The sequence below is a fragment of the Lissotriton helveticus genome, chromosome 2_1 (genome assembly GCF_964261635.1).
Source record: "Lissotriton helveticus chromosome 2_1, aLisHel1.1, whole genome shotgun sequence".
NCBI classification, from domain to species: Eukaryota; Metazoa; Chordata; class Amphibia; order Caudata; family Salamandridae; genus Lissotriton; species Lissotriton helveticus.
Window position 1 is genome coordinate 2121551094 of NC_136059.1, and position 254999 is coordinate 2121806092.

Sequence of the window (254999 nt, forward strand, 5' to 3'; positions counted from 1 at the left end):
TGGTCACTCCTGAGTGACCCAGACTCTGTCACCTCTGCTTTCAGGTTCCTTCCTGTGGGTTCCACCAAACGCTTTCATTCTTTCCAGCAGTGGCATTTCTTTTACGACTCCCATTGAAAACGACTGCGGTTTCCGACGCCACTTCGAACTTATGCACCCGGATTCCCTGGGATAGGTAACTCTGGTATTCTGTATCCACAGGTGGGGTGGCTCTCCAACCTATGTTCTAAAGGGTTTCTTTGTAATCCACTGGGAAGGGTCCTTAAACACTAAAACTGCAACCACGACTCTCCCATAGAATTGTACGCAGCAAGTGGTCGTGTTCTCACACTGCACCCGTCCTCCGTGGGGTCCCCACTTACTCGGCTTGGGTGGTTCTTGGGGTCCCAGCGATTCTACAGCCTCTTGACTCAAGTTGTGGTTCTTATACCACTATTTTTGTATATGGTTTGGTCTACCCCTGGAGCCCACCGTGTGTTAGTGCTACTTACGTTTGTTTCTGTGCTACAGTATTGTGTGCTTTGTGTTTATCTGCATGTAGCAGATACTGTGAGGTATTTAAGGTGTGTTATAAGAATAAATATGTATGGTTCTCCTTTCATTTAGCCAATACATTCTGGTAAAATAAGCTGCTGAACATTCCTTCAAGACTAAGCCTGAAGGCTGCTCTCCACAGCTACCACTTGGATAGCTTTCTATGGTTATCTTTGACCTCTTAAATCACTATAAGGGTTGTTTGGACTGGTGCAAGGTGCCCACTGTAATAAGTGGACATCATATACCAACTTCTCACATAATTATAATGCACCCCTACAAGAAATTTGCAGTTTCTGCTCTATCACTAACAGACCTATATTAAAATTGTGAATGGCTGAGCTAAAGATGATTCTGATTAGTCCCTCTCTCTTGTCTAGATTAAAAACAGGAGGGTCTAGCAACAACCTTACTTCCCTTTTTCATCAATATGATTCGTTGCGTGCATATTCCACCTACAAAGTTGGTGCTTTTCTCAGGACTACAGATATTTCATGTCAATACTGTGAAACAGTCCCTGGTTCATAGGGTATATTCATTCAATATACCCTCTGTTTTTTCATAAGAGGGGTCAATAGCAGTAGTATGGAACAGGTGGGGGCAGAAACAGTACAAGTGTTCCTTCTTCACAGGACAGGTACAGCTAAGGTGACAGAAATGCAACCTATCTTAATCACAAGACAGGTATAAATCAGACAGTAGTGGTACAATCATTGCTTCCTCGCAACAGGAACAGCTTGCAGTAGCAAAGCAAGGTTCCCTATCTCACAGAATGCAGCAAGCGTAATTTTGCATTCCTTGCATAACGGATCTATCAGAGCAGATAAGTCAAAGTTGTCACTGCTCACAGAACATGTACAGTTAAAGCATGTGCATTATGTAGGTCATAGAGTGGTCCCTGGAGTGAGTACTTAATTCACTGAAAGGATTTTTAAGGTGGATGACTTAGTAAATATGAAACGTCTGACACCATTCTCACTCAGGTGATATTCCATGGCAGAATCTCCATCACCCTGCGGTTGTCACCTAGAAACCTATGGTTTGTGTTGGTTCTTTGCATTGCCCCATATTGCTATTGGGACCAGCCCAGCCACAGCCAGAATAACTATGCTGTAGACATAAACAAAAGTGACAACCTCTTCGAAAAGCCTTTGCATGAGATGCTGTGCAAATCCAAACCTTGGTGCTGCACATGTTCAAAATGTTGAGGGCTGCCACTGTGTTTAGACACTTCCTTCATTTTTACAGCATCCATTAGCAAGACATTCTGAACCCCTGCCACCTCTACTAATGCTGCAGTTACCCGCCTGAAACCCCTGGAGTATCATTCACATGATGCTGCCTCCAAGCTGCTACTTTCACATGTATAGTAATTCAGAGCATCAATCACATCCCTTTATGGGGCTGCTATGCCACTCCTTACACATGCAGAGATCCTTGTGGTTGGCTATTTAGAGCCCCAACTGCCTCCAATGGTCCTCTCTGTCTGCTCCCTTCTCATGAAGTTCGCCTGTCAGTAATCAGCTCAGACAACCTTGCTCTCCCTCAGTGTCATTTGGAAGTCTGCAACAAGTGCACACTAACAGCACCTCCTCCTACTTCTCATTATCACTGGCTGACAGCCCACACAACAACACGTTAAGCTTCTATTTACATACTATGGTTGAATATGATTTGATGGGGTAAATTGGGGTAACTTTACTTTTCGCAACGGAATACTGGCATTGAAGACCTTCCTATAGCCCAGGTTGTTGGCACTTTGTTGCTTTGCAAAAATCCTACCAATAACAATGTAATCCACAGATTCACTTGTGCATAAGCTACGTGTATTAGTGCACACTATTTTGTCATGCTTCGTATACACGGGTGTTTCAAATGTAATCACAATTTACAATGATTTCTTAAATGATAGACATCTTTACCAGTATGCTAGAGGCAGATATAAACATCTAAATATAAGACTTTTTTTTTCACTGTTTCCATTGCCTGAATGTGAAAAGCAAATGCTTTTTTTGCCCATTTTGGGAAAGGCAAGGGCTGGCATAGCCTGTGACGCCATTAGGGTGGTCGCACTAGTCCCCGGGGTATGAGGGGGGAGGGAGGCCGCCGCGCCAGTCAATGATGCGACACTCCCACCCTCAGGGGCAACCAACCAGGGAGAGGTTGCGAGTGTGAACCGGAAGCACTTTGGTGCTTCCGGTTCAACGTCCAGCCTGCGTTACGGGCAGTCCGGTCTAGACCGGCCATCCTGGGCGCCCCCCCTTAAAAGGGAGCTGTGGGGAGCAGAACAGTCTCTTGTTCTGGCTCCCCACAGGATCGGATACCGGACCAGCTGTGGCCCATGATCTTTTTTCTTTTTTCTTTCCATTTGCACGTTGATAGCTCGGAGAAGCGGAGAAGCGGGTCTCATCGTGTCGAGGGAGCCGGAGTGTCCGAAGAAAAAGAACGGAGTGCCTCGGCGCATTGGAGGAGCCGCTTTGAAGTCTTCAGGAGCGGTAAATTGAGCCGGGGGAGTTGTGCTGGTTAAAGAAAGTGGAGCTGCTCATTTGCGGAGAGGATCCGGGCATGTTTCAACGTTCAGCCTGCATCCTACAAACAAGGGAGGAGCGGAATCCCAACGTCAGGACCCCACCACTGGGTAGCGCGTGGGGCTGCATGAGTGGTGCGCTCCTGTGCCTTGTAACAGCTGCATTACATAGTGCTTCTATTTAGCTTAGTTGTCTAGCGCGTGGGAGCACAGAACACCTGGGGTGCGCTCCTGTGCCCAGTAACAGCCGCATAGTGCAGCATTTTAGCTCATCTGCACAGTGCGTTCATATTAAATGCACTCATTTATTAGCATAGTGCAACGGTTTAGCCCATTTGTTTAGCGCGCTTGTTTGTTAAATGCTACCGGTGCCACACCAAGCTGCTGCGGTTAAGCAGCAGAGCAGGAATTTATCAAATTTGTTTATGTAGTATCGCCAGTGGCCTGATGCGCGCACAGTCTATCTGTTTAAGGGGGCAGTGATGGGTGGCAGCCTTTGAAAAAAGTTTCTGGGCAAAAGGAAGGGCTGGGGTGTGTGTGTAAATTAAGCATAAACGGGCAAGGCACGCATCTGGGGGCAAGCAGTTGTCAAGCACAGGATAACAAAGGGTGCTAGTCTGTTCGGGCTGGGGGTTGTAAAAAGGTTTTGGGGAGCATAGCATTGGGTGCACACTGTATTTTGGTGTGTGAGGCAGAAGCAGGGTCAAGTATTGTTGTTTTCCACAGTCACAGCGCTCATCGCAAGCAGGACGGGACAGTTTGCTGCTCAGCTCAGGGAGGACGCTGGTGGACAACGGAAGAACCTGTTTGGGCAGCGCCAGCTAGCCAGCATCTCATCGCTTCCGGGAGCCACAGAGGGATTGAGCGGGCGACCCACCTGAGCCTACTGGGTTAGCCAGCAGGTCGTGGCTCTGGTTGCGTGTGTGCACGGGCTGGCTGGGGCTGATGCTTCTTTGAGGTAAGAAGTGACACAGTCATCTTGGGCTGTGGACAAGGCGTGATAGAGGTCACGTACGGGCAGGCCCAGTAGAAAATAGTTTCATCCGCAATGGACCCTAAGGTGCGGCGGAATGAGAAACGGTCACGTACGGAGATTATGCTGGACGCTTAAATGCAGAAAGTCCAGGTAATGGGGCAGGCCCTCAATAGGTTACAGGAGATGGTCCCGAGGTGGTGGAGGGGAGGCCCAGGTGGCCTATTATTCTGCCTACACCCTACTCCCCACCATTTCCAAAATGTAACAGGCTCAAGCCCAACGGGAGAGGTAAGGGGGGCACAGGGGAGCACCAAGGGCAGTTATGCCGGTACCGCTTGCACCCATGCCAAGCCCTCGAGGCAATGGGGGACCAAGTATTCCAGTGCCTGCAGGGCCAACAGAGGTCCAGGGTCCAGTCCCAGTGGTCCCACTGGGGGGAGGTCCAGTGGGAGCCACGCCAGAGCAGCCGGACATAGCGTCCAACCTGGCGGCAGTACTCCCGTGGCTGGAGAAGGTGGGGAACTGGTGACACGCAGCAGGGGCGTGCTGCAGCGCGGGCAATGCAATCAAAAGGGCCAGGAAAATAATGGCTGAATTAGGTAAAGAGAAGCCAGATGAGGTGTCGGCAGTAGCGGCGGGGGTGCAACACCCATTGCCGCGGTACCGGTCACCGGTGGCGAAGACGTGTTGGTGACAGTAAGCGAACCAAAGGACGCAGAAGTGTACAAGACGGCTGATGCAGCAGCACCAGCAGGTACGAGTAAGACAGTGCATCCACTAGGCCTGGGGGAGATGCGCTCCGGGAGGGAACATTTGGGGCGGCATAGCGGTCTAGCGGTTCTTCAGGCTGGCCTATTTAGCACACAAGCTGACGCACGCGCGCTGTACCGATTTCCTGGCGAAGCTGTGTTTAATGCTCGCCAGGTGAGACTGCACTACATTTGTTTACCTCCCCGCTGAAAATTTGAAAACTGTGTAATTTGGACAATACTTTTAATCTTGGGGGACTCGCATCATTTGGAGGCTCGTTTTATCTCTGGGACTGTGTTACTTGCTGCTTTGCACATTAGAGCTCCGATCCTGGGCTCAGCTGGGGGAATGGAATTCCGGACTGGTTAGCGGTCTAGTGGTTCCTCAGGCTGGCATATTTAGCACGCACGCTGACGCAGACGCTGTACTGATTTTCTGGCGAAGATGTGTTTAATGCTCACCAGGTGAGACTGCACTACATTTGTTTACCTCCCTGCTGAAAATTTTAAAACTGTGTAATTTGGGCAATACTTTTAATCTTGGGGGACTTGCATCATTTAGGGGATTGTTTTATCTCTGGGACTGTGTTACTTGCTGCTTTGCACATTAGAGCTCCGATCCCGTGCTCAGCTTGGGGCCTGGACTTCCGGACCTGTTAGCGGTCTAGCGGTTCCTCAGGCTGGCCTATTTAACTCGCACGATGACGCGTGCGCACAGCGGACGCGCGCAATGGGTGCGCCGCTGGCACGCCTTTCGGCGCGCCAGAGGCAAGCCCATCTGCGCCCGTCCGCGCTCTGGCCTGGCGCAGGGCCCGTCCCCCTGGCTGTTCCATTCCAATTAATCTACATTATACAAGTAAGGACTTGCATGACTTGAACTTAGGAGAAATGTTACCTCCTTGTCCCAGGCTATCTATGGACAATATCAATGACACAAGAAAGGGCTCTGTGTGTGCCTACTGTCGGATGACGCATCCAGCTATTTTGAATTTGCGAATTAACAATCGGAAGGAAACCATATGGAACAATAAGAAGGCTCAGGATAGTGAAGGGCCATTGAAATGTATCTTATTTAATGCAGGATCGCTGGTGAAACATAGTGTGGAATGCGCCCTCCTATTGGAGGATAATAACGTAAAAATAGCATTTATTACAGAGACATGGACTGACAGTTTGTCAGGTCCGGATTTGGTAAAGGCCACAGCGCCTGGTTTTTACTGTCACACGCTCGACCGACCGTTAAGAAAAGGGGGAGGGCTTGCTATCATCTATCACAAGTCTCTCACCCCTAATTTTGTTACTGTCTCCAATTCGGTGTGTGAGGCCTTAGCTTTTAACATTTATTCTACTACCCACAAACCTTTTAAAGGTATACTAACATACCGGCCCCCAGGTTCCAAAAGTGGGTTTTTAGATTCTCTGGGCTCGTTGTTAGAGGATGGGTCGTGCCTAGAAGCCTTCACGGTGTTGGGGGACTTTAACTTCCATCTTGAAATTGTTGATGACCCCGACACGTCCAGACTGGAACAAATTATGAGTATAGGAGGTCACAAATGGTGATTCCCCCATACACATGAAAAAGGTCACTCCCTAGATGGCACTTACTCTAATGATAAAGAGTTAGCAGGTGTCTCAGTTCTTCAGATTTCATGGTCGGATCACTGTGCGATTAAATTCGAACTGAGTAACTCTTCGGTCCACCCTGCGGGCCTGATACAGGCTAAGGAGATTACTACCAGAGCATGAGGTAAATTGGGCGTTGAGAGCCTTGAATCTGCTCTGAAAAATTCTATGTATCATTTTCCGTTGGATGAGAAGGAGGCAACGACTCTTCACAACAACTGGATTTTTAATGCCTGCGATCAGCTAGTTCCTCATAAAAAAATGGATACCTAAACGAGCCTCCCCTACAGCTCCTTGGTATTCAGAAGACCTCAGGGCCAAGAAATTGGCCTCTAAACACGCTGAAAGGACATGGCGTAAACATTACGCAGAATCCGATAAGGAAAAATATAAAATTTGCATTTCTGGTTATAAACAAATACTTCTAGAAGCAAAACACGTGTATTTTTCTCTGCAAATATCTAAGGCTGAATCCAATTCAAAGGAACTTTTTAAGACCATTATTAAATTATCAAGCCCCAACACTGCTAAGATACAGGGCGACCCAATATTTTGCAACAAGATTGCAGAATTTTTCAGAGTAAAAATAGAAAATATATTTTCTTCTCTTGTGGATTTGATTAATAACAATCAGACCAACCCCAACAGAAAGGATAGGAATAATAGGGCTGCCCCTGCGAGATCACTGGATTCATTCAACCCTCTGGAAAGACCAGATACAATCAAACTGCTGGATCTCATCAAATCTGATGCACCCAGTGATCCTTGTCCAGTCTGGATTATTAAGCAAATCCCTGACTTAATAGAAACTGCACTTACACCTTTGCTTAATGCAGTTCTATCCTCTGGTATCTTTCCCAAATTATGGAAAAAAGCCTCCGTGCTTCCACTTCTGAAGAAACAGTCACTAGACCCCAAGGACCCTAACAACTAAAGACAGATTTCTAGGCTTCCGCTGCTAGTGAAATTGCTAGAAAAGGAAATGAACAGACAACTTAGTGATTTTTTGTCGATCAATAACATCTTAGACCCATCCCGATATGGGTTCAGAGCTTTTCATAGTACTGAGCTGGCCTTATCTACGGAGGAAATCAGAGAGGCCGTGGATAAGGAAGGAAATGCCATACTCATCCTATTGGACCTATCCACGACCTTTGATAGCGTTCATCACAAGGTACTGTTGAAGCGGCTATCGGATATATGGGTAAATGGCTCGCATGGGAATTGTTGCGATTGTTCCTATCGGACAGGTCTCAAACAGTTGACCTTGACGGGAACATCTCAGAACCTTTTGCTCTTCCATGTGGGGTGCCACAGGGCTCGGCACTCAGCCCTACACTTTTTAATATCTATGTGGCACCTCTGGCCGGCATCATCAGTTCCTTCGGTTTCCAGCTCACCTCCTATGCTGACGCCACTCAAATTGTGTTGTCCCTGACGGAGGGAGCTAAGAAGAAGGCGGGTGATCTTTTCCATGAGTGTATGGGCTCTATCTCAGCCTGGATGTCCTCCAATTGCTTAAAATTTAACTCGGGTAAGACAGAGGTTTTGAAATTTAGTAACAATCTCTTGGTCTGGACACCAGAATAGTGGCCTGAGGATCTGGGCTTGTGTCCTGAACCATCAAGGAAAGCCAAGAATCTGGGGATCCTGGTGGACAATAAACTCACAATGGGGGACCAAGTGAACATGGTGACTACAGCATGTTTTATGGTCCTCAGAATTATCAAGAAAAGGAAGGTCTTCCTGACCAAAGATAATCTCAGGACGGTGGTGACAGCACTCATAATGTCGCGCCTGGACTATTGCAACAGTCTTTATCTTAATGTTCAAAAACAACATATGAATAGGTTGCAATTGGTCCAGAACGCGGAAGCCAGAATGCTGACCATAACATCCAGGTTTACCTCTGTCAAAGGAGATCTAAAAAAACGACACTGGCTACCAATACCGTTAAGATCACGCTTTAAAGCACTATTGATTGTCTTTAAAGCAGTCAATGGTATTGGTCCGGAGTTCATTAGGAAGAAATTCTCCTGGTATATCCCAGGGAGAACATTCAGATCTACCGGATCTAAACTTGTTCAAATCCCCCTTTAAAATAAAAAAAACAATTAGGGAGGTAGAAGTTTTGTTCATTGTGCAGCTAAAGCCTGTAATGAATTCCCGTTCCAACTCAGAAATGCTCCAGACCTCATCACCTTTTGCAATGGCCTTCAACATGGCTTTTCTCTTTCTGCTAGGCCCTATGTTTCCCAGGCAATCAGTACTTAGCGCCAGGACACCCTAGTGTAATCGCGCGCTCTACAAGTATTAATAACATAACATAACATAACATTTATCTCAGGAGACTAAAGAAAAGATCTGGAAGGGAGCATATGTGAGCATTTTTTCCCTTTTGATAGATGAGGCAGAAATGGAAGAGACAAGGAAGAACGAAAAATGGACACATCACAAAGAATGTCAAACATAATTTTGAAATACAGGGTAGAAGTGAACTTGGCCAATTGGATACAGGGGTTCACTATATACATGGCAGTCATGTTGGAGCCTTTCCCAGAGGTGGGGTCTGAAATGGCATGTTATCAGAATAGAATCACCGTCGTACATGCAAAAAAACGGGGCGATGGGTAGAAGGAATATGATAAAGATTTTAGGAGGGTAAAAGCGCAGGACCCATCATTAGGAAGGAACCAGACTGATATGTTTATTCATTTGAAATATTTAGTCCAAGGCCCATCAAACAACATGCGGGTGCTGACACCAGACAGCGTGCGGTTCCACCCCCTTAAAGCAGGCCCCGCCGGTAACACGGGGGTCACAGGAAAATCAGGGGGCCCGGGTAAAAAAGGTGTCTGCTTTGACTACAACAAGAGAGCCTGCAGTAGAGCGTCAGGTACATGTAGGTTCAAGCATTCCTGTGGTTTCTGTGGTAACTCGTCCCACCCGAGTCCAGGTGTTTCAAAAAATCCAGAGAGAAAGGGGTCAAGATGCAGGAATGAGGAAGCACATCTAGAAAAGGCTAGATCCCCGGTTAAAGTCAGCGCCATGATCCCCTGGTTAGAGATGTACAATTACCCATAAGCTGCCAGGACGATCAGGGAAGGGTTTGTTGAAGGTTTCAGGATACCAGCGCAGGGCTACAATGGGGTGGCACACTGCTGGAACCAGCTCTCGGTTAGGTCCAATGAAGGCATAGCAGCAGCAAAAATTCAGAAATCAATGCATCTGGGTAGAGTGGCAAGCCCTTTTGAGGACATCACTATGGAGGATTTTGTATGCTCACATCTGGGGGTGGTTCCAAAGAAGGTACGAGGCGAATTCAGACTAATCCACAATCTTTCAGCGCCAAGGGGCAATTCTGTGAACTATGCTATTTCAGACCCATTGTGTAGTGTAAAATATGCATCTTTTGACCAGGCAGTAGACATGCTCAGGTCTTTAGGTCAAGGATCTTTACTTGCAAAATCTGACATTGAGTCCGCTTTCAGACTGCTGCCTGTGCACCCTTTAGATTTCCACCAGCTGGGTTTCCAATTCCAGGGAAAGTACTACGTGGACAAATGTATGCCAATGGGTTGCTCCGTATCCTGTGCCTACTTTGAACAATTCAGCTTTTTTCTGGAGTGGGCTTTCAGGAGGGACAAGGGCCACCAGTGGGTGCTACACTACCTCGATGATTTTCTTTTCTTGGGCACCCAGGCTCAGGGGAATGTGGGGCGTCATTAACAAAGTTCTGTGCCCTCATGCAAGAGTTTGGTGTGCCATTGGCATTTGGTATGAAGACACCATCAAAGATTTAAGAACAGTAAAATTGATTAGAAGGAGTACTTAAATAAAAGAGATCCAAACAATATACCTCCTAGGCTCCTATGTTTTTGGTTGATCTCGTTTTGAAGGAATGCCCCTTATAATTTTTGAAGCATCGCCTTTTTGAAAAATATGGGCCATGATATACAAAGGTCCAAAATATATGTTAGTGTGTCAATGTAAATATTGTGTACATATTTTTGCAGTTTGTATTAAATATATATGTTGTGTATATATATGTATTTGTTGTGTATATATACATGTGTTGAAAAAGAAAAGAAAAAAACTTTTTCGTTACATGAAGAATAGAGTGAAACTAATTAAAAATAACATAGACTTATCATTGGTTTGACTCTTGGTTGCAGATGAATATAAAACACAGACTTTTTGATGTTATTATTTCAGGACAGGAAGGGATAATTCATGTTTCTCTTTCCTTTAATAGATTGATTATTATTTCCTAGGCATCACTTGCTTTATTGTATATGTACTTTACCCAGATGCCGTAGGGTTACTTGGGTTACTTGGGTTACCCCCTGTATAATGAGGTTGAGATTGGTACCCAGGAAGACAGTGGGTCCAAGCACAACGATTGAATTCCTAGTGATTGAGCTGGATTCTGTTCAGGGGGGTGTCTAGGTTACCAACTGAAAAGGTTAAGGATTTCAGGGTAGCTTTACAGCATTGCCTGAAGGTTATATTGCATCAGTTGCAGCAGGTAGTAGGACAGTTGAATTTCACGCTTCGCATAATCCCAATGGCACGCCCATTTTCCCGCACCATTGCACAGGCCATGTTGGCCTCAGAGAGAAATATCATCATACCAGGCTATCCGGCGAGGTCAGGCAGGATATGCTCATTTGGAAAGCATTCCTGCGCGAATTCAATGGTAGAGTGGTGTGGCCTAGCTCGCCCAGGTCCAGACCGGAATTGGGCCTGATGAGCGACGCGGCAGGTAGCAAAGGTTTCGGGCCGTTCTGGGGTGCGAGTGGGTGGCACAGCAGCGGCCGGTTTGGTGGAGGGATTCTGGGCTCTGAGGTAACATAAGCTTCCTTGAGCTCTTCTCAATCCTGGTGGCGCTGTTCGTATGGGCTGAGCAGTTAAAGGACCAGTCTGTAATATTCTGGTCAGACAACATGGCGGTAGTGGAATGCATTAACAGCCAAACTGCTAAGTGCAGTATGATACTGTGCTTGTTGAAAGAGATCGTTTAACAATGTATGAAACTGAATGTCCTTTTTAAAGCCAAACACGAGCCAGGTATATTGAATCATGTAGCTGATGCATTGTCTCGTTTTAAAATGAAGGCTTTCAGGTCACACACATCCTAGATGCAATGGTACAGCCAACACCTTTCCCAGAACAGCTTTGGCAGCTTGGTGCCCCAAATTATCGGACCTCGTGGCAGCTAGCCTAGCGCCCAGAACGAGGAGTGCTTATGAAGGGGCATTTGGGTCTTTTTGTCTGTACTTGAGGAGGAATTGGGAACAGAAGTGGCACGACCCTGAGTCAATGGTGGCGTATCTTGCTTTCATGATGGAGCAGGGGCGCAAGGTAGCAGGGGCGAGGCGGCACCTCACAGCAATAACATTTTTTGCAAGAGGAAAAGGGGATCCCACAGAGAACTTTGTTGTCCGCCAGGCTTTGAAAGTCTGGCAACGCTTGCAGGGGGGATAGCCAGATGGCAGGAGACCCATAGGACTTGAAACGTTAGGGAGGCTAATGGTGTCCCTACTGCGAGTTTGTGTTTTCGCAGGCAAGGTGGCATTGTTTTAAGTGGCATTCTGCCTCACATTTTACGAGGCATGTAGGGTAGGAGAACTAGTGCCAAAGAACAAAAGGGATTGGCTGGGTGGCCTACAGGTAGGGCATGTAAACTTAAGCAGGGACTCTGTGTTGATCTCCATACGTAAGTCAAAGACTGATCAGGGAGGAAGGGGGAGAGCATAGTACTACACAGGGCAGGGAACCAGACATGCTGTCCTGTTGCCAGACTAGAGGCCTTTATGGCACAACGGGTGCGAGTCACGGGAGGGCCTCTTTTGATACATAAGGATGGGGCACCCTTCACTATATTCCAGTTCAAGAGAGTCATGGTTCTGGCCATGGAAAACGCTGGGCTAGACGCCGTTAACTTTGGGACCCACTCTTTCAGGATAGGGGCAGCCACTGAGGATGCATCCAGAGGGCTAGGGCACAAGGGAGTCAAGAGGATTGGTAGGTGGTCCTCTAACTGTTACAAGAGATATTTGCTGCTGCACATGCTTTAGCTTGTGTTGTTGATTCTTTTGCATACCAGCTGCGTTTTCCTTCACCCTGTGACTCAGGGAGGAGATAGTAGTTCACTATTAGAGAGTGTTATGTGCAGTTTGGTAAGTTTCAGCATTCCAGTGTGGCAATGCATTTACCCATGTTCTATTCTTCACGTTACTTGTAGTTTCTTCATCCTGTGACTCAGGGGAGAAGCTTGCACTGGTCCTCACACACGTCAGGCGAAGGCCACTGTGCCAACCAGAGAAACGACAGACAACAAGCTACGAACAAACAGCAAAGGTAATGGCGTAAGCTCACTCGTGACCCCAAGAGCATCAAGAAATTTGGGTTGTGGGGCATTCATATGTCTGCAGTTTGAAAACTTTCTTTTCAGGGACCTAGGAGGCCAGGCTCTTCAGTTGGGTACAGGGATGGTATTCTTTGGGCAGGGTGGCTTGTCCGTGGGACAATTCAGGGAGCTGTTTAACGACGCTTTAAAAGAAAGTAAGGGACCACCTGCGATCTGGATCCTGCACCTAGGGGGTAACGACTTGGCCCGTCTGGGCTGGAGGGTTCTAGTTGAGGACCTGCTCAATGAGGTAGGGTGGTTGGCAAAGAGGTGTCCCGAGTCTATAATCGCCTGGTCTCACATGATCCCTAGGTTTCAGTGGGGGGGGGGAGTCAGTACGAGCATTGAATCACGCGGTAAAGCGGATCAACAACAAGTTTGGACCCCTAAATTGAGGTCAATAGGACATAGATGCATCAGGGGGGATCAGTTTTTCTTCAGGACGGGGTGTACCTCTCATACAGGGGTAATCAGGCCTTTATGGAGGATGTCTTAGCTTGGGTGGAGAGTTTGGGATGCAGGACATGATCTTCCTAGTGGGGGAAGCCAGGTAGTCGGGCAACTACGCTGGCCTGTCGTTGTAAGGTCATGATTGGTAAGCATAGTCTACGGTCCTTAGCGGTCAGCACCATGTAACTCCAGGGGCAGTGACAGCTGGTAAGTTGGCTGTTAGGGTGCGGGGGCCGGGGGAGTCATTTTTCCCAGTGGTCCAGGGGCCACCCCGCATGCGCATCAGGACACCAGTATGCAGAAGTCTGAAGCCCCCGTGATGGAGTTTAAGGCACAGGGCATAGGGGGAGGGGCGGGGGAAAGTCTTTGTCCGATAAGCTGTACCCCCTGAGCAACCTTTACTCCGGTGGAGTAGTTTTTGTAGTACACTGGGATCGGTTGAGCTGCCAATTATTGACCTTGCCGTAAGCTCTAGATGGGACACACTGAAAGTAAATATATGCATTGTTAGATTTACGGTAGGATTGTCTTGTGTATTAGACTTTTGTTAAGGTTAGCCACGTGACAGCATTTATCTATCAATGTATCTGTACTTTCTTCGTAATTTACTGTACATAATGTTTTTTAATTGATGTTTTTTAATTTTAATAAATATGGCCGGGGGGTTACGCCCCCAATCCAAAAACTTGGTGTGGTCTTAATGATGTAGCTAGGGGGAGGGAGGTGCCATCCATCCCCATAGATTGGTTGGTGAGTCCAGTAAGGAATGGGACCTAGGTAAGTGCCAGGCCATATTAGAATGGTAGCAGTCAGGAAGCAAATATTGCATGCTCATTTTCTGAAACTTTATTGCTTGTTCTTTATGTCATACCTGCACTTCCAGATACACACCGACCCCAACACCACCCTCAGAGGTACCTTGTCTACAGACCCCCCGGACCCCAACCGCAGTTTAGCGACTCCATCGCTGACTTCATCAGCCCACACGCCCTCGCCTCCACGGACTTCATCCTCCTCGGGGACCTGAACTTCCACCTCGAGAACAACGACTCCAACTCTTCCACCATGATCGACAACCTCGGACTCAGACAACTCGTCACAACACCCACCCACTCCGCCGGCCACATGCTTGACCCCATTTTCTCAGCAAGCTCCCACGTCTTCTTCAACCGCACCAGCGAACTCCACTGGACCGACCACCGCTGCATCCACTTCACCTTCTGGAAACCCACCATGCACCACCGCATCCAGCAGATGCCTCGCCACCGCTGGAGCAAAGTCACCAAAGACCAGATAACCACCACCCTCACCCAGAGCCCACCCGCAGACCCGACTGACCCCGACTGACCCCAACGCCGCAGCCTGTAACCTCAGACAGTGGATCAGCAACTGTGCCAACACCCTCGCCCCGCTCAAGAAACCCTCCAACACCCACACCAGCTGGTTCACCGAAGAACTCCAGGCCTCCAAGCGAACCTGTCGAAAATTAAAAAAAATCAGGATCCGTGAACGAACACCAGAAAGCTCCGCAGCCGACAAGAACGCCAACCGCACACAACAGCAAAGAGCTCTTCAGCATCGTGAAGGAACTCTCCAACCCCAGCTCCAACACCAACAACATCCCACCTTCACAAGACCTCTGCGACTCACTGGCCAGCTTCTTACACCGCAAGATCACAGACATCCACGACAGCTTTGACGCTGTCATCAACCCAGCAAAAGCTGAGACCCCCGCACCCACGATGACCACCCGCACCAACTGCCTGCTCTCCTGGACCAACGACGACGACACCATCAAGATTATGAAAAACGTCCTCTCCGGATCCCCAGAAGATCCCTGCACCACATCTTCAACAAAGCTAGCAGCACTATCGCACCCCATCTCCGCAAAACCATCAACATCTCCTTCGAGACAGCGACCTTCCCGGAGAGCTGGAAGCACGCAGAGATCAACGCCTTACTCAAGAAACCCAAGGCGGACCCCAAGGACTTCAAGAACTTCCTACCCATCTCCCTGCTCCCATTCCCGGGGAAGGTCATCGAAAAGGCCGTCAACAAACAACTGACCAGCTTCCTCGAGGAGAACAGCATCCTGGACCCGCCCCAGTTCGGGTTCCGCAGCAACCACAGCACCGAAACTACCCTCATCGCCGCCACCGATGACATCAGGACCCTGCTTGACTATGGAGGAACCGGGGCCCTCATCCTCCTGGACCTGGTCTGGCACTGCACACCACAAGCACGCCTCTACGCCGCCAGAATCCAAGAGAAGGCCCTAGACTGGACCACCTCATTCCTCTCTGGCAGAACACAGAGCGTCAGCCTCCCTCCCTTCTGCTCCGAAGCCACCGGGATCATCTGCGGCGTACCCCAAGGCTCATCCCTCAGCCTAACTTTGTTCAACGTCTACATGGCACCGCTCACCCACGCCGCACGACGGCATGACCTCAACATCATCTCCTACGCTGACGACACCCAGCTGATCCTCTCCCTTACCAAAGACCCCCACACCGCCAAAACCAACCTCCACGAAGGAATGAAGGCCGTCGCTGACTGGATGAGAAACAGCCGACTTAAGCTGAACTCGGACAAGACGGAGGTCCTCATCCTTGAATTTACCCCCTCGGCCTGGGACGACTCCTGGTGGCCGACTGCACTAGGAGCACCTCCTACACCCACCGACCATGCACGCAACCTAGGGGTCATCCTCGACTCCACCCTTTCCATGACGAAGCAGGTCAACGCCGTCTCCTCCTTCTGCTTCAACACCCTCCGCATGCTTAGCAGGATCTTCAAGTCGATCCCTGCCGAAACAAGAAGGACGGTCACCCAGGCCCTCGTCAGCAGTAGACTGGACTACGGAAACGCACTGTATGCAGGAGCCCCAGCCAAACTCCTGAAACGGCTCCAATGCATCCAGAACGCCTCTGCACACCTGATCCTCAACATCCCTTGCAGCAGCCACATCACACCCCACCTGAGAGACCTGCACTGGCTCCCTATCAACAAGAGGATAACCTTCAAACTCCTCACCCACGTACACAAGGCACTCCACAACACCGGACCTGCGTACATCAACAGCGACTCAGCCTCTACACCCTCACCCACCAGCTCTGCTCCACAGACCGCACCCTTGCCACCGGCCCCCGCATTCGAAGAGTGACCACCGGCGGCAGATCATTCTCCCACCTCGCTGCCAAGACTTAGAACACCCTCCCCATCTGCCTGTGGCAGACCGAAGACCTTCTAACCTTCAGGAGACTTCTCAAGACCTGGCTCTTCGAACAGTAGCAGCTTCCTCCTGCCCGCGCCTTGAGACCCTCACAGGTATGTAGTACGCTCTATAAATGCTATGATTGATTGATGCCAACACCCGGTGGAGTGTGAGTTCCCTGCTTCCAAGGAACTTGCACTGGAGGAAGACCTCTTGGTGGATTCCAGAGGGTCTGAAGAGGTATTTGGGAATGATACTAAAAGGAGTGGCTCAGGTATCTTCCAGACCTGTGTGGTGGGAGAGGAAGGCATGGCTTGGCAGTTCGGGCAGGACTGTTCCCATGAGGCACAGGGTCAGACTGATTTGCATATGGCCATGTCTGAACTGGGGTGGCAGAGTGGGCTAAAGAACGGTGATGGATTAAACCCAGATCTGTTGATTGGGTGTGAGTGTTTGATTGGTTCAGATGCTCCGTCCATCACCAGCCCCTTTTGTACCACTTTGTTCGCCATAAGTTGGCAGGGTATGCTCAGACGTGAGTCCCTTGCTCACTTTGCCACTGGATTCAAGCAAGCCGGGCTGAAGACGGCTGAAATGCCAGAAACCGGTTCTCGGAAGCTTGTTTCCGGTCCAGGGAAGGCATGGCTTGGCAGTTCGGGCTGGACTGTTCCCATGAGGCACCAGGGTCAGACTGATTTGCATATGGCCATGTCTGAACTGGGGTGGCTTGAAATTGTTATCTCCTATGTCTATGTCCAAATTTCAAAAATGTATTGTTAGTCATCTAATAGAAATGGAATGGTATTCCAAAGTATAGCTTCAATTAATCAATAGATAAGACATTATGTGGCCTCGCACGGCTGATTTGTCAAGAAATCCACTGTTGCTACTTTATTTTCTTTTTTCTTCTATTGAATTATACCATCTTCCTAAGGAATAACAGAGGGTGGTCAGAATAGGATGATACCAAAGTTAATTTCAGGCACCGGCTGTATATAAATTAGGAAATTTGTTACCTCCTATGTCTCCATCCAAGTTGTATTTGTTAATCATCAAATTGAAATGGAAAGTACAGGTTCTATAATTAGCTAAGGGGCATATGTAGGTAATTTTTGTTTTACTAATCTCAAATTGCAATTTTTGGGGAATCGCAATTAGAGAATCGCAAAACGAAATGTAGGTAGGATTAGCAAGTTTTTTTGCAAATCCCAATTATTCCTTATTTGCGAATCGCAAATAGAGATTCGCAAATAAGGAATACCTTCTCATTCATTCCTATGGGCTAGAAGGCCCATAGGAATGAATTGGAAGACATTCTCAATTTGCGATTCTCAATTAGAGAATCGCAAATTGAGAATGCAATTTCAGGGTTGCAAGGGTGTCAATAGGACACCCTGTTGCACCCCTGAAATTAACATGTGTGCACATGTGGTCCACATACATGCCCTAAGGTACCCACATGGCACTTTGAAAAATGCCAAATTGTGCATTTTTCAAAGAAATCGCAATTTACCACCAACCTGAGGTTGGTGGTATTTTGCGATTCTTTAAGCCAAAATTCGCACAACTTGGGTGCTTCCTACATTGCATTTAAGGAATCGCAATTTGCAATTCCTTAAATGCAATCGCAAAATAAGGAATCGCAAATTTTGTGATTTCTTATTTTGCGTGTGGCTTTTTGTGTGCTACATAGCACACTGCCCAAATTGCGATCACAAATGCTGAAATTCTGCGAATTTCAGCATTTGCGATCGCAATGGGGCTACCTACATATGGCCCCATATCATCATGTGGCGTCCCGTGGTTGATGAAATTTGAAGAAATTTGCTGTTGTGACTTTATCTTTTTTCTTATTCCATATATTGAATTAGTTATTTAGGTAGAGATGTGTACAGTTGGGTACGCACAGCACCTACACGGTTTTTTTCACAATCCAATTGATTTGCTTGTACCAAGTGCTTCATAAATACTGCAACAATAAGATCATCTTGAGCAGCAAAACAATAACAATACCGTGTAACTTTAGTTCATAACCCTAACATGAAATGAGTGCAGAAACATGTTTCATTTTTAAAAGTTTACACTATTTTTAAGAAAACACAGTATACATCTTTCTAGAATGACGCTTATAAGAAAGGATATACACACTGTTTGGGGAAGGTGAAGATATAATATATTACATTGTTATTGGATTTTTAAACAATGTTTAAATGTACTAATAGTATTTACAATTTCTAATGTTTGTTGGTTTAAATTCTTTTATGTTACAAGTTAGAAATGTTGTTTCCCTGGAGAGAGAGCGAAGTCTAAACGTGTTTTTTAAATCTAAACTTGTTCACTACGCCACATTTCTCTATAGGCCTTCCTGCCCATATTCAATTACCCAGTGAAGTCAAAAGGTTAAATACATTTTCCAGTGGGGTATATGGTAGAGTGGAAGTGGCAGGTATTTAGATAAGTCTTGTGGGCTCGTCGCTGACTCATGTTGGAGATATACAAATTTAACATCACACCCACATAGTTTGGCAAAAGTGGGAAATGTTGGCCTTTCCGAAATTACGTTTCCCAAATTCACCGAATTTGCTGTGGTTAAGAAAAAACGTCATCAAATCTCCATAATGACAGTTTCCTCCTCCAGGGTGTTCCGTCCATGGAGGGACATTTTGCAGTAGGTAATCATTGAATCTTGCACACATCCTCCAGTCATCTACGTTAGAGATGGTTAGGGGTGCAATGAAGAGTCACACGGGATGAGCAGGGTGCTACTGTGGAGGATGCAGATCCAGATGGGGAGGGAGGTGCAATGAGGGCTTGGTATTCCAGTTACAGGGAGATGTAGGATCTCGTGGTCTTTGCACATGTGGGCAAGGCAATGAGATAAAAGAACCAGATGGGGCAGCAGGGTGCACCTCAGTAATGTGCCAGCTGGTGTGCTGTAGCCAATGATGCCTTGATGAAGTGGGGAGCATGGGTGGGTGGCAGGGGCTCACAATCTTTGCCACGGTGGTGAGTTCCTAGGATTGGGATGGGGAGACAGAGAAAGAAGCACCAGACTTTATCTAAATGCCCCATCTGCCCTGAGAGAAGTCCTCGCAGCAACAAGAACATTTCCTACTGCAGAATATGTCCAGCTGAAGCTGCATTTGTGCAGTCTTGCTGCAGAGCTCCAGCTGTTTTTAAGGAGACGGCATTGTATATAATGCTCCACAAAGGCAATCCTTTCTCAAGATTGGAAGCTGGTTGTATCAGTCTCAGTTGCCTTTCTCATATTAGTTACCTTCTTCCCTTTATGTGTTTGAATCACCGACAGGAGCTTTATGGTTTTGCTGTTGTTAGATACGTCATTTGTAATGCTCCTAACACAGCTTGTAATTAGAGACACATTTGAGCCATGTGTAAACCATACCAGTTTGCACCTTTCAGTGCCACCTAGTGATCGCTAGAAAAACTGCAGCACAAATGTGTAAGATTCAACATCTACCTTTACAGATATCAACAACTTCTATACATAAACTGCGGTAATGCCAGATGGTGTCACTAGTATATAAAAGTAAGTGAGACTGACTTGCATTGCCAGGATTGTTTTAACTTGTTCACTTCATGTTTGCATGCATGTGTTAAAGGAAACAAAGATTCTATTTTTAGTGAAATTATCCCAGACTTGGGCACAAGCATGTAAATGACTTGATCTCAGAAACAAGGATTGTGTGGTGTTCTAAAGCAAAATGAGAATTTCAACTCAATCCTTGAATCTTCCATTTTAAACCTTACACTACACCATAAAGTATAGCTAGGTATTCCAACTCCAGCACAACATTTTGCCACCGCTAAAGAATTTTAATGTTTGACTTTGTGTAATTTAATTGAATATGAATTATTGCTCTCTTGCTTTCTTGACTACTGGATGATAGAAATATAATGTTAGCAATCATACCTAGGCAGCGCTCCTCAGGGATCATTGCCATGTAATTGCCTTTTTTTCATGTAAGAAATGCTGAATAAAATATGTTGTAAAAAAATGAAGTATTGCTCTCTACTCAATAAGAGGCTAATAACATTGGATTTTTACTGTGCAGATAATCTTTCAATACATTTCACCACCTCTCTCTATTTGTAACAGAAAAAACAGCATGTCAATGTATATATTTATTTTTAGGCTACTCAAAATTATTGAGTTCTTTTTCTACACAATATAAGTTAAAAAACACAAAGCGCACACCTTGTTTAAAGTAAAAAGAATCTAAAACAAATAAAATACAGCATTATAGCAGTAAAGCAGAATCAGTCTGTGTTAGATCTGGGATTTCTGGTTGGCTAAGGTGTGCGCCAAAGCCAGGCAGAAACCACAACTCTAGTTAGGGCAAGGGAGTTACACGCCAAAGATAACCCCTGCTCACCCCCTTGGTAGCTTGGCACTAGCAGTCAGGCTTATCCCGGAGGCAATGTGTAAAGCATTTGCACACGCACACAGCAACAACATGCCAGGCACACTACAAAAGGAACTCTGTGGTATCTTGGGTGTAGTGTATCTTCCTGGTACCATGGTGACAGGATGATGCACTGCAGCTGGATTCCAGAATGGTGGGGATATATTCAGTTGAAGAGAGAAGCTGGAGAGGATAAGGTGTACCTGCTTGTCTTCAATAAAGTCAGTAAAAAGGGAAGATGTGGTATCTTGGGTGTAGTGTATCTTCCTGGTACCATGGTGACAGGATGATGCACTGCAGCTAAGATACCACATCTTCCCTCTTTACTGTAACACGCAAATGAAGTAACAAGCATAAATGAAGTAATAAGTAATAACAAGCATAAACGAAGTAATAAGTAATAAACATAATTGAGGTAATAAGCAAGTGATAAGCATATCCCTACAAACTCCACACAAGGTTATATAAAAATAACTTTTGTATTATCAAAACACATCAGATAGTAATCACACAATATACATTGTGCCAACTGGCACGGGCAATATTCACGCGGGATTATTTACACAGGACAGGGTCACGTGGGCCACTGTCAGGATCAACACTTAGCAGAAGTAGCACTTCTAGAACATAGAATAAGTGTAGCACAAAATAACCATTGTTGAACACAACCAGTAACCACTGGTAAAACGTAGGTACACGCTACGCAATACTAATCACCATAGGCATAGATCACACAGGGACACATAACTCACTAGTATGAACCATACTAGGCAAAGCAACCTCCTAAGCATGAAAACACTTGTCGAGGTATCACAGGCAAAAAGGTATTGCACATTACGCATAAATCACATTAGGCCTAACCAGTATAAATACAGTAGGCAATCTCCTCACTAGTCTAAACACATTAGACCCTACCTCCTGAGGATAACACATGTAGGGGCGCAAAGCACAGAGTGAAGTACCATCTCACTAGCATAATCACCTGGAATGCAACATATCCTCATAATCATAAACCACAGTTTAGAGGTATAAAACACGGGGTGCGCAAAACATACTATCAACAATACATTTCCTAGCACCACCTCACTCTAGTACACAAATCACATTAGGGTCCAGGTTGCGCCACTGCACCAGATCCTAAACGTTGCAGCTGCCCACTACTTGCTGGGCAGCTGAGGACAAAAACAGGGCATAAACGCTGCAGCTGGCACTAAGTGCTGCGCAGCTGTGGATGGCCAAAGTAGGGGTGAAGGAGTGCGACTCACTCCTTAGTCCAAAGACATGTTCCTAGAAAGGAAACTAAACGGTGCAGCTGCCCACTTCTTGCTGGGAACTCAAAACTGCGACAGGGGCCCTCACTGGTCCTTAGGAGCAAAACTGTGCCAACTGTTGGAGCCCTCTGGCTCTAAAAATACATGTTGCACATACGGTGGAGCCCTCTAGGCTCTGAAGTCAGCTATGCCCCTTGGAGCACTCTGGCTCATAAACTAATTATGTGCAATCCAGAAAAAGAACTGGCCCCCAGACACTGTGGAGCACACTGGCGCTGTAATTATGAGTAGGCAAGTGCTGGAGCCATCTAGGCTCAGAAAACAACATGCGGAACGTTGGAGCCATCTAGGCTCTAGGAAGTAAGGAAGCAACGTTGGAGCGGCCCGCTGCCATCCGGGGCCGCTCTGGGAAATGGCACCGCTATGGTGCCTGGTCAGGTAGGGGGACACCGGCCCTTTATGTAAATGTGCCCCCAAGCTCGGTAGAGCAATCCGCTGCGAGGCGGGGCTGCTCAAGGCTGGCCAATGTACTGTGCCTCGAAGGCACCAAGAAACAGGGAGCCCCCACTCACCGGTCTGGACTCGCTGGTCTCCTCTCATGCTCCGGTCTCAGTGTCTTTGGTCCGGGCGGCAGTGCGGCACCCGCGGGTCTCTCCCTTCACCTCGGGAGCCCCGCAGAACTGCCACAGTGCCTCTCTTCCCAGCTGGCGGCACTTCTCCTCACGGCGGGGGGCGGCATCTCCAGTCTCCCTCTCGACACGGGAGACCAGCAAGGTGGGCAAAGGCTTCCCCCAGGCAGGGGGGAAGCAGAAGGGATGCACTCCAGGCCCAGCCCACAGTCAGGTGGACACGGGCCTGGTTTCCGGTTTTACCGCGTCAGCGGCACCGGCATCTCTTTTTCCCCGCAGTACCGAGGGGTAGGCACCCTCGTAATACAAATAGAGTTGGCGCGTGGGGTGGCACCCGCTAAGAGGTGCAAATAAGCGGGGGTGGGCACCCGCATTAATTTGAACACACAATTCACTGGCAAAATGCAGGGTAGGCTCCTGTCTTTAGAACATCGAAATAAGCTGGGTGGGCACCCGCACTGGGCAAATTCGGGGGAATCCCTACACCGGGGATTCCCTCAGGACAGAGAGCAGCTCCATGCTGCAAAGTTAAAATAAAGCGCTCCCAGAGGGGGACAAAGCGCAGGGAGAGCTAAGGGCATGGAAAATGAAAGCCAGCACACCCAAGGTGCTGGGGTAGCCCCCAGAGTCTCTTCAAGGTCCTGGAAATACTTCAGCAAGGCAGAAGGGTCCAAAAGAAGTCCTCCAGTATCCAGGGGCTGGGCAGGGCCCAGGGAGGCAAGCCTTCCCCTGGGCCCCAGCAGCAGCACGCCCCTGGTAGATTCAAGTCAGGAAACAAGAACATTTAACACGAGGTCACAGCCTCTTTTTATACTCACATTTCCTTTGTCTCAGGCTGCAGGGTTAAGGAAAAACCAGATGCAACTGGTTTTGGAGCACTCTGTTGTGCTCAGCCCCTCTCCCCATTCACAGGACAGGCTAGGGTCATCAGTCGCACCACAGGGGCGGAGCCAGTATTGTGTAGGGAAGGCCCAGCCCTATTCAGGTCCCAGGTGCACCCCTCCCTCACATCAACATGCAGATCTCTCCATTCACCACCGGAGCAGACCCATCCTGACTCCTGGAGCCAGGCACACCAGCCAGCTCCAGCCAATCACAAGCCAGACAGACAATTCACATTTACTGCCCAGACATACCAACTTCTGGAAGTGGCACTTCCACACCAGACACAATAAATCCGCGCACATCATAGCACAGCATTTATTCACACGAGTTCGCACATACCAAACTCGACCCTGCACTCCCCACACATCTGGAACTACTATGGACACACATATTCCCCATGCATTCCTATGGGAGGGCAGGCCACTCACCACACATACACAGAGAGCGCACGCACTTTACACTGTACCACAGTGAAAAAGAGCGCAGAGGCCTAAAATCACCAACACCAGGTTACAGAAACAGGCTAGGCAAATGCAAAAAGTTTAGGGGTGAACCTGCCAAAAGGGCAAGTTCAACAGGCTGCAAAAGATGACAGCGCACGGTTGAGTTGGTATTGGGTCTGGCTTCCACCAAGTACACCTCACCATGGCAAAGAGGCTTAACCCTCGTGAATAGGGGAGTTCCTAGACCCAAGACCTCCCTGTTACTTACCTTGGTCTTGGAGTCTGTCGGTGGAGCTTCTGTCCTGCAGATTTCTGATTTTCAGTACAGCAGCCAGCCGCGAGGATAGGAGATGGCAGTTAGGGAAGGGGTGACTGGTTCCAGTGTGGAAGCGTGCTATTCAGGGCAGTTTTTACCATTAGGCAAAACTAGGCGGCCGCCTATGGTGACAAATGGGCTAGGGTGGCAAAAGGGGGAAAACATTTTTAATTTGAAGGCAGCAGCGCCTGTATGTGAGTGCAAGTGCACCTGCTTGTACATGTTGCGCTGTGCACCGTAACATAGTGGTGTGTGGAGCCGGCAGGCGGTACCAGTGTGTGGGTCCCCAGGGCCGTTAATCTTGTAGCAAGGGAAAGCGACGCTACCAATGACTGCCCCGGCCATCATTTTTGGCCAGATCCCAAGCGGTGCTTTATGCAGCAGCCAGTGACGGTGACTACTCAGTGCAAACAGGTGGCTAATAGCACGCCACACATAAAAAAATATATGGTGCCAAGATGCTTATTTTTTACATCACATCTGAAATTCGTTTTTTGTTTTTTGACCCCAAAATACAGATCCTGGTCTTATTATGGTCTGGAAATAGTGAAAAAAAGACGAACAGCCATAATTTATATTCTAGCCTGCAATAAAACCAGGTTCACATTGTGCTCTGCCTCTTGCGCTTTAGCTTTTGGGTTTGTTTGTCATGATTTATGCGGCGATACATATCAGCGGCGGCTAGATATGAAGCGTGTGATGCTTGACCTGCGTGAATAAAATCATATAGCGAGATTCTCCAATCCACCTGGTTCTTGAGTCAGTTTGGCAGCTATATATGATTTACCACTCAAATGTACCCAGGCAATTATTGTTCTGCGCTGTGATGTTCTACGGCTACGTTTGCGCTCTATAGGCCCACTTACAAAACATACATCGCTAATTAAATTGTGTCTCGGGGCTTAGATAATAGGTCAATATTACTCAACAGAAAGGCACTCCTTTTTAACTTGGAAAGATAACAGGCTGAGAAGACTGCAAATATTTCAATTTGTGACCAGCTAAAACTGCAGATCTCTTCAGCAAGTGGTCAACCTACTCAGCTGTTTTGCCATGTGCTCTTTGATTCTTGGTGTTATTTATACTCGGGCCACTTGCAATTAAGCCACAGAGGAAACCAAATTATGTGGAGAGTTGGCTAAATTATGCGTCAAAAAAGGCAAATTACATGGCATAACGAGGCACATTTTGTAATCTAATGCATTAATTCTTCCAGCCTGGATGACAGGGGGAGAGATTGATGGTAGTACAAGGGAGGGGTGGAATTTTTCAATTCTCTCCTAGGGCAGCAAAACACCAAGAAATGGCCCTGGTGCTATTGGGTCCTGCTGGGTGTAATAGCCGCATCTAACAGCTTTGTCCTGTATGTCGACTGTGGAGGGAACTTGTAGCCGTTGTCTCACAGCCCTGTTGGAAACCGGCTGCTGGCATCGTCTTTCCTGAACACCAGCATGTAGGAGAGCCAGCATATACTGTTGCAGGACTCTTTTTCATGCACTGCATTGTGAGTTCTGTTTTGGGGCAGCAGCCCTGTTTGATACATTAATGATGACTGGAAGGCAAGCCATAGCCTGCAGGTGGCCCAGCATGGACTATACGGAGGAGGATGGCTATGGTTCCATTCTGGGGAATTCTCAGAGTTGTAGTAAGGATCCTGGGCAGGATGCTTGCTACAGGAGCATTAAAGAGGGAGGGGGGCAATTAGCAGCGGACACCTCCCATACCTCCCCGAAAGTGAAAAAAAATTATATTGCTCGTCAAGGGGGGGGGGGGGGGGGGGATAGCAGCATGAGCACTCGTAGTGGGCAAAATTTGGAGAAAGTCATCAAATGCCCCCTTGCCCTATCCATAAATATCCAGGAAAGGGCAACGGATTCACCTGCTCCAACCATCTCAGAAAATATCCTGAATGAGAAGGCACCTGAGGACATCACCTTGACAGGCCCTGCTGGATTTAGGAGGGACAGTTTGCTACCCAAAACTCAACGCACTATACATGTGTTTTTGACATTGGGCCTGCCCTTGACTGTGTCATATAAACAACAAGTAACAAAAGGAGCTCTCTTACAGAAGCAGTAACCCACTGACCTATTTACATTATATGCACTTCGTTATCTACATGGTGCACATTCTTAGCAGCAGGCATTTTAACCCTCTACACTACCTTAGGATGAGTCAAAACTTCCACTAGACAAACCTCCGGTCTCTTTCCAGGAAGAAGATTAATCACTGGAGATATCTTGACATTTTAATTAATGACTGAAAATTACTGGAGGCCAGGAACGTGGCAGCAGGTGCTTTAAAATTGATATCATACATTTTAAAAAATGATGCCCCCCACCCCAAGTCAACGCCCGGTGCGGTCGCACCGATCGCACTGCCCTAGAGCCTGCCCTGGTTGTGACCACCGGGTTGGGCAAGGATGTGGGGCAGATCGATCCATCAGCAGCTGCCTTTCCTCCTTCTGGGCCAACAGAAGTCACATCTTGCAGTAAGGAGCCAAAACGATATATTTCTGTTCTGCCACCTCCATTGGATCCACTTGAGGTGATTGTGGCTCACAGTCATTCCTCTGATCTTGAAATAGGGCCTTCAATGACTCATTGGAGCTCGCTGTGGCAAACTATGCCACAATCTCTCCAAGTTTCCCAACTCCTGTGCCCAGGCAGCTTGGAGCAGGCTGCGATGGAGGGGACGGCCAAGAGTCTTTCTACTCCTTCACAGATCTTTCTGACAGTGATTGGGATGAGGGCCCGGATCCAGCAGCACAATCTGTATTGGGCTCTAATGCCCGGAACAATCACTCTGACCGGTCAAGTGAGGTATCTGGGTGCTCTGATCTCTCCACCATCTGATCAGAGGAGCAGGAGGGGGGCCTGCCTGTTGATCAATTATGGGGCCTTCTCTCTGGGGCGTAAGATCAGGGGGTTGTCAACCCTGTTGCCTCTCTGGAGGCTGAAGATGAGTTGCTATGGGATCCTTATGGGAGTGAGTTGACTCCAACAAATCGCTCTCTTCTGGGGGTGGCACCCCTAGCTATACCATCATTAACTCACAATCAGGAATTGGGTATGGAGCCCCTGTCTCCTCCTGGATCTCTTCCCATTGGTCCAGCACAGGATTCCCTTATTCTGAGGGCTATTTATCATCTTCACTTGCAGCATAGAGAGGACTATCATAAGGATTCATTAGCTCTAAAGGCAGCCCACCTTAAGACCGAAGTAGTTCTCTGCAAGCTATCAAAGAATACGGACATTGTCCAGTCAAGACTTGGAGTTGTTGAAGCCTCCCAGAGGACTCTCCAAAAAGCAGTGGAGGCTAACAGCTCGGGGATTAGTTAGCATGAATAGCAGATCACTACTTTGACATTGAGGCTGGAAGACTTGGAGAACACGTTGCGTTGGAACAATTTGCGGGTCCTGGGGTCTTAGAAGGGATGGAAGGTGATGATCCCCGAGGCTCTGTTGTTAGCCAGTTCAGAGAAGCCTTCCGTGTTCTGAGTCACTGGGAAATGGACTGTATGATACAACAAGCATACCTTTTTCCATTTAGTCCGCCCTGTAAGCCTTTTCGGTACCCCTGGTCAATACTGATTTATAATGGAAATGCAATTCGTCATCAAAAGATCTTCCAGGCTGCAGCTCCTAAGCTGCCAGTCAAAGCAACTGGCATTGACTTTTTTGTTCAATCAGATATTTGCCGTTGAACAGTCAAGAGACATTGGCAGCTTCAGGAGCATATTCCAGAACTTCAGAAGCTTGGTGCCTTTTTTCCCTTATGGGGCCTGCTACACTGCAGATCCATAAGGATGGCTAACTAAGTGGCAACTGGGGAGCTGAGGATGCTTTACTATTGATTCTTGTGTGGGTCACGTTAAAGAGATTCCTTATTTGATAATCCATTATGGTCTTTAACCTGGGTGGGAGGGAGATTAGTTATGATGGCTTGATTGGGATGGACTGATTATGCTTGTTACTGATGACTAAGGGCAGCTATGGTGTGGTTGGTGGTCTGACGGTTCGGTCTCTCTTCACTCTACAGGAATTATTTAATCTTTGTATTAGTCTGTTTTTTTTCCTTTTGGGGATTGTTTCATCTTGGATTGGCTGTTCATTTTATATTAGGCTTCTTGGGTGGATGGTGGGGTTGGGCCTTATGCTGATTCAGCAATGGGCCTCATTGAAAAACAACACTAGGAGAAGGGGCCTGGGACGTAGGTGTATAGGGCACAGCATTGGTGGGGTGGAATGTCTCGCCCCGTTGGGAGCCAGGATGGGGTATGGGTGTGTTAGAGGGTAGAGGGGAGGCAGATGGGGATTATTTGCTTACCTTACTGAGTTTACAGAGTATTTGGGGCATTATTTCCGGTAATATGTGGTGGAGCAAGACTTTTTATTGTGTTTATAGGGAAAGAAATATGTATATCTAAGTTTGGCAGAATATTTAAGGATATGGTGTTTTTCCATCTGTAAGGTAGAGGGGTGGCTTGTGGATTCTGTGTTGTAGTGACAATAGCTAGTAATGGCTGCAGTCTTGGTCCACAGCTGCACGATTTATCTTGGAACATATATGGGGTTAAATCACACCATAAGCCTAAACTATTTATGTCCAATATACAATTCTCCTCCTGTCAACGGAGAGTAGCATTGATGGAGGAAATGAGGACTCGAAAGATGGTCATTTCCTTAGAATCAGATCTGAGATATTGTCACACGGTGAAGGACGGGGCTTGTGCCGAATGGCTTTTGGAGCAATCCACCGATCTTAGACCATCTGTTAAAAAACAAATTTGGGATAGGGTGGTCAAAAATGGAAAGGCCCCGCAGATGACCTATTTTGAAAACACTGAGGAAATAGGGTGAATCTTACCTTTCAGGGTAAGAGATAGACCTACCTTCAACAGCATCCAGCAGATCAGGGATGAGAATGGGTCTCTAGTTGCCAATCCAACTTCAGTTTGTGAAGTCTTTTGTAGGTTCTACCCCGACCTCTATAGAAAGGACTGCTTTTCTTCCACCAAGGACATCTCTCGATTCAATCAGCAACATCTAGATCATAAGGCAGCCCTCACCCAGTAGTCTAAGTTAGGGGCATCTATTACTCTTTTTCAAGGTTAAAGCTGCCATTAGTTCCCTTGTTAGTGGGAGGGTCTCTGGTCCTGACCAGAGACCATTAAAGTTCTATACCTTCTTCTTGCAAACTCTGGCTCTGATGTTACGGGACTTGTTTAAAGCTTTTGATCTGTCGGATAGAATTCCTGAGTCTTGGAGGGAGACAAACATCATCATCTTTCCTAAAAAGAGGAATGACCCTACACTCATACTGCCCAATTTCCTTGGTTAACGCTGATTCTAAGATCAATACTCACGTCATCACTAATTGGCTGCCTGTAATTATCTCACAATTGGTGAACCCAAACCACCATGGTTTCATCCCTGCCTGGAAAACAACATTGCACGTATAAACAACAATTACAGCCTTGGAGATAGCCTCTGCTGGAGGAAGTCCTGTTGATATGATCTGTTTGGACACTTGATAGGGTCTCCTTGCCCTTCCTCTATGGATCATGGAGTCCGCAGGTCCAGGCTCAGTCTTTCTCACTATAGTCAGGTGCCTCTACTCAGGCCTTAAGGCAAGGATATGCAGTGTGGGTCTACTATCAGATCCTATCTCTTTTCTTTGCGGTACTCGACAGAGGTGCCCTCTATCCCCTTAGGTGCTCGCTCTCTATAGTGAACCGTTTGTTCAGTCTCTTAAGTGGATGGAAGTAACACAATCTGTGAGACTACACTTTGAACTTGTGACTTTGCCCTGGATCACCTTGGCCAGATACTTGCAGTTGGGTGTTGTCTGCTTTTTGGTGCTTTTTTATTTACAATTTAGAATTCAATATCTTTGGTACTACAAATTGGAATTTGTTTTGTCATTCTGGTATCATTTTGTGTATTAGATTAGGAACTATGTTTCAAAACTGGTTTGGCATTTTTCTTGTGCTTTCACTTTATTACTGTTTGAGTGCTACATTTATACTATACACATTGTCTCTAAGTTAAGCCTGACTTTCAACCACCTCAATGAATATCCCAGAGGATTACATCTACTCTGCCAAAATCATAATTTGGACATTATTCTGGATTCAAACATAATACTCAAAACTCAAGTAACAAAAGTATCTGTAATATGTTAAAGTCAATGTAAGATTTTTAAGAAAAATGTCCTCTATTTATTTACAATAAATGTCAGATGCCAGTGGTAAAGACACTGTTAATGTCACGGTTAGACTATGCCAATTCTATCTTTTTGGCTGATCTGGAAAAACTGCCCTACTATCTTAACTTATTCAGTATCCTGCAATTCACCTGCTCAGAGGCATTTCAAAATGTGACAGAATTTCTCTAGTATTGTGCTCCTGTACTGGCTAACTATTAACTCAGAATAACCTATATAAGAATTAAATATTGCATCAACAATCCCCTAAAACCTTTGCATCAATATTCCAGCTCTATCAGTCAAACAAATGGTTGCATTTGACTAATCAATTTTGTCCAGTAGTCCCCCATCCTCAAAAGGTTAACTTTGGTGATTTTGACAGACACATTGTGGAATTCCCTTCCCACTGCTATTCACACAGGTTATACTGAACTTTATCACATATATGTACATGAGCCATGCAATTCAAGACATCTAATGTTAGTGTAACCAGACGTAGATATGGAGTGATTAGACTCTTCACGTAACACTTTTGCCTCCGCGTTAGAAAGAGATGATAAACATATCAATGTGTTTGGTGGATATGATTACATAGGTTGCATGACACAAAGCAGAAAACATTTTTGATAGAGTAGGGGGCACCATCAGAGCCCTTAAAATAATAGAATAGATTGACATGAGATATAGGAAAGATAACTGTATGATTGTTGCACATGGCTCTCACTGAGTTCCACAAGTGTAAATACCTCATAATAAATCCAGTTATTCACTGCAGTGACATAGCAACTATAGGAAAAAAGTTGTTTCTCACATTTGCTGCTTCATTAAGGAATTCCAAGCTGCTCTGACAGTGCTCTCACAGAGCCTGTTAGTGATGTGCTAGTTGTGTGCTCTAAAGGAGAGAGAGCACATCTTTGTAAGGGGTGGTAGAGAGTGGGTAGCAAGAGGTCAGTTTTATTTTTAAATTTGGAACAGGGAGGAAAGGTCATATTTATTGCATGTGGCTCCTTTGTTCCGGCATAGCAGTTGAAAGAAGATGCAGATGATTTTGGGGGCCATACATAACAATATGATAGATCGATAAAAAGTGAACAATAAGGATGTTTTTCACCTTAAAGTTTTGAGTAATTGTCTATTAAATTTTACATAACGAGAAGACAGCTAATACCCAGAGCAAGGAAACAACTACATAGTGTATCCAGCAAATGAGGCATAGAGCAAACTTAACGGCAACAAGAATCCAACAATCCAGTTGGAACATAGCAACCATAGCGATTACCTTGGTAATAAATGTCTCACAAACTGAAGTCCCCAAAAAAGGCAAAATAAGACCAAAATTATATGCTATCTAACAGATCATAGGTGATGGAGAGCACTGTATAAAACAAACAAAACTAGAGCAAAAATGGGTAGATCAGTCCTGAGAAACAGCCTTCTCCACCAGCCAGACACGTATGAGATCCCAGATCTGACCTAGCGTTTTCCTCCAAGGATTGTACTCGATTAGCACCATCTCCAGCCTGCTTATATACAAAAATTCCTGCAACCAGATCCATGGATCAGCAGACTCACTGGAGAGCCATAATCGTGCCAGAACCAATCTAGCTAACGCAGTAGCTAAGAAGTATAAATAGATAGTAGGAAGGGATAACTGGTGCGTGACCCAGCATAATAAGTTTCGGGGTCAGTCACGACCACCAGGTTTGAGATACCACCAAGGTTGCCAAAAACAAATTTCCAATGATCATTCAGCTTTAACTTCATAATGAAGAGACAATGCGGGGTATTACACCAATTATTAATGCCTTTGAGATGGTGCACCTTAATACGGGACACATTTAAAGCTGAACATTATAACACATTAGGTCAGCAACCATTACTCCCATATTGAGCCGGGCACTCCAATTACTAGCCCTCAGCTAGAAAAGGTCATCAACCTGATTATGAGATCACAAATAAATTGACTTATAGACCAGACCTGTTTTTCTCCTTCCTTCCTAACCAGGTACAAGCATGGGTTATCCATACAGCACAAGTTCTCTTCCTTAAGACTTGAGATAAAATGCTGCATCTGCAAATATCTAAAGGAAAACTGAATACTCAATGAGAGAGATAGGCCTTACAAAAGTGATAAGATGACTATAGGAGTCTTCACTGCCAGGACATGTAGAACTTAATCACACATGTCTTACTTTTTAGGTCTCACCTAGTGTTGCAGCAGGCATGCGCTGCTCACATTGCGAGGCATGTAGTATACACTATAGCGGGGAAGCTTTGTTTAAGCTCCGCCCACTCTCTGCCCATCTTTTTTATTGGCTTACATACTAAATGCTGCATTCTAATTGGTTTCCGGTTTGTTAGTCCCTCCTCCTGACGGCCATGTCGTCATTTGTGTTCTTCCATGGCTATTTGCCCCTTTACTTTAAAAATTAGTTCCCCTGCCTCCCACGTTCCCTCCCGCAGTCCGTGACTTCTCAGTGCACCCCCCCATTCCTGTTTGTGCCTTCTTGGATGCCCGCACATCCAATTCAAATGCAATAGGTCAAGCATAAATACGAGTCCTATTGCATTTTAAATGCTTGTTTGTCCTGTGAAACCCCTTCCTGCAATATGGAAGCGGAAATGGCACAAAATAACCCTAGAAGAACTACAGAAAGTATGGAAAGAACCCACTCTTTCTGAAGAGGATGACATTGAACAAGGTCTAACTAAGTTTAATACAGCACTCCGGAAGCAATTGATTTACTCGCACCATTAGAATTACACAAGCAATGCTCTAAAATTAAGCAAGAAACATGGTATACAGAAGAGCTAAGGACTGAGAAACAAAAATGTAGGAGCTTGGAGAAAAAGTGGAGGAAAAAACATACACCTACCAGTAAAATACACTATCTGGAGGGACAATCTAATTATTTTAAAAACATAAAAAAAGCCAGGAGAAATAGACTTGAGTTACAAATAACAGAGGCAGGGAACTCTACTAGAGAACTCTATAAAATCCTGCAATCATTTCTCAAGCCTATAGCCTGTGAAAACCCGGATGATTTCAATCAAACCTTATGTGATGATGTTTCAGCTTTCTTTGAGAATAAGATTGATTTAATCTACGAAAAAATCACTAAGGCATCAAACACTAGGGATACAATCGGCTCCTCCAGTTTCGAGTCAGCCAAGAGCGAAAATAGCAGGCTCACCATGACTACGATTCCAGAGATCAGCCTGACTGAAGCTACTACCCTACTTAACCTAATTAAATCAGGCTCTCCCACAGACTTGCTACCTGCTGCGGGCTGCGGCGTCAGGGTCGGTCCGGTCTGTGGGTGGGTTCTTGGCGAGGGCGGTGGTTAGCTGGTCCTTGGTGACTTTGCTCCAGCGGCGGTGAGGCATCTACTGGGTGCGGTGGTGTGTGGGGAGTTTCTGGAAGGTGAAGTGATGCAGCGGTGGTCGGTCCAGAGGAGTTTGGTGATGTGGTTGAAGAAGACATGGGAGCTTGCTGAGAAGATGGGGTCCAGTGTGTGGTCGGCGGAGTGGGTGGGTGTTGTGACGAGTTGTCTGAGTCCGAGGTTGGCGAGGTTGTCAATCATGTTGGAGGAGTTGGGATCATTGTTGTACTCGAGGTGGAAGTTCAGGTCCCCGAGGAGGATGTTGTCCGTGGAGGGGAGGGCTTGTGTGCGGATGAAGTGCAAAAGGATTGGGGGAATACCATGCCAAGGATGTCAAGTTTAACAGTAGAAAACATGTTACACTTTTTTAGGAAAAATGTTGGAAACAGGGGGAGTATAGAGCTGGAAATGAACAAAACTTTTTTTAATGGATTCAATTTCAAGTAATGTTTTTACATTCAGCAGCGTGCTATAGTCAGGTAGTTGGACAGGAGAGTGGCCTTGAGTTCTGTAAGCTTATTGGCATTTGAATTGAAAAAAGAAGTGTAATTTGGGTATCATCAGCATACATATAAAAAAGTGTCCCTGGTGTCACAGTGGAACAGCCCGACACTGCATATATGCGTTAAACAACAATGTAGGATAGAAACTTGTAGGATTCCATAGCTTAAATTTTAGGTGTTCATTTTATTGGAAGTAAAGAAGAAATGGGTTTCCAAATTGTAGGAAAGTGCCCCTTTTGACATTGTTATCCCCCCACATTTTGCCTGATGTCTGATGTAATTTCGAACTGTAAGTGTACTGAGCCCCTGCTAATCAGGTTCCCAGTGCCATATCTCCTTTCCCTAAAACTGGACTATGATTTGCATAACCTTCTGTTACATCTGTATGCCCCATAAAATGGTTCCCCCGCTATCCAGGGCTTGAGGACAGATGGAGGTCCAATAGGGACCGCTCATTCAGTCCCAGTTGTGCTGCTATTGCAGGCAGTGTGTCCATTTGCATGACAAACCGAAGAGTCAACATGGCACACAGCCCTGTGTGCCATGCCAATCCCGCCCTGCATAAGATATAGGTAAGCCTCCCTTACTGCAGGTCTATAGCCCTAAGGCAGAGTGCACTAAACCCTATGGGAGGGCCTATCAGTATGAGAAGATGGGTCCCTACAATATCTAGTCTATTTTGGGTGTCGTAAGTGTACAATGAAGAGTACATGAGTTGGATACTCGGGCACACAAGTTTCCTAGCTCCATGATGGCTTCACTGATTTCTAAGATGTTTGGCACCAAACAACTTGTCTTAATAAATCCTTGTTGACATCAGTGTTGGAATTATTAATAAATTCACACAGGAGATTCCTTAAGAGGGTCCCCTGAAACCTTACTAACCACTAGTGTGGTCCCTGTCTAGTTTTAGTCGGCCTGCCATCACCAGACATGTTTATGGACTTCTGGGAAGAGAGCCAGAGCTCTCTGGTTCCAGAAACAGTGCAGGCTCCGGGAGATGGTGGTCACACCTTTCCCCCCTGCAGAGTCTGCCTCTACAGAATCAGAAACTTCAAAGGACATGCCGCCTTTGAGCCCAGCCCCCAGCCTCTGCTGTTAGACGCAGATAGCGTCTCCACTTTTGGCAGGAGGACTAGCAAATTAGGAAAGGTAGGAAGTGGGTCTACCTCTCCCATGTACGACCCCTCAGTTGGGCGAGACAAGGTAGACCCCACTTTCCACTATCCACCATTTTGAAGATGTAGATAGTAACCAATTAAAAGTCAGGGTACACCCACTCACCATGTGGGGAGAGCATAAAAAGAATGTAGACACCCTACAGGTAGATAGCCCTAATATCCACTACCTGGCCTCCACTAAAAACGCCCCTAATTTCAGTATTTAGGTGGCTCCCTAGAACCTGACTTCAGATTCAACATACCTAAAGAAGACGACGGAAGAAGACCGCTGGTGAACCAGGATCTGAGCCCTGCTGCAGAAGAACCCTGCCAACTGCAACCAGACTCAACTATAGTCCTTTCCTATAGTGCTGTCCTTTCTGAAACCTGCAATGCCTCCAAGAAACCCTGGAGCACCCGCAGTCTTCATAAATTGTCAAGACCCTCCCTATGGGTTAGAGGCTCCAGCCCCCCGGCATCTGCTGGTAAAGATGCTGCTGTAGTTGAGGACCAGCACACTCTATGTCGATGCGACTCACCACTAAAAAGAAATTTTGCAGCTTCCCGGGCCTGTTGGTTCACCCTTCAGGTGTAATCGACCCCTGCATGTCTCAATCACCTTAAGGGACCCTCTCAGCATCACAACCAATGCTGTAAAGAGCCCCGTTCCTAAGAACCCGTACCCTATTGCCAGTGACTTCAACAGCATATAGCAGCAACATTGCTGACGAAATGGGATTGCTGGCTAGCTGAGACTTGCGCCAAAGTGAGGCAGAAACCACCAATCTAGTCAGGATGAGGGAGTTACACTTCTAAAAAAAAACCTGCTCACCCCCTTGATAGCCTAGGACGAGCAGTCAGGCTTATCTTAGAGGCAGTGTGTAAAGCATTTGCACATAACCAACAGTAGTACAGTGTACGCACTACAAAAGGATACCACAACCACACCAGTTTAGAAAACTATCCAATTTTTATATACTTAAGACAAGACCAAATAAGATAAAAAAAATCCACATTCAAAATCTTCACTTATCAAAATATGCTTTTAAAAATAGTTCCTTAATGTCGATAGCTTCGTCCGGGGCTATCACAGTGTCGTGAGCAACAATTCCAAAAACAGTTCTGGCTGACCGCGGGGTCGAAGGCCAACTATGGTGTCGGGAAGACGCGCAAACAGTACCTTTCAGAGATGCAAAGCGATGAGGCCCTTGAAGCCACTTGCGTTGCAGGTCAAGCTCCTTTCTGATGGGATCCGGAGCACTAGCAATAACAGGCATCGGGTGCTGCGGTGTGAAGTGCAGCGGTGCGTCGTGCGCTGCCCCCAGGTCACGGTGTGAGCAACGGCTCCGTGGTGGCATCAGATGGCGTTGTCGGCCAGACTAGGGTTGTGGTGCGAGATGGAGTCGGTGCTCGTTATGGTGCTAGCAGGTCACGGTGCAAGCAGCTGCATTGTCGTTGCTGAATCGCTGTCGGCGGCTGACGAGCTGGAGTCAATGGCACTGGCGTCGGTGGGCAAAGGCTGCGGTGTGGGATGAGGGTGGTGCGCTGTGTACCTCGTGAGCGGTGCCCTTGAACCATGGTACACGCAGCAGCATCGATTTCGTCGGGAAGTGGCGGCGTCAGGAAGGCCACGGCTTCGTCGCGTAGTGAGGTGGTGCAGAGTGTGGTGCCCACAGGTCGAGGGGCACACCGGCTTGGTGGCGGCATCAACAGGCGTCGTCGGTGAGACCAGGGTCGCGGTGCGGTGTTGCAGCGGTGCCCTCTGCGGTGCCAAAACTTCGGCGTGAAGCAAAGCGGTGTGGAGTGCGGTGGCCACTGGTCGTGGTGCAAGCAGCGGCTCGGTGTTGGCGTCATCAAACGCCATCAGTGAGACCAGGGTTGCAAGGCGGCATGTCAGCGGTACCCTCTGTGGTGCCAAAGCTTCGGCGTAAAGCAAGGTGGTGCGGAGTCCTGTGGTAAATAAAATATTACCCTGGCATAATTTCTAGGCATTAACAATTATCATGCATCAAGTGAGAGGCAGAGTCCGTGGTATCTGAGTTAAAATGGGCTTTATTCCAATAACTCGAGTCATGGGAGAATATGTTCCATCACCACTGAGGTTCAGGAAGAGTCTTCTAACATTTAATAACAAAACATTATATTATAAACTTTTTACTCCTTGTACATAGGGAGCTGAGGCAGAGCAAGACAGAAAATGAGATAAGAGCATGTAGGCGTGCATGAGGGTGTGTACTTTGATGAGTCATAGGTAGGTGATAGGTAGGTGTCATAGGTGGGTGGTAGACAGAGGAGGAGTTTGCATGACCAGCTGGAACTATGTCCTAATTGTGTAATTTGAGCATGACGTGCAATTGACGTGTAACTGGGAGGAGAGCTGACTTTCAGCCTAGCGGAGAAATCTCTTGTGTCAGGGCGAAAAGCACGTCTGGTACAACTGATATCTGGAGTCAGGGGATGTATTATCTGAAGCAAAGGTTGTTCATCACTAGAAATAGAGAAAAAGCATATATTTCTCCGTTCATTGCATGGGGGCTGAGACAGAGAGCTAGGCCCTATCTGTCGCGGACGGGTTCTGTTTACTTTTCCTCACCGGGCAGGGAGGCCACTCTGTACAGCCAACAGATAACTGTTATTCATAATACTGTCTTGGCAGGCTTCTTGCTGATGTAACTGCAGCTCAGTATGCCAAGAGTCATGAAAACATTAATTCAGAAAGTGGTTTCAGGCTCAACCACAAAAAAGGGTTCAGTACGATATTTATTTAAAAGTGCACAATGCAAAATGCAAAATGCAAATACATGGGCCTTCATGTTAGCTTAACGTTTGGGAGACTTTGATGACTGGTATTTTAATGCAGGACATGAGTGCAGAGGCCTAGTGATTCAGGCCACTACAAGGAAATGCATGGATGACATGCACATACATGTAACATAGGGTATACGCAGGGGGCATCTTGGTCAGGCAAAATTTCATTTTCCTCATTCCCTCCTTGTCCCCTACGTAACCCTTTAGGATACATCTATATTCCTGAGACCGTATAGTTGATCATACAGAATCATTTGTTCATCTTTTATCCTTTGTTTATGTGGATGGGGAATACAGGCAGTAGCACACAGGCCGCAAATGGCCGGGCCACACTGCAGACAGAGACAGCAACCAAATATCATAAGTAGAATCATTCCTAGGAAGGTCAACACTTTCCATCCCCAAGCCGAAATTATACCCCAGAGCCAACTGGACCAAGTCCATGTGCCTGGGTCTTGATGTATGGCATGAGCAATTTTGTGGAGCCTTGTTATCGCTGCGTACACAGATGGCGCATTATTTGGGATGAAAATGCAACAACTAGATCGGATCACGCTACAGGCTCCGCCTCTATCCGCCAGGATGACGTCGAGGACAAGACGATTTTGAAGGACAACAAGTCTCATAGCAGATTGCTCCTGCGTCAAGTTCGCCAGGGCAGATGCAGTCACATTCACTACTGCTTCCAGGGTTCTTGTTAATTTGCGTATCAGTTTTCTGTTTTGGACGGGGCCAACAAAGGAAAAGAAACCTTTGTTGAAATCTGTATATTGTTCCCAAGTTGTTTCAGTCTGATCAATCCCTGAGGCATCTGTCTCTCTCCTTACTCTAGCATGTTCTAGTCGTGAATCTCTATGATAATGGGATGGGGCCAGGAATACAGGTGGCAATAAGAATGCTATATAACAAGTCCCACCCCAGTCTAAGGGCAGATGTACATAGGCTGTCTGACCGCAAATGAAATAGGTATGGCGTGATGTTTTGAAAGAAGAAAGTCCTTTATCATTAAATTCTACTACAACTTTACACTCGCTATGTCCCATAAGTACTGAGCCTTTCTTTCTAACACATAAATCACCTTTTGCTGGTAGAACTGAAATAAACGGTGGACCTGTATTTTGCTTGGGCTGAACATTTAACATTATAAAATTAACAGATGCATTTCCCTGCTCGTACTCTTCATTCTCTAAATCAGTTCCCTTCCTTTGGGGGAATCCGTCTTTGTCTGGAAAGCATGCTTCATTCATTACTTTATTCAGGTTTCCATATATCCAGCCACCTGGATAAGCTATGTACTTTCTATCAATTGAGGTCATTAAAGCAAACCATGCTCCACATGAACCATTGTGTGAAAACGGTAGACAATAGAATGGCAGAACTCCCTTTGTTTCTTGATAAGGAGGCAGTTGGCCACATACCCAGCAATCAGTTGCATTGCTGGTCTGGTGAGAATGGTGTAACATTCTAATAAAAGTATTGTTACGTAGTGCAAGTCGATATGACAATTCATGAGGTGGCAGTTCACTAAATGTATGCTCTGCGGTGCTATTACTGGAAGAGTGTATATGTGAGGAAATAGGGAAAAAAACATGTAGCAATAAACTGACACAGATTATAACAATGCACAGAACAAAAAGAATGATCAAGGTAACTATACATCTACTGCGTAATGTCTTGCAGTACTTTGCTTTCTTATCTCTCTTCTTGCTATTCTCGTATGTGATCTTATACATGTCAGAAATCTAGTCTAACCGATTCACCACCTAGTGGACTTAAACAATTAAACTACGTCTGACTTACTAGATCTTAATTTGGCTTTATACTCCTGCTGGGGAGTCTTTTCTAGCAAGGGCGGCGCAGAGTCTGTATTGTTCTTAGTTTCTTTAGTGTCAATAGTCTTTGTAAAGGTACCAGACTGTTCGAAGAACCGTTTACAATGGTGGAGGTGAATCCACCCCTTACGTCCTTCCACTTTCAACGCTGTCCTCGTGGTCAGAAGTACCAATTTTGGCGTCTTCCAGCGAGGCTCAAGGGGGCTGGAACGATCAAAATTCCGGATGCATACAAAATCCCCTGGGACTATGGCGTGTTCCTTGACCTGGGTGTAGTCAGGGAAGGTGGCAGCAACCTGTGAACGACAAGAGAGTAGTGCAGACATCAAGGAAGCCAGGTAATCTGTCAGCATGTTACTGTCAACATCAGTTATCTTCCTGGGCATAGGCGTACCCCACATATTTGGCGGTCTACCGAAGACTACTTCATAAGGAGATAGGCCTGTTCTGGAATGAGCTACCATTCGCATGTAAAAGAGGGCAACCGGCAAGGCCACCATCCAATCCACGCCTTTTTCTGCACATATTTTGGCAATTTTTGTCTTAAGTGTCTGATTATGTCTTTCTACAAGGCCTGCTGCTTCTGGGTGTCGGACACAATGGAACTTCCATGTATAACCTAACAGAAGTGACACTTGTTTCATTAATTCAGAGGAGAATGGCTGACCGTTATCAGAATAGACCACCCGAGGTAATCCATACCTGGGGAAGTACTCGCGCACTAATTGCCTGGCTGTTGTCACAGCAGTATAATCTGGAACTGGATATGCTTCTGTCCATCTAGATAGTGCACACACAACGACCAAGACATACTTGTAACCTCTACATCTGTCCATTTGGATATAATCCATCTGGAGAACCTCAAAAGGGTGGTCAGGAGGATGAAATCCGCCTTGTTCCACCGGAATGCCTTTACCTGGATTGAACTGACAACAGATCATACATGTTCGTACTTTCTGCTTCGCTGCTGCACGCATGTGCTTGTTAAACCAAATATTCTGTAAGCTGTCTATCATTGCCTTCTCTCCTAAGTGTGCTGGACTATGAGCTGTGTTTATGATTACTTGTACCATAGAATCTGGGAGAAACCATGTGCTTTTTTCCTTAGTCAGCCAACCCTGGTCAGTCTGGACCCCTCCTTGTTCAGTCCATTTCTTTATCTCATCTGCAGTGGCATGTGTCTGTATGTCGAGTACATCTTGAGTGGGATCCCTGACTGTCATACTTTTTGTCAGTAATGGTACCTCTGTCCTTGTCGTGTCTGTTGGTGTCTGGGCTGTAAGTTTAGCTGTTCGGTCTGCCAGGTCATTACCCTGGGAAATGGTGTCTGTAACTTTGGTGTGAGCTTTACATTTCAGGATAGAAATGGCTGTAGGTAAATGTATGGCTTCTAACAGGGCTTGGATAAGCTGGCCGTGCTGAATCTTGGTCCCATGGGAGGTCAAGAAACCTCTCTCCCTCCATAGTACCCCAAAATCATGAACAACGCCAAAAGCGTATTGTGAGTCAGTATAAATATTTACTTTCAAGTGCTTGGCTCTTATGCAGGCTTGTGTCAGAGCGATGAGCTCTGCTGCTTGTGCTGATAGTGTGTCTATTTTCTGTGTCTCTATGACTTCTGTAGCAGTGGTCACAGCATAGGCTGCTACTAATTCTCCTGCACTCGTTCTCATGCATGAACCATCTACATAGAGCGTTAGGTCTGGGTCTGGAAGTGCAATATCTGTCAGGTCTTGTCTTGGTTTCGTCACTATATTCATAACTTCCACACAGTCATGTGGTGGTGCATTTACTGTACTTGAGGGCACAAGTGTTGTAGGATTCAGAATGTTACAACGTCTGATCTCTATGTGTGGTTGAACCAATGTCAGTTCATATCCTGTCAGTCTTGCTACAGTCAAATGTTGTGTTTGTGTCCTGTTTAAGAGAACCTCCACTGCATGGGGTACTTGTACTGTCAGAGGGTGTCCCAGCACTATAGAGTCACTTTGTCTTATGGCTAGGGCTGTTGCTGCAACTGATTTCAGGCACGCAGGCAGAGCCTGGGCCACTGGATCCAGTGTACTGGAAAAATAAGCGCAAGGCTTGTGTTTTCCTGCTTGATCTTGTGTGAGGACAGATAACGCTGTTCCTTCTCTTTCAGTTACAAAAAGCATAAAAGGTTTGCTGTAACATGGAGTCGCTAAAACTGGCGCTTGACATAATGCTCTTTTTAATTCCTCAAATGCCAAGGTGTGTTCTTGTGTCCAAGGGAGGACAGTCCCCCCTGCCTCCTGTGTAGTTAACTGTATGAGTGGTTTGGCTAGAAAGGCATATTGGGGAATCCATTGCCTACAGTATGAAGTGAGGCCAATAAAGGCACGTACTTCCTTTTGTGTCTTGGGCTGTGAAAGGTTAGCAATGAGCTGTATACGGTCTTGTGTTAGCTGTCTCCCCTCTTTGGAAAGCAAGTGTCCTAGGTACACCACTTGCTTTTCACAGAATTGCAGCTTTGAAGGCGACACTTTTGTGCCCCTTGTCAGCCAGAAAGTGTAACACCGTTAGTGACACATTTTCGCATTTCTTTTCTGATCGTGCTGTAATTAGGATGTCGTCTACGTACTGGAGTAACGCAGTGTTGGTAGGCATGTGAATACTGTCTAGCTGTCTTTTCAGTGCCTGACTGTAAATACTAGGGCTTTCTGTAAAGCCTTGAGGAGCTCTTGTAAATACAAAGCTACGACCTCTTAATGAAAATCCGAACAGGTACTGGCTGTCGGGATGGATGGGAACACTAAAGAAAGCGTTCTTCAAGTCGATGACAGAAAAGAATGTAGCCTCAGAATCAATAGCAGTCAGTAATGAAGAAATGTCTGGCACCACTGGATATTGTGGTACTACACATTTGTTCAATTCTCGTAGGTCAATAATTAGTCGGTACACTGGCAGTACACTAGGGTCAGATCGTTTAAGGATAGGAATGACAGGTGAGTTACATACATTCGAGTCAGTCTCTACCACTACTCCTCGTGCAATGAGTTCATCTACTATTTTCAGTAATGCTGTTTCTGCATCAGGTGGTAACTTGTATTGTCTGATACGTGGAAGCACTACTCCTGCCTTGAGAGTGACATGGTGTGGCGTTATGTCCATGTAACCTACGTCAGTCGGTCCTTGTGCCCATAGGATCTGTGGCACATTCTTGAGTCTGTGGTCAAAATCAGTCAGTACATAATGTCCCTTAAAATCACGTAAGAACAGGCGTACTCCTTCTGGAGAGCAGCAGATAACTGCTCCTAGATCTTTTAATGTCTTCATACCAAGTAAGTTTTCTGGACATGATTTAATAAGTAGCAAGTCAGTGGTACGTGACAGTGGACCAACCCCTAGGGAAACTGGTTTTGATACTTCATTAACAATAGGCTTTCCTGAAAATCCCAGGGAAACATTCTGTGAGCCCGAGAGAGGTACCCCTGGAACCTCGTCATGACTGATGGTAGTTCTGCTCGCCCCTGTGTCAATCAGGAACTTTCGATCCTGACCTAGAACACGACTATGTACATATGGACCCTCTTGATCTACAGGTACCTCAATAAGGGGCAAGCCAACTTCCCTCTCGAGGCTGTTTCATGAGAACTGTTGATATTCTGGATAGTCTGACTGTGTGTACTGATACATTTGTGGTGTGGCATTAACAGGCGGTGGTGGAGGAAAATTCGCTACTGTTTGTTGCGTGTTCTGTGGCGTGCTATTCTGTCTAGGAGTGTACTGTCGCTCTTTTGTCTTGCCTGTAGCTATGTTGTGTTTCAGAATAGTGCAGTCCTTTACAAAGTGACCTGGTTGTTTGCAGTAATTAAAGTTCCCTTTGACAGGTGTCGTGCTATGTTTGTTTGTGTTTGCCGGTACCGTCTGGGCAACCAGCACCTTCATTTTTGTCTCTTTCATGCGTCTCTTTTCATGATCCTGCTCTTCTCTAATCCTGTTCTGGTAATACTGTAGCATCTGTAACATTTGTGAAGGGCTGTTTGCTTGCCAAGTACTCTCAACCTTCAGTACTCTATTCTTGATCTGGGGCAAGGAATTCTCAACTAATTTGCTCACAAAAAGATGTGGATATGATTCGCTACCAGGCTTAAGGCCACTATTAATAGTAAACGATTCAGAAAAGGGGGTGGTGATGAACAGAGTGTCTGAATTAAGCAGACCACTCTTACCCAGTCCAAAGATCAGGGCTTGATCCATCACCGTTATTTAGCTCACTGCCCCATCCCAGCTCAGAACCTGGCTATATGCAAATTAGTCTGTCCCTGGCCCAGTGCATCATGGGAACAGGGCAGACCAAACTACCAAGCCAATTCTTCACCAGAAAGGAGACAAGCTACCGGGGACCGGTTTCTGGCATTTCAGCCTCGTCGGCCCGGCTTGCTTGAATCCTGATGGAGCAGTGAGCAAGGGACTCATGTCTGAGTATACCCTGCCACACCTATAGTGGCCAAAAACGATTCAGAAAAGGGGGTGGTGATGAACAGAGTGTCTGAATTAAGCAGACCACTCTTACCCAGTCCAAAGATCAGGGCTTGATCCATCACCGTTATTTAGCTCACTGCCCCATCCCAGCTCAGAACCTGGCTATATGCAAATTAGTCTGTCCCTGGCCCAGTGCATCATGGGAACAGGGCAGACCAAACTACCAAGCCAATTCTTCACCAGAAAGGAGACAAGCTACCGGGGACCGGTTTCTGGCATTTCAGCCTCGTCGGCCCGGCTTGCTTGAATCCTGATGGAGCAGTGAGCAAGGGACTCATGTCTGAGTATACCCTGCCACACCTATAGTGGCCAAAAACGATTCAGAAAAGGGGGTGGTGATGAACAGAGTGTATGAATTAAGCAGACCACTCTTACCCAGTCCAAAGATCAGGGCTTGATCCATCACCGTTATTTAGCTCACTGCCCCATCCCAGCTCAGAACCTGGCTATATGCAAATTAGTCTGTCCCTGGCCCAGTGCATCATGGGAACAGGGCAGACCAAACTACCAAGCCAATTCTTCACCAGAAAGGAGACAAGCTACCGGGGACCGGTTTCTGGCATTTCAGCCTCGTCGGCCCGGCTTGCTTGAATCCTGATGGAGCAGTGAGCAAGGGACTCATGTCTGAGTATACCCTGCCACACCTATAGTGGCCAAAAACGATTCAGAAAAGGGGGTGGTGATGAACAGAGTGTCTGAATTAAGCAGACCACTCTTACCCAGTCCAAAGATCAGGGCTTGATCCATCACCGTTATTTAGCTCACTGCCCCATCCCAGCTCAGAACCTGGCTATATTCAAATTAGTCTGTCCCTGGCCCAGTGCATCATGGGAACAGGGCAGACCAAACTACCAAGCCAATTCTTCACCAGAAAGGAGACAAGCTACCGGGGACCGGTTTCTGGCATTTCAGCCTCGTCGGCCTGGCTTGCTTGAATCCTGATGGAGCAGTGAGCAAGGGACTCATGTCTGAGTATACCCTGCCACACCTATAGCGGCCAAAAACGATTCAGAAAAGGGGGTGGTGATGAACAGAGTGTCTGAATTAAGCAGACCACTCTTACCCAGTCCAAAGATCAGGGCTTGATCCATCACCGTTATTCAGCTCACTGCCCCATCCCAGCTCAGAACCTGGCTATATGCAAATTAGTCTGTCCCTGGCCCAGTGCATCATGGGAACAGGGCAGACCAAACTACCAAGCCAATTCTTCACCAGAAAGGAGACAAGCTACCGGGGACCGGTTTCTGGCATTTCAGCCTCGTCGGCCCGGCTTGCTTGAATCCTGATGGAGCAGTGAGCAAGGGACTCATGTCTGAGTATACCCTGCCACACCTATAGTGGCCAAAAACGATTCAGAAAAGGGGGAAGGGTATACTCAGATGTGAGTCCCTTGCTCATTGCACCATCAGGATTCAAGCAAGCCGGGCCGAAGACGCCTGAAATGGCAGAAACCGGTCCCCGGAAGCTTGTTTCCTTCCCAGTGTAAGAATTGGCTTTTGTAGTCTGGTCTGCCCTGTTCCCATGATGCACTGGGCCAGGGACAGACTAATTTGCATACAGCCAGGTTCTGAAACTGGGATGGTGCAATGAGCTAAAAAACGGTGTTGGATCTAGCCCTGATCTCTTGACTGGGTGAGAGTACTCTGCTTAATTCAGAGACTCTGTCCATCACCACCCCTTGTTGTAAATAATTTTGTCCACCCTAAGCGTGGAAGGGTATACTCAGATGTGAGTCCCTTGCTCATTGCACCATCAGGATTCAAGCAAGCCGGGCTGAAGACGCCTGAAATGGCAGAAACCGGTCCCCGGAAGCTTGTTTCCTTCCCAGTGTAAGAATTGGCTTTTGTAGTCTGGTCTGCCCTGTTCCCATGATGCACTGGGCCAGGGACAGACTAATTTGCATACAGCCAGGTTCTGAAACTGGGATGGTGCAATGAGCTAAAAAACGGTGTTGGATCTAGCCCGGATCTCTTGACTGGGTGAGAGTACTCTGCTTAATTCAGAGACTCTGTCCATCACCACCCCTTGTTGGAAATAATTTTGTCCACCCTAAGAGTGGAAGGGTATACTCAGATGTGAGTCCCTTGCTCATTGCACCATCAGGATTCAAGCAAGCCGGGCCGAAGACGCCTGAAATGGCAGAAACCGGTCCCCGGAAGCTTGTTTCCTTCCCAGTGTAAGAATTGGCTTTTGTAGTCTGGTCTGCCCTGTTCCCATGATGCACTGGGCCAGGGACAGACTAATTTGCATACAGCCAGGTTCTGAAACTGGGATGGTGCAATGAGCTAAAAAACGGTGTTGGATCTAGCCCGGATCTCTTGACTGGGTGAGAGTACTCTGCTTAATTCAGAGACTCTGTCCATCACCACCCCTTGTTGGAAATAATTTTGTCCACCCTAAGAGTGGAAGGGTATACTCAGATGTGAGTCCCTTGCTCATTGCACCATCAGGATTCAAGCAAGCCGGGCCGAAGACGCCTGAAATGGCAGAAACCGGTCCCCGGAAGCTTGTTTCCTTCCCAGTGTAAGAATTGGCTTTTGTAGTCTGGTCTGCCCTGTTCCCATGATGCACTGGGCCAGGGACAGACTAATTTGCATACAGCCAGGTTCTGAAACTGGGATGGTGCAATGAGCTAAAAAACGGTGTTGGATCTAGCCCTGATCTCTTGACTGGGTGAGAGTACTCTGCTTAATTCAGAGACTCTGTCCATCACCACCCCTTGTTGTAAATAATTTTGTCCACCCTAAGCGTGGAAGGGTATACTCAGATGTGAGTCCCTTGCTCATTGCACCATCAGGATTCAAGCAAGCCGGGCCGAAGACGCCTGAAATGGCAGAAACCGGTCCCCGGAAGCTTGTTTCCTTCCCAGTGTAAGAATTGGCTTTTGTAGTCTGGTCTGCCCTGTTCCCATGATGCACTGGGCCAGGGACAGACTAATTTGCATACAGCCAGGTTCTGAAACTGGGATGGTGCAATGAGCTAAAAAACGGTGTTGGATCTAGCCCTGATCTCTTGACTGGGTGAGAGTACTCTGCTTAATTCAGAGACTCTGTCCATCACCACCCCTTGTTGGAAATAATTTTGTCCACCCTAAGCGTGGAAGGGTATACTCAGATGTGAGTCCCTTGCTCATTGCACCATCAGGATTCAAGCAAGCCGGGCCGAAGACGCCTGAAATGGCAGAAACCGGTCCCCGGAAGCTTGTTTCCTTCCCAGTGTAAGAATTGGCTTTTGTAGTCTGGTCTACCCTGTTCCCATGATGCACTGGGCCAGGGACAGACTAATTTGCATACAGCCAGGTTCTGAAACTGGGATGGTGCAATGAGCTAAAAAACGGTGTTGGATCTAGCCCTGATCTCTTGACTGGGTGAGAGTACTCTGCTTAATTCAGAGACTCTGTCCATCACCACCCCTTGTTGTAAATAATTTTGTCCACCCTAAGCGTGGAAGGGTATACTCAGATGTGAGTCCCTTGCTCATTGCACCATCAGGATTCAAGCAAGCTGGGCCGAAGACGCCTGAAATGGCAGAAACCGGTCCCCGGAAGCTTGTTTCCTTCCCAGTGTAAGAATTGGCTTTTGTAGTCTGGTCTGCCCTGTTCCCATGATGCACTGGGCCAGGGACAGACTAATTTGCATACAGCCAGGTTCTGAAACTGGGATGGTGCAATGAGCTAAAAAACGGTGTTGGATCTAGCCCTGATCTCTTGACTGGGTGAGAGTACTCTGCTTAATTCAGAGACTCTGTCCATCACCACCCCTTGTTGTAAATAATTTTGTCCACCCTAAGCGTGGAAGGGTATACTCAGATGTGAGTCCCTTGCTCATTGCACCATCAGGATTCAAGCAAGCCGGGCCGAAGACGCCTGAAATGGCAGAAACCGGTCCCCGGAAGCTTGTTTCCTTCCCAGTGTAAGAATTGGCTTTTGTAGTCTGGTCTGCCCTGTTCCCATGATGCACTGGGCCAGGGACAAACTAATTTGCATACAGCCAGGTTCTGAAACTGGGATGGTGCAATGAGCTAAAAAACGGTGTTGGATCTAGCCCTGATCTCTTGACTGGGTGAGAGTACTCTGTTTAATTCAGAGACACTGTCCATCACCACCCCTTGTTGTAAACTATTAATAGTAAAACATTTCTCAAATCTAGAATAAAAATCACTTGTGTCCTCGTCTTGCTTTTGTTTACAGGCTGAAATAGCATCCCAGTCTTCCTTTTTAGTAATCAATAATCTTGGCAAAACTTGTATCAGAAATTCAGGCAGTTCTCTAGCTCTTTCTCCAAGACCAACTCCTGGGAGCCTGCCCTTCTCTTCTGTTTCCAATGCATCCCAACGTAACTTTTTCTCACCCACTTCCCAGTCTTTTTCCTTGAGCTTTTCATAAATCCCTGCAGGTAACAGTACTTTCAATAGCTTCAGAATGTCAGCGTACGTATAATCTCCTATGCGGAGGATGTCTTTTAATTCACGGTGGAACCCCCCGGGTCTTTATCATGGCAAGGCAACATCTTTTTCATTTCAAGAATCTCTAATTTCGTTAAGGGGGTGTAAACATACACTCGTTGTAACTCATTGGCCTCATTCTTGACGGGATGAACCTCTCGTAGGGGGTTCTGTCTGTCTATGTGTACGTTATGTCTGTCATGGTGTAAGACTGGAGGCATGCATGTAGTCAGAGAATCCAGATACTTATGTTGTTGATCCAGGATTACATTAATTAATTCAGTACCTAAACCTGTCCATCCATCTAGTAAAATGTCGTCAAGTATTTTATGCAAGTGACCAGGATCAGAATGCTGACTTTTATACAACGTTATCAAGTGTTGGACCATGTAAATACCAGCCAAACGCTGTTCGTTCGGTGGCAGGCTTAAGAAAGTCTGAGCCACTACATCACTGCTATATATATTGGAATTGGACACCCACTGGGTGGCTGACCGGGCCAACTCTATTTCGTGTTGTGTGGGAGGTCGCTCACTCCCTATCCATTGTTTCAGTGCTTTTTCAGTAGCCTGGAATAGAGCTTCAAGGGAATACCTTTCTTTTATAGCTGGCCCTTGTTTACGGTAATCAAGGCACTTGGGTCTGTCAAACTGTCGCGCTTTTCCTACATAATTAATCTTGCCTTTCGGATCCAGACGATCCTCTACCTCTTCAGATGATGACTCGCCCTTCTCGTCAGACTCTTTTCTGTGTCTTTCTATTATTTCCTTTCGTATTTTCTTGTACATGGCATCTATCTGTCCCTGTTTATCATGTCTACCGGCATCTATGTGCTCGCTCCATTCTATCAAACCTTGTTCTACATCTCCGTCTCCTTCGTCTTGTTCCCTGATCAGGCAGTTAATAATAAAACGTAGGATATGGTTCTTAACCCCTACCTTTCTTTGTGCCATGGCTTGTGCTATACTATCTGGTCCCTCCCCCGTTCTAATGAATCGGTACATTTTATCTAGGTGTTCCTTCATGTCTGGTAATGTCTCTAGATATGCAACGGCTTGTCTTAGCCTACAAGAAATCACGACCATTGAACCCTTTCCTGGTTCTGGATCATATTGTCAAGCTATCCACGTCGTCCCTTACCTTGCTTGAACAGATGCCCTCTAGGATGACGCAGATGATTCCGCAGAGACGCAAGGGACCAACTTCCCTGATTACTAACTAACACTTACTGGTTCGAAAGTCACAGCAAGAATTTAACTAGAAATTAGGGAGGAGGGCCGGTACTGGACGTTGTAGTGAAGACTCTTGGTTCTTGCTGTCGACCTGCGAGGCAACAAGTTAAGGAAACTTTACTATTCTGGTCCAATAGATTCCTCCTATTCTACTCTAGATCATTTTACTAATCTAGTTAAAGCACCTAAGACTCTATCCGGATGTCATGACGTTCCCCTACCTGCGATCAGTAAGAAGTTGGCTTTCGTCCAGTATTTCTTTATGGTTGGTGAAGACGATGTCAGCAAGTGTCCTCTAGAATAAATGGTCGGCTTGTAGGCTTGTATGCTTTAGTCGAATTAGGCTGAAAATGAAAGAGACGGATTACTTAACATCCTTAACAGACTTTCGCAGAACCTTCCTAACAATACTAACACTTACGTGCAATAAACTTCTTGCATCCTAGACTTGGGGGTCTTAATAATCTTCCTCTGAATGTTGGAAAGATAAGCACACATACACAATATCCTAAACCTTAACAATATGCAATGACTAAATTCGCAATCTAAATATTGCTCAAAATGTAAACTCTTGAAATCCTAAACAAAGTTCTTCAGTAAACTGAGAGACAAGAAACAGAATTGTCCAAAGTCTTTTCCTTGCGTTTTCTTCTGTGAAGCAAGTCCAAAAATTGTTATAACCTTTCTTGCGAAGGGCGCCTTTTAACCCAAAACAAATGAAAGTACTTAGCTTTCAGCTTCTTTGTTTTCTAGGTTCTTCACCGCTGTTGTTGCAGAAGAAGAGTCGCCTTTAAGAAGAGCCTCCAAGATGTCCTGCCGGTATGGAGAAACCGTCCAGGTAAGTTCCCCGTTCTGACGCGACCTTCTTCCAAGGAAGTCGGAAGGCAAAGCGCCTTCCAGAAGGCTGGGTGCGGTTTAAGTACTGGGCCGCACCCAGCCACACCCTGGTACGCACACGGAATGTGCGCGAGATCGAAGTTTCCCGATCTCATCAGAAGCGCACCAAAAAGGCGCGTGCGAGGGATGCGAGGAGAACGCTTCTCAAAGCGAAGGTTCAGTTCCCGTTAGCGCTCAAAGCGAAGGCTTGGTTTTCAGAGAGCGCTGGCTCCGATTCCTGATAATAAACACATGGGAACACAGAAGCCTGCCAAAAACATCTGAAATAACCACAATAAGTGTACAAGGCAACAATAAGTTTACAAGGCAACAATAAGTTTACAAGGCAACAATAAGTTTACAAGGCATGAATGAAATACTGTACACCTAAACACACTGAGGCATGAATGAAATACTGTACACCTAAACACACTGATTTGAAGCGTGCGGGCGCACGGGACAGGGGTGGGTTTTCAGGAAGGGAAGTACTACCGATGCCGTAAGGTGATATGTAGTTATTAAGGAAGGGCAGGTATGGAATCATGACAGTACTCCCTCCTCAAGATCCCCCCAAGAACGGTGGAAATGGGTCTGGGTTTATCAGGATGTCTTAAATGAAAGTTCCGAATCAGTCTGGGAGCATGTTTAAGATGTTCTAGAGGCTCCCAAGATCGTTCCTCAGGACCATAACCCTTCCAGTCGATGAGGTAAAATAACCTTCCCCTAACTCTCTTGGAATCCAAGATTGATCTTACTTCAAATTCTGGGTTGCCTTCAACAATGACAGGAGGTGGTAACTTGGAAACACGAGTTTGAGGATGAAAAGGCTTAATTAGAGAGACATGGAAGACTGGATGTATCAAGTACTTACTAGGGAGGGTCAATCTGACACAAACTGGGTTTAGTATTTTTTCAATGGAAAAGGGGCCAATAAATCTTGGATTGAATTTTCTGTTTCCTTTTAATTTCAAATTTGTTGTACTCAACCATACTTTGTCACCTATTTCATAAAGAGGTTGTTCGGATCGATGTTTATCCTTGGCTTCTTTTTGAGATTCTTTTGCTTTGGCCAAGTTGAATTTAGCATCCTCCTGAATGGTGAATATTTGGGACACATAATCATAAACTGTGGGTACGGAATCATTGATGTTATTGTTGGAGTTTTCGGGAATGCATTTTGGATGAAAACCGAAATTACAAAAGAATGGGGACATTTTAATAGAAGAATGCTCAGAATTGTTGTAGGCAAACTCCAAAGGACTTAACAGGTCGGACCACTCTTCGGAAACATTAGGTAACATACAACGAAGATACTGTTCAATAGTTTGGTTAGTTCTTTCAGTTAAACCATCGGTTTGAGGATGGTAACTCGAGGATAAACGAACCTCCATATGTAACAAAGAACTCAGCTTTTGCCAAACCTTAGAAACAAATTGTGATCCCCTATCAGAAATGATAACTGAAGGAATTCCGTGTAACCTTATCACATGGATCATGAGCAAATGAGCAAGCTCCAATGCAGTAGGAAGCTTCTTTAAAGGAATGAAATGGGCCATTCGGGTAAATTGGTCTACTACAGTCAAAATCGTATTGAATCCCTTCTTGGTTTCAGGTAGTTCAACAATGAAGTCTAATGATATAGTATGCCAGGGTTGAGGAGGAATAGGTAAAGGCATTAACAAACCACTAGGAGCTTGATGAGAGGACTTGTGCTGGATACAGATGCTACAAGTTTCCACAAATAGTTTGATGTCTTGAGACATAGAAGGCCACCAAAACTTCCTCTTAATGAGTTCCATAGTCTTTACAACGCTAGGGTGGGCTGACAGAACCGTATCATGATGAAGGTGAATTATGGATCTTTGAATCTTTTCGTTTGGAACAAAGATCAAGTCATGGACCATCAGCAAACTGTCTTTCTCAGAAAGAAAGGGATGATCTTTTTTCCAAACTTCCAATGTCTTTTCTTTCAGAGCTTCTTTGATGTCGTTAATGATGTCACTAACAGTTAAACTTCCCTGAAAACAAGAAGTTGGGATTACAGGGAGAACGACTTCTGGTTGATCTGACATCTTTTCTCCTAGTCTGGATAAAGCATCCGCCTTTAAATTTTCCTTTCCTGGGCGATATGTGATTACAAAATTGTAGTCATTGAAAAACATGGACCAACGCAGTTGCCTAGCAGATAAAGCCTTTACAGATCTTAAAGCTTGGAGATTCCTGTGATCAGTATAAATTGTTACAGGATGGCGAGCTCCTAATAGGTAATGACGCCATTCTTCAAACACTGCTTTGATTGCCAACAATTCCTTGTCGGCGATTGCATAATTTTGTTCGGCTTCTGATAATTTTCTTGAGAAATAGGCAATAGGGTGCATTTGGCCAGTATCTGAATTTCGTTGTGAAAGTATGCCACCCACTGCGAATTGAGAGGCATCTGCTTCTACAATAAAAGGTAGATTGGGGTCTGGATGACTTAAAATTGGAGCCATGGTAAATAACTTCTTTAGGTTCTGAAATGCTTCATCAGCGGCTGGAGACCATAAAAACTTGGCTCCTTTTCTCAATAGCTTGGTAATAGGTGTTATAACCTGAGAAAAGTTCTGAATGAATCTGCGGTAAAAATTTGCAAACCCTAAAAAACTTTGGATTTGTTTCACAGAAGTGGGACTAGGCCAGGTTGTTACAGCTTCTACCTTTTTAGGGTCCATTTCTATTCCCTCTGGGCTGATAATGTAGCCCAGAAAATCCACTTTGGAAACATGAAATAGACTTTTTTCCAATTTTACGAAGAGTGAGTTTGAAAGTAGTCTTTGAAGAATGGCGCGAACCTGTCTTACATGTTCTTCCTCAGAATCAGAATATATGAGGATATCATCAATGTAGACTACGCAGCAGATGTCAATGAACTCATGTAGAACCTCATTTATAAAAAACTGGAAGGCGGCAGGAGCGTTACACAAACCAAATGGCATGACTTGGTATTCAAAGAGACCGAATTTAGTACGGAATGCTGTCTTCCATTCGTCTCCTTTTCTTACTCTAACCAAATGGTACGCTCCGCGTAAGTCCAATTTTGTATAAATTTTAGCCTTCTTTATTTGGTCTAATAGTGTAGGGATCAAAGGCAAGGGGTACCTGTTCTTAATGGTTACGTTGTTCAAGGCTCTATAGTCTATACACGTGCGCAGCTCCCCTCCCTTTTTTGGAATGAAAAAAAGAGCTGATGAAACCGGAGACTTGGAGTGTCTTATAAAGCCATTAGCAAGATACTCATCAAGATAATCTCTGAGATGGGCGTTTTCTGCTTCCGTAAGAGCATATATTCGACTGCAGGGTAAGGTAGCTCCAGGCACCAAATCTATTCTACAGTCGAAATCTCTATGTGGTGGTAGGGTGTTGGCCTTCTTTTTGTCAAAAACATCAGATAGGTCATTATACACTGATGGCACTCCTTCCAGAATTAGTATATTGGGTGATTCCATTCCAAATTCGAAACCTTGAACCACATCCTTAGATCTCTTAGTAAGGAAACAAAGATCTGTGCAAGCAGGAGATTGAAAAGTGATTGTCTTGGTCACCCAATCTATGGACGGGTTATGTTTAACTAACCAAGGGATTCCTAAAATCATCTTGAATTGAGGGGCATCAATGATGTCTAATTGTATTCTTTCCCTATGTATAGGAGAGCAATCCATTTCTAATACCTCAGTCTGTCTATTTACAGGACCCGAAGTCAATTCTTTGCCATCAACAGCTCTAACGATTTCTGGATGGTCCTTTGACAAGGATCTGAAGCCTAACTGAAGGAAGAAATGAGAGTCTATAAAATTACCTGTAGCACCAGAATCTATGATGGCTTCCACCTGTCTGGAGTAAGACTCTGGAAGTAGACCTCGGAGTTCTACAAGAATTGAAAAGTGTCTACAACCAATGGGAGGAATAGTTGAGGCCAAACTAGAGAACAAACTCGATAAACCGACCTCTCCTTTTACCGAGTTTTCTAGTTTTCCGACTTTTCTTGTGTGACAGCTAAATCAGATGATCTAACTTTAAATTTGTTTGGTCGTGTGGGACATTCCTTCACAAAGTGTCCTGACTTCCCACAATAGAGACATTGATTTAATCGCCGTCTCTTTTCTTTCTCCTCTTTAGACAAGGGACCTCGGATAGATCCTATCTGCATAGGTTCTGCAGTATCAGTTTTGGAACTAGGTTCTCGGTTAGGTACTGATGTGGATCTTTCCTTAAAGAAAACTAATTTGTGCTCTGACTTCCCTCTTTCTCCCCTTCTTTCGGATATACGATGATTTAATTTCACCACTAGGTCAATGAAGGCACTAATCTCTTCGGGGGGGTCTAAAATCTGGGTGATCATGTCTTTCAATTCGTCCTTCAATCCCCTATAGAAGATCGAGATTCGCTTGTCGTGAGGCCAATCAGCTTCTAAGACCAAACGATTGAAGGTAGATATATAATGTAACAAATCAGATGAGCCTTGTTTTAAACCTAACAGCTCATTGTCTGCTGACTGAACAAATAGATGTTTAGAAAACATCTTCTTTAAAGCCCTCTCAAAATCCCTGAAGTTATACAAGATCCGATCATCAGCTTCAACTAAAGGGACTGACCAAAGGGCAGCGTCGCCACCCATGTAGGATAACATGAATGCAACTCTGGAAGAATCATCAGGAAAAGCTGTGGTTTTTGCTATAAAGTGTAAATGACATTGTTGTAAAAACACTGAGAACTTATTGCAATCCCCATAAAATCTCTCTGGGGGAGCTAAAGGGGTGGGGACTGGAGTCACAACATGGATTTGTGTTGGAGAACTAGAACTGGAAGAGCCCTGAATAGTGGCAGATTTCTGCTGCACCGAGTCCTGGAGAGAGGATAAATCCCTACGTAAAGCAGCGTTATCCTGCCTAATTGCTTCTAGCACAGCAGCCAAATCCTGCATAGATACCTGATCCATTGCGTCTGGGCGGAATTATCAACGTGGGCTTTGCCTTCTGTCAAGCTATCCACGTCGTCCCTTACCTTGCTTGAACAGATGCCCTCTAGGATGACGCAGATGATTCCGCAGAGACGCAAGGGACCAACTTCCCTGATTACTAACTAACACTTACTGGTTCGAAAGTCACAGCAAGAATTTAACTAGAAATTAGGGAGGAGGGCCGGTACTGGACGTTGTAGTGAAGACTCTTGGTTCTTGCTGTCGACCTGCGAGGCAACAAGTTAAGGAAACTTTACTATTCTGGTCCAATAGATTCCTCCTATTCTACTCTAGATCATTTTACTAATCTAGTTAAAGCACCTAAGACTCTATCCGGATGTCATGACGTTCCCCTACCTGCGATCAGTAAGAAGTTGGCTTTCGTCCAGTATTTCTTTATGGTTGGTGAAGACGATGTCAGCAAGTGTCCTCTAGAATAAATGGTCGGCTTGTAGGCTTGTATGCTTTAGTCGAATTAGGCTGAAAATGAAAGAGACGGATTACTTAACATCCTTAACAGACTTTCGCAGAACCTTCCTAACAATACTAACACTTACGTGCAATAAACTTCTTGCATCCTAGACTTGGGGTTCTTAATAATCTTCCTCTGAATGTTGGAAAGATAAGCACACATACACAATATCCTAAACCTTAACAATATGCAATGACTAAATTCGCAATCTAAATATTGCTCAAAATGTAAACTCTTGAAATCCTAAACAAAGTTCTTCAGTAAACTGAGAGACAAGAAACAGAATTGTCCAAAGTCTTTTCCTTGCGTTTTCTTCTGTGAAGCAAGTCCAAAAATTGTTATAACCTTTCTTGCGAAGGGCGCCTTTTAACCCAAAACAAATGAAAGTACTTAGCTTTCAGCTTCTTTGTTTTCTAGGTTCTTCACCGCTGTTGTTGCAGAAAAAGAGTCGCCTTTAAGAAGAGCCTCCAAGATGTCCTGCCGGTATGGAGAAACCGTCCAGGTAAGTTCCCCGTTCTGACGCGACCTTCTTCCAAGGAAGTCGGAAGGCAAAGCGCCTTCCAGAAGGCTGGGTGCGGTTTAAGTACTGGGCCGCACCCAGCCACACCCTGGTACGCACACGGAATGTGCGCGAGATCGAAGTTTCCCGATCTCATCAGAAGCGCACCAAAAAGGCGCGTGCGAGGGATGCGAGGAGAACGCTTCTCAAAGCGAAGGTTCAGTTCCCGTTAGCGCTCAAAGCGAAGGCTTGGTTTTCAGAGAGCGCTGGCTCCGATTCCTGATAATAAACACATGGGAACACAGAAGCCTGCCAAAAACATCTGAAATAACCACAATAAGTGTACAAGGCAACAATAAGTTTACAAGGCAACAATAAGTTTACAAGGCAACAATAAGTTTACAAGGCATGAATGAAATACTGTACACCTAAACACACTGAGGCATGAATGAAATACTGTACACCTAAACACACTGATTTGAAGCGTGCGGGCGCACGGGACAGGGGTGGGTTTTCAGGAAGGGAAGTACTACCGATGCCGTAAGGGGATATGTAGTTATTAAGGAAGGGCAGGTATGGAATCATGACAGTACTCCCTCCTCAAGATCCCCCCAAGAACGGTGGAAATGGGTCGGGTTTATCAGGATGTCTTAAATGAAAGTTCCGAATCAGTCTGGGAGCATGTTTAAGATGTTCTAGAGGCTCCCAAGATCGTTCCTCAGGACCATAACCCTTCCAGTCGATGAGGTAAAATAACCTTCCCCTAACTCTCTTGGAATCCAAGATTGATCTTACTTCAAATTCTGGGTTGCCTTCAACAATGACAGGAGGTGGTAACTTGGAAACACGAGTTTGAGGATGAAAAGGCTTAATTAGAGAGACATGGAAGACTGGATGTATCAAGTACTTACTAGGGAGGGTCAATCTGACACAAACTGGGTTTAGTATTTTTTCAATGGAAAAGGGGCCAATAAATCTTGGATTGAATTTTCTGTTTCCTTTTAATTTCAAATTTTTTGTACTCAACCATACTTTGTCACCTATTTCATAAAGAGGTTGTTCGGATCGATGTTTATCCTTGGCTTCTTTTTGAGATTCTTTTGCTTTGGCCAAGTTGAATTTAGCATCCTCCTGAATGGTGAATATTTGGGACACATAATCATAAACTGTGGGTACGGAATCATTGATGTTATTGTTGGAGTTTTCGGGAATGCATTTTGGATGAAAACCGAAATTACAAAAGAATGGGGACATTTTAATAGAAGAATGCTCAGAATTGTTGTAGGCAAACTCCAAAGGACTTAACAGGTCGGACCACTCTTCGGAAACATTAGGTAACATACAACGAAGATACTGTTCAATAGTTTGGTTAGTTCTTTCAGTTAAACCATCGGTTTGAGGATGGTAACTCGAGGATAAACGAACCTCCATATGTAACAAAGAACTCAGCTTTTGCCAAACCTTAGAAACAAATTGTGATCCCCTATCAGAAATGATAACTGAAGGAATTCCGTGTAACCTTATCACATGGATCATGAGCAAATGAGCAAGCTCCAATGCAGTAGGAAGCTTCTTTAAAGGAATGAAATGGGCCATTCGGGTAAATTGGTCTACTACAGTCAAAATCGTATTGAATCCCTTCTTGGTTTCAGGTAGTTCAACAATGAAGTCTAATGATATAGTATGCCAGGGTTGAGGAGGAATAGGTAAAGGCATTAACAAACCACTAGGAGCTTGATGAGAGGACTTGTGCTGGATACAGATGCTACAAGTTTCCACAAATAGTTTGATGTCTTGAGACATAGAAGGCCACCAAAACTTCCTCTTAATGAGTTCCATAGTCTTTACAACGCTAGGGTGGGCTGACAGAACCGTATCATGATGAAGGTGAATTATGGATCTTTGAATCTTTTCGTTTGGAACAAAGATCAAGTCATGGACCATCAGCAAACTGTCTTTCTCAGAAAGAAAGGGATGATCTTTTTTCCAAACTTCCAATGTCTTTTCTTTCAGAGCTTCTTTGATGTCGTTAATGATGTCACTAACAGTTAAACTTCCCTGAAAACAAGAAGTTGGGATTACAGGGAGAACGACTTCTGGTTAATCTGACATCTTTTCTCCTAGTCTGGATAAAGCATCCGCCTTTAAATTTTCCTTTCCTGGGCGATATGTGATTACAAAATTGTAGTCATTGAAAAACATGGACCAACGCAGTTGCCTAGCAGATAAAGCCTTTACAGATCTTAAAGCTTGGAGATTCCTGTGATCAGTATAAATTGTTACAGGATGGCGAGCTCCTAATAGGTAATGACGCCATTCTTCAAACACTGCTTTGATTGCCAACAATTCCTTGTCGGCGATTGCATAATTTTGTTCGGCTTCTGATAATTTTCTTGAGAAATAGGCAATAGGGTGCATTTGGCCAGTATCTGAATTTCGTTGTGAAAGTATGCCACCCACTGCGAATTGAGAGGCATCTGCTTCTACAATAAAAGGTAGATTGGGGTCTGGATGACTTAAAATTGGAGCCATGGTAAATAACTTCTTTAGGTTCTGAAATGCTTCATCAGCGGCTGGAGACCATAAAAACTTGGCTCCTTTTCTCAATAGCTTGGTAATAGGTGTTATAACCTGAGAAAAGTTCTGAATGAATCTGCGGTAAAAATTTGCAAACCCTAAAAAACTTTGGATTTGTTTCACAGAAGTGGGACTAGGCCAGGTTGTTACAGCTTCTACCTTTTTAGGGTCCATTTCTATTCCCTCTGGGCTGATAATGTAGCCCAGAAAATCCACTTTGGAAACATGAAATAGACTTTTTTCCAATTTTACGAAGAGTGAGTTTGAAAGTAGTCTTTGAAGAATGGCGCGAACCTGTCTTACATGTTCTTCCTCAGAATCAGAATATATGAGGATATCATCAATGTAGACTACGCAGCAGATGTCAATGAACTCATGTAGAACCTCATTTATAAAAAACTGGAAGGCGGCAGGAGCGTTACACAAACCAAATGGCATGACTTGGTATTCAAAGAGACCGAATTTAGTACGGAATGCTGTCTTCCATTCGTCTCCTTTTCTTACTCTAACCAAATGGTACGCTCCGCGTAAGTCCAATTTTGTATAAATTTTAGCCTTCTTTATTTGGTCTAATAGTGTAGGGATCAAAGGCAAGGGGTACCTGTTCTTAATGGTTACGTTGTTCAAGGCTCTATAGTCTATACACGTGCGCAGCTCCCCTCCCTTTTTTGGAATGAAAAAAAGAGCTGATGAAACCGGAGACTTGGAGTGTCTTATAAAGCCATTAGCAAGATACTCATCAAGATAATCTCTGAGATGGGCGTTTTCTGCTTCCGTAAGAGCATATATTCGACTGCAGGGTAAGGTAGCTCCAGGCACCAAATCTATTCTACAGTCGAAATCTCTATGTGGTGGTAGGGTGTTGGCCTTCTTTTTGTCAAAAACATCAGATAGGTCATTATACACTGATGGCACTCCTTCCAGAATTAGTATATTGGGTGATTCCATTCCAAATTCGAAACCTTGAACCACATCCTTAGATCTCTTAGTAAGGAAACAAAGATCTGTGCAAGCAGGAGATTGAAAAGTGATTGTCTTGGTCACCCAATCTATGGACGGGTTATGTTTAACTAACCAAGGGATTCCTAAAATCATCTTGAATTGAGGGGCATCAATGATGTCTAATTGTATTCTTTCCCTATGTATAGGAGAGCAATCCATTTCTAATACCTCAGTCTGTCTATTTACAGGACCCGAAGTCAATTCTTTGCCATCAACAGCTCTAACGATTTCTGGATGGTCCTTTGACAAGGATCTGAAGCCTAACTGAAGGAAGAAATGAGAGTCTATAAAATTACCTGTAGCACCAGAATCTATGATGGCTTCCACCTGTCTGGAGTAAGACTCTGGAAGTAGACCTCGGAGTTCCACAAGAATTGAAAAGTGTCTACAACCAATGGGAGGAATAGTTGAGGCCAAACTAGAGAACAAACTCGATAAACCGACCTCTCCTTTTACCGAGTTTTCTAGTTTTCCGACTTTTCTTGTGTGACAGCTAAATCAGATGATCTAACTTTAAATTTGTTTGGTCGTGTGGGACATTCCTTCACAAAGTGTCCTGACTTCCCACAATAGAGACATTGATTTAATCGCCGTCTCTTTTCTTTCTCCTCTTTAGACAAGGGACCTCGGATAGATCCTATCTGCATAGGTTCTGCAGTATCAGTTTTGGAACTAGGTTCTCGGTTAGGTACTGATGTGGATCTTTCCTTAAAGAAAACTAATTTGTGCTCTGACTTCCCTCTTTCTCCCCTTCTTTCGGATATACGATGATTTAATTTCACCACTAGGTCAATGAAGGCACTAATCTCTTCGGGGGGGTCTAAAATCTGGGTGATCATGTCTTTCAATTCGTCCTTCAATCCCCTATAGAAGATCGAGATTCGCTTGTCGTGAGGCCAATCAGCTTCTAAGACCAAACGATTGAAGGTAGATATATAATGTAACAAATCAGATGAGCCTTGTTTTAAACCTAACAGCTCATTGTCTGCTGACTGAACAAATAGATGTTTAGAAAACATCTTCTTTAAAGCCCTCTCAAAATCCCTGAAGTTATACAAGATCCGATCATCAGCTTCAACTAAAGGGACTGACCAAAGGGCAGCGTCGCCACCCATGTAGGATAACATGAATGCAACTCTGGAAGAATCATCAGGAAAAGCTGTGGTTTTTGCTATAAAGTGTAAATGACATTGTTGTAAAAACACTGAGAACTTATTGCAATCCCCATAAAATCTCTCTGGGGGAGCTAAAGGGGTGGGGACCGGAGTCACAACATGGATTTGTGTTGGAGAACTAGAACTGGAAGAGCCCTGAATAGTGGCAGATTTCTGCTGCACCGAGTCCTGGAGAGAGGATAAATCCCTACGTAAAGCAGCGTTATCCTGCCTAATTGCTTCTAGCACAGCAGCCAAATCCTGCATAGATACCTGATCCATTGCGTCTGGGCGGAATTATCAACGTGGGCTTTGCCTTCTGTCAAGCTATCCACGTCGTCCCTTACCTTGCTTGAACAGATGCCCTCTAGGATGACGCAGATGATTCCGCAGAGACGCAAGGGACCAACTTCCCTGATTACTAACTAACACTTACTGGTTCGAAAGTCACAGCAAGAATTTAACTAGAAATTAGGGAGGAGGGCCGGTACTGGACGTTGTAGTGAAGACTCTTGGTTCTTGCTGTCGACCTGCGAGGCAACAAGTTAAGGAAACTTTACTATTCTGGTCCAATAGATTCCTCCTATTCTACTCTAGATCATTTTACTAATCTAGTTAAAGCACCTAAGACTCTATCCGGATGTCATGACGTTCCCCTACCTGCGATCAGTAAGAAGTTGGCTTTCGTCCAGTATTTCTTTATGGTTGGTGAAGACGATGTCAGCAAGTGTCCTCTAGAATAAATGGTCGGCTTGTAGGCTTGTATGCTTTAGTCGAATTAGGCTGAAAATGAAAGAGACGGATTACTTAACATCCTTAACAGACTTTCGCAGAACCTTCCTAACAATACTAACACTTACGTGCAATAAACTTCTTGCATCCTAGACTTGGGGTTCTTAATAATCTTCCTCTGAATGTTGGAAAGATAAGCACACATACACAATATCCTAAACCTTAACAATATGCAATGACTAAATTCGCAATCTAAATATTGCTCAAAATGTAAACTCTTGAAATCCTAAACAAAGTTCTTCAGTAAACTGAGAGACAAGAAACAGAATTGTCCAAAGTCTTTTCCTTGCGTTTTCTTCTGTGAAGCAAGTCCAAAAATTGTTATAACCTTTCTTGCGAAGGGCGCCTTTTAACCCAAAACAAATGAAAGTACTTAGCTTTCAGCTTCTTTGTTTTCTAGGTTCTTCACCGCTGTTGTTGCAGAAGAAGAGTCGCCTTTAAGAAGAGCCTCCAAGATGTCCTGCCGGTATGGAGAAACCGTCCAGGTAAGTTCCCCGTTCTGACGCGACCTTCTTCCAAGGAAGTCGGAAGGCAAAGCGCCTTCCAGAAGGCTGGGTGCGGTTTAAGTACTGGGCCGCACCCAGCCACACCCTGGTACGCACACGGAATGTGCGCGAGATCGAAGTTTCCCGATCTCATCAGAAGCGCACCAAAAAGGCGCGTGCGAGGGATGCGAGGAGAACGCTTCTCAAAGCGAAGGTTCAGTTCCCGTTAGCGCTCAAAGCGAAGGCTTGGTTTTCAGAGAGCGCTGGCTCCGATTCCTGATAATAAACACATGGGAACACAGAAGCCTGCCAAAAACATCTGAAATAACCACAATAAGTGTACAAGGCAACAATAAGTTTACAAGGCAACAATAAGTTTACAAGGCAACAATAAGTTTACAAGGCATGAATGAAATACTGTACACCTAAACACACTGAGGCATGAATGAAATACTGTACACCTAAACACACTGATTTGAAGCGTGCGGGCGCACGGGACAGGGGTGGGTTTTCAGAAAGGGAAGTACTACCGATGCCCTAAGGGGATATGTAGTTATTAAGGAAGGGCAGGTATGGAATCATGACACATATACACAAAATGGAATGGCTACATCTACAGTAGGCACCCCTCCCACTGCCCCGGGACCTACGTCATCTTTTACTAGCTGCTGATGAAGTTGCTGGAGCTGCTCTGCCGGTGGGGGCGGAGGGAAACCTGCATTCACGTAGTCCGGTGCGGACTCATCTAAATACGAGGAAATGAAAGCTTCTGAAGCTGTCGGCTTTAATCTACGTACTCTATATGGTACAGGTGGTGGCGTTCGCGACCTACTGGGACTTACTGAAGTGTCCACTTTAGCTAGTTCTTCTGACAGGACGGGATAAATACCAGTAATGACAGCATTTCTTTCCCTATCAGTCTGTTCTGTTTTGACCCGTTCCCCCTCCTCCCGTAATTCTTTTTCTCTGGCTTTTTCCTCTGCTTGTTTAGTTCTCTCTGCTTTACCGAATTCTTTCTCTGTTCTCCTGTGTGACTCTTTGCGCCATAACTCAATAGCGTCTTTCTGAGAGGGTCTTGACTTCTTTTTCCATAGCGCTTCCTCCACCCTCATAATGCATTCAGGATCCCATGTTCCCGAGACAGGCCATCTATACTTTTCCTCCAGATTTTTTGTGTACTCTACCCATAAATCTAAAAACAAAATGGCGTCTAACCCATGCTTATTATACATGTAATGACCAGGTGTGTCTCTAGGCGGGATGTTAACTGACTCTTCTAGTATACCTTTCCTGGTCCCTATCTGACGTAATTTTGAGAACAGTGGCATGTTGAAACTTATTGCGGTGGTTTCACCTCAATGAAAACACAATACACGAGAAAAAACTGAAACGATCAACAATCATTCACACAAGAAACATTGTAACATTAAAACACTAAAACAGATACCATTACAGAGAGTTAAACATGTACTTGAAAAACAATTTTGTGCACTGAAAATACAGTGCAACCATACCGGTCCCAAAAAATGAGACACGTCTTGACCGTGCCCACGTTTTACCGTGGACCCGTCTTGACCGTTTTCACGATTAACGTGAACCCGTCTTGACCGTTTCCACCTTTTACAGTGGACCCGTCTTGAAACTTGATGCATTCCCCATAGTGGTACTCACCGGGAAGCAGAATCTTGAAACTTGAAGGCCTCGGACTTCTACGCATGCGCCTTGGAACAGGTGGACCTCTGGAGACCTCGGACCTTGCTCTCTCACGGGTTGGGCTCTGGTTGGGATGATCCGCGATCCTCACCGCCTCGTGTGGACGCCTGGTCGCAGTCCGTCTCCTCCGTGGGCCTGAGGGAATAAGCAGGAAATCCCGCTGCGTGCACTTCGGAGTCCGTCACGGCTGTAGAAGGGGGCAAAAACTGGACCTACGTTGCCGGCGCGTGGGGAAAGGGATAGTCCTGGTCGGGCGCCAAAATAATGTGGTAAATAAAATATTACCCTGGCATAATTTCTAGGCATTAACAATTATCATGCATCAAGTGAGAGGCAGAGTCCGTGGTATCTGAGTTAAAATGGGCTTTATTCCAATAACTCGAGTCATGGGAGAATATGTTCCATCACCACTGAGGTTCAGGAAGAGTCTTCTAACATTTAATAACAAAACATTATATTATATACTTTTTACTCCTTGTACATAGGGAGCTGAGGCAGAGCAAGACAGAAAATGAGATAAGAGCATGTAGGCGTGCATTAGGGTGTGTACTTTGATGAGTCATAGGTAGGTGATAGGTAGGTGTCATAGGTGGGTGGTAGACAGAGGAGGAGTTTGCATGACCAGCTGGAACTATGTCCTAATTGTGTAATTTGAGCATGACGTGCAATTGACGTGTAACTGGGAGGAGAGCCTACTTTCAGCCTAGCGGAGAAATCTCTTGTGTCAGGGCGAAAAGCACGTCTGGTACAACTGATATCTGGAGTCAGGGGATGTATTATCTGAAGCAAAGGTTGTTCATCACTAGAAATAGAGAAAAAGCATATATTTCTCCGTTCATTGCATGGGGGCTGAGACAGAGAGCTAGGCCCTATCTGTCGCGGACGGGTTCTGTTTACTTTTCCTCACCGGGCAGGGAGGCCACTCTGTACAGCCAACAGATAACTGTTATTCATAATACTGTCTTGGCAGGCTTCTTGCTGACGTAACTGCAGCTCAGTATGCCAAGAGTCATGAAAACATTAATTCAGAAAGTGGTTTCAGGCTCAACCACAAAAAAGGGTTCAGTACGATATTTATTTAAAAGTGCACAATGCAAAATGCAAAATGCAAATACATGGGCCTTCATGTTAGCTTAACGTTTGGGAGACTTTGATGACTGGTATTTTAATGCAGGACATGAGTGCAGAGGCCTAGTGATTCAGGCCACTACAAGGAAATGCATGGATGACATGCACATACATGTAACATAGGGTATACGCAGGGGGCATCTTGGTCAGGCAAAATTTCATTTTCCTCAGTGCGGTGCCCACAGGTCGTGGTGCGAGCAGCGGCTCATTGATGGCGTCAGCTGGCATTGTCTGGGAGACCAGGGACGCGGTGCGTCATTTAGACGGTGCCCTCTGCAGTACCTTCAGAACACGGGTTCGGCAGGGTCGTCGTAGATGTCGTTGAGGGGCATTCTTTGGGTTGCAGCACAAAACACAGTCCCCAGTGCTGCGGGTCAAAGAAGCTGAAGTCTTTGCTGTTCTTGAGACTTTGTGAACAGGCTTTGTCAGAAGCAGACCAGGCCCTCTGAGGTGCATGGAGATTCTCTCCCTCTTCCCCATCGTAACCCAGGTCTGTTTAGCCCTTTTCTGACCTACCTAGACTATCAGGAGACACCCCGTTCCCCAGCCATCTGTCGTCCCAAAAACCAGCCAGGCAATCCACATTCCGACAGAGGCACACGGGATGACTGAGCAAAATATTACCCACTTTCCAAAAGGGTACCCTTGCTAAAGGCTGCGTCTTTAGACACTAAGTTCAGGCATACCAAACTTCATTCACTTATACCTTTTTCGGGATACGTACGTGGGTGGCACAATCCCTGCTGCAGGACCACGAACAGCGGTGGACTCACAAGCCCCCGCACTCGCAGTGCCCCTTACCGGGGGCTGACAAGTAAGTCACACATCCAATCATAACACAATTTACCACAGGAGCACTAGCGCTTTACCACTGATCAGTAGTGCGAAAAGCACGCAGAAACATTATACCAGCAAAAACAGAGTAAAAACTGGGAGGGCAGAAAGCAAAAACTTGGGGGAAACACACCAAAATATGCCAAGTCTAACAGTTGGCATGACCACCTACTCTTTGATGGCCTGCTCTTCATCCCACCTGTGGCCTGCCCGCTACTAGTGATCTTCGGAACCTCTTGGTGGAGTCCTCCTTCCAGTGACTGTGAGGGTACCTAAGTCGGTGATCCTTCATTATCCAAATCTACACCAACTGCCCGACAACTGCAGAGTTGGCGGTGTTCTGTATCCATTGATGTACAGTGACCTGCAGATTGCAAATGTGACATTAACTATGTTGGTGGTCTACTGAACTCCATTCAAGCTACACAGTTCCATTGCTTTCTCCGACAACCACAATGGTAAATATTTGAAAGCATTGACTGCAGAGTGCATAGATACAGGAAGTACTGTATTCTTTGAACTGCACAACATTTCTCTCCCTAATTAATTTTATGAAGTATTTTTTCAAGAATCAAACTGTATAAAGTATGTTTCAGATTTGAAGTCTTGCTTCTCAAATATTTATAAAAACTTGGCATTTTTATACAACATTGGTCTAGGATTTATGCTTGAGTGTGTGTCTCTTTTATTGTCTCTGTGAGCACAATAAATGCTTAACACTGTCCTCTGAGAAGCCTAACTGCTCGCCCACATTACCACAAAAGAAAGTTAACATTATCTAGTTGTTGCCTCTATCTTCCTCTGGAGATTTCTCGCCTACATAGTGTACTTCATTTTAGTACACTGCACAGAGAGGTGGTATCTTACACAAACCGAGACAGGAGGATATACAATTGATGACAGTTTCTCCAAATCTGGTTCCATATAGTGTTTTTGTTATTAAAATGGAGTGGTCAATGGTAGCGGAAGCTGCTGAAAATGTCTACTAATATTAGAGCGCCAGTATCTCCCTTGAATATCAGATGGTGCAAACCGTACACAAATAATAGCACCACCAGTTCTGAACTGTGACGTGGCCCGAAATCTGCAAGAAGAGAATCTAACAGCTTATTTTCTTCAGAAATTATTGGAGTTTTGCAGTTAGCTTTCTTCAGAAAAGTAAAAGGGTAATCAGTCCAAACAAGTGATGGTCCTGTGGAACTGGAAACATGGATGTAAGAGGAGCTTCACGTTTGCAGGCATCTTTAACTCAGTTTTCGTCTTTCCCCAATGCAGTTATTAGAATAGGTGTAGTTTGTGTTATAAACTTCTTAGGGTATAGATCTTGTTTCTGTGAGCTTCGAGTTTCATGTCACCATAATTGCCTCGTCAAATGTAATTATGTCACTTCTATGATTCGCGCAAGAACCACACTCTAAGCTGTTACTTGAAGCGTAAAAGGCCATTTTATTAGGACACGGTTGCACTCCTTTAGACTTTATTACATAGTACATAAATGCAATAAATGTACTTTCCCCACCCCATACCGACTCATTCTCCATTCCTCCTTCTCAAAACCATCTCAACTGTTTGACTCTTCCCCATTCACTCGGTGACCTCCTTCCTCTCCCCATTCTCACCTTCACTTGCCCTCCGAGCATCCTCAGTTGAATTTCCTTCATTGCCTCCCGCGCCCCGCTATCAGTCACCCGTGTACCGTTCTCCCCCTCGAGGGGTGGATAGCCCGTATGTGACTCACCACCCCTCCAAAGTACCGCCACGCCTCTGCCCTGCAACCTGCCCTAAACTGGCATGTCAGACCCGAAAACCACCCCCAAGCCCATCGCTTAAAACCTATAGGGTGGGTGGGTGGACAAAGTTTTCTTAAGTTCCCCCGGTGGTGCTTAGGTGTTCAGAAGAGGCTCATTCTCCTCTCCTAACACCTTTTAAGCCCTCCTAGATCCCACCCCTTCCCCTTGCCCCTCTAATCCCACCCCCACACCTTGTCCTTCCAGTCTATGCGCGAATTCCCCAGGGGAAGACTGGTCTGCGACCTTACTTCCCCTGGGGCCCGCATCGCGCAAGAACCACACTCCACGCTGTCATTTGAAGCGTAAAAGGCCATTTTATTAGGACAAGGTTGCACTCCTTTAGACTTTATTACATAGTACATAAATTCAATAAATGTACTTTCCCCACCCCATACCGACTCATTCTCCATTTCTCCTTCTCAAAACCATCTCAACTGTTTGACTCTTCCCCATTCACTCGGAGACCTCCTTCCTCTCCCCATTCTCACCTTCACTTGCCCTCCGAGCATCCTCTGTTGAATTTCCTTCATAGCCTCCCGTGCCCCGCTATCAGTCACTCGTGTACCAGTCTCCCCCTCGAGGGGTGGATCGCCCGTATGTGACTCACCACCCCTCCAAAGTACCGCCAACCAGGGAACCCTCATAGGGTGGTTTACTGCCCCCCCCGCTCCCAGGCACCTTTCGCCTCCTGTCCGCCGACCCCGCGCCACCCGGTGGACGACCAATCCACCACCCAAACGTATGTTCGATATAAGTCACTGTTGATGGGACAACCATCAGTCACGAAAGCTGCCAGCGTTCCCAGCACCATTTGAAACCCCAAGTTCCTGTGCAGTGAATGCATCCGCCACCTTGTGGCTTCCAGTGGCTGACCAGCCACCACTTCCCCATGCGTCTTGCGCAAACAAATAACATATCCAAGGCAATCCCATGTCCGGGAAAAGTGCCCCCTCCTCAGTGAAAGACCATGCCACTTTGCTTTTATCCTGTGTAACCAAACCTTTATAGGGCCAAACTGTATCAGTGACAGCAGCCCCCCCCCCTTGTTTGGTGAACGACCATCCACCACCTGTGCCTGTACTCAAATTTACAGAGCACATCGCGTCGGGCCAAACCATGGCCGGGACATTGCCCCCCCCCCATTGCGTTGAACACCCCCCCACCGCGCGAACAAATCACATATTGCAAGCTACTCCTCGTATGCAAAAGGTGCCCACCCCGTGGTGAACGACCAATCCACCACCTCTGCCTGCCTCCCGAGCACACAGATAAGAGTCATTTTGGGCCAAACCTTGCTTGCAACAAGTGCCTCCTTGTCTGGTGAACGACCATCCACCCTTTTAGCATAGACATAGGGTTCCCGGGCCAAAACCTTGTTAGTGCTGAGTACCCCCTTTCCGATGAACGACCATCCACCTTGTTTGCCCGCCTCCACTGTGAACCTATAGGATTCAATGTGACCGAAACTTCCTTTGTGACAGGTGCCCCACTCACGGTGAACGACCATCCACCTTTTGCTTGTATTCAGCATAAAAGAAGATTTTTGCGGGACCAAAACTGCTTGGACAAGCACCCCCTCCTAGGTGAACGACCATCTACCCTCTTGGTTGCACCCTGTGTAAACAGACAGGATTCTTGGGCCAAATTCTATCCTGTGCCAAGTACCCTCTTTGCGGTGAACGAACATCCACCTTTTTGCATGCAACCAGTAGAACGGAAAATTCTGGGCCCAAACTTTGCTTTGTTGATGAGCGCCCCTTCATCGGTGAACAACCATCCACCCATTTGCTTGCCTCCAATGGAGATAGATAGGATGCTGGGGCCCAAAACCTTATCAGTGCTAAATGTCCCCTTCACGATGGACGACCATCCACCCTCATGCTCGTCACCATTGTAGACAGATAAGATTTGATGTGATTGAAATTTTGTTTGTGGCACTTGCCTCCCTCTCTTTGAACGACCAGTCCTCCCTTCTGCCTTCATCCCGAGTAAACTGCTCAGAAATATTTAGGCCAAAACTTTGCTTATGACAAGAGCCCCCCTCACGGTGAACGACCATCCACCACCAGGGCCTGCACTCAAAGGCACCAGTAACTTTTATGGAAGGGGCCGACCCTGTCCATGCAGGTGGCCCCCTTCCCAGGGCAATCCCACTCCCCTCACCTGTACCTTCGTCAGTCAATAGCTCCCCACCTTCGAATCATTCTGCTGCGAGACCCCAAGTCATCACAGCGACCTCATTACCAACAGTATCTGCTTCCTTGCACCATGTCCCCCTCCATGTATCATCGTGTAAAGCCATACCCACGATATCCCAGCATATGGCTGTCTCCCACCTGAAACCTCGGATTGGGGCGACTCCTTATTTCACATAACACAGTGTCAAACGTCCAGACCAAAAAAAAAAACAAATACATCCCCCAAATTCCTTCATCACTGTATCGCCCTTGTGCAACTGGCTAGTTCACCTCTTCTGACGGTCCATGCCCAGGAGAAAGGAGGCCCCTCCCGCCAGGCGACCGCCTGGGGTCCTGCTCCACTCCCAACTCCTGTAGTAGAAAAGAATAATTAGTCCTGCATGAAGTGTATCCTTCTTCCCTTAGCCCCGGTCAACAAGTGTCCAGTCGCCACGTCATCACAGAAACACCTTGTCGAACACCCGCAGCCCTGAATCATGCAGATGCTCCCTCCCTCCCCCCCAGGGCCCTCCGTCCGTCAATGCTGCAACAGCCCCCGTAACGCCCAAACTGTGCACCACCGTAGGCAGCCCCCTGCGTGTGAAGCCTATAACGACCAGCAGAACTGAAAACCAACCTTCCTCCTCCGGAAAACAACCCCCCCAGTCCTATGCCTTCAATCTTAAGCCAATAATTTCGGTGCCCGTGAAGACTGCCCTCCAACTGTAACCACTAAACCCATTCCAGGCACCCAGACAAACCATCCTCACAAAGCGCCTCAAAGCACCAAAGTCGCCCTGCTTGAAAATAAGGTGCCCCCAGTATGTACCCCCAAGCACGCCAGCCACAATGCCGGTCACCCATTCATCCGCTGCTCAATATTGACCACTGTAAACCCGCCTCCAGGGGGAAACAAATGTACTTCCAGGTCCCCTGTAACTCATGAGAATAGCACAGTGCCAGAGTCTTCCCGCCACTGCTCCGCGGGCAGGCCCCCCTCACCACACATCCCAAAAGCCATCCCTACACCTACCCTGTCGAGTACACTCCCGATGCACCATTCGGTCTCGCACTCTGCACGCCCATGAAAATTCCCCGGCCGGTTACCCAGCCTAGAAAACCCCCTCTCATGTGTAGCACTCCCAAACCAGACGTGCTATAAAGCCACCTACACCCCAGGCCCCCCAAAAACCCTACCAGCTTCACAACCCCCGCCACCCCAGTTCGTCACAGCTTGTGTGCAGAGCGCCATGATACCCACGGGTCAAGCCACCGCTATATAAAACTGTACTTTGATAAATGGGGAGAGCATATCAGTCAAAACCCGTCTCACCTACAGCGCAAACCTCAAGCCCTACCACTCTTATGCCAGTCTTCAGTATCTGCAGCATTTGTGTCAGCCATCCATGTCCACGGCCCCCATGGTCGGGCCCCCATCGCAGCCACAGACTCCCGCTCCAACGTCCCTGGACCTATGCAAACACCCCCTCCCAGAACAAATCCTGCATCTGCGCCGGACTCCCGGCTTTCTCCCTACGACACTGGGCGCCCTGGACCCATGGCCTCGAACAACGGAGATGGGCTTCCTAGCCCCTTCAATCCCCTACATGTCAGTGGATTGTCTAATTCTCTACTGTGCAAGTCAACTCAGCCTGATGGCACCCAATATCAGCATGCCCAAAACAGTGTGCGTACGACCCCCATGCCGCTTATTCCACCCATTACTGTTTGTAGGGCAGTCAGCTTTTAGCAACAAAATATATCCAGGCATTGACAAAGTAGACAACTGGCACAAATTAAATATATCAAAAAACACAAGTAAAAAAGGCTAACAGGTAATCATGATTTCATAAAATTTAATAATAATGATAAAAGTTTGATAAACACATTCAATTAAACATTCAAAAATGATGAAAGATACAAGGGATAATAAAAAGAGAATGCAATATTCGATTGTTATATTCTCTATAGGGTAATAAGGAGAAGGGGGGTTAAAATGATTTCCCCAGCTGATTATAAACGTTGATGTCTCTCTGCCAACGCGTTTCGACACCAAGGTGTCTTCGTCAGGGCAATATCAGCGTATATCACTAGGGAATGGTTCTGTGCACCTTCATGTATTCATTCTTTACAATTTGTTGAAAAACACACACACTGGAACAGTATGTCGGATTCTGTACTGCTATTACTCCGCTACCTTTGATTTATCATCTAATTGGCTTCCGTCGCGGAAAAAAGGACTTCTTGTTCTAAAACATATTCAGGTGTTCCTATGCTTAATTAAAAGCAGGGTCGTTTGTGACGGTGTTCGAGAGATTCCTTGGTTAGATAGTCGGAATTATTTTTTTAAATGCGCTCCTCAGAATGCTACGTATTATTTCGTAAGTGTCCGCATTATTTGGGAGGCATCCGGGACACGGGAAAACGTCTGTTGTAGCAATATCCAGATGTATGAGGTCACGGCAAAAGGTACCCGTCCTCGACCCTGCTATGAGAGATGTACCACGACGTGTACAATGGCGACGGATGTATCGTGGTACATCTCTCATAGCAGGGTCGAGGACGGGTACCTTTTGCCGTGACCTCATACATCTGGATATTGCTACAACAGACGTTTTCCCATGTCCCGGATGCCTCCCAAATAATGCGGACACTTACGAAATAATACGTAGCATTCTGAGGAGCGCATTTTAAAAAATAATTCCGACTATCTAACCAAGGAATCTCTCGAACACCGTCACAAACGACCCTGCTTTTAATTAAGCATAGGAACACCTGAATATGTTTTAGAACAAGAAGTCCTTTTTTCCGCGACGGAAGCCAATTAGATGATAAATCAAAGGTAGCGGAGTAATAGCAGTACAGAATCCGACATACTGTTCCAGTGTGTGTGTTTTTCAACAAATTGTAAAGAATGAATACATGAAGGTGCACAGAACCATTCCCTAGTGATATACGCTGATATTGCCCTGACGAAGACACCTTGGTGTCGAAACGCGTTGGCAGAGAGACATCAACGTTTATAATCAGCTGGGGAAATCATTTTAACCCCCCTTCTCCTTATTACCCTATAGAGAATATAACAATCGAATATTGCATTCTCTTTTTATTATCCCTTGTATCTTTCATCATTTTTGAATGTTTAATTGAATGTGTTTATCAAACTTTTATCATTATTATTAAATTTTATGAAATCATGATTACCTGTTAGCCTTTTTTACTTGTGTTTTTTGATATATTTAATTTGTGCCAGTTGTCTACTTTGTCAATGCCTGGATATATTTTGTTGCTAAAAATTGCTTTGCCCTGATCCAGGATTCTGATCTCATTCAGGGGGTCCCTGTTCTAATGCCATAATGTAGGGCAGTCAGCACCTCAGGCACCCAAGCGCTACTCTCCCTCTGAGAATGCCCCGGGACCCCTGGCAAAGAATTTCAACCACTCGGAATCAACAAACACCGTTACCTAACATTCCAATCCAGCAACCAGTGTGCTCCGTCAGTCCCCAGTCCAGTCCCCTGCCTACCCGTCATTTGACCCTAAACAGTACACCAGCAGCCTGCCGTAGCAGCACCTGCATCCCCTTTCACAAACCACCTCCCAATGCACCCCGGCCAACCAACCATAGACCCCTGTCTGTGCAGCTCCCCCCTTTGCCCCCATCAATAGACCCGTACCTGAGAGTCCATCCAGGACCTCCGTCTCCTGTTCAGTCGCTGATGTTTCCGCTGTTGTCGTCCCCCGCACTCGCCTGTAACTGTACCTGTCTCCTGGAGCAACACAAAACAAACTAATTACTGGAACCCCCCCCCCCCCCGGGCAACCCCAGTCAACTGCCACCCCATTTGCACCGCATCTTGCACTCCACCAGCCCACTCCCTATTCTCACAGCATACCCCCACATCCATGTCCACAACCCCTTACTCATCAGCAGACTTCCATGCCGCACACACTGTGGTCATAATTCCGAAAACAAATTCCATAACGCTGCAATGTTTGAGCTGCGCGATCCCACGATGGAAGGGCAGACCGCCGCGGACCCCCATACTGCTTCTGGCCAGCGTCTGGAGGCCATTGTGCTACCCACTTGCATCCCCGTCTGCCGGAACAATACCGATCCTGGTCCCCCCCCCCCACCAGGTCGCTCCAACCAGGTGAGGCCCGAGCACCACCGGGCCTCGCACCGTGCATGGCGGTCCCTCACCCGTACTCACTGTGCCCCAAACATCACCTGTGTCCCCGACCGCCTCCCACGGCCCTCCCACACAGCATTCCCAAAACAAGGCCCCTGCAATAACTAGCATAGCCACACTCTGGAGGTGTCATTCGCCATAACTGGCATAAATCATCCACTACTTCTACGTATCCACTGTATGCAGGAGAAGAGACTGCATTTAAGCCCCTTAGGACCTCCCTTGCACCGACTCCCGACATGTGCTACTCCGCCCCTCCCCCCAAAGGGGGTGCAGGGCCGGGATAGGAGGCCCTTCTATGTCAAGTATGTGCAGCAGCGCCCCACCCCCCCGCCGAGCCCACGTGTGCTCCAGCCAAACCTCGTGCCATCGTTAAAATTATGTTACGGCTGGACCCTGCTCCACATTTCCCCACTCCTCTCTAGGGGAGCCAGCTCGCATCCTTACCGGGCGAAGGTGCCAGAGCCCGCAGCCAGATGCCGCCACCTGCCCGCTCCCCCCCACCCCCCGCGGCCATCCTAATCACAACGCGTCACATCTCGAGCCCCACCCGGCAAGGGGGCTGCCTCCCGCCCAGCGCCGACCCACGCGCGGCACAAAGCCGCCCCCCCTCGCCCACAAGCAAAGGAAGCGAACAATGCGTAAGCGGCAAAAGTAAACAGGGCCTGCCGCCCCCCACCCTAAACTCCCGCCGGACACCACAACAGGGTGCCCACCCCAACTTGCCACAGCCACACTATTGAGTGCGCCAAACCACAGCAGCACCTACGCAGGCCCCGCACATGCTTGCTGGACGGCCCTTCACCCACCCGATGAGCACGCTGCCCACAGCCTCCCCCACCGCCCGCTCGGCTCCGTACCGCAGACAGCTGACCCTAGCAGGGCACCAGGGCCCATAAACCTTCCTGCGCTACACCCTAAAACCGCAGCCATACAACAAAACCTCTCCCCGCCGATCGACAAATTGGCCCCTCCCCCACCCACCCACCTACCGACCACAAAGTTTTCTTAAGTCACCCCGGTGCTGCTTAGGTGTTCCCAAGAGGCTGATTTTCCTCTCCTAACACCTTTTAAGCCCTCCCAGATCCCACCCCTTCCCCTTGCCCCTCTAATCCCACCCCCACACCTTGTCCTTCCGGTCTATGCGCGAATTCCCCAGGGGAAGACTGGTCTGCGACCTTACTTCCCCTGGGGCCCGCATTGTGATACAAATCATCGTTTTTGTCAACAATGTCCTCTTATTTGACTAAGATGATTCACTACATTAACTTATTACCATAATCATTAGTAGAAGCTTAAAATACTGTTATAAATAACGCGTTGCATAATTCAGTTGTTCGTTGAACCCCATTTGGTGCTAATAGCCGGAGAGTTACAGTCCGCCATGTTTCATTTTTTTTGTCCTGTCAACCCCTCTTGTTGTTGGGGCATGGACAATTAATTGATACCTACCTCGAGTGTCCTCTCCCCATGAAATGTCTGGCAACTGAAGATGACTGTATTTTAATTCTGAAGGCTGAACTATGGTCAAAAAGGCAAACTCCAGCGCTTGAGCAGCTTCTCATAAAATATGAATAAACCATGAATTATATACACATTAGATAAACACTTCGAACAATAGTAACCCTTTATTGAGAACGCAATGACTCATAATCAATTTTAAATGAATCGAGTTCCAATATAAGGATCCCGTAGTGGCTGCTAAATCTGTGCTAGAGCTGGAAAGCGGAGTAGTATTTCATTGCCCAGTGATGGTTTTATCTGAGCTCGGTAAGTGTATACAATACTAAACTTATCTGAAGTGTGAGATAGAGTTATACTATTATAACTTTCCCAGTTACAACTCTCACCAAACTAGCCTGCACATAAGATTCAAATGCTCTGACCACCTTGACTGCAACATTACTCTAAAAGTAGAACCGTGCAAGCCAAATACAATAATGAGCACAAAATGGTGTATTTCTGCCATACCTAAAAATGCTGAAGGAAATGGGAAAGCATGACAAAAATCAGAACATATCCCTCAGGAGTTCAACATCCACCTGGAGTGTTACTTGCATGATGGCCACACATGTTATCAGTCAGGCATGTCCTTTGAAAATATAACCTTAGGGCTGGGGTCATCCCTGCATTCCCATGATTGCCGAAACGTGTGCAAAATACGAATCAGCAAACAGATGTCAATGAAAGACTTAAGCAATCTTTTGTAATAGTAATTGTATTCACAACAAAAAGCACGAATGGGGCCATACCTGGAAATCTTGCTAAGCACGGTCATTAGCCCTCCATGATGTAACCTCAGCCCCTTATCCCAGTCCTCTGTAGCTCAAAAACACCACTAAGTTACAACTTATTCCGCTGCTGAATATGTACTCCTGATCTTTCCTACAGCATCCAAGCTCCAGCCAGGGCTTCCACAGGATCCAGTGCCATCCACTCACAAGTGGGTAACTGGTTTCTCCAAACAGGATGGAGCCGTTCTTCAGCCTTTTGAGCTCCTTTGGCAGAGAACTGGTGGCCAGCTATCAGACCCTTGGATTGCAACTCCAGGTCCAGGGTGTAATCAGAGATCAGGAGTCATTCAATTTACTTTCCCCTACAAGTTAGGTAGGCTTCTTTTTCCTTCAGATGTTTCTTCCATGTCCAGGAGTGTTCAGGTTGGTGGTGAGGTGGCAGTTTTATCCTGTGCACTAACCAATTATTGGATAAGTCAATAGCCTAATTCAAGCAGAACACCTACTAAAGCTCACCACTGCTTTTCAGCGCTTCTTGTTTCACATAAACGCTAACCTTCCCATGGGCCTTCATTTAAAATGGCAGAAGTCAAGCTCCGCTTTCTAGAGCTCTGAGTCCTCTCCCAGATCCACCACTATAGATAATTAGGAGCCAACTCAGGTTCATGATCTGCAATATCCTCAGAAGGAGTCTGATTAATGGAGATCAAAAATGTTAAATAGATGTAAAACTGCCAGTGACAGATACAAGTGACCAATTGTAATAAATAGGCATGATTTTTGCTAGAAAGTGCATTGACCAAACAGTCATCACCTGCAAAAGTAACTTCTAGACAAGAGGCCTTGAAACCCACCCTAATGATTAGACAATAAAGGAGAGACTAGATGAAATAATGAAATTAAAGAATTCAAATACCTTATAAATGTTAAAATATCCAAACTCTATGAAGACTTGCAGAAATCTAGCCATAAAGCAACCTTTGCCAAAATGAAACAGAATTACTATACCTACCACAATAAACAGCACATAATGAATACAGAAGCAAGAAGGTAACAATCTGGAGCTTCACTTCAAGTGATGACTCAAGTTGAGATGAGGGGCTGAGCACAAGTAGGAATGCATACCCACAACCACCTAAACTGGCTCAGATACCTTCCAGTAAGAGTGACGTTTGGCACAGCCGTACTGGCTACCGGGCGTTTTGGCATGCTGCCGAGCTGGGGGCTGATGTCACTTTGGTGGGGGCTAATTTAGTTGATGGAGACCTGCGTGTGCTGAATGAAATTCGTTTTGCTTTGTTTATTTCGAAGCACACGCAGGTCCCCATCAACTTAATCAACCCCCAGCTCGGCAGCATGCCAAAACGCCCAGTACCCAGTCCGGCCCTGATGTTTGGAGGTGTCCCACAACCTTTTTTAGAAAGAGGCCGGGCCAGAGAAAGAGGTCGACACAAAAAAACAAAAAGGAAAAACAAAAACAGAGCGTCAATCCATGGGATCAAGAAGTAGAGGAAGAAGAGCCAAAGAGAACTAGACATGAATCAGTTAGTAAACATGTCTACTTCACCTCTTACAGAAGCAAAACATAGAGTAATATGGCCTTAGACCTTAGGTTTAGATCTACAAACCAATACAATGAATTTAAATCAACACTGGTGCGACACCAATTATTTAGAAAATGTAGACTTCAATTTATTTTTGAAGTCCAGAACTATGTACAACCAGGAAATAAAACAGGGTAAAAGGGAAAATACTAATTTTGCCAACCCATTAGCCGGACCCTTCCAGAGGTTATAGTTTCTGACAAAACTTTACTTGTTGGAAAAGACAGAATTTAGACATAAGAACGTATATAACAACCTAACAAGGAAGGATAAGAAAGCCTTACCAGAACTATCGCCTAACATTTATATAGTATTCAAACACGCTGAAAAGGGAGGTTCCATAATGATACAAGACCCAAGAGACATACAGCGGTGAATGTAAGAAGTCACCCGTATCTCCCCTCCCCCCGCAGGGCCTATAATGCTGGGTCTAGCATTCATACTGCAACCATTAGTCTAACTTGTAGACTGCCTCTTACAATCATTGGTGTACAAAATACCATCATCCCTAAGGGATGTAAAGAATACTTTGAACCTCTGAAAGATTATTGACTTTAATCCTGCCACTAAAATTATTTTAACATTTGATGTCATTGAAAAGTAATATTCTACATAAGACCACATTAAATGTTAAAGAAAACAAGGAAAGGAATCTAAATGGCCATGTTAGACCTGGCATCCTTGGCATGGTGTTCCCTGTCTTTTTTCCACTGCCTCCTGTATTTTTGATGTTATGCTGGACTTAGATTTTGCTGGTTTAAATATTCTGGGCACTTTTCCACTCCTGATTAGGGATAAAGTGCAATTGCTCCCTGTGCAAATTATGATTATGATTGGTTACCCATGAATTGGCATATTTGATTTACTGGTAAGTCCCTAATAACGTGCACTATGTGTGCCCAAGTCCTGTAAATCAAATGCTACTAGTGGGCCTGCAGCACTGGCTGTTCACCCACATGAGCCCTGTAAAAGTGTCTCAGGCCTGCCATTGAAGTGTCTTTGAGTGCAGTTTTAACCTGCAAATTAAACTTGACAGGGCCAAACCTTCCCTTCTACTACAAGTAGGTAACCCCTGAGGTATGTCCAAGTTACCCCCCTGGCCAGGATGCAGTGTGTGTAAAAGGTAGGACATGTTTTGCATGTCCTGGTAATGAAAAACTACCAATTTCATTTTTCACTGTGGCAATGACTAGCTCTCACATAGGCTTCATTGGAGCTGCATTGTCACATTTTACAAGTGTAGCTTTCAATTAGGAACAGCAAGAGATTTGGAGTTTGGGCTCAAACTTTAAAAACACATCTTTTAGTAAAGACGTTTTTTGAATTTTGTGTTTGAAAATGGTATTTTTTTAAAGTGGGTATTTTCTTGTTTAACCGTCTTGTGTCTCTGCCTGCCTGTGGAATCAAAGTCTGGTTTAGACTGACAGGGGCCTGTTTGTGCATTCACTCTAGACAGTCACACAAAGGTAGTTGTGTTATGTAGGAATCTAGGACCCTAGTGTAATTTTCCCGATTCATGCCCACATATAGGTATAATTCACCCAATCCTTATATAGACATAGGAATCATTACCTTATTTATTCTTAGCCTATGCAGCCCAAATACGGCATGGCTACTTCCACCAAACTCCGCGAATCCACAACGATTTCTTGGAAAAACTCGCCTTCAGCAGTCAGGGACTTCCCCCTGCTTGAATATTAATTTATCCAAGAACTCCTGGAGTTTTCAAGGAACTGAGGCCCTAGTGACGATATTATGTCCAATCTTACGTCAAACTCGGCACCTCCAAAGTATAAATATGCCTACATTTGCCCAGTCAAACACACAGTGGTTTTGGAGCAGATCGACTAACTACTTGCCTGACGCCCTGCTGCTGCAAGTGCCAAAGGAAGCCGACCCTCCAACTGACGCACTGAGAAGACGCTGTCTTTTCTCTTGCTGAGAAATCCAGCTCCGGTGTTTCCAGGCTGCCCTTGTGGGTTGATGGTAGATCGAGTCCTGAGAGAGAGATACAAGACCTCTATCATTCTAAAAGCAAGGTACGGAGCTGATTAGACCCTTAGAGAATTCTTGGAACAGATTCTTGGCAGAAAATTACTAGACTTAAGCTACACCACACTTACTCCTCCCTCGTACTAGACTTAAGTTAGGTACACCGGGGTAGGCGTATTTTAGAAGCGTCAGTTGAGTACTTTTAGCCACTATTTTATCACTGTATGTATTTTATGCTTTTTATGTATTCTATGTTTATGGCTTAGAAACCGTATGATGCTTTTACAGTACTATTTTATAATGCTATTCATATTATATGCATTGTACTTCCTAACCAGCATTTCAATTGTAGCAGTGCATTTCTTATGCTTAAGAAATAAGACTGTTCAATAAATACTTTAATTGAAAACGCCCGTCTCTCTATTTCTGAGCAACTCTGGTGAAACGAAGCATGCACATCTGACTGAGTGAAATAGCCATCTATTGTTTCCGCGACTCTAGAGATACGTTTCATTCTGGGGAAACAAAGTTGTCATGTTATATGGTTGTCAGAGACTAATCCCTTCTTGTACTTTCGAGAAAGTTTCTAGGGACCTCTGAGCTAGCTGGCACTCACAATTAAGTCTAATATATTCGGCAGAGACCTAGTCCACTTAAGTCCTACGTCTAAGCTGCAGGATATATTATTCCAATGCGCAGAGCCTATTGGGAATATAGGAACTACACTACAGTTGAGTGGTGCCCTGCATGTCCTGATGGCCCACCTCCAGGCTGAAGGACCTTCCTGAGCTAGAGTGGTGGGAAGAGCTGTCACCTGAACCTGAATAGGGCTGTGCCTGGCCTTTCACAATCCTGTCTTCGCACCCCTGGAGTGTGTCTGGAGCCAGGACCAGGCAGAACAAGAACGTGTGCACTACAAAAACAATCCATTGAAAGAATTGCCACTTCAAAGGACAAAAGGGGTATAAGTATTGGAACTAAAACCTCAGACTTTTAGAACACTCCTGGATCAAGAGGAACCCCTTTGCTGTGTATTGCTTTGCTGGGTTGACCTGCAGTTGCTGCTTCTGCTTTGGAGAAGCAAAGGACTGGACTTTGCTTTGGTGTGCTTGCCTCCTGTTGGAGGTATCAAGGCCATTAAAGACTTTATCTGCAGCTTCCTTGAACTCCACTACTGGCAGTTCTGATCTGCCTTAAAGGGCCAAACCCAGTTCTGGGCCATTGGGGGTTGTTCCTTCTGCAAAGGCCTGCTTGAAATAATAAAACTCGATGCATCGCCCTTCGGGATTTTGTTTTTCTGACGCAGCACCGCTGTGCAGAAGAAATTTACATGCACTGACACCGAGCAGCCGAAGAAATCGATGCAGCGTCTGTCAGCAGCTGAAGAAACCACTGCAGTCCAACTTCAGTGCACCGTGTCTCTGAAGTCTGAGACCCCCGCACTGACTGATGCAGGCCCTGCTGTGCGGCTCAATGAATCAACGCATTTTGGGACCGCAGCTGAAGAAATCAACACAGCACCTGTTTTGCCACTGCTGCATCACCCTACAGTGCGCCCAGATTTCCATGCATCGCACCTGTGCACCAAGTTTTTCCAACGCATCATCTGCAGACCAGAACCGTCTTGGATTTCAATGCATCGTTTCTCCATACCATCCAGGTGTGACGCAACACTTCTCCAGCATGCAGAAGAACTGACGCATCTCCTGCCCGTGGACTCAGGAATCAACACATCACTGTTTTCCCATGCTTCCCTCCTCTGCAGCTGTTTTGCCTTTTTTTATGCATTTGAGGTACTTTGTATAAAATACCTGCGTCCATAGAGTTCTACAGACAGAATTACTTGAAACCTTTAAGAAGTCACATTTTGAGTTCTGTATGTTGGATTTTTATTGTGTTTTGTCTTGCTTGATTTAGATAATGATACTTTATATGTCTAAACTGGTGTGGTGTCTATTTATAGTGTTTTGAATGTCTTACTGTGTGAGGTATGTACAAATACTTTACACATTGCCTGTGAGATAAGCCTGACTGCTTGTGCCAAGCTGCCAAGGGGGTGAGCAGGGGTTATATGAGTGTGTAACTCCCTTATCCTGACTAGAAGGAAGGTTTCCTACTTAAACGGGGTGCCAGTCACTGGCAACTAGAGACCTCCATTTGTAACAATTAACTTCAATTAATCATTCTCTTTCAAAACAGTAATAGTAAATGCAATTCTCATTGAGAACTACCTTAACACATTTACCACATATAATCCTCCAGGAAATAAAAAACAAAATCCCTTTTGCTAATTTACTACCATTATACCTTGGGTTCTGAAGTAGCGAATTACTTGATGCAAAGTGCTCCAGCACCTCGTCAGGGGTAGTAAGTGCTATATACATACAATTTACAGGTACAATATGTGCAGTGAAAAATCAGCCAACATTGTTCATAGCATAGTCAAGAGCAACAGTAAAGAAAGAGGGATGTGTGCTTCCTTCTTTTATAGGAAACATAAAGATCTCATTTTACCTACATTTCCTGGGAGATAGGCTCCCAGCCGCAAAAATGAGTAGCAACAAACTTTTATCATTTTATTTTGCCATACTCATCTACACCTCTAGATGGTGCCAAGTGACCTTAAAACATATTCACTTTGCCCCAGTACAATAGATGTAAACAGTTTCAGTATATCAATTAGTCACTCATCGATGAAGAATATATATTTGGTTCTCTGTTGTCTTTTTGTTGCCTTTCTTTCTGAAATAGTAGCTTGGCGACAGGAACTTGTTTCGGAAATCCACTCATTATGGATAGAACAAGTAATGAAGGTTTTAGATGGGTTTTAAACATTACTGTCAATTACAGTTGAATTTAGTATTAAATATTAAAGTTGAGTGAAAAAACACAAATGAAATATGGAACAGAAAAACACATTTTATTGTGCATGTTAAATTTCAAGTAACGTATTTATATTATTTTATTGGCGTTATTTATTGCAAACCAAAACCATGGGACCTCCATTAATCCACTGCGATTTGGAGCTTATTTTCATGTAGACACTACAGACAGACAACGGAGTTCCTTCTAAAATGTATGCATTACCTCACTCACACATTGGTGACCTGCTTCTTTAGAGGGGTGCTCCTCGCAAGCACCACATGTGGCTCATCGAGGTCTCTATGTCCTTCTTTTTACGTCAGTTTTAACTGTGTATTTCCAGGTATAGGGTCTTTCTCATGTTAAATCTTACATATGGATGTAATATACTGATTTTACTTTTGGCATGTAATATCACAAGGCTAGCAACAGTAAAATAAATATGGCTAGAAAAGTGTGGTCTACTCACCTGTGTGTTTATTAACTGGTCGCCCTCTCCCTGCCTTTCATCAGATTCCCTATAGGCCAACGGCATTCTTTCTTACTCTAAAAAATCTACCTGTTTAACAAGACCTGGTGATCAGTTCCTGCTGAAATATACGAGTTTTCAAAGCTAAAATGGAAGAAACATCATTAAAGAAATGACTATTCGATAAAGACAAAGTAGAAATCACCAGCACGCTCACCACACGCACGTGTACATACTCCAAAGTGTACATGCTCAATGTATCACTGTAGCTTACCTATATACTAATGTTAATGTTGTCTCATGGTCAGGGTGGAGTGCAAAGAATCTTATTTGTGAACCTTTATAAGGTGCTGCAATATAATAACTTTATATCAATCTGCTGGCGATGCCTGCACTTGCCTGTCGGTGTTTTGAGATGAGCCTGGAACTTGAGGCATCAAAAGATCCCAACCAGGAATTGGGGCAGGGGGTGTCCTTCTAATCTGTGAGGTTGGATTACTAATGTGAAGAATCAGCAATAAAATGAAGCAACTCACGGGGTTGTGTTCTAAAGGCTTCTGTATTTAACACGGAATAAAAGATAAACAAGTGTTTGATCAAGGTAGGATTACATTCATTAGTATGATTGTATCGGTCATATGAACATTTTTGTGTTACATTTGTTGTTATCATACACACGAGCAATCAGTATCGTAAAAAAACATTGAAACCAACATACATGTCTCAGGACCATCAGACACCCGTCAGAAACTGTCAGCAAAGATCTGTGGGAGAACTATGGAATCTTGACACCTATAAAAGGAGACCACAGATGCTCCGTATGTCCAGAAACAATTGAAGGATGTTCCATCATGTACAGTAATAAAAACATGGATACACATTTAGCAGTGATAGCCGTTTGTCTCCGTTCAGAGCGGCAACCTACCGGGAGCAAAGGAGATTTCTTATTTCACTTTGAGCTGGGCCCCACACAAATGCTTTACCTTAATGGCCATTAGCGCTCCCTTTGTACCTTGTTAGGGAGCTAGCAAGAGCCTAACAACTTGATACCAATGCCATGGCGGGAAACAAAGACAATTAGTTTGCTGTCACTACAAGTGGATAAGAGTCAGACCATGTTCGGGAGGAGTGTTTTTATCTGTTTCGCTGAATGTAAGATATATGCATGCACTGTCAGAATGTCAGAAATATCTTACGAGTAATTACAAATATAACCGTTTATATACCACTTATTTATTTATTTTTATTTATTTTATTGTGCTGGTCTTCCCAATGTAAGGCATCTGATCTCTCTTGCATTACACATATAATATAAAGTTGCAATACATCACATATGTGTGTAAGTCACACAAGATAACTTCTGCTCCCCCCCCCTCCCACTTGGTAGCTTGGCAGAGCAGTCAGGCTTATACCAGAGCCAATGTTTAAAGCGTTTACGCAACACACACACACCAGTGATACACTAGGCACACCACAAAAAGAGACTCTACACAAGGTTATATAAAAATATCCTTTATATATACATAAAAACACATTAGACCACAATCACATAAATCACTTCGCCAACCAGGTGATTCTCTTGACATCACTTAGATCATGGATACTCACAAACTTTCTCTCGGGGGCCAAATTTACAGTGTGGTTTGTGTCCGAGGGCCGCACCGGTGGGGGCGGGGTCAGTGGGGGAGGGGGCGGGGCTAGAAAAAAAAACTGACCATGAGGTTGATCACAGGTCCCTGCAGCAGGGACCTTCATCCACTGAGCCACCAGACCCGGCATACACACATTTCTCTCTCTCTCTCTCTCTCTCTCTCTCTCTCTCTCTCTCTCGTTCTTTCTCTGTCGCTCTCTCTCTCTCTCTCTCTGTCTCCCTCCCTCCCTCTCTTCCTCCCTCCCTCTCACTGTCCCTCCCTCTCTCTACCTCTCTCTCCCTCTGTCTCTCTGTCTCCCTCTGTCTCACTCACTCTGACTGTCTCACTCCCTCTCACTCCCTCTCTCCCTCTTTCTCACTCACTCTGACTGTCTCACTCCCTCTCTCCCTCGGTCTCACTCACTCTGACTCTATCACTCTCTCTTTGTCTCCCTCTCTCTCTCTGTTTCCCTCTCCCTCTCTCTGTTTCCCTCTACCTTCCTCTATTTCTCTCTCCCTCTCTCCTTCCTTCTCCCTCCTTCCCTCTGTCTCCCTCTCTCCGAGGTCTCCCTCACTCACTCTGAGGTCTCCCTCACTCACTCTGAGGTCTCCCTCACTCTGAGGTCTCCCTCGCTCTGTCTTTCCCTCGCTCTCCCTCTGTCTGCCTGTCTCCCTCCCTCGCTCTCCCTCGCTCTCCCTCTGTCTGCCTCTGTCTCCCTCGCTCTCCCTCTGTCTCCCTCGCTCTCCCTCCCTCGCTCTCCCTCTGTCTGCCTGTCTCCCTCCCTCACTCTCCCTCTGTCTGCCTGTCTCCCTCCCTCACTCTCCCTCGCTCTCCCTGTCTGCCTCAGTCTACCTCGCTCTCCCTCGCGCTGCCTCCTTCGCTCTCCCTCTGTCTGCCTCTGTCTCCCTCCCTCACTCTCCCTTTGTCTGCCTGTCTCCCTCCTTCACACTCCCTCGCTCTCCCTATCTGCCTCAGTCTCCCTCGCTCTCCCTCGTGCTGCCTCCCTCGCTCTCCCTCTGTCTGCCTCTGTCTCCCTCCCTCGCTCGCTCTCCCTCTGTCTGCCTGTCTCACTCCCTCACTCTTCCTCTGTCTGCCTGTCTCCCTCCCTCGCTCTCCCTCTGTCTGCCTCTGTATCCCTCGCTCTCTCTCTCCCTCTGTCTGCCTGTCTCCCTCCCTCGCTCTCCCTCTGTCTGCCTGTCTCCCTACCTCTCCCTCTGTCTGCCTCTGTCTCCCTCCCTCGCTCTCCCTCTGTCTCCCTCGCTCTCCCTCTGTCTGTCTATCTCTGTCTCCTTTCCCTCCCTCTCCCTCTTTATCTCACCCTGCCTGTGTGTGCCCGGGCTGAGACAGCTTCTGGGCAAACACACACTCAGCAAGCCAGCCAGCCGCACCCGAACACTTAACATGTCTTTAAAAGACCATTAGCATACTATTGAGGCTTTGTTCACCTCTTAGGCCCCTGCAGCCCCACTCTGACGGAAATCACCCGGTCCTCACAGAGAGTCTCTGCATCGCGCTGCAGCAGGGGTGTTTGTTGAGATTCTTTAAAAAAAAAAGAAACACGGGTACGATGTCTGCACGGTCCGCGGGCCGCCAGGGAAGGCTTGCCGGGCCACCCCTGGCCCGCGGGCCGTACTATGAGTACCCGTGACTTAGATCATAAATCACTTTGCCAAAAACCAATGGTCATAACAGCATAGGTAGTGAAATAGGGTAAATACTCATAGATTGCACACATTATAAAACCATCATCACTGCACATATAGGTCGAATCTTGGAACATACATCAAAGCATCTGGGCAGAGTAATGAAGCACGTTATGAAGGAATCCCCCATCACCAACCGGGGTCAGCAGCCACATGCAGCCTGTGGTGAGTAATACCCACCATCACCACCACACACAGAATGCAGCGCACCTGCACTCCTACTACTGACACTTGGAAATTGGTTCTTCAATCGCAGGGCCTGCTAGCGCCTACGTGCTATTAGCTGTCCTACAGTAGAGCACTTTTATAAACCACACTACTCACCCATATGCTGGGGGTGATATGCCGGTCTGGAGTTCTCGCGCTTCTCTTACTGTTATTATGGTGTTTCCCCCACAATCCCTGACCGGGATCAACAGCTCCACACAAGATCCGGCATCCCGTGATGATACCGGGGCGAAGAAACATAGGGGCATATTAGCAAGAACCTCGTTTAAATTAATGCAGTTTTAGCAGCAGGAAACTGCCGCTACAATGGCGATAATGGGCTTGCTAATATGCGTTATAGAATTCCAATAAAAGCCCAGGTTAGATGTCCTGCACATCTAACCTGGGCTTCTATTGTAATTCTATAACACATATTAGCAAGCCCACTATCGCCGTTTTAGCGGCAGTTTCCTGCCGCTAAAACGGCGATAACTTTAATGAGGTTCTTGCTAATATGCCCCCAAATCTCTCTGTTTGGGGGAAGCACGCACTTGCCGCGCCCTCCGTTATCAGGCCAACCAGGTGGGGCTGTGCATCTCGTAGCGATATCTGCCCAATATGCATCCCCTTCTCATTAAATTAGTTGAGAGGCAGGCCCAGGTCGCCTTCGAAGCGAAGCGGGATGACTGCTCCTACGACTTCATCCCTAGTAACTCTCAGGGACAAGGATGTGGGCCACTTCCCAACTGTTTCGGCATCTGCAAGTCGGGCCCTTCCAACATGCGGCTTCCCATTTGCCGTGATCCAGACTGGCCCCACTCACCACATGTCATCAGCAGAGTGCCTGCAGGCCATGGCCACCCACTTCTAGGGTTTCCGTCCCAGGTGTGGTGCCGCTCCCTCGCTGGAGAGAGCGGTTCTGATAAGAAAGGGCAATCGTGTACCACACACTTTACGGTAGAATGAGACCAAACCTTGGGCTCTGCAAACAAAGCACAGTACTCCACATGCACTACTTCCATACACCAGGACGCTGAGCAGCACTCCAACTCTCGCTATGGTTGCAGCGGCTAGGGCAACAACCAGCACTCGCCATGCATTGGGCCCCCCGGGAGAACACTGGTAGTGCAACCACAGGGCAGGCAGTGGTAAACAAATAGGCCAGCACCCTAGGGAAATTAAGGGTGGCTCCTCCTGGCAGCAGTGTCTAGGTAGTCCAGAATCAAGGAGCAGGCTAGCAGCAGGGCAAAACTCAGAAAAGCAATCCAGTGAGTCCCCTGTCAGCTCAGCAGTCCTTCTGGCAGGGTTTCAGTCTGAAGGGCCAGCAGAATCTGGTTCCAAGTCCCACATAGTGTTTAAAATCATGGGGCCACGGCCCCTGTGCTTATACTCCAAATGTCTGTGTTCTGGGAGCGCTTCAAACAACTTTTAAAAGTGCACAATACCTCCATTCAATCCCCAGCCCAAGATCCAGACACGCTACAAGGGGCGGAAAGACAGGCACAGCCCTATTTAGGTGTAGGTGACAATGCCTCCCACCACTCTAAATGCAGACCAGGCCTATGTAGGCCACTATGAGTCACCCATGAAATACAGCACACAACTTAATCCCCCTTGGGACTGTCTACAGTGAATGCACAGCCACTCTTCCTGTCAGTCTAAACGGTGAATGCAGAACCAGGCAGGGCAAAAAGAGTCATAACCACACAGAAATATCAAGTTCTAAAAGTGGCATTTCTAAAATAGTAATAACTAATCCTCTTTCACCAATAAGCAGGACTTATCTCCACTGCTCCAAACATACCAAACATGGCCATGCTACCCCTTTCATATCAGAAATTACCATTGAAACACATATCAGGGACTACCCAATGCACACTTATGAGAGGAGCAGCTTCACAAGAGTGAGAAACCAAATAGGCTGTGCTTCAGCCATGGCCTGAGATAGGTTTGAAAGGCTATTTTGGTGGGTGGCGCAAGCAGCGCGTCAGGCTCACTAGTAAAATTTAATTTACAGGCCCTGGGTATATGGGATAACACTGTACAAGGGACTTACAGATAAATTAAATAGGCCACACTGGTGTAGACCAATCTTACCTCGTTTACAGGGGAGAGCACGTGCAGTCTATCACTGAGTAGTAAAAATGAGGAAACCGTGAACAGGGAAGCAGACAGTGGTAATGGTGTGGCAGAAGCAGAGATCACTGAAAAAGAAACAGAGTTGATTGGAGCAGCAAATGTACAAGTCAGTGAGAGTAGCTGTGCAGTTGAAAATTGTTCAGATGACAATCTGGATGATAATAGAAGGAAAAGGAAAGTCGCGATAGAAGGCAATGTGTCAGGCCCAAGTGGATGGCGAATTTTGTGTGTGACATGGATGCACACTAAAGATTGCAATTTTTTGTTAACTGATTAAGAGGGAAAGATGTGTCATGTTTACCTTTGACTTTTTACATGTATTTTATAAGTGATTTTACTATTGTATCATATGGTTTAATTGTATACTGTTTAACTACTGTAGTTTGTGTTTACTTTTGTATGGTCTCTTTCATTCCATCTGACGCTGTGGTAGCTAGTGTAAGGTTCATTATTATTGGTATTCCATTTGCGTAACGTTCTATGTTCCATAACCAAGTTTCTTCACCCCAGATATATCTTACCTTATTGTTATTTATCTTTGTACTCATTGGCTAAGCTGTGTGATGCTCATGGCATTCTAAGTTCTGGGGCTGGGGATTCCAATTCAGTTGGGAACCAGCCTCTGATGTATGTGGATGGCCCATTAAAGATTGGACATGAAAACACTTATTGCTGTAAGTGTATTCTTCCAACTGCATTTTGGTGATGAACGGTGAAGAACCCCAAGGGAGCATCCACACCTGATTGCTGTCCATATTACTGCCGTCGTAGAGGGACATTGGCGGAGTCTGCAAAACAGAGAGAGTTTTGCCACTGAGCTTGTCACTTTGGAGGAGGTACCGATTGGTGAGTCCATGGTGAGCTTTGTTGGCATGGTGTAGTTGGCAGTTTTGGGCAAATTTAGACAAGTGACCCGGCGCGAGCATTTCCACTCAACATCTCCAGTACATTACTTGAACGCCCCTTATGTCACTCAGATTGCGCAGGGACTGTGCGCACACAGGCATTTTTGTACCAGCTGGTAAACACACAGGAAAAGCATGCACGTAAGTGCATAGTGGCAGCCATATTTTGGGAAGCATTACTCACTTGAAACATTGCTTACATTGTACGCACTTAACACTGTTTGTGTTTTACGCATGGAGATTTTGTTTTCTGTCAATAAGCTGACTTTAGATGCACCACAACATCTGCCTTTTATATACAGGTTGGAAGAACAATACATACATGTATGATTTATATATAGAACCACATTTCTTTAGTGTTTGCATAGCATTTGCTGGAAGTCAGTTTACAATGGCCAGGAACATTTGAGGTAATCCTCCACCTGTATTTTTCAAAGGTACTAATCAACCTAGCATGAAATGGGACAAGTGGTTCAGACATTTTAAAAATTACCTTTTGGCAATTAATGGTGGAATATTTCGACCTCAAAGGAAAAAAGCTTTACTATTACATTTGATGGGCACTGATGCTGAGGATATTTTACATTACACTAACCTGCAATGACACCACCACATGGAGTTGAAGCCGGGGACTATGACTGTTATTGTGAAGCTTTAGATAGGTTAAAAAAGATGCATTTGGGAGCCACATATGATTTCGGAAAGTTTTAATTTCTATACACGCCACCAATTACTTGAGGAATCGGTAGATGCCTATGTATCATCCCTAAGGTTTTTTGCTGCAGATTGCATGTTTGGTGTTGAAGTGGACACCTATAAGAGATCAGTTGATCATTCAGTGCTCCAACAAAAAGATACAGGAACGCTTTTACTCCAGCGCAATCCTATATTATAGGAGGCAATACATCTGGGCAAAAGTGTTAAACGCTCTATTAATTCTTTTGAAACAATTAATGTTGACAGTACTTTGGTAAGGGTAGTGGCATTATCTGTTAAGGATATTAGCAAACCTGCTGTTTCTAAAACTAAATTATCAAAAACACTTACACCTTTTGGTAACTCTAGCACTAAATTATATTTCAATCACTGTGGTTCAAAAATGCATTCTGCACAGCACAAGCAATGCCCAGCTAAGGGCAAAAAATGCTTTAAATGTCACAAGATAGGTCAATTTGGAATTGTGTGTCACAGCAGGGCTAAACAGGTTTCTGTTGTTCATGACCTTGGTACTAAAGATGAGTGTGAAGAAGAAGTTGTGTTGTGTATTAGAGAGGGTGTAGCTATGGGTGGAACTGATCAGAGTAATGATGTTTGCATGAAGTCTGAGGCTAGTTTAAACAATGCCATGAATTTGGTACAACACGTGTGTTAGTGGGTTCCTAATAAGGATGCTCAAGAAGTCCATATGAATACTTGTGCTTCTCATAGTGAAGTGGATGTAAAACCATACGTGTCACCCATGTGTGAGATTATCATTGATTGCAGAGCATTACAAGTCATGGCTGATTCTGGCTCTCCATACACTAATATTTCATATTCTTTTTTCTACAAGAACTGGTGAGATAAGAATCTGGAACCCACTGATGTTAAAGAGCATGGATTTGGAGGCAAAGAAATCATTATGAAGGGTTATTTTGTGTCTGAGATAACCTCCAGACAATACCATTTTTGGAAAGCTATATGTTGCTGTGGATGGATTACAAGTTTTGGGGAGGAGACACCAAGGGAAGTTTAATATTACACTTCATCCCAATGCAAGAGTTCAAGTGTGTTTTGCTGAAGACATGATGTGTGTGCAGAGTGTATCGGATTAAGATAACAACTTGGAGAATGTTCTTGTTGAACATAAGAGTCTTTTCCACAACTAATTTTGTAAAGTAAAAGGTTTCTCGCATCATATTCAATTAAAAAGAGATGTAGTGCTTGTAAAACACAAATTGAGGCATGTTATGTTGTCAGTTCAAGCAGAATTGTCTCAAAAGTTGAAAAATATGTGCACAGAAGGAGTCATTGAACCTGTTGATTCATCAGAGTTGGTTTCTCCAATTGTTTTTGTTTAAAATAAAAACGTATGCTCTAAGTGGATTTGAGATCTCTAAACAGACACATTTTGGGGGACGGCCATCCTTGCATACGGATCATGAGTTATTGGCAAAATTGGATGGTGTGAGTTTCTTCTCAACAATTGACCTTAAGGCAGCCTATCATCAGTTTGAGTTAACACCCGAATTAAGACATATAACTACATTCATAACACCTGATGGGGCATTTAGATATGTCTGGGTGCCCTTTGGACTTGAGTACGCTGCATTGGCATTTCAGAAATTTATATTTTCTCTTTTCAGGGATCTTGATGGAGTGGCCGCATTACAGGATGATATTCTGGTTTATTTGAAACAGCGGAACAACATTCTAATATACATCATAGAGTGTTAACCATCTTAGTTGAAAAAGATATCACTATTTGTCTTGATAAATGCCAATTTTTTACTAATGAGGTAGAGTACTTAGGTCACTTGAACACTAGGTCTGCCATTTATCCTAAGAGAGAATTATTAAAATCCATTCAGAATATACAAATTCCACAATGCAAAGATCAACTTAAATCGTATTTGGGTGTGTGTATTACGCGAGATTTTTACAAAAAATTGCAGATGTGTTTCTGCCATTAAGATCTTTACTCAAGGAAGAATCAAATTTGAGTGGTTGTATGAACATCCCTTAGCGTTCAATAGTTCAAAGGAGGTGATTATCAATTTCAAACCTTTGTCTCCTTTTGCACACAATGCAACTAATGTGGTCACTGTGGATGTCAGTGCCAAGTTAAGGATGGTGTTGAATACACCATCACATTTGCAGCCAGACCACTTACAGTAGCTGAATCTAGGTATTCCACCATTGAGTGTGAGGCATTGGGGTGCCCCTGGTCAGAGGAACATTTCAAAATGTACTTATGGGGAAACCTTTCCATCTCAAAACTGACCATAAGTCTCATATATTTGCTTTCAAAACATCGGATGGGTAAAGCTTCATCCAGGCTGGTCAGATTATTGTCCAAACGCTATGAATAAAATGTTACTGTGATGCATCTAGCTGGAACACAAATGTACGAGCTGACTGTTTGTCTCGGTTGTCAAGTGATGATTTGTCATCTCGAAGTTTCCAAATTCAAGAAGAACTTGTAGGAGCATCTTTGGAGGATGTTGTACTTCAGTAGGGGAAGTTGTACCTACAGAAGAATGGTTGTTGGCCATGTCAAAGATGACATGTTTTAGAGACTCAAGTGATATATTTTGGAAGGTTGACCTATTGAGAAATCATTGTCAAAAGGTTGGAGATGGCTTGTTGGTTGACAATGATGTGATTGTAAAAGGTGGGTGTTTTGTTCCACCTCAAGGCATCAGGAATAAACTGATTTCAATAGCCCATTTAGGACACATGGGTCAATCTAGTACCATTAAAAAGGTTAGAGCGTTGTTCAGGTGGCTATACATGGACAGTGACATTGTTAAGTTTGTGGGAAATTGTCCTTTATGCCTCAAGTCTGACAAAATTCTGAAGACACAACAGATTGATCATGTTCATACCCCTTAGTCAAAAAAACCTGTGAAAAAATTGACTTTGATCTATTTGGTCTCTATGAAGGAGTTAAATTTAGAAAAACGTATATTTTGTTTCTTATTGACTATTGTTCTAAATGGACAGAGTTCAAATGGATTTCTCAACCCAATGCTGCTGCAGAGGATTTTTTGGAGTTCAATGTATCTGACAATGGTACCCAATTCACCACTTCTGCCATTGGTGAATATTTTAAGAGGGTAGACATACGTCATGTTAAGACAGATTTATATTCTCCAACCATTCATGAATGGTTTGGAGGAAAGATTTAACAGGGTATTGGTCGAAGGTATCTAGCAGGCTCTTAGGGCCAGAATTGATGTTTAACAACATGCTGCTGCTTTATTGTGGTCATATCACTGTACACCTCATTGTACCACCAAATGTTCACCTTTTATGTTGCTTAAAAGGAGAATTACCAGACAACTATTGAACCAGGGTTTGGGTGTTTCCCAACATAGACACTTGTAATCTCAAACAGATTTATAATACTGTCAAAACCAATGTGAAAATGAAAGGATTTAAAAGTTTAAAAAAAGATTGTAAAAAAATAGGTCTCCCAGTTGTGTACTTTTGAGCTACTGGCATTGCAAATGATAATGTTTGTTAGATTTCCATTTTTTTATTGGAAGTATACTTGTTCGAAATGGGATTTCTGGTTGGCTAGGGCATACGCCTAAGCCAGGCAGAAACCACCACTCTAGTCAGGACAAGGGAGTTACACAATGAAGATAACCCCTTCTCACTCCCTCGGTAGCTTGGAAGAGCAGTCAGGCTTATCCCAGAGGCAATGTGTAAAGTGTTTGCGCAACACACTCACGTAGCAGTGACACACTAGGCACATTACAAAAGAAACTCCACACAAGTTTATATAACAATCACCTTTGTATTACCCTTTAAAACACATTAAAACATAATCACATATATTACACTGTGCTAGTGGCACTAGTCATGACTTAAAAAATGACACAAATCAATTGGCCAATCGAGCCACTGTAAAAACACATTACAGTAAGGATAGCCAGTAACTATTGGCTAGGACTGAGCTTTAGCACAACACCTTATACCTAAACATCGGCAGCAGTGCACATTCCATAACACATCATGAGCCTCTTAGGCATAAACATAATTACTGCACATAACACTGGCGGAGTGCACACCTTACAACCGCATCAGGCATTAGGCAATAACCCAGAAAGTCATGTCACCTTGTTCATCATGAGGCTCCACACCTCACCCGGCAACTGGGTGATCCTCCCTAGAGGGTGCCCACTGCAACTACTGAAGGAATGCCCCAGACTGTAGTGCCAGAGAAAGGGGTTAGGCACCAACACGGCTGTTGCCTGTGAACGAGCTGGACAGCTGTGGCCCCCCTTCAGTGTCCTGTGCCGTTTGGGACCGTAGTTGGCACTTTCTGAAGGTAAGGGAGGAAGGGGAGTGGCGCACCACAATGGGGCGACCTCACAGGGTCCCTTGCGTAGGACCAGAATCACTCTGGTTATCAAGGCTGATGCAAACTACCATATGGGGCAGCTGCCATATCTGGCAAAGGGGAGCAGTGCCTACTCTGCTCCCTGCAAGGCTTCTCACTGGGTTCACTCATCCCCGGGGGGAGGGAGAAGGGGAACTCGGTGCACAGGGGACTCTTGGCCCTGCAGTAGAGCATTGGCAGCCACGGCAAAGCAATCCTTACCACACAGCCACCTTCATTCGTGCAGCAGCCCTTGCCTGTGACGTCAATGCCGACCGTGCTGGGATTGGCACCTCTCCCCAGCTTGGCCCTCTGGCGGTCATCTCAGGAGCAGTTGAATGGAGCCCCCTAGGCTCCTCCTCTCTCTAGTGGCCATCCCGCGTGCCCCCTCCCATGGCCAGGCTAAGACTGCGGCCTGTCGTCTTTGCACAGCCGATTCAGGTGCAGGTGCTACTCCTCCCACCACTCCAAATGCAGATCAGGTCTACTCAGCCTAGCGCTGACTGATCCAGACTCTCCGGAGCCACTGCACCTCCCCAGCCCCTGTCACTCCAAGGCCAGACGGACAATGCACAACAGGCAGAAAGACACATAGCACCCAGAAATGCCTGCTTCTAAAAGTGGCATTTCTAAAATAGTGATAATAAATCTGCGAACACCAGTATGCAGCATTTATCACCACTATTCCAAACATACCAAACTTGATCACGCTCTCACGTCAATATTTACCACTGAAGCATATATCAGTGAATCCCAAATGCATCCCTATGAGAGGTCTGCCTCACAGCAGTGAGAAACCAAATAGGCTGTTTGTCACTACCAGGACATGCCACACAGTTAAGGCACACGTCCTACTTTTTACCTACACCGCACCCTGCCCACAAGGCTAGCTAGGGCCTACCTTAGGGATGACTGATATGTAGTAAAAGGGGTGTCACATGCGTGGCAACCATTTTATGTGCCACGTCACAGCGGCAGTAAACTGCGAGCACAGGTCCTGCAGTGGCAGAGGCCTGGGACATGTTTGAAAAGCTACTTTGGCGTGTCACTGAAGCAGCGCTGTAAGCCCGCCAGTAGCATTTAATCTACTGGCCCTGGGTATATGAGATACCACGGTACAAGTGACTGATAGGTAAATTAAAAATGCCAAACAGGTGTAGACCAATTGTACCAAGTTTACAATAGAGAGCACATGCACTTTAGCACTGAACATCAGCAGTAAAGTGCCCAGAGTCATAAAACCACCAACAACAGGTCAGATACCTGAGGAAGGCAAAAAGTTCTGGTATGACCCTGAAAAAAGGGCTAAGTCCAAAAATGCTCAGTTGCGATCTTTCTTTTTATAATTGCATTAAGGGGGCAGTATCTAATGTGACTAATAGGGGTCTGTTAATGCAATATACCTCTGTTCCGACCTGTATTGATTTCCAATTGACCTAAACAGGTTCTAACATGCCAATACACCCACCATTATTCTACAAACTCATCAGAAATTGCAACAACTTGTATTCAATTCTTTATTTTATCTATTGCATAATTTCCTTAGACATTAAAAGCATTTTTATATAAATTGTATTTACAAAAAAACATATATACATACAATACTGTTGTTTTCTTTTTCAAAACAGTAACGCCCAAATTAATGGCTTACTCAAGACTCTTTACTTTGAATACACATACATAACCCCCCAGCAACCTACACCTGTTCATTCTCACCAAACATTCACACTCATTCAACACACAAATCACAGGAGAATCGACCCCATGGGGGAGCCCAGGTTGTATTCGAGAGGACAGTATTAGTTGTTGCCAACAGACACAGCTTCTGATGGATTTATCTCTCAGGGACCACTCCTCAAGGGTGATACTGGTCTATGCGAGTTTCAGTGGCCAAGCCACCTTCCTCAGGATCAAGATGTAATAGATGAATCTCAGAAAAAACAGGGGTTGTGTGCGGGTTAATTAATTAATTAATTGTGGTGTGGTGTGGCTCACTGGTTAGAGGCGGCAGACCCGGAAGCAGAGGACGGCCCGGGACCAGGGTTCTATTCCCGACGCGGCAGGGTCGAGGACCAGGGTCAGCGGACTCGATAATTCTCACCTCGGTGCCTACTCTAACCAGGGATCACACTCGGCAACTCTGGGCATTAGCTTGCCTCATCTCCACAACGGCCCCCCACATACGCCGGGGATGCCTGGTTTCACCCTGGAGATACCCAGTAGGGACCATCTCACAGGGAAATCCAGGACGGGTTCCCCAGCGGTCTACAGCGCAGAGATACTCCTTCGGGAGTCGATTCTAGCGCTTTAGAAACCCACAATTAATTAATTAATTAAAAAGTGCTTGATCTTATGCCATGCACTAGAAAGAGTGACCAGGGGATAAAGGCTATAAAGTAGTGACACCAGGCACACCCATATTATATCAAACCTAGAGGCTTCTTTGGGTAGTATTATCAAGATAGCTGGTCCTCTGCACATATTGGTCCAGCACACAGCCGTCTATTTAGTCAGTTTTGATGTGGGATCGTATTTGCCTTCTATAAACATAGGCAATTGTACATAGAGGAGCTCAACCTACTTTCAGCTATCTATACAAATGTGCATTGCTCCCTAGCACTCCTGTTAACAAGACAGGCGGTCTTTCTCCTTTATAACTGAGTAGCACTACCTGCAAAGAAAACAACAAGACCAATATATGTAGCGCTGTACACAATACATCTCTTTAATAATGGGCGATATTGGTGTGATGTAAAATAATAAGGACTTAACTATAGCCGAGCTACACACTCTACACAGAATAAGCTAGACTGCATAAACAATAATCAGATAGACGACTTTCTCGATAAGGGTCTGGTACTTAGTGATCACAATAAACATTTCCATCCATAGGACTTCTTGAACGAATCTGGTGTCCGCTGGTAGAATTGACAACAGGTTTTTTAAAGGAATAAAAAGTAGGCCTTAACAAACAGTAGCAGGTACATAAAAGCTTTAACTGACTGTATCTAATGCATGGAAAAATATCTTCGTCACTACCCTTTTTCTTCTTTTTTAAACCTGGTTGTGGGACTTTTTCGTCACCAGCATATTAGCCTCATATTCTTGCCTTGATCTGTTGTATGACATTTTATTTAAGGTAAAGGCTTTGGTGTTTGGGATTCCTTTCTTCACTGCACCCCTGGTCACTCTTTCTAGTGCATGGTATAAGATCAGGCACTTAGGAATTTATATTCAATCAGGAACTATGTTTTCCAGGTTCACTGGCTGAGTATAGAGCTACAATTTAATTAATTAAATGAAGGATTATCCTTTTGCCAATACTCCATATATATATATATATATATATATATATTTTTTTTTTTTTTTTTTTTTACCCAAAGTGCCCCGCAGCATTGGAAACGCACTCAACATCATCCTGCCATACAGCTTAAACGTGCAGCCTGCATCTCTGGGACATCATTTCATTAAGGCTGCCGACGCGTTTCAAGGTTCACTGACCTCTTCATCATGGGCTGAACAAACTGCATTTGAGGCCTCGCATTTTAATTTTCGGCTTTTATTAACATATTTGGTATCTGCCCCAGTGGGCGTGGTTCAGTGTATTTCAATTGCTTTATGGGACATGGAGTCCAAAATGCAAGCGTAAGTATTTCTTTAGTAAGTTCAAATGTCTCGTTTGTTAATTAATTCTAGTATTCCCTTTGTAGGCTGTGTCCCAGGGAGCAGGCTAATTTTGCATAGGAGATGTGCTGATCCGAAATTGAAGGTTCAAAATGGCAGCCTCGCTCAGCCGGATAGCATTTTCCTCCCAACTGTTCGATGGTGCAGCTTCCCACGGCCGGAACCGCCGTGTAGTAATTTTTAACCAAAGTGCCCCGCAGCATTGGAAACGCACTCAACATCATCCTGCCATACAGCTTAAACGTGCAGCCTGCATCTATGGGACATCATTTCATTAAGATGCCGACGCGTTTCAAGGTTCACCGACCTCTTCATCATGGGCTGAACAAACTGCATTTGAGGCCTCGCATTTTAATTTTCGGCTTTTATTAACATATTTGGTATCTGCCCCCAGTGGGCGTGGTTCCGTGTATTTCAATTGCTTTATGGGACATGGAGTCCAAAAGACAGCAGTAACACAACTGTGGCATTAAGAGGAGGTGGAAGGAAAAACGCTATGTTTAAATATAAGCAGCTAGGGCTCTGAAGCTGAACACAGACAAAGGAAATCAAAAAGGGGGAGTGAAGAGGTGATGCCGGTGGGCACCGAGGTGGGCACGTCCTCCTCTTATCAGGGTTTTAGGTTAATCAGAAAGGGCCACCTCACATTGGGTGGATGTGTATCCAGATGTCATTGGGATACACCATCTTTGTTAAAATACCCCTCACACACCAAAAGGGCCCTTGGTGTCATGCTTCATCATCGGGGTCTTCCCGTCCCGCTGCGGGGCGGGGCAGTGCTGCGACAAGCGGATACGCTGGAGCACCTTTAGATGGAGGTGCTATGTGTATCCACGGAAGCCAAGGACGGAGAAGGAAGCACAAGCGTGCAAGGGGCACATTGAGACCCCACCATACCCTTCAGTCTTGAGTTGGCTCATGAGGCATTGTCCCCCCATTTGATAAGCATACTAGTGGCTGATCGTTTATCAACAGATACTGCTGGTGGGTTCTTGATGATTGATACTGAAATTGTTGTAATTAGATCAATGGTTTTGCAAAATCGACTTGCCCTTGATATATTATTGGCAAAAGAGGGTGGAGTCTGTAGCATGTTGAAAATACAACAAGCTGTGTCTGGTTTTCCCCCTACCCTGCACCCTCCAGACAAATGAAATATGGGTATAAGAAGGGGCTGTGATCCCATGCATGTGTTCACTTGTTCCTGACTGAAAGGGGGGCCTGCGGCTGATGGGCACCAGGATGAATCGTCACAGGGGACAGCCTCCCTGCTGGAGGGCCCTGTGAGCTAGCCCCTGGGCCCAGCCTTTCCCCCGCTGCTTCCTAAAAGACTTCTGGATTTTGCCTGCCAGCGCCTGGGAAGCGCTGGCCTCCCCTTGCTAAATAGCGCTTTTCCACCCCCGGAGCGGGGATCCCTATCTTGAGGGATTCCCCGGCATGGGGATCCCCCTGCCCGTGTGATTTTCGGAGCGGGTGCCCACCCCACATAATTGCCGCTTTCAATGTTTATTTCTCGGGAGCCTACCCCGTAGTAGCATACTCCGCAGGTGCCCACCCTGCATTCCGTGTCTTATTTCAGTGCCCGCCCCGCATCGCCCGCAAGACCAAAGAGAAATTCCCCGCCGGGCCTGAGCGTCCAGGAAGCCGGGTCTCTGCGCCTGACTACAGGCAGGCCCTGCGACGTCATTTCCGCTTCTCCCGCGCTGCCAAGGAAGAAGGCGAGACGCGGGAAGAAGCCTACAGAAGCCGTCTTGTCCCCAGCAAGGATCTCACGAGTGAGAGAGCCCCGCCCGCCGACTGTGAGAAAACCCAGTCCCCAGGAGCGGGACCGGGTGAGAAGGAAACCGGAGCAGGAGGAAAGCGCTGTGTCCGCCCCAGAGACCGGTGAGTGGGGCTCCTGGGTTCCTGGTTGTGAGAGGGGCATCGGGGCACATTGCCGGTGCCCGCCCCCTCCCATCCTATTGTACGGACTTCTTGTGGGCATATTAGGAGCCCCATTGGGGGGTTCCATAGGCACAGTGGTGCCTGCGCTAATTTATTTGTGGACATATTACTTCCCCAAGCCCCAATGAGGGCCCAAAAGGCACAGTGGTGTCAGGCCCACTTCCAGCTGCACCGTGAGAGAGAGAGAGCAGACAGCTGCACCACAGGGGCACTTTCTTTTGGCTAAAGAGTCTCGGAGTGGGGCTCAGGCGGCACGTGTAGTGCCCATGCCATTTTCTCCCTTGGAGCACTGTTGTTTTGACCAGAGGAAAGGGGGGTATCGGGGCACATTGTCGTTGCCCTCCCCCTGGTGTTGCCCTAAGGCCACGAGGGGCCCATGCCTCTGTTTTCTGCCCAGTTGCCCCGCCGAAGCGGGCACCTGCAGCTTGGGGGCATGTCTTGGCGCCCTCAGTTTAGTAGTGACAGTGAGGACCCATGCCCCATCTCTACTCTACAGCTGCCCAGCAAGTAGTGGGCAGCTGCTACGTTTAGGCCCTAAACCCTTGAGCACTCTTCTTTGGCTGCGTGCGCAGCCAGCCCTGATGTTTGGGACAAAGGGCGTTTGAGCCCCTTGAAGGCCGGTTGGCCTGGGGTCCATACCTACTGTGATTCTGCGCAAGGTGATTGGTGATTTGGGTTTGTGATGATAATTGCCTAAATGTGATTTATGCGTAATGTGCAATGCCTTTATGCCTGTGATACCTCTAGATGTGTTTTCATGCTAAGGAGGTTGTTTTGACTAGTATAGTTTATACTAGTGAGTTCATGTGTCCCTGCGTGATCTATGCCTATGGTGATTAGTATTGCGTAGTGTGTACCTACATTTTACCAGTGGCTACTGGTTGTGTTCTACAATTGTTATTTTGTGCTACAATTATTCTATGTTCTAGAAGTGCTATTTCTACTAAGTGCTGATTCTGACAGTGGCCCTGTAAGTAATCCCCTGTAAATACTGCCCAGTGCTAGTTGGCACAGTGTAATTGTGTGATTATGATCTAATGTGTTTATGGTAATACAAAGGCTATTTTTATATATAACCATGTGTGGAGTTCCTTTTTGTGGTGTGCCTAGTGTGTTGCTGCTGTGTGTGTGTTGCACAAATGCTTTACACATTGCCTCCGGGATAAGCTTGACTGCTCGTGCCAAGCTACCAAGGGGGTGAGCAGGGGTTATCATGGCGTGTAACTCCCTTGCCCTGACTAGAGTGGTGGTTTCTGCCTGGCTTTGGCGCAAGCCTTAGCCAACCAGAAATCCCTTTTCTAACACCCGTTACTTCAGTAGTTATAGTGATATTAATGATTATTATGATTTATAAATGTTGCAAATGCAAATGTAGAAAGAAAGAGGTATCAGATCTTTAACAAAGAGCTAGAAAGAGAAAGAGAGAATTAGAGGACATGAGAGGAAATTATTATGAGATCATGAAGGACTTAGATGGAAGAATGATAAAATGAGAAAGATGTCCAGTACTTTAAATAAGCGTCAATTTGTATTTGTAGGGTATTTTTATGATGGCTCAAAAACGCCTTCAAAAGGGGGATTGGTGGAGCCTGGTTTTGAGAAAATAAAACCTGCTCGGATTGAACCCTCAATAACATTCATTAACAGTGTGCTGTGAGAAATATTATTAAAGAATGCTAAAATAAGGGAAAATGCTTTTGCACATGCATGTACTAATGCATGGATCTAGGCCACAAGTGCTTTGATAAAAGACTAATTCTGCTTTTATGCACATTAATAATGGTTGCTATAGATATAACAAGGGTTGTGCATGGGTTAGTGCAATGCAGGGATGGTGTGCAATGAAATTACATTTCATGAAAATAATACATGTTTGTTTATTTTCTGTAGAAAACATGGGCCTACTTTCCTGCATGCCAGTCTGGTGTAATTATTTGGTAGAGAAAATAAAAGTGGGCTTTAAATGAGAGAACGCAAAAGCATGAAAATGACCTTCGTAGTGTGCTGACTGACTGCCAAGTCACGGAAAAGAAATTAAGATATCAGTGGAAACTAACAACTACCTTCACGAGATGGCAGAGGCAAACAATGGAAGCGCAAAGAGTTGCAACATATAGTGAACTGAAGGAAATATTTACTACGATTGTGTTCAAAGTTGTTTCCTGAGAAGAACCTGTCGTAATGCTGAATGTTCAAGACAAAGAGACATTGAATAAAATGGTCACGATGAGAGTGGTGTGATAGAACACCCCCATCCTTAGCCAATGAGAGACGGAGTTTCTTCTCATATTGAAACATATATGGGTTGGACATTTAGGTTTAGGGTATAATTGAAAGTCCCCGGTGGGTGTGGTTAGGTTGGCTGGAGTATAGCTAGCGGGAGATCATCGCTGTCGTCGGTTTGCAGTTTCCAGATAGAAGTATACCTGTTTCCTGATTTAATCTTTGCCACTCGACTCTTCTTGAGCGGCCTTACTGCCCTTCTTGACCAGAGGGTAGTTTTCCCTGATTCTTGGGTTAGTATAGACAATATCCTGAATTTGTATATTCATTTGCAAATGTATTTTGTCTCTGAAACTTTTCTCACTTCACCTATCCACTCCTTCAATGCATTGTTTATTTGACATTAGTTTGTTTCTATACATTGCTAATATTTTCTCTCCGTCGTAATCTAAATTTTTGCATTGTGTGACTATACTTGCTGAGCATTCATTTTCATTAGTATCTACGATAAACATTATAAATTACACACTAAGGGGGTCATTATGATGGCGGATTTTCCGCATACTCCGGGCCGGCGGAAGCCACCGCCGGCCCGGAGTATGCGGGAAATCCGCCGAGGAGGCCTGAAAGACCCACCGCCAAATCAGGATGGCTGGTGGGTCTCACAATCTGTCCGCCGCTTTTCCGCCGCGGTCGGAAGGCGACCACGGCGGAAAAGCACTAACATGGGTGGCGGTGTCTATCAGACACCGCCAGCCATATTAGGATGTAGGGAAAGTAATGCTTTTCCACGGCGGCTTTTCCGCCGTGAAAAAGCATACGGACCGTCACTTCGGGGGCCGTTGCGGGCCCCCTGGGTGAAGGGGTGGTGGGGGGTGCACATGGGGGGTACCTATGGTACCCCCCTGCATTTGCGTGCACAATGCAGCAGGCACCGCGCGGTGCCTGCCGCTTTGTGCATGCCAATGCGGTGCATGCAATTTTTCACATTGCGGCGGGTGCAGCTTGAAGCTGCACCCGCCGCAATGTTAGAGATAGAGGATGTGACCGCCACCCTGGCGGACACATCCTAATCAGATCGGAGGGAACGCCGCAGCCCATGCGGACGTTCCCTCTTCCTCAGGGGTCGCGGACGGACTCAAGTCCGTCCGCGATCCTAATCGACCCCTGAGTCTGTTATTATTTAGTAGTATAGATGAGTACATAATTATTGCTATCAACTTCTCAACTATAGGTTTGTCGCCATAAATATATACATATTATAAAGAGAAATGCAGGTTCTATTATGTATTTGGTAAGGTGGCAATAATCTTGCATCACACTGAACCCCAGCGTGAATGGGTTAGTTGGGTAGTGAAATTGGGCCTTTGTTTGTGAAAAATTATCGATCGCTGATCGCTGGATCACGCGCACCTCAATTTACCATGCAGGGAGCATACCCATCACAACAGTCTTTTAGACAGTAGTAATATGCGTATATATATATATTTTTTTTATATGCAAGCTCTCCCAAATTGTCATAAAGCAGCATATCAGGGATATACAAAATACAATATATAATTCATAAACGTAAAAATAAAATCTGTAAATTTGTTCAGGTTGACAAATACAATTACATGGAGAAAGCGTGTATCTTCATCTTTCAAAGTGTTTTAATTTACCGATTTCAAAATCTAACAAACACGAAAAGTCAGTGAGGATGGATAGCCTCGAATATAGTTGGGAAAAATCATATTTTGCACACACATACAGTGAACCCCTAATTAAACATCATAGTTTAGCAATGTCCTGTAACACTAACTAAGAGGAGTGATTTCGCAATGCCCCTATTAAAGCAGAAATGCGACCACTAGTCCTGCACTTTTGTCCCCTTCTCAAACGAAATGTTATCTCTCCGGTTATTTGGCAGACTTCTGTGATGTGCCGAGTCTTGTGGTAACCATGCCAACCCCTTTTGTCTGTTTGTTGCTAGCAACCGGGGACAAGTCGTACACTAACTAGACTGCGCATGCCAAAAAAAAGATTTGAACGTCTTTGATTGGAGGGCGCAGGCGCCATGATAAAGCCAGGCCACCGCGACCTCCGTCCGCTTTCTAATCTTAGCACTGTCACTAGTTCAATAGCAATAGGAGAAATTCCAGAACAGTAAACAACACCCCATCGGTGACAGCCTTCGTCAAGTTCTTAAAGGCCTATTAGGTCAGAAAGGGTACACAACACAGTGAAACAATTACATTGATGAGAGTCCTACTTGCAGTCTGTTCATAGCAGTAGAAAACACGAGACCTTTTCGAACAGAACTATCGTCACATTCAGCAGATACAGCAGAAGACTGATGCGCATGCGGGTAAAACTCGCTGCTCCTCCCCAGTAGACTGGTCACACGCACGGTCAACAACTCCCAGTAGTTTATGATTGGCTGAAAGGTGGGTTGGGTTACTGAATAAAGAATAGAGCGCAATAAAGAAGATCCGTGACTGTAGCGAAATAGCGACATCTGCTGGCTACGCAAGGTAAGAACCGTTCTGCCAAGCTAAATTATTCTTCATTACATCGCGACAGCTAATATCCAGACCACATGAAGGCTGAACTGCTGAAGAGCAGCATGATGGCTGGATGCACCGGTAAGAAAGATTAGGGGCAGCTGCCTTAAAGTAAGGTCAGGGAAAGAGAAAAAATATTGTGTGACTGGGAGAATACGATAGAAAGAGATTTATTGGGGAAGTGTTTTTATAGAGATACAGAGCAGTGGACAGACTGAAGCAGTGGGAGAGACAAGGTTATTTGAAAAGGGTGGATTAGGAAAGATAGGCTGATTATGGGAAGGATTATTAAAGAACAGAAGTCTGAGCCCATGTAAGAAAGAATTGACAGACGCATATTCGCTTATATAATGGCATAGGAGACAGGTAAAGCACTGGAAACGAATCTTTGAAGATGTATATGTGTAAGTAAGGAGAGTCTTGAAGTGGTGATTAAGTTTATAAATCGTACATGTAGGAAGAGGAAATTAGCATGATTAACATGCGCTGGATTCTTCCCCATGAGTGCCATTTCCACTTTACAAATACAAACCTGTATTCTATAATGAATGCATGACCTCTGTCTGACTTGAAGTAGTCTTGCTGCTACTACCTATACCATCTACATCTAAGAATTGGTAAATCAATGCGGTTGTAAGAATCAAAAGGAGAAACTGTCATATGTATCTATCTTTGTGCTTTTTGTAATGATCGTAACTAGCAACTGCTTGTAACTTGTATCTCTTGTAATCAAATCTGTTTTTGTAAGCACTGTAACACCTTTGGGTAATGTCCATGCTATATAAAAAAAATCATAAATAATGCAATTCATATAAAATTATAAGGAAATGTATTAGAACATCTGCCACCCTGTTAAGATGATGCTAAGAGTTAAGAATGTGTTCCCTCAAACAAGGTTATTATGTCATTCTTATTCTGAGGTAGTTTGTGTTTGAGTAGGTGGCACTAGGCCCACATACTTGCGAATAATGTACACACTAACACAGTAGTAGGTAGGCCCAGGGCACATGGGCCCGGACACTTTTATTAGCAGGGTCACCTGACTGGTGACGCCTGTGGTGGGTGGGTGTTAGTATGGGGTAATACAGAACAAAACACTAGAACGTGTCCAGCAGGACAATACACCCCTCCCAAAATGTTATGAAAAGAAACAAACAGAAATCCAACCTATAAGGAAAACAAATAAGCAATGTACAACACTAAATGAGTCTCTACAGGCCATCTGCAAGGCAGCGCTGGATCTTTAGACTACATGGTTGGGATGCTTTAGTCCACCTTGGTGATGTAGTTCACTGCCTGGTCTCACGGTGTATTTACATAGTTCTAATAGAAATGCATCTGGAGTGGTGTTGGAGTCCACTTTGGAGATGTTGCAGGCGCTCACGTTCTGGTGGCCGACAAACCTATGGCTATTGAGGATGACCTTGGTGGTTGAGGCCCTTCCTTGGAGGCAACATACTTGATGAACTTTCCAGTTCCCTATAGCCGAGCAGCCTCAGACTTGCCTCTCCTGCCTGGACTCCCCTCTCACAGGGGTTTCCTGGAGGGCCTTCCTGCCGGCCTGCCATGGGACCGCGTGGACTCTGCGGGCTTCGTGTAGGCCGCACGTAGGCGTCGCTGAGGAACTGCCTACAGGACCACAGCCAAGTCACTCATGTAGCTGCAGAGGGTGGTGTCTCAGTCTGGGTGTGCTCACCATCAGAGCTCAGGTTTTATGCCTTACTCACATGTCTTTGGGTGACCAATCTTCATCTGTTACCTCCGTGCTTCCTGGTGCCTGTTGTCGAGCTGCTGCCGACGCATCTCTACCAATCCAGATTTCCCTCTCAACGGGATTCCGTTGAGGCTATTGCCCCTGGATTGCCACGTGACCGTGTGTGCTGTGCAGGCCTTTTGTAGGCCGCGCAGAGGGGTCGCTGCAGAACTCCCAACAGGGCCCGTGTAACCCCAAAGGTGGATGGTCCAATGGTCGGGAACGCTCTTCTTCGGCAGGCTTCCGGTTCACTGGGACACACAAAAGGTTCATGGGTGGCAAGCGTACCACAGTGCCAGGAATGCCTCGTTGAGCTCTGGCTGTCTCAAGTGGTTGGATCCACTCTGGTGGTGCAATGCTCCTTTGGTGTTCTTGGTGATGATGCACTTTGGATGATGAACATGATACCTTTCCTTCAGTTGGGCAAACAGGCCGGGATCTCTTGTTTTCAGTGACCTCATGGATTGAGGAGGACTGGAGGGGCTTTGTGGCCACTTGCAGTTGTCTTCCAGCAGGTGCACTTGGCTAGGCGCAATGCTATCGATGCCAAGCAGCTGTGACAGGTGAGAGGACGCTCGAACTGTGAAGCGTGGGGCCTGGACACTGAACGCGCTTGCTAGTGGCTTACAGTTGGTCCTCCCGTGAAGCTGTCTCCATTGACGTCTCTGCACCCTGGAGGCTGGCTTGTGCTGATGAACACCTTCTCCAGTGCTGGTATGAGTCACCTGTCCTGTCACTCTTCTACTTTCCCTCTTGCACGCCGTTTTTAATGGTTGTTTGCCCTCTGGCGTCGTGCTACTATCCTTTCCTTCTTCGCGGAACGGCGTCATGCTACGTTCTTCTGCTTCTTCTGACAAGGTTCGGCACTTGGATGTGGCGTCCTGCCACATGTCTCATGTTTGCGCCACATGGACATCTCGCTGGTCGTGTCCGGTACTTGGGATGATTTTTACTGTGCTGCTGACCTGTCGCAGGTCTGTCCTGTTGGTAGGACATGCGTCTTCTCCTTGAAGACATCTTGCAGGCCCCTTTCCCTCTTCAGGGGTTTTCGCAGTGCACCTCTTCTAGGATGTCAGGTTACTACTTCACTCGAGGGCATCGTGCTTGCGCCTTCGTGGTGCTTGATCCTGCCGCCGTTCAGGCATGCTTGGTGAGGTCGGTCACTTTGTGTGATGTGTTTGTTGCTTGTGGTGCAATGTGGCATCAAGCCACGTGTTGCGTGTCCTTGGAGCATATGCTGCGGTGGCAGCATGCCATGTTGAGTGTGCAACTTTTCTCTCACCTGTCTGCGGCCACTGGTGACTCCATCTTGAGGCAGTGTTATCTGGCCCACTGTGGGGCTTCGCTAATGCGGTGGAGATGTACAGAATCTCCACACTGCCTTCAACATTGCTTCTTCTTGTGGAGATGTCTCTAGCCCCTGGGCACCTGCCTATGCTGTCATGTTCGCTGGTGCAGCCTTCTGTCCACCTCTGACCTTGTGAGCTCTGTCCTCTTCTTGGCGCCCTCTTCTGGCACTTGGCATGCTTGCTCTTCTTCCTTGTGGTGGTGGCTGTTCACTGCCAGTGGTGTGTGGTGCACTCTTCTCACTTGAGGGTGTGTAAGACAGCCACTCGGGATTGCACATTCAGCGCACATCTTGCTTGTGTCTGCATGGAGCTTGGCTGCTCTCGCTCTTATTACCTTCTCTGGACGTTGCTTGGCCATGTGATGCTTCTCTTGGCCGGGGCAGCTCTGAGCTGCCCTGGGTGGGGGTAGCAATCTCTTTCGTCCTCGCTGCAGTGACTGACAGCCACCAGGGGGGGTCATGTGACTTGAATGGTCTCCACTATGGTGTGGGAGATGGGGGCACAGCTCAATATGTGCATTGGGAAGGTGGCAGCAAAACATGTTTATGTCTTTGCGCGAAACCTTTTTTTGCAGTTTATGTTCTGCCCCTTTCTTTTGATGCTTGCCACTGAGGCAGAAGGGGGCACCATGTGCAGGCCGGTCTGCCATGCCTGTCTTGCTCCTCACTCATTGGGGGGACTGGGAGAGGTTGGCTGATGTGCCATGAAGCGCCTCTTCACTCTAACAGTGATGGCAAGTGGCCACCGGAGGTCCTCACAGTCTTTTCCTGGGCAGTCTCGGGGTTTCCTTGCAGTCCTCAGTCATTCCTCCAGTCGTGTGCAGTGCAAGAGGGTCGCCACTAGGTGGCAGTGTCACCTTCTCTTCTCTGAACCCTCTTAGGACGTTCCGGTGCCTCGTGAAGCAGCCGCTGCAATGCTCACCTGATGGGAAGAGTTATGGATGCACACCACGCCTCTCGTTGCCAGGGGTGGCGCACCAGGCTCATATGCGGCAGTTTGTACTTACCAGCAGTTGCTGAGGTATCAGCCGTCTCCATGTGGCATTGAGCAGGTGAGTGAGAATATGTCATGGGCATTGCTCCCTTATTCTTTAGGGCAGCAGGGCCCAGCAGCTTGCTAGAGGATAGAGGCCTCATGAAGCATTGTAGATACTAGGGAGATAAACACACTTGGTGATGGGGCAGTTTACTTTCCTGCAACTATCTCAGATGACCACAGCAGCTTTCTCAGGGTTGCAGTCCATTTCCTTTGGATGATATCCCCATGAGACTGGTGCGGTGAGTGACCACCAGTGGCCACTAGGCGGCAGTGCACTAACATTCATAGGCCTGACGGCTTTCTTAATGCCATGGGCCTCATCACTTTCTCAGGCGCTGCATTTGTGTCTCATTTTAAGACTCAGCTGGCAAGCAAACACGTGCGGCGGAGACCCCTGTGAAGTAGCTGCACTTCCTCGTGGTGGTGGGCAGCACCTCCTCGAGCCTTTCCACTCCTGGACCAGGGGATGGCAGCATTCTTTAGGGTGGGGGCTCAATCTTGCTGACTGCTCTTAAGGGGTTCCTGCACCTCTTTATGGTCTGTTTTCAAGACTGATTTCGGCCTCATATACTCAGGCTTCTGAGCAGCTGATGGAAGTCTTTCAACATGGCGGCTGCCTTTTACTGGTTCTAGGCCACGCAGGGACAGCAGACCCGGGGGGTCACACAATGTAGGACCGGTTAGGCAGCCCGTCTCCTTCCCACAACCTCTCCGGTTGGGCCTAAAAGGCAGCCGACATAACTTTTCTACAGTTGGCAGGCTGGTGCCTTTTTCCCTCTTCTCTTGGTTGCTGGCACTTGGCCACAGTTTTCTTGCCCTGCGTGGGCATTGTAGGTTCGGGAGTGGGGGTCCACCTCCTACGGCGCGGCTTGCTTCTCTCGTGCTGGGTCAGTAGTGTAGACACTTCATTGAGGACCTACGGTGTTAACTGCAGCACCTTATATCCTCCAGATCTCTCTTCCTCCGGTCCAATTGGCATGGTGGGGGCTGCAGGGCTTTGCTGGTGGGCGCCAGCGTACTGACTCTCCAGGAGGCTTTACCCTCACCCTGAACCCGTTGCTGTCCTAATTGCAGTAGGTGCAAGGCTGCCATATGACCTGGCTACTCTTCTCCCTACCAGGAACAGCTGCCAGCACCCACGTGGGCCGTCCTGCTCGTCGTCATTGTAGAGTAGTCGGCGCTAGGCCCACATACTTGCACATAATGCACACATTGACACAGTAGTGGGGTACGGGCAGTGGTCGAAGTGGGGGAAAAAAAGTAGGGGAACTGTGGGTGGAGACTCAGAGGGCGGGGATAACCCAAGGATTGGATCAGTGGGTGGAGTCAGAGGTGTGGCCAAAATGTGCCAAATATCCCAATATTTAGTATTTGTTTTGCATTTCACCGACCAGTTACAGCTTATTGTGTTATTGAATTCAACCAATGGATACACTTGATTATTTAAGGTTTAATAGGAGTTATTGGCATTTAAATACATTCAAAAAGTTGAATATATTTCCAATCACACAATGTCCCAAATATGCTTAAATGTGGAATCACAAGCCATTTGTCTCCAAGCCATGCAGTTTCTCTCATTATCACTTCTCCGCCCTTCTTCCACAAGAGCAGTTCAAACATGAATGGCAAAATATCCTAGTTTGCAAATGTTTTCTATATAATTATGGCCCTGCCATATTTGTCACATAATACACCATCCACTGCATAATCTTGCAGTTTTAGCTAATCATTTTTGTAGCTCAAACGGATAAAAAGCTACTAAAAACGTGACTTGAGTTGCTGCAAAGTGGACGACCCTTTGCAAAGGTTGACTGATCACCTTTCTCACTGCTGCATTTGCATGTTATACTGATACTAATGGGGCAGATTCTTTGCAGAGACTTAACATGTGTAAAAATGTCTGAATAATAAAGTATAAGAAAATATATTGCATTACGTTGCACCTTTTTTTTCTGTTGCATAATTTAGTCAATACTGCAGCATCATTTTGTCCCCCATTGCTGCATAATTCCAGTGGCTCCAGAGCAGGTTGCACATGTTAAAAGTGCTTTTGCATGAAGCAGAGAGTGTGAAGTTTGCAAACTTAGTTTGGTGTGTGTGCAAATCCTGCATTGCCGATCCTTGTTGAGTTACAGCTACTACTGCTGAAGCAAGGCCAATGGAGGTACCAATGGGTGTTGCAGACTGGCCTCGATGGCAGGGCCGGCTTTAGTGCTGGTGGCGCCCTGTGCAACAATGTTTGTTGGTGCCCCCAAAGGTCACCTACGCCTTGAACACTACACAGAGACAAACATGTATACGTGTGTCAAATCACTGTATAGGAAATGTTACATAAGACAAAGGACTACAAGGTGTAGAAGCCACATGACAACCATACTAGTAGGCAGTATAGTTTAATAGTTCACTGTTCTATGTTAGCATTTTCACTTATAAACTGCAAATAACAAAAGGATCTCTCTGACACAAGCAGTAACCTTACTAACCTAGTTAACATTATGTGCACTTTGTGACCTGCATGGTTCATGTTCTTTGCAGCAGGCACATTAACCCTCTGTGCCACCTTTCCAGGAGTCAACCCTTCCACTAGACACAACTCTGATCTCTCTCTAGGAAGAACATTAATCAACAAATTTTTCATGTCATCTTTATTGTTGCTGAAAGTTCCTGGAGGCCAGAAAGGAGGCAGCAAGTTTTTTTAAAACCATAATATACTTGAAAACACTGCGCACCCACCCAAAATAGGTACCTATGACCACAGTGACAGAGTCACAGTGACTGGATCACTGTTGCTCTCGGGTGTGTTGCTTCGTAGGCCTGCCCACAAGGCTGGAGGTAAACTTCAGTATGGATTGTGGTGTCAGGCCTTCAAGGTTTACCCACAATTGCCACTGCAAAGGTCCACCTGCTGGTGCTGACACCTGGGCTTCTAAGGTCTAGTGGGGCTTTCTAAGTTCTAGCATGGGAATGTGCTCCCTCAGGAGAGTGGTATGGGGGACAGGTCATGAAGGCTGAACCCGGCTCCCCTGTTCCAAATTTGACATCTCTGGCCATAGTGCCACATCCTCTCCCCCACTGAACACCATACTGCCCCACTGAGAAAAACTCACACAGCCTTCAGCTACAACGCAATTGTGCCCCGCTATAAACACCAGGATGCGACTTAATTCAAATAATGCATTTGATAAGATTAATATGCTGTACAAAAGGGGGTGGTAATGGACGGAGCATCTGAACCAATCAAACACTCACACCCAGTTAAAAGATCTGGGTTTAATCCATCACCGTTCTTTAGCTCACTCTGCCACCCCAGTTCAGACATGGCTATATGCAAATCAGTCTGACCCTGTGCTTCATGGGAACAGTGCAGCCCGAACTGCCAAACCATGCCTTGCCTGGACCGGAAACAAGCTTCCAAGGACCGGTTTCTGGCATTACAGCCGTCTTCAGCCCGGCTTGCTTGAATCCAGTGGCAAAGTGAGCAAGGGACTCACGTCTGAGCATACCCTGCCACACTTATGGCGGCCAAAAGTGGTACAAAAGGGGGTGGTAATGGACGGAGCATCTGAACCAATCAAACACTCACACCCAGTCAAAAGATCTGGGTTTAATCCATCACCGTTCTTTAGCTCACTCTGCCACCCCAGTTCAGACATGGCTATATGCAATTCAGTCTGACCCTGTGCCTCATGGGAACAGTGCAGCCCGAACTGCCAAGCCATGCCTTCCCTGGACCGGAAACAAGCTTCCGAGGACCGGTTTCTGGCATTACAGCCGTCTTCAGCCCGGCTTGCTTGAATCCAGTGGCAAAGTGAGCAAGGGACTCACGTCTGAGCATACCCTGCCACACTTATGGCGGCCAAAAGCGGTACAAAAGGGGGTGGTAATGGACGGAGCATCTGAACCAATCAAACACTCACACCCAGTCAAAAGATCTGGGTTTAATCCATCACCGTGCTTTAGCTCACTCTGCCACCCCAGTTCAGACATGGCTATATGCAAATCAGTCTGACCCTGTGCTTCATGGGAACAGTGCAGCCCGAACTGCCAAACCATGCCTTGCCTGGACCGGAAACAAGCTTCCAAGGACCGGTTTCTGGCATTACAGCCGTCTTCAGCCCGGCTTGCTTGAATCCAGTGGCAAAGTGAGCAAGGGACTCACGTCTGAGCATACCCTGCCACACTTATGGCGGCCAAAAGTGGTACAAAAGGGGGTGGTAATGGACGGAGCATCTGAACCAATCAAACACTCACACCCAGTCAAAAGATCTGGGTTTAATCCATCACCGTTCTTTAGCTCACTCTGCCACCCCAGTTCAGACATGGCTATATGCAATTCAGTCTGACCCTGTGCCTCATGGGAACAGTGCAGCCCGAACTGCCAAGCCATGCCTTCCCTGGACCGGAAACAAGCTTCCGAGGACCGGTTTCTGGCATTACAGCCGTCTTCAGCCCGGCTTGCTTCAATCCAGTGGCAAAGTGAGCAAGGGACTCACGTCTGAGCATACCCTGCCACACTTATGGCGGCCAAAAGCGGTACAAAAGGGGGTGGTAATGGACGGAGCATCTGAACCAATCAAACACTCACACCCAGTCAAAAGATCTGGGTTTAATCCATCACCGTGCTTTAGCTCACTCTGCCACCCCAGTTCAGACATGGCTATATGCAAATCAGTCTGAGCCTGTGCCTCATGGGAGCAGTGCAGCCCGAACTGCCAAACCATGCCTTGCCTGGACCGGAAACAAGCTTCCAAGGACCGGTTTCTGGCATTACAGCCGTCTTCAGCCCGGCTTGCTTGAATCCAGTGGCAAAGTGAGCAAGGGACTCACGTCTGAGCATACCCTGCCACACTTATGGCGGCCAAAAGTGGTACAAAAGGGGGTGGTAATGGACGGAGCATCTGAACCAATCAAACACTCACACCCAGTCAAAAGATCTGGGTTTAATCCATCACCGTTCTTTAGCTCACTCTGCCACCCCAGTTCAGACATGGCTATATGCAATTCAGTCTGACCCTGTGCCTCATGGGAACAGTGCAGCCCGAACTGCCAAGCCATGCCTTCCCTGGACCGGAAACAAGCTTCCGAGGACCGGTTTCTGGCATTACAGCCGTCTTCAGCCCGGCTTGCTTGAATCCAGTGGCAAAGTGAGCAAGGGACTCACGTCTGAGCATACCCTGCCACACTTATGGCGGCCAAAAGCGGTACAAAAGGGGGTGGTAATGGACGGAGCATCTGAACCAATCAAACACTCACACCCAGTCAAAAGATCTGGGTTTAATCCATCACCGTGCTTTAGCTCACTCTGCCACCCCAGTTCAGACATGGCTATATGCAAATCAGTCTGACCCTGTGCTTCATGGGAACAGTGCAGCCCGAACTGCCAAACCATGCCTTGCCTGGACCGGAAACAAGCTTCCAAGGACCGGTTTCTGGCATTACAGCCGTCTTCAGCCCGGCTTGCTTGAATCCAGTGGCAAAGTGAGCAAGGGACTCACGTCTGAGCATACCCTGCCACACTTATGGCGGCCAAAAGTGGTACAAAAGGGGGTGGTAATGGACGGAGCATCTGAACCAATCAAACACTCACACCCAGTCAAAAGATCTGGGTTTAATCCATCACCGTTCTTTAGCTCACTCTGCCACCCCAGTTCAGACATGGCTATATGCAATTCAGTCTGACCCTGTGCCTCATGGGAACAGTGCAGCCCGAACTGCCAAGCCATGCCTTCCCTGGACCGGAAACAAGCTTCCGAGGACCGGTTTCTGGCATTACAGCCGTCTTCAGCCCGGCTTGCTTGAATCCAGTGGCAAAGTGAGCAAGGGACTCACGTCTGAGCATACCCTGCCACACTTATGGCGGCCAAAAGCGGTACAAAAGGGGGTGGTAATGGACGGAGCATCTGAACCAATCAAACACTCACACCCAGTCAAAAGATCTGGGTTTAATCCATCACCGTGCTTTAGCTCACTCTGCCACCCCAGTTCAGACATGGCTATATGCAAATCAGTCTGAGCCTGTGCCTCATGGGAGCAGTGCAGCCCGAACTGCCAAGCCATGACTTCCCTGGACCGGAAACAAGCTTCCAAGGACCGGTTTCTGGCATTACAGCCGTCTTCAGCCCGGCTTGCTTGAATCCAGTGGCATAGTGAGCAAGGGACTCACGTCTGAGCATACCCTGCCACACTTATGGCAGCCAAAAGCGGTACAAAAGGGGGTGGTAATGGACGGAGCATCTGAACCAATCAAACACTCACACCCAGTCAAAAGATCTGGGTTTAATCCATCACCGTTCTTTAGCTCACTCTGCCACCCCAGTTCAGACATGGCTATATGCACATCAGTCTGACCCTGTGCCTCATGGGAACAGTGCAGCCCGAACTGCCAAGCCATGCCTTCCCTGGACCGGAAACAAGCTTCCGAGGACCGGTTTCTGGCATTACAGCCGTCTTCAGCCCGGCTTGCTTGAATCCAGTGGCAAAGTGAGCAAATGACTCACGTCTGAGCATACCCTGCCACACTTATAGCGGCCAAAAGCGGTACAAAAGGGGGTGGTAATGGACGGAGCATCTGAACCAATCAAACACTCACACCCAGTCAAAAGATCTGGGTTTAATCCATCACCGTTCTTCAGCTCACTCTGCCACCCCAGTTTAGACATGGCTATATGCAATTCAGTCTGACCCTGTGCCTCGTGGGAACAGTGCAGCCCGAACTGCCAAGCCATGCCTTCCCTGGACCGGAAACAAGCTTTAGAGGACCGGTTTCTGGCGTGACAGCCGTCTTCAGCCCGGCTTGCTTGAATCCAGTGGCAAAGTGAGCAAGGGACTCACGTCTGAGCATACCCTGCCACACTTATGGTGGCCAAAAGCGGTACAAAAGGGGGTGTAATGGACGGAGCATCTGAACCAATCAAACACTCACACCCAGTCAAAAGATCTGGGTTTAATCCATCACCGTTCTTTAGCTCACTCTGCCACCCCAGTTCAGACATGGCTATATGCAAATCAGTCTGAGCCTGTGCCTCATGGGAGCAGTGCAGCCCGAACTGCCAAGCCATGCCTTCCCTGGACCGGAAACAAGCTTCCAAGGACCGGTTTCTGGCATTACAGCCGTCTTCAGCCCGGCTTGCTTGAATCCAGTGGCATAGTGAGCAAGGGACTCACGTCTGAGCATACCCTGCCACACTTATGGCAGCCAAAAGCGGTACAAAAGGGGGTGGTAATGGACGGAGCATCTGAACCAATCAAACACTCACACCCAGTCAAAAGATCTGGGTTTAATCCATCACCGTTCTTTAGCTCACTCTGCCACCCCAGTTCAGACATGGCTATATGCACATCAGTCTGACCCTGTGCCTCATGGGAACAGTGCAGCCCGAACTGCCAAGCCATGCCTTCCCTGGACCGGAAACAAGCTTCCGAGGACCGGTTTCTGGCATTACAGCCGTCTTCAGCCCGGCTTGCTTGAATCCAGTGGCAAAGTGAGCAAATGACTCACGTCTGAGCATACCCTGCCACACTTATAGCGGCCAAAAGCGGTACAAAAGGGGGTGGTAATGGACGGAGCATCTGAACCAATCAAACACTCACACCCAGTCAAAATATCTGGGTTTAATCCATCACCGTTCTTTAGCTCACTCTGCCACCCCAGTTCAGACATGGCTATATGCAATTCAGTCTGACCCTGTGCCTCATGGGAACAGTGCAGCCCGAACTGCCAAGCCATGCCTTCCCTGGACCGAAACAAGCTTCCAAAGACCGGTTTCTGGCATTACAGCCGTCTTCAGCCCGGCTTGCTTGAATCCAGTGGCAAAGTGAGCAAGGGACTCACGTCTGAGCATACCCTGCCACACTTATGGCGGCCACAAGTGGTACAAAAGGGGGTGGTAATGGACAGAGCATCTGAACCAATCAAACACTCACACCCAGTCAAAAGATCTGGGTTTAATCCATCACCGTTTGTTTATTTGTTTATTAAAACTTTTATAGCGCGCTCTGTTACCACGGGGTATCCTGGCGCGGTGAGTGAATTGAGAACATAGATGCTGGAGCAAGGCCTGGATGAACTACAAAAGAGGGGCATTGAACAAATGGGTCTTGAGATCCTTCTTAAACACAGAAATGGTTGGTGAGGCTCTGAGGGGAAGGGGGAGGGCATTCCAGGCAGAGGCTGCTTTAACTGAAATGGATTGACCTCCCATACGTGCATATTTGAATTTAGGGGTGGTTAATAAACATAGATTGGCCGATCGAAGGGCACGGTTGGGAGTGTAAAATGAAAACCTTTTCTGCAGATATATTGGTCCCTGGCCATGGACTGCTCTAAATGCCAACACAAGGATTTTAAACAGAATTCGATGTGGTACTGGTAGCCAGTGCAGACTGCGTAAGTGGCTGCGCACGCTTGACCTCCTTGGGAGAGAGAAAAGCAGACGTACTGCAGCGTTTTGTATCACCTGCAGGCGGTGAACCATGTACGCAGGTAGACCACTGAATAAGGCATTGGCGTAGTCGAGCCGGGAAAGGATCAGAGCTCGAAGGACAGACTCCTTGGCTGCCCTAGGCAAAAGAGGAAAGAATTTCCTCAGGGCACGCAAGGTGCCAAAGCAGATGCCGGTCAATTTTTTTATGTGATCCGCAAACTTTAGATCCTGACCGAACCAGACCCCCAGGTTCTTAGCTGGGCCTCCCGTCGCACTGGGACAGGGCAGGTCCGGGGGCCAAATCTGGTCCTTGAAATTGACAGGAAAGGGGCCGAAGAATAAGACCTCGGACTTATCTTCGTTGCACTTAAGTTGGACTTGTGCAAGCCACCTGAAAACTTCCGACAGACAATGCTGGACTGCTGATGGATCGGACACACCCTTAGGCCATGTGAATAGCAGCTGAGTGTCATCAGCATATACTATTATCTTGGCTCCCAGATGTTCCGCCAGATAAAGTAAAGGGGTCATATAAACGTTAAACAATAAAGGGCTTAACGTAGAACCCTGCGGGACTCCAGTTGACAGTCTCTTCGGGGCCGACGAATAGGGGGGCATCCAGACCTGTTTAGTTCTATCACTCAGGAATGATGACAGCCAGTCAAGGGCTAACCCAGAGATGCCAACAGCACGCAATCTGTCAATCAGTAAGGCATGTGGGACCGTATCGAAGGCGGCAGAGAGGTCCAATAAAATCAGGACCGCTCTGCCACCTCCGTCCAGGCACTCACGAACAGCCTCCGAAACCTCAACTAGAGCTGTTTCGGTACTGTAGGCAGCTCTAAATCCTGACTGAGCAGGATGTAGGGCGTGAGAGGACTCAATGAAGCTGTCCAGTTGTTTAAAGGCCACCTTTTCACACACCTTCGCCAGAGCTGGCAGCAGTGAAATGGGCCGATAGCTCGATGGTAGTGCTGGGTCTGAACCGGCCTTTTTTAATAAAGGGAGCAGCTTTGCCTCCTTCCAACTTCTCGGGATCATGGCCGTGGACAGGGAGAGGTTAATGATGTACGTCACCTCTTGAATAATGGTGTCCGTTATCCCGCCCAAAACCCTGGCTGGGCAGGGGTCTGAGGGAGATCCAGACTTTAAAGCGGTCAGGAATTGCCGTATGTCCAGTTCCGAAGCCGGGAGGAAGGCAACGAGTTGGTCCTGTAGACATAGTCTATCCGATCCAAGTAGGACAGGAGGAGTCGTAAGGGACTTTTGAGCCATTTCTAAGTCCGATTGTATGTTTGCAATTTTGTCCATAAAATAGCAGGACAGTTCTTCACACCATTGGGCTGAAGAAGGGAGCTGGGGTTGGGCAGCACAGGGAGATAGAAAGTTTTGGACAATTGAGAAGATCTCTTTGCTGTTGTTTTCCGCCTTCTCAATTCTGTCCGAATAATACCTACTTTTAGCTGTCTTGATCGCAGCATAATAGTCCATTTGGGCTGCTCGTAAAGCTTTCTTTGCGGCAGGCAGGTAGGCTTGTCTCCATGCTCGCTCTAGTTTTTTGCAGACCAGCTTCTGTTCTCGCAGGGCATGCGTGAACCATGGTTGGGAGGGTCGTGACCGCATTCGCCGGACACCCCCCATATTAGTGGAGGTGGCGACACCGTTCGCTATCCAGGAATTGAATGCATCAACAGTCGCTTCTAGCTCCATCTATGGGCCAAACGGGTGTCGGAAAGAGACTTAGATAAGGACAACACATTAATCCGCGGATGGTGTACCATAGAAGGAGTTTTCCTCAAACCCTCATCTAGCTGCCAGGCAAACTTGATCATAAAATGGTCGGACCACACCATAGGCATAGGGGGGGACAGACTGATATCAAAATTAGTGCAGATTAAGTCAAGAACCGTGCTTTAGCTCACTCTGCCACCCAAGTTCAGACATGGCTATATGCAAATCAGTCTGACCCTGTGCCTCATGGGAACAGTGCAGCCCGAACTGCCAAGCCATGCCTTCCCTGGACCGGAAACAAGCTTCCGAGGACCGGTTTCTGGCATTACAGCCGTCTTTAGCCCGGTTTGCTTGAATCCAGTGGCAAAGTGAGCAAGGGACTCACGTCTGAGCATACCCTGCCACACTTATGGCGGCCAAAAGCGGTACAAAAGGGAGTGGTAATGGACGGAGCATCTGAACCAATCAAACACTCACACCCATTCAAAAGATCTGGGTTTAATCCATCACCGTTCTTTAGCTCACTCTGCCACCCCAGTTCAGACATGGCTATATGCAAATCAGTCTGACCCTGTGCCTCATGGGAAAAGTGCAGCCCGAACTGCCAAGCCATGCCTTCCCTGGACCGGAAACAAGCTTCCGAGGACCGGTTTCTGGCATTTCAGCCGTCTTCAGCCCGGCTTGCTTGAATCCAGTGGCAAAGTGAGCAAGGAACTCACATCTGAGCATAGCCTGCCACACTTATGGCGGCCAAAAGCGGTACAAAAGGGGGTGGTAATGGACGGAGCATCTGAACCAATCAAACACTCACACCCAGTCAAAAGATCTGGGTTTAATCCATCACCGTTCTTTAGCTCACTCTGCCACCCCAGTTCAGACATGGCTTTATGCAAATCAGTCTGAGCCTGTGCCTCATGGGAGCAGTGCAGCCCGAACTGCCAAGCCATGCCTTCCCTGGACCGGAAACAAGCTTCCAAGGACCGGTTTCTGGCATTACAGCCGTCTTCAGCCCGGCTTGCTTGAATCCAGTGGCATAGTGAGCAAGGGACTCACGTCTGAGCATACCCAGCCACACTTATGGCAGCCAAAAGTGGTACAAAAGGGGGTGGTAATGGACAGAGCATCTGAACCAATCAAACACTCATACCCAGTCAAAAGATCTGGGTTTAATCCATCACCGTTCTTTAGCTCACTCTGCCACCCCAGTTCAGACATGGCTATATGCACATCAGTCTGACCCTGTGCCTCATGGGAACAGTGCAGCCCGAACTGCCAAGCCATGCCTTCCCTGGACCGGAAACAAGCTTCCGAGGACCGGTTTCTGGCATTACAGCCGTCTTCAGCCCGGCTTGCTTGAATCCAGTGGCAAAGTGAGCAAATGACTCACGTCTGAGCATACCCTGCCACACTTATAGCGGCCAAAAGCGGTACAAAAGGGGGGTGGTAATGGACGGTGCATCTGAACCAATCAAACACTCACACCCAGTCAAAAGATCTGGGTTTAATCCATCACCGTTCTTTAGCTCACTCTGCCACCCCAGTTTAGACATGGCTATATGCAATTCAGTCTGACCCTGTGCCTCGTGGGAACAGTGCAGCCCGAACTGCCAAGCCATGCCTTCCCTGGACCGGAAACAAGCTTCAGAGGACCGGTTTCTGGCATGACAGCCGTCTTCAGCCCGGCTTGCTTGAATCCAGTGGCAAAGTGAGCAAGGGACTCACGTCTGAGCATACCCTGCCACACTTATGGTGGCCAAAAGCGGTACAAAAGGGGGTGGTAATGGACGGAGCATCTGAACCAATCAAACACTCACACCCAGTCAAAAGATCTGGGTTTAATCCATCACCGTTCTTTAGCTCACTCTGCCACCCCAGTTCAGACATGGCTATATGCACATCAGTCTGACCCTGTGCCTCATGGGAACAGTGCAGCCCGAACTGCCAAGCCATGCCTTCCCTGGACCGGAAACAAGCTTCCGAGGACCGGTTTCTGGCATTACAGCCGTCTTCAGCCCGGCTTGCTTGAATCCAGTGGCAAAGTGAGCAAATGACTCACGTCTGAGCATACCCTGCCACACTTATAGCGGCCAAAAGCGGTACAAAAGGGGGTGGTAATGGACGGAGCATCTGAACCAATCAAACACTCACACCCAGTCAAAAGATCTGGGTTTAATCCATCACCGTTCTTTAGCTCACTATGCCACCCCAGTTTAGACATGGCTATATGCAATTCAGTCTGACCCTGTGCCTCGTGGGAACAGTGCAGCCCGAACTGCCAAGCCATGCCTTCCCTGGACCGGAAACAAGCTTTAGAGGACCGGTTTCTGGCATGACAGCCGTCTTCAGCCCGGCTTGCTTGAATCCAGTGGCAAAGTGAGCAAGGGACTCACGTCTGAGCATACCCTGCCACACTTATGGTGGCCAAAAGCGGTACAAAAGGGGGTGTAATGGACGGAGCATCTGAACCAATCAAACACTCACACCCAGTCAAAAGATCTGGGTTTAATCCATCACCGTTCTTTAGCTCACTCTGCCACCCCAGTTCAGACATGGCTATATGCAAATCAGTCTGAGCCTGTGCCTCATGGGAGCAGTGCAGCCCGAACTGCCAAGCCATGCCTTCCCTGGACCGGAAACAAGCTTCCAAGGACCGGTTTCTGGCATTACAGCCGTCTTCAGCCCGGCTTGCTTGAATCCAGTGGCATAGTGAGCAAGGGACTCACGTCTGAGCATACCCTGCCACACTTATGGCAGCCAAAAGCGGTACAAAAGGGGGTGGTAAAGGACGGAGCATCTGAACCAATCAAACACTCACACCCAGTCAAAAGATCTGGGTTTAATCCATCACCGTTCTTTAGCTCACTCTGCCACCCCAGTTCAGACATGGCTATATGCACATCAGTCTGACCCTGTGCCTCATGGGAACAGTGCAGCCCGAACTGCCAAGCCATGCCTTCCCTGGACCGGAAACAAGCTTCCGAGGACCGGTTTCTGGCATTACAGCCGTCTTCAGCCCGGCTTGCTTGAATCCAGTGGCAAAGTGAGCAAATGACTCACGTCTGAGCATACCCTGCCACACTTATAGCGGCCAAAAGCGGTACAAAAGGGGGTGGTAATGGACGGAGCATCTGAACCAATCAAACACTCACACCCAGTCAAAAGATCTGGGTTTAATCCATCACCGTTCTTTAGCTCACTCTGCCACCCCAGTTCAGACATGGCTATATGCAATTCAGTCTGACCCTGTGCCTCATGGGAACAGTGCAGCCCGAACTGCCAAGGCATGCCTTCCCTGTACCGGAAACAAGCTTCCAAAGACCGGTTTCTGGCATTACAGCCGTCTTCAGCCCGGCTTGCTTGAATCCAGTGGCAAAGTGAGCAAGGGACTCACGTCTGCGCATACCCTGCCACACTTATGGCGGCCACAAGCGGTACAAAAGGGGGTGGTAATGTACGGAGCATCTGAACCAATCAAACACTCACACCCAGTCAAAAGATCTGGGTTTAATCCATCACCGTGCTTTAGCTCACTCTGCCACCCCAGTTCAGACATGGCTATATGCAAATCAGTCTGACCCTGTGCCTCATGGGAACAGTGCAGCCCGAACTGCCAAGCCATGCCTTCCCTGGACCGGAAACAAGCTTCCGAGGACCGGTTTCTGGCATTACAGCCGTCTTTAGCCCGGTTTGCTTGAATCCAGTGGCAAAGTGAGCAAGGGACTCACATCTGAGCATACCCTGCCACACTTATGGCGGCCAAAAGCGGTACAAAAGGGGGTGGTAATGGACGGAGCATCTGAACCAATCAAACACTCACACCCATTCAAAAGATCTGGGTTTAATCCATCACCGTTCTTTAGCTCACTCTGCCACCCCAGTTCAGACATGGCTATATGCAAATCAGTCTGACCCTGTGCCTCATGGGAAAAGTGCAGCCCGAACTGCCAAGCCATGCCTTCCCTGGACCGGAAACAAGCTTCCGAGGACCGGTTTCTGGCATTACAGCCGTCTTCAGCCCGGCTTGCTTGAATCCAGTGGCAAAGTGAGCAAGGAACTCACATCTGAGCATAGCCTGCCACACTTATGGCGGCCAAAAGCGGTACAAAAGGGGGTGGTAATGGACGGAGCATCTGAACCAATCAAACACTCACACCCAGTCAAAAGATCTGGGTTTAATCCATCACCGTTCTTTAGCTCACTCTGCCACCCCAGTTCAGACATGGCTATATGCAAATCAGTCTGAGCCTGTGCCTCATGGGAGCAGTGCAGCCCGAACTGCCAAGCCATGCCTTCCCTGGACCGGAAACAAGCTTCCAAGGACCGGTTTCTGGCATTACAGCCGTCTTCAGCCCGGCTTGCTTGAATCCAGTGGCATAGTGAGCAAGGGACTCACGTCTGAGCATACCCAGCCACACTTATGGCAGCCAAAAGCGGTACAAAAGGGGGTGGTAATGGACGGAGCATCTGAACCAATCAAACACTCACACCCAGTCAAAAGATCTGGGTTTAATCCATCACCGTTCTTTAGCTCACTCTGCCACCCCAGTTCAGACATGGCTATATGCACATCAGTCTGACCCTGTGCCTCATGGGAACAGTGCAGCTCGAACTGCAAAGCCATGCCTTCCCTGGACCGGAAACAAGCTTCCGAGGACCGGTTTCTGGCATTACAGCCGTCTTCAGCCCGGCTTGCTTGAATCCAGTGGCAAAGTGAGCAAATGACTCACGTCTGAGCATACCCTGCCACACTTATAGCGGCCAAAAGCGGTACAAAAGGGGGTGGTAATGGACGGTGCATCTGAACCAATCAAACACTCACACCCAGTCAAAAGATCTGGGTTTAATCCATCACCGTTCTTTAGCTCACTCTGCCACCCCAGTTTAGACATGGCTATATGCAATTCAGTCTGACCCTGTGCCTCGTGGGAACAGTGCAGCCCGAACTGCCAAGCCATGCCTTCCCTGGACCGGAAACAAGCTTCAGAGGACCGGTTTCTGGCATGACAGCCGTCTTCAGCCCGGCTTGCTTGAATCCAGTGGCATAGTGAGCAAGGGACTCACGTCTGAGCATACCCTGCCACACTTATGGCGGCCACAAGCGGTACAAAAGGGGGTGGTAATGGGCGGAGCATCTGAACCAATCAAACACTCACACCCAGTCAAAAGATCTGGGTTTAATCCATCACCGTTCTTTAGCTCACTCTGCCACCCCAGTTCAGACATGGCTATATGCACATCAGTCTGACCCTGTGCCTCATGGGAACAGTGCAGCCCGAACTGCCAAGCCATGCCTTCCCTGGACCGGAAACAAGCTTCCGAGGACCGGTTTCTGGCATTACAGCCGTCTTTAGCCCGATTTGCTTGAATCCAGTGGCAAAGTGAGCAAGGGACTCACGTCTGAGCATACCCTGCCACACTTATGGCGGCCAAAAGCGGTACAAAAGGGGGTGGTAATGGACGGAGCATCTGAACCAATCAAACACTCACACCCATTCAAAAGATCTGGGTTTAATCCATCACCGTTCTTTAGCTCACTCTGCCACCCCAGTTCAGACATGGCTATATGCAAATCAGTCTGACCCTGTGCCTCATGGGAAAAGTGCAGCCCGAACTGCCAAGCCATGCCTTCCCTGGACCAGAAACAAGCTTCCGAGGACCGGTTTCTGGCATTACAGCCGTCTTCAGCCCGGCTTGCTTGAATCCAGTGGCAAAGTGAGCAAGGAACTCACATCTGAGCATAGCCAGCCACACTTATGGCGGCCAAAAGCGGTACAAAAGGGGGTGGTAATGGACGGAGCATCTGAACCAATCAAACACTCACACCCAGTCAAAAGATCTGGGTTTAATCCATCACCGTTCTTTAGCTCACTCTGCCACCCCAGTTCAGACATGGCTATATGCAAATCAGTCTGAGCCTGTGCCTCATGGGAGCAGTGCAGCCCGAACTGCCAAGCCATGCCTTCCCTGGACCGGAAACAAGCTTCCAAGGACCGGTTTCTGGCATTACAGCCGTCTTCAGCCCGGCTTGCTTGAATCCAGTGGCATAGTGAGCAAGGGACTCACGTCTGAGCATACCCAGCCACACTTATGGCAGCCAAAAGCGGTACAAAAGGGGGTGGTAATGGACGGAGCATCTGAACCAATCAAACACTCACACCCAGTCAAAAGATCTGGGTTTAATCCATCACCGTTCTTTAGCTCACTCTGCCACCCCAGTTCAGACATGGCTATATGCACATCAGTCTGACCCTGTGCCTCATGGGAACAGTGCAGCCCGAACTGCCAAGCCATGCCTTCCCTGGACCGGAAACAAGCTTCAGAGGACCGGTTTCTGGCATTACAGCCGTCTTCAGCCCGGCTTGCTTGAATCCAGTGGCAAAGTGAGCAAATGACTCACGTCTGAGCATACCCTGCCACACTTATAGCGGCCAAAAGCGGTACAAAAGGGGGTGGTAATGGACGGTGCATCTGAACCAATCAAACACTCACACCCAGTCAAAAGATCTGGGTTTAATCCATCACCGTTCTTTAGCTCACTCTGCCACCCCAGTTTAGACATGGCTATATGCAATTCAGTCTGACCCTGTGCCTCGTGGGAACAGTGCAGCCCGAACTGCCAAGCCATGCCTTCCCTGGACCGGAAACAAGCTTCAGAGGACCGGTTTCTGGCATGACAGCCGTCTTCAGCCCGGCTTGCTTGAATCCAGTGGCAAAGTGAGCAAGGGACTCACGTCTGAGCATACCCTGCCACAGTTATGGTGGCCAAAAGCGATACAAAAGGGGGTGTAATGGACGGAGCATCTGAACCAATCAAACACTCACACCCAGTCAAAAGATCTGGGTTTAATCCATCACCGTTCTTTAGCTCACTCTGCCACCCCAGTTCAGACATGGCTATATGCAAATCAGTCTGAGCCTGTGCCTCATGGGAGCAGTGCAGCCCGAACTGCCAAGCCATGCCTTCCCTGGACCGGAAACAAGCTTCCAAGGACCGGTTTCTGGCATTACAGCCGTCTTCAGCCCGGCTTGCTTGAATCCAGTGGCATAGTGAGCAAGGGACTCACGTCTGAGCATACCCTGCCACACTTATGGCAGCCAAAAGCGGTACAAAAGGGGGTGGTAATGGACGGAGCATCTGAACCAATCAAACACTCACACCTAGTCAAAAGATCTGGGTTTAATCCATCACTGTTCTTTAGCTCACTCTGCCACCCCAGTTCAGACATGGCTATATGCACATCAGTCTGACCCTGTGCCTCATGGGAACAGTGCAACCCGAACTGCCAAGCCATGCCTTCCCTGGACCGGAAACAAGCTTCCGAGGACCGGTTTCTGGCATTACAGCCGTCTTCAGCCCGGCTTGCTTGAATCCAGTGGCAAAGTGAGCAAATGACTCACGTCTGAGCATACCCTGCCACACTTATAGCGGCCAAAAGCGATACAAAAGGGGGTGGTAATGGACGGAGCATCTGAACTAATCAAACACTCACACCCAGTCAAAAGATCTGGGTTTAATCCATCACCGTTCTTTAGCTCACTCTGCCACCCCAGTTTAGACATGGCTATATGCAATTCAGTCTGACCCTGTGCCTCGTGGGAACAGTGCAGCCTGAACTGCGAAGCCATGCCTTCCCTGGACCGGAAACAAGCTTCAGAGGACCGGTTTCTGGCATGACAGCCGTCTTCAGCCCGGCTTGCTTGAATCCAGTGGCAAAGTGAGCAAGGGACTCACGTCTGAGCATACCCTGCCACACTTATGGCGGCCAAAAGCGGTACAAAAGGGGGTGTAATGGACGGAGCATCTGAACCAATCAAACACTCACACCCAATCAAAAGATCTGGGTTTAATCTATCACCGTTCTTTAGCTCACTCTGCCACCCCAGTTCAGACATGGCTATATGCAAATCAGTCTGACCCTGTGCCTCATGGGAACAGTGCAGCCCGAACTGCCAAGCCATGCCTTCCCTGGACCGGAAACAAGCTTCCTAGGACCGGTTTCTGGCATTACAGCCGTCTTCAGCCTGGCTTGCTTGAATCCAGTGGCAAAGTGAGCAAGGGACTCACGTCTGAGCATACCCTGCCACACTTATGGCGGCCAAAAGCGGTACAAAAGGGGGTGGTAATGGACGGAGCATCTGAACCAATCAAACACTCACACCCAGTCAAAAGATCTGGGTTTAATCCATCACCGTTCTTTAGCTCACTCTGCCACCCCAGTTCAGACATGGCTATATGCAAATCAGTCTGACCCTGTGACTCATGGGAGCAGTGCAGCCCGAACTGCCAAGCCATGCCTTCCCTGGACTGGAAACAAGCTTCCAAGGACCGGTTTCTGGCATTACAGCCGTCTTCAGCCCGGCTTGCTTGAATCCAGTGGCATAGTGAGCAAGGGACTCACGTCTGAGCATACCCTGCCACACTTATGGCAGCCAAAAGCGGTACAAAAGGGGGTGGTAATGGACGGAGCATCTGAACCAATCAAACACTCACACCCAGTCAAAAGATCTGGGTTTAATCCATCACCGTTCTTTAGCTCACTCTGCCACCCCAGTTCAGACATGGCTATATGCACATCAGTCTGACCCTGTGCCTCATGGGAACAGTGCAGCCCGAACTGCCAAGCCATGCCTTCCCTGGACCGGAAACAAGCTTCCGAGGACCGGTTTCTGGCATTACAGCCGTCTTCAGCCCGGCTTGCTTGAATCCAGTGGCAAAGTGAGCAAATGACTCACGTCTGAGCATACCCTGCCACACTTATAGCGGCCAAAAGCGGTACAAAAGGGGGTGGTAATGGACGTAGCATCTGAACCAATCAAACACTCACACCCAGTCAAAAGATCTGGGTTTAATCCATCACCGTTCTTTAGCTCACTCTGCCACCCCAGTTTAGACATGGCTATATGCAATTCAGTCTGACCCTGTGCCTCGTGGGAACAGTGCAGCCTGAACTGCCAAGCCATGCCTTCCCTGGACCGGAAACAAGCTTCAGAGGACCGGTTTCTGGCATGACAGCCGTCTTCAGCCCGGCTTGCTTGAATCCAGTGGCAAAGTGAGCAAGGGACTCATGTCTGAGCATACCCTGCCACACTTATGGCGGCCAAAAGCGGTACAAAAGGGGGTGGTAATGGACGGAGCATTTGAACCAATCAAACACTCACACCCAGTCAAAAGATCTGGGTTTAATCCATCACCGTTCTTTAGCTCACTCTGCCACCCCAGTTCAGACATGGCTATATGCAAATCAGTCTGACCCTGTGCCTCATGGGAACAGTGCAGCCCGAACTGCCAAGCCATGCCTTCCCTGGACCGGAAACAAGCTTCAGAGGACCGGTTTCTGGCATGACAGACGTCTTCAGCCCGGCTTGCTTGAATCCAGTGGCAAAGTGAGCAAGGGACTCACGTCTGAGCATACCCTGCCACACTTATGGCGGCCAAAAGCGGTACAAAAGGGGGTGGTAATGGACGGAGCATCTGAACCAATCAAACACTCACACCCAGTCAAAAGATCTGGGTTTAATCCATCACAGATTAATATGCTGCCTGAAATTTTTTTTTAAAAGCAAACACTCATAGGGAGTGCAAGATTAAGTAAAGCATGTGAAATGTAAGCAGAAATAACATGGTTACCTTAACGATCTCTCACTCACAATTCAGAAATCAGCGAGTGGGGCTTTCTAAGGTCTAGCATGGGAATATGCTCCTGCAGGAAAGTTGTCTGGTGGACTGGTCATGAAGGCTGAACCCGGCTCCCCGGTTCCAAATTCGACAGCTCTGGCCATAGTGCCACATCCTCTCCCCCACTAAACACCATACTGCCCCACTGAGAAAAACTCACACTGCCTTCAGCTACAACCCAATAGTGCCCTGCTATAAACACCGGGATGCGGCTTAATTCAAATTATGCATTTGATAAGAGTAATATGCTGCCTGAAAAAAGTAAAAGCAAACACTCATAGGGAGGGCAAGATTAAGTAAAATATGTGAAATGTAAGCAGAAACAACATAGTTACCTTAACGATCTCTCACTCACTATTCAGAAATCAGTGAGTGGTTTTACCTAAAAAGTTAAGGACATGACTACAGGGCTCTGAAGGGAAACATTTCAATGTCCATTGCTTATATCCTTAATAAATGTAAATAGTATGGTTTACAAAGACTACATCCATAAACACAGAGGTACACATTTTGTTTTCCAATCCAACCATTAACCAGGTATTGCAGTACCTCTAGGAATGGTACACTTCCCCACCTGGGGACAACAATGCTGTTCAAAGAAAGATGAGAAAACAAAAGTAGCGCTTCGCTGCAAAGTCTGTAAAGTGAGGCTGATGTGTTTGGATGTGAATAAAACCAATCTGGCCACTTTGCAACCACTCTGTTTTGCTTTATTTAGTTATGAATTTATTTTTCATATTTAAAACCTTTTATTTCTCTCTATCCTGAGGCTGCACTTTGGAATAGAAAAATGTCAGATAAAGGGCATTTCCCGCAAGAGTGTTTTTCTTTTTTTTTTTTTTAATCCATCAGTGAAGTCTTAAACTGCCATGGTGCAGCTCAGAAATGAAAACATAGGTAATCACTATCTGAACTAGTGCCCCCAGTAAAATCTGTGTGTTTCAAGGATCGTTTTACTGAATGAAACTTAAGCTTATAAGACTTCTTCTATCTAAGCAATAGGTCTGCTGCCCAGAGTCTGGGATACATGTGTAGCACGTGGGCCAGCTATGCTATGCGAAACCCTAGCCTGTGTATCTTTGTATGCTGACTGGCAACTCTAACCCCTATCTAACATCTCTAGTTTGGGAATCTGTTTGCTGAGTCTATTAGAGATTTGTGACCGGAGGGATAGCTTTGCCACCCTTTGAGGTATGTGGCATTTGAAGGATTCATCTCTGTGAAAGCTTAGCCTGTGTGAAGTATGTACCATGAAGGATAGACTTGTTATACAAAGTCTGGGATGTGTAGGCCATTTGGAATAGCTCTTGTCGCTACAGTAGGAGTCTCTACAATCTCTGTAGCACCATGGAAAGCTAGGATTTCTAAACCTGAACCATCCCTGTAACCTTAGGGATAGCTGCCATAGCCTGAAAAAAATACCATATGGAGTAGCTTTGATGTCCCAAAAAGGGACGGGAATAGCTGTCTAATCCTTTAGTTGGAACGCTGTCTGAGACTTTAGCCTCTACGATCTCTCCTTTAAGTGATATGGATAGGTTTGTTCCCCAAAGCTTGAGACATATTTATAATGTTGGCTGGCTCTGCCATTTGAGGTTTGACTCTGAATATCTTCTCTTGTCCAGTTGGCAGTTCTGAAGCCTGAGCCTGTAACCTGAATAATAATTGTGTGACTCTGTAAAACATGTATAACCCGCAGGCTAGCCTTGCTGCATGAAAGCTGAGCATCAGTTGGGTTATCTGTTACTTAAGAGATTGCTGCTTATAAAGCACACATCTGTAAGATGTTTGGTACCTGGACGAGTGTGCAGCACCCTAAAGTCATAGGCAATGGCATCTGTGTGCTCTGAATTGTTGTAAACACTATGCACAACTCCCCCCTCACCGACACATGGGAACTGGGGATGGGCATTATGCAGGCCACTACAGCAGCTTGCAAAGTTAAGGACTGCACAACTGTCAGACGAGGTCTTCCTCAGAATCTGTCGAGTTGATATAAGGGCCCACCTCTCGATACCTCCAATTCTGATTGTAATAAATACACAGAATATTGAAGTGATCAAGCGGGGGGGAAAGGGTGTTGGGAAGGGAACAGCAGGGAGGGAGATCTGAAAAGGAAAAGTTAATGCTGCAAGTTTTTCCTAATATTCTCGAAACTCTGCAACAACTTAAAGAACTAAAATTACTTCTCAAATAAAGGCTTTTGACTTTAAACTCAGCCTAAACTCCAAGTCAGAACATGTAACAATGTTTTGAATTGTACATTAAAAAACACATTTGAATCTCAGGATCAACACAGACTTAATGACACCTTCCTTGTAAATAACCTCTTTACAATGATAGCCATAAACGTCTCTTTGCCTTGTAAATATCAGCTTTACATGGATAACCTCTAATGTCTCCATACTTGGTAAATATTCAGTTTACATCAATAATTTTCAAGTTCAAAACCTTCACATGAATATTTTTTCTTTTAGCAAAATAAATCTTTTTGTTGAAAATTGCAAAAATGTATTACGACTGTTAAGAATTGCGACCAAAAACCATTTAAAGAAGAACCCAACAAGATAGAGTCTAAACTCTCAGAGAATTATTCCACAAGAAACAAAGAACGTTTTATTTGCGCAGAGAAACAGACTAAAAGCACATTTGCAATGATTGCGCCTAATGTTGGTCTTATAATTAACTTAAATGGTCCTACCTGTAGAGTACGACCTACTCTACTGAAAGAAGGGCGTGGCTGCAGAAACCAAAGCCTCGAAGAAATAACTTACAGGTTAAGCCAAGGTCTCCAAAGCACTCTTACATCTGGATTCGCCTTCTCCAAGGACCTTCAGCTGGATACCAATTACTTGCTGCAACAAGAAGTCAGAAAATGCTTCCCAAACTCTGATTCCCACTCAGAGCATCAGGAGGAAGCTGCCACACCTTCAAAACCCCAGGAATAGTGAGCAAAGGGGTTTGGGCGTGGTCGCGCACGTTTACGTGGCTACGCCCGGTCTTTTTAGCGACCGCTTGCCGTTTCTAACGCATCTCGCGGACGCGTTAAAGCCGCTTGCCAAAACCCACGCATCTCGCGTGAGGCTACCAAACCTCACACATCTCGCGGACGCGTTTAGGGTGCCAAATCTAATGCATTAGGTGGACAAGGGGGTACAATGAGCATATTTCAAGATATAAAAAGTACATTTCACCACAATACATCATACACATCTTAGGGCTGCAAGTGAACCACCAACGCCCCTTGGAGGGAAAACAATGCACCTTTCCACACAAATGCCTAAGGCATGGTACATGACGTGGGGCGGGCCCTAGACCGCAAGCCACCCTAGTCCTGACAGTACTCCCCCCTCCCAAGAGCGGTCTAGGGCCCAGCTTAGTAGGATGGAGAAGGTGGAAGCTGTGTAGCAAACGAGGGGCATGTATGTTCTCAGCTGGCTCCCAAGAATCATTTTCAGATCCATAACCTTTCCAGGATACCAGATACCATAGCTTTGTACCCCAGCGCTTAGAGTCTAGTATTTTTCGTACTTCATACTCCCAATTGCCATGAACTAGGATCGGTGCTGGTTTGGGTGTTATATTTTGTCTAGCTGGTTTTAGCAAAGACGTATGAAATACAGGATGGATTCGTAAGGTCTTAGGAAGTTGTAGCTTATATGTTACTGAATTGACCTGACGAATCACTGGATATGGACCGATGAACTTGGGATGAAACACGTTTTTCTTCTTGAAATGTAAGTTCTTTGTGGATAACCACACTTTGTCTCCCGCTTCATATGTTGGTCCTAATCGATGATGTTTATCATATTGTCTCTTGTACTCTTCTTTACTTTGCAACAATCTTTTGTGAATTTTCTGGTGCACTGCCTGCATAAGTTGTACTGTGTCTTGTACTGCTGGAGCATTACTCTCCTCTTTAGGCATTGTTAATGGGATTGTCTTCGGTAAATATCCATAAAGAGCCTCAAAAGGGGATGATCCAGTGGATGAGTGAGGTGAAGAATTATAAGCTATTTCTGCAATCCACAACATTTCTAACCAAGATCGTTTGGAATCTGTTACATAGCATCTCAAATATTGTTTCAATGATTGATTCAAATGCTCGGTTTGACCATCCGTTTGTGGATGATAACTGGTAGACATATTTGAAGTAATCTGTAAACATTGACACCATTGTTGCCAAAATTTGGAAGAGAACTGTGAACCTCGATCTGATAACATCACTGTTGGCAAACCATGTAATCGTACCACATTTTCCAGAAAGATTTGCGCTAATTGTCCTGCGGTAGGCAGTCGTTTACAAGCTATGAAATGTGCATACTTAGTCAAACTGTCTACCACAACCAAGATAACTGAATGCTGATTGACTTGGGGGAGATTTGTAATAAAGTCTAGAGAAATGTGTTCCCAAGGCTCGGTTGGTGTAGGTAAGACTTGTAATAGTCCTTTGGGTTTACTGTGATCCGTTTTAAACCTTGCACAAGTCTCACAATTCTGAGCCAATTGAACTACATCCTTTTGAAGAGTTGGCCACCAGAATATCTTTTGTATCTTTTCTATAGGTTTTTTTAGGACCAGGATGCCCTGCCATCGGATGAGAATGTAACCAATTGAATACAGTTTTTTGTAGTTCTTTGGTAGGGAGATACACTTGTTTTCCATGGAATGGTATTCCTTCTTTGATTGTGTGATTCTCCCCTTTCTTTTCCCATGTTTTCCATTGAGAAAGAGGAACGTTTTCATAAATATTTTCTACGAATTGGTCTGCGGACAACACACAAAGTACTTTATCTGGATCTATGATCGCCTGTGGAGCTCCTTCTAATTTTTGCAAAGAAGAGTCTTTTCTGGAAAGAGCATCTGCCTTCTTATTATCTTGTCCTTGATGATAAGTTACAATAAAATCATATTCTGCAAAAAACATCATCCATCTTAACTGTCTTGGTGTTAACATTCTGGCTGAACTCATGAATTGCAGATTTCTGTGATCTGTATATACTGTTACGGTGAATTTTGCTCCCATTATATAGTGTCTCCATTCTTTGAATGCTTCTAAAATAGCAAGCAATTCTTTTTCTGCGATGACATAGTTTTGCTCTGCTGAGTTCAATTTCCGGGACATGTACGCTACTGGATGCATTTGTCCAGTTTTGGGATGTCTTTGAGAAAGAATGGCTGCTATAGCTACATCTGAGTCATCAGCTTCAATAATGAAAGGTTCATTTACATCTGGATGCATCAAGATTGGAGCTGCCGTGAAAGCCTTCTTTAAATTCTGGAATGCATCATTAGTTTCTGGAGTCCATTCAAATTTCACCTTTTTCCTCAGTAGACGAGTGATAGGAGCAACCACTGCTGAAAAGTGATCAATAAAACGGCGATAGAAATTTGCAAATCCCAAAAAACATTGTACATCTCGAACAGACTTCGGAATGGGCCATTCAGCTACTGCTTGAATTTTTCTATCAGTCATTTTCATACCAGTTGGTGTAAGGAGTACTCCTAAGAACTCTACTTCAAAAACATGAAAGTCACATTTAGTTAATTTACAATACAGATTATGTGCTTGCAGAGTTTTCAAAACTTGCTTACCATGACCTTCATGTTTTTCCACTGAGTCCGAATAGATTAAAATATCGTCTATATAAACGATTACAAACAGGTCCAAAAATTCTCTTAGAACATCATTGAGGAAAAACTGAAAGGCCGCTGGAGCGTTGCAAAGGCCAAATGGCATTACTAGATATTCAAATAAGCCATAACGAGTTTTAAAAGCGGTCTTCCACTCATCTCCTTGTCTTATTCGTACCAAATGATAGGCCCCTCTAAGATCTAATTTGGTGTAAATCACTGCTGTCTTAACTTGATCAAGAAGGACAGGAATCAAAGGCAAGGGATATTTATTCCTAATCGTTATCTTGTTCAAGGCCCTATAGTCAATGCAAGTTCTTAATTCCCCATTGGCTTTTGGGATAAAAAACAAAGGAGAGGCTGCTGGAGATTTTGAGGGGCGGATAAAACCATTCTCCAAATATTGATCTAAGTAGTCTCTCAGATGTTGATTTTCCTTTTCTGATAAAGCATAGATTCTACAATTTGGTACACAAGATCCTGGTGTGAGGTCAATCTGGCAATCCTAACTGCGATGTGGTGGGAGTTTTGCAGCCTTTTCTTCACTGAATACCTCTTGAAATTCTTTGTAGACTATGGGTAATATTGTCTCTTTTTCTTCCGCTGTTGCTATTTGACTCACAGTTGGTTCCAAAAATTTTAAACAAGATGACTGACAAAAATCAGAAAGAAATACAAGTTCTCTTTTTTGCCAATCAATCAACGGGTTATGTAAACAAAGCCAGGGCATTCCTAAAATAAATCCATACTGAGGAGCTTGTATTACATCAAATTGTGCTTCTTCTCTATGTTTCTGTTTCTTTGAATCTTCACAAACCATTATGACCCTGGAAGTTTGCATCGTGACTGGCCCTCCAGACAGAATTTTTCCATCCACTGCTTGCACAATTTCTGGTGTTTCTTTTTTCTCACAGATGATACTAAGCCGTTGAGCAGTCTCCAGATCGACAAAATTTCCAGTGGCTCCAGAATCAATTAAAACTTCCATTTGCCAGATTTTTAGAGTTATTTGAATTTGAACTGCTAATCTAAAATGAGCTTTGTAGTTCGTTACACAAGAGTTTATGGAAGGGTAAGCGAAGGTACCCAAGAGATCCCCTTCTAAACATCTTGGGCAAGTTAGTTTTCCGTCGTTTGATCGGTTCTTTCAATGACTGCTGCTTTATTGTTATTAGGAGATTTATTCTTGGGTTTCATCATACAGTCTTTCACAAAATGCCCTTTTCGACCACAGTAAAGACACTGGCCATTTTTTCGTCTGTTATCTTTTTCTTCCTTTGATAAAGGTTTTCGAAGAGTTCCAATTTCCATTGGTTCTGAACTTGGTTCGGCATGAGCAAATGGGGTTCGAGATCTTGATTCATTCTTCCAACTCGGTTTTTCACTTCTTTTTTTATCTGATCTTCTCTCAGAGAGTCGATGGTCTAAACGTAAGGTTAGATTTATTAAATCTGAACAAGCTGTTGGTTGTGGGTCAATTTGGGCCAGGACATCCTTTAACTCGTCTTTCAGACCTTGATAAAAGAGAGCAGCCCTTTTTTCTTCCGGCCAAGAAGTTTCGGCTACTAGTCTATTAAAATGAGACAGATATGAAATGAGGTCTCTGCTTCCTTGTTTTAACTGCAGTAATTCTCGATCAGCAGATAAAGTGACAGTTCGCCTATCAAAAACCTTTTCAAATTCCTCAACAAAGCGTCTCCAATTGTACAATAAGGCACTATCTTGCCTAACTAATGGAACCGCCCAATTAGAAGCATCTCCAGATAGATAAGAAATTAGAAACGCAATCCTAGATTGAGGGGTAGGAAAGGCGGCTGGTCTACAAGAATAATGTAACTCAATTTGTGTTAGAAATGTTTGCACTTTTGAAGGATCCCCCGAGAAACGTTCAGGAGAAGCTAAGGGAATTTGCGGTGGAACAGTGACTGAAATGTTAGTAGCAGCTCTAGGACCAGTATCCTGAATCTCATCAGGAAGTGGAGTACTCTGCAATTGTATATTTTCCACCTTATTGGCCAATAACGTGGTTGCATGCATGGTTTCATTTAAATCAGTCTGCATCTTTACAATAGCTGCCATTAAATCATCGATGGTGGCCATTATGGCAACTCAGACAGATCGGGAGGAAAAGAATTTGTGGGCTCACTATTCTGTCAGACGAGGTCTTCCTCAGGATCTGTCGAGTTGATATAAGGGCTCACCTCTCGATACCTCCAATTCTGATTGTAATAAATACACAGAATATTGAAGTGATCAAGCGGGGGGAAAAGGGTGTTGGGAAGGGAACAGCAGGGAGGGAGATCTGAAAAGGAAAAGTTAATGCTGCAAGTTTTTCCTAATATTCTCGAAACTCTGCAACAACTTAAAGAACTAAAATTACTTCTCAAATAAAGGCTTTTGACTTTAAACTCAGCCTAAACTCCAAGTCAGAACATGTGACAATGTTTTGAATTGTACATTAAAAAACACATTTGAATCTCAGGATCAACACAGACTTAATGACACCTTCCTTGTAAATAACCTCTTTACTATGATAGCCATAAACGTCTCTTTGCCTTGTAAATATCAGCTTTACATGGATAACCTCTAATGTCTCTTTACTTGGTAAATATTCAGTTTACATCAATAATTTTCAAATTCAAAACCTTCACATGAATATTTTTTCTTTTAGCAAAATAAATCTTTTTGTTGAAAATTGCAAAAATGTATTATGACTGTTAAGAATTGCGACCAAAAACCATTTAAAGAAGAACCCAACAAGATAGAGTCTAAACTCTCAGAGAATTATTCCACAAGAAACAAAGAACGTTTTATTTGCGCAGAGAAACAGACTAAAAGCACATTTGCAATGATTGCGCCTAATGTTGGTCTTATAATTAACTTAAATGGTCCTACCTGTAGAGTACGACCTACTCTACTGAAAGAAGGGCGTGGCTGCAGAAACCAAAGCCTCGAAGAAATAACTTACAGGTTAAGCCAAGGTCTCCAAAGCACTCTTACATCTGGATTCGCCTTCTCCAAGGACCTTCAGCTGGATACCAATTACTTGCTGCAACAAGAAGTCAGAAAATGCTTCCCAAACTCTGATTCCCACTCAGAGCATCAGGAGGAAGCTGCCACACCTTCAAAACTCCAGGAATAGTGAGCAAAGGGGTTTGGGCGTGGTCGCGCACGTTTACGTGGCTACGCCCGGTCTTTTTAGCGACCGCTTGCCGTTTCTAATGCATCTCGCGGACGCGTTAAAGCCGCTTGCCAAAACCCACGCATCTCGCGTGAGGCTACCAAACCTCACGCATCTCGCGGACGCGTTTAGGGTGCCAAATCTAACGCATTAGGCGGACAAGGGGGTACAATGAGCATATTTCAAGATATAAAAAGTACATTTCACCACAATACATCATACACATCTTAGGGCTGCGCAAGTGAACCACCAACGCCCCTTGGAGGGAAAACAATGCACCTTTCCACACAAATGCCTAAGGCATGGTACATGACGTGGGGCGGGCCCTAGACCGCAAGCCACCCTAGTCCTGACAACAACTGTCTGTCCAACAACAAATGTTGTCAGTATATAAACACATCTTCTGTGTATTTATATTTGCATTAATGAACTGCAAACTCTGTCAATGCAACTTTACAATAACAACACATCACTGTATCAAGATGGTGCTACAGCATTTGCGTTCAGCCGGGCTCTATCTTAAAAGCGTTTATAGTACTCAGTATGTTTATATAATGTACAGTTAGCATAAAATGTAACTGACAGAGCTGAAGTACGTGCCAGATTTTGCTGAGATAAATTAAATTATATCCCAAAACTGAGTCAAATTAAACCAAATGATATGCCTAAACAGCTGCCATTTTCCTCAATCTATGTGGGTGACAATGCGCTCTATCGTTTATAAGGCTGTGCGAAATCTTACAAACTCACCAAGTTTAAAAAGAAGCAGGGGGCTTCAGGGGCTCTACATGGTAATGGTAGACATTCCCATGGCCACAAGGAGTCGCTCAGGGTAACGAGTGAGATGCTGCCTGGCCGCTGCCTCCCTCCCTTTGCCATGCACTCAGCTCCCTCCATCTATCGCTTCTCTACCCCTCACCCATGTAGTTTTGCAGCTTGCCCTCAAGCCAGTACCTGAATTGCGCCCCACTGCAACTCAGTGGCATCTCTAGAAGTGATTTTTTAGGCGTGTCTCACACTCGGCCTCATAAAGGGCAGAGGAGTTCAAGGGGGGCCATAAAGCATCCTGATGTGTCCATTGTATCGGTCACAGTGGGGGCTGGCAGGTAGCCTCGGCAGTGATGAGTTGTAAATCACTGCACAGCAGGGCCATCAGAGGCGTGCTAACCCAAGACTGATGGCCCGTTCATTGTTGCTTTGGAGGCCCCTGCGCCCAGTTACAGAGGGGAAGCGGGAGGAGGCCGTGGGCACTGCAGAGGCCTTGCTCAGACACCACACAGGGGAAACGGCTGACTGAATGCTAAAGCTGTAATTTTCAATTAGGAACATTCCTGCCGTCCCGGGACACTTTTTAAAAATAAAGAAGTAGGGGTACGGACTGTAATAATTTTTCAAAGTAGGGGCATGCCGTGCCCTTCCGTCCCCGCCCACTTCTACCACTGGGTACGGGTAACTGGCCCAGGGCACTTGCGCCCAGACCCTTTTATTAGCAGGGTCACCTGACCGGTGACGCCTGTGATGGGTGGATGTTAGTATGGGGTAATACAGAGCGAAACACTAGAATGTGTCCAGCAGCACACTACAGTTCGGAATGCTAAGGTTGAGAGTTGTAACCACCTGTCACCCAAAGCAGTCGTGCTGGCCTCTGTATAAAGAATACATACAATAAAAGAAGAGTTCATAAGTATTTACGTGTGAGGATTTACTTAACAATTCTGGCGACGATCTAGCAAGAATCTACGCGTCACGATGAACGCTGTTACTGTTTTTCTCAGCCAGTGGTATTATTGGGAAGGATTAATGGGTATCTTGAATTGCAGTTGATACACAAACCTTAAGTAATTTGTGCCACGTAAAGAATTGGCGAGGGGAGGCAAGTGCAGAAGCATTATTTCATTGATCTGCTCGAGGTGAGGACAGGTGGGCTCAGTTGTTTACGAGCTGTGTGATGAAGAGTGCTTTACCGAAAAAAGTGTATGTACTGTACTGGTCAAGCGTACGTTAAGTATGGGAAGAATACAATATCCGGTTTTGAACATTGTTTAAAGGCTTACTTTGGTATGTGACATCAAGTCCTGTGCACCGATACTTTAAACCCCTGTGCTTGAGTATTCCTGTGCATGGGATACGTAGTGTTGTATTGGTGGAATTCTCTGAGGAGCTGTGGGACGTCAGCCTCTGAGCATTGTCTAGAGCATTGATTCTTGCGGCCAAATTGAGAAGGATCAAGGCAAAGCAGCGGACTGATGTCATAGAGAGTGCATTGTCCTTAGCGCACACGCCTGTGGAGATTTACAGAGAAAGGAGTGAGTCAGAGTTTGGTGTCAGAGATTTATGGTTCTGTGCACACCTGATCTATTTCGAGGTGCACATCGAGTTTCAGGAAAGCATTGACATGCGCACCAGTAAATTAAAGTGTGGAGATTTGCGGTGATACGCACACCAGAAAATTCTAGGCACGCCTTCTTATGTTTTTTCTTCTTTATGTGTACTGTAAATTTAACGGTGAGATGCACACCATGTGGATGTACGGCATTACGACGCGTACTTTTACAACGCGTGCCGTTACAACGCGTTTTTTTCAACGCAAGTCGTTACCACGACTTGCGTTAGAGGGGGTGCGGACTTAGGAATTTTTTAATTTACTATTCCAACACCAGCCTACGTACTGTAGGGAAGGTGTTAGATAGTAAATTATAAAATTCCTTGTCCTGCAGCGCCCTCCAGCGCAAGTCGTGGTAACGACTTGCGTTGAAAAGACCGCGTTGTAACGGCACGGTGGTGTAACAGCCGCGTCGTAAAGGCTGTTCACCACACCATGTAATTGCACGTATTATCTTAGTGTATGTGCATTGGATGTGTTTAGCCTGTCGTGAACTACGGTGACAGGCACACCTTACAGTGGGATATTACTAGCTAAATACTCAAAGTATTGTGTCAGGATATATATATATATTTATTCATTACTTGCATTTGTATTTAGTTCTTTTTTTTTTACTTAAGAGTTAGAAGAATGTGTGCTTCCCAAACCTTTTGTCTTACACCTCTGCAACCTTTCTTTGCTACAACTGGGTAACCACCTACAAAGTGGCAGGAATGGAGAGAGCACTTTTTGAATTATATTGAAAAAATAGAGGAGGCAGACGAGGAACTTGCTCTAGTGCGAAAGAAGAAATTGTTTTTACATGCTTTGGGTCCACAGGGTCTTAAAGTTTACAATTCAATGGGGGAAAAAACAAACAGAACTTAATTGTGCTGAGAAAAACTACAGCACTATTGAAGGGAAGCTCTTGCTTGTTCTTGGGCTTCTGAAAAGATCAAAATGTACGTTTGGGGAACAAGGTTCAATTTGGTCACAGATCACAAACCCCTAATATACATGTTTGATTATAGATGCTCAAACAAAGCTTCCTGCAGGTTGATTAGACCTTTGTCAAGGTTGCAGGAGTTTAATTTTGACATAAAATATGTGTCTGGTGGGAAGAACATCAGGGCCGATTGCCTTTCACGGTTACTAGTAGGGTTAGATGACAGTGAATCAGACTTTTTTGAGGAGTATGAGTGTCTCATGTCTGTTGAGGATACGACTGAACAGTTTGGTATCACTCCAGGAGAGTGAGAGCATTGTTTCTCCAGAGATGACGAATGCTAAGGAGTATCTCACATCAGGGTGGACTTGTGACAGGGTTCTTAGTTTGGATTTGAAGCCTTTTGAACAAGTATCGGCTGAATAATCTGCTCTGAATGGTTTTGTTGTAAGGCAGAATGTGTTTGTCCATGATAAAGTAATTCATCTGGACCATCAGGGACATCTAGGTATTAGTGCCAGTGCCAAGCAGATCAAGCACCATTACTGGTGACCTGGTATCAATGGCCAACTCAGAGCGTATGTGGATAAATGTGTTGAGTGTTTATGCTCTGATAAATATAGGAGGGTTGGTATTATGCTGTTGTGTCCTGTGTAGTGGCCAAATGGATCACAGGAGAAAATATGCATAGATTTTGCTGGACCATTTAACATTTTAACAAATGAGAACAAGATTTGATTGCCAGGGTGAAGTACTTTTCAAAGTGGTTGTATTTTGCATTTGTTAAGTTTAATGATTCTTTGGCTGTTGTTGAGTTTTTGGAGCAGTTGTTTCAATTAGAGGGACCGCCCAAGGATATTATCACAGACAATGGGACACACTTTGTGTCAGAAGAAATGTCAGTGTTTTTCAAGTAACATGCTGTAAAACATGTCATGGTCCTGTATATAGCCCTGCTTCCAATGGACTTGATGTGAGGGCAAACTGTTAACTGAAAGAGGTTGTGCAGACAGCAGTAATAAACAAACTGAATGTCTTTAAATATTTACAGCAGAAGATATAGTGTTATAATATCATGTCACATAGGGCCACGGGAATGGCCCTATTTGTGCTGTTGAGATGAAAGAAACCTATTTCTAGACTCCGTCTAGTTTGGTTGACTGAAAAGCTTGGATCATGTGGTTGTGATTTGGAACTGAAAGAAGTGAGTGAATTTTTAAGGAGTAAACAGAATATGCTTAAAAGGATTTTCGATATAGTGAAGCATGTTAAGGACAAGGGGGTTGTGACAGGCGATTATGTATTAGTTAAAAAGCCCATGAAGGTTGTGAAAGGTAAGTCCAGATTTTCCAAACCTAGCAAAGTTTAGAGAGTGACCAGACGGGCTGTGCTTTTGAAAAATAATGGTTGGTGGAACAAAAATGGTATTGTTAATCCGAGTAAGGAACAAGCAAATAGTATTAGAAAAACTCTGAAGGACAGTGGTGAGCGTGACGGAGATGAAAGTCTGAGTGAGTGGTTACATTTGGGTGTGATAATTGATGAAGTTTGTAATACACAAGAACTGAGCATAGGACTGGTACAGGATGGAAGTGTGGTGATCGTGACAGATGGTGGGGGTGATGGTGGAATGGTAACAGAAGTACTTGAGTTCATTCAATCCCTGTCAGAATCTGAGACTATGTAATATAATTTTATTTTCTGGAAATTGCATTGATTTCATACAGTTCACCTTTTAGAATGTGCTTAGTTTTGTATTATTTCTATTTGGTTGGTTTGGTTCGTTGTGAAAGCGGAGATGGTGTTATATAGGTGTATAGTAATGTTTCTTTATTCAGGTATGCTGCGGCTATGAAATGTAAGTATGTCATGGCTTGTGGCATGGTTTCATGTAATGTTTAAATGTGGCTTGCAGTCTTCTGACTGGAGAAAGGTCGTGGGTCCTTCTGAAAAATAAACTTCTATTTATTGAATACTTTTCCTGGTTCCTGGTTGTTATTTCAAAGCCAGCAAGCAGCAGAGACCTTGCGAGTAAAGAACATTACTCTAACTTGGGGAGCTAGCATGCTCAGAAGCAGGGACACACAGACAAAAGTACCCTACATTCCCGAGCTGCATACCTCTTGGCTAGTTTGGTACATCTCTGCAAGTTTAGTTGTACGCCAATGATGAAGCACCCTGTCACCCAACTGGCACGTACAATTAATTACGTAATTAACATAATTAATAATTAATTAATTAATTAACTGAATATTAAATCATCAATTAAAAATAAATTACTTTCCACCCTTCCCACCCTTTACACCTATAATTACCACAACACACACTTAAAATTAATTACACAATTACCATAAATAATTACCAAGTGACTAATTTAAATTAATTAACAATCAATTATTAATTACTTAATAATAAATTACTTTACCCATTTAACACTATAACATCTCAATTAAACAACTGTCAATAATTAAAATATTCAATAAATGTAATAGAATCAAATGACTTCCCACACTATTAACCCACAACCCGCTAGAGAGTTAAAAACACAAAATTCAAATAAAAAAGTATTAATAACTACTAAAAATAATCAATTAACTTTATATTATATAAATTACTTCCCACTCTATCCCCCATAAAACCGTAACCCGCTATGGACTAAAAACGCAAAAATCTAATAATTTTTCTTTAATAAATACTAAAAATGGAACACATATATTAAAAATACAAACAAATCTTATACAAAAAAACATACATTACATGCCTATAAAATATATACTAAAATACATAACATTAATAAAAGATCGATATTTTAACAACAATATTTTTGCAAATGATATTTTACACTTCGATATTTTTAACATCAATATTACTTACCTAAATTCGATATTCTTGACCACGAGAATTTGTCTATTGATATTTCTGACCCACAATATTTTTAACTCGATATTTATGTAACTCAATATTTTTGATGCAATATTCTGTCCCTGTACCACCACATAGACCTGTCTGATTTGGTATTTTAGGGCCTGTTGGTGTTTGGGTCTCTACTGGGTCAGGTGCCTGTTACAATTGGAGGAAGCTGTATCAGGGATCAACGTGTCTTGAAAATTAATAGGAGGAAAAATGGGGGAATTAAGTTTTACCAAGTACCTACAGAGATTCCTTGTCCATTTGAGGCCAGTTTGTTAAAAAGGTAGGTATGCACAACTTGTAAATATCTGTTTATCCAGATTTTGTAAGGATTCCCGATTTCATGTGGGGCATCCTGGCCTCACTTAGTGGCTGCTCCTGGACCCAGCTTTCCTTTTGGAAACTCCAGAACAGCCTGACACTTTTGACCTCCTGTCATGCATACCACAGTGCCATTATGGAGAAGATGTTTGGGGGTCGTCATACAAGCGATGGTGGGTGCCTTTAACCGCCAAAGCAATAGAGGTTGCTGGCATAATAGCAAGAGCAAGGATGCACTTCAGATTTTCAAGTGCAACACAGGGTGATGCCATACGTGTTGTCTGTCAGCATAGCTAAGCTTGGGCAAACTATGTGGTTGTATGTTTCATACTTTGGTTGTAATTTGTGTTGCTTGGGCATATATTATGTTTCCTACTGTTAAGAGTGGCATAAATAGGTTGTGGGTAAAGCTGGGTGAGGTTGCATGTTTCTTTCCATAGTTTCTTTTCTAGGTGTTTTACATGGATGTTTGGCTTGTTCATTTTTTAAATATGGGAGACGTGTTATGTCCTGTTGTGTTCACAGTCTTCTTGTTCATATAGTAAAGAAAGAACATGCAGTATCCTGTCTTGTGTGCTGCCTTGACATTTTTGTTAGTGTTCGCTTAGATTCGTAATTGTCACATACAATATATGAGTTTATGGGATTACACAGTTCAGTTAGGAGAGCTTATTAGTATTGGGGCTCAGATGATAATTCTCTTGGTGAGCTGCTCCTGATTTACTTGTAACTTATAAAAAATATATATTTTTTTTGTTTTTTGAGTTTTATATAGCTCAAACTAGACCCGAAGGTATCAGAGCTCTTTACATGAGCACCAGGTGTGTTACAGAGGGACGCATTTATGTTTTGCTACTCCCAGGGAGATTAAGTGATTTGCCCAAAATCACAGGATGTTGAGCATCCCTGCCGAGACTCAAACCCGGTTCCCCAGCTCTGAGGCCAACCGCCCTAGTCATCATTAAACTTTCAATCAAGCATGGATGATGTACAATTTTAACAGATGGTTTGCCATTCTTTATAGGGGTGCAGCGCTGCATAAGCCCTGTGTACTTCCATTGTTTGGGTGTGGAGAATCACCCCACCAAAACATCTGACACAACTAATTTGGTTGCATTCTATTTGCTGTAATCCTACATTTCCACCATGACAAAGGCCTTTCTCCTCACAGATTGTGGTCTTGTTGGGCTGGAAGGGGCACCCAAAGTGCTACCCTCATAGTGGTGAAAGGCTGCTACCTTTTCTGGGACTTAGGTAATATGAGCGTGGTGGTGGCAACATCGTATGTAGTGATCAGTAGGCATAAACAATCCCTTATTGCCTGTGTAACTGAAATGAGGCCTACTGGCCTACTTTTGTGAAGTTCAAGTGAGTATGTAGCACTGTGTAGCACACTGTGGTTGCATGTGTGTGCTGTGTGTATGTGTGCCTGAGAATAGTACAATACATGGAAGACTCTATGTTCCATTTTGGGAGAACCAAGGTTGCCTGGAGGATTATGAGAAGGCCCCCCCAGAAACATTTGTGGATTGATGAGTTCCTAAGAGCTGAGTGGACACACACTGGGGGAAGGAGAGCCAGGCTCTTCTGTACACTTCAAAGGGTGCTCTTTCATCCAGGGAGAAACCACAGGAAGGGGGCCTGGGCACATATCAGGAAGGAGATGGACTGATAAGAGAATCATTAAAAATAGGGATGTGGCCCTGGTTAAACTTTTGATTCACATTTAACTGTGGCTGGCATCCATGTGTGAACTTATGGTCACTCCCATGGCCTGTGTTGTGGGTTTATTAGATTTGGAGTTCCTTCTGTGGCAAACTGCTTTCTGGCTTTCTGGAGGAGGGGCAGGACAGAGGAGTGGGCACTTCAAAAGGAACCAGACCGCAAGCACAAACCCAAAAGACTCAGACCCTAAATCACATTTGATGTCTAGAAATGGAGACTAAGAAGAGGAGTTCAAGTCTTCAAAATTGTCAACCTGTCAGACTGCATGCAAGAAGTAAAAGCTCTGCAAGACTGTTGCCTGTTACCAGGACTGGGGGCCAAGGTCTGACAATCTCCCAGCTGAATGAGGGGACAATTCCCAGGGAAATCGAAGACCACCTGCCTCTGGATCCTGAAGGGCCAGTGCCTACCTACTTGCCAAGACCAGTGTGGGAGGTCAATTTAGGGATCCTGGGGAATGGATTCATATAGCGAGGTGTGAGGATGTGAGGATACGGCTGTTGCAGCAATCGTGTTGTCGCCTGTGTGCAGATTCAAGTCGGTGACCTTTATGGCACAGGGGGCTCCGTGAAGTTAGTTGTGGTTGCACTGATCAGGCTGCTGCCCGTGTGCAGGGTAAAGTTAGTTACCCTGTATGCATGAGGGGGCCACGGTGAAGATTTCATGACCAACTTTCTGATCAGGTTGTAGCCCATGTGCGGAGTGAAGATAGTGACCCCGTACGCCAGAGGGGACCACCGTGAAGATTGCATGACTGCCATGCTGATCGGGCCATAGCCTGTGTGTGAAGTGAAGTCGGCGACTCTATATGCCAGAGGGGCCCACCATGAGGATTGCATGACTGCTGTGAAGATTGGGCTATAGCCTGTGTGCAGGGTGAAGTCAGCTACCCAGTCTGTCAGAGGGTGACACTGTGACGAGGAAGTTACTGCCTTGCTGATAGGCCCATCTCTCATGTAAGGAGTAAGGTTAGTGTACCTGTATGCCAGACTGGACCACATGAAGAACAAGGAACGTTGCATGGTTCCGCCATCTTCAAGACGAGAAGATGCCATGGTGAACTGTGCATTTCTGATCCCTGACTTGAAAATCGGAAAACAAGCAATTGCTCCCCCATATGTGAGAAGGACCAGAGGTCCCACTGGAGGAAACGCCGTGGACACCCAATGGCCGCCCCTGCAGAGCCATGAGTGCTACTTGCCATCAGCAACCACTGCAGCCTTCCTTATCATTCGAGTGTGAAATATTCCAGAGAATTCCAGTAACGCAACCCCTTCAGGAGCAGGTAAGCCTAGCATAGTGCTTCAGGTGCTGGAACAATTTTAACGAGGCGGAGTGGTACTCCTGAGACAGGCGATTAGTGGGGGTTAACCTGAATGTTGCCAGTAGTGAATAGGGAATAACCACTACTTTTAGTGAGAGGGAAGTGTGACTCAGACCTACCTATAAAACACTAGATCCCTGGCCTCAGGGGACTGTGTGTATTGAGAGGAACTTTTGATGGACACCAGAGGATGTTGTATTGGTGTAATCAGTGAGGAACTAACGAAGAATTTGTATATATTTCCTATTGGGTAAGAATGAAGTGAAAGCTCACCAGACTCAGCTTTTTTCACAATATTTTAATCCACAAAGTGCAATGAACGATTATGTAAAAAGCCTCAGTAAAGTCTAAAGTAAATAGGAGGAGAGAAATGGACCCAGCCGTGACAAGAATTTCATCAAAGACAGCAACCAAATTTGTCTTCGGCCTGGGTCTAAGGTGGATTAAAATCCTAATTTAAGCAAAATCCTAATTTAGGACAAAATCCTAATTTAGGACAAAATCCTAATTTAAGGCAAAATCCTAATTTAAGACAAAATCCTACTTTAAGACAAAATCCTAACTTAAGACAAAATCCTAATTTAGGACAAAATCCTAATTTAAGACAAAATCCCAATTTAAGGCAAAATCCTAATTTAAGACAAAATCCTACTTTAAGACAAAATCCTAATTTAAGACAAAATCCTAATTTAGGACAAAATCATAACTTAAGACAAAATCATAACTTAAGACAACTAAATGCCTTCAGTGTATACCAAAAGTAGTAATTTTAGGATTTTGTCGTAAGTTAGTTCTGTGAATCAGTCCCTATGTTTCTTGTAGTTAGTGACTCCGTAGTTAGCAACCCCATTCACGCTTTCCCAATGCTCATTTCACTGAATTCACTCCGGCTGCTGGTTACACCCATAGCTGCCAAGAACCATTGACCCTTGCACAATCAGCCAGTGATGAGGTTGGTATTACTATCTCAACTGCCAATAGTCCCAATAGTCCCAAGGGCCCTCAGCAGACAAGCGTAATTACCCCGCATCTATCGCCACCTCGCAACATGGATTTCCATCTTAATGCCATCTATAATGATGCTGTTTATACCAAGACTGTTACTCAGTGTGGCCCCAGGTCTAGCTTAACGAACATCCTTTCCTGGAATGTGGCAGGGTTAATTTCTAAGTTAACTAATCCGGACTGGATAGAATTTATACATAATTACGACATTTTATGTCTTCAAGCAACTTGGATAGATTCGACTTATCATATTAATGGGTTTAAAACTTTTTTACATTATCCATACCCCCCAAGCATGGGAGGAATAGGGGCGGCCTATGTATCTACATTTCGCACAGGCTGAATATAAGTAAAGTAGACTTTGTGGAATCGAACATTTATTACCAGGTCCTGAAAATAAGTATTGATAATTTACACTGTTCCGTTCTCATAAATTTCTATAACAACATTCCTACCCTGCTAGCTCAGGGAGTACTAACAGACCTGGAGAAGGTTTTGGATTAAATTCATATGAAAACGAAAAAGACCTCTGCATAATATGGTGTGGGGATTTTAACATTGGCCCTTGCCTATGCCTGAGATGAGAACTTGCCAGAGATGAGAACTTGACTTTCTCATCTCAGGTTAATAAGTTGGCTGATACCTGCTTTAGCATCTTGAAAACTCTGAGGAAGTTTCTTCCTCTCTTGCCTAATTCTGCAAAGGAAACTGTTGTCCATGCTCTAATTCTTTCTAACCCTGGGCGTAGTACGTGTAGTCGCGCTACGCCTAGCTATGCCAAGACGTTCTCGCACTACACGAGTTTCGCGTAGCTTCGCGAGCGTGCGTAGTAGCTTGCTGGTCCCGTTCGCGAGCCGTTTTTCTTGCTCATGAGCGCATTGTGCGTGTTCGGGGCGCTGTCTGCGTGTTCGGGGGATTGTAGCGTGCGACCTTACCCATGTGGTGGGCTATGGGCGCGGCCATCTTGTTTTTTCAATTGTCCCGCCCGCTCGCGTCCCCTATTTCCTCTTCCGGGTCGCGTATAACGTGTTCGCGCGGTGCACGTCTTGTTCGGGAACACAACTACTTGTTCTCGCTGACAAAGTGCGTGTTCGCATGAAATCGCGCGCGAACTTACCCACGTGGTCGCGATGGGCGCGGCCATCTTGTTTTTCACACTCTATGCTATGGTTCGGGGCCTAGTTTTCTATCCACCTTATATCTGTGCAATCTTTACCTATTTTCACAGTTTTTCTTACTTTTTTTACTTATCATCTATCTCTCTCTGTCCCTAAGTTTATATTTTGCATTTTATTACTACTTTTCCACCTTTTTTTAAACTTTTCTACTTTTTTATTTTACTTCTTTATTTAAGCTCCTACTTCTTCCCCCTAACTTTTTTCCTTTTGTTCTAACTTTTCTTTTCCACCTCCACCTCCACCCCAGAACCATGGCAAAGGGGAGAAGCAGAACCGGCTCGAAGGGCAAGGCGCCTGCGCCCAAGAGCCGGCTGCCTTGCGGCAGAATGCGACCTTCAGGGGTGAAGGCCCGGATTCTTTTCGGGGAGGCGGAGGTGGCCGCCCTTGTTTTTTTTATCCAGCGCCACCTCCCCTTGACCTTGGCAGCAGGCGGCAGGCCAGGCTCTGGTTACCTCCCAGAGGAGCGTCACCGCCGGTAGGCGAAGGTGCGCCGGGCAGTCTTCCGCCGCACGGATATCCGGCGCACCCACCAGCAGCTGGCCCACCAGTGGGCAGACATTCTGGACAGGGAGCAGAACCTGTTGGACCTGCTAGGTGTCGAGGTCGTGGGTTTGGTGAGTAGCTAGTAATATTAATATATGTATATATAGTAGTATAAGTATTGTGTATAATTCTTGGACGAATAAGTAACACGATTACTTGTGCGCTTAGTTACATTGCAGATCAATTCCGTCTCAAAATCTTCTGTTACCGTATGACACAGGTGCTGCTCGCTCGCCACTTCTCTTACTGGTTTGTAACTGTGCGCTAGCTTGGGCTGGTGATTATTGATGTTAGAGTTTACTTTAGAGAACTGAAGTTAGTTAATGCTATTGCTAGAGTCTAGTCCTTACATTGTCCTTTAGTGAAATAGTGGTGGATGGATAGTATTAGTTCATATTTTCTTAACGGTCTGCATGACGCAGCGCCTCCTCTGTCACTGAATGCTTAGTTAGTTCTTATTTATACCACCCCTCCATAGAACTGGTTTGCAGTTTGTTTACTGAGTGGTAGGCTTAGCAGCAATAGCATTGTCACGTCAGTCAGTAGCACTTCATATGACGCAAGCAACCAACAATTTCATGTATGCACAAATTTATGCATGTGTCCTACTCCTCCATCTCATCTATGCATGTTTGCGGGCAAAAATAAAATGGAAATGCTGACTTACTGAACAATTGGCCCGGCTGGATTCTTGAATAGGTGGTGTAGGTCAGGAGGTACTGGCTTTGTTAGTATATTCTGCAATCAGAATGTTTATGGAACATTTGATTAGTGTTCTATAAGTAGAAGGTCTGTGAATCCTGCAAGCCAGTAGTCATTTAGACTTCAAAGTAAATTTTATTGCAATTGTTGTTTCCTAAAATGTTTGAGAGGATTTTTGAATGATGTATTTGTTTCACAGCACTCAATGTTTCTCTTTCTTTATTATTTCTTACATGATCAGCACCACCCAGGGGCACGAAGACGGGGTCCGAGTCGGCGGGACAACCACCAGAGGAGCGCTCCTCTACCGAGGATCCTGCTGCTGGCCCCAGTAAGTCCTCCAGTGCTTATATTATTATGAATTATATTTCCCTAACTTTTTAACGCACCTTATTGTTTCAAACCTATTAAGCCTCCTTCCTAATTAAATGTTAGCTAAACCTTCTTTGGTCTTCAATTTGTTTTCCAAATTTTGGGTATCTAATGTCATCCTTGACTTTAAATTCCTTCAAACTGCCTCTGCCCGATGACTCTCTGTGCTAGTACTACTATTAGACTGTCTTTAGCTAAGCTTGCCCTGTTGACCACTCTTTAGTTAAGATAAAGCTGTGATAGAATAGCTGTAGCCACTAGGTCCACTCCTGTCTTTTGCGTTGTCCTCTGTAATCTCTAGTCTTGGTCAATTCCCACACCAAAAAATGCGCAACCAGATGTTTGCCTACTAATTTTTGTTAGGTTATTATACTACTACTACTGTTGCGGTTATTCTCTGCACAGGCACATACAGAACTATACACAAGAAAATAGGAAGTTGGTGATAGGGAGGTTGGACCTTACTTACACCCTAGTCACAGAACTCAGTCAGAAGAACCCACAATTCAACGACAGTCTACCTACCTAAGTGTCTCAGTCATAGTCATTTGTCCCACTCCCGACCCACACACGAAGATAGTTAGATATACCCAATGATTTTATTACACAACCCAGAACAGAAGAACACCCTTTCGCTCACTCACTCATTTAAGTCCACAACACCCCAGACACTCAAAATATACCACAGAGTCTATGTGCAAGTTCAAAAACTTTATTTTTTTAATAACAAGCTTTGTATTGTTGTAACTTGTAAGTTGTTCCATGAAAAACATCCATCTCCACCATGCAAAATAAAGAAGATTAAATACTATACATTTTTGTACAACTAGTGCACGATAGAGAACTGTGGGAATTATGGGAGACCCCTCACCGTTGAACATATACTGGTTACACATGCATCTTTCGAAAGCTCTGCTAATCTCTGGTTCGTAGAAGGCAATCTTCTCATCTGCCTATGAGAAAAATGTTGCACGTTAGACAGTGAATACAACTATGCCAGTTTTTAGCAGTCATGCCAAAAAAAGTGTAACATTATGGATAATCAAAAGGGATTAACAATACTGTAAGTAAGTAAGTCAACCTAATTAGTTGTATGCAACACTCATGTGGCCTCAAAGGTGTCTTTCTTACTCTGCAACAAGCTGCGAGGTAACAACATGGGCAAAACAGTAGACCCGGATCATTGTAAAATGGTTACATGGCTCAGGCTAACTTTCCATGTGACTAGAGTAGGAGTAGAGATTAGATGACCCTAGGGACCATCTAATAAAGTAAAACTAAACTCTGTCTAATGACTGTTGTACAGTAGTACGCAATTTGGACTAGTTACACTTACAACGCTTTATGTTGTACGTAACTGTTTTTTCAATCTTCCTTCCTGGTGAAGTACAACTAGTAAAATAGGGGGAGGTGTGCAGGCATCTAAAAAGGTGTACTTGCTTTTATAGGTGCACAATCACTACCAACGACCAGTGCCGACGGGGCCAGCGGCGGTACTACTAATGCCATCCAGGAGGGGACAGTGGCTGCGGCACCGGCAGTAGCACCAGTGGGGGAGGAAACTTCAGCGGTGGGCGGTGGTAAATTATATTCATTACTTATTTGCATTACTAGGTGGAAGGGGAACATTTCCCTCACTGTGCTATGAGACTTATTAAGAAAGTATGAATTTTAAATTGTACTGGACAATATACAATGGTTGAAGAAGACACCCTTTGCAGCATTACCAGCGTGAGTTGAGTAAACAAGGACTCATCTTTCAGACTCCAACTCAGCTGTGAAAGTTATGGAGAAGACTAAAAGTCAGATCAGATGACCTTGAGGGATGTGTTCAACAAAAAGGGAAAGAAGTGAACTAGGGTGGAAGGAGGAAGGACAAAAGATGTAATAAGACTACCATAGAAGGATACTTTGGAAGGTTCATGCACGTGGCTGAAATGAATCCGATGCATGGGTTGATGAAGGATGGGTAGAACTGGAAGGTGAAAGAGAAGATGCATGCCTGGTTGGGCAAAACAATATGGGTGCATGGATATAGTGGATAGCAAGAATCATGAGCGGAGTTAGTGTCAATAAAACCCAAGGCAAAGAAGGAGTGGACGCATGGGTGGTTGTTGGTGAAAGTGAAACCAGCTAAGGCGATAGTAAAGAATGATAGACATTTATTTTTATTGGTTGTTTTCCCCCTAAATGTTTTGTATTCATCATAGGTGGAGACTGTCACTGGAAGCAGAGTCTTACTGTCAGGATCCGACCTGGGTGCCTGCCTAAACTATAGAACTACATCTCCCAGAAGGCTTAGGGAGGTGGGCAGGGCCCGAGAAAGCATAAGCGTCATGGGAACTAACCAACGGTGCTCGTGATTCGTCATTCTGGAAGGGCTGTAGGCGGACGCCCTGTCCCCGCGGAGTTTGGCGGAGTTTTGACGGAGTTCTGATACTTGTTCCGTGGTTGTGGAACAAGACCCAATTTCGTGGTTCGGCTGAACCACGGACTTTGTCGCGGCAGGTACCGGCTGGGCTGCCTACTTTGGAGCGGTGAGTGAGACGGGAGACGCAGGATTGCCCCCTCCGCTTTCTCACCTGTTGTGGGGATCTATCGACAACACCGGCTGGTGTTGTCTACTGTTTTCTAAGGGTTGGTGAGGCGCGTGAGACGCTGGATTGCCCCCTCAGCGCTCTTGCCATTATCCTTGTACTTCCCTAGTTCTGGGGACCGCAGCAGATACCGGCTGGTTCTGTTGTCCTGGAGAAGTTAGCGCGTGAGACGCAGGATTGCCCCCTCAGCGCGAGCTTCGGAGAATTACCTGTTTGAGGAACATTACCGGCTGGTATTGTTGCTCAGTTTACTTACCAGGCGCAACGTGTGAGACGCTGGATTGCCCCCTTCACGTTTGCCTTAGGAAGTTCCTGGTGCATGCGGTGGTGCCGGCTGGCATCGCCGCTCAGTTACTTATTGGAGTGGTGTGGGAGACGCAGGATTGCCCCCTCCGCACCCTCACTCATTCTTGGGTGGTGATATTGGACACTCGGCTGAGTGCGCTCTCCTTTGCAGTGGGGTTCCTTTACTGTAGAGTCAAGAGACGCTGGATTTGCACCCTCTTGGAACTCGTTTACTTTCCGATACTGTTTGGGAGGGTTTAGTTTACTTTCTTCTTCCTTGTTTGCACTGGGGAGTCAGTCTTTTCCCATTTCCTGTGGAAATCGTTCTTCCACCGTTGTTGGAGCTTCGTTCTTTTCCCCATCGACGGAGCAGGAACGGGAAGGGGTCGCCTCCTGGAAACATCTCAGGTACACTCCTGTATGTTATCTGTCATTTACTGTAACAGTAAGAGAGGGCGTGTTCTTATACGTGTTCTTTTCTTTGTTGTTTCAGGACCTGACTCCCAGGGGTTCTTTAGCCCCGACTTTTTCCCTCGCCTGACTATCTTGCACTCTGTATCGTGTAAACACCAGAGTGCAGGAACGTCTGGAGGTGGACCCCTATAGAGCATCTCTCCGATCCTGAGGAGCCACAACCGTGACAGAATCACGAGCCCACGGCATATTACTCCTCCTGGTCGGAAAGGTCTTCTATCATGGCTAATCTAGATGACGTGCTTCAGGCCCTGGTGTTGGTACAGCAGGAACTGGCAGCGTCCAAGGCAGAGACCGCAGCCTTAAAGGAAAGATTAGACCGCCAACAGGGAAATCCGTTTGATGTATCAGGGGCACGGTCGATTCAGGTAACCGTCCCTCCTCCGATCCCATTGGCCAGTCCCGAACGTTTTTCGGGAGACCCCCAGAAAATACAGGCATTCCTAACGCAGATTACTCTTCATTTTTCTTGCCGCCCTGCCTCGTTTCCCTCGAACTTGTCTAGGGTGGCCTTTGCTATCTCCTATTTATCTGGTGACGCCGCCAATTGGGCAGTTCCATATGTGAAGAATGACGATCCCATCCTGTCAGACTGGTCTGCGTTCCGTAAAGAGTTCGAGAGAGTGTTTGACCGCAGAGCGACCACTCTCAGCGCAGACAGGGAACTCTTGCAGCTTCGCCAAGGGAAGAACGACTTAGTCACTTACATGACCACTTTTAATCGGCTGGTGGCCGAAACTGGGTGGCCAGAGGACAAACGGATCGCCTTGTACTACCAGGGCCTTTCGGAGGACCTCAAAGATGTGATAGCCCAAATCGATCCCCAACCTACCACCTGTGTAGATCTAATTAACCTCACCCTGCGGTTAGATCATAGGATGGGAGAGAGAGGAGGCGAACACAAGAGACACGACCGTTCATATGGTGGTATGGGACAGGTCTCCCAACCTGTCCAGAAGTCCGGGGAAAGTACCCCAGAACCCATGGATGTGGGAGCCATTCGAGCACCTTTAACCAAGGCAGAAAGAGAAAACCGCCGTGCGCTGGGATTGTGCATGTATTGCGGGAAAAAGGGCCATTATGTCCGGGAATGTCCCCACAAACCAAAGAAATCCCGGCCGTTCTTTCCAGGAAAGAAGGTGGCCCTAACCACAGTAGAGACAGCGACTCCGGCAGACAGCGGTGCAACCCGACGAGAACCTGAGGTCAAGGAATGGAGACTCACCACCTTGGCATCAACCGCGAATAGAAAGCCTGCTGCTCACCTCTCTTTATCCACGGTGTTGCAGGAAAACAACCGATGTCATGCCGTGTGGAGCATGATAGACTCCGGGGCTACCGGAAACTTCGTGGATGAGGGATTGGTTCGTCGGTTAGGATTGGGCCGAGTTCCCTACGTCAAGCCCGAGGCAGTGTTGGCCGTAGACGGCACTCCGTTGAAGTCGGGCCCCATCACGGAACATACAGAAGAGGTGGTGTTGATACTTGAGAACGATTCTGTCAAACATGAAGAGAGGATCATGTTGAACATTATAGAGGCACCCCAGTACGAAATCATTCTTGGTATCCCTTGGCTGGAACAACACAACCCATCCATAGACTGGCGGGAAAAAACAGTGAGCTTCGTATCAGAGACCTGTGTAGCCGACTGCATGAAGGCGTCGATTGCACACACGGTGGCATTGGCACAGGTGTGGCAAATAGCCACGGCAGCAGAAAAAGACACCGTATTGCCTGTGGCTTACGAGAGGTTCAAAGAGGTGTTCAGTGAGGCCAAGGCAGAAGTACTCCCACCCCATCGGGAATACGACTGCCGGATCGACCTGGTAGAAGGAGCCATCATACCGTCCTGCAGAGTGTATGCTCTGTCGGAACCTGAGACCCAACACTTGCAGGAATACATACAGCATTTTTTGGAGATAGGGTTCATCAGACCATCTCGATCACCTGCGGCATCCCCTTTGTTTTTCACGTCAAAAGCTAACGGCGAGTTGCGCACGTGCATTGACTACCGCCAGTTGAACAAACAAACTGTTAGGAATCGTTATCCGCTCCCTCTCATTCCCGTATTGTTGGACCAGGTGAGGAACGCAGTGATCTATACCCGGTTGGATCTTCGGGGTGCTTACCACCTGGTCCGCATACGCGAGGGAGATGAATGGAAGACAGCCTTTAAAACTCGGTATGGGTTGTTCGAGTACTTGGTAATGCCGTTCGGGTTGTGCAACGCCCCGGCGGCATTCCAGTACTTCCTCAATGATGTACTGAGGGAATACATAGACCGTTTTGTCGTGGTATACATCGACGACATCCTGGTATACTCGGCAACTCAGGCACAACACGTCAGTCATGTTATCCTGATCTTACAGAGGCTGTTGGAGAATGGACTGTTTTGTAAGCTCAGCAAGTGTGAGTTCGACGTGGAGGTAGTTGAGTTCCTGGGAGTCATTCTGACACCAAAAGGTTTCCGAATGGCGGAGCGAAAGGTGGAAGCGGTACGGACATGGCCGGTGCCCACCAACGTACGAGAAGTACAATGCTTCCTTGGCTTCGCCAATTACTATCGGCGTTTCATTTCCCAGTTTTCTCTGTTGGCCTCACCTATAACACGTTTGCTGAGGAAGGGTGTGGTCTTCCGATGGACCCCCGAAGCTACAGAAGCCTTCGAGCTCATGAAGAAAGCGTTCAGCACAGCACCCATCCTAAAACACCCGCAGTTGGAACTACCGTTCATCGTAGAGGCGGATGCCTCTGATGAGGCGGTGGGAGCAGTGCTGTCTCAGAGAGACAAAGAAACCGGTCAGCTACACCCTGTAGCTTTCTTATCAAAAAAGCTCAACGCGGCCGAGACGAACTACACGGTGTCAGAGAAGGAACTGCTGGCCATCAAAAGAGCCTTTCAAGAGTGGAGACACTATCTCTGGGGAACGCAACATCCCATAACAGTATACTCCGATCATAGGAACTTACAATTTATGAAAACGGCACGCCACCTCTCCCAACGCCAAATGAGGTGGATGCTGTTCTTCGCGGAGTATAATTTTGTTGTTACTTTTCGCCCAGGGACAGAAAATAAGAAGGCAGATTCGCTATCCCGACAAGGGGGGGAAGCAGTCTCTGCACCAGAAGTCCCGAGAGCCATCATATCCCCTGAGAAGGTGGTGTGCATAGTACAAGCAGACCAATTCATCGACCTTGTTCGAAGTGATCGGAGTCTGAAACAGTGGCAGGAATGGGTGGGTCTAAACAAGCTGAGAACACTAAAACATGGTATTCCATTACATGCTGGCAAACTTTACGTGCCTACTCATGCCTTGCGGATAAAGGCGTTTAATTGGTGTCACAATGATGTGTTGGCCGGACATCCGGGGAACACCAAAACAATTCACCTGATGAAACGTCACTTCTGGTGGGAGACCCTGCACTTGGATGTCAAGGGGTGGATCAAACAGTGCGATACCTGCGCCAGGGCTAAGGGGGACCACACCATGAGTCGAGGGAAACTTCTGCCACTTCCAACCCCTTCGCGTCCTTGGCATACCATCAGCGTAGATTTCATAGTGGGTCTTCCCATGGATCAGGGTTTCAACGCGATCATGGTAGTGGTCGATAGTTTGACCAAGATGGGACACTTCATCCCTTGTAAGAACTTGCCAACGGCCAGTCAGACCGCTCAGCTGCTGTTAGCCAATGTAGTACGTCTTCATGGCATACCACGGGTGATCATTTCAGACAGAGGGCCCCAATTCGTGGCGCGCTTCTGGCGCATGTGGTGTAAGGCCCTTCGAGTGGAAGACGCCCTTTCCACCAGCTTCCACCCGCAGTCAGACGGCCAAACGGAGCGGTTAAACCAGACACTCAAGCAGTACCTAAGATGTTACTCTGAAGAGGCCCACCAGTCCTGGGTCTCATTATTATGGCTGGCGGAACTATCATATAACAATGCATGGCATGGTTCGATAGGAGAGACCCCGTTCAAGGCCAATACGGGATTTCATGCTAACACTTTGCCCTTGACTATACCCGGAGAGGTCCAGAACCATCCTTCGGTGGCCTCCCATGTAAAAGCTCTGTTGTCCACGCACCGGCGAATACAGAAAACCTTGGCTCAAGCAAAGACTAAGTACAAAAAATGGGCTGACGTACACCGTCAGGAAGGACCTCAGTACAAGATGGGAGATAGGGTATGGCTATCAACGAAGAACATCCGATTCCGTTACCGGAGCATCTTTCACCCCAGGTACATAGGACCGTACGCTGTTCTTCGCCAAATCAACCCTGTGGCGTACAAGCTTAAACTGCCGGCTTCCATGAGAATCCATCCGGTGTTCCACAGCAGCCTGCTGAAACCGGCTGGGCCAGTCAGGCGTAAGGCGACACCTCCTCTCCTGCGAGATGGACAGATCGAATACGAGGTGCGTCGCAGTGTGGATGCCAAATTCCGACAGGGGAAACTGTGGTTCCTGGTCTCTTGGAAGGGGTATGGGTCGGAGGACGATTCCTGGGAGCCCAGCGCGGAGGTGCATGCTCCGCGGCTGGTCCGGCTTTTCTACGCCCGTCACCCGCGGAAGCCTGGCGCTAGGAGGCACCGGGACGGGGGGCGTACTGTCAGGATCCGACCTGGGTGCCTGCCTAAACTATAGAACTACATCTCCCAGAAGGCTTAGGGAGGTGGGCAGGGCCCGAGAAAGCATAAGCGTCATGGGAACTAACCAACGGTGCTCGTGATTCGTCATTCTGGAAGGGCTGTAGGCGGACGCCCTGTCCCCGCGGAGTTTGGCGGAGTTTTGACGGAGTTCTGATACTTGTTCCGTGGTTGTGGAACAAGACCCAATTTCGTGGTTCGGCTGAACCACGGACTTTGTCGCGGCAGGTACCAGCTGGGCTGCCTACTTTGGAGCGGTGAGTGAGACGGGAGACGCAGGATTGCCCCCTCCGCTTTCTCACCTGTTGTGGGGATCTATCGACAACACCGGCTGGTGTTGTCTACTGTTTTCTAAGGGTTGGTGAGGCGCGTGAGACGCTGGATTGCCCCCACAGTGCTCTTGCCATTATCCTTGTACTTCCCTAGTTCTGGGGACCGCAGCAGATACCGGCTGGTTCTGTTGTCCTGGAGAAGTTAGCGCGTGAGATGCAGGATTGCCCCCTCAGCGCGAGCTTCGGAGAATTACCTGTTTGAGGAACATTACCGGCTGGTATTGTTGCTCAGTTTACTTACCAGGCGCAACGTGTGAGACGCTGGATTGCCCCCTTCACGTTTGCCTTAGGAAGTTCCTGGTGCATGCGGTGGTGCCGGCTGGCATCGCCGCTCAGTTACTTATTGGAGTGGTGTGGGAGACGCAGGATTGCCCCCTCCGCACCCTCACTCATTCTTGGGTGGTGATATTGGACACTCGGCTGAGTGCGCTCTCCTTTGCAGTGGGGTTCCTTTACTGTAGAGTCAAGAGACGCTGGATTTGCACCCTCTTGGAACTCGTTTACTTTCCGATACTGTTTGGGAGGGTTTAGTTTACTTTCTTCTTCCTTGTTTGCACTGGGGAGTCAGTCTTTTCCCATTTCCTGTGGAAATCGTTCTTCCACCGTTGTTGGAGCTTCGTTCTTTTCCCCATCGACGGAGCAGGAACGGGAAGGGGTCGCCTCCTGGAAACATCTCAGGTACACTCCTGTATGTTATCTGTCATTTACTGTAACAGTAAGAGAGGGCGTGTTCTTATACGTGTTCTTTTCTTTGTTGTTTCAGGACCTGACTCCCAGGGGTTCTTTAGCCCCGACTTTTTCCCTCGCCTGACTATCTTGCACTCTGTATCGTGTAAACACCAGAGTGCAGGAACGTCTGGAGGTGGACCCCTATAGAGCATCTCTCCGATCCTGAGGAGCCACAACCGTGACACTTACTTTGAAAATATAAAAGGAGATACAAAAAATACTGGTGTTCTTCTGTGTACTCAAGTCCACCCATAGTACTAGGGCCAGTATAATGCCAGAAAAAACTTCAACAAAAGTTACAGGCAGGAGAAGCAGGAGGAAAGATTAGATAGATACTAAAAGTTGCCACCATTTGTATGTACTGCGCTTGGTAGTGCTACTATGCCACTATGTGTTGAATTAATTTGGAAGAGTTTCAGTTACAAATCTGTTTCTTTTTTTATAGATACTCATTCCCAACAAAAACCATCAAGGAAGGAGTTGGCAGCCAGGGCCCGGCAAAGGAAACTGCAGGCCATTGTGGAGGAGTACCGCCGGCTGGTGGCTGAGGCCGAGGAGGAGGAGGAAGAGGCAGCAGCTGCTGCCTCTACCAATGCCCCAGGCCCCAGCCAGGCCCCACCTGCAGGAGTACGGCGCCGTGGTCAGGCAGCCGCTCACCGCCGGCATTTAACAACATCTGCCGCCCCCCCCACATCATGGATGCAATTGCAAATGTAGGTGCCGTGCATTTCGGCAAAAGATTCTCCTCCGGGTGTCAAAGTTGGAGGATCAATTAGAGGAGCGTGTGAAGATATTGGTGGACAAACACCTTAAAGCCTGCCGATTGTGATGGACCCTGTTCATTTGCCCCTTTTTTAATACTTTTGTTGGTGGGTGGGAATTGGGTGTTGGGGTTATTTTTGTGGGAAATTCTTTGGACTTGGACATTGGTTGGGGTTAGGGTGGGGATAGGGGTGGGATAGGAGAGGACTAGGAGGATATGTTTTTATGTACATCAATAAATGTTATTTATTTTCAACGTACAAATATGATGTTGTTTTGTGGTGGGGTTACTGTTGTACGTCACAAGGTTTACTCTACATGCAGGGCAGCGGCCAGTGTTTGATTGAAATAATTTATTAATTGACCACATGTAACAACATCATGCCAACAGATAGATGTGGTACCCCTCACTGAGTTATATTTGTCCTATTTGTACTACCAGTTTCTCCTCCATTATACCTCCTAGCAAACTTCTCTTCTTACTTGTGATTGATGATGATTAAGTTTGGCACTGCAAGCAGGGCTGCATGGTTTCCCAAGACAACGGAGAATATGCCGTGGTTGTGTGATGGTAGTAGTAGACTAGTAGACACTGGCACTAACATTGGAAAACAAAAACAAAGAGACAGTCATTTGCCTGAGACAGAATGTAGGAGAAGTTGAAAAATACAGTACATAAGACTGACCCAAAAAAATACAAACAATATTGCAACTGCTAGTGCTAAACTCAAAGAAATCAATTTTGTCGGGGACTGCCAAGTACAAGAAGATAAATGTAGTTGTGTTGAAGGAGTCAGTAAAACACAATCCAATTCGTAAACTTAAATGCTGTCAAATTAAATTCAAAGAATGCCACCAATTATTTAGATGTATTTGTTGGGTCACTTTGGGAAATTAATTGCCTTGTACACTAGTACATACAGTGAGCTTGGGTGGGCAAGCAGAAGAGGATCCTCGCCCTGCCTCGTTGACATTTGATTTCATTAGTGTTGCTTTCACCACATCTGCCCCAGCAAGCGTGTGATCAATTGTTGGCGTAGATTTAATGTAGTAACATCACACCTCAAGAGGGTTAGAGTTTGATGAATGGATGGGAACGGGGGTTTGGGGAAAGGTTTGACAAAGAAAAACAGTACGCATGGAGACAACAAAAGCAAAACAATGAAGACGATGATTGATGATCCACTACTACCCAATAAATGTAAAGTCAAGTAAGCAAAACTAAATGGATGCATGATGAAGGTTTATTATTAACTTGATGGTTAATAATAAGTGGTACTTACTTAACTACTACTACACAATTCAAAGGAAGTATTTCTTATACATGATATGAATATGACTTTTGCCTAGGCTGTATGCCCTCTGAGAAACCGTAATACCTGATGTAGCGGGCTGAAAGCTAGCAAAGAAAATTAAGAGATAGTTCAAGTGAACAATCAATTACCAAACACAAGCGTAAAATTAATGAAGAGGAAAAAGGAATCAAAGAAAATTACGAAAATGATACTAAAGTTAATGTATTATGTTATCCAGGGCCAAATGTGTAGTTGTATCTCGTCATTCATCTTTGTCCTCCCTTCCATGTACACTGTGACTGATTATATCATTCTAGGGCGCTTCTGGCTGGATGATGATGAGGAGGATGGATTGGTAAGGTAAGTGTGAGTTGTTGCTCCACGTATAATAGCGCTGGGTGAAAGGCCGGCCTGTGGAGGAGTGTGGCTCACTGATTAGAGCGGCAGACCCTGATGCAGAGGTCTGGCCCGGGACCAGGGTTCAATTCCCGACGCGGCAGGGTCCTGAGCCCAAAATGTCCACGGACTCGATAATTCTCGCCTCGGTGCCTATTCTAATCATGGGGTCCCACGCTGCAACTCTGGGCAATAGTTGCTTAATCTCCACTACGGTGGCCCACCCGCTGCGGGATGCCTGGCTTTCACCCTGGGGATACCCAGTAGGGGTTATCTCACAGGGAAAAGCCAGGACGGGTTCCCAAGGCAAGCGCCTTGATGCCTTCGGGTGATACGTGCGCTATATAAGTCGCAATACAAGTGTTGATGAAAGAAGAAATGGGGTATTACAAAATAAGTTAACTGAATGAAAACATAAAAATAAATTACCGTGTAGTGCAAAAAAGACAAGACTCGTGAGCGAGAAGATTTTCAGACTGAGGCTGCTTGGATACATTGATTAACTCTACTCTTCTAGTTGCACAACAGTCATCGAAAAGAACCACAAGATAGGAGCCAGCACAGAACAGTTACATCATGGCCGCACCACAACACCGGGCCGTGAGTCTGTGGCCCAAACTCCATTTACCTACATTTTTCACAGTTTCAGACAAAAGGCATATACATCAACCTAGCATTTTTCAAAACAAGTGATTAAATCAATGCGCCAATGGCAGTCAATCATACCACACATGTAGCCTAGGTCTGCTGTGGTTCTTGTTGATGGTTGTGCGTTTACCTTGTATTCCACTTCCTGAACATATTCCATCAATCATCTCTGATCAAACTGACTGACAGCGTGCAAACTGCAAAGATGGTATGGTGGTCATCATCATTCATCATCCGGTGTGGCACGTGTATGTGTTCTCCAACAGACCTCCAACAGCAACTCAGTCTGTGAGTGACTACGATTAAGTACAGAGTCAGACTGCACCTGCAGTATTAGGAGTACAATTGGATACATATTATTAAACAACATGGAAACATTGACCATCACTTGAGACACAAGTACTTTGTTATTATATTAAACTACTAGTATATTTCTACTTCATGCACATTTGCTCTGAGTCAGCAAACAGCCAATGCAATGTATGGCATCATTCATTTCATATACCTGTCTTTCTCTTCTTTGTGGCTGTCAGATGCAGCAGAGTCTTCTGAAAGTAATGACGAGTTTACTTTAATTTTGGAGCCCTACTCAAGTTCTGACATTGAAGAGTTGTGTATGCCTGCAGACAGAGGTGTCGCCTTACAAAGACAGTGATGCATTTCAGATTGGAAACAAAACAGAACATGGCTATAGTCACATACGTTTCACTTGTTATGGAGGGACTGTTAGAGGCTACATTATTGCACTATTGTCCATCTCCATCCAACGTACATTGGCAAGATGGAAATGTATTTAGGGTGAGTCAGGAAGATGGAGCAGGACTCTGATGAGTGGAGTGCACAGTAAATGCTCAGATGTGCAACTCCAATAGGTAATTATAAGCGAAAGGAAGATGGTGTTGATTTTGAAGTTTGAGTCAGAAAGACAGATACACACAAATAAGGAAGGGAGAAATAAAGGAAGGGAGAATGTAACAATTTCAAAGCCTAGTTGTCAGGGACGAGGAGCTCGTCCTCAAACCCTGGTGGTTCTTCCGACAGAAGTAGGTCCTGTAACCCACTAATTATTTCTTCCGACTCGCTCTCCTCTTCCAGCTCTGATTCACGTACTTTGTAGTCTGGTGGTATCAAGTATTGATTCATTTTGATCATGGTTAAGCTCTCCACGCTTTTGGGCGAGAGACTTGTCCTTTTCACAGTCACAATGGCACCAGCAGCACTGAAAACATGCTCAGAAGAGACACTTGCAACAGGGCAAGCTAGATACTTTATCGCCAGCCTGCTGAGCAGTGGCCATTGGCTTCTTGTCCTATACCAATACACCAATGGGCTTTGCTCCATGAACACCTCTGTTGTGTCATCCAGATAGGCCTGGACCAACCGCTCAATGTTCATTGGTGCTCGGGTTTGCTCGTCTTCTTTTTGCTTTGCGACAGCAACGGACTTACCCATCCCTTTCTGTAGAAACCAAGCAGCTATTTTTTTGCTTGTGTCAGATGAATCAGATCCTGTTGGTGCGGTTGTTGTTATTGTTTGTGTTAGTGACTGCTGGGAAGCAAACATACTGCTCGCATGCTGTGAAGAAGAACTTGACTCTGTAGGATGCTCAGTAGTACTTGCACTGTCCTGGGCTGGCACTGGCAGGCCTCTAATTGAGAGCCGTTCGTTTTCTAAATCAGTGGCTTCCTCGGCTATTACAGTTTTGTACTTGGAAACATCCCCTTCTGAAAAAGGAATTACTGCATTACTGTTCACAAATAATTTGTACCGTGGATCCAAAATTGTGGCAGTAATGTAATGTTAATGCGACACAATCTTATTTTGAATCCTTGTATTCTCAGATAAGCGGCCGGCTAAGGACTTCGCCAAATTACATGCTTCAAGTTTTCCTTCAACACCTTCGTATGTTTCAGACACCTCCTTCAGCTCTTGCTCCAGCATGTACGACAATGGGATAGCTTGGCTCATAGTACAGTCCTCCCTGCTGACTGCACGTGTGAAGACCTCAAAAGGAAGTAGCATCTCTGTCAGGCATTTAATGAGGTCCCATTGCGACATCTCAACTGTCATGGCTTTAATAGCACCAGTTGGATCCCCTGATCTTCTTGTCATGACATAAGCATTAAGTGGTATGTACTGCTCAAACAGCCGATCAAGCATGTAATAAGTAGAGTTCCAATGTGTTGGTACCTCCTGGATGAGTGCTTTGACTGGCATATTATACTCACGTTGAATGACCCGTAGCTGCTTCCGGGCTTTAAAAGAATGATTGAAATGAGTGCAGATTCTTCTGCAAATGGTCAGTAAGCTGCTGACTTTGCTTTGATTTTTCAGAAAGTCTTGAACCACAATGTTAATGCAGTATGCCAAACACGGGACCCTAAAATAGCCACCATCTTCCATGGCCTTAACTACATTACTGCCATTGTCGGTGGCAACAAAACCAATGTTGAGGCCTCTTGGTCGCAGCCATTCAAAGTCCTTGCTGTTGAACTCATCCAAAATGTTTGCTGCAGTATGCGATTTCTCCATAGCAAACATGGCTAAAGTAGCATGTCTGCGAGTATCATTAAAAATCTCAGTAGTGTCAATGCCTTTAGATATCTTGTCTCTAACACCTGAAAAAGAGATCCAGTGTGCAGTGATGCACATGTAATCAGTTGCTTGGCAACTGGTCCACATGTCTGTTGTCAGGTGGATACTATGCACAGCACTCTGCTGCAAGGCTTTTCCAAGCAATTCCAGCATGTCGTGGTATAGTGCTGGAACAGCAACTCTGGCAAAATAGTAGCGGCTGGGGACATTCCATTTTGGGCAGAGGGTTGTCACAAATTCCAGGAAACCCACCCCTTCAACAAAAGAAAAAGGGAGAAAGTCCAGAGCTAACATTTTGGCAAGCTTAGCATTGTACAAACGTGCTATTGGGTGGTTGTGCTCATACTTTCCCTCCTGCCTAAACATGCTAACAATGGTACGCTGCTTGGTATTTCTTTCAGTTATGCCCGATGCAGTACTTCGCGTCGCAGACTTCGCACCCGTACTCCTTGGTGTCTCCGGGTTACTCTTACTCTGGTGCCACTGAGATGTTGCTGATGCGGAGGATGTGGGATCTACCACTTCAGTGCTGGGGAGTCGGACAGGGGTACTTAGTGTACCACTACCAGATAGAATGTCTCCCTCTTCTTCCTGTTCGACCCGTGGACCTTCTACTGCTTCCCCACCAACATTACTGGTTCCTGCTTTTATGAGACGTAGGTGGTCCTCCCACTTGATTGCGTGGTGTTTTTTCATATGGGTCATTTGGCCTCCGGTACCATAGTTTGTACCAAGCTTACCACGACTAACAGAGGAATGACAAATGGAGCATATAGCAATGTTCTCCTCATTTGCGCTAACTGTAAAGAAGTCCCACACTGGGGAGCTTAACTTTTGTCTCCTGCTAGAGGTGCCACTTCCAATGCCAGATGAACTGGAGGTTGTGTGTTGAATTTCACTATGTGGCTGCGCAGTAGTACCACTACCTACTTCTGCTGAGGTGGGACTTGTGCTGGATGTAGGACGCTGCCGGCTCTGTGCAAATGTAAAAATGGAAGCTGGAGGTAGTTTTGGTGTGGCCTGTGTTGGTGGTATGCGTGCTACATCCCTAGTCGCAGCCATTCTCGCTAGGGTTAAAATGTTGGTCTCCATGTCCTGAGGGCCAGGTGTAATGCTTGTGATGACTGGGTCTGACTCGTGATCACCATCATTATCCGGCTGTTCAACATCGCACTCCATAAGTGGTAGGCTTCCTGGAACCTTCCTTTTCCCTCGCCTGGTCTTCTTGGGATGTCTCTCCCTCTCATGCTCAGATTGTTGTGGCTCCCAATTGAGATCAAGATCATCAGAAGGGATGCTTGGCGAAGGACTCGATGGACTAACCCTCCTTTTCCTTGGTGGGGATTTGGAAAACAATAGATCTCCTGCATGAAGTGCTGCCTCTTCTTGCTCTGCATCAGGCTCAATTTCCTGAACTGCCCCGACTTCGGGAGGAACAACAACTACTATTGCCGGTGGTGGTTCTTGAACAGCAACTATTGCAGGCGGTGGTTGTGGTTGTTGTTTTCGTTGAACATCTACTATTGCGGGCGGTGGTTGTTGAACAACTACTATTGCGGGTGGTTGCTGAGGTTGAACATCTACTATTGCGGGCGGTGGTTGTTGTTCACCACTTTTCTGCTGTGTTCCCTCTTGCGTGGAATGTGTACTACTTTGAGATAGCGATAAGTTCAGGTCAGGCTCAGTATCACTGCTTTCCACCATTAGGCTGGCTACCTCTTCCACACTCATCTGCTTGGGCCTGGGTTGGTGGCTTGGGCCCACTGATGCAGAGGTGCTGGCCCCAGCTTGGACCCCGATCACTGCTGCTGCAGGCGTACTTTTTTTTTCCAAAAAAAGGTTTTCGGGTCAACACCAGACTTAAGTGTCACTTCCTTCTTCTGTTCTTCCTTCTTCTTCTCTGCAACTTTCTTGGTCTTGGAGGACCTGGTACCTGCTTTCTTTGGGCCCATCTTCTTCAGATGTCAGCAGCAGCACTCAGTTGCACAAGTTGTTGAGAATGATGTCTGGTCAGGTTAGTCACACCACACGTGACGTAGTACAGAAGGACGTCCGTCTGGCAGTAGAACAGGCGATGAATGATGACAGACACCTCCACTTCAGTCTTTTGTGCACCTACAAGCAAAGAAGGCAGAACAACATCAGTCAAATGTGGATGTTTGTTAGCTTTAATTTTAATTAATACTAGAAGTATTAGTACACTCAGTAAGAGTAAGAATAGCAAAGAACTAAAATGTAGTGGAAGTGGAACTTGTTTATCCTTAATTTGTGCATCATTTCGGATGGATGCAGCATCAGTGACCTGCAGCAGATAGCAATGGGGATGTGAACAGTAGTAAGCCAACAGGAACAATGGCAAGACACAGGCCAATTTGTCAAAAACAAAACAGCACACTACTACTACCACCACAGCTCCACATGGGCACTCATCACAGTTACATGGGTAAAGGCCAGAAAACAATAAACTAAAGCAGGCCTATATCCCTCCCTATATGGCCAGAAAAAGGAGGATGCCTGTTACACATCACAGCGTAATGCAAAAAAGAAAATCCCCATGGCTAAAAGGTTTGAAAGTTACACAACAACACACACAACAAAGGCATTTAGAGTTTTCACCCAAACAGTTAACTACACCCCAAACACCACATTTGAAAATTCAATGCATTGCCACCCATGCCCTAAATGATGTTAAATTCAACAGAAAAAATGGAAACCGCTACAGCAAGCATCCCCGCTGACTATCTCTGGGACTCTAGGCCTACTGGCAGAAAAAAATCACACAAGTTTGTAGGCCTGCAGCAAAAAAACTAATCCACGATGGAAGGATACACAAAATGGCCGCCCCCACATGGCCTGGCCACCCACAAAAACATGAGAAGACAGACAATACATTCCTATGGCAAAAGAACAATGTTTGGCTTGACAAAATGGCCCCCAAACCTCCCACATGGTCAGGCCACCCTCAAACAACAAAGTACATAGAGGACAGAAACAGTAAGTGGTCCATGCTCCAAAAATGAACAGCATCTACATTTTCGGGAACGTTTTAGGCAACTCGAGAGATATTGCTCGCGAGAATGCAAATTCGGTGTGTTCGGCAGCGCGAACTGTACAAAACGTCGTTATCGCGTGCCCGAGCACGCACATTGAGCGCACGAAGAAGACAAAAACTGTAAGGTCGCGTTGTAGCACTGTGCAAAGTTACCAAAACTAAGCGAGCTGAATTCTAGGGTGACCTAGTGGGCAGAAAAAGCCATATTATTCAACACACACCCAAAACCTGCAATTCAACACCAAAAACACATTTTGCTAATCAATCCAAAGCCATCCACCATGACCTACATGATGTTACACGTACAACTTAAACACCCCAATAACAGTTGAACAACTTTTATGCACCCATGATGAGGACTCTAGTCGTACCCTTGGGCCTACTGGCAGAGTAGGCCACAAGCTTGGAGGCCTATGGCAAAAACACAGAGGCTACTACTAGTACCAGGAAATGGCCGCCACGACATGGACAGGCGGTCACAATAAAAAAAGAAAAGGAATAAAAAAAATAAGAAGGGAAAAAAAATAAAAAACAGACAAAGCAGGCCTATGGGAAAAGCAAAATGCATGGCTTCACCAAATGGGAATGGGCACCAGCCCCATGGTCAGCCCACCTACAAGAAAGTACATACAATTTAAATAAACTCAAGCAGGTCTATCAATAAACCCTATATGGCCAGAAAAAGGAGGATGCCTGTTACACATCACAGCTTAATGCAAAAAAGAAAATCCCCATGGCTAAAAGGTTTGAAAGTTACACTACAACACAAACAACAAAGGCATTTAGAGTTTTCACCCAAACAGTTAACTACACCCCAAACACCACATCTGAAAATTCAATGCATTGCCACCTATGCCCTAAATGATGTTAAATTCAACAGACAAAATGGAAACCGCTACATCAAGCATCCCCGCTGACTACCTCTGGTACTCTAGGCCTACTGGCAGAAAAATCACAAGTTTGTAGGCCTGCGGCAAAAAAATTAAAGCACGATGGAAGGTCACACAAAATGGCCACCCCCACATGGCCTGGCCACCCCCAAAAACATGAAAAGAAAGAGAAGACAGACAATACATTCCTATGGCAAAAGGACAATGCTTGGCTTGACAAAATGGCCCCCAAGCCGCCCACATGGTCAGGCCGCCCTCAAACAACAAAGTACATAGAGGACAGAGACAGTAAGTGGTCCATGCTCCAAAAATTAACACCATCTACATTTTCGGGAACGTTTAAGGGAACTCGAGAGATATTGCTCGCGAGAATGCAAATTCGGCGTGTTTGGCAGCGCGAACTGTACAAAACGTCGTTATCACGTGCCTGAGCACGCACATTGAGCGCGCGAAGAAGACAAAAACTGTAAGGTCGGGTTGTAGCACTGTGCAAAGTTACCAAAACTACGCGAGCTGAATTCTAGGGTTACCTAGTGCACAGAAAAAGCCATATTATTCAACACACACCCAAAACGTGCAATTCAACACCAAAAACACATTTTGCTAATCAATCCAAAGCCATCCATGACCTACATGATGTTACACTTACAACTTAAACATCCCTATAATAGTTGAACAACTTTCATGCACGCATGATGAGGACTATAGTAGTACCCTTGGGCCTACTGGCAGAGTAGGCCACAAGCTTGGAGGCCTATGGCAAAAACACAGAGGCTAAAATGGCCGCCACGACATGGACAGGCGGTCACAATAAAAAAAGAAAAGGAATAAAAAAAATAAGAAAGGAATAAAAATAAAAAACAGACAAAGCAGGCCTATGGGAAAAGCAAAATGCATGGCTTTACCAAATGGGAATGGGCACCAGCCCCATGGTCAGCCCACCAACAAGAAAGTACATACAATTTAAATAAACTCAAGCAGGTCTATCAATAAACCCTATATGGGCAGAAAAAGGAGGATGCCTGTTACACATCACAGCTTAATGCAAAAAAGAAAATCCCCATGGCTAAAAGGTTTGAAAGTTACACAACAACACAAACAACAAAGGCATTTAGAGTTTTCACCCAAACAGTTAAATACACCCCAAGCATCACATTTGAAAATTCAATGCATTTCCACCCATGCCCTAAATGATGTTAAATTCAACAGACAAAATGGAAACCGCTACATCAAGCATCCCCGCCGACTATCTCTGGGACTCTAGGCCTACTGGCAGAAAAAAATCACACAAGTTTGTAGGCCTGCAGCAAAAAAACTAAACCACGATGGAAGGATACACAAAATGGCCGCCCCCACATGGCCTGGCCACCCCCAAAAACATGAAAAGAAAGAGAAGACAGACAATACATTCCTATGGCAAAAGGAAAATGCGTGGCTTGACAAAATGGCCCCCAAGCCGCCCACATGGTCAGGCCACCCTCAAACAACAAAGTACATAGAGGACAGAAACAGTAAGTGGTCCATGCTCCAAAAATGAACAGCATCTACATTTTCGGGAACGTTTTAGGCAACTCGAGAGATATTGCTCGCGAGAATGCAAATTGGGCGTGTTCGGCAGCGCAAACTGTACAAAACGTCGTTATCGCGTGCCCGAGCACGCACATTGAGCGCGCGAAGAAGACAAAAACTGTAAGGTCGCGTTGTAGCACTGTGCAAAGTTACCAAAACTACGCGAGCTGAATTCTAGGGTTACCTAGTGCGCAGAAAAAGCCATATTATTCAACACACAGCCAAAACCTGCAATTCAACACCAAAAACACATTTTGCTAATCAATCCAAAGCCATCCATGACCTATGATGTTACACTTACAACTTAATCACCCCAAAATCAGTTGAAAAACTTTCATGCACCCATGATGAGGACTCTAGTAGTATCCTTGGGCCTACTGGCAGAGTAGGCCACAAGCTTGGAGGCCTATGGCAACAACACAGTGGCTACAAACACAAACTGGCCGCCACCACCTGGCCAAGCCACCCACAGAAAGTAAATTAACTCAAGCAGGCCTACACTAACTACATGAACTACTAGGGTTACCTAATTTTACTAAAAAAAAATTAAATTCCACTACAACAGAGTATGCAATTAAATCCAATGCCATCCATGATGTTTTACAGACACAACAGAAACATGGGTGGACCCTTGGGTACCTCTAAGCCTACTGGATGAAATTTCAAACACATACAACTTGGCCCCTCATGAAAGTACAGGCCTCCCTCAATAATAATTTTTAAGAAAGATTGAGAAGCACAGAAAACTGTAGTTGAAAAAAACCCAAACCAAACAAACATTTACAGTATACCAATTCTCAATTCTCAAACTTACTTGTAAAAGAAAAGTTCAAATCCAAAATTCCTCAATAAATCCAATTAAATTCTATGATGCAGCAGACATACACAAAGAGTGATCCTTCCAGCTCCAATTCAAAATAAAAGTGAACACCACATGGACATGGACAAAGCACTGGGAGGAGCCTGGTGGACAGGAACAGGAAGTTGGAGACTCAGGGGCACTTCCTTTCTCTTGAAAAAAAGAGTAGAAACAAAAAGAGGACTCCTAGCCCAAAAAAATACAGCCAAATCACAATCTGAGGGGTTAAATGAACATTTTTGAGAAGATTTTAACATGCTCGAGAGATATTCTGTGCCAGATTGCAGTTTCTGCGTGTTCGGAAACGCGATCTTACCAACATGGCGCTGCAAGGAGGATCGCGCGTCCCAATGACATGTTCGCGCGTCCGAATGACGTAATCACGTTCTCAAAGTCGCATGGGATTGTGCGGCCGGATTCCAAACATCGTAGCGAATGCGACCGGGAGAGAAAAGCGAGAAGGCGAACGCAGAACCACGGTAAGTCATTATCGCGCACGCGAGAATGCTATTGAGCGCGCGAGGAAGAAAAACTACTACGCTACGCTGTAGATTGCGAAGTAGTCGACAGCTTCGCGCTCTCCGCGAAGTGCGAAGTTGCCAAAAATTCGCAAACTCCGTGAACGGAGCGTAGTTCTACGCCCAGGGTTAATTCTTTCCCGCCTTGATTACGCTAATGCACTGTATGCTGGCATTCCGGGTTACCTTTTGAACAAATTACAGGTGATACAAAACTCGTCTGCCAGACTCCTGATGGCCTTTCCAGCAGGTGCAGTGTGCGCTCTCATTTGCGATCTCTGCACTGGCTCCCGGTGGAGGCTCGAATAAAACATTTTTTTTTATCTATTGCTCATAAAGCCCTCCATGGTCTGTGACCCATTTACTTGCAGAAGAGGTACGCTTTCTACACTCCGGTGAGACAGTTGCGTTCCACCTCCCAACTTTTGGCGCAGACTCCTCGGTTCAATCGCCAGAGACTTGGCGGGAGTTCTTTTGACCGGATAGCAGTGCTGGCATGGAATGCATTGCCATTGGCCCTACGTGGCATCAAAGATCATACGATCTTTAAGAAAGAGCTGAAAACCTTTCTTTTCTAGCTCTGTCCTCTGACTCTGACTCTTATCCTTTTCAGGCTCACGCCGGGACACTCCGTGAGTATCTGTGCACGTTATAAGTTTATATAACATAACATATATGCAGAAATCGGCAACTGTGGACTATCGACTGAAGACGAGAAAGATATCTCTTATTTCTCGCACTCCCCCCTAGGAGACCAACCTAACCTGATTAAGTATACCATGGATCTGGGCTTTGCTAACGATCTTTGTTCTCCTACTATTCCACCCTGTCATACTTTTAACGGGCATGGGCCTTGTTCAACTATTGATTTCCTACTCATCTCAAACAGACACACCAGTAGATTATCTAACTTTAAAACCCATTCAGTCGCCATTAGCGATCATTATCCGATCAGTGTCTCACTAGACCTTCCGGTCAATGTGTTATCTGAAAGACATATGGCCACCCAGGTCCATCGAGACATCGCCATTAACCCCTTCACTGCGGGGCTGTTTCCCCCGCTGTGCTGGGCACGCACAGCGTCCCGGTGCTCATGACGAGCTCAGCTCGTCATGAGTCTCGGCGCTCCGGTGCTCATGATGAGCTCAGCTCGTCATGGCCACACCCGTTCCCATGGAACGTTCAGCACAGCAGAAGAATCAGCCCAGCGTGCGAGCGTTCCATTTAACGGGCGCGGTCATGACGAGCTGAGCTCGTCATGAGCACCGGAGCGCCGTGGCTCACGACGAGCTGAGCTCGTCATGAGCACTGGAGGGGTGATAAATGATTGAGTCTACAAGGGGCGCTACGTATTCCCTGGTTTGTTTGCGTTAAAAAATTATTTAATGATATCGACCACCCCGAGTACTTTGTCAATCGAACTAAAGTCATATGTACTAGCCACCTGGAGATGTTAAGATTGTCTTCTAATATTATAAAAACATTGGTCAGTGCTAACTAAGGGTGGGCGGCCAGCTACGCTCCGTGCACGGAGTGCACGTAGTGCCGTCTCCTACGCATTTTGCGTAGCGGGCGTAGCCAGGCGGCACTACGCGCGCTCCGCAGACGGTGCGTAGCCGGCCGCCACCCGCCTCCCTCCCGCCCTCCCTAAATACTTAAATAAAAGGATAGTAAGCTTTTAAAAACACTTACCTTGTCTGCCGCGTCCCCGGGGCTCCCTCTTGCCGTCCCGCGATTCGCGCCGCCATTTCAGATACTAATGCGCATGCGCGGGCGCCCGCGCATGCGCATTAGTATCTGAATCGGTGGCGGCGCGAATCGCGGGACGGCGAGAGGGAGCCCCGGGGACGCGGCAGACAAGGTAAGTGTTTTTAAAAGCTTTCTATCCTTTTATTTAAGTATTTAGGGAGGGCGGGAGGAAGGCGGGCGGCGCGTAGTGGGGCTACGCGGAGTGCGCGGGTGGGCGTAGTTCTGTGCCCACTTCGCGTAGCTCCGCGGAGCCCCACTCCGCATACTACGCCCAGGGTTATTGCTAACCAACTGATCCTGACCCATCCAGGAACTCAACCCTACTTAACTTTTAACCTGAGTGCTAACGATAAGATACTAATGACGCGTCTACCTCTAGACAACTTCCATATAATGGTCACACTCCCCCAGGTAAACGATTGGTCATGTTCTTTGTGCCTATGTCCTTGCAACAATATTTCTCCTCAGACGACAATCCATGTTATCTTGTTTGGCAAGTCCTATTCATTAATTAGGAAAAGATAGATTGTACCTATTCTAAAATCACATGCTCTGAGACAATGTCGACCTCCGTTTTTTAAACTGCAACATCTAGACGATGAAATTTACACCGCTCATATTGCAAAATATCTAAAAGGGGAGGTTAGATTTAGGAGTTCAACCCCCTTTATTATAACTGTTTACGGATTGTAATTTTATCTGGGATGTATAAGGATATGAGTATGTTTCCTCTCTTCTTTTTAAAACATTGTTTATAAAATTTTGTATTATTTATTTATACGAATAGGTATATTGTGTTTTTAATGTTTTGTGTTTTATGATGTGCTTTTATGATTTAATTGTCTTAAATAGAACAAAGCCTACAAAAGCACTACAAATGAACAGCACACCAGTTTAGAAAAATAAGTAATCATTATCTAAACAAAAATCCACAATACTGTAATCAAAATATGACTTTCAAAAGGTAGAAACAGTTCTGTTCAAAGCAAATTGCAGATGTGACACTTTCAACACAAAGTACCTTGGATGCGTCAAAATCAAAAGCAAGAACAGCCACAGGGAAGGTGATGTATCGGTTCCTTACGCACAGTGAAGGTGATGTTTTGGTTCCTTACTCTAGGGAAGGTGATACTTCGGTTCCTTACTGCAATGCAGGGGAGGTGATGTATCAGTTCCTTACTGAAGAAGAGGTGATGTGTCGGTTTCTTACTATGCGGGTGTGATGCGTTGGTTTCTTACTGCGGCCCCAGCATCCTTGTAGACTTGGCGCACCAGTGCAATGCGTGAGGATCGGGGATGTGTCGGTTCTCGATGCGGCAGCGGCAACGGCAATGCATTGATTTCATCAGCCGCGGTCCTATGATGCGTTGGTTCGTGCAGCCGCACAGTAGGGCATGCGTCGGAATCGGTGCTGTGATATCAGCCTTCGTAGATTGGTGCGCTTGATGCGGCGTGCGGCGATTTCTCGAGCCGCGGGCAGGCACGGATTTAGTTTCTTCGGTGATGCATCGGAAACAGGTGCGAATGCATCACTCTTCTCCTCTTTGTGTTATTCTTCCAGTTCCCTACAGCAAGAACAACCTTCAGAGGCCCAGGCAGCAGCAGGCACCTCCTGGCAGGTCAGGACTCCCACGAAGACAGTTTACGGATTGTAATTTTATTTGGGATGTGTAAGGATACTAGTATGTTTCCTCTCTTCTTTTTAAAACATTGTTTATAAAATGTTGTATTATTTATTTATAGGAATAGGTATATTGTGTTTTTAATATTTTTTGTTTTATGATGTGCTTTTATGATTTAATTGTCTTAAATAGAATAAAGCCTAAAAAAAGCACTACAAATGGACAGCACACCAGTTTAGAAAAATAAGTAATCTTTATCTGAATCAAATAAGACCAAAATGACAACAATCCACAATACAGTAATCAAAATATGACTTTCAAAAGGTAGAAACAGTTCTGTTCAATGCAAATTGCAGATGTGACACTTTCAACACAAAGGGCACGATGTAGGTAAATCGGATTTACCAACTCTAGAATACCGAATTTTACCGATTCAGTATTTTAGATTCGGTAAATAAGATGTAGGAAAAAATTCGGTAATTTTTACCGAATCTGTATGATTCGGTAATTACCGAATCGGTATTTACCGATTCGGTAATTGCCATTGATTCCTATGGGCCTTGAGGCCCATAGGAACCTATGGCAATTACCGAATCGGTAAATACCGATTCGGTAAAATTACCGAATTGACAAGGGGGACAGGGTTTCACTTTGACACCCTGTTGCACCCCTGATTCAGGCTTGTGTGCCATGTGACACACATACATGAGGGCATGTATGTGTGTCACATGGCACAGGTTTACATGCACAGATGTGCATGTACACAGGAATTTGTTATTTACCATGCAATAGTATTACATGATAAATAACGAATTCTAAGGGGCCTGTGGCACTGTTTCCAGTGCCACCTACATATAGAGTTACCGATTCGGTATATTTACAGAATCGGTATTTTACAGAATCTGTAAATTTACCGAATCGGTAAATTTACCGATTCTGTAAAATATAGGCCCTCTACATCTCAATCACCAAATACCGGTCGGTAACGGCCGAAATCGGCCGTTACCGACCGGTATTTGGTGACCTACATCTGGTCCAAAGTACCTTGAATGCATCAAATTCAAAAGCAAGAACAGCCACAGGGAAGGTGATGTATCGGTTCCTTACGCACAGTAAAGGTGATGTTTCGGTTCCTTACTCCAGGGAAGGTGATGCTTCGGTTCCTTACTGCCATGCAGGGGAGGTGATGTATCAGTTCCTTACTGAAGGGGAGGTGATGCGCTGGTTTCTTACTATGCAGGTGTGATATGTTTGTTTCTTGCTGCGGCCCCAGCATCCTTGTAGACTTGGTGCACCAGTGCAATGCGTGAGGATTAGGGATGAGTCGGTTCTCGATGCGGCAACGGCAATGCATTGATTTCATCAGCCACGCTCCCACGATGCATTGGTTCGTGCAGCCGCATAGCAGGGCCTGCGTCAGAATCGGTGCTGTGATATCAGCCTTCGTAGATTGGTGCACTTGATGTGGCGTGCAGCGATTTCTCAAGCCGCGTGCAGGCGCTGCGTCAGTTTCTTCGGTGATGCATCGGAAACAGGTACGAATGAATCACGCTTCTCCTCTTTGTGTTATTTTCCCAGTTCCCTACAGCAGGAATAACCTTCAGGGGCCCTGAAGAGCAGCAGGCACCTCCTGGCAGGTCAGAACTCTCACCAAGACTGTTCAGGGGAGCTGCAGGTGAAGTCTTTGTATCCTTGAGGCTTTTAAACAGGAGGCAAGCTCTACTTCAAACCCTTGGAGATGTTCCTCAGGCAAGGGACACAGCAAAGGCATTATCCTTTTTTTGGCAGAAACAGCCACTGCATCCCCAGACAGCATACAGCAAAGGGGCAGTACTTCTCCTCAGTTTCTCCAGCTCTTCTCTCCTGGCAACGGTTCCTCTTGAATTCCGGAAGTGATGTTTGTAGTCTTTTCCGTCGCTGAGACTTCCAACAGGTAGCAAGCTCTACTTCAAGCCCTTGGAGAAAACTCTAACAGCAGGATGATGAAAGCACAGTCCAGTTCTTTCTCCGCCCAAGACAGAAGCAACCACTGCAGGCCAACCCCAACAGCACACAAGGGCAATACTCTTTCTCCAGCATTCCCGGCTCTTCTTCCTAGCAGGTTCCTTAGATCAGCAGTAATCTAAAGTTCAGGGGTCTGGGCCCCACTTTTTACAGGACATATTCATTTGTTCTCTGGTGGATGAGAAGCTCTATGCCCTGCATAAAACCAGTTCTGTCCTCTCTGGTGCAACTGCCCGGCAGGAGATGGAGACAGCATTGTGGAAGCTCTATGCCCAGCATAAAACCAGTTCTGTCCTCTCTGGTGCAACTGCCCGGCAGGAGATGGAGACAGCATTGTGGAAGGCAGACTATTCAGGTGCTATTGAGGACGCCTTCCCTGAATGCAGCCCAGATCTATTCACCCAGTCCTGACTCATCCAGGAAAGGAAAGACACACATCAACCCCCACCCCGCTCGGTGGTAATCTGAGACAATGCACATACCCAGCCCCTGTCATTGAAAAGCTAGAGTGTCAATCCACAAACCAGCAGAGGGACTCAGAATGGCTAAGCAAGAATATCCCCCTTTATAAAACACAATATAAATATCATCTTTCAGGCATACTAAACTCCATCTTTCAATCTTATCTCAAAGGGAAGTTATATCTATAAGATGTTGTAAATAAACTCCCATTCTATCATCTGGGACAGATAGCCTTTCAATAGTGAAAAACGAAATGCATTGTTTTTCACTTTCAGGACATGTCATACACCTCAGTACATGTCCGACCTTTCACATACACTGCACCCTGCCCAGGGCTACCTTGGGCTTACCTTAGGGGTGTCTTGCATGTCAGAAAAGGGAAGGTTAGGGTCTGGCAGTGGGTGCACTTACCAGGTTGACATGTTAGTAAAAGATTGCAATTGAGCATACTATTATCATTATAGATTAGCATATCTGTCCGGTGGACAGATTTCTGTTACGGAGGCCCACTAGCAGCATTTAATTTACAGGTCCTGGGCACACACAGTGCACTGTACAAGGGACTTACCAGTAAATCAAATATGCCAATCAAGGAATAACTAATCCATAAACACAATTTACAGGGAGAGCTTATGCACTTTAGCACTGATCAGCAGTGCCTAGAGTTATACAACACAAACAGGGTCCAAAACAGGAGGCCAAAGAGCAAAATATCTGGGGGTAAACCCACTGGAGAAGCCATAACTAACACCTCCATTTATTTTTTTGTTGAGTGCTACTGGTTTTTTTTTACTTTGTGCACTGAGAAACTGCTAGTTAGGCCCAGCACATGTGCTCTGATGCCGAAAATCTGATCAAATTGTCTAACTCCTAATTGCCATATTTTACTCTACTTTTAGGCAATTGCAAATAGTACAGAAATATACCCAAATACACCAATGGCATATAAAGTTACATATCACCTTTGGACTGCAGCACTTATTGTGCCATCCACTAGTGTGACAAAGTAAGAAATAGCTTCAGGCCTACCATTTTAGCCTGACTGCTGCAGTTTAAACATGCAGGCCTACCCTCCAAAGTAACCTTTTTGACGTGGAAAAACACCTTCCTTACAAACATTAACAAGTCATTCTTAGATGGGACTAGGTAGGCTGCATGGTATTTAAAATTGTAGAAATGTAATGTTAGCATGTCCCAGAGCAGGTCAGGGGATTATACCTGGCAACAGGATGGGCTGAGCATTGGGGACATGATCTTTATCAACTCTGGAGGGGCCGCCGGGGAGGGTCCAAGAAATTCATTAACATCAAAGGAGCAGAGGGTAGGCCTGCCCATTAATAGTTTTGTGTAAAAACAGACCTAGAAGGAGGAATTATTTGATTCTAGACACATGGTAGTTGGCATGGCTCTGTCCCAGTTGGAGTAGTAGCTAGACCCAGACCCAGTTTAGTTTAGCTTAGTCGGAGGGGCTGCTCATTTTCCTAAGCACACTCCCAGCTGGCACACAGGCTCCCTGCAAGGATAGACATCATGCACAATCATCAAGTTCCATTAGACTGGTGCACTCTGGGATAATTGCACATGGGGCTCTATTCCTCATTGGTTAGGGAGTGTCCAGAAGTCACACCCACCCAATGGCTGCTCAGCTGCACAAAAGTGGACGTTACGACCAGCCCCTCAGAACACTTTCTGGACCTGTGGAAGAACGGAAGAGGGCTGCACCTGCTATTTGAGACATGTGAGGAGACCTAAAATGTTGGACCTTCTCCCACTTGTCCCCAGGACAAACATATGGACTTCAAGTGTCAGATGGCTGACTACTGTGTGGTTACAGGAATACAGCAAGCTGCAAGAGGCCTTTTTTCTGAAGTGCCCTCCGAACAGTTGAAACTGGACCTGGACTGGATCCTGCTGATGGCTGCTGCTAGGTTAAGTTCTGAACCCTAACTGCTGTCCCTAAGGTCCTGGAACTCTTGGATATACCCAGCTGGACTTCTCCAACAATCTATGAAAGGTTGGAATTTAGAAAGATTTTGGACTTTCAGACCTCTGAAGAACTGGGACCTACCACCCAACTCAATCTGACCAAGATGTGATCTTGGCGGACAAAGGTTAAAAGTTGGACCTGCTCAGATCAATTTGCTGCTTGAAAAATCTGTTCAGCGGACCCTTGCAGCAAACTTAATGGACCTTAGTGCCACCTTCAAGAAGACAGCCTACAGCCTTTCCCAACTGGACAATTCTGCACTTCAAAAAAGAGCATAAGTCTGCACTCAGGCAAAGGAGTAAAAAGTATCCAGATGACAAGTGGACTTTTCCGGGTGCAAAATCTTTGCTTTTCCCACTAAAATCAACTAATTCAGCAGGACCTCATCCAATGCCTTTCTGGCTTCGAGACGGACTTTCATGGCTACATTCTGCAACCATGCTCTGCTGGAAAATTCCAACTTCCATTTCAAAGACAGAAGATAAAATCATTGATGTATTTGGCCAGTGCTCCATAACAGTTGTCCTGAAATTGCCCTTAGGTCTCAGTTATACACAATATTGGTAAGTTGTGCTTTAGTATTTCTTGAAGTCTTTTCTCTTACATCTTTTAAAATTCATATCGCCAGTTCCCCTTGACGGATTTTTCTCACTTTGGTTTCATTTTGTTTAATAAATTATTCTCTGTTGTTACAAATTGGACTCAGACTTTTATTATATTGTGCTGTAATATTGTGACAGCTTTAGTACTTCTAAATGCTTATACATTTCCTTTAGTGAAGCCTGCCTGCTTTATGACAGAGCTACCAGTAGTTAAACTTAGATTTAAATTACTAAAACCTTTGCATGGTTAGTGACTTTATTACTGTGGGTGTACTATTATCCTCCTCAATTAATTGTTACTTTCTTTCAGACTTCTAATAATTAGTGTCAAATTAGCCCTGAAGCTGTAATATATCAATTGCCTTGGTGTGAAACATGTTATCTTTGTTTTTCTACCCCTACTTTTATAAGTCCATATACTTTGCTGATTGCGTAAAATATTATTGTGAAACCGAACAAATAATTCAATATAATCATCAGAGAAATTTTGTAGTCAACTTGTTACTATAGGACCTCAAAATACGTACTTCCTAAAAAAAACTTTTCACAATATTTTTCATTGAATTTATTGTAAATGTTTTGTTTGAAGGTGTTGTTTGATGTTCATTGGTATGAAAGGGAATATGACCACTTTTATAAGATCTTAAACATCATATTGTGAAAAATTGAGATATACCCTTTTTACTCATCTCTGCGGATGAAACAAGACTATTCACAGTGCAGATATATGCTTGTTTTTCACCATTAACAATATGAATGCAGACAAGCGGCACTCTTGTCCCTTTCATGTCGGCATTCACAACTAAGCTAAAGACAGCTCATTTTAATGATGCTGTCCATGTGCACTTTATTGTGCACAGCCACTTTGCACTGCATACAGTTAGTGCCTGGAGTGCAGACAAAACCACTGACCTTCTATCCGTACTATACTGCAGACTGTGACTGTGGCGTGACCACCTCCAGGATCTGGCCCATTGTCTTCATGACTTCTTGCACATTTGCAAATGCAAATTTGTTTGTCAAATTATTGTATTGTAAACTTCTCAGTAACCTTTCCATGCCTGTGGATATTGTTATGATCATCAGCATTTGACAAAAAATTATGTAAATGTCTGGTTATTTGGATGCAGAGACACAAGAATGGGTTTGGTAGGTGCGGAACCTTTATCACTTACGATATGACAGCTAAATTGATCTTTTATTGGCAGTGCTTAATTTGAGCTGGTTGTTTCTGGTGCTGGTACCAGCACTTAATTGTTAACACTGGCACTTATGACAATCTGCCACATAAGGGCGCTCTTTCTCTAATTTAGAGATGAGCACAACAACTGTTGTTTACTAATTCAATATACTGTAAACTAATACCTAATAACTGCTGTTCAAGTTTCGTGGGCTGGCGTAGCCTGAATTCTCACACTTGTAGGAGTGCACAACTAGTAGATTGGTTAGTATTGTCATTAACAACACTGGCCGGGACAATGGGTGGTGCTAGCAGCAGTGCCCTTCTGACGCAGGCCCTTCCACTTATGTTTTTTAAACAAATGTTTACAATTTTTACAAATCAAGCACTGGGATTAGAATATACAGTTATTGGCCTTCAGGTTTCTGTGTAACTGTTGATGGTTTTTGTGTGTCTAATGATAGCCTCCATAAGTCTTACAAGGGAAGAATACGTCTCCTATACATCTTTTATAAAGTTGTAGACTAGTGAAACGTTTTTCTATATTTGAGATTATCAATTCATTGCTTTAACTATGTTCATGTGTTGAAAGTTTATTGCTATGTATATGCCAGTTTTATATAAATTGTTCCATGGATTACTGCACCAACAGCTAGAAATTACTTCACATACAGAATGTGAAGGAGAGAGGGGAAACAGACCACTTTTAACAGAAAAAGCAGGATTTTTTGAGAGTGCACAGAATGTTTCGATGAGATTATCGTTTACTAAAAGTGCAACGCATGTTGAATTGCATTTTCTTTTTTACTTTTTTGATCATTTATACGTCTGTCACATATAGGTTTATTCTTATCATTGATCTCATTGATAATATATAGATTGTTTTAATTATTTTTAGTTAGTTGTGTGTATTTTATGTAATCATTGCATCAATTATCTTCCGCTTCATGCATGGTGCCTTTAATAAAAATGTGAGGGGAGGCAAGGAGAGGGCCAAGTTCTCCGTAGCTCACCTGCTACCCATCAAAGATATGGGCTGTACCACTGCCCCAGAGATTTTGCAGGACTTGGTAGCCATTATGATGGTGGTTGTGAAGGGAACACCAAGAGGAAATCTTAAGAAATTCAAGGGGCATTCTATATTGAATTTTCCAAGTCTGACTTTTGATTAACGACACTCATGACATTGAAGCCATTTTCCAGCTACACGCATCATGCAAATATAGGTCACCATCTTAATTATTTTATTTTTCATTTACAGGACATTTAAAAATATAACATGTATTTTTGAAGTATCTGCCACTGAGAGCAAGAAAAATTAAGATCATGGGGAACACTGTGCACAACAGAGGATCGAATGGCTTCCAGAGAACAAAGAGCATGAGCTGGAGCAAACAACCAAGTCGCCTTCATATATCATGGATGCTATAGCCAGCAGAAATTGCTTCCAAACTTTGTGAGTATCAACAGCAGACCTGCTATATCTTTGGTTAGATTATCTGGTGACAGGAACAATGAAAAATCTAAGGTTTGCAGGCGTCAGTTATCAATCAATCATATTTTTGTAAAGCTCTGCTCCTCACCCTGAGGGTCTCCAGGTGCTGAAGTGGTGCTGGTCTCAGTTGAAGAGTCAGGTCTTGAGTTCTTTGCTGAATTACATCAGGGAGTGTGATGTTCATAGGTGAAGCGGCAGGTTGTTGCATGTCTTCGTGGAAATGTAGGAGAAAGCGCAACCTCTGCTATGAACAAAGGGAACAAAGTGTTTGGGAACAAAGGGATTGTTTTCCCCTCAAGATAGAAGAGATGTTGAGAGGCTTATTGGATAGACATGTGGAGATGATATAAAAATCCCTGAATGTAATCTTTTAATCTGTTTAGCTCATAACTAATGTTTGCCAATGAAGTTAACTGTTTTTCTTTCCTTCCACAAGATGATTTAATTTTGTCGTGGAGAAATCAGAGGAATGAAAAGATAGGCTCCCTTCACACCTGCAATCAGACCACAATTGGAACCGTGCACAAATTGTAATGCACTGCAGTGATATTCAGGAGTGTTACAGTGGAATGCACTAAAATTGTTCAGTCTGATAAATGTAAAAGGGAGTACTTTTCCTCCCTGGAAGATCACAACTTTTTGCATTTTTGTTGAACTTGGGGAACATAAACATGGTGAGCAAGCTGCTATCTAGACAACTATCCATGTTCTAGATTACGTGCATGAATTCAGTGAAGTGGCCGCATAGATCGAGGAGAGTAGAATGGAATAAGGTGTTTTGGACTTTGGACTGTAACTTCAGTTTTTGCAGCTACTGAGTTTTATTCTCTTTCTTTTCATCCATTCCTCCATCAGATTTAGGGTATTAGAAATAGTCCTTTCCACAGGGTCACCTCAGTCTTTTTGCCTTCCTCCTCCTCTTTTTCTGACCTTGGTTTTGGTGCCCTTAGGAATGTGGGCACTTTACCACTGATAACCAGTGCTAAAGTCCATGTGCTCTTTACTTAAACATAGTACCATTAGTTTATCCATGATTAGCATATTTCTTTCACTTATGAGTCCCTAAGGCCTAAGTAAGAAGGTGCTTCATCAGCTGCAGCGGGTTCAGAACGCTGCTGCACGTCTGGTGCTGAATTTGCCTCGCAGAGCTTCAGGGAAACAAGCCCTATCAACACTTCACTGGCTTCCTATTAAGGAAGTATAAGGTTTAAAGTGCTGTGCATTGCGCATCGCATTGCCCAAGGGAAAGGCCCAGTGTATTTACATAAGCTATTAATCATTCACTGTCCTAGACGCAATTTTAGGTCACTGGGTACTATGCTGTTCACGGTACCTCGCATCCGAAAGGCCAGAATGGGAGGCTGCTCATTCAGGTACTTGGCGGGTAAATACTGGAATGAGCTTCAAATTGAACTTCGCATGGAGCCATCTGAAGCAAGATTTCGCCTTAAACTTAAAACCCATCTTTTCCCACGTACTTAATCTTCTGTTAGACTTTGACAATTCTCTAGGCCTGGTGGTAACAACTACTTAGGGGGTTGACAGCAATCATAGCGCGGGGACACACTGTTGTTGAGTGTAACCAGGCGCTTTAGAAATGGTTTTATTATTATTATTATTATTTAGTAAAGTGCACTAAATGTGCCCAGGGCATGTAAATTAAGTGCTACTAGTGTGCCTGCAGCACTGATTATACCACCCAATTAAGTAGCTGCCGAAACATGTCTCAGGCCAACCACTGCAGAGCCTGTGTGTCCAGTTTGAAACTGCCATCTCAAACTGGCAAGTTTCCCACCTTGCCAGGCCTAAGCCAGCCCGTTCAAGGACAGTGTGTAGTGTATTTAAATGTAGGACATGTTCTTTAAAGTAATTTTTCACTACATTAAGGCCTACCTTTCCCATAAAATACCATTGGGATTGCCTTATTAAATTCTATAAGTGAAATTTCCAATTGGGAAAAGATACAACCCCCCAAATGTGTGTCTCTGCAATCACAATTTTAAAAAATCCAACTTATACTGAAGTTTGATTTTAAATAGTGTTGTATAGCATTTTAGGACCATAGTGTAATTTTCCCGATTCATGCCCTTATATAGGTATATATCACCTTGTCCTTATATAGGCATAGAAATCATAACCATAATTAGACATAGCCCATGCAGTCCAAATACAGGCATGGATACGTCCACTAGTTCCGAAAAGCCACAACGATTTCTTGGAAAACTCTGCTTTAGCAGTTAGGGACTTCCCCTTGCTTGAATATTGATTTGTCCAAGAACTCATGGAGTTTTCAAAGAACTGCGATTCTTTGATGATGTTATTATGTCCAACTTTACGTCAAACTCGGCACCTTCAAGGTATAAAAATGCCCACACTTGCCCTAGCAAACACACAGTGGTTTGGAGCAGCTCGACTATCTACTTGCCCGACACAGCTCGCTACAGCAAGTGCCGAAGGAAGCCGACCCTCCAGCTGACTCACTGAGAGAGACGGTGTCCTTTGTCTTGCCGAGAAATCCAGCTCCAGTGTTTCCAAGCTCCCCTTGCGGGGTGTTGGGAAATCGAATACTGAGACAGAGAGATACCAGACCTCCTTCATTCTAAAAACCAAGATTAGACCCTAAGAGAAATCTTGGATAGATTCTTGGCAAAGAATACTAAATTTATGCTACACCTCACTTACTTCTTCCCTCGTACTAGACTTAGGTAAGGTTCATCAGGGTAGGCGTATTTTAGAAGCACCAGTTGAGTACTTTTTAGTATTTATTTATTTATGTATGTATTTTATGGCTTAGAAACCATATCATGCTTTTACAGTATTATTTTATAATACTCTTCTTGCAGTATGCATTATACTTTACAGCCAGTGTTACGATTGTAGCAATTAATTTCTTCTGCATGAGAAAGAAGTCTGTTCAATAAATACTTTTATTGAAAACGCCCGTCTCTCTATTTCTCCGCACCTCTGATGAAACGAAGTATGCACGATTGACTAAGTAAAATATCTATCTATTGTTTCCACAACTCTGAAGATACGTTTTATCTTGAGGAAACAATGTTGTCATGTTTATGCGGCTGTCAGACACTAATCCCTTCTTGTTTATTCGAGAAAGTTTCTAGTAACCTCTGAGCTAGCTGGCACTCACAATTAGGTCTAATATATTCGATAGAGACCTAGTAGACCTAAGTCCTACGTCAAATCTATAGTATATAATATTCCAATGCGCAGAGCCTATTGGGAATGTAGGAACTACACAACATGGCGCCCACCGTTTGGTAAGGCACTAATTTAACGCTAGATACTAGAGTAACTCAGTCGTGCTTTTCACTCAATAGATGTCTGGAGTGGTTTAAAGGATAAAATATCCGCCATTACTGAGTTGGACGATAATCCTATTTATTAGTTTTTGGTTTGTTCAACGTTGAAGGATACAGTGTTCCAAAATATTGTACACCTTATCTTTGTTCCCTTGAAACTTGCTCTGTAAACTTTCAGTCAACAAAATGAGTGACAAAGAAAATGGTGGAGATTCAGTAAATGCAAACCAACTAGGTTTAAACTTTACAGGTTTCCAAGAAACCGATGCGGATGCTATAATCATCCCGGAAAACGTATGAAAACCATGGCTATAAAGCTTATACAAAATGACCTATCATCAAGAGGTGGTAGGGTAATTTTTGTCATAGAGGTACACGAATATCCGCAGACAGAGGTATTCTATTCATGGGTTATCTGCCCTGAAGCAAATCCAAGAACACATGTGTTCCACTTCTACAAGATAGAGGAACCTACAGCGGAATACACTCCTTTTGAGGATATTGAAATTTCATTAACATACCAAGAGCATGCGCTCTGGTTTAAAGGCACCCTACAACATAAAAATCACATTACCAGACTTGTTCCACTAGGTAGATCAGGAACAATATGGCCGGTACTAACCAGCTATACCCCATATCCTGACATTGAAAGAACGACAGATGTAGAACTATTAGCTCAGCTAAAACAATTAATTAAAATACATAGACAATTGGTTCAATATGTCATGCGGACTCTAACAGTCCAACCTGCTATAAGGATTCCACAGCACACCCCTCATCATGGGAACCCAAACAAAATTACACCACAGACTATACAATCGGTCATTGGTAAATTACCCGCAAAAAGGGAACAAATTCCATTCTGGTTAGCTCAAAAAATTACTCAAATTGAGGCAGTATTTCCCGATAGTACACCTCATGAGAAACACAGAATTCTAACAATCTGTTTACCAATGGGGATCGCACCACACCTGGAGGACTATAACACTTGGAGTACAGTCTTTGCTGCAATCTACACATAAACACATAGTGTTCCATCTACGGCGGTAATACCAGACGTCCTGAAACAGATTCAAAATGAATACGGGACAGAGCCTGCTTTAAATCTCGGTATGAAGTTACTGAAGGATTTCAAACAGGTCTCAGCTATAATATTAGCTAATATTAAAGGTGAAGCAGCATCCGTGGCGATCCCCCAAAAAATGTAAAGAACTTGATGTAACTGAGCAACCGTATGAACTGGCCAGAATAATAGAAAAATCCTATGAAGAACTAGGAAGAGATAGTTTAGGTGGGAAACCAGAAAAAACCCCAACTAAAGAGCAGCGTTCTCAGTCTAGAGGTAGGTCTCCTCAAAAGGAGCCCTCTGAAAATAGGTATAACCTCAGAAACAGGGATAATTTGAGAAAACCTGATTGATACACGGTCCTCTCGTACTTTTCAGAATTCCTCACAGAAATCGGAAAGAAGAGGACGATCAGAACACAAGGAAGAACGCGTGAAGTCCAAAGACGATCAACACGTTCCAAAAAAAAAGAAAAGTCAATTCACCAAAAAAGAAGGTAGCAGGTCTAAAAATCAGACATGCCGAGGATCTTGGGAACACAACTCAAGAATGGGGAGTGGGCTCAGACAGTGCTGGACAGAGCAGCAGATTTTGCCATAGTTCTCAAGATCCTGAAGGATCATCTGGAGACAGTGGGCTTGAATGAATACATTCAAGTTGAAACTGCCGATACCAGGGTTAGTGAACCCCATAGGTTATATGAAGTAACGCTCAGGATAGAGGGGGACATAACTAAAAAATAAGAGCAATCTTTTGGGAGAAACTCTCCAAGGGTTATGACATTCTTTTGGCTGAACAAGACTGGCCACCTGAATTTGTCAGGGAGTGCCCACATGGCGAAGAAATCATTATGCCAGCCTTCTCAAATCATATTCCTGTTCATAAAAAATACACCTATGCCAGAAAATGGGCTGTAGCCCAGGCTCCAGCATTATATAAAAATCGTGTGGGATGGGATGAGGATTCTCCTCACCATAAGATCCAGTTAAAAAATCAACCAACTGCTCAGAGGCAGTATCCAGTTAAGCAAGAAGCTAAAAAACAGGTCAGGGAGGTCTTAGGTGAACTTGAATACCAAGGTGTGATTGAAACATGCACCTCGTCCATGAACAATCCTTTGTTTCCTGGCTCCAAACCAGACAATACATATCGTCTAGTTTTGGACTACAGACATTTAGGGCCATATGTAGGTAGTCAAATACCCTTAGGTAATGGAGAAATTCGGTAAATTTCACTGTTACCGACCTGTAAATAGGCATGCGCGATGTAGGGAACGATTCGGGAAAAAATAATTGGTAAATACCGATTCCTCATCATCTAATCGGAATCTACCGATTCATAAATACCGAATCGGATAATACCGATTCGGAAAATAAGAAACGCTAAAAACGATAAAAGAGATATAGCAAAAACCGTTAATTAAGAAATCCATGAAATTCTGTATTTAAGAGTCTGTAATTACCATGGATTGAAAGCAGGTGGTAACCAGGTGAAGTCATAAAACAGGCCCCAAAATGCAACAGTGTGATCAGTATGGCGGCTTTCTATGTGATAGCAAGGCAGCTACGGCTACAGGCAGCAGGAGTGAGTATCTGGAGACGGGAGGAGCAAGTCTACAGACAGTGGATCACACTCTTCTGAGGCAGAGATCCATGAAAGGTACAGGCTACACCCCCACACCATCCTGGACTTGATAAGGGATCTGCACCCACTCCTGGAGCACCCAACACCAAGGGCGCATGCCATACCACCACATGTGCAGGTGCTCTGTAGCCTACACCTACTTGCATCTGCCAGTTACCAGGGGGTGATAGCTGCGGTAGGTGGGGTGTCCCAGAGCTGGCAGTCCCGTTTCTTTAGGAAGTTCCTGGAGGCCATGATGCAGAGAATGCATCATTACATCAGCTTCCCTGACACACATGTGGAACTGCTGAAGACCAAGACTGACTTTTACCAAATGGCACAGTTCCCACATGTCATGGGCTATATTGATGGCACACACATCCCAATCTGCCCACCTGCAGCCACTGAGTACATCTACTGGAACAGAAAGTCCACCCACTCCATAAATGTGCAGGTAATCTGTAATGCTGCCAACATAATCACAGATATCGTGGCCAAATTCCCTGGAAGCACCCACAACTCCTACATCTTCCAGAACAGTGGGATCTACACATGCCTGGCAGCGGGGAAATTCGGAGAAGGATACCTGCTAGGTAAAAGACTGTGACACACCCCGATAGATACTGCAGATGTAGGTGTTGTTGTGCATGTGATTAATGGGTCTCTCTTTTCCACATAGGCGATAGCGCATATGCTGTCCGCTCATTCACCCTCACTCCCTACCTGAACCCATCAACCCAGAGTGAGAGATGATAGAGCGTGGCACACAAATCTACACGCGATGTTGTGGAGCACACCTTTGGGCTGTTAAAAAGCAGGTTCCGCTGCCTCCACACAGCGGAGGCGCACGTCAGTACTCACCCCTCATCTGCTGTAAAATCATTGCAACTTGCGCAATGCTGCACAACCTTGCCAATAGGAAAGGAACAGCAGTGGAATTAACAGATATTGAGGATGATGATGATGATGAATTTTCACACCCTGAGCCCAACACAGCAGGAGTGGCGCCAGCAACAGATGGGAGACAAAGATCACACGCAACTATTTCTAAGTAAGTAAGGAGACACAGCCAGTTGTTGTATGTACACGATGTAGTTGTAATATCTTGGCACTACGCCAGGTCACAAAGGCCCAAATGTTCCAGTCCAATTGTTGCCATCCATTAGGGAAGTCCTGGGTTACTTCACCCATTCCAGTTCAGGGAGTGTGGGCAGCATCAGTGTCTGCGGGCACGCCAACCGGTGCTGGATGCCATTGGCTGGCTGTCCTCACTGGCTGTGTGGGCAGTGGCAGCCCCATGCTGCCTGCTGCTCCTCCGGGTGTCAGTAACAGGGGGGGGTCATGCTGCTCCTACTGGCGGTCTCCTCGCTCTCCCCCACATCCAGAGCACCAGTATTTGCCGACTGAGCAGTCAGCAGCACCTTAACTGCACTTGTCACCCTCACAAGGCCCCTGGAGACTTCACTGCTGCAGTGTGCCAGTCCCTCCTGCATGTTGACGCAGCGCCTGCAGAGCAGGGAAGTGGCAGTAACTAGTCGGTTCACTGCCCTTGTGTGTTCAGACCTCTATCTCTCCCTGCGCCTTGTTGCCCTTTCTTCGTCCAGCTTGCTGCACAGCAGCAGCACTGACTGGGACATCTCCCGCATGCCTGCAGCCATCACTCTCATTACCTCCGCCATTGAGCTGATGCCCTTATCAATGTTTTTTACATTTTCATTTAGGTGCTTCATCTGTCGTTGGACCGACTGGATGGCTTTCCCCTGCATGCGCTGTACCTTTACCATACTTGCCTCCAGGCCGCAGAAGACACCAGGACCCTCGCCATGTTGGTTTGGACTGCTGTCATTGTCCCTGCGGCATCTGGCACCTGTGTGGGCACCCTCGGCGGTGGGCTGCTGATGAGCATTGCTGTCCTCAACTGCCACGGTTGATGTGTCACCCCCCCCTCCCACCGTGTCTTCTGCGGAAGACTCCATTTCCCAGAGTGTGCCCACAACATGCCTTCTGGTTCTTTGCACTGCAGGTGTTGTTGCAGCCGGTGACGCTCCCAGTTGAGGTGAGGACAGGAGTAGTGGTGAGGCCAGCAGCTGTGGGGAGGCCAGCAGCTGTGGTGACGCTGGCAGGTGTGGGGAGGCCAGCAGCTGTGGTGACACTGGCAGGTATGGCGAGGCTTGCAGTGTTGGTGATGCCGCTGTTGTTTGTGTGGTGTGCCCTGCACTGTTACTCGCCTCCTGTGTGCCTTCCTCCGGGGTGCACTACCTTCCTTGTCCTTGGGATGCCTGAGAGATGTCTCGCCTGTGGACAGAAAATCATACATTTACTATGTGGTCCTACAACCCTGCTAATCCAAATAAATTCTCAACTCTGAAACACTATAGCTATTGCCTCAGCTTGCTCATCACTGATGTGTGTTGCATGCCTTGTTGTTTGGTGTGTTGTCTGACATGGTAGGTGTTTCATTGACTACATCTCCCATAATGCATTGCTTGTGTATACTAAAACCTGTACTGGAGTGGGGTTCACACTACCACATTGGGGAAGGGGATAGGGAAGGGGTGGGGGTGATTGCTGTGCATGCTTCTTACCTTATTTGGTGGCAGCTCGGGCTGAGCTGTCTGCATCCCCAATCCCACAGATGCTGTCTGGCTCTATGGTGGACTCCACCAGCTCCTCAAGCTCAGTCAGGGCATGTGCCCTGTTCCTCCCTCCTCCTATCTGCCTCGCTTGTTTCTGGAGCGCAGCCATTTTTCTCCTTGTCACGCTCCTGAGGTCGTACCACCTCTTCTTGAGGTCGTTGATGTCTCTTGGGGTCACTCCAATGGCATTCACCTTGGTTTGTATAGCCAGCCAAATCTTCCTTTTGGCAGATTCTGCCACCTGCAGGGACTGTTTGCCAAACAACTTGTGGTGTTCTTTCACTATCTCATCCATAAGGACCTGCAGCTCTATGGTGCTGAATGTCACCTTCCTCTTTCTCTCTGCTCCTTCCCTTTCAGTGTCCTTGCTTGACTTCGTGCTGTTTTCCTGGAGTAAGTATCCCAGTGTCTCAAGGGCTCTGCTCTGCTCTCCCAGCCTCTCCAGCAACTTCAGATTGAGTGCACCTGCATGGGTGTGGCCACTTCCTGGTTGGAAGGTGGGGTGGTTGCACCGGATTGGCTGATTCCTTAATTATTTCTTTTTTTGAAATGCCGATTCGGTATTTACCGAATCGGATTTTACAGATTCGATATTACCGATTAGGTTTTTACCGATCGGTGTTGGGGATTCGGTATTTCTCTACCGAATTTTACCGATTCCGTAAATATTACCGAATTTTTTCCTACATCCCAAATACTAATTTCTTATTACCGATTCGGTAAAATTCGGTAATAATCGGTATTTAAGATTCAGTTTGTTGCAAAACCTTTGCAGTACAAAATGCACACAGTGCAGCACTGATGAATAACATCGTGCACAAAAAATATAAAACCACGTTAGATATTTCTAACGGTTTCTTCTGTCAAAACATTGCACCTGAAAGCAGGTACTTGACCGCTTTTTCAATTATGGGGACACAGCGTCACTTCTGTCATCTCCCCCAGGGATTCAAGAATAGTCCAGGGTTATTTTCAGCCAGAGTAACAGAGTTACTACACACGTATGATGATTAGGCATTATCGTATGTCGATGACATCTATCTTACAGACGATGACTTGGATAGGCACTTGAATAGAGTGAATACCATATTACTTAGTTTCACATCTGAAGGGTACAAATTCAACTTTAAAAAATCAAGAATTTCCCATCTCAGCGTCCTATTCTTAGGATACAAACTATCAAGTGAAGGCAAAAGCCTGGCAGCAAACTTTTTAGAAAAGTGTGCGCTGCTCCAACCTCCAAAAACGCTGAAAAACTTACAGTCAATTCTAGGCTTCCTGAATTTCAAAAAAACGTACATTCTAAATTACGCAGAAAGGGTTAAGCCTCTCTACAAACTAATAAAACCTGATTTCAAATCAACTAATTGGACTCAAAACACACAGAAATGTTGCGTTCAGTGCAAACAGACATGTTAGCAACAACTCATTTACAGACATGCGTAAACATACGCAACCTTGTAATCCGAATCATCCCAGGAAGATGCGGATTCACGTACTTAACCTTTAATGAAGGTGAAAAAGTAACATTAGCTTATAAATCCCACTTGTACACACAAGCTGAAATTAAATTCACTTCAACAGAAACAATTCTGGCAGCGGTTCAAACTGCAGTAGCAAAAGAGAGAGCCCTTGCACAGGGAAAACGCATAATGGTCGTTATGCCTGTACCTGCCTTAGAGGCAGTGACAAAAGCGAGCATTCCGAATGCAAAAGCTTTACATCCGAGGTGGATACAGTGGGTTCAATCAATCAATCAATCACGAAATTTATATAGCGCGCTACTCACTCAGAGGGTCTCAAGGTGCATAGGGGAGGGGGGTCTGCTACTGCTCGAACAGCCAGGTCTTGAGTTGCTTCCTGGGTTAATTCTCTTGCTGCATCAGACGTTGAATAAATTTTTGACCCTTACTTGAAAACTCAACAATTTCTACAATATGAACAAAAATGTTCTCTGCCCATTGAGATTCTGCCTCTAGAACATTACGGATGTATAATTTATACAGACGGATCAGCACTGCCCGCAATTGGGGGTAAACAAGCTTATAGTGCTGCATGTGCGATTGTTAAAGTCGCTGGCGCGATGGTAAATTCCGACCTATGGTCACAAAAACTCAACCTCTAGGAGATTGTACAGCTCAGCGAGCTGAACTACAGGCTTTCAAGATGGCGCTTGAAAATACCGATCGCAATTTCCCCACACTCATAGTGTGCGATTCGTATTACTGCGTCCAATCCTACAATGAATACTTGCAGAACTGGGTTCAAAACGGTTTCAAAGATGCAAAAGGGGGCACAATCAAGCATAAGTTGCTTTGGGGGCAAGTAGTTCTATACAGAAAGAACTACAAAAGACTCACATGATTCATACACTGAGTCATCAGCGTGATGGCGTTCACGTTGCAGGGAATTCATTGGCTGATGAAGCTGCGAAGGCAGCTGTTCAAACGGCTTCCGTAGCTGCAATCACTCGTTCAAAAACAAAAATAGACAGCGATACAATGCAAGCTGTCACTGCTTCAATGAAAGACAGTGGTAAAACACTTCCAAAAGGCTTTCGACTCGAGTACTCATATATAACTGATGCAAATAATGTTCCTTTTGCACGAATCCCTGGAGTGGGGGATTGAGTAATTCCAAACATGGAACATAGATTAGGACTAATCTTAGTAGTACATGAAGGTGTTTCCGCCACAGTGTCATTATTAAAGCAAAGATACTGGTGGCCGCGCATGAGGAAACAGACCCGAAACTATGTTTTGGAATGTGAAATCTGCCAGAAATGTTCAACAGCGAAACGCCCTGCACATGCCGCTTCTAATTTCAGATAAACCATTAGCATGTGTTTACCTGGACCACTGTGGTCCCTTACAAAGGGATGGTAACTATAAATATATCATGGTCGTAGTGGATTCATGCTCAAGATTCATTTGGATATGGCTTCAGTGCTCGGCTGACGCCCGAACTGTTATAAAAGAATTGCGAGTCTTTATCGGCACATACGTAATCGGCACGCTACATTATGACCAGGGTCCTGCGTTTAGCTCTCGAGCTTACAAGGAGGCCATGGCCAATCTGGGCGTTGCATTGCAGTACTAAAGTCCAATCCATGCTAAGGGAAATTCTGTAGTGGAAAGAAAAAAACAGGACATAAAGCAATCTATAACAGCTAGGGTATTAGGCTTGGGTGACGGGTGGGTCAAACATCTTATAAGTGTCCAACGTAGTTTAAATAATCTGCCAAGAAATTCTCTGGGTGGAATCACTCCATATGAAATCCTTTTTGGTACTAGAATGATCGTCATACTTCAATGGTAGAAAAAAAAACCTTTGATATCAAAGACCGTTTGGCTGTTTTGCAGGACTTAAATGAAACAAGACGAAGTCTAAGCAACACATTACAGAAGCCAACGACCACTGAAGAAAAACCACCTGTCCCAGCAAGACCTGTCTGGATTCCAAAGGTTGGGGATCTAGTACGAGAAATGATCGCGGATAAGAAGGAATTTGGGCCTTCTTACGGAAAACCAGTACCTGTGCTAGCAATTCACGGATCAAGAATAGCGTTATTGCCGCCTCTTGCTGGAAGAAAGGAGAACCGACTCGTGTCCATTGATCTGGTAAAACCACATCATGTGGCCGATAATAAGTAGTAGGCCCAGTGGACTCCAAAGACGTAGCAGACGACCAAATCTTGCTACTATCCAAGAGGTTCAAACTGAGAGACTCATCACCTTTGAAGAATCTGCAGTGCGAAAGGAAGGACTATGTAACAAAGCCATCTTGAGACCCAAATAACAGTTCATCAAGACACTCCTGTATCAATGATATAGCATCTGACTATACTAATATGACAAGGGATCAAGTAGCTCCAGTGATTTCAAGTAATACTGCTGCAATACCAACAATTGACAGAACTGCCTCTGGCTATTTCATCAACTTTGATATGTTTTCTGAGGATCCCAGTGAAGCTGAAATGACACCAGCAAATAAAACTTTCAAGGAACAAGTAAAAGAACTTTTTCACCAGCTTGCAAATACATATCTGGTTTTACCATGGGTTGAATTTTGGATTGTGTTAGGTGTACTTTTTCTCCTACTTTGGCTCATTCTTGTTTTGTTTGGGAAAGCTGATAGATAGAAAATATAGTAAAATGGACACAGCAAGTAAGAACATCAACTTGCTCCTGAAGCCACGCAAATCATCTCATCGTGAACAAAGAGACCTGTCATCAGTGAACATCATAGCTGTTCCTCTACCTGGTGGTATAGCATGGGACAGAACTGATTATGACATTTATGGTCCTGTAGAGCTGTTGAAGATTCCACACCAATTTAAGGTTTCCTTGAGTGACTTTTTTTCACCCAGCACATTTTCTGATGATTGGGACTTTGAGACTGTTAACCTCATCGAGGCTCATGACGAGCTGAACTCGTCATGAGCCACGGCGCTCGGTGCTCATGAGCCGTGGAACGCTCAGGTGCGGGGAGAATTCCCCTCCTGTGCTGAGCGTTCCACGGGAGGTAATGCACCTGTGACGAGCTGAGCTCGTCATGAGCACCGGAGCGCCGTAGCTCATGACGAGCTCAGCTCGTCATGAGCATGTGGGCGCTGTGCGCGCCCCCTCCCCCCCCCAGCACAGCGGAGGAATAACCCCCGCAGTGAAGGGGTTAATAACATGATGGCAGACTTAGAAGTGTCAGCAAAATTTACAAAACATGAATACTTAGAAGGTTTATCAGATTATGAACAAATGTATTGTTTTAATCATTATGGTCATCATTATTTGCACAAATCTGCAAACCCTAGAAATGTTTTTACTTATAATCAATGGGAACATTGTCCAACGCCACAAGAGGGTAGCTCAAAAACATTCTACGAAATATTTCCATACATCTCAGGTTTTAATGTCACAAATCCAGAAACATTTTACTTTAAAAATATTAATAAGACAGGAATGAAAAGTATGTTGATTAATACTAAGCAAATTTATTCTGCGGCCTTTTATGCTCAATTGTCCACATTAAGTTTTGACTTTTGGAAAGACAATATTGAGACAAAAACTGTCTGGGGCACACAAGACTGGCAGGTGCAAGGTTTAGAAGCCTTATTCAGAGCCTGCACCATCCCAGAACAAATAAAGTTTTTAAATGACACTGTTCAACAGACATCTTGTCTTGGCCTGGATAAGATAAAAGACTTAAACAAACCGTCCATACCTAAACCCACACCTGATAGTAATGGAACTACAGATGAGGAGGTAGATGTGAAATATATTTTACAACAAAACAGAACTAATCCTGATTGGAAAAAATGGTTAAACTGGCCTACAGACACGAATAACTGTCAAGATAGACTCCTGAACAAGACACAAGGGTTTACAGTAACTAGGCCAGATCCAAGAAATGTCCAGGGACAACATCCAGGGATAATAACAACATACAGTGTAGAGAAACTGTGCCTTGAGTGGCTACAAAAATCTGCACTACCAGATATAAAACAACACTTAACTTTACTTAAAGATGGCATTGATTTGAGAGACTTCTTACAAGGACCTCGTAAACGACGTCATAAACGTTTCATATACGCCGGTATATATGCTGCTTATAATGAAGCATGGAAAATCATGCAAATGGAAACTGCAGAACGAATACAAGAAATTGATTGTATTCATTTAGAGAAAGCTCTCTCTGTAGTTCACAATGGGTTAACGACTCTGTCATCCAGAATGTATTCTTCGGACAGCATTGTATCCTCTGCCATAGACATAATGGAACAGGACTTGCTCATGTTACAACATGGACGGTCTCAATTGCGTTCAATAATGCTGCTAGGCTGAACGTTACAAAACCTTTCTTTCAGGCTATGTCCCTTGGCGTCTAATCAACACCACGCCATTGTTTACTGGATTTAACCTTACAGATAAACAAATCTCTTTGGCACAGAGGGGAGCAGACTATACGGTGCTGAGCATAGAAAAACTGGAAAGATTACCATTAACCGTTTCTGAGAAACCCGCTGTAGAATGGATAATACATGGCACCATCACGTTGCCAGTGATGATTTTCCAGTTTCAGTATTGCTTGAAACACATACCAGCAGGCCTGTATATAAGGTTGGGTAAAGAATACATAAAGTCGACCTGGGATTTACCATACACACACAAATTGCTGGAGTGGGGAAAAGGAGATATTTCTTAGTGGTAAAAATTACAAAAGCACACTGAGCGGTACACGTTTATGTCAGGGTATTAATTTGCATGGAGCTTGCGATGGTTCTTCAACCAACTTATCCTGCCACCTGCAAGGTTCTCCGGCAGCAGTGATAGATCCAATTTTTAGGCAGCTTTCCAATGGGAGCTACATAATGTTGAATGATCACAGCTGTTGTGGAATGATGCCAGGAATAGCCTATCTCGTTAGTGTGGCAGCCAGGGGCACTTGTTGTATGCAAGTATTGTTTCCTAAAACTAAGACAGACGGGGAGTTGCCGCTTTGGCCTTCACTGAACATCTCTTCTATACTAATTGATACTTTAAGCAGAATGAAAGCCATTCTTTTACAAAAAACTGTGCCACTTACCTCATCCAGAAAGACGTATGATCTGCAAGTTGCAAGGTCCTCTGCGGAGATACATGCCCTATTATCAACAAACTGCCCCATACATTCCACAGAAATGTTAGGTCGTATCTTAAACATGTCTGACACCAATGGTATTGTACATGTATTTAAGATGATTTTTTCGGGACTGTTAGCACCCTTTGAAGCAGTCCTATGACTTTTTCCAAACTTATTGCACTCTGTATTCTGCGACCTGCCTCTCATTTTGGGACTCGTAGCAAGGATACTATTCCTGTTCCTTCTGCTCCGATATGGCAAGTCCAGTCACCAGTGATACCCAGATTACCATGGAGAACACTCTTCTGGCAATGCAGTATCGTGAGCGCATAATACAGATTCTTGGCTTGGCTAGTTTGAGAGATCTGAATACCACGTGGTTCCTGTCATTCAGACCAATCTGGCAAGATTGCATCTTACCTGTTCTACGATGCCTGCTTTGTGGAGAGGAATGCGTTTTGGATGTTTGTCTGACACTTCCATCACCACTGCCAACGGATGTTGACGCTTTGCTTGGTTCGGTAACGGCTCATGCATTGTGTTGTCCCCAACGGCTACCAATCCTGATGACGGCATTCATTGAGGTCTCACCAGCAATTCTAGCAGAGGGTGAGATACGTGGACCAACAGGCACACAGGTACCATCTACTGAGAACATTGCTAATGCGACTGACGCTGACGGCGATGCTTCTCCTCTGTGTACGATTGATCTACTTAATGAAGTGGTTCAACTTTCACCTACTGTGGTAGACGATTTCTTTGCCAGCTTAGAAGATTTAATGATTTCTCCCTACACTGAGAATAACTTTCGAAATTAGCACACAGCGTTCTATCTACTTTGAATTCGACCTTTGTTTTTCAAAACAGAAAAAAAAAAACTTCTAACTTTGGAACTCTATTTTTCTACGATTTGATTTGACTTTTTTCCAAAATTTTAGTTTGGCACAAAGTAATCTGCTTAAAGTAGAACTATTCTTAGAAAACAAGAATTCTTTGAATACTTCCTAGAAATAATATAGACCTTATCCACAAACCAAACCAGTTTATATATTCTGCTATGGGATAGTCTCGACCTTTTTTCTTCTGTATTTAAGAGCAATTTCGTAAATGAAATTTTCATGATTCATTCAGTTAGATTGCCAATATCATACTATATGCTTACAATGAAATCATTGCTCTCAAATGCGTACAGTACAAATACTCATTTTTGTGTGCAACCATTTCAAATGCATTTTTTGTATTTTTGTGTGGGATTGTAAACACTTGCTTTAGATATGTTTTAGTGCTTTAATTTAGTAATGGTGAACATAATAAAGTGGAGTGGGTGTTGTATAGCATTTTAGGGCCCTAGTGTAATTTTTGCGAATCATGCCCTTATATAGGTATAAATCACATTGTCCTTATATAGGCATAGAAATCATAACCATATTTAGACATAGCCCATGCAGTCCAAATACAGGCATGGATACTTCCACTAGTTCCGAAAAGCCACAACGATTTCTTGGAAAACTCGGCTTCAGCAGTTAGGGACTTCCCCTTGCTTGAATATTGATTGTGCAGCAACTCATGGAGTTTTCAAAGAACTGCGATTCTTTGATGAAGTTTTTATGTCCAACTTTATGTCAAACTCGGCGCCTTCAAGGTATAAATATGCCCACACTTGCCCTAGCAAACACACGGTGGTTTGGAGCAGCTCAACTATCTACTTGCCCGACACAGCTCACTACAGCAAGTGCCGAAGAAAGCTGACCCTCCAGCTGACGCACTGAGAGAGACGCTGTCTTTTCTCTTGCTGAGAAATCCAGCTCCAGTGTGTTGGGAAATCGAGTCCTGAGACAGAGAGATACCAGACCTCTTTCATTCTAAAAACCAAGGTACGAAGCTGATTAGACCCTAAGAGAAGTCTTGGATAGATTCTTGGCAAAGAATACCAAATTTATGCTACACCTCACTTACTTCTTCCCTCGTACTAGACTTAGGTTAGGTACATCGGGGTAGGCGTATTTTAGAAGCACCAGTTGAGTACTTTTTAGTATTTATTTATTTATGTATGTATTTTATGGCTTAGAAACCATGCCATGCTTTTACAGTATTATTTTATAATACTCTTCTTGCTGTATGCATTATACTTTACAGCCAGTATTACGATTGTAGCTCATTTCTTCTGCATGACAAAGAAGACTGTTCAATAAATACTTTTATTGAAAACACCCATCTCTCTATTCCTCTGCACCTCTGATTAAACGAAGCATGCACGATTGACTGAGTAAAATATCTATCTATTGTTTCCACGACTCTGAAGATACGGTTTATCTTGGGGAAACTAAGGTGTCATGTTTATGCGGTTGTCAGAAACTAATCCCTTCTTGTTTATTCGAGAAAGTTTCTAGTGACCTCTGAGCTAGCTGGCACTCACAATTAAGTCTAGTATATTCGATAGAGACCTAGTAGACCTAAGTCCTACATCAAATCTATAGGATATATTATTCCAATGCGCAGAGCCTATTGGGAATATAGGAACTACACTACAATAGCAATTCTGAAAATGCTACTTTTAGAAAGCTGGCATTTTCTTACTGTAACCATTTGGTGCCTTCTGCCTGTCTCTAAGTGCACGTCTGGGGTGGGAGACAGATGGCTTAGCGCATTCCCTCTAGACAGCCACACACTCTGTGTGACTGATGGGCCGTCCTCATACTGATGGGCCATCCTGGGCAGGATGGGAGGGAGGACCTGACACTTACACCTGAAAGGGCTGTGTCCTGTCCCCACCCAAAGGGTTGCATTTCTCCAGTAGTAAGTCTGAAACTAGGATAGGAAAGAAAGGGACTGTGCTCTTCAAAGGCACCTCTTTGAAGTCTCCCCCACTTCAAAGGGCCAACTGGGAATAAATTTTGGGTCTCTGACACCACCAACTCAGGACACTCTTGGAATTGAAGACATTCTGCCAGAAAGAAGGACTGATGTGCTTCTGGAGGGACTGCCACTTTGCTGAACTGCTTTGTAACCCTGGGCGGGTAACTTAGCTCTGCCAGCGGAGTCTGCGGAGATTTGCCTACACCGCGCTCCATTGCGAACGCAGAGTTAGCCAGCCTCCTACCCTCCCGAATTATTTAAAAATTTAAAAAAGAAGGCACTTACCTGCGTGGCCGCCTCCTCTCCTGCGTGATGCTCTCCTTTCTGTTACTCGCGTCCTTCTACAATGACAAAACCCCTAGGTTGTACGTCTTGCATGTGCGCATGTACAACGTAGGGTTTTTTCATTGAAGAAGGACGCGAGGAGCAGGAAGGAGAGCGGCCAGGTAGGTGAGTAGGCAGCCAAGCAGGTAAGTGCCTTCTTTTAAAAATTTTAAATAATTTGGGAGGGGGAGGGAGCGGAGCGTCACTGAGTTTTTTTCAAACTCTGTGGAGCTCTGCGTAGAGGCACTATGCCAGCTCCACCCACCCTTACTGCTTTATTATGTTGGCCTGCTGCCCTCTTGCCTGGGAGTGAGAAGGACTGGACCTGCATTTCTACATCTCAGAACATAAGTATCTCCAAGGGCTATTTGGTTTGCCTCTTGTTTTCTAAAGTCTCAGGGATATCGAAGACTTCTCTCTTCAACCTGCAAACGCACCTGCAAACGCACCTGCCATCTGCCTACTGTAAGTCCTGCTCTTCCGAATGGTGCCAATACTCTCCTGGGCCCGTGGAACTGAGTTTAAATTGCTGCATCTGCCAGCACGCACACATCAACATTTTTGCACTGATCAGAGCAAATGCATCCCTGCCATTGCTGGACCCACATCGACACATCACACTTGTAACTGCCACATCGCACTCGCATTGCCTCCACTGCTTGGAGATTATTTATGCATTGCCTCTAAACATGAAGAAACACAGTGCATCGCATTTGGAACTGCAGCTCGTTGGAACCAGCACATTGCTCATGGAACTAATGCATCAGCCCCTTTGCATGGGGAAATCCGGCGCATCATCCTAACTGCGTGGGACTCGCAAAGACATCTTGTTACTTGTAAACAGGATCAAGGTACTTTTGCTCAGCGGGCCCTGCATGGGTCCTGTATCCGGCCCATGCTCCATCTCTGTTGAACTCTTGACTATGCCCCAGTCCAGCAAGACTAATTAGCTCTTCTGCTCCTTAGTGCTATGTTTGCATTTAAACTTCAAAAATGTATATCTCGACTTCTACTGATTGGATTTTTGACATTTTCGTCTTGTTTTACTTATACAAATATTCTCTGTTCTTCTGAACTGGTGTGGAGTCTTTTTGTGATGTTGCACAAATACTGTACACATTGCCTCTTAAGTTAGGCCTGACTACTCTGTTCCTATCTACCAAAGGGGAGCACTGGTTAATTTAAAGTGTGTTTGTGACTTATCCTGACTGGGATTGTGGTTCCTGCTTGGTTATGGTACATATGTAACAAAAGGGGAGTGGAGAGAGAACAAACAAGTAGAATCCCCCAGGGTGGGACAGGTAAAAATGGGGACACAAGGTCAAGGTTTAAGTGTGTTCCCTACAATGGTGGTGAGCACACTTCCATGGAATGTGGCGTGCTGCTAACCAACGGCTATGCGGGAGCACTGATGTAATCACTTGGGGCCAGATGTAGATCGCCAAATACCGGTCGGTAACGGACGATTTTGGCCATTACCGACCGGTATTTTGAGTTTGAGATGTAGGGGGCCTAAATTTATAGAATCGGTAAAGTTATATTTACCGATTTGGTAAAATACCGATTCGGTAAATTTACCGATTCTGTAAATCCAGATGTAGGTGGCACTGAAAACAGTGCCACAGGCCCTTAGGAATTCGTTATTTACCACCAAATACTACCTGGTGGTAATTAATGAATGTCTGTGTACATGCACATCTGTGCATGTACACCGGTGCATGTGGCACACATACATGCCCTAAGGGCATATATGTGTGTCACATTGCACACAAGCCAGAATCAGGGGTGCAACAGGGTGTCAAAGTGACACCCTGTCCCCCTTGTAAATTCGGTAAATTCGGTAATTTGACTCGGTAAAAATACCTACATCCCGATTGACAGTTCTTAAATACCGAATTGGTATGATTCGGTATTTAAGAATCGGTAATCTGGGATTACCTACATCTGGCCCTATGTTTGGTGCATGAGGACTGTGAATGGTAAAGTGGTTAGTAGGGTCAGATGTTAATGGGTTTGTGAATATAAAAAATACCTGGCATGTGAGGGCTAAAAAGATTTTTAATATACCTCCATGCTGGTATTGCTAAAAAAAGGTGTGGTGGAGGTTTTGTATTTAATGTACATAACCTCCTATGTTCGTCAACATGTTTTGAAGTGTAAAGCTTCTTCTTCAGGACGGGGTGCACAGCCGCGGCCGGTAGTAGGTGTAACTGCAGTGCGGTGACGTGGGGAGGGGCAGGGGCAGGGTGGGGGGTAGTAATGTATGGATTACGGACTTTAACAGGTAAGTAAACATTTAAATAAATAAATCACATTTGGTGATGCAGTGCACATAACAAAATTTGTTTTATTGATTTATATGTTTACTTACCTGTTAAAGTCCGTAATCCATACATTACTACCCCCCACCCTGCCCCTCCCCTTCCCCACGTCACCGCCCTGCAGTTACACCTACTACTGGCCGTGGCTTGGGGTGCACAGATCCTTACTTTACTCACATCAAACAGTATAGTACCGTTAATACACAGACAATATTATGTAGAAAATGTGGAAACTAGACAAAATGTGCCTCTCGTAGTAACCAGTTTCCAAAGCGTTAATTCCTGCTATGAAGACCTGAAAAAGAACACAAACGGAATATTAAATAGTGACATCCATCATGTCGAGGTCGTGACGTATAAAAGTGAATGCGGTACAAAAGGGGGTGGTAATGGACGGAGCATCTGAACCAAACAAACACTCACACCCAGTCAAAAGATCTGGGTTTAATCCATCACCGTTCTTTAGCCCACTCTGCAACCCCAGTTCAGACATGGCTATATGCAAATCAGTCTGACACTGTGCCTCATGGGAACAGTCCAGCCCGAACTGCCAAGCCATGCCTTCCCTGGACCGGAAACAAGCTTCCGAGGACCGGTTTCTGGCATTACAGCCGTCTTCAGCCCGGCTTGCTTGAATCCAGTGGCAAAGTGAGCAAGGGACTCACGTCTGAGCATACCCTGCCACACTTATGGCGGCCAAAAGCGGTACAAAAGGGGGTGGTAATGGACGGAGCATCTGAACCAATCAAACACTCACACCCAGTCAAAAGATCTGGGTTTAATCCATCACCGTTCTTTAGCCCACTTCTTTAGCCCACTCTGCCACCCCAGTTCAGACATGGCTATATGACCAGTTCAGACATGGCTATATGACCCTGTGCCTCATGGGAACAGTCCAGCCCGAACTGCCAAGCCATGCCTTCCCTGGACCGGAAACAAGCGAATTTCGTAGCGCGCCCTGCATCGCAAAATGTGATGCAGGGTGCACTACGAAATTCGTTTTATTTATTAAATTGTTTACTTACCTTCAATTATCCATACTCCGGTTTTTAGCACCCCCCACCTTGCACCTCCCCCGCCCCGCCTCTCTGCCCCACCGAAACTCCCTCCACGGGCCGTGGCTGGTCCAGAGGCAGCATTTGCGGAGGTAGAAGAGCCTAGGTATTCTTCTCTGAGGTGTATGGCTTGCTCCTCATCTTGATTCAATCGCCTTGGGGCCTTTGTTTGGAATCCACATTGTATTTGGATTCTCTTTGTCTCAGTCCGAGAACCCTATCCCCACCTCTTGGACCTTTAGAAATCTGCTCTAATGCAAAATAATAGAAGAGTGGTGTTGGACTGGGGCCTTTTTGGCAGGTTCACCCCTAGACTTTTTGCCTTTAGCCTCTGGCATAGTAGTAGTGATTTTAGGCCTCTGCGCACTTTAGCACTGTGTCCCAGTGTAAAGTGCGTGCATACTCTGAGTGCGTGTGCTGAGGGTGGCCTGCCCTCCCATAGGAATGCATGGGGGATATGTGTGTCCATGGTAGTTCCTGATATGAGGGGAGTGCAGGGTCGAATTTAGTATGTGCGAACTCTTGAGAATAAATGCTGCGCAATGGTGTGCGCAGATATATTGTGACTAGTGGAGAAGTGCCACTTTTAGAAGTTGGCATTTCTGTGTTCTGTGAGCTGTGAATTGCCTGTCTGGCTTGCGAGTGACTGGGGCTGGCTGGTGTGGTTGGCTCCAGGAGCCAGGATGGGTCTGTCCGGTGGTGAATATGGAGATCTGCATGTAGATGGAAGGGAGGAGTTGCACCTGGCACCTGAATAGGGCTGTACCTTCCCTCCACAATGCTGGCTCCACCTCCTGTGGTGCATCTGATGTCCCAGGCCTGTCTTGTGAAAGGGAGAGAGGAGCTGGGCAAAACAAAGTGCGCCTGCACCAATTGCATCTGGTTCTCCCCTTGCCTACACTGCTAAAACAAAGGATTTTGTGGTATAAGAATGGGCTGTGACCCCATGTAAAATGTTCTTTTTTTTTTACTTTAAACTTCCAGGGGCGTGCTGCTGCTGGGGCTCAGGGGAAGGCTTGCCTCCCTGGGCTCTGCCCTGCCCCTGGATGCATGGAGGACTTCTTGGGACCCTTCTGCCTTTCTGGAGTATTTCCAGGACCTTGAGAGCCTTTGGGACTGCCCCAGCACCTTGTGAGTGCTGGCTTTATTTTTAATGCCCCTGGCTCTTTCTGCGCATTATTTCCCTCTGGGAGCGCTTTATGTTAGCCCTGCAGGGCTGGGCTGAAATCGTCTGCGAAGGAATCCCAACTTGGGTACTCCCCCGCCTGAGCTGCCTTCATTGCGGCTGCCCACCCCGCTTATTTAATTATTTTAGTGCGCAGGTGCCCAACCTGCGTCTCTGTGTGCATTTGTTAATTACGAATGCGGGTGCACACCCCGCTTATGGCTGCTTGGTGATTCTAACTCTAAAGCGAGTGCCCACCCCGCGTTTCACCTCCGCGGCCGGAGCCCCGTTCTAAAAACTTTCCGACGAGCTGCCGGCATTGCACCGGCCCGACCCGAAAGCCAGGCGACCTTGCCTGACTGGGGGCGGGCCTAGTGCACGTAATTTCCGCTTCCCCCCACCGGCCAGGGAGAAGCCGCACCGAGCCTCGCGGGCTCCATGACCGAGTCCTGGTTCCAAGGAGAGGAGACCGAGTGAAGACTGGTGCTTACTTGTGCGAGGCTCCCTTGACTGAGGGAGAGCCCCGCAGGCGCCAGCAACTACTGATGGAAGGCGTAGTTCTACCGATGTACCTAGGTTTACACAGACATTCTATGACATACACTATGAATGTGGTGCTGCAGGTAAAGAATTGAGTGATGGTTTTCTTGTGATTTCTCTGTATGAGTTCCTTGCAGAACACGCTGTTTTTGCACACCATGCAATGCCCACAGGGAAAAAATCCCTGCAGGCCATGCTCACTGTTGGTCGAGTACCTGGTGATATCACTGTGTACCAGCATGTCCATTAAGTTCCTGCCTCGTCTGAAAGTAATGTTAGGCCTGTCATGGATGGTGCCACCAATCGTGTTGTCGTATTTGAGAATATCCCAATTTTTAACCAAAATGCGACTGACTCTGTCTGCATCCGAATTGAATGACACAATTATTGTGGTGCCTTCTTCCTCGTACCCACCCTCGGGAAGGTCTTTACCCTCTAAGGTTTCTGCTCTACTGACACCATTGGCTCTGTCTTTGGCTCTCTTAAAAACCCAATTGGGATAGCCCCTTTCCCTGAATCTATTGAGCATGAAAGTACTTTCTTGTGCAAATGCTTTTTCCCGTTGCAGTTCCTCCTGGCCCTCAGCAGCTCTCCATAAGCAATACTCCATTTAAGAGTCTCTGGATGGCTGCTGAGGGCATGTAGGATGCTGTTCCCTGTGGTAGTCTTGCAAAAAAGCCTGGTGTGGATATGTTTCTGCTTGATCTCAAGTTTGACATCAAGATACTATGCTTCGGTTTTGCTGGTGGTCCCAGGGAGCAAAATGTTGTGTTTGTTCTCATTGAGTTTCCTTATAAAATCACTGGCTTCAGATTCAGAACCCCTCCAGATACTGAACAGGTCATCGATGTACCGAAGCCAACTGGTGACATGCTCAAAATCCCAAGAGAGAACTGGTTCCTGGAAAATCTCTTCCTCCCAGAGTCCCATGAAAAGATTGGCGAAAGTAAGCAAGATCCCATCACCGTCCCGATTGTCTGTATGTATAGAGCACCGTCAAACAGAAAGATGTTTTTCTTGAGACAGTACTCCATCATCTCAAGGATCATTTGGCTGTGCTCCCAAAACCTGACATGTCTCCTTTTAAGAAAATAATTGTAGACCTCTAAGTCTTGTTGGTGGTTAATAATCGTGTACAGGGAATGTACTTCTAAAATGATGAACAAAAGGTCATCATTCCAAACGATATCCTGTATCTTACCCAGGAAATCTTTGGTGTTTCTAATGTAGCTCGGAAGTTTCATGACATGTCCTCTTAAAAAATGATCGACAGATTTGGAGACATGCTCCGCCACACTCCCTCTGTAAGATTCAATGGATCGTCCAGATGGTTTGAGTGGATCCTTGTGCACTTTGGGCAGGAGATACAGTACAAGTAATTTGGGATGATCTCTTTTAAGAAAGCAATCCTCCTCCGAAACTAGGACACCCCTGTCCTTCCATTCTGTACGTTTGTCCCATATGGTGGTAATATTGGTATTATATTTATTTTATTTATTTATAAAGTTTTATATAGCGTGAACTGGATGTCTCTGGAAATGGGTAAATAGTATTTGGTGACTGTCTCTGATTAAAGGTGAGATTCATGGATTTTTTGTTATTCTTATGACTATTGTGCCTAAATTCTATGAGAGCTTTGGTAACATTCTCATGAAAAGTATCTATCCCATTGTGTGGGAGGGTGGGCAGGAAAGTTGAACGGGGTTTGAAATTGGTGGTGTACAGGGAATATACATCTAAAATGATGAACAAAAGGTCATCATTCCAAACAATATCCTGTATCTTACCCAGGAAATCTTTGGTGTCTCTAATGTCGCTTGGAAGTTTCATGACATGTTCTCTTAAAAAATGATCGACATATTTGGAGACATGCTCCGCCACACTCCCTCTGTAAGATTCAATGGATCGTCCAGATGGTTTGAGTGGAACCTTGTGCACTTTGGGCAGGAGATACAGTACAAGTAATTTGGGATGATCTCTTTTGAGAAAGCAATCCTCCTCCGAAAAAAGGACACCCCTGTCCTTCCATTCTGTACGTTTGTCCCATATGGTGGTAATATCGGTATTATATTTATTTTATTTATTTATAAAGTTTTATATAGCGTGAACTGGATGTCTCTGGAAATGGGTAAATAGTATGTGGTGCCTGTCTCTGATTAAAGGTGAGATTCATGGATTGTTTGTTGTTCTTATGACTTTTGTGCCTAAATTCTATGAGAGCTTTGGTAACATTCTCATGAAAAGTATCTATCCCATTGTGTGGGAGGGTGGGCAGGAAAGTTGAACGGGAGGCAGCTGCGTCGTACGTAATGCCTAAATATGTTTTGCACTTGTGTTTCATTGATATCCGTCTCATTACTGCTTGGATCTTTTTGTAATTCCAGCATGGTGACAAGGATATCAAAATCATCCATGGCTAAATCGCTGTCAATTGTTGACTCTCCCTCAACCCGTGTTCCTGTTCATACCTAGTCTTTTCAGTTTATGCCATGTGGTAAGGTTTAACTTTCTGACATATTTGAACAGGTCTATTCTGGTGTTGGGGTAAGCAAATGAGGAAGAAGGACAGAAGGAAAGTCCTAAACATAATGTCTGTTTTTCAATGTCACTGAGCACTCTCTTAGACAGATTAACAATGGTTTTATTAACCGATTAGATTCATTAGTAGGCTCTTCCGGCGCGTGCCTTTCTGTTTCCCATGCTGCCACGTCCCTTGCCTCCTCTGCCAACGTTGTTGGATTCTTATCTGTCTGTTCCATCGTTTCCTTGGCCTCTGCCTTGACCCCGTCCTCTCTGTCCTCTCGTTTTCGGCGCAGGTGTATCCCTTGTCGTTTGACCACCTCAACGCAAGTGTCTGTATTCGTCTAAAAAAGTCACTAGCCTTGGTGTGCGTTCATTTTCGGAAACATTGCCACCTGCTGGTTCAGATTCACTGCTACTTGCGATCGATAGATCTAACATTGAACTTTCAGTGGGTACAGCCGGTGTGATATTAGATCTTGTTTTGTCTGAGTACAAATGATCATATTTGCTAATAAATGTCAAAATTCGACCACTTTCATAGTCTGCATAGGCTTTATTTAATTTCCTTTGTTTCCGCTCCTTGATATCTTCCACGTGTTTCTTCAGGCGGTCTTTCACCACTTCCATCATTTTTTTTGTTCAAAGCTGTTGAATCCATGCTGTTTTTAAGATCTTCTTGTATGTCCTTGATTTGTAATACTATAGCTTTGCGATCAATCCATGCGTACCTTATCAGTATTTCCAGCATTTGTTTAGAACTCATAGTGGAGTTTTCAGACTATTTTCGGATTGGGTGACTCGTACGAAGTCGTCGTGAAAATCTTTAGGCCTCTTGGAGACATTCCCTTCCCTGATCAACCTAGTTCTGTAAAGAAATCACTTCCCACTACTTGAATGTTTCAGTTCGCTTTATTTTTTCAAATTTTCTCAGTTTATCTTCTGTTTGTTGTGTTGGATTTGACTTATCCTCTCTGTTAGTTGTCTTCACCGGCTTTCTTGTGAACTTCACGAGAGCAGACGCTCTCTGTTCAGTTTCTTCCTGGATCGTGCACAAAACACTTTGCCGTTGAGATAACTGCTGAGTTTGAAACTGGTATCCCCTAGCGTATTAGCAGGTTCCTCCTGCCAGTATCAAGTTGCCTATTATGAATTATGGCAGATGCAGGCACAGGGTGGCAAAAAAGTTGGAAACGCAAGCGTACACACAATGCTGTATGTGCGCGGAGTGCTAACTCGACTTTCAAGTGAGCTATCACGTTGCGTGGAAAGGCAGGAGGGGGGTTTGGGGGGGGCAGCCAACTGCAGGGAGGTCCCCCCGGGCGATTTGGGAGGGCTGCGGGGGGGGTTGGGGCTTTTTGGCAGGCAGAACATTCTAGAAGCCTGGTTGGGCTGCTTCCTAGTAGGTTTTTGCAGCCCAACTTATAAAGTTCCTTGTCCCCGCCTCCCAGCCACCATTTTAGGTTTGGTGACCTGGTGGCTGGGAGGTTAGCTAGCAATTTTTTGTCCCTCCCTCACTCCCTAATTTTTCTTTAGTTTAGCTTGTTTTTTTCCTCCCGTATTTGGGTGGTACTCCTAATTTTCCTTCCCTTTTTCTACTTTGTTTCCCTTTCTTTTTTACATCTGGCAGTTTTTGTTTGGTGCAGGGGATTTTCAGTTGTACTTTGTCGCTTGGAGCAGGTGCAGTGCGGGGTCTAGTTGTTTCGCGGCAGTTTGTGTCAGATTTTGGTGATTAATGGTCCGGTTTGTGTTATCGACAGGGAAAGGATAAGTTGGTCATTGGTTGACCGTTTATACATTTTGGGGGTTTGACAGAGGTGAAGGGGCAGGCACGTGATTGGTTAATGGAGGGCCTGGCATTTATAAGTTATTGGGGTTGATATGATGACGTAATGTTTTATATTGATGATGTAATGTTTTATAATGTTGTTGTAATGTTTGAAATGTTGTATTGTATGGGTGGGGGAGGGGCTATGAAATTTTAGGGGAGGGGGTGGGGGGCGGGGTCAGGGTTAATTAATTATTTAGTGAGGTTTAGTTTTGGAAGGCTTTTGCCAAGGTTTATTTAATCTGTGATGTGCACCTGTTCCTAATAAAGCGGCCTTTTCCACACTCAAAATTTTTCTTGGTCTGCGTAATATCCACCCCCCCCTCGCCCTCCCTCCCAAAGGCAGGAGCGTAAGTCATTCCTGCTCCGCCGCTGCCCTGGGAGGCGGGAATACCTAACACCTGCCAATGTATGGCAATCCCACCCCTCACAAGGGATGGACAGTGCAGCTGCCGACTTACCTCTGAAGCGCTCCTGTTCCTCTCGCCGTCCTGCTCGCAAAGGAAAAGGCCGGTCCGTTTCGATCCTCAAAGGCTCTCTTCACCACATTGCTCCTTCCAGATCCAGGTGTAAAGCAAAGGTGAAAGTGATTATTGATAAAAAAACGTGCGTTGAAAAACAAAAAAAAACACAGATATTACGTCACTCATTGCATGTTAAATTATTACATTGCTAATGACATCTCAAATGACATCATTGAGGGCATAGATGCTCACATTTATTGAATGTGTGGTTGCTTATGCTTTCAAATTTGAAAGTAACCTGATACTGTGGTGAAGTGAGCTACGAAGACTAGAGTTGTCATGATGTACAGGACGGTATAACACTGCACTAATTGTGATCTGTCTGCATGCTGCCTGTCCATGTGTCCACTTCACACAGCCCACAGGTGCAATGGGTGGCAGACAACTTGTCATCGTCTCTCACTGCAGACATGGCGGTATGGAAGGGGATGCTAGTGAGCCAATCTGTCTGAGCAGACCCTCTGCAGGGGTGCCAACATCAAGGGGAAGAGGCGATGATTTTTATAAAGACTCGGAAGAGAAGAAGTTAGGTCTTATCTGGAACAGAAAATCAGTACTTGGAATGTAATTCAAAAACCTTTCTAACCTATTCACTTGTAAGGAAAATCAGTGTCACTCACGTGCCAATGGCAAACTAAGGGGTCTATTATTATAGCGGGCAGATCACCACCGCCCATAGGGCGATCTGCCCACCAAAGTTCACCGCCCGCCACATTACGGTGGCGGGGGGACCCCGGCAGACGCGAAGGCCGTCTGCTGGTTTTCCGCCGGTAGGCAATCCGCCCGATTGCCTACCGGGCGGAAAAGCCCAGCAATAATGTGGCAGTGCCTTGCAGGCACTGCCATCCATATCAGGATGTTGGGGGGGGAAGGAGTGTCTCCGCCATGGAAAGGTATGCGGTTTTTACATTGGGGGCCCATTGGGGGTGCACTCGCGGGGTATTTGAATGCACAAGGTGGCAGGCACCACCCGCCTCAATGTGACAAATGCAGATGCGCCCGCCAGTCTGGCAGGCGCATTTTAATGCCACTGTTGGGACCGCCGCAACAATTGCAGGTGGTCCTGTTTCCCGGGGACCGTGGCGGGTGGACAAAACCTGCCCGCCAACCGCGTAGCTACGGCTGTGCGGGGGGGGGGCGGTCCGCCCCAGGCGGCACAATTTTTGAGGCGGCCGCACGGCACTGGAGGCCCTTTGCGGCCGCGGCAGCCTTTATAATTTATTTGGGAACGATGACACAGTGTCCAAAATAAATTATTAAGGCGGCCACGGCCGCAACGGGCCTCCAGTGCCGCGGGCGCCGCCCAGTCCAGGGCCGTTAATCAGGTGTAGCGCGCGCGAGCGCAACCAATGACGGCCCAGGCTGTCATGGACATTTTTGGCCAGCCCTCGCCTCACGATCAGGACGTAGCAGTGACGCGTTACGCGCTCACCGCTACGCTCTCGTCGTGTTGTTGAGTCCATTCTGGCCTGGGGTCGCCGGCGGGCAGTGCTTCCTACTTGCAAGTTGCACTGAAGGCACAGTCAGGCAGCTAAGTATGTATTTATTGGTTTTATATGCACAGAGCAGTATATGGGCTCTACCAGAGGAGAGCATGGGGCGTCAGAGGCGGCAGTAAAATTTGTTATTACAGGCAATGGTTTAAATCTCATGGAGATTACTTACTATATAGGAGTCGTTATTGTTTTCCACTGCATTTTCTTACAATGGAGGTATCACGAACAATGACATTATTTTACCGTGTGAATGCACTGCGATGTATAAGGCCACTTTACAATATAACACCAACAGTGACCATATGATCTTAATGAAAACTGGTAATGATAACCAGTTAACACGAGCAGACAACAAGCGGGGGCAAAGAGCGAGGGAACTATGAGATCATACGCAGAGACATTTTAAGGCATGGGCAAAGTGGGCTCTGGCCCAGGGCCTCAGCCTTTCAGCCCCGCCCCGCCCCCACCCCATAGAGCCAGCTCTCTTCTGCATAGAGTCTTGCTCATATGACCTTCAATTATTCTTAAACAGATTGTTTCAAATGTCAATGTCCTTTCATTTATTTTTAACGTGGGTGATGTGTGAGAGACAGTCTATTACAGGCATTTTGCAGACAAGTGTTTATGTTTCATGCAACATCCACAAAGAAAGTTTGTTTTAGATCAAAACAGGGCTTCACATAGTCATATGTCACAGATATTATTTGCAGTATTGTTAGTGAGCTGCTGATGTGTTACAATGTTGAAAACACACAACTATCCCTGAATATTAGATATAAACACTTTTAGAATATGCATGAGTGTCCCTGTGCACTGTCAGTGACCTGGCCAAAGAGGGCCTGAAAGAGTTGAAACTGGATCATAAATTCGAAGCTGCCACGGACAGAGGCCCCAAAATACGTTTGTCCCATGGCTCCCAAAACCTTTAAGATGTGTCTAATAGTATGGAGATATTTGAAAAGAACCAGGGGCCAGGAGGAGTGAAGGGTGTTGTGGAGAGGACAAAGAGCTGGAAAACTTTGAGGGAGTTACATTGGGGCAAAGGGAGCAGAATCCGGGTCAGATCATAGAGGCACGGGGTTTGGGGCGGAGGGTGAGAGCAAGTGGAGTACAAGAAAGGGTGAGACACGCAAGTTAAACTCACAGAAATAATTATGGGCAGGGTTGAGGAAGAAGTTGAAGTTGAGAGACAAAAAAGAAATAGCAGGTGTAGTTAGGCAGCTAAGGAATGGGCTAGGTACACACATGTTGAGAAAGTCGAGGGGAAAGAGTAAGATAGCAGGGAGTGCCCGGTTACTTGCCGGTAATCTTCATTACTCCGAGTCCTGGTCTTCCTGTTCCATTCTTGAGCCTGCCCCTCCCTCCCTGGTTTCTGTTTGGTCGATTGATTTGTGTTGTTCTTTTTTCTTCAGTTTTCTTTGGTGTCGCCAGGAGGTGTGTGTGACGCACTTCACCCTTTATGCATGCCGGCCTGGGTAGGCGGCGCAATATTGGGGAAAGTATTTTGGCTTCGCTAGGTAACCGGTTTCTATGGAGCAGACAACCTGCTTATTGGTAAGGAAGGGGATGGGAAGGCGGACAGGAGGTAATAGGTAGCAAATCTACAGCACAGTGAAAGAGAGGGACAGAGAGAACTGCACAGTCAGGGGGAAGGACAGGGTAAAGACAGAGATGGAGAATCATGAAAGGAACCGAGTGCATCAACGCATATAGTCACAGACACATTTACTGCTTTTGGGTGAAATACAGACACTTAAGACTTTAGGCTTGAATACAGTTTGAAGAGGTGTGCGTCTTTAAATGTTGATGGATGCCAAGAGAATGGGGTTATTTCTGTGGTCAGCAGAAAGAGAGAGAGAGTTACGTAAAAGAGTAGCGGCTTCTGTTCTGAGAAGGATTTATGCTGTGTAATAGTGGTTTTGAAGCCTGGGGCTTCCAGCAAAATATTGCTTTTGCTTCTGAGATCTCTTGAACCATCTGAAAATTTAAGAGCGTTAGAAAAATAGGATGGCAAGTCAGAGTGGTCAAGGGATGAGGCATCCCAATTTAAATGTTATTATGTCCTCAATATGGATCTGGTTATCACCTGCCTGCGGAAACAATGTGACTACTTACAGCACAAATAGTTATAATCAAAAGCTACCTTTGCAGTCTTTAGTTATGAACAATCTGCTGAAAGGCAGAAGCCTCCTAATAACTGAGAGGATGTAGCCTTACGGATAGCAGCTGACTTCAAAGCTGGTGAACCAGGTTTGAGTCTCGGCAACGACGCTCAACATCCTGTGATTCTGGGCAAATGACCTGCAATGCGTCAGGCAGACTCACTCCATGCATTGTGTCCCTGACTTTCCTTTGCTGTTATCAGGTGTGTTATACATATGTGTGGTTTTCAAGCCAGCCTTATGCTACGTGTCTCTCAGACATCTTTCAAGTGCTCACCATCCTTTTCCCCCAGCACCCCCCTGCCCCCCAGGGGCGGCAATCTGAGGGATAGCCCCGGGCGCCACAAGCTCTAGCTACGCCAGTGCTGCCCGCCATCGTAATAGGCCCCCTAGATGTTTAGAGATGCACACTGATATTATATAATATCTGTTGAGTATGTTAAATACTTCTACATAGCATGCAAATCCATTTATGGTCAAACCGGGAGTTGTATTTAATACAAGATGAAAACAAAGCAAAAAAGATGTGTGTAAAATAAACGGCAAATTATGCTTCAATTTGGACAAAATACGACAAAATCAGAACATCTCTTGTAACAAATACAAAGCAGTTGACTTCATTGGCAAGCATTAGTTAAAATCTATGAATCATATAAAATGTAGACAAATATTTATGTGGCTCAGATTTAATCAACCACTTTGGCACAAACAAGCGGCACATTGGATGCCATCCTTAGTTAACAGCAAGGTCCATCGTGACAAAACAACATTTGTTTTTCTAGAAAATCTTCTCATTTTATGTTTTTTAATACAAACTAAGGAGGTGATTTAAGCAATACCCCCTCATTAAGAAAATACTGTGTATTAGTCATTGTATTCTAGGGGAGAATGTTTATGATTGTGGGTCTGATAGATTGTGGCTGACCTAAAGACTGAGTTTGATCTAAATATATGAAACTGGTGCAACACAGAACCTTAAACCACGAACAACCTGTCTAGGGCTTTGGAAATGTACCTGGTGGCACAAAAACAGGTGACAGACGGGGCGTCATGAGCCCCCCACTTTATCAGCTTGGGTGGCGTTGGGTGGAGAAGTGTGGCTCAGTGGTTAGAGGCGGCAGACCCGGAAGCTGGGATCAGCCGTGGACCAGGGTTTGATTCCCCGCCTCGGCGGGTCTCGGGCTCAAAAATTCCACGGACTCGACAATTCTCGCTCCGGTACCTACTCGACTCACGGGGTCACACTCTGCGACTCTGGGCAATAGCTTGCTTAATCTCCACTACGGCCCCTCGCGGCGGGATGCCTGGCTTTCACCTTGTGAATACCCTGCCGGGGTATCTCTCACAGGGGAATACCAGGACGGGTTCCCTAAGCAAGCGCCTTGAGACCCCTGGGTGAATCGTGCGCTATATAAATCGAAATACATTTACATTTACATTTACATTCCACTGGTCAGCTGCGATTAAAGGAATAGTAGGCGTTCGATTTATGCCTCCTTTTCTTTGATCAGAGCGCTTGTCGCCAAAAAAAAGAAGCACATAGACTGCAGTGTAAGAGGCGAGCATGATAATGTTCTGGGGTGGGGAAACAAAAGAAACAAGAACGCGTGGAAAGGAGTGAGGAATTAGAGAAAGAGGAACGGATAGAACAACGGAAGGATTGAGAGATGGAAGTCAATGTGGAGCGATGGATGAAGAGATGAATGAGCGATGTAGAGAAGGATTGGGTGGATGATGGGTGGATGTAGAGCATGGAAGGATGGATTGAGAGAAAAGTGGACAGATGCAGAGAAGGATGAATGAATGAGGAGAAGGCTAAATGGACTGATGTAAAAAGGAAGGAAAGATGGATGGATGTTCGGTGGATAAATGAATGGGGGGAGAGAAGGAAGAGGTGAAGGATGGATTTATGTAAGAATGAATGGAAGAAAGGGAAAATACACAAGACCAGAGAGAAGGTAGGGTGGATGAAAGAAGGATAGCAAGAATGAAGGGTAGATGGAAGGTTGTAAAAAGCCAGAAGAAAAGATGAGAGAAGGAAGGAAGAAAAGAAAGAAGGAAAAATACGAAGAAGGTTTGAGAGAATGAAGGAGATTTCATAGTTTCCTCAGGTGGGATCAGTCCCCTAAACAACTGTTGGTATTGCTCATCGCACTCACTCACTTTTTGCCATCTACGGTATGGTTCAAAATGGGGGCTATTTTACTTTTCTGGCTACTCCCTTGGGTCGCAGTGTTTGACAGGCCTTCTGCATCTGTGCCACACGTGCACCCAGGGAAGAAAAGACAACATGCACTGATTAGTAATAAAGGGGTGTCAGGCACGTGAAATTGTATGTGGCTTTTTAGGCACTGGAATGTCAGTAACGTGAATTGCATTCGTAACTTAAGTTATATCGTTAAGCTCGCAGTTTACTTACATTACCTGTAGTCATTTGTTAAAAGAACATTGAATACCATTAACTTTAGCTTGTCAGCAAAGCCGAATGTATTCTCCTCGAAGTAGTAAATTATTCCACATTTATTTGACTGATCTGTTTATTCTTTTCTGAATGAAACTCAAATACTCTATGTTTTTGAAAGAGTGAGCACAGCAAAAGCTGATTATTTGTGTCTCTAGTCTTTATTTTTTGTCAGTCCATAGGCTTGTATGGACAGGTATTTCAAATTTTGGAATTTTCGTTTGTTCTTTCTCCTCGTGCTATCTTAATATTTCTATTTTGATCCGATATCAGATTACCCCTCGTGCTTTCGTCTCACTGTTCTTTCTGCATGTTATTTTGAATGACACATTTGTAAACTGAATTTTTCTCTGTACAATTCATAGTGCCACTGCCTGCAAAGGCTGATTCTGAAGAGGGGGAAGTGTAAAACGTGAGAATATTGGCAAGTGCACCATTTTGCTAGTGAGGGAGAGGAAGAGTTGAACTTACATTAGAACATTGGAATGTTGGGAGCTCCATTGAAAACATTGGAGTGCTCTGGGCTTATAATGGCTGGTATAAGCCTGGAGCTCCAACATTCCAATGTTTCTTTGTTCACAGCTCTGGCTGTGAACAAAGGCTTCAGGGACCCTGAGGGGATTCCAATCCCCTCACGCTCCCATAAGGCTTTGTTCTTTTTTGTTAGAACATTCTGCCCTCTAGTGGCAGAATGTTCTAATAGCCTTATAGCCCTTCGTAGTCGGGCTATACCGGCTATTAAAGTCCCTCTCCCTTGTTAAAGGCCCTTGCCTTCGGCTCGGGGCCTTTAACGCTGGAGAGGGCCTTTAATAGCCAGTATATCCCTCTACGGCGGGCTATAAGGCTATATTAGAACATTGGATGTTGGGAGCTCCATTGAAAACAATGGAGTCCTCCAGCCTTCTAATGGCCGGTAGAAGCCCAGGGCTCCAACATTCCAGTATTGTCTGGCCTCTCGAAGCCGAGGGGATTTCAGTTGCCTCTAGCTATGCAAGGCCTTTGTTTTATTTGTTGGAACAGTCTGCCCTCAAGTGGCAAAATGCTCTACTAGCCTTATAGCACTCCGTGGCTGGCCTTTAATGGTCGGTATGACCTGCTACCCTGGGCTATAATTAGGGTGACCAGACCTCCCGGATTTCCCCAGACAGTCCCGGTGTTCAAAGGACTGTCCCAGTGTCCCAACGCTTTTCTTAATTTTAAACACATGTTTTGGTTTTTGGAACAAAAATGGGACGAGGGGATGATTCATACTGAAGGAGAATTGACAGGTATGTTCTCCTTATGTAAATTGTTTCTTTCTTCCAGTCAGAGAGTGCAGGAGGAGTTCAGCTGCATGCATGAAGCAGCAGATAGGGTGCCATAGCTAATGTTATTTATGTGTAGCTTGTAAATGTGTGACATAAATATACACACACAAACATTTTACTATTTAACTGTGTGTGTGAGTGCATGTGTATTCTTTTTACAAGGCTACACAAAATCGGGACAGGCCAGACATAAAAGTAAGGCTAAAAACGTTAGTCCTACTTTTATGTCTTGTCTGTCTCGGTTTTTTCTTCTCAAAATCTAGTCACCCTAGCTATAATGCTATAAGGAGCATGAGAAAGTGATCTACAGGAGGGGTACTTTATCTCGTATATTTTATATGACAGTATTGGCCCACTATATTATCACGTCGTTCATTTTCTATTTACCGGTGTGTTCTTACAGCAGAACAAGTCTGTAATAAGAACATGACCTCACTGTTTGCTTGTAATAAGCAGTAATATCCTCACAATCCCTCTTCCCATTATGGTGGTTGAATGTACAATCATACTCCCCCCAGCAGAATCTGTGAAGGTGAAGATGGTGCATGCCACATCAACACCATCTCAGGTTCCCCAGTAATAGGAAATAATACAAAGACTCCGCGCACAAACTGTTTGGGTGCCCGAGCTCATCTCCCCACTGAAGAAAGGCAGTCACCAGCAACTACTGCGCCTCTGTTAGTACATCAACACAGAGAAGAGCAATGCAGCATCTAAAGGGAATCAAGCATAAGTACTTTAGAATTGGAGGAGGAGAGCAGGCTGGATAATGATAGGATAAGAATGACTTTTTGAAAAGTATTTTGGAAAGAGAAGGAATGGATTTAACAAACATAATGTTTCGAAATGCATACAATGTATTTGAAAACAGGAAGGAAGAAGAGAAAGTGAGGCTCAAACACACTCTTTACCAACAAAGAAGGAACCCAATACATACTTTAATTTCTTATAGAAATAATTTCTCTTTGTTACATGTTTTAATTTATTACAGAAATCATTCTTCTTTGTTAAGGTATTATGAGGAAACACCTTTGTATCATTTTTAAGGTCTGAAACTTTATCCATATTTCATTGAAATCATTTGCTGTTTCTAAAGATATTGGTATTTATTCTTTTATAGTTCTGGGCCTTCATTGATTACCAAACGCTATCTATATACAAGCTAGAAATATTTCACAGAGATCAAAAATAGCATTTGGAGAACATGTGGAAAAATTCCAATCAACTGTAACCACTCCCACATTTGTGAGTATCTTGTGTTTTTTTTAAAGAAAACTAGTTAGAAAATGTTTGTGTTGTCCATCTCTTAGAAAAGTGAGTGTATACCATGAACATTATGTAGAGAGGGTGCTGCAACTTGTTACTTTGGGGTTCATTAGTGTGTAATTATCTTCAGGGTGATATGTATTACAGGGCTATATGAAGAAAATGGTGTAATGTTGAGTAAACGTGAGACGTCAATGCTTCCGCTGAAGTATCCTTTAAAATGTTCTAAATACAATGCGCGCTATGTTTATGCGAAAACACATTTTGTTAATGGATATTAGAACTAAACATCAGACAAAAGTTTCAGGTGTACCTAAAGTAAAGCAAAAGCCAACTTGACTGCTAAATTTAGCAGCACTCCTAAGTGATGCACTGCTTTCTGCCATGCACTAGATGGAACATATCACACAAATAAATAAGCTTAGGCCATAGAATACACCAACTACTAAGGGCAGTAACTTAAATCCTAAACTTTATTATTACCTGTATTCACATTAAACGTTAATCGAATAATATATTGAGAAAAACTGCACATGCCTACCGTTTGCTAAGTCTGCTACCAAACAAAGTGGGATATAGGCACTGCAATGATCGTCCACCTTTGAGGCATATGTTGTGGAATAACATATGTACTCGTTTTTAGAAGAGAAATGTAAATATCTATGACAGGTTTTCGTTTTCCTGATGTTCTCAAGGGAGAATCATATTATTCCTGCACCCTAGCTAATCCTTTCTGTGCCTTGCTGTTGGAATATGAAGTGGAAGACGCTATTAACCTAGATATATGATAGATTAGAACTATTAAAAAAGGATTAAACGAAATGTCATACCTCAGCTCATTAAGAAGTCACCTGTTAAAGTTTGACCTTATTGGCACCACATAGCTGTACTTTCAGATGAAACGTAATGTGAAGGACTGTGAAAGAGACAAGAATATCTTGTTTATTTGGCTAACTCGGACTCTGTTGCCGTGCAGTAGAATGGATAAACTCACTTTGCATTGTAAGGGAAAAGTAAATAATCCATGCTGAAAGCATTTTTTCCACCAGCTAGACATTTACTGGAAGGTTCTCCAATCACATCCCTCAAACTCTTCCTCCCCCCGTTACAATCAAACCAATCAGCACACCCCTTTTCCGGTCTCAACAAACATGCCTGACTCCCTCTTCGTGCACTCAGAGACCTGGTACCATTTTGCAGTCACCAGGAGGATATTGAGAAGTGAAAGCTGTCTTGGCACCCTTTTACAATTATGAACAGGACACATCCCAGCTATTCGTAATAGCTAATCATGTTTACCTTGAGATAATGGAGGTTAAAATATTACATTTGTACATCTGCACAGAACAAATAAACTCTCTGAAAAATGATAATTAGTACATTTATTAATAAAAACACATGGTCATCCATGTGTATAAGGGCACAATTCTTGTACAAAGTTATATAAGGTCCTTTAACAACATGTGTGACTGTGGAAAGGTCAAAATAGTTTGAAAAGTAACGTTTTTAATAAGAATGTGAAGACTTAAAAATCTAATAGGGTCAACTTTAGAAGACCTCAAATTCTGAGGAATATTTTGAGTCCTAGTGACACTATTAGATTTGCACCAAGGGAAAACAAAACTTGGCTATCGGAAAACTAGAATTTTTACAACTGTGTCAATATATCCAGACAAAACAAAAGTATTCACTGGATTTTATGGCAAAATACTATTTACCAACACATTTTTCATTGATTGCAATACCCCTTTTTATTTTTAAATGTTGACATGTTCATATGGAAAATGGTACACTGGATCAACTATTCGTCCTTTAAAGGAGAGAATGAATGAACATATTTATTCAATTTCAACAAAATGGATAGTAAATCACTCCTAGTCCTTATCAAACACTATGTAGAATTCCATTTTAATGCAGATGTGTCAAGTATTAGAGTTATAGGTGGTATCAAACAGATCTGTGTAAATCACAGAGGAGGAGACTGGATCCTGAGATTCCGTTAAAAATAGACATGGTGGATAGACACATTGCATACAGTTGATTTTGGCCTTAATATTGATTCAGAACTGTACATCTATATATATAAAAACGAATGTATGTCTGTCTGACTGTCTGTCTGTCTGTTTGTCCTTTTTACATTACTACACCATTCATCCGATCGCCATGAAACTTTGGGAAGTTGTTGAGTACACTCCCTTGAAGGTTTATGGCATAAAATGTTTTTAAATATCAGCCCCCCAGGGCTCTCATAATCTTTGGAATACTGATGTACGCACAAGACAGAAAAACAAAAAATCGTGTTTCCACAAGCACTCGAATAAAAAAATAGAATTAAAACTGCATTCATCCGATCGCCAGGAAACTTTGGGAAGTTGTTGAGTACACTCCCGCGAAGGTTTCTGGCATACATTTTTTTAATATATCGGCCCCCCAGGGCCCTCACAATCTTTTGAATACTGATGTACGCACAAGACGGAAAAACAAAAAATTGTTTATCCACAAGCACTCGAATAAAAAAATAGAATTAAAACTGCATTCATCCGATCGCCAGGAAACGTTGGGAAGTTGTTGAGTACACTCCCGCAAAGGTTTCTGGCATACATTTTTTTAATATATCGGCCCCCCAGGGCCCTCACAATCCTTTGAATACTGATGTACGCACAATACGGAAAAACTAAAAATCGTGTATCCACAAGCACTCGAATAAATAAATAGAATTAAAACAGCATTCATCCGATCGCCAGGACACTTTGGGAAGTTGTTGAGTACACTCCCGCGAAGGTTTCTGGCATAATTGTTTTAAAAATATCGGCCACCCAGGGCCCTCATAATCTTTCGAATACTGATGTACGCACCAGATGGAAAACCAAAAAATTGTGTATCCACAAGCACTCGAATAAATAAATAGAATTAAAACAACACTTTAAAATGGTTTCCATATTAAAATTAATAAGTTTCAAATAAAATGTCACAATGTAAATTGAATGTTATCATAACGAGTTTCCTTGAATTTCCTTTCTTCGGAGATCGCAGCAACGCGCGACGGGTAAGCTAGTTACCCTATAAATTCAGAATTAACATCCAAGTCCACATTAGGCACTCTCATTTACTTGGTCTCTTACATTTAGAACTCTTATATCAAATGTTAAACTTCAAGTTCATGTACTTTTCCTATCAGTAACCAGCTTACTGCCTTGTTACTTAGTGCTTCATAAGTCTTTGCTTTGTTTCCTGGAAAACATAATCTTGACCAGCACAATCTATTATGTCGTACTGCATCAGACACAGCATCTTCTATATTTATACTAAATATACTATTGAATAAAGGTATATTCCTTTTGTTCTTCCTGCTTGGCAACTTATTGGTATTTCTCCAATGTGTGAATTGCTATTCCCAGTGGAAGCAATTTTGACTTAATTTCGAACAGTATTTTGTACCTCAGCCTATTAATTCTTGGATGATAAGTGGCCTTTATATAATATTGGGTTTCGTTTTTAGAAAGTGCATGTAGCATCATATATTTGAGGACACATTTTATACAATAACAGTTAAAGCAGCACTGTAGGCATAAAATGCGATGGCAACCCAAGGGGGCTTTGTGCACTAAGTGTTAGTGAAGCAAAGAGTGACGACGCAAGTGACAGGTGGGTGAATACAGCGAGGACGCAATGTGACAATGTGACCAAAAAACACAATATATACAAGAAAGCAATGGTTCGTCCTCAATCAATGAGTGATGATTCTCTATTTTTTTAACCAAGGTTGATGGATGGTGCGCCATAAGTCGCGCTGTAGAAGGGTCGACGGCGTTTCGATCCTACTTATTTAGGATCTTCATCAGGACCAGGTTGCCAGTTTAGGTAAGTGAGCAGCCAGCTGTGGCGGGGGTTTGAGGTGGTTCTCAAGGGAATCTTCAGGGTTCTGTGGGTGATTTGTTACGGCTCGATGGAGTCCTAAATTGCGGTACAAGAGGGGTGAAGCGTAGGCCCAGAAACGGAGCCCCGATCTGGCCCAGAGGGTATGTGTTCACCACTACCATGTTACTGGGGCAAGCACTGGTAGGAAGAAGTTGCTGCCTGAAATAATTAAGGTTTCCTCGAGTCAGGGAGGGTCCGCCGCCAGAGTCCGGGGGGCAGAGGAGCAGTTCGTCAATAGCGCATTCGCTATTGATCCTTCTATAAAAATCACAAAAAAGAATTAAATGTAACATTGTTTGGTTTGATATACCTTCACATGGGCACCTTGACTGAATGTGATTCCACTTACCCATTTTTGGATAAGCAATTAAAAAATGGGCCAGTCCCATACGTAATGTTGTGAGATAAAATCTATGTGATAAGTTTGTGACCAGTATTAGGTAATTTTGTACCCCTGTCCCAAGGGTTCAATCACAATAGTCCTTTGTCGGTGGTTTTGTATTAGCATCAACTTCCCTCAACCATGTATGTGAGTCGATCAAATTAGTCTTCAACATTTTTTTTCTCCCAATCTTGTATTTGGGAGGGGTCATCCAGTTCAGTTTTTGTAGTACATTCATATAAAAGATTTTTTATATATATCACCCTGGGAATTTTCTTTCCGTGTTCTAATGCAATTGAGTCTTTGATAAAATCCTGTGTACATTTAATGCCCTTCTTACTCCATATCCCGTGCCAAGTGTTTATACTTGTAGTGCTTATAAAATCATGTACATACACAGCCCCCAATTCTCTATGAACACTGTGGGTTGGGGTTCAATTGGGTACCGCTGCCAGCCTTCGAAAAAAGTAATTATTTTGTGTTTGAAGGCTTGTACAATTTGCCGCCCACCATAGTGCTGCACCATAACAGGTATCACTAATGCACTTACTCTTGTATAGTGTCATAATTTCTCTGATTGGTTTATTGCCCATCTTTTTGGAAAATCTAAAGAGTGCCTCAGTCGTTCTAGCACATTTTTGTTTACATTGCTCAATGTGGGCTCTCCAGCATCCACTAGCTGTAAAGACTAGGCCTAAGTATGCAAATGAGTTAGTTGGTTTAATAGGACATTATTTACATGATGAATCCTTGTTTTTGCTCTTCCTTGCCCACTTACCATTGTGAATGTTTTTTTTTCAAATTTATCACCAAGTCTTTTTCAGACATAAAATCTGCAAAATCTTCAATGAGGAGCTGAAACCCATTTGCAGTTCTTAATAAAAAAAACGGCGTCATCCGCATAGAGTAAAATTGGGACGTGGCGTTTACCAACTTTTGGTACGTTGGCAATTAGTTGTTGTAACTCCTTGTCAACCCCATTTATATACAGTGAGAAAAGAAGAGGGGTAAGCACACACCTCTGTCTGATACCCCGGGTTACCATAAAACTTGTGGTGCACTCTCCGTCCAACCCATAGCATACTCTGGCGCTCAAGCAACTATAGATTTGTGAGAGGTATACAATAATTTTGTTTGGGGCACCCATGTGAATTAGTGTTTGCCACAGGTTTGAGTTATTAACCAAGTCAAATGCGCTCGTAAGGTCAAGAAAGCAAAGATGTAGATGGCTCTTTTTTGCGATCGTGTATTTACCAATTAATACATGTACATTTATACTTTGTTCTACAGTCCCTATTTCCCTGCGGAATCCGTATTGTGTTACAGTTAGAATATTATGTTCCTCTACCCACAATTCCAGCCTTTTCAATAGGATCCTACCTATTAACTTAGAAGTTGTATCCAGGAGAGAAATCGGGCGGTAACATTTGGCATCACTCCTGTTACCCTTCTTTAATATCGGGACGATAATGCTTTCAGTCCATGATCTCAGTATCAAACCATCAGCAATAGTATTAAATATTTTTTGTAGTATGTGGGCCCAAAAACGTATCTTGAATTTAAAAATATCTATAGGCACCCCGTCAACTCCGGGTGCTTTTCCATTTTCACTTTTTTCCAGAGCCAACGTGAATTCTTCAAGAAAAATAGGGTCCATATTTGGGGTATTAATAGTTATAAAATTCTCATTTATGTATGTTGGATCGGAAATGTAATTTGCAGAATTAGTTGATGTTAAAATGTAAGATTCCTTAACTGGACTAAAAACCTTTGTAAAATGACTTATACTGTGTTGGGGTTGTAGCACTGCTATCTTTAAAATAGGGGTGATTTATTGTTTTCCAAAAGAGCGATGAATTCCTTGTATCTGCAGCCTGCATCAATTTTTCCTATGCCTCATTTTAAATCTCCCTTTTTCTCTTATCAATGGTGTGTTTATTTATCATTCTACGGTTTTTAACCTGTTCTCTATCTCTGGGTTTAATTCTGAGAGCATTGTTTAAATGATGGTTTGAGTCCGTACATTCTGAGTCAAACCAGCTAACTGTTTTCTTTCTTATCTTTTTGCTCCTCTTTTTTAGTCCCTGGGAAATTGCACAGTTAATGTTACAGAAAGCCCTAATGATCTGTTTAATTGATTAATCCTCCCTGTTACATATTTACATATCATTTTTGCAGTCAATCTGCAATTTCTCCACAAATACATTTGGATTTATACCAGACCATTTAATTGAGATACCATTCTCTCCCTGTGTTATTATAGTTGGAGGATCGCATGGCCCTATCTGGGGTATTTCATATAATCTTATAATTCTAATCAATGGATGGTGGTCGCTTAGGCAACTTTCTTTTACCTCCATTTCAACTATTTGTTTTTGGCCGTGTGCCAAGATTAGTATATGATCAATAATTGAGCATTGACCATGTCCTACAAAAGTTGGTAGCTCTAAAGTGCCCACTGATAGCAATTGGTCCACCACTTCTAAATTGCATTTATTGATTGTCCTATTAATTGCTTTGCCATATGTGTTATGTGGGAAATGTGTATAACTTCCATCTTCCCTAATCCCATGTCCACATAATTTTCTATCTACGTCACCACATCTCCCGATATTAAAATCTCCAGTCCAAATCAAGAAATAATCACTCTTGCCCTGGTTAAAAAAAATGTCAAGCTCCTTCTCGAAAGATGTAGGGGCATATGTAGGTAATTTCCATTTGGCGATTCTCAAATAGCGATTTTTAAGGAATTGCTATTTGAGAATTGCAAAATGGAATGTAGGTAATAAATCGCAATTTTATAGCGAATCTCTAAAATTCCTTAATTGCGATTTGCAAATTGCGATCGCAATTAAGGAATGAGTGTCCCATTTATTCCTATGGGCCAAGAGGCCCATAGGAATGAATGGGGATACATTCTCAAATTCTCAAATTGCGATTTTCTAGGAGAAAATCGCAATTTGAGAATCGCAATTCCAAGGGTGTCCAAAGGACACCTGTTGCACTCCTGGAATGTGCCTGTACGTACATGTGGCGCACATACATGCCCTAAGGGCATGTCTGTGTGCCACATGGCACTTTGAATTTTTTAAAAAAATGCCTTTTGACAGGAAATCCCAAAATACCATCTACTTGGAGTTGGTGGTATTTTGCGATTCCTTAAGCCAAAATCGCAATTTGCGAGGCACCCCTACATAGCATTTAAGGAATCGCAAAATTGTGATTCCTTAAATGCTTGAGCAAAATAAGGAATCGCAATTTTTGCGATTCCTTATTTTGCTATGTGGCTATGTGGCCCATATATTTGCCAAATAAATATTTATGGTAGGTCATCAAATACTCCAGAAATCTGTATAAATATATTTACCCAGTGTTTGTGAAGTGCAGATTGATTGTCCCGACCTAGACCGGTGTTGGGTCCAGAACCCCCATTACCTTTCTGCTGCAGATGGAAAGTTTACCCAGCATAGAAGATCCACAGGCCTCCAGACGCATTGCGGTGACGTGGTGAGTCCGCTTTGGTTCCTGGGACTCGTAATTGCAGTCCCCCCTTAGCGGCAAAGTGTAGGCAGCAAAGTGCGGCAGGTCCAATTCGGGCTTACAAACCTTCTCCACTAGTGTTGTAAGATTTGCCAAGAGACCACCAGCAGATGACCAAGATAGACATGTGACTCCACTTGGGATGTAAGGAAGATCTCCAGTAGCGGGCAAAGAGAGTGGGCCCAGCTCAGCTTCTTCCGGGCTATGACAGGCGCGGATGAGCCTGCCCTTGGCCCGGGCGCAGCCCGTGCGCATTCTGTGCAGCAGGAGGCACGAAGCGATTTTAAGCGCGTGCACTGGCGCGGGTATTACAGCTGGCTCCTCCCGCACTCCTCGTTGGTTGTAGAAGATTGAGTCCCAAAGATGCACCAAAAAGAAATGCGGCGGTTTAAATAATGTGTCCCGCGCCGCAGGGAGCACCAAGCGCTGTTAAGCGTATGCAGCGGCGCGGGTGTTACCGCAGGCTCCTCCCACACTCCTCGTTGGTTGTGGGATATTAAGTCTAAAATATGCAGCCTAAACAAATGCGATGGTTTTAATAAAGCGTGAACTCTTTAGCCAGGCTGCAGTCTGGGCTTTCAGTATAATCTGAGATTGGTTATTCGACTCATGTGATTGGCATCATTAGTCCTTTCAACCAGTATCTGGAGGGAAACTTTAGTGTCTCCTCTAGCACCATATTGATACGAAAACCCTGGAGAACTTTCTTTATACATTTTCTTAAGATGAGAATGGGACCTGAGCTATTTATTACCAACCAGATTTTGTTTGACTAACATAACTTTAAATACTGTATTTTATCTAGTTTTTAGCCTAATATTACGGAGTTGAAGCACATTTGGCCTAGAGGCCATTTTACTATTCCGGTGGACAGCTCAACGCTATCTTGTTATTTAGCTGACAAAGAGAGTTGTAAATGGCAATATCGTTTATTCAAAATTGTATATCTTTTTGGATAGGGTATATATCCATATATAAATGTATACGATGTAACTGCGAGCATTATTGCAAAGACTGTTACCAAGAGTTAGACTCCCAGCGAATGACTTTAGGTAAGAAATCAATCATACTTCCCACCAACAAACAGTTTACCTCTTTGTACCTCTTTTTTTTAGAACCAATTGGGATCATGTTAACCTGTTGGGTGTTCCTTCGTAACCCTTCTGGTAGCATCTCCCTTTTGGCAATATTACCAAGTGAGCAGGGAGATATTCTGAAATTACATATCAGGTTAACTCAACGATATGAAATAAAGCGCGAGTCCTTATCCGGTCAGGCTCCCTGCATGTAGACCTTTTCTGTCATTAAGTTGTACTTCCTAGTTATCACAAGAACAGAGGCTTGAATTTGTTGCGCACACTTCACCTGGTGTGAAACACCACAATATAAACAATCAATTTCAACAATAGGTTGCAATATTTATTCCTATGTTTTCAATACAATTTTTTTGAAACTGAAAACATAATATTTCATCAATGAACTTTTACATTGTCATTGTGTCAATGAATTAATCATTCAATCATTGTATTCTTCACATACATGTACAAAAGCAAAAACAATGACAATCATATACGTAAATTCATTCTCTGTTCATTGCTGGCGCCCAATGCATTTCGGAACTAATTACAGCTCCTTCTTCAGGGGCTAATCTGTAAATAAAACATATGATAAGTACTGTCAAATTCCATGAATGGAAGTTGTACTTCACATGGTTTATTTGGAAACTTATCCCATGACTACGGCAATTCAATCTAGAGATTGCTATATGAGCAGGAATCCCCATTAGCTCTCTTTCTACTGGAAACACATTAGCAAAACAAGCAACATGAGTTTGATCGGGCTATCTGCTTGTTTAAAGGGTCTCATTTAGAAAAAAATGTTTTTCAATACCACTTCCTTTGGGAATATAGACACTTTAGTATTCAGTCAGAGTATTGTCTCTTCCTTACATTGTTATTGAATTTACATTTTATTGATGTAGTTCAAGCTGCAAGGACGATTAGTGTTGAGGCTTTCACATGTTAGAATTAAGAATCACTCATGATCGGTGCTCACCTCTTCTTACCTTGCTTGAGGTAAGCCCTTAAAAAGTGTGACATTCTTGTGTGAATTCTTAACAATACACAACTCGAGTCCAGTATTCCGATTAAAACTTTTATGGTGTGTTTCATTGATACAGAGTACCTGGGAACTACTTTGCATTCTACATCCAATAAACTTATTGCCACACTACTTAAAAATTGATGTTAATTCAGAAACGTTTTCGAATGATACACTACAGACATATCTAACTAGGTTAGTGTTCATACTAATAGGTCATATTTCCAGGAGAGTGTCATAACTAGTATATTACCACCGTTTCAAGTTTATTTTACTAGAACTTCAATTAATTTCAAGAAATGGCCAAAATAACTACATATTTTGTTTGTGAGTGTTTTTAGGCAAACTGGTGGAAATATAATTTATCTTCAAGAATGTTATTTACTACAAATAGGAACAAATTATGTATAAGTATTATGAAGTCAACTGTTTAGTTAAATTCTAATAAATTCAATTCCAAAATGAAAACAAGATTGTTATATCTTTTCAGCCTTGAAAAGCGGCACAGTCTGCCGCAAAACACGGGATGGCTGAAATTTGTCAAGTTGCCTCTACACAATAGAGACTGAATATCTGTTTGATTATACTTTAGTATAGAGACTGAATAGTTGCTTGGATATACTTTTGTCCTTTTTTGTTGACATTTTGGATATTATTTTGTTTGTCCACCTTGTGATAGATACTAAGTTATCTTTATGTTGAAACCTTGGATAGATGCTACCCGTTTTGATACTAGAATGGCTCTATATCACAATGACAGGAGAATTTAGTCTATTTATGAGTTCTAAATTACAAAAAAAAAAATTCATTTGGATTATTCTATGCACCCAACAAATATTCTTACTATTGTCTAAACTTATAAGCCAGATAGTGCAACTGGCTTCTGTTGTGGTGGCTAGCGCAGAGCTTGCTTATCTTATTGCCTTACATTTAAATTGCTAATGTAGTTGCGTATATGGTCCTGGTTCAGGTATCAGGCTATTCAACACCTGTCAACATACCGGCTATTGAATCTTGAAGACAGTCTTTAGAGAGCTTATTTCAAGCAATCACCACTCAGTAGAAGTCATTTGTCAGGATGCAACAGGAATTCCTGACTCTCACCTTTTTCACCAAATATCAGCTAACCCTCTCTGGAAAAAAGTAACAAAAGGGCTGCTCGGAGCTACAGGTGGGTGAGGTCATAAATCATTCAAGCACTCCACATAGAAGGCATCCATTTTTCTCAGTTGAGCTAATCAGTTATCTAGATCACACACTAACAAACCGAGATTATCTTCCTTTAAATATAAAAAAATGTAACATGAATTTAAAGAGACTGCATGGAAATGTATTAAAAACACTTTCAAAAGAAACCTTCTTACCTGAGTATAGTTTACACCTTGAAACTTGCTTTAAGCGAAATGTAATATAACAAAATGATAATTCTAATGTATTGTAACTCTTTTTTTCTAAAGCTCTCTGGTACCCACCAGGTGTTGTCCGTGCTATATGAAACTACCAAAAATATCAATAAAAAAAATAACAAGTAGACAACATCCTCAAGTAAGGGTGTTAGGTGACTGATCAGTACTTCAATGCTGCAATGCTTAGACAAAACTTTCAATCGCTAAATGTTTGTGAAATCGTTGTAACTTAAACAGAATATATTTATACTAATTTAATGACATATTAACCTTTACATTACACACATATCTCCTTATATAACATCCACTGGAGTCATTCCTCACTAGTTCCATGTGCGTTGTTTTCTATATTTGAGTTTAATGAAGTGTTACTGCCAGTTACACAGCATCTGTTGTCATTGAAATACCCATCCATTGAGCTCCCAGGAATACAACTAAAATGCAGATTTCATTTGATTCCATGAATTGCCTGTATTGTAGCTTTCTCATGGGTTGGATATATTTTGCACGGTGTGTGCATGCACCACACTTTCCTTGTCTAGTATACCATCTTGCAAGACAATGTGCCTCATGGTTGTGTGCTTCTTGCTTTGGAAGATGGCAGTATCTCGGAATGCATGCATTTATGCAGACTTTCCTACTCATAGAGCCTTTATAGTGTTCATTCCAGTCAGGACTTGCATGTTTTATAGTTTTCTCAAGCTTATCATTACTTCATAAAACATGGTTTTGCTTCTTGACAGAAACAACCACAAAGAATAAGGTATAATTGATGTACTAAAGTAAGGTTCAAAACCAGTTAGTGTTTTACTCACATCGACTGGTTGGCCACGTTGTTTTTTTTTATGTGCTGATCAATCACTGAGCAAAACACCCTTTCACTGGGAGTCACAAAAACGTCATACTCTGTAATATTCTCAACACAGGAATTGGTTGTCAACTCTAGATGGCAATGAATGCAGAGATGGTAGGCCTGTGATGACAGTAGACCTCTGTCCCTACATTCACATTTACTGAATATCAACATGTTTTTAAAGCATCCTCTGTCCTTTTTAAGTGACAGAGCTGCTTTAAAAAATAAATGTTAAAATGAAGTGACTATACAGGAGGACGTATGCAACTGTCCCCTGATGTGCTTCCTGCATACCCCAAAGCTGACCACCACCCTTCATAAGGTTGAAATAGTCCAAAGATGACAACTTCTATTTTTTTGGATGTTACAACTACCTTTTGTGACTCATTAACATTTCAGTGAGTTAACACCACTTTTGTAGTCACAAAGTTTTGATACATTGCATACCGACTTAGAAAGGTTAGGGGGATTCTCATTGCATACCACTTGTCCCTTGTGAGTTGATGTGGTTCGCAAAGTATACTTGGCAAGTCAGGAATACATAATTGACTTGCAAAGAATAGTTTGTACATTGCAACAAACTTTTTTGTGTTGCAAAGTTTGTGATTTTGCAAATAAAACATTTTGTGACCTCAAACTGATTTTTTGCAACTCCACCCAGTTTTGCAACTATGCATCCATCCTTGCTATTTGATCACCCCATTGTCTCATTTGGGTCAAAGCCCACTCTGTTAATCCAGTTGTACAGTGAATTTAACCTGGACCTTTCCAACTTATTATGTGTTGTTTTGTTATACATTGCTACAGATCTATCTCATTCATCTGCAAACCGTGTTTCACACGCTGGTGTCATTTTCAGCCTCACTTATCCACTGTTTTTGGAATGAAAGGTTTACACTTTTACAGTGGGGACCACCTGCTGAAATTTGAGTTGCCCCTTATTTGAACGGTGTTCAATCCATCATGAAAATGTAAGTTTTAAATCATCAATTGTCTTAATCATGTTTCTCTTCTATTAGTGTATCTAGTTACACCTTGTTCTGTTCCGTGCCACAAATGTATTCTGGGGCATTATTTCGAATAAAAGGTGAGGATGTATTCTTTCTGGTAGTCTTACATGTTTCCAAACCACATCCTAATGTAAGAGTCGCCTTCTCACAGGAGTAGCTACAAAATCAAAGGCTTGTCTCCGAACACATTTTACAAAGTGTATAGGCTTGGCTTCAGTGAGATGATGATTATTTCCTTTTTTTGGCAGAAACTATTCGATTTTAAAAACGAATGAAACCCTTATATCTAACCCTGGGCGTATTTTGCGAAGTGCACTTCGAACTACGTGAGCTACGCTTAGCACTACACGAACTGCGTAGTCAAGTCAAGTCAAGTCAGGATATTTGTATTGCGCGCATATCACATCCAAAGAGTCTCATGGCGCATGCAGACGGTTCTGACAGAGAGGTGAGCAGTTGGATTTTAGCAGAAAAGCCAGGTGTTCAATTTTTTTCGGAAACTAATATGATCAGAGATTGTACGGAGGCTCAGGGGCATCTTATTCCAGAGGGATGGCGCCAAAAAAGAAAAGGCACGCCCTCCATTTCTGGCACTTTGAGTTCTAAATGTCGTGAGCAGTAGCTCAACGCTAGATCTCAACTGCCTGCTTGGCACGTACCATGTGAGTTTCTGGATCCAATATTTTGGGCCCCGTCCATACATATGTTTATGAACCAAGCATAATGTTTTGAACGTGATCCGTTTTTTTACAGGGAGCCAGTGTAAGGTTTTTAGACACGGCAACGATGGAGATCTTCGGGTAGGTCTAAGACCAGATGAGCCGCCGTGTTCTTCAGAACCTGCAGTTTCCTGAGATTGCAGTCGTTTGTGGCAAGAAGTAGCGAGTTACCATAGTCTAGTCTGTTTATGATCAGGCCCTGTACCAAAGTCTTACGGGCTACGGCTGGTATCCATTTAAAGACCCTGCGCAAACTACGCATGATTCCGAAGCAGGTGCCAACAGTATGGTTTATTTGGTCTTTCATGGACAGCTTGTTATCCATGTGGAAACCTAGATTGCGGACTGATTCCTTAGGGGCAGGGCACTCCCCCAGCTCTGCTGGCCACCAGTCCTGGGTCCAATGTTGGCTCGCTTTGCCAAATAGCATGACCTCAGACTTGCTGCCATTCAGCTGCAGGTGATTTTGGCCCATCCAATTTCTTACCTCCATCAGACAGTTCCTGAAACGCCCTTTGGTCTCATTGACGTCAGGGCCAAGAGTGACCAGAATTTGAGTATCATCGGCGTAAGATAAAACATCAAAGCTGAACGCTCGGATCACTTTGGCCAGGGGGGCCATATAAACATTGAAAAGCGTGGGGCTCAAAATAGAGCCCTGCGGCACACACCTTTTGACAGGCCGAGTACTGGCCAAGGTCTTGCCTACTTGTACTGTGGTCGTCCGATTGGATAGGTAGCTGTTAAACCATTTCAATACCTGCCCTCTGACACCAATCTCCCATAGCCTTTGCATCAAGATCTGATGGGAGATGGTGTCAAAGGCCGTTGACAGGTCTAAAAGGACAAGGATGCAGGATTGACGTTTGTCCAGCGCAAGCCTAATGTTGTCAGCGACCTCGACCAGTGCTGTGTCCGTGCTATGGGCAGCACGGAAACCCGACTGTGAGGGGTCAAATAGATCATTATTTTCCAAGTATTTTACCAACTGTCCGTTAACAAATGCTTACAGCATTTTCCCCGAATATGGCAGTAAAGAAATAGGTCGGTAATTTACAAGGGTATTAGCGTCTGCTCCTGGCTTATTAAGTATTGGCCTGACTCTTGCCGCCTTCCAAATTCTAGGGGCCTCAGCTTCTATCAGAGATTTATTTAGGAGGCTCGTGAGGCAGTCCACTAACGCTGGGGCAAGGGTGGCAAACAGTTTAGGGGTTAGTTGGTCATTCGGGGAGCCTGACTTAATCTTTAGCCCTACAAACATTGTCTTTTCCTTGTCTAACAATTCAAAAGTGGCCCACCTCGGGGAAGACTCATCAATAGTGGGGTCATGGGCTTGGTACTGAGTGGACACAATGTCTGGTCCAAAGGAATTGCATATAGTTGTGATTTTGTCCTCCAAGAATTTAGAGAACGCTTCTGTCCATTCTTCAGTGTCAGGGGTCGATTGTGGACTTTTAAGAGAAGTAAAATCTTTTAAAATATGATGAAGCTCCTTCGAAGAGTTTTCGGATTTAATTATACGCTCTGCTAAATGCGCCCTTTTAACTGTTCGTATTTCCCTCATATATTTGGTATGCAGGGTTTGATAGGTTTTACGGTCGATTACATTCTTCCTTTTCCGCCATTCTTTCTCGGCAGTTCTTGTCAAGGTCTTGAGATCTTTTAACTGGTCCGTGAACCAGGGTGCAGGCTTCTCCCTGCACTTGACCATTCGTAGAGGGGCAATCCTATCCAGTGCCCTGCCAATGGCTGACTCCAGATGTATTGCTGCTAGATTAACATTTGCGGTCAGATCAATTGAATCCATTTATGGCAAATGTCACCATGTAATGGTCAGTCCACAGTAGTGGAGAGGGGAGGTCCGTCCAAATATTGGGGGAGTTAGTGAATAAAAGGTCCAGTGTGTGTCCAGCTTGATGGGTAGGACCCATGATCTTTTGACTCAGATTAAGTGTTCCCATGGAAGAGATTAATCTTTCTGTCTCCACATCTGACTGATCGTCAGCATGGTAGTTAAAATCACCCAATAGCAAAATCCTGTCCACAGTCAGTACGTGGGGAGCCATGGTTTCTAATAGGGTATTAACAAACTCTCCTTTCTTCCCAGGGGGTCGGTATAGCAGAGCCCCTTTCCACACCTCTTTTCCAAACCCACTCATTTTAAAAACTATAATTTCTGTATCATCAATCACCATGGTTTCTATAATGCGAACATTCATATTCTCCTTTGCTGCAATCAATAATCCTCTGCCTCTTGCTCCAGTTCTATCTGACCTAACTATTACATATTGTTGAGGGAAAGCTTGCTCATGCAGCTAAGTCCCTGATATAAAGCATAGGTCAGGGGTTTCCGCATCAAGGAGGCTCCATTTTTCAAGTGCATGCCTTGGAATTGATCTTGCATTGAAATATATAGCCATCAGTTTCCCCAGAGCTGTACTGGTAAAATCAGCATAAGATTTAGTCCGTCTCTCCACAAGTGGTTCTACATTAAGGGAGCAAGGGGCCTCCCGGATATCTGCGAGTAATGCCTCCGACACCGAGGCAAGGGGGGTGTTTAGATCTAAAAGTTCCTTCCTTGCATACCTGGTGGTGTGGTGATAACTGTCATTTTCAGCAGGGAGAAGTACACGGGAGGAGGATACCTACAAGAGGCGATAGTGTTGTGGCAGCTGGCAGCGTTCTGGCGTGGACGGGCGCAGACGGGCTTGCCTTTGGCGTGCCTTCGGCGTGCCGCAGGCGCGCTGCTGCGCGCGTCCGCGCCTTCCTCCCAGCTAAGTAGGGATAGGGGGCCGGAAAACTAGAGTGCTAACAGTCTCTTCCGCTGGTGCTACCGGAAGTGTGTATTTGCCTAATGCGACCCTCCGCTCAAACGACACACGCCGTGGCGGACCGGGGTCTAGGCAAGGATGCAGTTGTCAGGTACAATTACGAGGTTCAGTTTGCTGGTACACCTTTTTAAAATTATAATTGTTGCGACGCAAATTATACAACTAAGAACATAAGCTTTAAAAATACAGTGTACAATTCGTTCTGAGTACGCAGTTTACACGTAATTGAATCCCTCTGGGAAATAACTGCTTTTACCAAAACAGCATTACATTCTAGATCAGGGTGCCGCTGCGCGCGTCCGCGCCTTCCTCCCAGCTAGGGATAGGGGGCCGGAAAACTAGAGCGCTAACAGTCTCTTCCGCTGGTGCTACCGGAAGTGAGTACTTGCCTAATGCGACCCTCCGCTCAAACGGCACACGCCGTGGCGGACCGGGGTCTAGGCAAGGATGCAGTTGTCAAGTACAATTACGAGGTTCAGTTTGCTGGTACACCTTTTTAAAATTATAATTGTTGTGACGCAAATTATACAACTAAGAACATAAGCTTTAAAAATACAGTGCACAATTCGTCCTGAGCACGCAGTTTACACGTAATTGAATCCCCTCTGGGAAATAACAGCCTTTACCAAAACAGCATTACCCTCTAGATCAGGGTGCCACTGCCGCAGTTCGCGATGATTGCACAGTGCTGGATGCTTGTCCTCACTGTGCAATCATTGAAAACGGCATCTTGCACAGTGTGAGCTGTCTTTTACTGCTGCTCGAGTAGATTCTTACTCGAGCGGCAGCTTTCTCAATGCGGACTGGTAGTTTCTCATCGCGAGCGGTCGCGAGCATATGCGACCACTTGCAATGAGAAACCTGACCTTCCTGCGTTGAGAAGCTCGCCAGGAGGTTTATTTTCCACGCTCGTGATCGACAACTTGATGTTGCTGATCACGAACGAGGAAAAAGTCTCGCCGGGATGTCATTTTGCTTGCTTGCGGTCGCCAACTTTGACGTTGAGGACCGCGAGCAAGCAAAAAATGACCGCTACGCTACGCTTGTTTTGCACTGTGCTACGTGCAATTTGCATAGTGCGAGGTAACACAAACTTCGCAAACTACGCGAGCGTAGCGTAGTGCTTTGGCCAGGCTTACTTATATACATTATTCTAAATGTAGCCATCCATACTAATCCCGGGCATTGGTTGACATGTTGCCTTCTTGCCTGCACAATACATAAACACACAAAGCAAAGCCTCACTTGAACCCTTTCCAGCCTCCCTTCCCCCTCACTGCCAACTGTGAGTACCTGACATAAGATATAGATAATTTAATGATATATAATTAGTAATAGTAGCATACAGTGCTCTTTTCGACAGCACATTTGTGTCCATTAAATCAGTTAAACATTCTCAGCACTCTCACTATTGAAGGGCATGCAATTATCCAGTCGTCATTCTCGATATATGGTAGTATCAGAAGTAATTTGTTCAGAAAGGGGCCCCAGTCCTTGATGATGTGTGCTGATAATTTCTCCACTGCCATTATATCCTATATTCTGCAGCACCACGGGTGTCAGAAAAAATATAAAGGGTGTAAATTCTGGACGGTGGGGTTGATTGGAGATGGAAAGGTCATAAACTAATTACCGCCTCCTTTAATGTCCCACACCTCCAACAGTGTCCTTGTTATTTGATATAAAATATATATTTTGGGCCTGTGGCATTTTGTTAACCAAAAAAAGTTCTACAAAGATATTCTGACCAATGCCCTGTCCATGGGCATCCAGTGTTTATCTGATATTCCCCTTGGCCATTCTCTCACATTAATAAAGTGAGCCATTCCATAGTCATTGATAATATTCAGGAAGCCCAGGCACCCCTCTATTTCTAAAGGCTTTTAAATATTTCAACGACATCCTGGAAGCCTTTCTCTGTCTCACTGTATTAAGGTATACTGAAGTTCATCAAGCATTGACTCCTCTATTCTAATCGGCACAGCTTGGAACTCAAATCAAATCAAATCAAGCTTTATTCGCATCATACAAGAAGGTCCACTAAAGCATACTATACAATACAATAAAATTCATTTATAATCAAAACGGAAATATATCAAAATAGTATATCAGAAGACACAACATCTTAACTTAATTAGAAATATGCGGGATCATTATACAAATATGCTTACATTAATTCATAATTCAATTTTTCTAGATGAGGAAGATCATTCCTTTGTTTCATTGACAACTTTATGTAACAAATTACTCCATTGCAGACTGAAATTCTTTCCAAATTCCGTAAATAATTAAAAGCAATTTTATAGGAGAACAGGCTATTAACCTTAAAAATTGGACAGAGATACATTTTCCTAATATCTGTATAAAATGTACAAAATAATAAAAAGTGAAATGTACTTTGTTTGGACCTAGCGTCACACGGACAGTTTGGAAGTTTAGAGTACCACTTCCCCCTTTGGGAAGGCAAATAAATAATGTAATGTGCTCAACCTTAGTCTGGTTAGGTAGAATCTATGTTGTACATTCATTATAAAAACAAGGTATGGTTGTAAGCCCATAGCAATAGGTCCCTCAAGATAAGATATAAGAGTTTTCTTAGAACTTGAAATCTCATCTCTTAGGGCTGCCTTCGCACTCAGGAATCTCCTTTTTAATTCAACCTTACTAATATATTGTGCATCTTCTGGTTGAATATCATTCACAGTTAGATTGCATTCTTCTAGGAGACCGGTAACATAACTTAACCAGGGTATTTGCTTGCATCGTTCTTGGGACAAACAATCTAAAATGATATCCCTCATAACTTGAGTTTCTTTCCTAGTCCAAACACGGTGCCACAAGTTTAAAGCAGCCATACTAATCGAGTCATGTATATACGGGGTTTTAGTTTCTCTATGCAAGATGATGGACGAGGTAGCAGCAGGGACGGCTAGCAAGTGTATTAAAAAGTTGTTTTCAAGGATTTGTTATGGCGAAGTATCCGTCTGGCCCCATAGGGCCCCCCATAACAACCCCTTGTAATACACTTTGCTCTGTATAAATTAAGAATCTCCCGAACATGTTTATCACCAATTTTTTGGGAGAATCTAAAAATAGCCTCCACTATTTTCACAAATTTCAGCTTGCATAGGGTTACGTGTGTGTTCCAAATACCCTTACTATTAAAAAGAATCCCTAAGTAAGAAAATATGAGTGTTCTTTCTATTGGTGTCCCGTTAATTAAATGTGATTTTGTTTTAATATTTCTTTTACCACAGGACATAACCAAAGTCTTACTCAGGATAATTTTTATGGGTTTTTCCGTCATAAAACTTGTAAAATTATCCATCAGAGTCTGTAAGCCGTTTGCCGTCCTAGAAATTAGGACAGCATCATCGGCGTACAGTAATAGGGGTGTGGCTCGCTTACCAATCATTGGGACATCTGCCCCTAAATTCTGTAATAAAATATCAACCCCGTTTATATAAAGTGAAAACAAAAGAGGGGCAAGAGTACAGCCCTGTCATATTCCACGAGTAATTATAAAGTGGTTTGTGCATTCCCCATGTATTCCATAATGTATCTTTGCAGATAGTTGAGCATAGATCTGAGATAAGAAACTAACAATATTCTCCAGGGCACCCATCCCTCTCAGTGTCTCCCATAACTTTGAATGATTCACCAAGTCAAATGCGCTTGACAAATCTACAAAGCAGAGGTGAAGGAAGCCCTCCCATGCAAAGTTATATTTTCCTATTATTAGTTCTAAGTTCAGGCACTGTTCAACTGTCCAAACGCCACGTCTGAAGCCATACTGAGCTACAGCTTGACATTCTTGGCTCCGCTGACTCTACGAGCGGACGCGAGACCTACCTGAGCGCTACATGGCGCTTTGCTGAGCTGACGCGCACTTTAATAACAATTTAGCGGCGTCCTTTTAAAATCCTCTTTGATATTTTCTTTACTTTTTTATTTACTTATCCCCTGTTCTTAAATTGCAACGCCACTTACTTGCACCATAATTGTGGTTGTCACCGCGCTTTGCGGGTCCCGGTTCCTGTGGGCTGGTTGTGGGAGCAACAGCGCTTCAGTGGCGGCCATATTGGGTGAGGGGTGCGGGCTGCACGCTCTAGTGGCTCAGGCGACGACCTCCTCTTAAGGGAGTCATGCTTACGCGCAGCGGTCACGCGCAGCGGATACGCCGGATCACCGCCGGAGTCACGCCAGAGTCCAGCCCGTCTGCGCCCGTCTGCGCCCGTCTGCGTCCCGGATGCGGACGGGGCGGCGGGTTGGGCTCAGCCATTGGGCGCCCGTGCTTCTGGGCCCCCCGTGCTCCGCTATACATCGTGTGAGCTATGCTCACTACGCCCCTTACAATCCTCTCTGGGCGACTGCTGTACTGTCTTCCCCGGTCACTTTAGGGGTAAATCGCGCTGTCCTGGATGCGAATGGCGCCCTAGTTGTGCGACGTCTTTGCTTCCCAACAAAAAGATCGACCATGCTGGGTATCCTTGCATGCTGCTCAACACTAGATCTGTGGGCAGACACGCGCAGGACATTTACGATCTCCTAGACATGGAAAAGCCTCTTTGTCTCATGTTAACTGAGACGTGGCTGGGGGAATTTTCAAATCCCGATGTGGCTCTTGCTATTCCACCTGATTATAATGTTTTTAGGAAGGACAGACTCAGGGGTAGGGGTGGGGGAGTGGCACTGGTGGTGAAGAAATGCGTGACCTGTTCCATTCTCCCTGTAGATGACATCCGCGGCTCTGAGTCCCTTGCCTTTTCCATCACCTTGGCACCTCACCAATCCTTTAAAGGTCTATTAGTTTATAGACCACCCGGTCCATCTGGAACCTTCTTTGAAGAGTTCGAGTCTGTCCTATCAGGATTGGCCCTGAAAATAGAACATTGTATTGTTGCCGGAGATTTTAACTTCCGTATGGATGAGCCATCAGACCCGGACACTATTAAATTTCTGGAGGCTACTGCCCCCCTGGGCCTGTTCCCGTATCTTCGGGGACCAACACATGACAAGGGACATACCCTTGATCAGATCTTCTCGACATCACCTTTGGAGGTGAAGGAGATTATTCCGGTGCTCTGGTCAGACCACATACACCACAAACTCTTAAGTAATTGCGTTTAAATTTTTGAGAAAAAATGGTGATATTTGAAACCTTCAGTAGCATTTATTTTTGCAAGGTTGTTCTTTCATTATTTTGCAATAATTTCAATCATGTGCAATAGAGTTTTTCAATGTAATTGTATAATCATTACATACATGGTGCTCTCTGTGAGGAGGGGAAAGGGTGTGTGGAGATTGTGAGGGACAGGGTAAAGGTGCTGTGACTTTTTAGAACATCGCGTTAAGAATAGAAACGCCTTTACAGTCAAATAAATGAAAAAAGTTCCCAAGTTGCATCACACATAGGCCTAAATCAATTCCTCATTTTAATCCTATGGTGTGTTAGATTGGCGTAGTTCTATGTTTCGACCCCGTGTACGCTAAAGGGTTATTCGCGCCTCATGTTGGGGTCTTCTTCAGGAAGGTGAAATAGAGAGCCTGAAAAATAATGATAATGCCGGGGCTGAAGTTAAATTACAGTGGTGATGGGTCTTAGAAATTATCAAGAGAAGACGAGTTGTACATACATTAAAAGACGGTTAGCATCTATTCCGTCTGGTCGTGGGCCTTTATGTGCTCCTATGATTCCTGTAATACATCATATGAAAGAAATTCTCAATGGGCTGAGTCAGACTAATGCCCGCATCCCCGCGTGCATGTTTCCATGAATCTATGCCTTATTGATCACCCCAACACGGTGGTGTTGTTTAACTTTCAATTCTGAACGCCAGCACAGCATCTAATGGCGTTTTCTGTTTGACATTTCAGAAAGACGTTCCGGCACTCTGAGCGATCCTATTGTTTTCAACTGACAAGGCGATGTGCATACCTCTCTGAGGAACGCCGTCTAAGTAAGTCCCTTTCCCTTTCCCCGACCTAATGCGGGCATTAGTCTGACTCAGCCCACTGAGAATTTCTTTCATATCATGTATTACAGGAATCATAGGAGCACATAAAGGCCCAATCATCTTTAGCATTGCAGTGCACCCTAGCCATAAAATGTAAAGATGTTCCATCCTCCCCAGTTCTTACTTTATCTCTTGAATTAATATGGGTATATTCACCTAGCACCATTTGATGAGCAAGGCCATCAAGTTTATCCCCAAAAGTCAGATTGAAACCTTGGTAATCCTGATGGTTTCCCTGTACCTGAATTCCAGATGTTTTCGTTCTAATAAGCATGTGGGAAGGTGGTCCTATTATATTCATTTTTCCTTGTACCTAGAATTTCTCCTATATTGCTCTAACACTTTAATCAGCAGTGGCATGTATGCTCTGGGGTTCATTAACAACAACTTCAGCATTTGGTCATCAGCAAATATAAATATTTTATGCTGTATCTCCCTAAACCTAATTGATTTAGCAGTGTCATCTGCTCTGATTTTCACGGCTGGGTGACAACCATGGCATCAGCTATGTGAACAGGACACAACCCTGTCTCTTTCCCCTGCAGAGGTTGAGGTGCCTTCACTGTCCCCCTTTCCCAACTTCACTGCCCACCACCATCACTTTTGCCCTTGTGTAGCTCACCAGACCTCTATTGGTTAAGGATCACCCAAGGGTGAATCTTTCTATTATCACCTCCATGAATGATGAGTCCACCCTCTCAAAGATTTTATCAGGGTTGAGTGCCAAAAAAGCTCATTTTAACTTTTTACTCTTTGTCTTTTCAACGAGGTTGGCCAATCTCTGTACATTATGAAATCTCAGCCTGGCTGTCACGAAACATGATTGAACTTCGTACATAAGAAATGGCAGAAGAGGCACCACCAGTCTATTCTCTAAAACTGTCAGCGATCTTTTTTAATATCCATATTTAGGAGAGTGATTGGATTATAGGTCAACCACTCCAAGAAATTCTTCACCACCTTAGTTAGCTACACGATGATCGAATCTCCATAGAAGACATTACCCCTCCAGTCTCTGAGATAGAATTAAACAGTCCCATGAGCATCGGACCATCTTTAAAAAAAAGCCTTTTAGAGTTCCCCACTAAATCCATCAGGTTCAGAGGCTTCTGTGATTTAGGAGCTGTAATAGGTATTTGTTTTTTTTTTACTCTTCCAGAGCTACTGCCAGCTACTGCCAGCTCCTTGGTTTGGTCTTGTGATAAAGTGGAGGATTTTGCGCTGTGTAGAAAGATGTGTCTTGGTGCCACCCTTCACTTTTCGTTATTGTTCAACTTGGCGTAGAAGGAAACCAAACAGTGTGGCCTTCGCTCTATTATCACACTTTCTTCAGGCCTTATGTGCCCTCGCTTTTGGCTTGCACCTTAAGTCTGTGGGACAGGATTCTATATGCCTTGTCTCCTGAGCCATATTCCCTCCTTTTTAGGGCTGAAAGCTCCCTGCCTATATTTGGTTTTCATCTTGCAAAGTTTCTCTGCTCTACTTTTAGGCCTCTGAGTTTTCTAGATCAGCACGTTTCCTATCCTGCTTCACACCATAACTCCTTGATCTTTAGGCCTATCGTTGCTCTCACACCATAGTACGGTTATATATAAATACAGCTTGTCACATATAAATAACCCTACCTACCAATTAGCGCATTACAGAAAAAATACACTACTTTTTTTCAACTCTAAATCTTAAGTCTTGCCACCAAGCAAGGTCATAATCAACACACTAACAATTTGCACTATAAATGGCTAAACCTCCTGGCTTTGCCCGCGCTTCTTGTTGCCATCTACTGAATAAACTCTAATTGACCCTGTAAGTCTCTAATATCACTTGCGTTAAAAAGCAGCAGAGCTCGGGGTGAAAGCCGTCTCTTGTTCTCCATACACATATCCTTCTTCAATTTGATGTAACACGATTCCTGCGTGGTACTTTTATCTTTGAAATATTAATGATTTTGCGTTCTGTAGTTGATTATTAGGTATCTTTATTTCAAAGCGTGCGGCCGAATGCTGCTGCACGGATGGGCTTGACTAGATGTTCACCATTATAAGCAACCAGTGGTGATTAAGTTTGGGCTCTACACCTCAGCACAGAAACTTACCAAGACGGGTGACATTGTTTGATCAATGGCTTGGATGCTCTGCTTTTCACACTGGTTTATGCTGGACGATTGGTATGAAGTACTACAAAGAGTAAGGAATATTTATACAATGTTTTTATTTGCATGCTTTTACTTTTTTTTAAAGCCAACAGTGCTTGCATCTTTTGATGTGTGCATGTTTTGCACTGAGGTGTGAGAAAGCCCTGTATAGGCTACTCTGGGAGGAAATTGCATTGGCTACAACTTGTGTTCGTCACCTCATCCTACAGCGGTTTTAAGCTTCATTGAAGCAATGATGTCTCCCGAGTGTTTAAGCTTACCAATAAAGTTTTCTTTGTTTTATAATATGAAAATTGACAGTACGATCTTCGGTGTTGCATATAAGGCTTCGAAAAATAATATTAAAGTGACCTGTCTAGCTTTTGTAGAAAATCCATTTAGTATGTGGTACAATAATTCACAGCATCCCATGGTTATTGAATGCTTCATGCAAGTTTACTAATATTTAAAGAACATCTGTGTACCATATTTAGAAAGGCGCACACTAATTAGAATTTGTAACAGTGACTCTCACGGAAAAACGAAACAGTATCACAAAGTATCGCAGCTCACTTCCACACAGTAAAGAGGAGCAGTAGCTTTTCAGTCGAATACATTCGTTTACGTAAAAGCAAATATTGAGTTTTCTCATACCTGCAAGAAACATTTCAGATGGTGGAGTGGGAGCTAAGGCCAACCCAACTACTATAGGATGTTCTGTGTTTTTTCAGGGGTTTTGGTAGGCTCTAACACTTCCTAGGTGTATTACCTACAACTAAGGTTTTTCCAGTTAATTGAGTTCTAATTTGTTCCAAACACAATTCCTTTGCATCAATGGACCTGCCCTTTAAAAGGATCAATTTTTCCGGATAGGAATGACCCTGAATGGCCCCATGCATTACTAAGTTATTTAATTTGGAGGAGGACACCTTGTATAGATTAAGTAGGTGACTAGACCAGCGTTTTATCTCTTAAGTATTTGTAATTAAAGGTGCTGCAGTACTGCACTTGCTGTCAATCCAAGTGTAGAGATTGGAAGCTGCTATTACAAGTATTGTTAGTTGAATGCACTGTGCACTGTTCACTGAGTCCGAATAGGACTCCAAAGTTTGTACCACAATAAACTAACCCAAATTTCACCTGGAGCCCCTAACATCTACTGTTCCTAGGGTCAGTTCTGAATACTACCCTTCTCAATGCCTGTCGTCCTCCTCAGGAGGGGTCTTACACCAACTAGGTCTGCTAGCTTGCTGTATCCTCCTGGTCACATACATACATATTGGCGTATGTGGGCTGTGCAGTGCTGCCTCGACAGGCAGTGGTTTTAACTTGAGGGAGATCTGTGACACTCTTGTGGTTTCCCAGGATGCTGCGGTGGATGTGGTCTGGTGAGGGAATTAGGTGAACCTTCACTGTAAGATTCCTTTGCGTTCCCCTCCAACAGTGTCATGATGGTAGTAACAGATAGGGTTCACTCTATGTTGGGTTCTTCTAGAGGATTTGAAGGACAGGGATCTGTAGTCTCCGGAGGAGCAGGTGGTTCATATCATCCTGCTAGTGCTGCATACTATTCTGCTAGCACTCAAGGCCTTTTTCCCATCTATGCTAGGCCGGTCAGTCCTTATCTTGGCAGACACTATGACTGTGATGTGGCACATGAACAATCAAGGTGGATTAGGGTGGGTCTAGATGCACGCTTTAGTGGCATTTGTAAAACACAACAGCTATCTCAAGCAGAGTTGTACGGGCACTGAGCCGAGATCAGGTAGGGAAAATGGACCAGGAGCTATCCCTGGCTAAAAGATCTTCCTGAACTCATGTTCTGTTTCCACCAAGCGCATATGCAATGGCAAGGAATTCCATAGCCTGGCGGTCCTCAATGTAAAGGATCTTCCTCCCATTCGGTACTTAGCAAAGCAAGGTACACAGAGCACGTGCTGGGAGTTTGATCTCAGTGTACGTTTAGGTTGGTAAGGGCACAGCCTATGTCTGAGATACCTCGGTCCTTTGTTACATAGGACACAAAAGGGTTAGGGTCAGAGACTTGAACTCAATCCTTTTTGAAACTGGAAGCCAGTGCAATTGCCTAATATGCGGGGAGATATGGTGGCGGAACGGTACCAGTCGGATGACTCTTGCTGCCGCATTTTGAACCATCCGACGTCTGTGGATCAGAAATGAAGGTAGCCCAAGGTACATGCTGTTTGTATAGCCCAGCAGATAAGTCACAGTAGCAGGCTGCAAATGGATGGGGCACTGAACAAATGTTGTGTTAGTTACATACAGCAGATAATACTGGCATTCTAGCAAACACAAGGAGATTATGAACAGAGCGCTGAAACTTTTCGGCCACTCACCTACAGTCACAGATCTGAGTTGAATCCATCATTGTTCTTTAGCTCACTTTGCCCCCCAGTTCAGACACAGCTCTATTCAAATCAGCCTTGACCCTGTGCCTCATGGGAACAGTCCAGCCTGAACTGCCAAGCCATGTCTGCCCTAGACCGGAAACAAGCATCCTGGGACTGGTTTTGGACGAACATCCCTCATCAGCCAGGCTAGCTTAAATCCAGTGGCAAAGTGAGCAAGGGACCCATGTCTGGGCCTAACCCTGCCAACTTAGTGCGAACAAAGCAAACACAAGGAGATGATGGACCGAGCGCTGAAACTTTTGAGACACTCACCCACAGTCACAGATCTGGGTTAAATTCATCTTTGTTATTTAGCTCACTTTGCCACCCCAGTTCAGACACAGCTCTATGCAAATCAGTCTTGACCCCGTGCCTCATGGGAAGAGTCCAGCCCGAACTGCCAAGCCATGTCTTCCCTGAACCGGAAATAAGCATCATGGGACCGGATTCAGGCTAACAGCCCTCATCAGCCAGGCTAGCTTAAATCCAGTGGCAAAGTGAGCAAGGGACCCACGGCTGGGCATACCCTGCCAACTTAGGGCGAACAAAGCAAACACAAGGAGATGATGGACTGAGTGCTGAAACTTTTCTGACACTCACCCCCAGTCACAGATCTAGGTTGAATCCATCATCGTTCTTTAGCTCACTTTGCCACCCCAGTTCAGACACAGGTCTATTCAAACCAGTCTTGGCCCTGTGCCTCTTGGGAACAGTCCAAACTGCTAAGTCATGTCTTGAATATGGCTGGATCCAAACTGGAATGGCATGGTGAGCAAAAAATGATGGATTTAGGCCCAGATCTTTGTACTAGGGGGAGAATGTATGGCTTTCTTCTGCATTCTATCGATCAATTGTTCGTTTTGCATTTGTCACCCCGCGTGGGACTGGTATGCCCAGACGTGGGTCCCATGCTCTCCATGCCACTGGAGTCCAGCTATCCCGGCTGATGAGGGCTGAAAGCCGAAACCGGTCCTAGGATGCTTGTTTCCTGTACAGTCGGTCATGCTGTAGCCAGGGCTATACTACCAATGAATTGCTGTGTGAGTTCATGAATCTGCCTCCCTGGAACAAATCCTTTCTGGTCAGGGTGTATAAGCTGGGGAGCCAGTTTTACCAATCTCCCAGCCAAAAATCTTATAGTCTGCATTAAGCAAGGACATCGGACAGTACAATTCCGCCTTCCTAGGATCTTTAGCTGGTTTGAGGATCAAGAGTATAGTAACCTCCTTCCATGACCCAGGCACCCGCTCCTTCCCTGTATACACCAGATTAAACAGTGCCTATATTGATCAAAAAGTACTCTGATGTTGTGACAATCTTTGAATGTTTTCTATAAAAACTTTATTTGTGATACAGACTTACAACTGCAGATTTCTCACCTTTCAATCAATCAATCAATCAATCAGAATTTGTATAGTGCAGCACTGTCACTCCTAATGGTATCTGGGCAAAACGGGTGCCATGTCTCCTTTGAAAAGCCAGGTCATGATTTTCTCACTGATGTCTGCCAGGGAGGGTACTGTTCAGAGGTGGAGGGACACGTCATTCCAGGTCTTGGTGGCTATGTAGGAGAAAGACTGGCCCGCTATGGCTGCAACGAGATGCCTGGGTGTGCTCAGACGAGTGAAGCGCAGGTGTCTAAGGGGCTGATGGAAGTTCAATCGGTGGTTGATATAGGATGGTCCTTGATCACGTAGGCTTTGTAGGCATGCATGAGGATCTTGAACTGGCAACTCTTCTTGATGGGGAGCCAGTAGAGGTTTCTGATGTAGGCGGTGATGTAGATCTGTTTGGGGACATCCAGGATCAGTCTGCCTGCAGCGTTCTAGTCTGGAGTCCTCTGAGGAGCTAAGTGGAGATGCCAGCATAGAGAGAGTTCCTGTAGTAGAGGCAGCTGGTGATGAGAGCCTGAGTGACGGTCTTTCTGGTGTTGAATGGGATCCATCTGAAGATTCTGTGGAGCACACAAAAGGGTGTGGAAGCAGGAGAAAGTGACTGCATTGACTTGTCGTTTCATGGTCAGTTGGCTGTCGAGGATGGTGCTGAGGTTGGTTGCATGGTTTGTTGGTGTAGGTGTTGGTCTGAGTTCTGCTGACCAACAGCTGTGGTCCCAGGTGGAAATCTTCTACAGAAGATTAGTAATTCTGTCTTGTCGAAGTGAGTTTGAGGCAGTTCTCTCTCATCCAGTTGGTTACGTTGGTCATGGCATTGCAGAAGTTGGTTTTGGTACTGGAGTGCTCCTTGGTGAGCGAGAGGATTAGTTAAGTGTTGTCTGTGTAGGAGATTATGTTGAGGACTTGGAATCTGACAACGTCTGCGAGGGGGGTTATGCACAAGCTTAACAGTGTGGGGGTACTCCGCATATAATGTCCTTGGGTGCGGAGGTGTAGGGAGGAAGTCGGATGCTCTGTGTGCGTCCAGTGAGGAAACAAGTGATCCACTAGAGGGTGTTTTGCTGTATGCTGATGTTATAGAATCTGTCGATGAGTGTGTGGGGGGAGATGTTGTCAAACGCAGCAGCGAGGTCGAGGAGGATCAAGCCACAGTTTCTCTGCTGTTGAGGCATCTGTGGTGGCAATCAGCTTGGTCTCAATGCTGTATTTGGCACAGAATCCTGATTGTGAGCCGTGAAGTAGGAGGTTTTGTTCCAAGTATTCGGTGAGCTGTTGGTAGATGGCTGTCCCTACGTCTTTGGCCGGGTACGGGAGCAGGGAGATCGGTTGATAATTTTTTAGATCACTGGGGTCGTGAGAAGGTTTTTGTAGGAGGGGTCTAACATCTGCATGTTTCCATCTGTACGAGGAGGTTGCTTTGGAGATGGATGTGGTGAGGATACGAGTGAGTTTTGTGCTGATTGGGTTAATTCCGAGGTTGAAGAGGTGGTGGGAGCAGGGGTCTGTGGGTGCCCCAGAATGAGTGAAAGACATGATAGCTGTGGTGATCTGATCGGTGAGCGGAGACCAGGTGTTAATCATTCAGGTGGCGTTTGTTGTTTAGTTGAGGTTGTTGAGGTGGAGGATGATGGGTTGGAAGTCGAAGTTGTTGTAAATGGTGGCATTCTTTCTCTGGAAGTAGTTTCGGAGGGTGTTGCAGAGTTCTTGGGAGGGATGGATGGTGTTCTCTTTGGCTGCCGGGTTAGATAATTCCTTAACTATTTTGAAGAGTTCCTTCATGTGGTTGACCGCAGTATCGAGGCTGGCAGCAAAGGCTGCTTTTTTGACTTCCTTAATGCATCGGTGGTCGTTGCTGAGGGCTGCTTTGTGAGCGTCTCTGTCAGAAGGGTTGTTAGTGACATGTCATCGCTTCTTGAGTCAGTAGCAGTTGCGCTTGGTGGTTTTGAGTTCTGGGCTTTACCATCTGTCTTGTTTTGAGGTTTTGTTTAAGCCTGGGTGGTGAACTCCACTCCATTTGCAGATTTTGCAGACTTTTTTTTAACTCCTCACACCGCGGAGCTTGCAGAGTTCTGAAAAAAAAGTGTTTTCTTCACTCGTGCTTACGGTAAGTTGGCGAGTGGGAGCAAGGAAAATCCAATGCTAGACCACTTCCCAGCGAGATTTCACAATGCAAGCGGTTGTGGATGGTCACTACCGCTCGAATTAAGAAACCTTCCGTTCATGTTTAGGAAGCTACCACTCGAGTAGAACTTCTGCTCGAGCAGCAGAAAGAAGCAGCACCCTCTTGCACTCTGCAAGATGCCATTCACGCTAATTTTATAGCTCAGGACAAACACCCGGCACTAAAAATCAGCATGAACAGCGCAAGTTAACCCACTTTGTGGCTCCCGGAACTCCTCGTAGTTTGCTGGAGTCTTTTTGCCACACGGAACTCCATGAACTCCACCCAGGCTTAGTTTTGTTGCCTTTGTTTGGTTTTAGTGAAGTGATTCTGTTGGCGCTTTTCGTGACCCAGACATTTTGGACAGCCTGGTAATGGTCTGAGGCTTCGGGTTGGATAGTGCTGATGGGCTGTGTCATCTGAGTTTTGGTAACACTGCCCCAGCTGCGCTGGAAGGAGCTGTGATGCTTGTTGATGGTGCGCTAAGCATCGAAGTTGGTAAAGTGAATGCTGGCATGGTCAGTCCAGGTGACTTCTGTGACGGGGCAGAATTTGATTCTGTAATTGGTAGTGAAAAGGGAGTCCAGTGAGTGTCTGGCCCTCTGTGTGGGTTTGCTGACCAATTGGGTGAGGCCAATGTTGTTTAAGTTCTCCAGCAGGGTGATGGAGTTGGCAACATTGGAATCATCGATGTGGAAATTAAGATCGCAGAGTAAGACATAGTGGTGGGAGTTGATGGCTGGGGTGACGATGAGGTTGGAAATGGCTTCACAGAAAGCTGGTCGGGTTCTGGGACTCTGTAAGTGAGGGTGCCTGTTATCATGGCCCCAGCGTTGGTCTGTATTTGGTAGTTGAGATGTTTCATGAGAGGCATGGGGGGGTCGTCGTTGGTGACTGTGCATCCAATGATTTCCTTGAAGATTATGGCGATGCCCCCGCCTTGTGTGTTGGTGCGGTCTCGGTGTACCATCTCGTAGCCATCAGTCATGGTGGTGGCATTGTCCAAGAAGAGGGTGTTGATGGTGTCCCAGATTTCCTTGGGGTGTTTGCAAAGGGCGCGAGCTTCGAGCAGGATGCACTGGACCAGTTCCGGGTTTTATGTGATCTTCTGGGCTGTAGCACCGCAGTATCCATCTTGGACTGTGTTGCAAGAGAAGCAGCAGTGGCAGCAGGTGGAGGGTCCTTTGTTGATCTTGATAAAGAGGTATAGCAGCTGTTTCGGAGTGGGCGTCCAGGTCCAGGAGCTCCTTGGCAGTTTATTGGTGGGGGTCCTTGCGCTAAGCGCTGTCCAAGTGCAGATGGGTGCAGACGAGTTGGCCTTTGGCACGCCAGTGGCACAGCCACGCAGCAGCCTCCATAAGTAGCCCTGGGAAGTGGTAGGGGCTGTCAGGGAGGCAGGAAGGCAGGGAGCGTTAACAGCGATTGGAGATGGAGTAAACAGTGGGAATGGGCGGGGCAACCCTGCGAGGACATTTAACCCAAAATAAACCCAGAAAATAAAGGGCCAATCAGCAAATAAAAATTCAACTAAATTAACCAAACTGAGAAAGAATTAAATTAGAAGCCCAAAGAGGTCGACCTCCGGACTGTGGGACTAGTCTGGCGGCTGTGGGAACTTGAAACAGCCCCACTCACGAGGAGCTAGGCAGCAGGAGGTGTTATGTGTTAAAC

General features: G+C 45.2%; 1 long non-coding RNA gene across 1 annotated transcript; it reads left to right on the forward strand.

The window, feature by feature from the left end:
• Positions 1 to 106443: 106443 nt before the first annotated feature.
• Positions 106444 to 222431, forward strand: LOC144820025 (uncharacterized). The gene is made up of 3 exons (XR_013607677.1): positions 106444 to 106531; positions 185137 to 185331; positions 222310 to 222431. It is a non-coding gene; the product is annotated as an uncharacterized LOC144820025 (long non-coding RNA).
• The last annotated feature ends 32568 nt before the right edge of the window (positions 222432 to 254999 follow it).